The 288,358-nt window shown below is 38.6% G+C and overlaps 7 protein-coding genes across 17 annotated transcripts; 6 read left to right on the forward strand and 1 right to left on the reverse strand.

Annotated features, from left to right (window-relative positions):
- The first annotated feature begins 6,383 nt into the window (after positions 1–6,383).
- Positions 6,384–14,469, forward strand: LOC146003197 (uncharacterized). 2 transcript variants are annotated; one of them, XM_083141382.1, is made up of 4 exons: positions 6,384–6,491; positions 7,670–8,007; positions 10,310–10,343; positions 14,304–14,469. In XM_083141382.1, the coding sequence occupies exons 1-4, from the start codon at positions 6,401–6,403 to the stop codon at positions 14,393–14,395; spliced, it is 555 nt and encodes a 184-aa protein (XP_082997508.1). In that variant the 5' UTR covers positions 6,384–6,400; the 3' UTR covers positions 14,396–14,469. The 2 variants fall into 2 exon arrangements, with proteins under 2 accessions (XP_082997508.1, XP_082997509.1); XM_083141383.1 differs by having other exon boundaries at positions 10,310–10,392; positions 14,304–14,426.
- Positions 14,470–17,987: 3,518 nt separating this feature from the next.
- LOC146002925 (uncharacterized) lies at positions 17,988–34,434 on the forward strand. 2 transcript variants are annotated; one of them, XM_083141080.1, is made up of 7 exons: positions 17,988–18,270; positions 22,959–23,768; positions 25,444–25,864; positions 30,229–30,394; positions 31,292–31,458; positions 32,779–32,890; positions 33,291–34,434. In XM_083141080.1, the coding sequence occupies exons 2-7, from the start codon at positions 22,982–22,984 to the stop codon at positions 33,447–33,449; spliced, it is 1,812 nt and encodes a 603-aa protein (XP_082997206.1). In that variant the 5' UTR covers positions 17,988–18,270; positions 22,959–22,981; the 3' UTR covers positions 33,450–34,434. The 2 variants fall into 2 exon arrangements, with proteins under 2 accessions (XP_082997206.1, XP_082997205.1); XM_083141079.1 differs by lacking the exon at positions 17,988–18,270 and adding an exon at positions 18,280–18,385.
- A 7,353-nt stretch (positions 34,435–41,787) lies between these two features.
- ATP8B (ATPase phospholipid transporting 8B) lies at positions 41,788–240,758 on the forward strand. 6 transcript variants are annotated; one of them, XM_083141074.1, is made up of 26 exons: positions 41,788–41,904; positions 61,098–61,178; positions 127,660–127,747; positions 168,535–168,646; positions 177,297–177,355; positions 178,972–179,184; positions 186,964–187,169; positions 192,045–192,200; positions 193,267–193,441; positions 195,246–195,457; positions 196,679–196,841; positions 198,050–198,142; positions 199,116–199,278; positions 200,751–200,860; positions 206,626–206,817; positions 208,497–208,668; positions 211,938–212,042; positions 212,238–212,433; positions 217,250–217,389; positions 218,079–218,207; positions 219,335–219,558; positions 226,135–226,360; positions 232,249–232,352; positions 234,236–234,367; positions 236,577–236,725; positions 239,351–240,758. In XM_083141074.1, the coding sequence occupies exons 4-26, from the start codon at positions 168,610–168,612 to the stop codon at positions 239,634–239,636; spliced, it is 3,642 nt and encodes a 1,213-aa protein (XP_082997200.1). In that variant the 5' UTR covers positions 41,788–41,904; positions 61,098–61,178; positions 127,660–127,747; positions 168,535–168,609; the 3' UTR covers positions 239,637–240,758. The 6 variants fall into 6 exon arrangements, with proteins under 6 accessions (XP_082997200.1, XP_082997201.1, XP_082997202.1 ...); XM_083141075.1 differs by lacking the exon at positions 127,660–127,747; XM_083141076.1 differs by lacking the exons at positions 61,098–61,178; positions 127,660–127,747 and having other exon boundaries at positions 41,792–41,904.
- Positions 114,260–116,488, forward strand: LOC146003055 (uncharacterized). Its single transcript, XM_083141220.1, has one exon. The coding sequence runs from the start codon at positions 114,260–114,262 to the stop codon at positions 116,486–116,488; it is 2,229 nt and encodes a 742-aa protein (XP_082997346.1).
- Positions 119,104–120,414, forward strand: LOC146003056 (uncharacterized protein F54H12.2-like). Its single transcript, XM_083141222.1, has one exon. The coding sequence runs from the start codon at positions 119,104–119,106 to the stop codon at positions 120,412–120,414; it is 1,311 nt and encodes a 436-aa protein (XP_082997348.1).
- Positions 170,034–170,543, forward strand: LOC146002751 (uncharacterized). Its single transcript, XM_083140685.1, has one exon. It carries the CDS (start codon positions 170,034–170,036, stop codon positions 170,541–170,543), a length of 510 nt encoding a protein of 169 aa, XP_082996811.1.
- Positions 240,759–243,924: 3,166 nt separating the features above from the next.
- LOC146002926 (uncharacterized) lies at positions 243,925–272,427 on the reverse strand. Of its 4 annotated transcripts, XM_083141082.1 has the most exons (5): positions 272,293–272,427; positions 264,878–265,259; positions 257,033–257,205; positions 250,644–250,795; positions 243,925–246,071 (listed from the first exon to the last, which is right to left on the reverse strand). In XM_083141082.1, the coding sequence occupies exons 2-5, from the start codon at positions 265,217–265,219 to the stop codon at positions 244,255–244,257; spliced, it is 2,484 nt and encodes an 827-aa protein (XP_082997208.1). In that variant the 5' UTR covers positions 265,220–265,259; positions 272,293–272,427; the 3' UTR covers positions 243,925–244,254. The 4 variants fall into 4 exon arrangements, with proteins under 4 accessions (XP_082997208.1, XP_082997211.1, XP_082997210.1 ...); XM_083141085.1 differs by lacking the exon at positions 264,878–265,259 and having other exon boundaries at positions 272,293–272,313; XM_083141084.1 differs by lacking the exon at positions 272,293–272,427 and having other exon boundaries at positions 264,955–265,046.
- Between the last annotated feature and the right edge of the window lie 15,931 nt (positions 272,428–288,358).

The following is a 288,358-nucleotide window of genomic DNA, read 5'->3' on the forward strand; positions in this document are numbered from 1 at the left end:
TTGCATTTTTCTTCCAGACGGCCAAGGGTACTTGCAAGGGGCACAAAGGGGCAATTGCACCCTTCGATTTAAAATTTTATACAAATAAAAATACCTGTACATTTCGTAAAATTATCTTGCTCGCTTCGCTCACAATTTCTCCTATTCTTATAGTCCAAGTTCAGAGCCATAGCTATATGGGGCGGCGGGAGTCGGCCCTGGGAGCCCCCGTAAAATTATTTGCGCCCTATTAAAACAATTTCTTTCTATGAAACTTAATATCAAATATTAATGATGACACTGTAATCCAAGAAGTCATTGGTCAATCAAGGGATTCCTATTTTTGTCAGGTGTCGAAACATGTATTTCAACTATAATATAATACAATTCACACAATATTTTGCAAAATGGTTAACGTAACCAGTAGGCAAACATTGTATGTAGTGATACAAGAGTCTCCCCTTTGAAGGAAATAGAGTCCGTGGTGGACTAAGGGACCCATGTTTTAATGTTTTAGCAAGGTCAAAAAAAGTATTACAATTTTTTCCACAATTCATCAAAGTGCAGATCCTAACCATTATTATGTAATTAATCCGATTTTGCTTGTACAACACAACACAATGGTGTTGTTGGATTCTCGATAGATTCCTTTGTGCGTAAAAAATCTTGCGTACTGGAAACTAGAGGGAATCATTATGAAGCATGATTTATAAAGGGGTCCCTTAATCAGTTCTGCAGAGAGGCCCAAAGCTGTTGTTAGTCATCAATTAACATTATCGACCTGTAAATATCAAGTAGGGTGAAGGCACATAATGGTTCGGATCCCACTTTAAACTGTAGGTCCAGTCCAAATTTATTTATTTATTTATTAAGTGTGCATAAAGTGGACCTTAAACACCAAATCAATCAATTACAATATCAAGTAGGTACAGTCTCTATTAGCCTATTTATGTTAAACTTTATATTCTTTGGCAACCTGGAAAGGTCATTATCGAAATATTGCTATTTGATGTTGCTCGAAGTTTTTTTTTTTTTTTTTTTTGTTCGTTGCAGTTTCAAGATACCATCCCTTTTCTGTTACTTATAGCTTTTGGGGGAGGGGGGCAAGTGCCTCTGTGTACTCTACCATAACATGTGCCAATGCGACACAATATATTAAAAAATTGCCCCCTCTAGGATTGACTTCGCCCCCCCCCTACAAAAAATTCCTGGCTTCGGGCCTGATAGAATAGCTTCTTTGGTCATTATTTACATGGCAGCTCTTCTCATTGATTGACGAGAAGATTGAAAGGATGTGCAGGGGAGAAACGGCTGTCCTGTAAGTCGTACATTATATTTTCAGCACAATTTCTCAACAAACGCACATAAAGTAAAGTAATAGTGCAATTGTTAATTAGTGTTCGCTACCTACGAGATGTTCAAAGTATTATTGTCGCGGACGATGTTTCAACTTCAAAGCTAATAAATCTTATCTTGCACTCAATATTCAATGAAGCAATACTTAGAAACTGAGTTCCGATTGTGTAAAGGTTTTTGAAAGTTGCATACGTGATGATACGGAAGGCGAGTGTGGAAGAAAAGGCCAGAGGCGCAACCACGAATTTTTGTCTGGAGGGAGAAAGTACCAGGATAAACGTACCAATAATAATAATAGTAATAATAAAAACATTAATAATGTCATTATTATTACTAGTGGTAGTAGTGGTAGTATCAAAGACGTTATTATCCTCATAAATTACGCAAAAGGTAGGTAGATGTCTGTGCTAAAGCATTTAATTGGAACAAACGATTTGAAATATTTTTTCAACACCAGAAATTTTACATTAGCTAATAATTGAAAACAAGCACACAAACTGTATTTTTGAATGTCAGAAAATGAATGATAAATGCGTGCCGAAGATATTTTTTTTGTACATATAACATGTATAACTTTCATATGTTTTACAGATAAGCAACATGGAGCGACATAAAATAAGAAAATACATATGCAAGATGCTAACACTAAATTATGTACGTATTCAAAGTTTTTTCATTATACATATACAAGACATATTATTTAAATACATCACATAAAAAAAAACAATTATATTGCGAGCGAAGCGAGAAAGTAAATTTTTTGATCCAATTTTTGCAATTTAAAACAATATTGATTTAATAAGGAACAAATAATAGCACATGGCGCCAAGGCATTTTCTCTTTCACATTTTTTAAAAATTAGATTATTTGGCGCCCATGACCGACTCCCGACGCCCCCTAGCTACGTCTCTGAACTTGACGAGACTGAGAAAAGCTGGCACTGCAAGCAAAGCGAGCAAGAAAATTTTACGAAATGTATTTTTATTTGTATAAAATTTGAAATAGAAGGGGGCAATTTCTCGTCTGTGCCCCCTGCAGGTGCCTTTGGCCATCAATGTTTGCCCCCCCCCAAGAATTGACTTCCGTCGAAGGTTGGGGGACAATGCCCCTGCCCTCCTCTGTGGTTGCACCACTGAGTAAGTCCGAAATTTGGAGGAACAAATTGAATCAATCCTGCTACAGCAACTTTTTGGGAAGCGATGATCGCTTTATTCCAGGCGATTTTCTTCTATTATTATTGCACGTGGCAAGAGCACAAACAGGTTGATTTGTTCTCATTCTACCGGCATTCAAGAAAAAGTGTGTATAAGTAAATAATCGACCCATTTATCTCAAGCTTCCGTATACGATAACGAAGTAAGTTCCATTCTGTCCTCTTAATGACGTCATAGCGCGCACAGAATCATGGGAGAAAATCTCGGAACCTCGGGAATGGCATACCTTATAAAGGTACCTTGGGTCTTTCCATTGCGAGTGTTATCGCGTTGAGCACCGCACGTGTATTGTGAGACAGGAGAACCTTGTTTGTTTTTCGAAGATTTCAGAAGTTTTAAGGTAAGTTGTATTTCCATCGGCAGTTCATTTGGTTGCAACAAAGTGGCAATAACCGTGTATGCACTTAAAAGGCTATTGTTTGAAGCACAAATGAGCATAGTTGTTTTTTATATGCGCTGCCAGGGTTCAGTAAAATTTCGATCAGGAAATCAAAGATGGCGAGGCTACAAAAATGGCATAGTAGTATGCCATATTTGTACCCACACCATGCCATATTTGTATTCTACTATTCAATGTTCATTTGTAGGAATACATTAATTATTTTCATGACAAACACTAAGAAAAGTGACAATAAGTATAAAATAATAATAAATAAATGAATCCATTAGTCTAGGTAATAAATATGAACTACGTGTTTTGTTTAAAAATGAAATAAATAAATAATTTCCTGTAACAGTCCATACCAGATACAAAGCAAGTTGTACTCGTCCCACTGTAAAGGTTAACGTCGGCATATGAAAGAACCGTTGTTGCCCTTTGTTCAATCGCAAGAGAAGGAGAGAGAGTATTGCGCAGTCTTAGATATAAAAATGCTACAGTGAAACTAGAGAACGACCCGTGGGCCTAATTGATGCAGGAAGCCACATTAATAGGGAACCGCCACACATTGCCTACGAAGGAATATGAAAGAAAACCGAACGTTAACCTCTATAATGGAACGATAACAGCTACCTAAACATGCTAGTGGAGTCTCTATTGGGTCTGTATTCTTCTCTCAGACATGCCACCCAAAAGGAAGCAGTGGGACCATGACAACATGAGTCGAGCAATAGCTGATTGCAGGAATAAAGTAATGGGCTCCCTGAAAGCGTCCAAACTGTACAGTGTACCACACACAACATTACGCAGGTTAGTTCACTCTGATTTGCCGATTACAGATGCTGTTACGCAGAAGCTTGGTAGGAAAGTAGTTCTAGGCGCAAGACTTGAAGAAGAGTTAGCTAGCTACCTGTTGAACATGGAGAAACAATTTTTCGGTCTCACGAGGAGAGATCTGCGGCAGATGGCATACCAGCTGGCTGTACAAAATGGACTGAAACGCCCATGAAGCACTGTGCAGGGAAAGGTTGGTTGAAACTATTTCTAAAGAGGCACAAAGGAATATTGTCTTTGCGAAAACCTACAGCAACATCATATCACCGAACCCTGGGATTCAATAGAGAAAATGTGAACAAATTTTTCAACATGTTAGGAGAAGAGATGGAAAAGAAAAACTATGGACCAGACAGAATATTTAACGTTGATGAAACTGGGTTAAGCATAGTGCAGTCGAGAGTTCCCCAGGTGTTGGCCCGTAAAGGTAAACGGTAAGTGGCATCGCTAAGTTCAGCTGAAAGGGGAGCACTTGTGACGGTAGTCACATGTATGAGTGCCAGTAGCATTTATGTACCACCCATGATGATCTTCCCTAGGAAAAACATGAATTCTCAACTATTGAGAGGTGCACCCCCAGGAACCATTGCTGCATGTCACCCATCTGGGTGGATTCAGGCACATATTTTCACGGATTGGTTCAGGCATTTCCTCCAATACACGAAGCCCTCTGCGCAATCTCCTGTACTGTTAATATTAGATGGCCATTACAGCCATTCTAGAAATCTTGAGGTGTTGCTATTGGCAAGAGAGAATCATGTTTGCATTGTACGCTTTCCTCCACATGCGTCGCAAAACTTCAACCTTTAGATAGGAGTTTTATGAGTCCACTGAAAGCAAGATACAGTGAAGAAATCCGCCTCTGGATGAGAATCAATTCACGCCCCCTAAACAACTTTGATATTGCAGAACTATTTGGGAATGCGTACTTAAAATTTCAAACGGGCAATTGCTGTGAATGGATTTAAGGTAACGGGGATTTATCCTCTCAACCCCAACATTTTTGCCGATGAAGAATTCATAAATGCCGAGATGGAGGCTTCTGCTGAAGATTTGACTACAGACATCAACACTTCATCCCAGAAAGCAACGGATGAGACAGGACCTTCAACTTCGAGGGTAACACCATGGAACATCTCTCCCATTCCCAAAATTGTGAAAAGTGCTGGAAGTCGTGGAAGGAAGGCTGGTTCCTCAGCTGCTTTTACATCTTCCCCATACAAAAACACATTGGAAATTTCACTAAATAAGGAACCTGCTAAGTCAACAAAGAAGAAACTTCAATTGGCGAAAATGATCGGACCTGCGGAAGTAGAGAAATCTGTGCAGACTCCTCTTGCGGCAGCAAATAACAAGAAAAAGAAAATGAAGTACGTCGATCAGCAATCAACAGATTCCGAGGAGGAAGATGACGTTATGAGCATTAGGGATGATTCATCTAGCTCTAATTTCAGCAGTAATGGCGATCACGAACCACAGGACTCTGATGTCATCTGCATGTTCTGTGATGGGAAATTTTCAAACGATGTTCATGGTGAACAGTGGATTATGCGTATGTTGTGTCGTTTGTGGGCCCACGTGGAGTGTGCTGGATCAGAGAAAGAATGCTATGTGTGTGACTTTTGTCAATAGACTAGGAATGAGTTCTATTAGGTCTATGGCAGAGACTATCACAACTTCAAAACACTGACATAGACCGTACTGTTTTCTAATATTATATATCGCAGTGTGGTTATGTTTATCAGGTTCTAAAACTGTTTTGTTCACAGAAGATACAAGTATGCCATATTAGTAACCCTACTTGCCATGTCTGAAATTGTGCAGTGTTTGTATTTTTCGTATATCATGACTAATTGTGTTGTCCGATGTGACTACTATTATCAATAATTACACAACATTCAATACTATAACTATTTATGTACATTGCACACACTTGGGAATAAAACTGACTGACGTATGAACCAAAATATAAATGGTATGCCATATTTGGCTCCTTTCCTCTACTAATAATAATAATAATAATAATGTTGGTCCCGGGTTCGAATTCCGGCTTGGGCATGGATGTCTTGTGTGTCCATTCATCAATTTCATCATATCATCACTCATCCCCATCTTTGCAAATTAGCCAAAAGTGGCACAAGAAACGAAGTAAAATAAAGCAAATCAATAATAATAATAATAATAATAATAATAATTAACATTATTATTATTAGTATTATTATTGGTACGTTTATCCTGGTACTTGGCCCCCTCCAGACAAAAGTTCGTGGTTGCGCCTCTGGCTAGTTCTTTTCCAGCACCGCTGTTTGGGGTGGGGTGGGGTGTGTGATGCAAAAGCTCTTCCGAAAATCTGAATCTTTTCGTGAAAGTAAGATTGCCTTTCCTGTGTAATTGATAACAGCTTCTCTGAGTGCTTATTTGAAGGCGAAATTGGGAATGAAATGTAGAGTCGAGCTTCTGCTAAGTGTCGTCTCCTCTCGATACCAATGCTCAGATACTTGTCTACGTATTATTTCTAACATCCATCGTAGGTGGGAGTACCGTAATCCGCCACAGGTGTTCATTGCAGATGTGGCTAGATTGGCTAAAACTATTTCCAGTTTCTTCATCTTCCTTCTGTCCAGTAATTTATCACGCGATGAAAGTAATAGCTCTAAGTTTGCGGTTGCTTTTACTTTTATTTCACTTCCAGTTATTGTTTGGGAGGTCTATGCATAGATTTCGTCTACGTAAGTATTTATGCATGCTTTTATATTTATGCTTTAATCTCTCTCTCTCTCTCTCTCTCACACACACACACACACACACACACACACGCACATACGTATCGACAAACACACAGTGAGATATATATTCATGCCTGACCAGGGTTCGAACGTGGGACATCTGAATTGTTAGTGTGTTAACTGAACACTTCGCGACGGAAGGCGACCATAACATAAATCGTAAAAGCCTTCTCAAAATCCTTAGGATCTTTCGCTACGGAAACCCATCAGAAATAATCTCTGAGAATGAACAACTATTGATTGTTCCAAGCAGACACATCCTTTCCAGATGAATAAAAATTATAAATGACGAAACATATTTTTCTGTATTTCTTGTTAGAAAGTAGTTGTTTTCAAATTTAATGTTAAATTTAAATTAAGACGCAAAATATCGGTGTTATCGATGAAAATTAGAGATGTGCGACTTGTGAAAAGCTCTTTAGTACTAAAATTTATTTCTTAAACAAATATTATTCCTTGTCGCAAATGGGAGTCATTACCCCCCCCCCCACCTAGAAATTGGTATTCTTCATTTCAAGTTACAAATAAGAAAAATGTTAACAACATAAATAAAGTTAAGTTAGTATTCGAACAGAATAACTAGAGTAAAAACTGCATTATATTGGAAGAGAGGATTGTAAAGTACAGTAATCAAGTTAGGTTTCATATTGTATCAATTAATCCAAAGAATAAATGGTTCCACAATTTTCATAATTAGAGATTTATGTGAAAGGTTACACAACACTTTAGGACTAAAATCCCCGCTTAACTTTTAAAGCTTTTTCTTGAACGAGGTGTGTAAAAGTTAATAAGAGAATAGAATAACTACGCATTTCAGAAGGTCTACATTAACTGCATGAAATGTATAAAAACTAATGAAAAGCAGTTGTGCTAGATATTCTCTCATGGTTTATTTCCATTTCTTTATAATAGTTATGTTTGTAATAAAAATCATAACCGTTATTATTATTATTTCTACTTTTCATGTCGACCAAAATTTTCTTGCCACGGCCATACTGCCCAGTCAGTACATTGAATTTGCAGTAAACCGAGATAACGATTTTTTTAACATCAAAGACTGTTACTTTTGCCCTTTTCAGCATCCAGTAAACTAGTTGAGGTGTTACTTTTGCCCTTTTCAGCATCCAGTAAACTAGTTGAGGTGTCACCAGTACTAGTGGAGCCGCCATCTTGGCAACCAGAGGATGATGACTATGAAGATGAATACAATAATGGACTTCTTGACGCAAGAGATTCATCAATGAGTCAAGATGCTGCGATGAAAAACCTTGATATCAGCGTATTCACTGGCGACGACACTGATGGTTCCCCAGAACCTGTTCAATATTATCGTCCTCTTGGGTTGCGCAAAGTGATTCTTCCTAAGGGGACCAGAAGTTTTACAAAGACCTTCGTCCCGCGACTGGAGCAACGACAAGGAACGCTGTCGCTCAGAAATGACGATGGACTTCAGTTAATGGTGAGTCATGGTTTAAATTGATATTCAAGTTCAAAATCCCGTCTAAGAAATTTCTTTCCATCCTTTTTATTTCCTTCCTTCCTTCTTTTTTCTTTTCTCTCTTTTCTTCTTTCTATGTTACATGGTTTCTTTCTTTCATTATTTCTTTCTCGCTGATTCTTTCTTTCGTTCCATCTATCTTTCTCTCCTTCCTTCTTTCTTTAATCATTCTGTCTTTCATTCCCTTATTCCTTCTTATTTTCTCTTTCATTGATTCTTTCCTGCTTTCATTCATTCCTTCTATCTTTGATTCCTTCCTTATTTCTTCTTTCATTCTTTTTCCCTTCATTCTTAATTTTTACATCATTATTTCTTTAATGTTTTCCTTCTTTATTTTTTCTTCCATTGCTTCCTTTCTTTCTTTCACTCCTTGTTATACTCTGTTCCGCATATATCTGGAGCAAAGCCGCGCATAGCAACAGAGAAGCGGGAGGGGGAATCGAGTGGGCAGAGCGAAACAGTACACGCTGCTGCTGCGAAGGCTGGCAACTGCAGTCGCTCCCTCGTCCACGCCATCCCGTTCTTCTCACGTGTTTATTGGTGGAGCCATCTTGCGTCACTACTTGCGCAGAGACTTGTTTCGTTCGCTTGCTCCAGAGATACCCGGGACAGAGTGTAGATTCATTTTTCTTTCCTTCTTTCTCTCTTTCCTTCATTCCCTTCTATAAATAAATAAATTCTTTAAATAATTATTATCTTCCAGTGGATGCACGTGGAGTCATTTATGACGTTTGCATTGTTATCATGTGCCAAACTATATTTCCTGCTTTCTTAGGTGAAATGAGTTTAAGTTAAGATAACATGAAGTTGTGGGTTTCTTTCTCCCGTTGTTGTTGTCTGGTGCAGATAAAAACTAGGCATATATAAGTATTAAATCCTCGCAGTCGTAGAAGTAGAGTTTCATGGGTAGGAAGCATTTGATTCTGGTCTTGATTTTTGCAACGCTTCTTTGGGGGCACAGTCCATGAATCACGATCGTGTGAAACGTGGTGACCGAATCGTGGTGACCGAATCGTGGTCGCCGGTTGGAGTCTGAGAGACAACCTTCCGTGTAGGGCAGGATACGTCAGAACACGAAGCGGAAAGTGTATGAGGACAGGGTGGGTTCAACGGTTTGGATATCAACCCTGTAGAAGGCGAGGATTTTCTAACACTAACGCTCGCTGTATACACCAAGTATTTCCCTTCTCTCTCTTCTTTGTTCACTCACTCTATCTCGATTTTTCCTTTCCCTGTCTTTCTCTTTCAATTATTTTTACCTCTTTTTCACGGTCCCTCTCTCTCGTCCGCGTGCTACTTCTTTTTCTTTCTTTGTTCACTCAGTCTTTTGCGTGTGTTCGTTTTCCCTTTGTCTCAGATTCAATTCTTCATCTCTCTTCTTGTTCTTCTCTTATCTCTCTTTCTCCCTCTCCCTCTCTCTCACGCCTGCGCGTGCTTCTTTATATCTGTTTATTCACTCAGCATTTCACTGATTTTTCTTTTCTCTGTTTCAATTATTTATTTCTCTTTCTGTTTCACTGTATTTCTATCCTCTCTTTATCTTTCTCTCTTTCGTTGGTCTATACATTTCCCATTTCTCTCTTCTTCACTTGGTTCTTTTTTACCCAGGCTTTCGCATCCTTACTTCTTTTCCTTTCTCTCTCTCACACACATTTATTTCCCTTCTGTATCTTTCTCTCTCTCTCTCTTTTTGTTTCTTCACTTATTCTCCTTGCATTCTGCTTTTCTCTTCTCCCTCCCTCTCTCCCTCTTTAGCTGATTTATTTATATCCCTTTAATTTTGATGTCTCTCGATTTAGTTCTTCTCCTCTATCTTGAGCACACAAGCGTGCGCACAGCGTAAAGGGCGCAGATGCCCCCTAATATTTTTACTCGCAAAGTTGCATCATGGCACACATTAAAATTTAATCAACATCACGAGATAGGCGTTTAAATTTTCTAATGTCTTGCCTCACAAGTTTGTCTCTGTAATATAGCGGAGGTGTTTGAAAGTTTTGTACCGACTGAACGAAGATTAACATTGTAGGATAGAATATTTTCGTAATCATTATGATGTAGGACCGACAGTGACATGCACTGTGTTACGTGATGTGTTACTGGAGTCGTGTTGGCACATTGTGGGTTATTTATGTATATTAGTGCAAGTACGTCAGTTAAATAAATCAGTCAAGCTTTGGTATCATTTTAAGTCATGCATTAATTGAAACAGTGTGGAACAATATGCATGCCAACTGTTGCTAATGCCTTGCTTCTCTTCTTTCAGATGAAAGTTCCGCCCTCGGGAGAAACTCCAGATTGTAAGTACGAGAAGAGGTCAGACCTTCAGCTTCGTGTAGTGTGCACATTGTACGTGTTTTAAATGTTCTCTATATTTCCTACCTCCTAACCATGACCACGTTTAAGTTAAGTATTTTTCATCGTCGCTTTTCTGCCTCTTGAAGATAATCGCGACAATGAAGATGAATGACGAAATACACCCTGTCTCGGGAATCTGTGGAGCAACGTAGCACATAACGGTAGAGAAGAGGACAAAGCGAGAGGCGGAACAAAGCAGTGGCCGCTGCTGCAGACGGCTGGTAGCTGCAGCCCCTTGTTACCCTACTCACTACCTCTCTCGCACGTTTTGGGTCGAGCTCTCCCGAGTCGCTACTTTCGCAGAGGACTTGTTTTCGTTCGCTTGCTCCAGAGATTCCCGCGACAGAAAGAGGATAAAAGAACACTTGCAAATCAGTCCCAGTGGCCAGACCAAGGCTCGAACCCGGGCGATTCTACGAGTATATCGAGATCGCGAGTCGGCCGTTAACAGAAGGGGGAGGCGCAGTCTCCTTTACTATTCCCAACAGACAATAAATATTTGGCCACTAAGTCACATTTACCCCGAATACGCAAGGCTGTCCTGGGGGGCGGGGGGTTCCAGGGAGGAGGGGACAAACAAAATACCCTCCAGAGATTTATTTTGAAATTATCCTGTTACTGCAATGATTTCTACCAGTTTTACTTGTAATTCTCAGTCCTTTTTAATCAGTAGTGAACACTGCCGCCCGCACTCTTTTTTAAGGGTCGAGGATTTTCACATTTATGTTAGAGGTCAAGTTTTTATAATGCGTTAACTAGGAGTATTTCTAAACCGTATACTTTATTTGTGTGTAAGTTGCAACCTCTCAAAATGTTCTTGCCTGTATTTTTTATTTCAATATATTTGTATTATTAATCATTATCTTTAAAAACAGAATTAACCTAAATGTTCATTAATCTTGTCGATCACTGTTCTATTGAAGATTATATTGAGGCATGTACGCCAGCAGAGATTTATGTAGAGGGATCTGGTCTTTGATATAAATTGAAGTAATAGTAGTAATAATATTTTTGCAAACATTTTTTCAATTATATAGAAAACAATAGCTATTATTATGATTACTATTACTATTATAATTATATCGTTGGGTAGACTCTTCTACTCCAAACATCAGATGGGCGAATATCTCACACAACTAACTTTCTTTATTATTCGGATTTCAGATCATTAATGCATAGCAATATAGCGCCAATCTTCTCAACCAACGGGGAAATTCTATTCGCGAAGTTCATGAACTGGAGAAACTTCCTCTCAAAACCATTTAGTTTTTCGATTACGTGGTCTCAACTTTTCGAACTATATAATTTTCCCCTTTGTTATTCAGATTGAATTGTAATTAAGTTAAATTTATTTTTTCGTCAAATCTCATAAATACAAGCGTTTTGCTATTTTCTCCTGCAATGAAACAATGTCAATTTCCAGGGGCGTGGGGGCGATTCGCTCCTCCCCGAGTATATATAGAGGTCATTTTTAGTACATAACATGCATTCGTGGCTTTAACTGATAAAGAGATTGTCATTATCACCACGGGCGCCGACTTGTCAAAATTATTGGGGGGGCTCTGATCACTGGAATAAATGAATGAATGACTCACTCCCTCACTTTTTTAAAAATAAAAATTACTTCTTCGTATAGGAGTTTTTAAGCAGCTATTATATTCCTCATGCAAATGAAATGTAACATGAAAAACGTTTAGAAAATGTTTCAAAGTCTCTTTATGTCTATTGTGTCTGCTCATTTGTTTTTTAGATAATTAACATTTTTATTGAAAAGTATGTATTTACATTATGAGACCAACGTAACAGTTTTATGCTGGCCTCGGTAGCCGAGCGTGTTGGGTGATCGACTCAACTCGCTTTGATCCAGAGGTCTCGGGTTCGAGTCCCGGCAAGGGCATGGGTGTGTTTTAATATCCGCAACATACATGTGACGGGTTGAAAATAACCTTAGTGTTGACGTGCCCTATAAAGTAACGAATATTTACAATATTTAACAGTTTCATTTAATTATTTACATAAATGCTAACACAAATCGCAGGAAAATAGTTTTACTTTTTTGTTCTTGCTACAATGTTTTACTTTTTAAATTTAATTTTGCAATAAGCATCCAAATCTTGGCGAAAGAATTCTCGCGTTTGCTGAAAGTTTGTTGTGCAACTGTTCACAGCTGAGATGCATTCTTTCTCTACGGCTGTTACTTTTTGTAGTTCTGCAGATTCATGTCCTTGTTTAACACAGACGTCAGTGTATATTGATTTATAATGCTATTTTGGAGTGAGTTTTGGCAGCATGAGGATTTTCAAGTCTCTTAGGGGCGTGATGTTGCCGGGGCAATTCTGGCTCATCAACGTGACTGGGTTTGCCCTCCGTGCATTTCTGCCAGAACTGCTCAAAACCCATTCGCTTTTCTTGAAAGATGTCAGTCAAGTATTTTAGTTTTGATTCCTCTGCTATTGGACCCATCACATGGCAATAGAGGGAGAGAATGAAAAATGTCTTGAAGTGAAGCATTGTCTCCAGGTATCCAGCACATTTTGATGCTGCGTCAGTAGAATCTTCTTCAGACAATTTCTCAAATAAATTGAGAAGGTTTTCATAGTTCTTTAAGATCTGTTGCACACTGGAGGCTCTCAACGTCCACCGACGAGGGCAAAGTGGTCACAGTCCAGTATGGCCAGCCTTCTCATTCACATCAAAAATATTCCTAAATATTTGCATTATTTTAGGGGATTCCCAAACAGTCTTCAACAAGTCGTTTGCTAAATTAATTATGTCTCTAGATTAATATATGTATAATAGCAAATAATAATTATATACTTAGTATATAGTAATAAGTCATGTGTTTTGCTGTCTCCGGTCATAGCGCCCCCAAAGTTGATGGTTTAGCGGTCTCAGCCCCCAAAATTGATGGCCTAGAACATTTCAAAGGTGTATTTAAAGTTAAGTTCATGTGGCACAATTCAGAGTAAACTTTACAAGAGAAGCAAAATAATACATTAGATCCTCTTAAGGAAAATTATTTGGGGGGCTCTGCCCCCACATCTTTAACATTGGGTGGGGGGGGGGGGCTCGAGCTAACCACTCTCCCACAGGGTCGGGCCCAAGCCCCATGGAGTCGGCGCCTATGATCGATCACCAGTGCATTTTTTTTCTGGCTGTTCGCAACGGTACGCGGTGCCGACACCTTTTCCTATGTGAGAATAAACCAATGAGTGTGTGTGTGTGTGTGTAACTGCATTGATGCATGCACAATCATTTATGAACATACCACAATATTTTGAGTAATTCTTATGATGAACACAGCAACAAAGTAACAAAAATCACTTAACTGCCGGCCTCCGTGTGGTAGTGGTTAGCACAGCGCACTACGCCGCCAGGGGTTCTAGGTTCGAATCCGGTCCTGGGTGTTCTTTGCGAGTGTCCCTTCATCAACTTCATCATATCATTACTCATCCTCATCGTCGCGATTTGCCAAAAGTATTCAGAAAACGACGCTGAATAACAAAAATCAAATCAAACAATAACTTCAAGAATACCGGAAACTTTATTACAAAAAAAAAGCTCTGATTAGTGATCACCTGTGGTAGTTTTGAAATATTTTTACGTATTGTGTATTTTTCCTACCACTTTTGGCTTATCGCGATGATGAAGTTGAAGGGACACTAAAAACATAAATTCCGAGGGTAGGACTCGAACTCGGAACTTTCAAGCGCGTGATTTTGAGTCGACCACGCAACGCGCTCTTCCACTAAGATGGCGCTAGATATTTTTTATAATTTCCTTTGAAATTCAAAATATATTTCCGAATTAAGGAGATCATGGATAAGAAAGTATAGAACTATGTTTATAAATTTAAGAATAGTATTATCATAAAATTTTTAATGCTTTATCATTACTTTCAGTTCTTGAACCTGAACAGACAGGGAGAGACAAAACAGTGGTAGTCCTGGAAATGAAAGCCACCGTCTATCGCCCTCTACACAAACAAATGTGAATTAAATCAAAATTGAAATTTCTTGTTATCATAACCTTGTAACTATTAAAAAAGAAATACATGAATTTTATACTGTCAGGTTTATTCCTATTGAGTATTTTTGCTGGCCTCCTTAGTAGAGTGTTTAGCACAGTGCGCTACAACGCCAAGGGTAGGAATGTTTGGTTCACTTGGTTCCCTGACGCTTGGCGCTCCAGGTAAACATTTTCTTCGTTTGAATGTGCAATTCTCTCTTACTTACCTTACTTACATAGATTATTTCTCTGTATGGTAGCAATTTACCAAAAAAACATTCAACTGAGTTGTGATATTACCTATATATACCTAGGTATATATATATATATATATAATATATATATATGTGTGTGTGTGTGTGTGTGTGTGTGTGTGTGTGTGTGTGTGTGTGTGTGTGTGTGTGTGTGTGTATTACATAATAATCTGTAGTTCATCTTTAACCAATTGGCGGTTTTGGCGCCTCAAGGAATTTCGTTAACGAAACCAACATTATGGTAGAGGTCTTTTTACTTAGACAGTGGAGTGCCCAAGGGAGGCTTGAGCAGGGGTTTATCCAGGATTTTTCCCTTGGGGGTGTGGTTGGGTGTGTAAGTTTTGGACCGTTTTAAGATGTTCACACTAATTCAATATGTTCATAGAGGTTTCCAGAGATTATCCCCTCCTCCTTTTCCTTCACGTAACATTCCGGAAAAAAATGTCAAATGTGAGATGGAAAACATAGTTGTGACCTATTTCTAAGAAATAAAGACCACCCCTTTCCTTCGTAAAGTCATATCTGGGTGGGTGTTATGTAGGTGATAAATTGAACATCACAACTTCAGTAGCCTATACTTATTATTATTATTATTTGCAAATGAATGTATTGTACTGATGCTAGAACAAAGGACAGCCTCTGATTTGTTGAGGTTTCTCTTTAATGACACCAGTATGTACTTAGTGGATGTACTTAGTTATGTAGAATTTGTATTCAATTAAATTATTTTTTCTTTATTAAGGGGAGAGGTTCAGTTTTCGGCTGTTCCTCCACCTAATGCACGTACATTTATTTTTGTGATAAATATAACATTTCAGTCTAACGTTTTGGGTATTGCTTTCCGACAATATTCAGTATTTGATTTAATCAATCGTTAGACAAAACACAAGAGATGCATGCAATTCTTAAGCTATAGAAATTGGGAACACTTGCGCAATGGTTTTTAACTGCACTTGTATGGTTCTTGTCGTAGATGTAACTCGGAGGGGTTACATCTTAGGGGTGCCCAGCCCAATTCATCGATGAAATATCAGTGAGGGTGCGTGTGTGCTTGCCTGTCTGTATATACAAAATATGGGTGAGTGCGTGTAAGTAGTATTGTTGATATCAATCTCCCCCCCAATAATATACACTCCAGAAACATATTTCCAAATTTTGAAAAAGTATTTGTATGACAGCAAGGTTGAAATTGACATGTGTACATTCAGATCCCTAGCTAGCGTTCAGGGCGAGAATATGTTCTGGTGCACCCTGCATCAAATTCCGGGCCTTACCCAATGTTGTCTTAAGTGCCTCTCGTTCCTCTACAATTCTGTTTTTCTTAACTACAGCAAAGAAGACTTTTAATAAAAAAAATCGTCCTTGACAAAAGGTTTCCAACCCGCTTTTGGCATTGTTCATTTCGTTGACTTATTGGGTAATTTAGTACAATATGTTAGCGTTCAGTACATGTAGCATAGCACCAATTTTACAGAATACAGGGAGTTCATAATACGGCACCGTTCTCAGGTTAGGCTAGCTAGCAGTGGCGTGCGGAGCTAAATCAGGCAGGGGAACAGGTGACCTGCACTTGCCCCCCCCCCCCATCTCCCATGCCTGTCGTAATATAATGCACTACTGTAGAAGATTTTTCGAGTTCGTTATGAATGACAGACGCAATTTTGCAATGAAATTAGGAAAATATGGACTTACTACATTCAAAACTATCACTACGACGCAATAGACGGTGTTAAAGGCGGAGCTACTGCGGAGCATGCGCACTTTTCTGGTCCCCCTCGAACATCCGGTTATCATTACAGTGCTATGAACGTTAATATGAAATGGCAAAGTGAAGCTTTTTTTACAAGGAAAGAGGGAGTCCGCTGTGTAGCATATGATTGTACAGTTCGATCGGGAACAAATTTATTGAGTTAAATATCACTTCGTAGGTTTCCGAAGGACGTAGAGAGACGAAACGTGTTGATACAAGCAGAACGAAGAAAGGATTGATACCCGGAAAGGATTTGTACGACTTGCATTTTGTTATAAACATGTTGATCCTTTGTCTGCGTATTGTGATGCAACACGCGACAGCAGTGGTTCGTACCGAGGTGACAATCTGAGCGACACGTGCAACTTGTCGTGTCGCTTCGGTTCGAAAAAATTCATTGATCACTGAGGATTCACTTTTAGGTGGCACGGAGATTACACACCGAAGCGACAAGCAACAGCCCCTTTACTCTAAAGGAAACAATTCACCTTGCATACGAATACAACAGACCGAGGCGACACGATGCATGGTACTGAGAAAACAACAGTCCAGTTCAAGCGACAGGTGCATTGGTTCGAAAGGAAGCTTTCAGACTGCAACGATGCGTGTCTCTTGGAAAACAACATTCAAAAATAAACACCACCTTCCGAATTAAAGAGAGACGACAAACTGCAGGTGTCGCTTGTCGCTCGGAATGGGCCGTTTTATCAATACCGTGCATTGTATTGCCCAGGCCTGTTATTTTCGCAAGCGTGACTGGTGAATGGTTTGCTTTAGATCGAATGCTTCTGTACGAAATTCCGATATCGCTTGTCGCTTCAGTCTGAAAACTCCCTTGTTGTTTGAAGTAAATTCGTGCAAGTGAAAGTGGCATGCCATATCATAGGTTTTCTCTAAATCCCTCAAGCGGAAAGGCGACGTTGAAAGCACATATATTTGCTAGCATTTGTTATGTGTCATTTGATTACTTCTGCAGATTTGTTGGCAAAGATTTACTTAAGCATAATTTGTAATATAATAATATCACTAGTTTTATAAAATTATCTTTCCCTCACTTTTCCATTTATAAAATAAATTAATATATCTAAACTTTCGTACGTTTTGAGTTCGCGTGCGTGTACACGAGATACTTGTATGTAGTATGCTATACAATTGGCGGCCACAAAGACACGTCATATTTTAATAATCTGCTCTGCAGTTGGAAATGTTGATTTCGGGAGAAAGAAGTGTTCTTATTATGTTAATATAGATAATTTAAATAGCTTCAATGGGCGATAAGTCGGAGGGAACAGCCTGTTCCCTCTGTTCCATGGAGGGACCGACACTGCTAGCTAGGTTTAGTTCTCTTAGCCTAAATAATAATTTTTCATTGTATGCTAATGGAACTTAACCTAACAGGCCTAACGTAACCTCGTAGGCTATATCTAATCTCTGCTCGTAGGCATTCCTCGTCTGACGTTAGAACCAGTTAGAACACAAGGTAGTAAAACTGTTGTGCGGAGAGGAAGACCCCTGCTGATAAAAGGGTCTCCCTTATTGCACAATGCTAGGACAACAGTGCGTTCTGTCGTTCAGACGAGCAACGCAACTCCCACGACGTTGTTAGGTTAAGTCTGTTAGGTTTGGTTCTCTTAGCATAAATACACTGCAAATGAATTATTTATTCTAAGAGAACTAAACCTAACTAGCCTAAACCTAACATATTAGGCATCTAGCCTTAATAAAACTGTTTTTCCTGGTGACATCAGAACGCAAGGTTGTCCTAGCGTTGTGCAATAATGGAGACCAACTTCGCAGCACGAGCACAGACAACTTCGCACTTTGACTTCGCAGTTCGCTTCACAGTAAACCAACAAGGTACGTTACGTTTACATAATGTAAGGGCAATACGTAGTATTTGAAACTAGAAAGCAGTACCACAAAACACACACACAAACAAAAACCTACTGACAATAGCGTTCTACTAGTGAAGGTATGTTGTAAGATTTTTTTTAAAAAAAACACTTGTTAGTGGTACCCAAAGGCAACCGGCAGATAACTGATATTATCTCCTCGTTGAATGCATAACTTCTATAACAAATTGCAATCCTGAGATAAAATACAAGTATGGAATTTGAAAATTGAAACTAAACACGGTAACACTTTACTATACCGGAGACGGATTTCTTCAAATTTACAGGAGAAAGTACTTACGCAAATCATTTTCTGTAGCGTTGTTGATGTTCGGGAATGTAGTTTTGATCCATTTTAATGCGAATGCATGTGGTTTTCTACGAAAATCTCTTTCCGACGCGCTATTGCTGCTGCCGCCATTTGCATTCTGCACGAGAGCACAATACGCGCTATTGCTGCTGCTTCAAGATGACGTGTCGAGGATGCGTCGTGAAGTTGTTGCCGGGTGTGGAAGATGTCGTGGAATTTGTAATTCCGATGTTGTCCGTATATGCTAAATTGAAGGAAAGGAGTGTTAATGGAACCTAACCTAGTAGGCATACCTCGTCCCCGTGATGGTTCGTGGGGCTATCGTATGTAAGAAATAAACATTATTTTCGTTAGAAATCCATTATTTCACCTAAAGAAATGTTCCGCAATGCAGAATAGTACATTATCAATGTAAAAAATAGCGAAATAAATCATTGATAGGTGTCTCCGGTATAGTAATGTAGTACCCTAAACACTACGTTCAGCGTAAGTGCATGTGCAGCGAGGCATCTACACTTTCCTTTCGCCTCCCTAAATGTACCTTTATACTACAAAAAATATATTTCAAACACCCAGATTACATTTGGAAAATAATCCTGGAAGGTTGGAAGTGTTCAACGTTAAAAAGCAGCTTTGTGTATCTTACTGAAATGAAATATCCACCCAGTGTTAATGATCAAGAAGGGATTATTTTTGGTTACTTATGTCCCTGCATAAAGTGGCTCGGGCTCACGACACCTCAAATTAAAGGGGTACCTGGGGGCACACAAGAGGGGTTAAGGCTGCCAGAGCATGCTGCTGATCAGGTCACATTACCTCCGAAATGGCCCGAAATCAAGAATATGTGGAGCTGTACCCCACCCCTAAATGAGTCTTCATGGTACGGTGCTATATGGACGAAGGACTTACACCTATTCACGCAAGCACGCGCACACACGCAGACAGTCAATTTTAAGAGAGCCCTCTTTGAAAACAATAATCGCCTCAAAGAAAGGCATTGAGTTCAAATTCCAAGTACAGTATGAATGTTGGAGGACTTTCCTCATCGCTACCATGAGTTCGTTAGCCATTTTTATTGTCGCATCGCAATTAAAATCGGAAAAATTACATGAATGGCAAAAATGTAAATTAGCACAGCAAAAAAACTGATAAAGAGGTTTTGTGTATGTAATTTTACTCTTGTACAGTTTTTCATGGCACTTTATCTGACAGAGTACAATACACTAAGCCCCAACCCCTTCATGAATATACAAATTTCGGTAACACTTTACTATACCGGAGACGGATTTCTTCAAATTTACAGGAGGAAGTACTTACGCAAATTATTTTCTGTAGCGTTGTTGATGTTCGGGAATGTAGTTTTGATCCATTTTAATGTGAATGCATGTGGTTTTCTACGAAAATCTATTTCCGACGTGCTATTGCTGCTGCCGCCATTTGCTTCCTGCACGAGAGCACAATACGTGCTATTGCTGCTGCTACAACATGATGTGTCGAGGATGCGTCGTGAAGTTGTTGCCGGGTGTGGAAGATGCCGTGGAATTTGTAATTCCGATGTTGTCCGTATATGCTAAATTGAAGGAAAGGAGTGTTAATGGAACCTAACCTAGTAGGCATACCTCGTCCCCGTGATGGTTCGTGGGGCTATCGTATGTAAGAAATAAACATTATTTTCGTTAGAAATCCATTATTTCACCTAAAGAAATGTTCCACAATGCAGAATAGTACGTTATCAATGTAAAAATTTGCGAAATAAATCATTGATAGGTGTCTCCGGTATAGTAAAGTAGTACCCAAATTTCAGATTGTTAACCTATCAAAGTGTATTGATTAGTTCTCTACTTGACTTGCAGACAAGATATTAGTGCAATGAAAGATGATGATACTACTAAAACGAAATACTTTTTTTTTACGTAATTTCATTTCTTACTGGAGAGAGAGGAATGTTTCTAGTAATTCGTCTGCACACAAAATACTCACTTTCTCATTTCATAAATAATAAGACTTTAAGCCATAATTATACCTAAACATAATGCATAAGATTTGTGGTGTAAACATTGGGATTACATCCCCGAGTTTCTCGGTTGAAATAAAAGAAAATCGAGGGAAACTCATCCTTATCTCCTATGTAGGCGATAGACAGGTATACCTGAAAAAAAAATGGGCTTTCAACCATGGCTGTGGCCGGAGAGTTCCAGGCGAGGAGGCGTGGGAGTAAACACACATGTGTTTCCTTCCCTTTCTGAGACAGCATCTGAAACTGGTCTGGCAGTGGAAAGGCCAGCTGGAGTAGCTCCTTTCAGGCTGCTTAGCGATTACCGAAGGGTGAGAAGCACGTGAAAAAAAGTGTTGCATATGAACTGTCGCTTCCAAAAGACAATAAATATTGCAATTTAAATACCGGGTGCGTCAAAAAAATGTACACACACTTTGAACTGTCATAGAAAATTTATTTTCCTACCTACAAGGTTAAATTTGTGGGGAAAAAGGATGTTATGTTTCCTCAACAGGTGGCAGCAGAATCATGGATCTAGCTGTGCAACCCAGTTAGTGGCAAGGGAGTAACATCAACATGGCGGACGTACATTCAATTCACACTTAATGGAACTGTCAGTAGGCATAATTGTATGTACTGGGCTGAAGATAATCCTCACATTACTGTTGAAAAGGCTGTAAATTTGCCTGGGGTAAATGTGTGGTGTGGTTTGTCTCCTAGGGGACTCATTGGTCCTTTCCGTTTTGAAGGTACTGTAACTGGAGAAAAGTACCTAACAATGCTTGCTGATTCCATTTTCCCTGCCATTCGTGCAATGTACGGTAATGACAGGTTTTATTACCAACTATCATAGGGATGTACGAGCATACCTGGATCAAAATGTACCAGGCCAGTGGATAGGATGCAGGGGACCAATCGAGTTTCCAGCATGCTCTCCAGATGTTACGCCGCTTGATTTTTTCTTATGGGGCACAGTCGTTCGAGGTGTACCATTGTAAACCAGGTAACCTGGACACACTTTGGGATGAGATTCAAGCGGTGTGTGCAGAAATCCCATTGGACATTTTGGTGCGAAGTACGGAGTCAGTCGTGACTCGTACTCAGGAATGTATCGAAGCTGAAGGCCAACATTTTGAACATTTACTTTAACCACCATTTGGAACATTCAGTTTGACCAGAAAGTACACTAATTTTTCAAATTGGACTGTAGCCTTTCTTTTCCCAGAAATTTAACCTTGTAGGTTGGAAAATAAATTTTCTATGACAGTTCAAAGTGTGTATACATTTTTTTGATGCACCTGGTATAATTTATGCGTGAGATGATTGATCTGTCAGTGCTAGACTAGCTACTCCTCAGTGCTCGTCACTGATCAATTAATAGATTGAATTAACAGTAATTGCACTGGATTACCATATTGCTGCAGATTTTGAAATTTGGCTAGCAACAAAGCAAAAATTTATAATGGAATGTGTGTTATTTTGATTTAACGATACATCTGATACAAAAAACATACAAAAATGAAGAAAAACATCTACTGTACTCGTTATTTCAAATAAAATGTAATGGAAACTGCCATAAGTGAACTTGAATTATTATTTTTATTTTTAGAACTGGATTTGAAAATTCAGGTGTAAGGTGAAAATTTTCAGGCACCATGGCAACTAGGTGACCTGCTTTTGTTTACCTTTGCCCGAACATATTCGTTTGGTGAATCCATATGGCCCAACCCTCTCGTTTGATGGTGTGTTTAAATTATATCCTCATATTTGAAAATCCTGTTCTTTTAAACCCAAATCAATTTCCTTAAAATAACATCTTTTGACAAAACTTAAGTACTTGTATTGCATTGAAATGCAAGAATGTCATAATTCCATATGTTTATATTCAGAAAACAAAAGCAATGTAATATGAAGAGTTAATCTTGAGATATGATGAAAGTTACAGTCATGTGCTGCTGTTTGCAAAAAATATTAGGTGGCATTTAAGGATGAAGCATACAAACGCTCCAACTAAGTGGGATATTGCAACATGGAAGACTTTGGGATGATTTCTAGTCTCTATGATACCAGGTGGGAATTTCTCCTACAGTGTCCCAAGGTCTCGCCCAGCCTGTAATGAAATGGTGTTTTGGAGGGAGGGGGGGCATTAGCGTAATGGTGGCAAATGAGAATCTTTTACCCTATGTTCCTGGTGTAGTTCTCCCTTCCTTTTAATGTTTCTCCTGTTACTTTCTTTTACTGTCTTAGTCTCAAGATGAAAGTTAAGAGTGCTAACCATTGATATATATTTATATATATATGAACTATGAAGAACTGTGTTGTGTAATGGTATGCATTTTTATTTCAGTTAAAAACCAATAGCCAGTCATCATGCTAGGTGGTCAGCAACCTGGTGGTTTTGGCCAACCACCAGCCACAACTGCTCAGAATGTCTTGGGAGGAAGCGGTGGTTCTATATTTGGTTCATCGGGCTCCACAGCAACTACCACTCCTGCATTTGGTTCAATCTTCAGTGGTGCAAGCACCACTCCAGTTGCTTCTGGTGGTTTCTCATTTGGGGCCACAACCACTTCCGCTGCCCCTGGAGGATTTTCGTTCAGTTCAGCCACTGGACCTTCGGCGCCTACTTCTGGATTTAACTTTGGATCTGCTGGAGGCACACCGGGTGCAATTGGAACCGGCTTGTCATTTGGTAATCCAGCGTCAACGGCCGCACCATCTGCTGGTGGCTTTGCCTTTGGAGCTGCTGCACCGTTGGCATCTACCGGGGAAACTGCAATCAGCACTCCTGCATTCGGTGCCCCTGTTTCCTCCACGGCCACTTCGGGTAGCATAAGTTTTGGAACTCCGGTAACATCAGCACCACCTGCAGGATTTTCCTTCGCTGCAAGCACACAGCCAAAGTTGCCATTTGGTTCGTTATCCACTGGTGGTTTATCGTTCGGTGCGCAAACTACCAGCGGTACCACCGCAGGCACCACGTCGGGAATTTCTTTTGGCACATCAGGTCTTGGTTCCACTGGGCAGGCTTTTGGTACATCTACGGGATTCGCATTTGGGCAATCTACCACAGCAACTGCACCAACAGCATTCACAGGAGCAGTTCCTCCCACATCTGCTGTTGCTCCTAGTATTGATGCTACAACTACTAGTACTGGTGAGTTAACTTTGTATTGTATTGTTTATAAAATGTAAGTCATGTTGCTTGCAAAAACTTTATTCTGATTACAACATAATGTGCATAATTTTTGAATAAATAGACAAGCAAGAAATTTGTCAGAAATGTCAAACTTTCCTTCCTAGCGAGTGTACTAAAAGTTCCCTAAAATGGAAATTGTGCTATGGCTACCATATTGGAAAATGGATGCCTTAATAGTAAATAAGTAAAAAAAAATTGTCTGTATTTTATTGACTGTTCCAAAAAGGGAAAAATCAAGATTTTTTGGTAGGCCTAATATATATTTTTTTCTAATCCTAACCATTTGGGGTTTCCAGCTCCAAGTTGGTAGGAATGTATAAAATATAAATAAATAAGTAATGAAATATTTATGATTATGAGAAGAAAATATGAAAAACTAGATAGAATATTTTAGAAATTTTAATTATTAGGATATTTATGAAAATTTCGTATGATAAGTAGATGTTTACTTTTTTTTATATTTTAGTGACTTTTAGGTCATAAGAATACTAGTCCTATGAACTAGGAAGGCTAGTACATTCTTTCCAAATTCCTTGCTTGACTTTTTTGTTTTTATCTTTCGATAAAAAATGTGAGCCCAGTTATCTAAGTAAGCCACGCGTCAGGTCAACTTTGCAGCAACTTTTCCCATATGTTGATCCAAACTTGTGCGCAGAATATAGTTCTGTTGAAACGGGTTCTATTCCGACATAACTGCATACTTGCAATGAAACAGTTATTTAATTTGTAATATGTAGACAAAATAATATATACATTAGCAGGTATGTACCTGATCAGTTGCAATCACTGAGCAGACGAACTTGGAACTGCAGATCGCCAACTGGGCTGTCGGTAACTGGGAATGAACACTTTAAACTCAAGAGCGAGTCGAGGGGGACTTGAAGACGGTTGCAGTACTTGTGGAATCGGCAATCCATCTGACACCAATGTTGCAGACCGTACTATTTTAACCCTACATTTATCGTGATTCGTTGCTAATAGAGCTACACAGCAACGAGAATGGCTGAATCAAGGTCTGTTGGGTGCATGGTTTCGCCAGAATGTTATTTTAGGCAGCATTCAAGCATTCACACATTTATTACACCGTTTATGCACAGAAAGTGATTTAAAATTTAAAAATAGTGTGGTTTAGGAGACAAAAGAAGCAGAATATATTCAGCTAGACATGCATGTACGGTTTTGATGTGTTGAGGGTTTGGTAATACTGCCGATTCTCTCATTGTCTGCAATACGAAGAGCTCGGCGGATCAGGCAGGACTGGCACGGATTATTCTGAGCGCCGTACTCGTGCGGATTAATACATAAAACCTGCTGCAAACTTAACCTGATGCGTGGTTTAGTACAGAACCTGCAATGGAATATTGACTAAAATACTCACACATTGAATAATGCCTATTGTACATACATGTATATAACTCAAGCATGGTGGTTACCATAATGAATTTCACCCTGGATTGGACCTGGAATTGATTGCTAAAGGGGACATGGAAGTGTTTTCAGATTCGCTAGCTTATAGTTTGTTTCTTTCATAATATTGAACCTTCCTCATATATATGTATTCTTAAACATGTCTTTCATGTTATTTTTATGTGTGTATGATGAAAGATTAACATGAGAATGTCTTGTCTCTTAGGTCCTGTAGGTGGATTAACATTCCAGCTTCCAACGTCGACAGTGACAACTACATCTGCCTCAACAAGTGCACCTTCCATGGGATTTTCTTTTGGTGCCATCACCTCTGCAGCTCCAGTGTCCCAAGACAAACCCACTCTCTCGTTCCAACCAGCACAAATGCAGGCGCAAACGTCTGGGGGTTTAACAAGCGTGCCGGCTCCGTCTCTGCCAAAGTTCTCTCTCACCGCCACGACAACAGCACCTGCTACGACACCTGGTGTTCCCAGCTTGACCATTTCGCTCCCCATCTCTACTGCTCCGGGAACCGGGTTTTCTCTCTCCTTGCCGACCACCTCGACCGGAACTACTACAGCTGCCTCTCTGGGTCAGACGTTGGCTGTGGCACCTACTACCCAGACTGGATTGACCACAACAACAGCGTAAGTAGGCATGCATCTTTTCGTTAGTGTTCCTAGAATTTTGTAGCAGTTGGCAATTGTAACTTTTTATTTGGTAGTCTATGCTATATTCTAGTGTAGAAATATCCTAGGCATGCCATTGCATTTGTTTAACTTTTTGAAAAGCTGCTTTTTTAACTTTTACATATGTTTCATAAATCCCAGATATAGAATAAACCCAGATTATAGGTTCGCCAAGGTAGCTCAATCGTAGGGCATCTATCCGACTACCATGCGACAGACTCAGGTTCAATCCCCAGCAGGGAAGAACGAGGATTTTTTTTCCACCTGCTCAAGCAGCTTTGGCACCCACCCAGCGTCATATAAAGTGCGTACCTGGAGGAAACTGAGGGGTAAAGGCAGCCAAGGCCATGGTGCTGATCACATCACCCCCACCTTTGGCCATGATTAAGAAAGTTTGGGCCCCTAACTCCACACCCCCTATATGCATGGTGCAAAGCACAGGTGAGCACTTTACTCTTTTTTATATGATAGCAACAATGACTTCACCGATACCGATGTTTGAACATTGTAACAATTAAAAGTTGCTCATAATATTTATTACTGTTAACAGAGGCCTGCACAAGACCTGGAGCAGACCCGTTCGCGAGACATCGCTCCTAAAATACCATGCAACCTGCGCAACACCCTTGCTTGAGCAGCTTGTATGCCCACCTGCCCAGATCGTTCCTGGCAGGCATTGTAGACCCGCCAGGTACCCGCAGTCTTACGATACCTAGTAGGTCTCAGTTCGTTCTTTCCATCAACTGCAGACCCCTCCCTCTGCATGACGTAGTTGCTTCGAGTAGAAACTGTAGAAACTGCACCGGACCCACACCGTTCTGCAGTGTTGCCAACTGCACTAGATTTTCACCACTTAAAAAAAGGGAACTCAAAGCTTCGTAAGCCACATCACCAATGAAATGAGATTTACGACTGTTGCTACCACCCCCCCCCACACACACACACATTGAAATAGGTTTTCCGTGGCACAGGATCCATAAGTATATGTCGTAAACAACCAATATACGTATATATAGTGATATAGGGCAGGACTGAAACATGTCACGTTCAACGCTGAGGTCGCGAGTTGAACAACACACTCTTCTACTGCAAACACCAGGGCCGTAGCCAGCCAGGGGCATTGCCGTTACCCTCGTTTGGGGGGGGGGGGGGGGGCAAGTACTTGGATAAACGTGCCAACAACAATAATCACAATAATAGTAATAAAGTAGCATGAAAGGCATTATTATCCTCATAAATCATGCAAAAAGGGGGTAGAAGTCGGTTCTCACGCATTTGTGTTGAAACAGAGGATTGGAAATATTTTTTTTCAACACGTCGATTTCACATTCGTTAATAATGGAAAACAAGCACACAAACTGTTTTTGAAAGAAAGAAAGTGCATGATAAATACATTCCGAATGTACATACAGGGTGCGGCAGAACCGACTAAGCAGTTTCTATCGATTACCGCGGGAGCTGTGGTGGACCCCTTATCAGTAGCTAAGATGGTCTGGACCGGTGCACATCGTGGTTTTGCCGTTCGCGCGTATTATGAAAACAACAGATCTGTGATCGCTACACAACGAGCTTTTCGGCGCCAGTTCAACATTCCACGCAACAATGCCGTTCCTAATGCAAACACAATTTGGTCGTGAGTTCGGCAGTTGGAGGAAACTGGTAGCACACTAAGAAGAGATACACATGGCCGACGCAGATCCACCAGAACGCCAGAAAATGTGCAGCGGGTGAGAACAGCAGTTCAACAATCGCCGCAACGTTCTGCTCGACGACATGCTGTTGCATTGGGGATTTCAGACCGCAGTTTGAGAAGGATTCTGCACTGCGATTTGAAGTTCCATCCTTTCAAAATAATGATTGCTCAAGAATTACGCCCAGCAGACTACGCCAACCGTAAAAATCTGTGTGAGCAAATGCTTGCTCAGATCCCTCCGAATGCAGCTTTCTTCAGTAGTGACGAGGCACATTTTCATCTTTGTGGGTGCGTGAATAAGCAAAACTTTCGCTACTGGGCTGAACATAACCCCCGCATTATTCATGAAAGACCGCAACATTCTCCTAAAGTGACAGTGTGGTGTGCCATATCACAATTTGGCATGGTAGACCCTTACTTTTTTGAGGAGGAAGGAGTGACAGTGACAGTGAATTCCACACGTTATGTTTCAATGTTGCAAAATTTTCTGCAACCAAGAATGGACGAGATTGTTGAAGAACATGGACTGGGGGACTTGTGGTTCCAACAGGATGGAACTACTGCTCACACAGCTCGAATTTCACTTGATGTTTTGAGAGAAATGTTTCCGGGACGCCTCGTCTCTTTGAGGGGTGATGTCCGGTGGCCTGCGCGGTCACCAGATTTCAGCATTTGTGATTACTTTCTTTGGGGATATCTGAAGGAAAAGGTTTTCAAAAGCCGCCCTCACACCCTACCAGAGTTAAAAGAGCGGATTGTTGACGAAGTGAATGCCATACCCCGCGATATGTGTGCAAGAGCTGCTCGAAACTTCATGGATCGTCTACAACAATGTATTGATGCTGACGGCCGCCATCTTGAGGACATTATTTTCAAAACTAAATGAATGTAAAATGGTATATTGTACTAATTTAGAAAACAAATACATTTTTTCTCTATATATCCAGATTAACTTTTTATTGCTCCTTAAAACTGCTTAGTTGGTTCTGCCGCACCCTGTACATATGGCATGTAAAATTTCCATCTACAATATTTTATTTTCACATGGAGCGACGTATTACATGATCAATTCATCCAACTCGTAACAAACCAACATTAATAGCAAATAATATCATGGGCCGCCATAGCATTCTCTGTTTTAAAACTTTTCTCACTTAGATCGTTCGGCGCTCAGGACCGTCTCCGGCTACCCCTTTGCTACGGCATTGAACTTGATGAGACTGTATATATTTTATAATATATTTCTACTTTCATAAAATTTGAAATCAAGGGGTTGCAATTACCCCTCCATTCCCCCTCTGCAGGTGCCCTTGGCTGTCTGGAAGGAAAATGCAAGAAAAATATGAAATTTAATTCCATCTTGAGTACCCTTTAGCCCTGCTACTCTTTAATTCTGCTAGCCTGTTTTTTCTTGTGCTTTAATGTTTGACCCCCACCCTGACCCCTCCGCTAGACTTACTTTCCGTCCAAGGTTGTGAGCAATGCCCCCTGCCCCTCCCTCTGGTTACGCCACTGCATGCCTGGTTAAGGCACCATGCAATGAAAAACAATTAGTTTTCAGTGAGGAGATTTTTGTTTGCTCGATCATTCATTTAGATAAATTAAGCTGTAATATTGCGTGCATTTCCTGGCAGTAAGATAAAAACTGCTTACGCTGAACTGAAATCGCTAAGTATATAAATTCTCCTTGGAGGAGAGAGCTCCTCATAGGACTTCGTAGGATTTAGGAGCTACGTAAGTAGGCAACACTGGCTGCAGCCGTCCACGTGGTGATGAAACACCTGGAGCGACACGCTGCCGGAGGGCTGTTTCCTTCCAGCAGGTTTTGCAGGCACCCGGGTCTTGTTAAATGCCCAGTTACCTTGTAAGCGCAGAGTGCCTTGAAGACCAAGAACCTGGGTAAAGATGCAAGTCGACTCGTTGCCATGGGCAGGCGAGCAGGTATACCTGTCCTCGCGAGCAAGCGGGCAGTGGGTAGGTAAAAGGCAGACTATGCAGCCCTCTAACTGTTAAAACATAAGACGTCCATCGTGGTTACTTTGTATACCAGTGCATTCTATGAGTTTTTGCTTTAAAATGCTCAAAGAATTGCATATGAGACTATCTGGTCGTTAAAATAGTAGTCATTTCCTTTTCAACCTATTCATTATTCATTAATATGGATGAATCTAACGAGGAAGTCTGATTCCCAAATTAATTTCTATCAGGCCATGATAATTTTAATCAATCTCATATAAAAAAAAAGAAAACTGATTTCTGACAGTTATGCACGTTCACATGTTCAGAAAGAAAGGAGTCGATAGGTGTAAAAAATGCAAATAATTTTGTGAGATACATTTAATGCACAGTGTGACTACATAAATTACACTGTTTACCTACATAGTCGCCATATTAATTGTCGCATGTTTTTGTTGCTACCAAGCCTTTCAACTGACTGCCTAAAAATGGAGTGAGAGACTGTTGGAAACTGTTCATGCAATTTAGAAATGACGAATGGCCTGTTTTCCTGAATTTTTGCATCCACATTTATCCTCAAATCATCTGTCACCATAGACTAAATTTTACACCACGCTATCATTTTTCTGGCATGTACAGAATTTTACACTAAGTGATATATTTTCCTGTGCAGAACAACGGCCTCCTCAACTGCCCCGGTGAGCTCTATGAACTTCTGCCAACTGGAAGAAGCGATCAATAAGTGGACACTGGAGCTGGAAGAACAGGAGAAGGTTTTCATTAACCAAGCAACGCAAGTCAATGCATGGGATAGGCTTCTTATTAGTAATGGAGAAAAGGTAGGTTTTATGCACCCCTCAGTAATTTTCATCTAACATATTTCATGCATATTTTTCATGGTATTGAAAACATGGATAAACATAAAATTAGACTTTGTACTCTTGTTAATACCATTTCCTTGAATTGTGCCTTTAGATATGCCAATACAGCAATGAAATAATGGGCAAATATGAAATATAATTTGTTTGTAGTTCGCTTATGTTGAAAAGTAGCACTCAGTTTCAGTAATTGGATCACAGTTGTTATTTGTTTACAAACTCATTTGACCAGTCCTCTGATCGGAAAAAAAGAATACAAAGCCTGTAAATTTCAGTAGGTAATAGACGAATACAAATGGATTCACGTGAAAGGACACTTCATACGCTACTTCTCAACATAGTTCCTCCTCGGTTCAGGCATTTATCCCAGTGCTACCCGAGGATCATGATGTGTATCTCATAAAACTCGGGGTCCTGTTGTCGGAGCCTGACCCTTACATCCTGGCCTGGCGGGTTTTGGGTGACAAGTGCTCCATCATCAGCATACTCCCCGGAGCTTGTTTTTAGTGCAAAATTGTACCACCTTATGGGTATAAACATATCATTCATATGCCCTAGATTTGTAAAGTGAATCTCTAAATATGCAGTTTTTTTTCAAGGCCAAACCCACTGTACATACCCAGATATATGCATTATTAAAGAGGGTAACAAACCATTCATGCTCCTAAAGAAATATTGGCAATGCTGTATCAGATTGGTACTATTTATCGACATTGGCAAAACCTTCTATCAATACATCCCTAATTTATAATAGAGACAGGATGATTAATGTAGCATATTATATTATAGTTATTTTAGGGAAGAATAGGTTTTAAAATTTTAACTATCTGATGAATATGAAATGTTCTTCCATTGCAGATTATTGAGTTGAATGATGCAGTGACGCAAGTGAAACTGGAACAACAGCAGCTGGACCATGAATTGGATTTTATCTTGGCTCAGCAGAAAGATTTGGAAGACTGCTTGGCTCCACTGGAGAAGGAATTGGGAACAACGGTTATTGTAGATCCCGATAGAGAGCACACGTGAGCGATTCTTATGATCTGTAATAAGTGCTGCGCATGTGGCATGTGTCTGTGGTTTGCTTTTTTTATGTCTGTCAGCATCAAGTATTGAATTTCCATCCAAATGAAATTTTCGTTCTTTGTAACCAATATTTTTTAAAAGATGAAAATGCATTCAATTTTTTCTGGAGCTGAAGATATAAATGGACAAGTGTTTTATGCTAATATATTTATAGATTCATCGATGTAGATATTGTAAGATTACAAAGTTTCATGTAAAGAAGACAATTTTCCATTACACATTTTTCCACAGAGAATATGGCATAATGTAATCAAGATTTCAGTTAAGTTGGGTTGACAAATAAACTAAATTTCATGTTTAAAGGGTTAATTTTGCATTACTTGACATGTTTTGTAGGAAATTACGTTTCTTACCTTTTGAGAATTTGTAAAATGAACATTGCAGTGACTTATGCTACCAAAAACAAAATAAGTATGATTCTCAAAATATTCCTTTCACAATCTGGAAATGCTTATTCTTAAACTTTGTACTGGAAAGAAAGAAAGAACAATAATGCGTTGAGTTAAATTGCACATTGATTACATTGAGCTTAGTTGAACCACACCTGTTATAAATGCTTGCTGCTTTAACATATATGTTGCATCATTTTCAGTTGGATTTTAACAAATTGCTGGGTCCTTGTAAAAGATACTGAACACAGGCCAGACAGAAGAATGGAAAAATGAAAAGTGGATGGGTTTGATAGCTCAGACATTGATCACGGGCACATATCACGGAGTTGTGGTCTTAGGCGTACACAATTCCACTTTGGAATTTCTGTATTTGTTACAAAGTTCTTAACGAATGAAGTTGGCCAATCTATTAATTTTGTTGTATTTTTTATTATACGAAAAAGGTTTTTTTTAGTTAATAATAATGATGCTGCTGATATATTGTTATTATAATGTATCATTGGATTTTATTTACCGATAGCATGGCACCTCTGTGAAGACCAGTTGTCCTGGAAATTTTATAAAGTTCAAAATTTCCATTTCTTTTGCACCAGTGTTGTGTGAAAAACTATATTTTGTGATTACATAGCAGGTGTTTTGATTTTCTGATTTAACTAGTGAATATTTTGAAGCAAAACTGGTAAATTGATGCTTATAATTGCAGTGGAATAGTCACCCGCTAATATTAATCAATATTTTGAACATTTTAAATGTTAAGCATCACTCTCGGAGGGAATTGGGAAAAGAGTGAACATTTACAAGTATCTGTTCAGTCCTCATTTGTTTGGTCACTGATGTTGTAATTGCATTTTTCTTTGTTCCCCGTAGGTACAGAATGGCCGAAAACATGGATGCACAGTTGAAGCAGATGTCAGAAGATCTGAAGGAAATAATCGAACATTTGAATGAAACAAGTCGAAATGAAGACAGCAAAGATCCGGTAAGGGATCAATATTTTTATCTTCTACATCTGTAGTTCTTATAGTTTTTTAACAAAACTTTGAAGAATATACATAATTCATTCAGTGAAGGATTTCACTTTTTTACCAACAGCTTTACTGTTTATATATGTATATGTGGGAAGGCAAATGGTGTGTAAAACTTTTGCAAGTTTGGTGCTGTTTCATAGGTTGTTGGTCTGTTATGTTTTGAAAGTAATATAGCATATTAGCATGATGAAAAGGAAAATTTACAGTTTTCATGTATTTTAAATGAGAACCAAAGCACCAATCACATATTGTAGGCATGAAAATTAAACAGCATATTTGCTCTGCTGTTTGCATGTGGTGTTTCATATCAAATTATGATACCAAATAAAATCTTTATTATTATATTCGTAGATTGTGCAGATTGGACGCATCCTAAATGCACATATGAATTCCCTCCAGTGGGTCGACCAAACGACAACTCAGATGCAAAAGCAGTTGGACGAAGTGTCCAAGCTTCACGATCTTCTCCGGAGAGATCACGAAAGAACATTTCACCTTACTTACGATTAGTGAGCAGTTGCTGTAATCAGTTTGCAAAATACTGTGAAGCAAATGAGATCTTCCATCACATGAGACGTTGAAGAAGTACAAGAAGTCTAAAAGTCTTTGAAGTATTAGAGTATAGTAAAGTATGGTTGCTGAAGAGATTGTGTGGAATTGTGTAAAAACATTCATCTTGTTTTTGCGGTGATGATAGATAGGACTGTAATCACGGTAAGCTGTAAGTGATTATAAGCCTGAAATGATTTGTTAAATTTCCTGTTAGAAGTATTGTGTGTGAAGCAGTAAGTAAAAAAGTAATTAACATTTGCATGCATTGTGAAATGCAGAATGGCAAATTCATATTTGTGTTTATTATTTTTTTTGCCATAAAGTTAAATTTGGCCCTGAAAGGGCCAAAGGTAATTTTCTCATAAAACAATAGAGAGTTTCTTCATTAAAAGGGAGTATTTCATGCCCCATGTCAACATATTAAAAACAAGATAAAATATAAAAGGCATCTTGTTTTGTCTTGCAGATTTTCAGACCAACCCTAATACTTCTTCAAAGATGGGAGAAAACAGTATGTGTTCTGTTTGAGGTACTTAATAAAATTTAAAAGTACAAAAACTTGTTGTTCTGTTGATGTTGTGTTCACAACACATTCTTTTCTCCCATACTTGAAGAATCGAGGTTTGTCCGAAAATTTGGAAGACAAATCAAGATACATGTTTTATATTATTTTTAACAGATTTTTTCTTTCATTATTTACGATTAAAATACTTATAAAAATGTAATAAAATGTGGAGTCTACTTACAATGAAAAATGCAAAGTACGTAACAAAATTGTAGCTCCCTCCACAAAGGTGAAGCTTCAGAAAGTGAGAAAAGTTGTTGGCTAAGTGAAGTAAAATGTGCATGTTTGTATTTTTTTATGAATGAAATAATGTTAAGATACATTTTGAATGTGCATTTAAAGTGTGGTCTAGAATATATCAAAACATGTAAAAATCAATCTACAATTTGTGTTTTATTCGGATTTTCCTATCAAATTTCTTTACAATTACGTCTTTCACAATAATAACGTACCCAATGCATTGGTTAAAAAGGGCCTCCTAATGGTGCAGTGGTAGCGACATTGTAATCAAGGGATCCCGGGTTCGATACCAGGCAGAGGTACATAGTAGTTCGGATCCCACTTTGAACTGTAGGTCCAGTCCCGTTTAGCCTTACTGTGCATAAAGTGGATTTAAACACCAACTCAATCCAATTCATTGGTTTAAAGAACAAAAAAATTCTATGCTTTCATCTCAAACGCAAAGGTTCCTTTTTTATCCTGTTTTGCTCTACTTGTTCTCTAGAAGACTTTTGGTTGAATGTCCTATATTGGGACATTAATGTGCGACGTGCCTTCAAACAGGTAAAATAAAGGACACAGCACAAACATTATACTGAGCTACTGACCCTGCCTGAGGGTCAGCATGGGGAGTTTGCAGTTAGGTTGGAAGAGGAACAAATGTCTTATGAACAAGATCTCTGGGTAGAAACACATTGTGTGTCCAATGGTGTTCCAGTCTTCTTGAAACAGAATAAAATTTTAAATACAAATGTCAGTGTACACTTTACAGAATTTTCCTTGCATGTAATAAGAACAGTAGAAAGATGAGTAGTGATGAATATAATGGAAGAAATATTTTTTTAAAGTTAATACGGGATGTTTAATAAGAAGTCGAAATATCAATGATCATCGTGTATTACTTACGTGCCGCAGTTGCTAAAGGGAGATAATTGTTATTAATTAATTCAAATATCATTTACATCATTCAAAGCTTTAAATATTTTCATTGAGATTTATTTAAAAATTTTATTATTTTTATTTGTGGTCATTTAATGTTGCTTTTTAGGTTAATTGTGATGGCAAGGCTGAATGTTAGCAATAGATAAGGGAAGCACTCGTAGCCTGGTGGGATTCCAACGTTGAACTTGGGTAGGATCTTGTTGGGTTTTACTGATCAGAAAAAAATTGAAGTATTCATTATCCAGCATTTAATGTTCTTTCACTGATGTGAATTCTTCCATTTTCCCATGCAATTTTTAAATGAACAGCAAGCATGCTTCATGCTTCCAGAATGCCCCCCAACATTGGATGGAAACCAATCCTAGTGGGGGCAAGGGGGCAAACATTGAAGTAAAGAAAAGCTAGGAGATCTAAGAGTAGCAGGACAAAATGATACCCCAGATGAAATTAGTTTTCTATATTTCTTGCATTTTTCTTCCAAACGGCAAAGAGCACCTGTAGGCACATGTAGGCAATTTCCCCCTCCCCCTCGATTTCAAATGTTATGCAAAATAAAAATATGTTTTGTAAAATTTTCTTCCTCTAATATCTGCTTTAAGGCACATCCCCACTATGCCAATTGGCAAGGCTGTGCGCAAAAGCTGAGCAAATTGGTACGTGTCGTCTGCCTGTGTCAACAGGCCAGTGCCAGGCCAATTCCAATCCGAATAGTAGCAGTTTTCTTGAAAGAAAATCGTGCTGACGACCGAAGTGGGGGATGCACTGAGTGGCGCCAAGCGTGTCTAGCAGGTTAGGGAAGTATTAGGTCTTGTTTCTTCAAGTTTTGATCATGTAGTGGAGTGGACAGACGCGCAAGTTGTAGCATTATAGAAATATAAAACACATATGTGTAAAAGTAAGTTAACATATAACTTATTTCAAACCTTTAAAAAACACAGCATTGTCTATTACAAATGTTCAAAAAGTTTAAAACAGTGTTGTAATGTTTTTTTATACTTGTTTAAAACACATTTTGATTCTTGATATTTGATACTCTGGCTATTTGCATGTTTTGTAACTTTGTCATTTTTTTATTGTGCACAAAAGTTTGTTCTGTGGCTGAAAATATATTAAGTTAACAAAGAAACATATAATGAGCACCAGTGGGGCACGTTTAAAACATTTATAAAATTGAATAGTACATATGCATGAAATAGATTTGTTCCGCACTTGACACACAGCACATAGTTCTTAATCAAGAACGTATTTAAGGAGGGGTCCAGGGGGTCTGGACCCTTCCGAAAGACTTACTAAGTAAAAAATTAAATAATTAAAATAATGAAATAATAAAATAATTCAAATTAAATACTGGAAATATACTTGTTTAATTCAGGGTTATTTATTTCTACCAAACTTATTGGAAGTCAATATTGGGATCATACGACTTTGAATGACAGTACCAAAGAAGTTTTATGCAAGATTTATAACTATCTATAATAACATGCATAAAATATTACTGGGACTGTCATCTGAATCTCGCATAATTTTTTTATGTTAATAAACATTTTTTATATAAATTTTGCCGACATGCTGTTATATATATATCACTATTCATGTGCTGTCCTTTTACCTATTCATGTAATAAAAATATAATATTAATCAATGTGAATATTTGAATTAATACTATTTTAATTAACTTAATATAATTATTTTAGTTTAAACGTTATTATTATTTTGAGACACTTAGTTCGGACCCGCCCCTGATACATATTTCTAGATACTTGCCTTTAATGTTATGTCAATATTTTGTTGCATTCACGACGAATGTATTTCGGAAAAAAGAGTAGCTAGCATGTGGATTAGTTTATCCTTCTCGAACAGCTTACATGCGGGATTTAAGAGTAGTATAAATAGATATTTTAGGAAGTTAATCAAGTGTATACTTTAAAATTGAACACAGTCATTCCTTGGATGATTAAAAGATTCCTTATTAATCATCATTCTTACAAAGTAAGTATTTGTAGCATTGTTTTAAATGTTTCAATTGTTTAAAACATGTTTTTTTTTTTTTTTTGATTAAAACATGTTTAAAACAAAAATAACTCTTTTATTTTCTTTGAACGTGGTGAAAAAATTCCAATAATAATAATGCCATTATTATTATTATTATTAGTAATATTATTATTACGTTTATCCTCTTGGTACTTGCTCCCCACCCAGACAAAAATTAATGGTTGCGCCTCTGGCTTGCAGACAGCATTTAACATGGTACTTCGTGGAAAAAGTTGTTTCAGTGTGGAGTAGACATAGTGTTATTTTGTAGGTGGTACCATCAACTTTTGGAATTATACATGTCAATGGCACCTATGTATTCACCATGGCAAAATATATTAAAATAGCACACATGAAATAAGTGGGGAAATGCTAGTCTTCATGCATACTTAAAAGTATTTCTCTTACGCATGAAGTGAAATTAGAGGTGGGGGAGTCTTCATGAATGAACCACTTACTAATTGTCAACAGAAGTTCCTGTATTTTATTCACTCTTGTCAATGGCTTTTTCCATTCAGCTTGTATTTTTGTAATTAAACTTTCTGAGATCCTTTTTTTGCCATAATTGCAATGCATGGCATGCCCACAATTTTTGTGAAGGAGTTGTGTGTACGTTTTCTTAATTTAGTAGTTCATCCTCTATTTTGTTATCTTTCTGTATTTTTTTAAGGAACCCTGGGCCAACATGCCAAGTTTCCTTCACTCCCTGACAGAGGCGCAGGAATATTTTTGATGTATTAAATGTGTGTGTGTGTTAATGCATAATCTTGTTTTGTTAATACAGTAATATTCAGAAAATGATTGGAAATTAGTACTTCATACTTTAAAATATCATGGCTAGTTGTACAGGTTTCAAAAGTATGTGCAATTCTGGATCAGAGAAAGCCCTGAGCCTCATTCCATTGTTCTGCACACATTTTAGTTTCTATTTCCTTATAAAAATTCCCAAAAGCACCGATCAAATAGGATAACTACGTAGTACAGCCAACGGCATAGCTAATAGTAGACAAATTGCTATATATTATTTTTTTTTTTTTGTGATTGAATTTGTAATTTTCGGTGCTTCAGCACTTAGGCTATTTTGCTCCCATCACATTATATGGGGTCCAACCCCTTACTATAACTAAAATACAGTGATCAGAATGCTACATTTTAAAAGTAGCTTTGCTACAGCTACAGTTATTCTTCCAAAATGTAGCTTCGCTAAAGCTACAGCTACATTTGCCAAAAAGTAGCTTGCTGTGCTACTCCTGTTCGCTACTTCGCATGCTACTTCTGCATAAAAAACTTTAAAATAACCATGTGAATATAAAAAAAATCCCCATCTACTGGTAAATAGATTCTGTTATTTATTATCATGATTCCCGTCATTCGATAATTTTGATAGCAGTGTTACTTCAGTTACTTATTTTTACTATAGTTTTTGAGAATAACATACCTATGCAAGTGGCATTTCAATTCAAATTTGATATATGAATATTGCAAGTAGGGTGTTACCCAAATTAATGATTACAACTATACACAAATGAAATTTGGTAGGATTACGTATTTATGTTCACATCAACATATTTTTCTTGAGAATAAATATTTCATTTTTTAATAGACTGATATGAAGGCAGCATTTTGAATGAAAAGTACCTGGGGCCCTTTGTTTAAAAAGTGCTCCAGGTTCGATACCCAGGGGAGGCACATAGTGGCTCGGATCCAGTCTCGATCAGCTTATCTATGCATAAAATGGACTCAAAACAAAAACTAGGAAAGACGCCAAGTTGGGAGGATGGGATCCTCCTGCTCCTCCATTTCCCCACACTGCTCATCATTCATCATCCTTCCTCGTTCTCACAATTAGCCAAAAGTGGCAGAAAGCGACTATAGATAAGAGAATAATTAAACCATTCGTCCTCATTGTCATGATTGAGAAGAGTTGAAGAATAGATGAGGTAAACAGAAGAGGACAAATGGGTGGTGGACTATATCAAAGCGTTCGAAGATTAATATGGAACAGGGATGTACCAATGAAATGCAAGAAGGTATTATATAACACATACTATATGCTAATAATTATGTGACACACAAGGAGTGGGAATAAGGCCAAGGGGGAGACCAAGATGTCGGTGGAAAGAGCAGAGTGTGTTAGGAGAAGAGGACAAGATTGTAACACCGTGAAAAGAGAGGAGTGATGGAAGACCAGTAAATAATGGAGAGGCTTGACTTCTATGCCGACCCAGTCAGAGGCAGGAAACGGCGAAGGATAATGATGATGATGTCATGATTTGCAAAAGTAGGAAAAATACATAAATTTGAAAACTATGTATATTAACTAAAGAAAATTGTAGTTTCTGCAGGAAAGTCAATAACTTGTACGTACTTTTTTACAATATGATACAATATATTGAGTAAACTGTCGTGTAAACCCGAGTGTTCCAAATGTATTGTAATTTTAAAATTTGTGAACAAATATTATCCAGTTATCCAGTAGAAAGATTCATTGCTTAACCAGTCGATTCCTTATTGCTACACAATAAACACGTGACATTTAAAATGTAACTTCAAGCGGGCCCAAGCCTTTTCATTTTTAAAAGAAAAAGGTGAAATGAATTTCTCACATTGTTACATTTTACTTCAAAGCGGGCAAAAAACTCAGTGTGTACAGTGTATGAGTTAAATGTGATCATTATTTTGTATTTTGTGAAGTTCACTTTTCTTACATATTGAAATTTTGCAGACATTTCTGTGGAACTAGTTTTTCTTTTCCAATGTGTTATGATTTTGTGATCTGCAGTGTTCGAAGTGGAAATTCCTAGTTGTGAATTTCATTGTTCGATTGATTTGATTGACTGCTGTATTTTACTTTGCTTTTTGTGCCACTTTTGGCTAATTTGCGAAGATGGAGATGAGTGATGATATGATGAAATTGATAAATCGACACCCAAAAACACCCAGGCCCAGAACAAGATTCGAACCCGGGACCCCTGGCATCGTAGCGCAATCTTATAACCACTCTGTCACGGGGGCCAGCTTTCTTTGTTTGAGATTGGGGATAGAAGGAAGGATCCTTGTGTGTATCAACTTGAAGACAACGAAGCAGGTGGAAGAGGATGCTTATGCAAATTCGAGCACTGATGATCTATTAATAAAACCGTTTTTGTTCCATGAAATAGTTTTTATAAGAAATATGTGATCAATGGTCTATCAAAAAGAAATTACAGTGTTAGAATTATGAATAATGATATTGAGGTCCATTAACACCAACATTAAACACTGTGTCTGTGTCAACCTTTTTTTTTTTTTGGGGGGGGGGGGTTCAGTCCTTTAATTTCATTGAGTGACAAAATTTCAGTGAATAGTGTCCCATCGCAGCTTTATTATCCATCTCTCAAGACTGGAATCCACAGCTATTTCTTTGTAGCAGAATTCAATTGACCTTGTGATGTTAGACCCCATAACTGAAGAAGAGTAAGTTTGCTTGATTATATTACTCACTATTAATATCAGAAGGCTAATGTGAGCAACTCTTACGTTGGAACTTGGCCTGGCGCATCCACTTCAAAGTCCAAAAGAGGTAAAAATATATATATAAAAACTGGCTGAGCTGTTGCGCTGAATTGAGAAAATATTTTCAGTGTCTTCTTCCAGTTATTTATCAAAGTTTCAGATCACCCTGATTTAGTTTCAAGAAGGTACTACACTGATACATAAGTCGATAAAAAATGGAAAGGCAGAGTATTTGGGGTAAAAGTTAAGTTCTTGTACAACTACGGGGAAGGGGGAGGGACTAGCTAACTATTGTATGTCCGTTCCACTTGGCATCAATTTTTTTCTCACTAACGGGCCCCCCAATATTGTGCTTGCAAGAGACCAGCGCTACGCCACTGGATGGAAAATTCGTCTTCTATACTTTTGCCGTTGGGTGTACGTACAACAATGCAGCCTCCCCAAAACAATCAAAACTGGGGAAAATCGGGGGTACAATACGGGATCGTTCCTGTGACACTGATCGCGCTTGATTTTGCCGGCAGCTTTTCCTCACGTTCGTAGCTCTGGGAATAACTTTCGGCTCAAGAATTGGTTGTTATACACACGGGTGAGTAATTCATTCTGCGTAATGTTCATTCAATTCATTTACACTTTGCAAACTGGAAAAAAAGAGAGAAAAAACTAAATACGTGAAGGGATCTTTGAGTACAATGCAGTATTATTTACAAAGTATACTACCTAATTACGATGAAGTTAAAATAAAAAAATGCAGAGCATAGAAAGGAAATCGCAAATGAAATGACAAAACTGCATATTTGTGGAATGTATTACCATATGTGCTTATTACCGTGAAAAAAATAAAGTTTTGTTCCACTTCTTTAAAAAATTGACATTTTTCGCTCAGCATTTAATGAGTGAGTGGTTTTAAGACATCACATATCACACATTTATTCATTTGTTCCGAATACTGAACTTCAAGGTTATTTGCATATTCACCTTGCACTAACTTCACACTTCGGGAAGATCGCTCCTCATTCAAGCGTGCCATCTTGCGTTAAATATGGAAACATATGAAGTGAATTCGTAAACAAACATGGCGACTCTCATTTTGTGCGTGTAGTGTTTTTAAACTTTCTAGTGGGATATATTTATTTGTGTGAGAAAGAATAGCAAAAGACGGTGAGTAATAGAAGTCAGATATAGGAAATAAACTTTTTCTAAGTTTGAATGGTTGATTGTTTTCAGGAAAACGGTAAACATTGTGAAGCAGTTGCATCATGATAAATACACCTGCTACGAAACCCCATTAGCATACTATGTTCCGATAACACCGGAAAGTATATACGTGGAAGAAGAGCATCATAGCCTCTCGAGTAGTCATTGCATGTTTGAATAATGTATTACTCTAATTAGGACAGCATTTTTAGATCTTCTGTATTTCGCCTTCATGTAATTTTATTTCTTGTTGACAACCAGCTCTTTTTATTTTTTTTTTCGTGAGAAATTTTTCTTCGGTTTGATTTCTGAACATATGGGACTGTGCATTTTATACGTGCACTATTTCTCACGAAATGTAATTCATAATGAATTTCACTTCCTGTGTTCTTTTCACGAGTGAATGAATTGTATAGAGAAGTTCTTATTGAAGAATGTCACAACAATAATTAATATATATTTTGTGTGTACGCACTCCCACGCCTGTGCTTAATTAAATGCCCCCATGATGTATATGGTAGAATATCAGCCGAGGGTTATGATCCCAGGGGCAAGGAATGGATGCTTAGGTATGATTGTTCTCTCATTGATTTTTTGATCATTCTGATCCTTGCGGCTATCGCAATGAACTTGAATTTGCATACATCAAACAATATTTTTTTTAAAAAAAGAAGCTGCTTATTGGTTAGGTTATCTACTATTTTGAATAGATCAGGATCACGTTTCTAAACCAATAAACAGTACAATAATATTCCCCTGCCTCTTGTTCCTTGTAGGTTTATTATTATGTTTTTTAATAATTCACCGACCCCTCCCCCTTTTTTTGGACAAAATATGCATCAATGTTGGCAGTTCTTGTAGGACCATATCACCTCCTGTTAGTTGACAAGTTGAAACACATATCATCCTTGAATTTTTTTATTATTTGACATATTTACTTGTAAGTGAATGGGAAACCACCATCACCTGCTGAATGGAACAAACCATCACAAATGAACAAATTGGAGCAACATATGTATATCATTTGGGAAGGAAAACCGGTACTTTAGTATTATACGGACTACCGAACCTAACCTAACCGTTATGTCCATAAGTGTTTCTTTTGCTTTCCCAGAAAACAGACAGTCCGGTTAGGTTAGGTTCGGTAATCCATATAATACTAAAGTACCAGAGGACCAAACTTAAGTACCTACCTAACCACCATAACAAACATAAATTAATCTATTCTTAATAGGGAGAATCATCCTTACTACCCAACCAAACATCACACATCATTTCACATAGATGAAAAAAAACATAATTGACAAGAGATTATGAAGTGGCAGAAAGTTATATCAGAATCATCAAAACTATGTACATTTAGGGTAGAAGAAGAGGGTATAATGTCACCAAGTAACGTATCTGTTTCAGAACAGAAATGGATACATAAGAGATTATGGTATTTATTCGAGAAATTGCTACTATTGTTTTTAAGTGCTAGATCATGATGGATTCTGTTAATTGTAATATAATGTTTACATGATTTTTGTAACTACGATGTCTTTTTTTACCACTTTCATTGAGCAAACATGAACTTCCTTTGAGGGGAGGGGGTTTGTTTTTTAGGTGTCTTCTGATAAATTAAAACATTAATTTTTAAAAATTGGGAAAGAAATTAACAGATACTGATAAAATGAATGAATTGCCATGATTAGATTTTAAACAGGAAATAAAAATGCAAGTTGTTTTTATAAACTACATGGTACGAGGAATACATTTTACCTACAATTCTTTTGAAGAGATTCTGTTAATAACCCATTTTTGGATAGAGCCAATGTCACTCTCATTTTCAATAGAGGGATTGAAGATGAGAATGATGTTAGCTCCTGAAAGCTCAGAAGTCAATCTAAAACTGGTCTGGCTGTTACCCCAACAATATCTCTTCATCATTCACCACCACTGAAGCTTCAATAACAGTTGTTCTGTTTCTTAGATGATAATCGATATTCACCCATATGTTGGTACTCCTGTTTTATAGCACACGTCAAGAGTAGGATGTATAAATTTAGTATCTAAATGAAAGTTTTGGAGCAAAGTGTAGGTGACACTGTGTGCAATAATGGTTTCACCATATGGTAAATGCTATAGATGAATGGATTATTTTTTTTTCTCAATCACCGAACCTTAAATCATTCTCAAGATGCAAGCATTCAACTTATAAAAAGTATATCTTGTATTAAATAATGTTTCAATCTCATAAAATAAAGATAAGATCGAGAAGAATGTATTCATATGTGTGTATTGCTAATGGCTGTAAAAGAGGGTCATTTTTCTATGCATGGCCAGTAACTATTTGATCGATTTATTTCTGCACATATTATATTGTACTTATACTATAATATTGCCTCAACACAAAAGTATTATTTTTTTATGGATACAAAGACAGGTCACAGAACAATTCATGCTGGGTCATATATGACCTACGAGTCATAGTTTGGTTGCACATACTGTAGAATTATTGGGGTCCTGGGTTCGATACCTGGTGGAGGCGAGGTGCACTACTTTAAACTGTAGGTACAGTCCCGATTAGCCTTACTGTGCAGAAAGTGGACTTAAAAAATCAATCAATGTAGAATTATTGTCTCCAAAAGCATATTTGGGGAGTACACATGCAAGTACAGCTACTGCTAGTAAGAAGGAAATGGTCTCTCCTCCAAGAAGAGTGCAAATATTAAAGTTTCTTGTGGTGCAAGTGTTAAATGAAACCATTTGTGTGCACTGAAACGAGAAAAATGTGCACTTAAGTTGCACCTAAACTAACTGTCTAGCCTTCTTAAACCTGAAGATTTGCGATGGCTGCAGCAACACAAAACTTCCATCTGTCCCATCCTTACCAATTTCCTTTAGGTTCATCTCAACGTTATCCCTCCATCTTCGTCTTGGCCTTCCTACAGGTCTCTTAGCATCAAGTTTCCCAACAAGAATCCTGTAAACTCTTCTTTCCTCTCCCATTCGTGCTACATGCACTGCACACCTAAGTCGTCTTGATTTAATTTGCACCTAACCTAACCCTTGCTATGTAGTGAAGTTAAGGTTTAAGGGCTCCCCACATTTCTCTATTAACTCTTGAATTCTTTTATAATTTTGGCATCCTTAAATGTGATTAATATCATGGTCTAGTAAAATTACAAAACTCTTTGTTGTTTTTCCAACTGACTTTTCGTTGAGTGATGGTTTCTGAACGATTCCCATTTATACCCGTCTCTCAAGTCTGGATCCATTACTATTCCAGTCTAATAGATCTTAACTGACCTCATGGTACTGAGTCAGCACTGAGAACTAGTAGCTCCATCTGAGATAGAACCCACGACCACTCATGTGAAGTTTGACAATTCTAACCACTTATCTAAGCAGGAGGCCTGAATGACCGTTTGCAGTAGAAATAAGTGCCAAGGAATATTTTAAAAGGTCACCGCCCAGCACTGAAATAGTAAGATTAGTTATAGAGGCGTATTAGTACAAAAGAAAAATGTAAGTGTAGCCAAGTGGGTGGTTTTGGAACTGAAGTCTATCCAAAAGAGGGGTTAGTTTCTAAAACAGTATTTTTAATATCAGTTAAAAAAAATAAATGCATAAAACAAATTAGAAATTTTCAAAAGTTAAGTTTGTGTGCGAAATATTTGATTTGGTGGTAGACCAGCAACAGCTGAACCTCGCCCAGCAATAAAGTCAATTCAATTCAATTTGACTTCCACCGTACTCCACAGTGAGAAGAATCCCAGCAGTGACACTTCATTGAAGTACGACATTATCTCCAATTTCATCTTCCAGTTACTTATGGAGCCATGCATATTACACCGATAACCTACTTCCCTGACATGCACATGTCCCCTACAGAAAGTAAAAGTGGAATCATCATGTGTTGCATTGAAGGCGTAGGAGGAGGAGGAGGTGTGTACTTGTTCTTGCTTTTCCTGTTTTATTTGTGTATCTTCTTTCTAGCATACTTAAAAAAAAACATTACTTGCTTACTTATAATCAGAGCTAGGAATTTTAGGTGCAAAAATTTGCCAATAAAGGTGCAAGAAAGGTGCTAAAATAGGTGCTAATTTTCAGATGTAAATATATTGTGAGCAGTGCATACATATATCATTCAACTTGTCTTGATAAACTCAGAGTATTCTCTGGTTTTAAACCATTTAATATAACTAAGCAAAGAAAATTCTCTGATACATTAGAAAGCGACATAAAGGAAAAGATGCTTGTTCTTACTTGCTTAGAATTAGTCATTTAGAAAACTGTTAAAATAGATTACATTCAAAATGTCTATGTTCTTCTGAGTGAGGCTACATCTGCGGTCACTAAGCAGATACTTGTAAGTTGAAAAAGAACGTTCAACGTAAACAGACACAAGTGGTGGGTATTTTGTTTTCAACCGGTAATCTACATCCTTGTTGGTTGCAACTTCTTGAACATCATGGTTTTTGGCTAAACTTTGTTCTAACTTCTCTTTCCCGACCCCTTGCAGCTCTCGTTGCACATCCATCAAAACAGGCCACTGTGCTTCCATTTTAGGACACTGCTCCTTCAGTTTTGTGATTGCAGTAGTAAGGAAAGAGAAGCCATGTACAATATAGAGTTCATCTTGCAATTCCTGTTGAAGTGCAAGTTTTTGGGCATTTTCTACAGCTGAGGAATCACTAGGCAAAGCATCTAAAAATTTCGATATTGTATGGAAATGATTGCAAATAAACACTGCAGCTTTTAACCATGTACCCCATCTAGTGAGGATGGGAGAGGGTGGTAGTGGAAGTTTCGTAATTTCTACGTACTTCTGTATTCTAGAAGCTTTTCTTCTTAATGCTAGAAACAAATTCGTTCACATATGTATATGCATCTTTAAGAGCTTCACAAACTCGATGAAAAGCATGAATAATGCAAGTTACATGTTTTGAGTTAGGATACATATTCTTCAGATTAGAAAATGCAGCTAACAAGTAAGATGCTTGGTCTGTAAGAACTAACCACTCTCTATCATATTTTACGCCCTCCGGCCACAATACAAAACATGCATCATTGAAACTTTGCATTATACTTGCATTATCTGCTTTGCCGAGAAAATAAGTTTTAAAAAGTATGGGTTTCACTTGATGTCCATTGAGAGGTGCTACTAAAATGTTCAAAATATACCTGTTTTGCCTATCTGTGGTTTTATCTAGTATGAAATAGACTGGATGGTCAGCTACTACTTGCCTGATATGCAAGATTTTAGCTTCATAAAGAGGTTGAAGGTAAGATTTCCTTAAGGTGCTCTCATCTGGAACTGACTTCCCAGTATATTTTTGCAAAGATGATTTCATGACAGGATTGTTAAGTTTCGAAAGAGGTATTCCACAGCTATAAATGTCCTTGCTGTCTCACTGAAAATACATTTGTATTTATGGAACTCGAAGATGCAAGTGCTTCACCAATGAATTGCTGTCGCTTCCCACCTTTACCATCTCGTAGTTCTTTATTCCTGACGTGCTTCCCACTTTGTAGAAGCTGCACAACCCGAGTGCGTTGGTGTTTGTCATCAACGGCAATAGAAATATCACACACATCACACCTCAGAACAGATCCATCACTCTGAATGCCGTCACCGCTAAACTGTTTAACAATGTCCTACAGTTTCCCAACATTTACTTTATGTTTTGGCATGGTGAACAAGCAAATCCGAGGCATCGATCAGTCGATCACAGACTGCAGTTACCTAGCTCGCTGAGACGGGAGAAGAAAACGAAAACAAAACAGTTTTCCTACAACAATTCGTAAACAATACAGCATAGGACAAAAAGAGCACAACTTCTAGCAATTCTAACGCGTCATTGTTGACACTGTTTAAAGTCCGCGCGCTTACTACATTAACGTCCAAGAACTGAAGAAAGCCGATTCATTGTTGTGTAGTAAACAAGAATCGCGTGCCAAGAAGCCATGCCTCGAATATGGGTGGGGTTAAACAGCATGTGAGTTGTATTTAAAAAAGATGATAAAGATGCAAAAAGGGCGAAAAGGTGCAAAAGGTTCTGAGATTGTGAAAAAGGTGGAAAAGGTTCTGAGATTGTGAAAAAGGTGCAAATAGGTGCAACCGAAACATCATGAGTAGAGTTCAATTCGTGCTTATTTTGGGGATGAGTCACTTTTTTACCCATTTTCACACAAAAAAATTTAAGGTGCAGCACCTAAAAATCCTAGCTCTGCTTATAATATACATATAAGCACTAGACAATGGATAATACCCAATTAACTTGGAACCATTGTCACTAACATTCAGAGAATTATTTTTTCTGGCTTTCAATCTTCTTTTCTCAGTTTCAGTATTCATTTGTTCATGCTTATACTACCTCTCTACTTGATCATTTCTTCATATATCTTAATCCTTGCCATTTTCTGTCTCATTTCCTTTTTATTCTCTCCTCATCTTCCTTCTATATGTTCTTCTTCTTCACTTTATTTCTCTTCTTTTGCTCTTCTCTTTTCCCTTTCCTCTGTCCCTGCATTTGGCTTATTTTTCTTTCTTCTCCCATTCTCTACAACTTCCTTAAAGCATTTCTTTCTTCTGATGACAAGCAAACATTATGTCATTCTATCCCACACAACTTTCCGATTTAACACTTCCTCCCGCTGCAAAACTTTCTGCTGGTGCCCATGGGAGGGGGAAGTATAGTTTGGCTGAGAATGGCCTTCTGGCATCATCATTGCAATATAGGTTAGAGTATTCTCGATGATTTTTCACTAAGGGTCTCGCATGATTTACGTGCAGTGAACTTACATCTGGTACTGGCTTTTTTAGCATGTGTTTTCATCCAATGTTTTTGGCAATCTTTTAAGCTGTCATAAGTAACCTAGCCAGAAGAAACTACCGGGAGAAGTTGAAAAGAGAAAAATTTATGATGGGGGGGGGGGGTAAAATAAATATCTAATGAATTGAATTGATTTTATTGTGGTGCTGGGTTCAGCTGTTGGTGGTCTGCCACCTAACCCCAAAAATACAGATCAAAATAGTGATAAAATTAAACATTAGAAAGAAATTCAACAACAAGGAAATACAATAAGAATAGAAATCATAAGGCAATAAAAATAATTTGAACAGTAAATTAGAACATAAAAGTTATTAACATGAAAAAAGTAAAAGTGACATGTGAAATAATTTCTGGCAAGTCTCAGGAATTTTTAATCAGTGAATCACAAAGCATGTCACAAAAACATTTGAAGTTTTGTTGTTTTGTGAATTTCTGTAGTGCATTCCAGACCTTCGGTCTTCATAACTGAACGAGTACTGATAAGCTGAGGTTCTACTATGAGATGAATTGGTTGAGTATGATTGAGTTTTGCTTCTCAAGTTTAATTTCGAAAAGAGGTAGTTTGGAGGTTTTAGTATTAATGGACATTGTGGAGCGTACAAAACATGCAGTTTCTCCATCGTGCCATGGAGAGAATTCCTTGCTCATTATTATTATTAAGCACAGGTAGAATGTCTTCGTACTTTCTTGTTCTGAACTTTCTGTATTTTTATTGCAAGCCCCCCCATTTACTCTATGCATATTACCTTTCCCTCTGGCAATACCCTTTTGTCAAGAGAGTAAGTTGCTGGCTGTCAGTAAGATGCAGACAGTAGTTATTAACATAATCACTTTACAATTTGGTATTCCAGATCATTGAAACATGGCAAATGTGCCTTTTTTTTTAACCCCTAACCTTCTTAAACCCAATGGTTTATGGCTGCAGCCACACAAACCATCCGTCTGTCCCTATCCTGGGCAAGATCAATCCAATCTTTCCATCCTTACCGATTTCCTTTAGGTCCGTCTCAACGTTATCCCTCCATCTTCACCTTGGCCTTCCTACAGGTCTTTTACCATCAGGTTTTCCAACAAGAATCCTGTAAACTCTTCCATTCTCTTCGATTCGTGCCACATGGCCTGCCCATCTAAGTCTTCTTGATTTAATTATTCTAATAATATCTGGACATGAATACAAATAATGTAGTTCTAAAATATGTAACCTTCTCCACTCACCTGTCTCCTCATTCCTTTTAGGTCCAAGTATTTTCCCAAGGATTTTTTTTTCAAATACTGTTAATTTATGTTCCTCTTTTAATGTAATGGACAAAGTTTCACATCCATATAAACTTTTGTTTCTTAGATATTCTACGTGAAGATAAAAATTTATGAAGAGAAAAGTAACACGTATTTCCTGAATTAAGTCTGTTTTTTATTTCCTCTTTAATATCCAGTTACTGGTCCAGTTGTGATTGACATCTGATAAGAGAGGGAGACTTAAGTATCACACTTCGTCAGACTCTTCTGTTCAGTATTATAACTAGGGCTCGGAAGTTGAAGACCTATAAATTTGACAAAAAAGACCTATGAAAAGACCTAAAAATATAAAAAAACAAGTATAAATGTGATCCAAATTAATTAATAACTTCAGTTTTAAATACATATTTAATGAATAAAAAATACAAAATTCTGGTGGTATTTGATTGATTGATTTGGTGTTTTAAGTCCGCTTTATGCACAGTAAGGCTAATTGGGACTGGACCTACAGTTTCAAGTGGGATCCGAACCACTATATGTGCCTCCACTGGGTATTGAACCCGGGACCCCTTGATTACAAGGCGACGACGATACCACTGCGCCATCGGGGAGGCCATAATTCTGGAGGTATGGAACACACAGTGCGAAAAAAAGTATATGAATGAAATGCATCTTCTTTCAGACATTATATATTTTTTAGATTAACATAATTTGAAAAATCATATTTGAAGAATCATATTTGGCCTAACCACACTAGGGTTACAGAAATAGGACTTCGGAAACCTTACCTCAGTTGGCATTGCAGTATATCACAATACCTAGGTAGTCATCTCCAGGTTCTGTAGGTGTAAAGGATCGTCGGTTTTCAGACAGCACGTTGCGAAACATCGAGAAACTTTTCTCCACATGAACGGATGTTAAGGGTGCATACTTGAAGCAAGAGAGATCTCTTGGTGAAAATTCCTCTTCAAAAACACACATCAAAATTTTCTCCTTTCAATATTTCACTTATCTTGCACATAATTTGCTACCCCTGGTTCTTTCAAGCACTAGTTTCATTTTTTTTGCTGACGGCTTTTCCTATTTCTTCACCTTCACATTGTTCCAATTGTTGCTGTTGAGAGTACTGAATGAATGGTTTCATTACGTTTTTCTCTCGTTTCAGGGATGGTTCAAATATATTTCTTTCTTTCTTTTTTTAATTTCTTTACTACAGAAAGGATGTTTAAGAGGTGATAAACTGATGATGATTCGAATTGAGAATGGGCAGTAAAAACGTAGTCAAAAGAAGGTGAAGTTAAAAAAAAGAAGCCGTTAGGCTAAAAAAGGACCAATAAGCCGAAAAAGGCAAAAAAGGACAAATAAAACCCACCTTTTTCTGGCTTACAATGAGCCAAAATGAACATATATTATGTTGGGCCTCGTCTTCGGACACTAGGGGAAAAATAATTTTTCCTCAACTTCCAAGCCCTAATTATAACTTACTTTTAGGGAGGGCTTAATCTTGAACATCTGAGGTACGGTGAGACGGTTTTAAGTTTTAGTAAAAGATAAATTGTTTTAATGAACAAATGTCGAGTCGGTTTCTGTGTTGAAGTGTCAGCTTGTCGACAACTTTCGCCTTTTGTTTGGTTTTGTTTTCGAGTGGTCGACAGAAAGGAGGAACAATTTGAGCGGTGGCCAACTGAGATATTAACAAAGCTGCCTGTTGTTGAGTTAGCAGTTGTGCCAGGTCGCAGTTAATGGATCACTGCAGAGTGGCACGTCTTAAAAATAACCACACCTCTATCTGTGGTAGAAACAGACAGTACAGGCGGCCGGTGGAATGACATGATATACATGACATAGCGAATATTGGCGGTCAATTTTTGTTCTTTTATGTTGTTAAACATGCACGCTGGCAACGTGTGTTGAAAAAAAGTAACTTGAAGCCTTATAAAAGGTTAAACATGCACGCTGGCAACGTGTGTTGAAAAAAAGTAACTTGAAGACCTATAAAAGGTGTGGAGGTGGTGCAATCAGCACAAGTCTCCGGTCCTTCCCAGGTTTGTGCGGTCGTTATAGAAAAATTACCAAGGGAGCGTATAAATTTGATGTTTCTTATAGACCCTATTTTGTACAGTGGGATGCACAAGTATTGCTCGCCAAATTGTCTATGAATCAGGGTTGTTAAAGGCACAGGAATTTTAAATACATTCAATTCCCGCCCGGAGAGAAAAGCAGTAAGAGTATATGGGTTCTAGACCGTAAAGAACCTTTTTATGTTTAAAGTATTTCAGTTCGGTCCAGGAACATTTTTTCCGGATCAATTTAAATCCGGTCCAAGTTCGGTATTGAAATGAAACAATACACAACTTGTACCGAATTTAAATTGTGCGAGAAAAAAGGATCCTGCGCTGTTGCGGAACCCATTAGAATTTATGGGTTCCTGGAGCTTTTAACAACCCTGCTATGATTAATTTAATTAATTTTTCTCTTGCATCCTACGTTGAGTTTTTACGTACAATGGTGCATGCTTTGTCGGCAGCTTGTTCGAAGTTTTTTCTCAATTCATGAAGCTCTCATTGGGTAAAAGGTTAAACGTGATGCTAGACAATTTGCTTAATAATACAAACTCTACGTAGCGTAACTTTTTGTCACGTGGTTGATTCCGGGTTGATTAAAATCAAGAGCTAGGCTAATCAGGTTTTGTGTGATCGATTTTATTTATTTTCGCTTTCTGCTACTTTTGGCTAATCGGGAAGGTGAGGATATGACGAAATTGATGAAGGGGCACTCTCAGAGAAGACCCCTGCCCAGCCGGGACTTCGAATCCGGGACCCCTGTAGGCTAATCGGGATTTGGCCTACAGTTTAAAATTGGACCCGAACCATTGTGCAATGTGTATCTACAGGGATCGAACTCTGGAATCGTTGATTAAGGGAGAGCGTTAGCCACTACACCATCGGATAGATTCCTGGTTTAGCGTTGTTGTTCTTGTATATTTCCAAAATTCACTGTTTCCTCGTCGTTGCGATTAACTTAGCGAAGGATAAGAGCGTCGTAAAGTAATTAAGATATGTTTTATTTTCGAAGTACGCGAATTTCCGTTGCTGAGTTACCTACTTTAAGGCAGCGTACGTTTTTTTGAAGTGTGACGTCACCATCTCGTTTGCTTTGTTTCTTCTTTTTCATTTGTGTCTGGCAGTTAGGTCGAGGGCGTTGGCCGGAAAGGAAATATACTCGATCGATATTTCCCTCCTCGCGGAATATTTTTGGCCGAAGAAAACGCGAAGGCAGAGACAAATATGAACAGGACAAAAAAATAGCAACGCGGTGTCAAAATTTGCCCCGCCCAATGGACTTTTATCAGGTGCCGGAGAGACAGAAAAATTGGCCACAGAAGATCCCCGCACATTTGTACCTGTCTTGGTGTTTGGGTTGGGGTTGAGGCTGATGTACCGTCCGCGTCAAAAGTGGTCGAGACACTCAGAATTCTCTTTCGCATCTCTGCTTATTCTAGTGGAATGTGCTGTGCAACGTCCACGTGCAAAGCGGGTTGCACTTGTCTGACCAGCCATCGGTGGATTTAGAGAGAGGGATAGCAAAGTGTTATGAAGATAATAGTTAGCATGAATAAAAAACGACAAGTGTTCAGGGTCGAACACCTCTAAAATGACCGAAATCGAGAATGTGTGGGGCCTTATCTCCCACACCCCCTAAATGTGCCTTCTTGGCAGTGCTATATGCACTTTAGGAACTTTACCTTCACCTAGAATTTATAGACAACTTAAATTAGTTGACATCGGAAGTCGAATCCGGGACTTGATCACAAGACATTAACGTTAGCTGATGACAGGAAGCGAGAATATTCTAGGTGAAATGTTTTCCGATGTTTGTGATTGCCGTGTAGAAATTAATTATCTCTTTCTTTTTGCAATCACTGTCAATACAAATGACGTAGAACTACTATTTCACAATGATGTACCGACGATATCATCTAAGATCAATGCGTCCTGAGTTTGTTTTCTGGTGGAGGCACACTGTACAGTAGTAGTTGTTCGGATTTCACTTTGAAAATGCACTGGTGATTAGTTTATGCAACCACAAATTGGACCTAAAACATAATCTGTGCAATTAAACGAGCGAAAACTAGGAGTTTGTGCAACACACAATGCTTCGACAACAAAACTTGAATGCTTTGGCCTTCAAGGTCTTTTAAGCCGCTTCGGTGATGTCGCTACCGAAGTTTCCTGACTCGTGTTCCAGTCTGGACACAGACATTCATTTGCGAGTATCCCTTCACGAATTTAACCTAATCACCGTTCATTTTCATCGCCGAGATTAGTCCAAAGAGGCAGAAAATAGACGTACATTAATATGAAAAGTTATGCTTTATGCAGTTGAACTTCCGATGCAGCACTCGCTTCTTATTGACTCTGAGAAATGACAAGATTTTTCACCTTACGCGGTTGCTTTCTGAGGATAACAGAAATGCAAAGGAAAATATTTGTGTAAATCTGGTTTCATGCAGGCATTGTCGATCGTAAGCTTTCGACATTCTGTCGTGACGTCACTCTTGGCATCGTGTCATTTTTTACGTAATAGTTATTTCATGACACGTGGTTACCTTTCCAGAAGAGCGAGCGCTTTGCCATTCCCAGAGATTCTGCAACACGCCTAACCTACCTTTGTCCTGGTAACACGATATGAGAGGAGTTGGCGCACAAAGCGGCACAGTTTGCGATTTTGTGTTGTGTAATGCACATGCCGTAATATTTGTCTCTCATTAGTTCCACCAGGTCTTCCACTGGCATCCTTATGCTTTCTCTCGACAGCGTGGTAGAAGGCGGTTTCTTCTTTACTTTCAGATGCATTTACAAAAGCCTACCTCCGTGGCGGAGAGGTTAGCATACCGCCACGACTCCAAGGGTCCAGGGTTCGAATCCCGGTCGGGGATGGGTGTTCTTTGTGAGTGTCCTCTCGCCCTATCATCACTCATCCTCAGCCCGAGAGAAATATGTCATTAGAATTGCTGTTTGGTTGATTTTACTTCTCTTTTCTGCCATTTTTCGCTAATCGCGAAGATGAAGACGAGTGATGATATGATGAAATTAATCATTAATGAAAGAACACCCATCCCCGACCGGGATTCGAACCCGGGACACCTGGAGTTGTGGCGCTATGCTAACCACTCGTCCATGGAGGTCGGTCACAATTGCTTTCAACGGCTCAGGTTGTGTAAAAACCGGCACCTCACTTCATGTTACAGGTACTGAGGGACCTTTAAAAGTTTGGTCGTCCAAACTTTTTCGTACGAGGGACCAATCTTCCACTTGAGCAATTTCTCGTGGGCCATATTACATTTTGATTACGCTAAATACACAAGATAAAATCACAGGTTTTATCAGTACTAAGAGGGGACACATAAAAAGCCTTACTGGCACTGCTTTAGTGCACATCTAGAAGTTAAGTTGCGAAAGAAGCTACATATTGTTTAGCCCTTGTGTGATAGTCCTTCGATCCAGTGGCGGCTCGTGGTGAACCAAAGTGGAGAGGCGATAGCTCACAAATTTGCTCTATTGATTTGCTTTATTTTACTTCGCCTTTTGTGCCACATTTAGCTAATTTGCGAAGATGGGGATGAGTGATATGATGAAATTGATAAATGGACACTCACAAACATCCATGCCCAGGCCGGGATTCGAACCCGGGACCCTTGGCGTCGTAGCGCGATGTGCTAACCACTCCGCCACGGGTCTGGCACAAATTTGTTCTACTTGTAATGTGAGTTTAAATGATGAATTTCGTATAACAGCCAACGTGATTACCGAATATCATGTTTTACACGTTTGCACATATAATAAATTAATAATTATTTAACAGTAACGCGAAGATGATCGAAGAAGGAATAGAATTCTAACAGATTTAGTCGTTTAACAGAGAGGAAAATTCAGAAGAAGGGATATTAATTTTTACACAATTTGATAAGCACAATGACGAATATTTACGTACATTGATCGTGAAAATTTCTAGTAAAAAGTTACACAGAAAAAGTTTCCTGTCCAATATTACTAATTGATATGTGAAATAGGGCACCAAAATAAATATCTCACTGGAAAGGTGATATCTGCTTTACCGGAAGCTCTAAAGTAATAACTTCAAACTTACCGGAAATCTTCAGACATTATTGTACCTGAAATTCATCCTTCTGTCCTTCAACGCGAAATTTGCGAGTGAACTCACGACCTCCCTTCTTTGATACTTGTTCTAGATTCAAATTCGGCTTAGGGTTTTTATGTTTATTTTTTCATCCAGGATTCTCAGGATTCTGTAGAAAAACTTCGCACCAACAATTTCTCCACACTGTTCATCGCGACAAATGCACAACTACAGCACACAACTACCGAAAAAGCTTCACTTTTCCATGGAAAACGAAGAAACAACAAGTGTCAATACTATCGTCTTCCTTTCCGGTCGTTTTATTGCTTCGGGGTTGCCAGACAGTTTTGCCAAATTTTTAAAAAAAATTGTAGTTCACAGGTTCCTGTAGCGGCTCTTGTTGAGTTTAGATGACGAGTTTCTAATTTATTTAACATCCGCCTTGAAAATAAATTGACAACTTTGTCACATTATCAGGATTTGTTTCAAACGTGCTAATCAAAACATGTAATTAAATCTACATAATGTACTCCACATCATCGTAATCCAAATGTACTTTTCACTAAACTCAGAAAAAATACAATATGATAATTTTGCGTGTAACAAGAATCTATAGCCGACTTCCGAGGCTAGCATGCCGCATTACAAAGCCAGGGCTTCTGGGTTCGAATCCCGGCATTGATATGTGTTTTCTTTGTGAGGCCCCTCCATCAAATTCATTATATCATCGCTCATCCTCATCGTCGTGATTACCGAAAAGTAGCAGAAAGCGATGGTAAATGACAAAAATGAAGCAAGAGTCTGTACATTTTCAATTACCGATATTTTCTTTCCTTATTGGAGATTTCGTTATTTATTGCTCTACTCTTATGTCATAAGTGAATAAGATTATGGAATACAGAATGATTTTTTTCAACGGTTGGTAATTTTCTTTCTTATGTTAACTTCATTGCTTCTGGCAACTCTTCATTGTTTACCGTTCTCCGGAGAGAGAGCCAGTTTCGCCTAGAGGGTGGGTTTCGGACGACAAACCCTCCGTCCTCCCAGGCACAGATCCCGCGCGCGTTATTGTCCTAGTTCCCTCGCCTCTTACCCCTATCGACCGCACCTGAGAATGCTGTACGTCTCGTAAGGTGGGAGGACGGCGCCCCGCCACATTTCTCTCGAAGTTCCGTATTCCCCGCACGGTGGCGTGTAAACTTCACAATTGTCGTGCAAGAATGAATACAGAACCGACTAACCAACTATCTATAAGCAATGGAATATTTGCAATTCAGACAATGAAAAAGCTAATATATAAATGTTAATGTAATGTTTGTTCACTTGTGGTTACAGACGGCAGTGTGGCGTCCGTATCGTCCTTATGAGCGGCCGCCCCTGCTTCGATCTGCAGCTTTGCTACATGTTTTTAACCGCCTCAACCCTTCAATACGTATGAATAACTCACAGAGAGATTGCTTGTTCGATCTTGTAAGTGAACTTCATTTGACAGTTGCTGGTAACACAGAACATACTTTCTGTATCTCAACAAATATTTTCTATACCTTCATTATGTACACAGTCCTAAATCTAACGTTTTCTTCGTTGTGAAACCATGTAGTATTGAAATAACTCTTGAAGCTTTCCTGGCGGCGAACGATGAAGAAGTTTTCTCGGGATAGCAGCCACGTGATTTCCAGATAGAATTTCGAAAGCTAAGGTCACTCTCATCTTCAGGGTGAAGAAGAAGGCTGAATATGAGAGTGATGTTAGCTCTGGAAATCTCGGAAGTCTATTTGGAAATCACCTGGTTCATATCCCGAGAAAACCTCTTCATCATGTAGGGGCGGTCAAGCAGCGATCTAATACATTAAGCAGGACCTAAACAAGACACGCAGTCGCTTCATACTGGTATTGTTGAACGCTGGTAAAGGATTGCAGAAGAGTTCATGACGCAAGCGGCCCAGTTTCAAACTTGCATCGCCAAATAGCGTTTTACCAGATCCCCATACTTCTGTAGGTTATTCATAAGAATGTGAATTTTGTATGCTCATGCATCCCTGAGTTATATTTCAGGAATTTTCCATCGGTTCCTTTTTAATTTCTCATCTTTCGTTCAATATATTAATAAATCAATCTGCACTCGCCATCCACCTGACCGGGAGTCGATGGACGGGGCCTGGCTTTGTTCCTGACTTTTTAATCCTTCCGTTCTCCCATTCACCGGCCTGCACGTGGGGCTCCATCCTCCTCCTGCGATCCCAGGATGCCCCAAATGAAGTCACGCAATGTCTCGGCGTTCTTTCACTCGCTTGTCACCATCGGAAGTTCTTCCTCAAATGTCATGATCCGGGATGTTGAAGTTTATTCAATCTCTTTTTTCCATTTTCTGCTGCCAGCGGCCGACAGATATTATTAGATACAGATTTTTGCACCTCCCTAAAAAAGAGAGATGGTTGGAAGGATTGGATGTGAGTACCCGTAGAACAGGAGCTGCTCCATTATCTGATATCTAGGGGTGTGCAGCTTACTATCAGGACTACGATGTGTATTTAATTGAAGAAGCATTCTCCTTTATAAAATATGTATTAGTTCCATAGATGGTAAATATATCACGGTCAGCTTATTACCGAGTTTGTTTTAAGTCCATTTTATGCACAGATAGTAAGAAATATAAGTTTAAAAGGAACAAACAGATTCTTGGGAATAAAATAATTGTATTCGATTGTTGACTTTCGCTGTAAGGAAACCTGTTCAAATTTACTTTATTGTCGGTTGAATTTCAGTTGAAGCTGAATAATGATTTTGCAGTATCCAACATTTTCATAAGATAATTTATCATAATAAAAGTGACAGGTGCAAATTTCTGTTCTGTCGAATGTGTGAACAAGAAGATTCTTCTTATTAGGTACCCATGAACTCGTCAGCCTTTTGTCGAGTGGGCTTCAGTCTACCTTTGGACCTACAGTGTAAAATGCGGTCCGAACCACCTCGCAATGTGCCTCCAACAGATATCGAACCCGTGACTTAATTTGGAAGGGTTAAGGAAGCTTGAGACGTGATGTGCCGAGTTCGTTGAACTTCGAAAACCAACAGGAAAGTTTCATGGTTTTAGGTCATTTCCTTCTTGGCCCGGCCTCGTCCCCCGTATGTTCCTATAGAGTTTTTATATGCCTATATACGAGGGTTGGGGCATAAGCCATGGCAACTATTTTTTCCCTCGAGACTGCAAGACCGGCACAAAAATTCGAAATCTACAAATGGAGGAGGCCACTTTATGAAATTGCGCAACGTATGGACAAAGCAGGTGACGTGTACCAGGGTTGCGTAGGGATGTGTCAAAAAAACATTTTAAAAAGTTTCGTACATGCGTCTATTGTTCACAAGGATACGTTGTCGGTACAAAAACAAAGTGGCGTAAAGAAAACACCCTATGAACCCTCAAAGTAGTTTTCCCAGATCGTCCACAATACGCTGCCAACGACGTGGGAAACGGTTTCGGACCGAGAGAAAATTGCCATCACCATGAAACGTAAGATGTCTCGACTCTCACCTTATCAGGTGGATGGTATTCGACGGCTTCCACATCGTTGGCAGCGTGTTGTGGATGCTCTGGGGACTACTTCGAGGCGCTTCGCCATGTTCATACATTGTTGAATTCCATGAAGTGTCCTCTTCCTTTTGTATATTCCGAATTTTTGTGCCGGTCCTACATTCTCGCGAAGAAAATAGTTGCCAACTCTCGTATACAATATGATATGCTTATGATTCCATAACGCATATGTATAATTTTAGCTTCTGTTCGACATCCAGCAGCGTAGATCTCGTTTGACCTTTGTCTCTTGTCTCTGCAGGAGGATGACTTCGAGAACACACGAAACCATTCACGTAGACCGAAACTCGGGCACGAGCTGACTGTACGTAACAATTTCGTGTAAGAGAGAAAGGTGAACCTGTAATATTTCTTGAACCCAGTGGCGGTTTCCACGCAATGTCCGACGTTAGTAATTCATAGGTATGGAGTTCTCTTTCCGATGTAACAGATGGTAGTGCATTTCTAGGAAGAATAGAATCAATATGGAGCTGCGCAAGGACAACGAACTGCTTAATTACAAGGCTGCACGTGACACCTGAAGCTCCGGATTAACATTTGAGCAGGAAGCTCCAAGTGAAAGAGAATACTGCATCGTCATCTATTAGTAAGTCGCTGCCGCATTTTGACCTCGTATAAATGATCGAGGAAATTCTACTTAAAGATCGAATTGCGGATGAAATTATTAACGGATTATTACTCACCGATAGGGAGCTATATTTATCAGCGAATGAAGTCTTGTCTTTAATTTCCCAACTTTTATCAGCCTTGCAACTGTTGGAGCTTCGTTTACGGCACGTAATTGCCATGGGTAATGATTTTGGTAAATTTTCTCATGTTCCGTTCTATCTAGTTTGGAGAACTAAGAATATAGTGTGAAAATAAGAGCCACTCCTATAACAGTGCACACTCTAAATCACGGCTTCATTATTGGATCTGAGAATATAACTCAGAAGTTACATTTTAAGAAGGGTAGACTCGAATTACTTTCGGAACAATTCCAGCGGACTAAGCGAGTCTGTCTAGCGAGCCTAGTGGGCGTGGTAGAGCATGAGCAAGGGACTTAGCGATAGGCTCTGGGTTGAGATGACGTCAGCGGCTAGCTTAGTTGATTGGCTGCTTCGAGAGTTGTGACTCGTTCCGAAGCTTCAAATGCACAACAGCCAAAGATGTTATGGAAATAATCTCCCTCTACTCTGCATTGTCGAATCTACGAAATGTCATTTATTTATCATGTACTGTTTCGTGACGAATCGCTGTTGTTTGAGAGAACAAGAACATTTCTGTGTATACTATTTAGTATATGTCTTGTTACCCAGAACCATATTAACTTTTTCTCCACCTTTTAAAATGCACCGGTTTGTAACTAACTGCGTTTCTTTTTTCAGAGAGAAATAGTGTGTTATGTGGGTGGTTATCCCGCTAAGCTTCGCAGCAGGCGCAGTTAGCTGATCGTCGGAAGTTTGCTGGTAAGTTTACGAAAATAAATTGTTCTATGAATCTGCATCCTTGCAGGCAGGCAGCCAGAATGACACTGCTGATGGACGGGGTTGCATACTTGTAAGGATGTATTGTCTTTCTGAACGAGTGGTTGGGAAGACTTCGGTTCTGGGACTGCACGTCAACACGGCGACTTGAGAAGCACGCATGGTATGGCCGACATGCGTGGCGGAGTGGTTAGCACAGTGAGCTACGACACCAGGGATCCCGGGTTTGAATTCCATTCTGTGTATGGTCATCTTCATCATGGCGATTAACCAAAAGGGGCAGAAAAGCGAAGCTAAATAACAAAGGCAAATCAAATCAAAATCAAGCATGCGTGGTATTTAGAATATGTAGGGAGAAATAAATTTTATCCACCGCAGGTTCGGATTAGATTTAGTTCTGCCTTTACCCACTAAACATGTCTTCCAAAAGTACCACAAGTACCAAGGGCACAATTTTTCGCCTTCAAAATTATACACAACTAGGCCAGGCTTCAACAAAACTACTTCTTAATTGTTAATTATTTTAAATGTGAATTCAAGGAAGCGTAGCTCTTTCTTAAATTCCATTCGTGTCTTATGTAGATTTTCTTGTCTAATGCCTGATAAGGGAGAGTGATGAGTCGATTAAATTGATGAAGGATGCTAATGCCCAGGTTAGGACTCGAACCCATTAGCGAGAGCGTGAGTCGACCGCTCAACCAGTGGCTCACGTAGGAATTGTTTTCGAAGAGGACTGGAATTGCAAAGGTGGATATTACATTATCTGCGTTCTATACACTGTAAAAATATTTCATAATTACAATTTTGAACCTTCGTCTTAACAGTTGTTCAAAGACAAAAAATTGTAGTTTGTCATTTTAAGGCGGTGTTTTATTTACCACTTTGGTTTTCGGGATAGGCTTCAGCTCCATCAGCCCCCTTCTGCTTATGCCTGTGCAGCTGGCAGACCGAGGGGACACGCGTCACTTGATAACGAACCTTCAGAAATAAATGCAACCTTTCGCACTAAAGTGACACGTCAAGCTGCACGTATCGCCTGTCGCTTGGGTCTGAAATCTCCCTAAGGTTAAAAGATGCATTGTTGAATACTAGGGTTGCATGGCGTAATGCAAAGAGGTGCAGGAATCCGGCTGCAAGGGTCTTTGCGTTTTACTTGGTTTTCTGACGTGCGTGTATGCTCTTGACACGCAAGCAGCCCCCATTCAGGCGAGTAATTGTCCTCTGACATGGATCATGAGCGTCGGCGTGTCCAGCGCTACCTTCAGTGTTCTTGGAGGCGTTTTTAAGACTTGTTGCAGCCTTGGAATATGCAGCATGAAGGTTTGTTGTTTACAGAACGCACAAAGGTGTTAGAAGTCGTTGTACTGGCCTGGAACTATTCCAGACAAAAGAAAAAGGAAATGTCCACTTCTTGTTCTGAAACAGCACAGCTAAGGGTATATACCCTTATCTGTGGAAACAGCGTCCGTTCCTGTCATTCTGCGTGTGAATGAATATTAGATGTCACTAAGTCACACGTACAAGACACACAATCCACCATAATCCTGGCTGTGAGTCCGGGCTTGGAGTAGTAGTAGTTGTCGAGTTTTTCTTTGAAGTCCACTTTATGCACAGATAGGCCAATCGGGACTGGACCAACAGTTTAAAATGGGGTCCGAACCACTATGTGCTACCTGGTGCAGGCACATTGCACGGTTGTTCGGATACCGCTATAAACTGTAGGTCCGGTCCTGATTCGCCTATCTGTGAATAAAGTGGGCTTAAGAAATCAATGCAAGGTTTTCGAGAACCCGGAACCCTTGGTTACAAGGCGACGACGTTACCACTACGCCTACGGGGAGCCTCCCGCGTGTGTAGTTGGTCAGCACTCTGGATGTGGAGTCGATCACCACCCACATAAAAATAAATTTGTTCACCTGAAGACGAGAGAATAGGTACTCTCTTGATACGTCTAGATAATGAACATTGCATGCTAAGGTAGAATCACGATTTTTGGAAGAAACTTTTAGTGGTTATTGGAAGTCATTAACTTTCAGCCTGACAATCGGAAATAAACGGAGAGCGTGCATAATGATTTTCTTCGCTGACCCCTCATTCTCACAGCTCCCCTCAAGTTAAGAACCGGAGTGGGCAGTGTGAAGGACCGTTTTAGTGTTTTGAGCAGAATTCGATACAAACGTGTCAGCTGTTTGAGCATATAAGGTAGGTAAAGCTCCCCGTGAATGTAGCACCGTCCCATCAGGGCGCACTTAGGGGATGTGGTGGTAGGGCCCCACATATTCTCGATCTGGGCCATTTTGGATGTGTTCAACATCACTCTCCGTCCCCCAGGTACCCATTGATTTCAGGCTGGGTGAACCCCGGAGCCACTTTTTGCGGGGTCAAGGCCGGAAAAATTCCGACCTTAGATCACCCACACTAGGAATCGAACCCGGGTCTCCTGCGTGGCAGTCAGACGCCCAACCGATCTATTGTTACTTAGAATTGTATGACTTCGTTATTCACAGAAATAATTTAGCAGCAAATATAGCTAGTACTTGGCAAAATGTAAGATTTATATGACAATTGCACTGGTTTTGTGAAGCCGGGCGCATATTGGAGATGTGGGCCTCCCCAATGGCGTAGTGGTAACGTCGCCTTTTAATTAAGGGGTCCCGGGTTCGTTACCCCGTGGAAGTACATGGCACAGTGTTTCGGATTCCACTTTAAACTGTAGGTCCCATCCCGATGAGGCTTTCTGTACATAAGGTTGATTTAAAACATGAAATCAAATGAAGCATATTGGAGATGAAAATTTCGGTTGTATCCTCGCAGCTTCCTTTCGTAGCGTTCGATCTCGTAAACGAGGACATTTAATAAATGAAAAGAGCGTTCCGGGAATCCAGCAATTGGAGACTTTCTGGACGTACTAATTAACTGCCGAGATGAAATGTGTTTGCACATTATTAAGTTTGTTCTTTGGTAATTGATACCGGCGTATTAATGTGAGGTGTCGGCGGAGATGCCAGGGAAGGACGTCTCTTTGTGAATGGGAACAAACTAATCTACTTAATAAAACAAGAGAGGGGGGTTGCCACACCCTTACGGTGACCTAGAAAAGAGAATTCTTTGATTTGAAGCCGATGTTCTTTTGTGACCTGTGCAAAGTGGAGAATGATGACAAAGGATTCGTACTGCGTAATGTTTGTTCCCGTTGAAAGGAAAATAAAATCGTAGTTTTTAGTGCAGAAAAGTGACTCGTGAAGACCTGAATTTTTTTTGTCGCTGTTAGGAAGGGGCATGGAAAACGTTAAGGCGTCGACGCGTGAGTCCCGAGTATTGCGACACCCTCTCGATGAGTTTTGAAGGGGCTACCTAACGAATGTGTGTGCATAAAAGCCTTTTTAGGTTGAAATTGTGTATATATAAGTGGTAAAAACCTTGAATTTTAATTAGGTTGTACGTCGTCGATGGCCAGGGTTTTTAAAGATCCAGGAATTGTAAATCGAATTAGGTTTCAGTTTTGGTTTTAACTTTATGCACAGTAAGGCTAATCTGGACTGAGCTTACAGTTTAAAGTGGGATCCGAACCACTCTGCCTCCACCGAGTGTCGAACCCGGGACCCGTCCAGAAGAGAAATTCAGCAAGCGTAAATGGGTTCTGGACCGTAAAGAACCTTTTTTTTCCGGATCAAGTTATATACGGTCCAAGTTCGGTATTGAAATGAAACAATACGCAACTTGGACCGAATTTGAATTGTGTGGGAGAAAGGGTTCTGATCCTGTTACGGAACCCAATAAAACCCATTAGAATTTATGGGTTCGTGGACCTTTAACCACCCTGCATTTAGTCGCTCTCGAGTTCCCGAGTTCGAGTCGCAAGCCTCTTATGAATGTTCACAGCGTGTGCCAAAACTAAAAAGCTCGAAGTATATAACCAGACAAGTTTTGCAATTTTTTTTTGGAGCAGTTCATAAGATTGCAACATTGCTTCGAAAACAAAACGTGAGTCATATCGAGATTTTCTTCAGAACCTAAGACAATGACGTCACCTTCTGACGTCCGAGACGCAATTGATGCACAGTGGGAGTGAATCGCTCCGAGCACCGGCGGCTTGACCTGTCACTTCTCCAGTGGCTGATTGACACTCGAGTGTTAAAATCGGTTAAAGGAGTCTTGTCCTACTTGCTAGGCTCGGCCAACGTCCGAGGAATGCCGCTAGAGAAAGCAGAGTTTGAAAAGCTCTGGAGGTTCATTACGTCAACTGGCCAATATTCTTGAACAACTTTTGATATACTGCCCCCGTTGATTGCTACGGAATCGTGTATAGTCCGTCTTCCGCAGTACCTTGTAATCAAGAGGTACCGGATTCGATCCCTTTGGAAGCACATTGTACAGTGCTTTGGGTTTAATCCCGATCAGCCTATCCTACGTGGACTTACAACAAACCTTTGACACAACACGCCTTTTTATACAGTACATTGTATTTTTGTGGTGGTGTGTTCAGCGCGAACAGAATGTGCATGAAGCGGATTAAGCACGAAAACATTAAACATAATCGTAAGCCTCGTTGTCTTTGAGTAATTTGGGGGCATATAAGTAAAATTTTTCTGAAATATTGGAGGACCCCCCCCCCGCTAACGACGACCGTGAACGGGATTAAGATAAGAACAACGAAATATATAACGAAAAGCTGTTTTTATTTGCATATTTACTGTAATTCCGATCAGAATTATATTTTAATACATAGCATCCTGAAGTTGGAAATATTTCATATCTGTTCCTTTTTTACCAGAACTGAAACTATTTCATTTTAATTTTGAATTATTGACGAAATGTAGGTGCACAGCTCGTTGAGAAGCGCGTGTATCTGTAACTTTTTAATCTTATCTTGTTTGCAGTTGACGCAATAGCTCATGCTACTTGGACAAGAAGAATGTTCCGAGAATAACGTTATGAAAGCATAGGAAAAAATAGCAGGGGTTTTAAATTAGTAAAATCAACTTTAGCATTTTCTGTCACCACCCACACACTGCAAGATTCTAAGATCTCAGTCGCTCCACATGTGGGGATGCATGGTGAAGGTATCTTGAAGATTACAATTCTTTTGTTAGCTGTGTCGAGCAGACAAGGATATGTTTCCATCCGACATCAATTCCGTGACGTATTCAACACAAGATGAATGAAGAACCTGGTTATTTTCTACAAAATTTACAAAAAAAATATTTATTTTGGTCTTTTAGTTAATTGATTAATTTTATTTATTTATTGATTGATTTTACTTCGCTTTTTGTGCCACTTTTGGCTAATGTGCGAAGATGGGGCTGAGTGATGACAGGATGTAATTAATGAATGGACACTCAAAAACATCCACGCCAAGGCAGGGATTCGAACTCGGGGCCCGTGGCGTCGTACCGCGATGTGCTAACCATTTCGCCACGCGGTACGGCGATTTTATTATTTTACTTCGCTTTTCCGCCACTTTTGGCTAATCACAAGATGGTATTTTTGTTCAAATATTTTAGTAGTGTATCTTTATCTACTTGATGATCTGAAAATGAGAAGAAACGCTGAAATCCAGAGGAGTCTGAACTTTACAGAAGAATTTGATAGAGCTCTTTTTATGATTTTAAGTGAACTTCGTTCTATTTGTGCAACTATCACCTTCCGGTACGTGGACAAATAAGGAAAAATGCTGGCACATTGCTGAGAGTTTGTGTTTTGGGAAGTAATCTTTTTATCTTGCGGTCCCTTATGTGCTTGAGATAGCCATCAAGGGGGCTGTTACCCATACAACGTAGAAGTTGTATTTTGCTAAATTACTATCATGCTTGAACGATGCACATTTTTAACACTCCAGTGTAGAATTAGCGGTTCCAATATGTTTCGGGTTTTGCAGTTGCTTTAGTTACAACATTTCACATTTCTTTCCAACTAAAATTCAGCATCCGAAGTGAGAAGGCAGCATTTGCGAATCACAATGATTAATTGATGCCGGTGTGAACTGAGTCACGTGTACATGGTATAGTTGACAATGGCCGGAAAATCGTTTTTTTTATATTCTCCACGCCTTTTTTGTTCATAAATTTTCTGCGTGTTCCTCTCATTTTTTGAACCTGGTAGCATTTTTTATTACTGGAATTAACAGAGGTTGCAATTTAATTAAGTAGCAGTAAGGCAGCAAGTGTTACTAAGCAATTATCATTCGCGTGTAATTATGTTATATGGTCACAAAACATTGCATGTATATGTTTAACTATAGAGAAATCCCACATGTATACCAGATCTGTTAAGTTGTTGCAAAATTGTACTAAAACATAGCATTAAAAGTGTCACCCTTTTCCTCATGCAGAAGACCTTTTTCCCTTTTTTTTCTGTAAACATGTAAAAATGGAGATGGCTGTCCACCTGATGACATGACTTCCTGTGACTTTAGTAGCGTGGAATATGACGCATGACGAAAGGTTTGAATTCTACTCACAGGCGAGATGTGTCGAATATCGTGGTCACTGAATCGAAACTGCATTGGCGTAAAGGAAGGAATTATTGTTGAAAGCTAGCATGGAGTAATGGATAAGCAATAAATTAGGCACGAAGAAATCTGTTATCTTGTAGTTGGAATTATTTACGAGAATGTTCTCTGAAATGAAATAGTATATCGCAGGTTTCCAGCAAGGGATAGGAGATCGAATATGGAATTACCCGAATCGAGGATCGATATCAGAGTATTCATTAGCTGAATCCATTAAGATTCGACCACGTCTTGGGTGGAACCTCGCAGTCTACTTTCCGACAGGGTTTTTCCATTGTCATTCCACGTAAAGGAATATCTGTGACTTTCACCCAAAGACCTTTCCTGTGAAGCGTTATGAAGTCTGGTGTTCAGGGTTTTTACACGCTGTCGTCATGTTATCATAGTTGCAATCAAGATAGAAAATGTAAAGTAGGTATAAAATCATTAACGACACCTTGCGGCGTTTCACGAGCATTTTATTTACTTCACATCTGCGTATTCTCTTATGCTGTGGCAATTCACAAAACTTACGATAAGAAGATTAGACAATAGCATATATGTGTATTGAATTCCTGCTGTCTGTTATATTCTTGCAGCATTCGTATTTCCGTAATTTACGCTTGGTGTGAAATATGTCCAAAAATCTTGGGCCATACGCAGATAACGCAGTATTAATATATGTATATTAGAGAATCTGGTTTTCGTGACGAAATCACTAGTCGAGCATTTACGAAATTACGCAAAGCAGGTAATATGCCACACGTGTCACAGTAATGTTGCAAAAAAATAAAGAAGCCAAATCTCACCCCGTGTCGTGAAGGCACATAGACGATGTGGAAGTGGGCCTCCTCGATAGCGCAGTGGTTGCGTCGTCGCCTTGTAATCAAGGGATCCCGGGTTCGATACCCGGTGGAGGCACATAGTGGTTCGGATCCCACTTTAAACTGTAGGTCCAGTCCCGATTAGCATTACTGTGCATAAAGTGGACTTAAAACACCAAATCAATCAATCAATCAACGATGTGGAAGTAGGTCTACACAAGGTCGATCTCCGCCATAGTGAGTGTGTTGTTATCAGTATCACGCTCCGGCCACCTTTACGCTCCAGGACTAGGTTACTATTGGGCATCCATGAATGAGGGTGAGCCCGAGTGATACTAACGGGAATAAATTTCCCTACCTGAAATTATCCACCCGAGAAATCTAACCCGGGTTCCCAGTATGACAGTCAGACACACTACCGATTTCTCCACCAAAGTAGTATTCTAAATAAAACGAGCATGTCTTGGTTGATACTTATTTACAAGTTATCCAGGAAATTTATCGATCACATGCTCTTGGTTGAGTTCGTTTGACTGTGACAGGCAATAAACCACAAAAAAAATATTTTTTCACGAATTGATTTCGTGAAATCATCACTTCCGAGTTCCACTTTTGAAAGTGAAGTATGGAAGATTCGTTCAATTGAACAACTTGTTCCGGTCGAAATTGCCAATGCAAGAATAGCCTGCTTCAGATCATTCCCCGTTAAGAAATGATTTGCCGATGAATAGATCTGTTGGATTCCACATTGTCTTGTATTCTCACTTCATTGAACAGACTGGGAATTATTAAGTGTGTTTTGCACGGCTTATGTTTAACTGGAAATCACTCTAAAAAGTTTATTTCATAGTTGGATGAGAGTTAATGGTCACAGCGAATGCATCTAATGATCCGTTGCAGTAATTCGTTCGAGAGAAGCATTCAAGGACAAGTCACCTGTTGTTTTTTTTTTAAATGCAGCTACTCTAGCGGTGCTCGGATGCACAGAATGGCATTTTTGTAATACGATACTAAATTTGGGTGTGTCGTTTAGATGTGCACAATTTTCCGTTCGTACATGAAAGAATAATGGGAAGAGTAGCTCAAACGCGTGACTCTGTGAAATGAAGTACTGGCATGTTCTTAGAGCCACTGGCGTACGCAAGGTGGAGGTGACAAGTTTGCAGCCCCTCTCGAAATTTTGAGAAAAATCAAGATTTTCAAATGAAACCAGTAAAGAACTCGGGTAAAAACCAAAGTGGTAAATGGAAGCCCACCTTAAAATGACCCCGACTATCAGTTTGGTCTTTGAACATCTTTTATAACGAAGGTTAAAAACTATGTAATTACGAAATTACTCCCACCCTAGAACACAGCTGCGTAATATCCACCTTTACGATTTCTCCATCGCCCTCCGAAAAAGAATCCTGCGTGCGATAACGCCTCGAAGGGATGGATTTTGCATCAGGACAACGCGGCAGCACACACTTCTTTCTTAGTATGGGAATTGGGTTTTAGCTCTTGAAGGAGATTTTGTACTTGAGCAGCAGCTTTATTCACCACATATGCACGCTGAAGGAAAACACTCTTTTATTGGTAGAAGATGTGAAAGAGAAAGCAGCAATTTTAAATGTAACAATCTGTGCAGGTACATCAGTAGCAACTACTTTAGTGCCAACTTTGTCTATTTTGATTTCGATCCTAATTGATCATTGTAGTTTTGGGAATAGAACGAGTCTCTATTTTGACCTTCTGAACTATATCCTTCATTCTTAGGAAGTGTATGAATAGTCAAGATGCAGTGTAATAATATCTCGTTCGTAGCTATCAAGGCAGAGTCTAAGGGATTTTGTGCGCGAAACTTCCTCGTGTTTACTCGGTAATTCCTAACTAGGCCGTACAATTGGTTCTAAGGTTAAAGTCTGCTGAACCTAACGTGTTGCTGAATTGTGTAAAGACTTAATGAAATTTGATGTGTACTAAACAATATCTCAGCCATCTAGAGCGATTATTCTTGCCTGGTAATCAAGAGATCTGAGGTTTCATCCTCGCGAAGGCTGGATCGGATGCATTCAAGGTCCGTAGACCGCTAGTTTCCCCCGCTCTTGAAGGTCTGGTCATAACTCGCCTTTTTTCCAGTCCCTATGTTTACAGCCCCGGCAGGATCCCTGTGACGTCGTCAGGATGGGACTTCTCCGAGTGTCTGCTATTTCCAACACTGTATAGCATTCAACCTCTTGTTTTTAAGAGAAAAACACATATTTAAGAGCATCGCAACACAACACAAAAGACATGAATGTGATGGTGCTTAGAAAAAATATAAGTAAGCAAAATCACAAATTTACCCACGGTTAGTGCTGGAAAGAATTGGAAAAAGATCAGCACTGGATCCATTGTTTTTGCTTCATGGTATTTGCCCTTTTAATTTTTGGATCCTGCGGTTCAAATATAGAATTCGGAAAAAAATAATGTTCTTCCTTGACAAAACACGAAGTACTTTCTGTTGTTTTGTATTTACGATTTGTTTTTGTTTTGTATTGAACAGACGAATGATAAAACTAATCAAGATTTTTGTTCTCGATCAGACAGACACACTTACTTAGAACATTTTTCCTAGCAATCTTACCTTCACACTAAGGATGGCCAAAAAAATATCCGGATTCCGGAAAGTTTAAAATCTCGATTCGGAAACTTTACTATCTGAATTTCGGGGATAGAGGTTTATAACCACTTTCCATTTTTCAGGTCAAAGCTCTCAATGTGCTGTACTTTAAGTATCGTCTTCCTCATTTCACGATCATTACTCCGTAAGTAAAAGTAAATTGCTCCCAGGTGCTTTACACAACATGAAGGCGTATAGGGGGTGTTGAGTTAGGACTCCACACTATCTTGATCATGGCCGAAGGTGGGGGTGATGTGATCAGCACCACGCCCCTGGCCGCTTTTATCCCTCAGAGTTTCCTCATGGTACCCACTTTATACGATGCTGGCTGGGCGCCAGAGCTGCTTGAACATGTGCAAAAAATCCCGGTTCTCTCCCACCGGGGATCGAACCTGAGTCTCCCGCATGGTAGTCAGATCATATACTCCGTAAAAAGAAAGTCCCCATTTGGCAATCCCAACTACACAAGTCTTGCAAGAACACTGTTATCATCACTAAGCTAGTGTAACTAGGATTATCATTGTAGGAATGGTGCCTTTCTTCAGGCTGTTCTTTGCTGTAATTCCTACTAATTCGGATTTTAAATCACATTCGTAACACACTGGTATAAAAAGAAAAATAGCAACCTGAAATTTGTCTTTTAATAGCATTTGCTCGGAACTTCTCATCGGACGGAAATATAAGGTAAACAATATGGGAATTTTTCGTTTTCTTGATATATTCATGCGCTTGCAGCACAGTGAGACATTATTTATTGTCATCCAGACCCTACAATATGAATCGCATAAAAAAATACTGGAAATACACGAATACAAGCTCAAGGAAAGAACAGAGAAACAAGTCCCCCTTGCAAAACTATCGGATACCAACTTTCCCCAGCGATCTGCCATCCCTATGACGTCACAGTTTTACAACCACCTCGGCTTGCTCAAAAGGGTCGTTATGAACAGATCTTCCAAAACAGGCGGCAAACAAGTCAACGGACCTTGGGGTGCATGCTATAAACGAGAGAAAAAGGTACTTTGCTGGGATATTTTCACTGTGTGCTTGTGTACGCAGTGAAGAGCCTTTTGCTAGAAGTTACTTCATTTCGTGACGTGTGTCGTTAAACACGACAATTGTTGCTCTAAGTGCATTATGGACTTTCGTGGAGTGTCGTGCTAGCTACCATTACGTACATTTCGGAATCATGATGGACTCTTGAGAAATACATGTTTACACGAGAGATGTGATAATTAAGATATTGGATCATACGTCAAACATATCCATTCAAATAGAAATGGGTAATGTGGATGACGTGTAAAATACCGAGTGTACTTTACATTTCATTCTACAAGGAAATTGCTTGTGCCAGTTGTTTAGTGAAGCAACAATTTCTCAGAATAGCAGCTCCTGAATTTCCAAGATTTTCAAAAGAGTTATTTTCTCTAAGCGACAAGTCACTATTGATCAGAATGGCGAATGTCTATGTTTCTAGAACTAAACAAAATACCACGAATGGTCCAATGCAGCTAACTAATACCGTGGCTACCACATATTGATTCAAATATCTTTTATTCCATGAATGGCAGCATGCTACTTTATTCTGAGGAAGTGTTCACCATCTGAATAAGATAAATTCATCTGCTCATCTTGGTTTGAAAGTATTACGGCCAGATAAAGATAATTTGAACTGTTGACATTCAGCATGTGATCAATATTTCATGAAGGAAACAGATGCTATGAGAAATATCAATCACTCATGCTCAGTCTACTGTATCGATTCGCCCTGCAGGAAGTACGTTGGATAGGAACCTTTTGTGGAGGAATAATTCTGCGTTATTGACTTTTTTGTGTGTCAGAAGGCAATGCTTATAGGGCCTCGAGTGCATTTATTATTTTGTTATTTTTGTAGTTAATCACTCTAGCAGATAGATTATTTGGCAGTAAATCGATGTGTACGTACAAGGTTAGCGTCATATGTTTGCATTCTAAGCAGTGGACGAGCCACTGAACGATTGAAAAGTATGGCTGCATTTGCAATAAGACCATTGTGCACCCGCCACAAGTATGGCTGCATTTGCAATAAGACCATTGTGCACCCGCCACATATTATGACGAGCCCTTATCACGAGAAACATCCGACGGGACCCAAATGGTAAAATCAAGGATCCTCCTAAACAGAATTAATGCCAGGGAGATAAACTCTTGAACACAATTGAAACCAATGCACGTATCTGAGGATTAAAATCTCCAATCCCTTGATAGAGCCTGTAGAGGACAGTACGCAACCCTACGGAAGAGTCCAGTGGCCAGAGCTTCGTTAGCCTGAGAGAATAGTATGCGGGGTGTAGTACGTGGAAGAGAAGTTGACATTTGAAACACCATTAAGCCTTGTTTCCATGATTATGAAAAACTAAATATGCTGACCAAGGCAGTAATTTATTTTATTAAAAACATAAACTAAACGTAACGTTTCAACCTTCTAGCAAGGTCTTCTTCAGACTCTGTATCAAGTACAAAAGTAACAGGATACAAAAACAGGGCATTATATACACACAGACTATTTAGAAAGTTGTTTGGAACTTTCTAGCAGGTGACTTTCACTTGCCAACTTTACTTTCACCTAAAAGGCTAAACACAATTACTTCCATATAGAATGTGGTTGGACTTTTAATCTCACGCTCTTTTCCCTTCATTTTTCTTCCTTCTCCTCTCCTCTTTCTCTCTTGTCCTTTCCACTCTTTCTAACATCTTCTTCCATACTTTGTTTAACTTCAGTCCCCCATTCCAGTTCATTGTGTCTTCTTCACCTTTCTTCTCTATTTCCTTGGCTTCCTTCCATTTTCTCACTAGCATTCTCTTCTCCCTTCCTATCTGCTTAGCCTCATCCCACTCTATGTCATGTCCTGTTTCTTTCGTGTGTTTAAATATTGCATTCCTCTCTCTCTTAAGTCGTACATCATCCCTATGTTGTTTCAACCTGTCTTTCAGCCTTTTTTTCGTTTCTCCTATGTACACACTCTGACATTCTTTACATTTTACTTCGTAGATAACCCCTTCCTCTTCCTCTTCTCTGTTTTCCTTTTTCTTCTTTGCATTCCTCGCTATTCCTAAAACGCTTCTCCCTCCCTTCCTGTAAGTTTTAATTCCCGCTTTCTTAAGCACCTTGCATATCTTTTCTGTGGTCTTCCCCATACTCCTTATTCCAAACCTTCTCTCTTTTTCTTCCTCTTCCTCTTCTCTGTTTTCCTTTTTCTTCTTTGCATTCCTCGCTATTCCTAAGACGCTTCTCCCTCCCTTCCTGTAAGTTTTAATTCCCGCTTTCTTAAGCACTTTGCATATCTTTTCTGTGGTCTTCCCCATACTCCTTATTCCAAACCTTCTCTCTTTTTCTTTCTCTTCCTCTTTTTCTTTCTCTTCCTCTTTTTCTTTCTCTTCCAATTCTTCCCTGCCCATTATCTTCCTTCTTCGTTTATGTCCAGTCTATCCTGCTTCTCATAGCCATTCTTTTCCAGCTGTTTCCATAGGCTATTTATTTTGCCTTCTTTTTCACATTCTTGCATGCATATTTTCTTGATTCAGTCCTCCATATTCTTTATAAAATTTATTTTTGTCACCTCACTTACATCACTTCTTTTGTGGCAGAATACCCCTGCTGCACACTTCTTCTGATGCCAAGCGGTTTCAATTTCTTGTCCTCCCTTCCATTTCATCAATATATCTAGAAAGCTTAACTTGTCTTCTTCTTCTATTTCAAGTTCCAATAATATCCCTCTTTCTTCATCTTGTATTTCTTTGGCAAAAATATCAAGCTGCCTCTTCGTTCCCTTCCATATGCCAAAACAATCGTCCACATATCTGCAAAACAGAATTATTTTGTCACCTCCTTTTTCTATCACTTTCTTTTCCCATTCATTCATAACCAATTCAGCCAATGCTGGGCTTAGACTGGAACCTATATTTAGTCCTTCACTCATTAACATTATTTTATCTCCCATTATACTGTAACCGTTATTCCAAATGGTTTCCAGCGCCTTCACTACCCTTTCACTATCCCATTCTCCTATAAGTTCTTGTCCCATTCTCTTTTTAATAATGTCCAAAACGTGTCCCCTCTTGATGCTCGGGAACATACTTTTCACGTCTAAGCTAAACATTGTCGTCTTCATCTCATTTAACTTAAGTCCTTTTATGAGGTCTACTACTTGTTCTCTGTTCTTAACTGCTCTGCTTTCTTGCTGTGTTACTAACACGTCAATAACTTTCTTTAATTTCTTTTCTAAGGGTTCCAAAATATTGTTTCTGCAGTAATCTTGTAATCTAATAACTAGGAAGAGGTTTCAAAGTTAAAGAAAGAAATGTAGATTATGAGGAAGTTATATATGACATTGAAGAAGCAGTGCTCCATATAAAAGAAGAACCAGAAAGAGACAAGATTAGAAGAACAGAAGCCATACTGAAGAAAGAAATGGGAAAACAAGGAAAAGTAGATAATTTGAGTCAAAAGGAAAGGGAAGGGATGAAGAAAATCAAGAAAAGAAATGATGTGGTGATAGAGCAGGCAGATAAAGGAGGAGCAATTGTGGTGATGGAAAGAGAATGGGACGAGAGGAAGTTTGAAGACCTAAAAGAAAATGGATATGAGGGGATTGGTGGAACAGGAGAAGAACAAACTATAAGAGAAATAATCATAAAAGACTGTAGGAGGAGAGGATTCAAGAAATGCATAAAGGAGACAGGAAGACTACCAAGTTTGAAAGGCTTTCCAAAGATACACAAAGAGGAGATAAAGTTAAGACCAGTAATGAACTGCAGAAACAATATTTTGGAACCCTTAGAAAAGAAATTAAAGAAAGTTATTGACGTGTTAGTAACACAGCAAGATAGCAGAGCAGTTAAGAACAGTGAACAAGTAGTAGACCCATAAAAGGATTTAAGTAAAATGAGATGAAGACGACTATGTTTAGCTTAGACGTGAAAAGTATGTTCCCGAGCATCGAGAGGGGACACGTTTTGGACATTATTAAAAAGAGAATCGGACAAGAAATTATAGGAGAATGGGATAGTGAAAGGGTAGTGAAGGCGCTGGAAACCATTTGGAATAACGGTTACAGTATAATGGGAGATAAAATAATGTTAATGAGTGAAGGACTAAATATAGGTTCCAGTCTAAGCCCAGCATTGGCTGAATTGGTTATGAATGAATGGGAAAAGAAAGTGATAGAAAAAGGAGGTGACAAAATAATTCTGTTTTGCAGATATGTGGACGATTGTTTTGGCATATGGAAGGGAACGAAGAGGCAGCTTGATATTTTTGCCAAAGAAATACAAGATGAAGAAAGAGGGATATTATTGGAACTTGAAATAGAAGAAGAAGACAAGTTAAGCTTTCTAGATATATTGATGAAACGGAAGGGAGGGCAAGAAATTGAAACCGCTTGGCATCAGAAGAAGTGTGCAGCAGGGGTATTCTGCCACAAAAGAAGTGATGTAAGTGAGGTGACAAAAATAAATTTTATAAAGAATATGAGTCATTCCATGCGAAATCAACACAGCTTCCGACCTGACCATCTCCGATTTTCACGAAATTTGGGGAGTTAAAAATATGCATGGAACTTAGTAACTATGAAAATTTTTAGTTTCGTGCGTCTTGTAATTGTTAAATTATTCAAGGTCAAAGTTAGCAGAAATTGCCCTTTTTGAGCCCGCTTAGCTATACTAAATGTGCTGTAACTCCGCCCCTATTTTGCCTAGGAAGCTCAAATAAAGCTTATTGTACAGGGAATTGAACAAGCTTTCCAGTGATATATAACAAGCACACCTTTCGATAAAAATATAATTTTGACACGTGACCTTGACATTTGACCTTGAATATCTCAAAACATGTCATCACCAAAAATCGTGAAAAAAAATATATTTGGTCCCTCCTTCCATACTATAAAACATATCAAAAACTCATTCTGGGACTGCAATGGGATCAGAAGATACAAAATATTATGTTTAACTATGTGACTGATAAAAGCCTCATTACATGAACTATGACGAGTCAAAAGTCCTTTAACACCCTTTACAAAATGTAAAGGAGTTATCCTGGTCATGAAAGTAATAGGCTAAGCTCAGGGAGATCCCTAGCTGCTTGTGTCAACCGCAGGTCCGGCACATTGTTGACCCCCATATTGAATTAAACGCAAAAATTTCAAAGGGAAGGGTGTGAAGTGATATATCAAACCAGGCTAGAACTTCACGAGAAATGAAATGGTGAAGGTTTTTCTAACTTATTTTTAGGCAGCAAACGTTATACGCATATCTTTCACTTACGATATATGCACATCATAGTGTTGTCAATATTCCTGTGAGCACACTTGTTGACGTCTCTCACACTCACACAGAAAATTTGGCAATGTAGCAGGTGCAACATCATCGCAAGCAGCAACAATGCCTTCTCTCAGATGGTCAATATCAGGGACTTTTAGTGCATGCACCGTTCTCTTCAAATGTTTCTGAAGGTAAAAGTCCTCCTAAGATGTTAGATCTGGGGAATGTGCAGGCCTTTTAATACATCCCCGTCTGCCCATTAATCTACCTAAAAATTTACCATGAAGAAATTGCCAAATTGTTCACATAGTGTGGTCACACACTGTCCTGTTTCAAAACTTTGGAAAAGTGCAATGTCCCGTAAGCAAGGATGAAAAACCTGTTCACTTAACACATCCAAGAAGCCCTCACCATTTAAGGTTCCGTTGTTGAATATGGACCAACCATGCCCGTTCTCCATACACTATACCACATCATTAGCTTACCAGCAACAACCATTCGGCTGGGATCTGTCTACTGTAGATTATCAAATCACAGGTATTGCATATAATTTTTATTAACTTTACCGTGATTTGGTGAATGTTGCTGATTATAATCATATGCAATGGTGCGTATACTTCTTTCTCTCCCAAGATGTCAGCGTGATCTCGACGAGTTCCTAACACGTTAGGAGCATTCTTAAAACTTTGTTTTTAACACCTCGAAAAGGAGATAATGGTTACAAGCATGCAGTAATAACTTTTTGCTGGTTAAAGATACTTTGGATAAACCTTCGCTGCTTCATTTCTCGTGAAGTTCTAGCCTGATTTGATATATCACATCACCCCCTTTCTTTTGAAATTTTTGCGTTGAATTCAATATGGCGGTCAACAATGTGCCGGACCTGCGGTTGACACAAGCAGCTAGGGATCTCCCTGTGCCTAACCTATTTCTTTCATGACCAGGATAACTCCTTTACATTTTGTAGGGGGTGTTAAAGGACTTTTGACTCGTCATAGGCTTTTATCAGTCACATAGTTACACATATTATTTTGTATCTTCTGATCCCATTGCAGTCCCAGAATGAGTTTTTGATATGTTTTATACTATGGAAGGAGGAACCAAATATATTTTTTTCACGATTTTTGGTGATGACATGTTTTGAGATATTCAAGGTCAAGGTCACGTGACAAAATTATATTTTTATCGAAAGGTGTGCTTGTTATATATCACTGGAAAGCTTGTTCAATTCCCTGTACAATAAGCTTTATTTGAGCTTCCTAGGCAAAATAGGGGCGGAGTTACAGCACATTTAGTATAGCTAAGCGGGCTCAAAAAGGGCAATTTCTGCTAACTTTGACCTTGAATAATTTAACAATTACAAGACGCACGAGACTAAAAATTTACATAGTTACATTGTTTCCATGCATTGTTTCAACTCCCCAAATTTCATGAAAATCGGAGATGGTCAGGTTAGAAATTGCACATATCTGTGTTGCTTTGGCATGGAATGACTCATATGGAGGACAGAATCAAGAAAATATGCATGCAAGAATGTGAAAAAGAAGGCAAAATAAATAGCCTATGGAAACAGCTGGAAAAGAATGGCTATGAGAAGCAGGATAGACTGGACATAAATAGAAGAAGGAAGAAAATGGGCAGGGAAGAATTGGAAGAGAAAGAAAAAGAGGAAGAGAAAGAAAAAGAGAGAAGGTTTGGAATAAGGAGTATGGGGAAGACCACAGAAAAGATATGCAAAGTGCTTAAGAAAGCGGGAATTAAAACTTACAGGAAGGGAGGGAGAAGCGTCTTAGGAATAGCGAGGAATGCAAAGAAGAAAAAGGAAAACAGAGAAGAGGAAGAGGAAGAAAAAGAGAGAAGGTTTGGAATAAGGAGTATGGGGAAGACCACAGAAAAGATATGCAAGGTGCTTAGGAAAGCGGGAATTAAAACTTACAGGAAGGGAGGGAGAAGCGTTTTAGGAATAGCGAGGAATGCAAAGAAGAAAAAGGAAAACAGAGAAGAGGAAGAGGAAGGGGTTATCTACGAAGTAAAATGTAAAGAATGTCAGAGTGTGTACATAGGAGAAACAAAAAAAGGCTGAAAGACAGGTTGAAACAACATAGGGATGATGTACGACTTAAGAGAGAGAGGAATGCAATATTTAAACACACGAAAGAAACAGGACATGACATAGAGTTGGATGAGGCTAAGCAGATAGGAAGGGAGAAGAGAATGCTAGTGAGAAAATGGAAGGAAGCCAAGGAAATAGAGAAGAAAGGTGAAGAAGACACAATGAACTGGAATGGGGGACTGAAGTTAAACAAAGAATGGAAGAAGATGTTAGAAAGAGTGGAAAGGACAACAGAGAAAGAGGAGAGGAGAAGGAAGAAAAATGAAGGGAAAAGAGCGTGAGATTAAAAGTCCAACCACATTCTATATGGAAGTAATTGTGTTTAGCCTTTTAGGTGAAAGTAAAGTTGGCAAGTGAAAGTCACCTGCTAGAAAGTTCCAAACAACTTTCTAAATAGTCTGTGTATATATAATGCCCTGTTTTTGTATCCTGTTACTTTTGTACTTGATACAGAGTCTGAAGAAGACCTTGCTAGAAGGTTGAAACGTTACGTTTAGTTTATGTTTTTAATAAAATAAATTACTGCCTTGGTCAGCATATTTAGTTTTTCATTGACATTTGAGTGTCTTGACAGATCAGGCCGAACTTCGCTGCGGAGTGGTTTCAGTGACGTGCCCTGAGGAGTAGCGAGTCTAACAGAGATAGATCAATCGATCTCATCCAGTATTTCCAAATCACAATATTTAGTGTTGTAGAAATCACACTTTTTCACGCGCTTCTCATCCCTCGGCTACAACCAGCGAGCAGGCTGGAAGGAGCTACTTCAGCAGTCTTTTCGACCGCATGACTGGTTTCAGGTAGATGGTGCTTACTATTCTCCTGCCTGAAGGTACGAGAACCGAACAATTTATTTGATAAGCATAACATTTGGATGAAGAGTACGGGGGAAGAACCTGAGAACTCCAATTTTAACGATTTGCGTAGCTTTTGTATGATGTAACTGCACAGACTAAAAAGTCGGTAAGTCCTGAGAAATGTGAAAGTTTAAAAATGGTTTAGAGGGAAAAAGCCGTGAGTTTTGAAACTTTTGTACAAACAGGAAACTGTAACTTATCAAATATGTGTGTGTGGAATGTTGCAAAATAGCGTTCCTAAAAATAGGTTGCCAATGAACAATAAGTCCCAAAAGAACAATAGCTCGCTCAAGGACAGGTCGCCAAAGAACAATAGGTCGCTTAAGCCAAAAACAATAGTTCGCTTACGGACATCTCGCAAGAGAACAATAGGTCGCTTAAGGACATGTCGTCGAAGGACAGTAGGTCGCTTAAGGACTTGTCGCTATAGACAAGAGGTCTCTTAAAGACATGTCGCCAAAATACAATAGGTCGTTAAGGACATGTCGCCAAGGAACAATAGGTCGCTTTAAGAAATGTCGCCAAAGAATAATGGGACTCTTAAGGACATGTCGCTAGAAAACATTAGGTCGCTTAAGGACACGTCTCCAAATAACAGCAGGTCGCTTAAGGACATGTCGCCAAAGAAAAATAGGTCGCTGAATGCTATGTCACCAAAGAACAATAGGTCGCTTAAGAACATGTCGCCAAGGAGCATTAGGTCGCTTAACTCATTTCGCCAAAGCGCAATAGGTCGCTTAAGGAAAGGTCGCCAAAGGACAAGAGGTCGCTTAAGACCATGTGGTCAAACGACAATAGGTATCTTAAGGACATGTCGCCAAAGAACAATAGGTCGCTTAAAGCCATGTCGCCAAAGAACAATAGTTATCTTAACGACATGTTGCTAAAGAACAATAGCTCGCTTAAGGACGTGTCGCCAAGCAACAATAGATCGCTTAAGGACATGTCGCCAAAGAACAGTAGGTATTTTAATGACATGTCGCCAAGAAAACAATAGGTCGCTTAAAAAAAAGGTCGCCAATGAACAAGAGTTCGCTTAATGAATGGTCGCCAAAGGACAATAGGTTGCTTAAGGACATTTTGCCAAAGGACAAGAGTTCGCTTAAGGACTTGTCGCTAAAGAACAATAGGTATCTTAAGGACATGTTGCTAAAGAGTAATAGCTCGCTTAAGGGCATTTCGCCAAACTACAATAGTTCGCTTAAAGACGTCGCCAGAGAACAATAGATATCTTAAGGACATGTCGCCAAGAAACAATAGGTCGCTTAAGGGCATGTCGGCAAAGAACAATTGGTCACTTAAGGAAATGTCAGCGCTTAAGGAGAGGTCGCCAAAGGACAAGAGGTCGCTTCAAGAAAGGTCGCTAAGGGACAAGAGTTCGCTTAAGGACATGTCGCCAAAGAACAATAGGTCGCTTAAGGAAAGGTCGCCAAAGTACAAGAGGTCGATTAAGGACATGTCACCAAAGAACAGAAAGTCGCCTAAGGAAATGTCGTCTATGAACAATACGTTGCATAACGAAAGTCGCCAAAGGACAAGATGTCGCTTAAGGACATGTCGCCAATGAACAATAGTTCGCTTAAGGACATGTCGCCAAAGAACAATAGATCCCTTAAGGACATGTCGCCAAAGAACAGTATGTCGTTTAAGGACATCTCGCCAAAGAACAATATGTATCTTAAGGACATGTCACCAAATAACAATAGGTCGCTTAAGGAAAGATCGCCAAAGGACAAGAGGTCGCTTAAAGCTATGTCGCGTTTGAACAATAGGTCGCTTAAGGACATGTCGCCAAAGATTAATAGGTCGCTTAAGGACATGTTGCCAAAGAATAATGGGACTCTTAAGGACATGTCGCTAGAGAACATTAGGTCGCTTAAGGACACATCTCCAAATAACAGTAGGTCGCTTAAGGACATGTCGCCAAAGAGCAATAGGTATCTTAAGGACATGTTGCTAAAGAGTAATAGCTCGCTTAAGGGCATTTCGCCAAACTACAATAGTTCGCTTAAAGACGTCGCCAGAGAACAATAGATATCTTAAGGACATGTCGCCAAGAAACAATAGGTCGCTTAAGGGCATGTCGGTAAAGAACAATTGGTCACTTAAGGAAATGTCAGCGCTTAAGGAGAGGTCGCCAAAGGACAAGAGGTCGCTTCAAGAAAGGTCGCTAAGGGACAAGAGTTCGCTTAAGGACATGTCGCCAAAGAACAATAGGTCGCTTAAGGAAAGGTCGCCAAAGTACAAGAGGTCGATTAAGGACATGTCACCAAAGATCAAAAAGTCGCCTAAGGAAATGTCGTCTATGAACAATACGTTGCATAACGAAAGTCGCCAAAGGACAAGATGTCGCTTAAGGACATGTCGCCAATGAACAAAGGTTCGCTTAAGGACATCTCGCCAAAGAACAATAGATCCCTTAAGGACATGTCGCCAAAGAACAGTATGTCGGTTAAGGACATCTCGCCAAAGAACAATATGTATCTTAAGGACATGTCACCAAATAACAATAGGTCGCTTAAGGAAAGATCGCCAAAGGACAAGAGGTCGCTTAAAGCTATGTCGCGTTTGAACAATAGGTCGCTTAAGGACATGTCGCCAAAGATTAATAGGTCGCTTAAGGACATGTTGCCAAAGAATAATGGGACTCTTAAGGACATGTCGCTAGAGAACATTATGTCGCTTAAGGATACATCTCCAAATAACAGTAGGTCGCTTAAGGACATGTCGCCAAAGAACAATGGGTTTCTTAAGGACATGTCGCCAAAGAACAATAGGTATCTTAAGGACATGTCGCCAAAGAACAATAGGTCGCTAGAGGAGAGGTCGAATAAGGACATGTCTGCAAACAACAATAGGTCGCTAGAGGAGAGGTCGAATAAGGACATGTCTGCAAACAACAATAGGTCGCTTAGAACATGTCATAAAGGAACAATAGGTTGCTTAAGGACATGTCGCGAAAAGACAAGAGGTCGCTTAAGCAAATGTCGCCTATGAACAATAGGTTGCTTAAGGAAAAGTCGCCAAAGGACAAGAGGTCGCTTAAGGAAATGTCGCCTATGAACAATAGGTCACTTAAGGACATGTCGCCAAAGAACAATAGGTATCTTAAGGACATGTCGCCGATGAGCAAGTGGTCTCAATAGGATAAAAGGTCGCTTAAGGACATGTCGCCAAGGATCAATGGTTCTCTTAAGGACATGTCGCCAAGGAACAAGGGTCGGTTAAGGACATGTTGCCAAAGAACAATAGGTATCTTAAGGAAATGTCGCTATGGAATAATAGGTCGCTTAAGGAAAGGTCGCTTAAGCAAATGTCGCCTATGAACAATAGGTCGCCAAAGGACAAGAGGTCGCTTAAGGACATGTCGGCAATGAACAGTAGGTCGCTTAAGGACATGTCGGCAATGAACAGTAGGTCGCTTAAGGACATGTCGCCAAAGAACAATAGGTCGTTTAAGGACATGTCGCCAAAGAACAATAGGTATCTTAAGGACATGTCGCCATAGAACAAGTGGTCTCAAGAGTATAAAAGGTCGCTTAAGGAAATGTCGCCTTTGAAGAATAGGTCACTTAAGGACATGTCGCCAAGGAACAATGGGTCGGTTAAGGACATGTCGGCAAAGAACAATTGGTCACTTAAGGAAATGTCAGCGCTTAAGGAGAGGTCGCCAAAGGACAAGAGGTCGCTTCAAGAAAGGTCGCTAAGGGACAAGAGTTCGCTTAAGGACATGTCGCCAAAGAACAATAGGTCGCTTAAGGAAAGGTCGCCAAAGTACAAGAGGTCGATTAAGGACATGTCACCAAAGAACAAAAAGTCGCCTAAGGAAATGTCGTCTATGAACAATACGTTGCATAACGAAAGTCGCCAAAGGACAAGATGTCGCTTAAGGACATGTCGCCAATGAACAATAGTTCGCTTAAGGACATGTTGCCAAAGAACAATAGATCCCTTAAGGACATGTCGCCAAAGAACAGTATGTCGTTTAAGGACATCTCGCCAAAGAACAATATGTATCTTAAGGACATGTCACCAAATAACAATAGGTCGCTTAAGGAAAGATCGCCAAAGGACAAGAGGTCGTTTAAAGATATGTCGCGTTTGAACAATAGGTCGCTTAAGGACATGTCGCCAAAGATTAATAGGTCGCTTAAGGACATGTTGCCAAAGAATAATGGGACTCTTAAGGACATGTCGCTAGAGAACATTAGGTCGCTTAAGGACACATCTCCAAATAACAGTAGGTCGCTTAAGGACATGTCGCCAAAGAGCAATATGTATCTTAAGGACATGTTGCTAAAGAGTAATAGCTCGCTTAAGGGCATTTCGCCAAACTACAATAGTTCGCTTAAAGACGTCGCCAGAGAACAATAGATATCTTAAGGACATGTCGCCAAGAAACAATAGGTCGCTTAAGGGCATGTCGGCAAAGAACAATTGGTCACTTAAGGAAATGTCAGCGCTTAAGGAGAGGTCGCCAAAGGACAAGAGGTCGCTTCAAGAAAGGTCGCTAAGGGACAAGAGTTCGCTTAAGGACATGTCGCCAAAGAACAATAGGTCGCTTAAGGAAAGATCGCCAAAGTACAAGAGGTCGATTAAGGACATGTCACCAAAGAACAAAAAGTCGCCAAAGGAAATGTCGTCTATGAACAATACGTTTCATAACGAAAGTCGCCAAAGGACAAGATGTCGCTTAAGGACATGTCGCCAATGAACAATAGTTCGCTTAAGGACATGTCGCCAAAGAACAATAGATCCCTTAAGGACATGTCGCCAAAGAACAGTATGTCGTTTAAGGACATCTCGCCAAAGAACAATATGTATCTTAAGGACATGTCACCAAATAACAATAGGTCGCTTAAGGAAAGATCGCCAAAGGACAAGAGGTCGCTTAAAGCTATGTCGCGTTTGAACAATAGGTCGCTTAAGGACATGTCGCCAAAGATTAATAGGTCGCTTAAGGACATGTTGCCAAAGAATAATGGGACTCTTAAGGACATGTCGCTAGAGAACATTAGGTCGCTTAAGGACACATCTCCAAATAACAGTAGGTCGCTTAAGGACATGTCGCCAAAGAACAATGGGTTTCTTAAGGACATGTCGCCAGTGAACAATAGGTATCTTAAGGACATGTCGCCAAAGAACAATAGGTATCTTAAGGACATGTCGCCAAAGAACAATAGGTCGCTAGAGGAGAGGTCGAATAAGGTCATGTCTGCAAACAACAATAGGTCGCTTAGAACATGTCATAAAGGAACAATAGGTTGCTTAAGGACATGTCGCGAAAAGACAAGAGGTCGCTTAAGCAAATGTCGCCTATGAACAATAGGTTGCTTAAGGAAAAGTCGCCAAAGGACAAGAGGTCGCTTAAGGAAATGTCGGCAATGAACAATAGGTCACTTAAGGACATGTCGCCAAAGAACAATAGGTATCTTAAGGACATGTCGCCGATGAGCAAGTGGTCTCAATAGGATAAAAGGTCGCTTAAGGACATGTCGCCAAGGATCAATGGTTCTCTTAAGGACATGTCGCCAAGGAACAAGGGTCGGTTAAGGACATGTTGCCAAAGAACAATAGGTATCTTAAGGAAATGTCGCTATGGAATAATAGGTCGCTTAAGGAAAGGTCGCTTAAGCAAATGTCGCCTATGAACAATAGGTCGCCAAAGGACAAGAGGTCGCTTAAGGACATGTCGGCAATGAACAGTAGGTCGCTTAAGGACATGTCGGCAATGAACAGTAGGTCGCTTAAGGACATATCGCCAAAGAACAATAGGTCGTTTAAGGACATGTCGCCAAAGAACAATAGGTATCTTAAGGACATGTCGCCATAGAACAAGTGGTCTCAAGAGTATAAAAGGTCGCTTAAGGAAATTTCGCCTTTGAAGAATAGGTCACTTAAGGACATGTCGCCAAAGATTAATAGGTCGCTTAAGGACATGTTGCCAAAGAATAATGGGACTCTTAAGGACATGTCGCTAGAGAACATTAGGTCGCTTAAGGATACATCTCCAAATAACAGTAGGTCGCTTAAGGACATGTCGCCAAAGAACAATGGGTTTCTTAAGGACATGTCGCCAGTGAACAATAGGTATCTTAAGGACATGTCGCCAAAGAACAATAGGTATCTTAAGGACATGTCGCCAAAGAACAATAGGTCGCTAGAGGAGAGGTCGAATAAGGACATGTCTGCAAACAACAATAGGTCGCTTAGAACATGTCATAAAGGAACAATAGGTTGCTTAAGGACATGTCGCGAAAAGACAAGAGGTCGCTTAAGCAAATGTCGCCTATGAACAATAGGTTGCTTAAGGAAAAGTCGCCAAAGGACAAGAGGTCGCTTAAGGAAATGTCGCCTATGAACAATAGGTCACTTAAGGACATGTCGCCAAAGAACAATAGGTATCTTAAGGACATGTCGCCGATGAGCAAGTGGTCTCAATAGGATAAAAGGTCGCTTAAGGACATGTCGCCAAGGATCAATGGTTCTCTTAAGGACATGTCGCCAAGGAACAAGGGTCGGTTAAGGACATGTTGCCAAAGAACAATAGGTATCTTAAGGAAATGTCGCTATGGAATAATAGGTCGCTTAAGGAAAGGTCGCTTAAGCAAATGTCGCCTATGAACAATAGGTCGCCAAAGGACAAGAGGTCGCTTAAGGACATGTCGGCAATGAACAGTAGGTCGCTTAAGGACATGTCGGCAATGAACAGTAGGTCGCTGAAGGACATGTCGCCAAAGAACAATAGGTCGTTTAAGGACATGTCGCCAAAGAACAATAGGTATCTTAAGGACATGTCGCCATAGAACAAGTGGTCTCAAGAGTATAAAAGGTCGCTTAAGGAAATGTCGCCTTTGAAGAATAGGTCACTTAAGGACATGTCGCCAAGGAACAATGGGTCGGTTAAGGACATGTCGCCAAAGAACAATAGGTCGCTTAAGGAGAGGTCGCCAAGGAACAATGGGTCGGTTAAGGACATGTCGCTAGAGAACATTAGGTCGCTTAAGGACACATCTCCAAATAACAGTAGGTCGCTTAAGGACATGTCGCCAAAGAACAATGGGTTTCTTAAGGACATGTCGCCAGTGAACAATAGGTATCTTAAGGACATGTCGCCAAAGAACAATAGGTATCTTAAGGACATGTCGCCAAAGAACAATAGGTCGCTAGAGGAGAGGTCGAATAAGGACATGTCTGCAAACAACAATAGGTCGCTTAGAACATGTCATAAAGGAACAATAGGTTGCTTAAGGACATGTCGCGAAAAGACAAGAGGTCGCTTAAGCAAATGTCGCCTATGAACAATAGGTTGCTTAAGGAAAAGTCGCCAAAGGACAAGAGGTCGCTTAAGGAAATGTCGGCAATGAACAATAGGTCACTTAAGGACATGTCGCCAAAGAACAATAGGTATCTTAAGGACATGTCGCCGATGAGCAAGTGGTCTCAATAGGATAAAAGGTCGCTTAAGGACATGTCGCCAAGGATCAATGGTTCTCTTAAGGACATGTCGCCAAGGAACAAGGGTCGGTTAAGGACATGTTGCCAAAGAACAATAGGTATCTTAAGGAAATGTCGCTATGGAATAATAGGTCGCTTAAGGAAAGGTCGCTTAAGCAAATGTCGCCTATGAACAATAGGTCGCCAAAGGACAAGAGGTCGCTTAAGGACATGTCGGCAATGAACAGTAGGTCGCTTAAGGACATGTCGGCAATGAACAGTAGGTCGCTTAAGGACATGTCGCCAAAGAACAATAGGTCGTTTAAGGACATGTCGCCAAAGAACAATAGGTATCTTAAGGACATGTCGCCATAGAACAAGTGGTCTCAAGAGTATAAAAGGTCGCTTAAGGAAATGTCGCCTTTGAAGAATAGGTCACTTAAGGACATGTCGCCAAGGAACAATGGGTCGGTTAAGGACATGTCGGCAAAGAACAATTGGTCACTTAAGGAAATGTCAGCGCTTAAGGAGAGGTCGCCAAAGGACAAGAGGTCGCTTCAAGAAAGGTCGCTAAGGGACAAGAGTTCGCTTAAGGACATGTCGCCAAAGAACAATAGGTCGCTTAAGGAAAGGTCGCCAAAGTACAAGAGGTCGATTAAGGACATGTCACCAAAGAACAAAAAGTCGCCTAAGGAAATGTCGTCTATGAACAATACGTTGCATAACGAAAGTCGCCAAAGGACAAGATGTCGCTTAAGGACATGTCGCCAATGAACAATAGTTCGCTTAAGGACATGTTGCCAAAGAACAATAGATCCCTTAAGGACATGTCGCCAAAGAACAGTATGTCGTTTAAGGACATCTCGCCAAAGAACAATATGTATCTTAAGGACATGTCACCAAATAACAATAGGTCGCTTAAGGAAAGATCGCCAAAGGACAAGAGGTCGTTTAAAGATATGTCGCGTTTGAACAATAGGTCGCTTAAGGACATGTCGCCAAAGATTAATAGGTCGCTTAAGGACATGTTGCCAAAGAATAATGGGACTCTTAAGGACATGTCGCTAGAGAACATTAGGTCGCTTAAGGACACATCTCCAAATAACAGTAGGTCGCTTAAGGACATGTCGCCAAAGAGCAATAGGTATCTTAAGGACATGTTGCTAAAGAGTAATAGCTCGCTTAAGGGCATTTCGCCAAACTACAATAGTTCGCTTAAAGACGTCGCCAGAGAACAATAGATATCTTAAGGACATGTCGCCAAGAAACAATAGGTCGCTTAAGGGCATGTCGGCAAAGAACAATTGGTCACTTAAGGAAATGTCAGCGCTTAAGGAGAGGTCGCCAAAGGACAAGAGGTCGCTTCAAGAGAGGTCGCTAAGGGACAAGAGTTCGCTTAAGGACATGTCGCCAAAGAACAATAGGTCGCTTAAGGAAAGATCGCCAAAGTACAAGAGGTCGATTAAGGACATGTCACCAAAGAACAAAAAGTCGCCAAAGGAAATGTCGTCTATGAACAATACGTTTCATAACGAAAGTCGCCAAAGGACAAGATGTCGCTTAAGGACATGTCGCCAATGAACAATAGTTCGCTTAAGGACATGTCGCCAAAGAACAATAGATCCCTTAAGGACATGTCGCCAAAGAACAGTATGTCGTTTAAGGACATCTCGCCAAAGAACAATATGTATCTTAAGGACATGTCACCAAATAACAATAGGTCGCTTAAGGAAAGATCGCCAAAGGACAAGAGGTCGCTTAAAGCTATGTCGCGTTTGAACAATAGGTCGCTTAAGGACATGTCGCCAAAGATTAATAGGTCGCTTAAGGACATGTTGCCAAAGAATAATGGGACTCTTAAGGACATGTCGCTAGAGAACATTAGGTCGCTTAAGGACACATCTCCAAATAACAGTAGGTCGCTTAAGGACATGTCGCCAAAGAACAATGGGTTTCTTAAGGACATGTCGCCAGTGAACAATAGGTATCTTAAGGACATGTCGCCAAAGAACAATAGGTATCTTAAGGACATGTCGCCAAAGAACAATAGGTCGCTAGAGGAGAGGTCGAATAAGGTCATGTCTGCAAACAACAATAGGTCGCTTAGAACATGTCATAAAGGAACAATAGGTTGCTTAAGGACATGTCGCGAAAAGACAAGAGGTCGCTTAAGCAAATGTCGCCTATGAACAATAGGTTGCTTAAGGAAAAGTCGCCAAAGGACAAGAGGTCGCTTAAGGAAATGTCGGCAATGAACAATAGGTCACTTAAGGACATGTCGCCAAAGAACAATAGGTATCTTAAGGACATGTCGCCGATGAGCAAGTGGTCTCAATAGGATAAAAGGTCGCTTAAGGACATGTCGCCAAGGATCAATGGTTCTCTTAAGGACATGTCGCCAAGGAACAAGGGTCGGTTAAGGACATGTTGCCAAAGAACAATAGGTATCTTAAGGAAATGTCGCTATGGAATAATAGGTCGCTTAAGGAAAGGTCGCTTAAGCAAATGTCGCCTATGAACAATAGGTCGCCAAAGGACAAGAGGTCGCTTAAGGACATGTCGGCAATGAACAGTAGGTCGCTTAAGGACATGTCGGCAATGAACAGTAGGTCGCTTAAGGACATATCGCCAAAGAACAATAGGTCGTTTAAGGACATGTCGCCAAAGAACAATAGGTATCTTAAGGACATGTCGCCATAGAACAAGTGGTCTCAAGAGTATAAAAGGTCGCTTAAGGAAATGTCGCCTTTGAAGAATAGGTCACTTAAGGACATGTCGCCAAAGATTAATAGGTCGCTTAAGGACATGTTGCCAAAGAATAATGGGACTCTTAAGGACATGTCGCTAGAGAACATTAGGTCGCTTAAGGATACATCTCCAAATAACAGTAGGTCGCTTAAGGACATGTCGCCAAAGAACAATGGGTTTCTTAAGGACATGTCGCCAGTGAACAATAGGTATCTTAAGGACATGTCGCCAAAGAACAATAGGTATCTTAAGGACATGTCGCCAAAGAACAATAGGTCGCTAGAGGAGAGGTCGAATAAGGACATGTCTGCAAACAACAATAGGTCGCTTAGAACATGTCATAAAGGAACAATAGGTTGCTTAAGGACATGTCGCGAAAAGACAAGAGGTCGCTTAAGCAAATGTCGCCTATGAACAATAGGTTGCTTAAGGAAAAGTCGCCAAAGGACAAGAGGTCGCTTAAGGAAATGTCGCCTATGAACAATAGGTCACTTAAGGACATGTCGCCAAAGAACAATAGGTATCTTAAGGACATGTCGCCGATGAGCAAGTGGTCTCAATAGGATAAAAGGTCGCTTAAGGACATGTCGCCAAGGATCAATGGTTCTCTTAAGGACATGTCGCCAAGGAACAAGGGTCGGTTAAGGACATGTTGCCAAAGAACAATAGGTATCTTAAGGAAATGTCGCTATGGAATAATAGGTCGCTTAAGGAAAGGTCGCTTAAGCAAATGTCGCCTATGAACAATAGGTCGCCAAAGGACAAGAGGTCGCTTAAGGACATGTCGGCAATGAACAGTAGGTCGCTTAAGGACATGTCGGCAATGAACAGTAGGTCGCTGAAGGACATGTCGCCAAAGAACAATAGGTCGTTTAAGGACATGTCGCCAAAGAACAATAGGTATCTTAAGGACATGTCGCCATAGAACAAGTGGTCTCAAGAGTATAAAAGGTCGCTTAAGGAAATGTCGCCTTTGAAGAATAGGTCACTTAAGGACATGTCGCCAAGGAACAATGGGTCGGTTAAGGACATGTCGCCAAAGAACAATAGGTCGCTTAAGGAGAGGTCGCCAAAGGACAATGGGTCGGTTAAGGACATATCGCCAAAGAACAATAGGTCTCAAGAGGATAAAACGTCGCAGAAAGGTCGCGAAAGCACGGAATCCTTAATATACAATATCATCGTCGTTACGTCGCCAAGATACGTGGTGCCATGCCTTTTCTGAACCCTCTCCTAGATTTGATTTTTATGGCCCCTGTCTTTTGGGTTTTGTGTTACATTTACACTTCCATTGAAATATCTGAGTCATTTGGTCTGCATTTAAGCAACATTGTCGTGTGTTTATGTGTTTTTTGTGTTTGTGTAGAAGGAGTCATACGCGATGTTAAAGCACCCCCAAGTGCCGAGGTCACCGCACGTCACTGAGTAGTTAACCCAGCGCACTTCGGCGCCAGTGGTCGAGGATTCGAATACCGGGCTCTACTTGGGTCGCTGCAGGATCTGAGTTCCCGTACTACGCGTTCTGGCTCACTTTTAGCCCTGTGTATAATGGCAGTGAATGTTCTAATAATCGGCCTTCGTATTTTTTTACAATAGTTGGAGGGCAGTGCAATTTGTCTTGTCTCAGACAGTCATTTATTCAGCCAACTTTTTACAGTGCACTTTAAGCTATAGGTCCAGTCCCAATTAGCTATTGTGAGCATAAACTGACCTTAAACAAGCAAAACAATTATTGGGTGACGCCGGGTGGGGTCATGTAGTGTTTCGCATCCCACCGTAAACTGTAGGTCCAGTCTCGATCAGTGTATCTGTTCATAAAGTGGGTTCGTAACAGAAACTCAAAGTTTTCCTTGTGTTCTGCTCTCTTGATGTAGCATCCACGTGTTTATCTTTCTTTATTTTCTTGAGTCTCTGAATTAGGTTGGGTGTCTTTTTCTTCTTTTACTTTTTTGTCATAATGCAGACAGGACGTTTTGATTCAGTGTACCGAAAATGTGAAAAGTAACATTGTTAAGTAAGGTACTCGGGCACTAATAAATGAGGATATCCTGTAAGAAGAAATATAGAATTTCCCAGTTCAGTTTCCTAAATGGAAACCCGATGACGTCATGGAGATGGTTTCGGGTTGATGTAATAATGTCATGACATTTCACGTGGTCGCTCCCACCTGATCCGGAGCCCATGCTCTGGGAAATGGCAAGAGGGAAATGTCATGTGGGGTTATTCTTTAACAAGTTCAGAGCGTCGAAGTTCGCCTACCGTTTGCTTTGCTGTGGAATTGAGTTGTTTGAAAGCTCGTTTGAACCCACTTTGCTGTTAATTCAAACTATTCAAAAGTCATCTCCCCCCCTTTTACATCGCACCTCCAATTCAGCGATGTTCAACCAATTTTGCTTGTTCATGTTCTCTCAGAACAGTCGTATTGAGCAAGACGAAGAAGGAGAAAAACTGTAGAATCTCTTTTTCCAAACTTCCTATCTAATGGGACACAGAGAAAACTGACTGGGAATGGGGAAAACGCGTTTAGTTAAGCTTTTTACTATGACTAACAAATTTGGTAGTCTTTGCTAATTGGGTCATTTTGAATATTTGGTAACTTTATAAACAATGTGAGCAATTACAAAATTATTTTTTGTTCTTGTGAAAAAATCTGTCGACCAATAAGAAAAAGGTTTGTTAGCAGAAACTTTTCGGTTATTCCTAACATACCTTTTCTCTGTGAAGTAAATTGAAATAGTCCTCACAATAACAGTAACAAACTGTACGGCTTGTGGTATATTTATTATAAGCCTCGTAACATCATTCTTATTTTTAAAAGAACGCAATATTTGTTTAATTTATAGTTCCAGGATTTCTATTTTTACAAAGGTTTAATGCTAGCAGTATACTTTTCATTTTCCACCTTAAAAATAAGTTTTAACACCGGATATTATTTGTGGATAATAATAATAGCATTAATAGTTAGTATAATAAATAATTATATTCTCAGAGAAGAGGAACATTTCTTTCTCCGTCTCGGAGTCTTGAAAAGAAAATACAGATCTTGCCACCTGCATGTTCGATAACACTGGTCAATAAAATCAAACTTTGAAATTTTTTTTCGCATGAAAGAAGGTGTTTCTTTTAGTTTTCGAGCTGCTGAAGACGAACCTTAACTTGGTTTTTGTCCTGCACCCTCAGATTTAGAAATAATGCCAGTTATAGTATCAACCTTTAGACCCCGGCCAAAATTTGAAGGAAATCGCAGAGCTTCATGTTGGCAACCTTTGTGCTCCTCTACTAATTATCCCAGAATCACAAATTATATCTCGTTGGAAAGCTTATGGAACACAGACTCCAACGAGGTACATTTTGGACCCATTACGCCCAATTTGTAGAAGAAGAAGAAAACAAGAAAATTGGGGAAAAGTTAGTTTTTGGAGAACTCGAGGTAAATTTGGAACACTTACAGTTGCGCTACGCAAACATAAACTCAGTAACACACACCCTATACATTAAGTCGGCTAACTGAAGTTGTCCTGTAGGACGAATTTCAATGAAGAAACATATGTAAAGTATACATATTGCAATATAGAACTATACATATGTAAAAGAACACAGCATATGAGGCAATATACATACGTACATAGTTCATTGTTCTGCGTTTGACCTTCCTCCTGTGGGTGTCTTCGGTGTCCCTAAGCAATCCCCAGCAATAGTTTTCAAGCATATTTGGCTTCCATCCACTTTGGTAACGTTTCTCCATTGCTGCTATTGTTTGATGAAACTGTTCGCCATGCTCATCGCTTACATCGCCGAGATTTGGTGGAAAGAAGTCTGTGCAGGAAATGTAGTTTCAGAGACATGTTACAAGTGGTGTTCACAGAATACTTCTTTCGGTGTTAATGTGGAATTGGTGTTGTTTAACACCATTTTTGGTGTCCTGTTACAAATAAATCGAGCCAAAAATTGTATACCGCATAAGGCAAGACTAGAAATTATCATACAAGAGGTAGTTATTGGTATTTTATTAATTAAGCCACCCATAAAACTAATATCTTGAATATCCCCTATAACATGAATTACCGCCAGTTGACGTCACACCACACCAAGTATGGAGGCCTTTAAGACCCAATTAGGTGTAATATTACACCAATGGCGGTGTGGTGATGTACGAATTACGATGTTACACCACTTCTGGTGGCAACTCAGTTGCATATTTTTTAGAGTGTAGTAACCGAACAAATTCTGTAGCACATTCAAACTTATATGAGAGTATATTTTCTCTCAATATTTCAGAAGACCACTGATTTCGAAATAATATGGCGTACGCTTTCTGGATGCTTTCCTTTTGAAATATGGTAAGGGATTTTCGAAATGACATTAACTACATGCCTTTCTTGCTTTGTATAGGTAGTTTCATTGTCAATTTAAAAAGACCTCCACTAATTGTGTTTTCGTCACGGATGTTTAAAAATAATTTTTCAGCAAGATATCTGTTAGCATATGTAGGAAAGGAACGCGGAGGATTAGATGAGATGTTTCTACCTCATACACGATAGCTGATGCATTTGGAGAAAAAAATGTTAAGATTCCCCTTGGCCATGAGGTTGCGCATGCAGGGCCCAACATACTAGATCTCCGCCATGTTTTAGAGATGATGTGGTCAGCACTAAGCCCCGGCCTTCCGTACACACCCATTTATTTGAGACTGGGTGAACCACAGAGCCACTTTATGCAGGAACAAGACCGGTAAAATTTCTACCTTAGATCACCAACCGCGGAAATCGAACCCGGCTCTTCCGCCGTACCAGTTTTTAAAAATTAAATCGCAAGCCCCTAAGCGGTTGTTTCTCCTGCCTTTATCTTTCTCTATATTTCTTCATATCAGTTTTACTCAATGTTCTCTATTTTCTCACCAGGACAAACGCAAACATCCATGTCTTGCCGAGAATTCGAATCCGGAAACCTGGATGACCACTCCACCACGGAGATCGACTTCTTTTCTTTTTGAGCTGCCACCGAACCTGCAATCGAACCTGCGACCGTTCTCCTCAAAGGCGAGAGTGCTAACCATTTGGCTACGCTAGAGCCCGTCTGACTAGACCACCGCGGATCCCAATTTGGGATCAACCTTGGAGTGAATATCCATTTCCTTTTCATCGTGTAAACGACGCGAGCAATAGAAATATTAATTCATCGTTGCGTGGCGCGGCAAAAAGATTCGAGCTCCAACAGAAACTGTTTTGGAAGAAGAGTTTCCATGTCCAGTCAGACGCGAGGACCCGAAACTGTTCCTCCCGCAATTATCTTCCACGCAGCATGCTGGAGAAAAATAGGTCTGTGCGCTGAATGGTTGTAGGAGGGGCAGAAAACTTGGCATTACGCTTATGGGAGTATTATTTTACTTGTTCTCTTGAGAATATAAAGTTTCCGGTAGTGTAGAAAAATGCATGAACAGAAAGAGGACAGTTTGAAGATTTTATGTTGAGAAAAGTAGAAACTTTCACTTGATTAGCCGTAACTGAAGTTCCTTGTACATTAGGAATAATACAAGAGATTCTGTATTTTTTTACGATCGTTTATAGCTTAATGATCAACTTGAAAAAAAAAAAACCCGAACCCACTTGCAACATGGAGAAATCCATACACTTGTACTATTTGATTATTGGGGATGTGCCTATTCCGATGATATTGAAATAAATGCATACCGTGCGAAACTGTCACTCTTCGCCTTAAATCTGCTTGCTTGAAGTTGTTCCACTACCGCCTCATGACGGACGCCCTTTTCCCTTGGGTCCTATGGCTTTTTCTTTCTTTTTCTACAGGATGATGTGCTTTCTCCACCCGGGCACTATGACGAATGGAATTAGGGAAACCTCTTGTGGGTGGAGTTCGAAAACAGCACGCAAAAGGGGATCACCTGGTCACGCTAGGTCACTTGCCGGCCGCACTCAGGAGCTGCTTCGAGGGCTTTCTCGGGGAATTGCGTTTGGGTTTCTATTATATTCCTTATGTTTATTTTCACGTAATGGGAGTGTTATACGTAACGACTTCCTCGTATACTTTCCACATGAATTTCCTCATGGGGAAGTTGATAGATCCTTGCTGTTATCATTGCCTTCATTATTGTATCCATATTCTCCAACTTCCCTGAAAAAGTAAATCGTCTGCAAGTTGACTCGGAGCTCCTCGGTGCGTTTAGCCCTATTATACAAACCCATCTGGAGAATTAATTTAATTAAGTCGCTTTTCTGCCACGTTGGGCCAATCGTGACGATGAGGATCAGTGATGATATGATGAAACTAATGGACACTCACAAGCAACACCCACGCCCAGGACTGGATTCGAACACGGGACCCCCTGACGTCATGGCGACCATGTGGAGAATTGATTGAATTAGGTTAATTTACCACGCTTCTGCGCCACTTTTGGGCTAATCGCAACGATGAGGATGAGTGATGGTACGAAACTGATGAAGGACACTCACAAACAACACCTCTGACGTCGCAGCGCGCTGTCATAACCACTGCGCCACCAGGACACAAGCCCCACAAACTTGACTGTGGGTTCACACGCCAGATACTCTTTGCTGTGAAAAATGCAGTCAAAATGTACTACGTGGAAGGGAGGTTGACATTTATTCTGAAAGCGCCTTCCTAATGGTGTAGTGGTAACGTCGCCCCTTTGTAATCAATGGTTTCTCGGGTTTGATACCCGTTGGAGGCAGATAGTGGTTCGGATCCCACTTTAAACTTTAGGTCCAGTCGCGATTTGTCTGCTGTGCATAAAGTAGACTTAAAACAAGAAAATCAGATTTATCCAGAAAGCGTAACACCTTAACACCTCGGATAAATCATTGGGTAGAAACAGTTATCCGAGAAGCGGTTGACCATCAACTGGTTGGTTTGTTGTTTGTTTATTTAACCCAGTGTTGCCGGATTTCTTGCCATTTCCTCAGATAACGAGACGAATAAACTTTCACTGTAAAGTAACTGGTCTGAATTGCCGAGAAATGTAAAGGCCGGCGTGAGGTGACTAGAAAGGGGCGGTGCTGCTTTAGTGGGAGTGCGTGCGTGGTACGTAACGCATTCACCTGTTTTTTTTCCCCTCCCGTGGCGAGGCAATTGAAGGTTGAGGAAACTCTGCCAGGAAGGATGCGATAAGGTTGCATGCTTGGCTTACATAGTTTGTGGCGTGTCAGATGAGATGCGCGCGCGCCCGCCGACCCAGTGGTACACCTTTTTTTCTTCAATGGCTGTGTTTGCGTTCGTCAAAGGTTCGGCGGCCATGACGATCACCTTGCGCACGAGTCAGTAGGCTGGACGGTGGACGGCTGAAGAGATTGTTGCGGTGCCTTTCTCGTAGTTGAGTGGTGGTGGCCAGTGCGTGTGTGGTGTTTGTGTTTCCCGTTTGCCTTTTCCAGTGACCGGGATTGATGTAAACTTGTGGATTGTCATGGAAACGGCATGGAGCCGTGCTCACATGGCAACGGCAAATACAAGCAGGTTAGTGGCTCTGTGTTATGGTGGTAGCTTGACGGTTGTCCGCGTGTGCTAATTCAGCCTCGTGGCTTTGTAGCGTGGCGGTCGTAGTCTACCATGCATACCGCATCGCATTAACTAGTATGTTTTCGCTGCCGCTTTACGAGGTAATGTGTACGCTATTGTATTTTAATTGTGTTGTGGTGCAAGCGTCTATGGTCGAACGCGAAGCTTCCAGCATCCAGCCCTGGCCAGGGCATGGACGTTCTTGTGAGTGCCCTTTCACCAGTTATCCTAAAGAGGAAGAATAGCTAGGTAAACATAAGCTAACTGAAATTACAAATAGCATCAGTTGATGCCGGTCACCGTGCAGATTGCAATGTAGCAGGTCCGTTGCGGCAGTAACATTTAACTAAAGTTGCTTTAAATGTTGTTATACTGCGTAGCGTTGCTGTCGCTTGTTGGCTGATCGCGACGATGAGGATTAAGTATTTATTACATTGATGAAGGGGCACTCGCCCATGCCGAAACTCGGCTACGAAACCTTCGGTGCCGAGATGGTGAATCGACCACCGAGGCGAGAATGGTATGTACCGAAACAGTGGCGTTTTGCCCCCGTTCTATACTAAACCTTATCCTCATGCTTTATCTACCAAAGGAAGGTAAAATGTTCTTCCCCTCCCTCCAAGTGTTGGCACGTTGCCCCCTTCCCAGTTTTGGAACCCAATCGCCGCCACTGTACCGAAACTAGATCGAGAATGAGACCGTCTCGTCAATACGGTCCTCGTGAGCAGGGCTTGGACTCGAACCCAAACTTTTGGTAGCAACATGGCCACAGACGTGGCTGACGATGGTTATTTCGAGATCCACGCACAGACTCGAATGGAGACTGAGCCTATAGTGGATCCGAACCACGATTTTTGTGCCCCGGCTCGATACGAACCCCGACATTACAATTCCCCGGTTAATGTGAAAACCCAAAATGCCCTCGGCAGATGGAGTTATCCAAGTTTCCTACAGTTCACATTGGCCCATTCTATGAGGAAACCAAAACACGAACATTAGTTCCAGCTGCTGGCTTCGATTGCAAGACCGCAGCGACCCCTCAAGGCTATCGTGAGATCCAAACCTTTGTGGCCTTTCTGTTACGTGGCAGGCTTCGTGGAAAGCATGAGAGTGTGGTATGTAGTCGTGGTCCAGTATGTATGCTGTCTGTATTTGTATTGAAGTCTAGTTGGAAGATTAGGATGATTACCCCTTTACTCGAGGGCAGACAAGTGATCTTCATGATTGACCTTAGTTTAGCAAAGCCAGTTAGCGACATGACACTTGCAAAAAAAAATATCCGTTTCGATTCGACTTCGTGGTTTGGAATAAGCCGTCGGTTGTTTCGAACCTGGTATCGGGCATGACACGTTCGTTTATCCAAGCACCCACCGATAGTAACGTGGTTAAACCGGAAGTAGACAATTGTGTAAGCCGAAAATAATTTAAATACTAGTTATCGGAATTGTTTAACTTTTAGAAGACTTATTTTCACGTAATCAAATTTTAACTTCAATGTTCTTACAAGAAGGGAAATTGGCGTACCTAGATATCAACAGCAAAACAGTTTTTGTTCCGCAATGATTAATATAGTAAAAAAAAATGTTTACGAAGCTTTCCTTCGAAAATATCTATAGTTTTTACATCTTCGATTGGTTATGTTCGTTTGAAGTAAGTTTTAAGTACATTTTGTGCATAGATAGGCTAATCGGAACAAAATCTACAGTTTGCAGTAGGATCCAAACCACTATGTGCCTTCCCGGGTATCGAACCTCTTGACTCCTTGATTACAAGAGAACCAGTGAATTTTCCTCTACCATACTAGCGTAAATCTGTTATGAAAATACAGAGCATACTTCCATTTATATAGCAAGGACGAGACCAGCTAAATTATTTGATAGCTTGAGGACTCAAAAATTGGAGCTTTACAGGGAAACCATGCATGGGTATACTGTATATATTAAAATGTCACCTCAGCATCCCATATTTCCGTATTGATTCTGTTTTAATTGTTAGCATTGGCTGCTAAAGATAACTTGTTTCAAAATTGGAAGTTAACTGGTTATGCAGACTGAATGTAAAAGTTATTCATTGACGTAAACTTCTACCCACCGTCTGAAGTAACATACAAAACAATAATTTATCGTTTCGTAATCTTAAGCGCTGAAGAAAGATGTTTTACAATTGCATATCAACGGAAAAGAATGTGATATGAATCATGGAGGTTAGTGGGGAGAAAGTGACATATATTACACAACCAGTTTTCCAAAGCAGCATGAAGATCAAGGTAACAACTTTTTTTCTTGGTGGAGAAGTCCTTTAGGTAGACCAGTAGAACCGGCATGTTAAAATGGGGAATTGAGTGTGTTTTTCAAGTACAGCAGTAGGAATTTTAGCTGTTGTTTATTTTGAAGGGCATTTTTTCTGTTTCAAAACTTATTTGCATCTCATTATGAATTTTTGAAAATCATATCCTAAAAAGACCCCTTTAAGATTTTCCTAAAAAAACATCTAAAAATGTGAACAATGAAAGTCTTGAAAATGAACGAAAAGCTTTTTGCTTGAAGGTTACACTTACACATTATTTTGTATAGGCTATGGAACTAATCCTGTAGATTTTTGAAAATACAAGTGGTGCGGTTGATGCGCGGAAGGCATCCGACAAGATAATATTACGTCTATCACTACAACACGTGCTGAAGGAATAGAGGCAGGACTGACCTCATACACTGTTCTGTAGTCTTCAGCACAATTGCGAGACATTTGCGTTGTACTGATGCCGGGTAAACTTTATTTCGATTCAATTATTTTGATCGACTTGTGCTAAGAATGTTTCATCTGCGATTATTAATGTTCAGATATTGTTAAGGCTTGTCTTGTAATTGAGATGTATAAGATTGAATGATCTTGCATTAATTCTTCAGCTTGTCCATGAATTGGGCAGCAAATGAAACTATTTTTTAATAATAGTTAAATAAAGCTGCAATCTATTCCGAAATTTTTCAGTCATATTGAGGGATTTAGTGTACAATGTTTCCATGTCGTGTGGTTTTGGATTCCACGGCTGAACCGCTCATAACACCAATATATATATATACAGAAAAATCTACAGGATTAGTTCCATCGCCGTTTTTATACAGAAATATTAGGTGGGATTCAACTTACTGCAGCCCAAAGGTGGTGGAATTTAAATCGTTATAATTTAATAGTTACTAATTACCAATATAATTATCTCTGTTAACAGTTAAGATGTAAATATCAGCTTGATATAAATTATGTTAATCATAAAAAATATTGTTTAAGTTTACGTTTAAAATAACTTTCCAAAGCTTATCAGCCAGTGTGGTGTTTTGACCCATTTCGAGATTTTGCTTATTTTATTACACAATTAGTGCAAAATGTTTACTATACAAATGGGAGTTAAACTCTCCCCTTGTGTACGGCCATGATTAGTTCTGAATTTCCAAGGGAACTGACCAAGGTTTCATATTTTCCACACGGCAGGATTGTACGACATTGGCTGTAGTTATATAATAGGCAGAACCTCGTTAACCTGCTATGGTTCGTGCGGTTTGAGTCACACTCGAGAACCTCTTGGGAAATAATACCTTCTGCACCCTTAAATTGCGGCGCACAGATATTTCTGGAGTTGTGTAGACAATAGACGAGTTTTCATCATAATGAGAAGTCTGTCAATGGCCTTTTGGAATAACCTTTACAGCTTTCACCTCAAAGACCTGAATGTCATTATCGGTGTCTTTGCTGCGTAATATTGGGTGTCACATCTGCGTTGACACATCTGTTATATAAATGCTCTTCGCGTGGAAATGTTCTGTGGATTCCAACTCGCCAGAAAATGACAGTTGAACTTGCGAATACAGGCACGGAACTAATTTCCAGTAGGAGTGCCGTAGTTGGCGCTGGACTTACTACCTGGCTGGAAATGTTGGCTGCTAGACTGGTTTTGACAACTAGACCGTGTTCTAATTGCAACTGGCTTTCGCTGCTAGATTCTGTGGAACAGCCAATCAGAGGGAAAGTTTGGTCATGTGAAGATAATCTGAGAGTTTGGCATGGGAAAGATTTTTGCCTGTAGTTTCAGAGTGTGTGTTGTTTTTGTTCGCTGAACGATGAAAGAAAAGTAACAGAGAAGATATGCTTTCGTGTTCATTAATATTTAGGAATTTACCAAAGCGATGAGATTTGTACACGACAGATGTGATTAGCCGATAATGAGAACACTTATTACCATTGTATTAAATGTTTGACATATTTAGTTAACAAAATATTTTTTTGTTGAACGAATCCTGCGAATCTAATTGAATGAATATAAATACCCGACTTCATGAAAACGCTTCTTGTCTTTAGAGTCCATTTTTAGCCCATACTTTTCTTTCAATTTTAATTTTTAATAACAGCAGTTGCTATTCTCGTACAACGTTCTTCAAATCGCTCGTCCATATCTTTAGCTTGCCTGCTCTGCGCAATGCCTTGTGGGAACAAAAGTATACCAACAAGTTCGGTAACAAGTATCGTGTGAGGTAAATCTTGCGGATGAGCCAGTACCACATAACTAGCCCAACTGGAAAAAACCGCAGGAAATCTAGCCTTGTGTGATTCGGGCGTAACACAAAATACCTGCACTGGGTATTGTTTGGAAGGATACATCCACATTTTACTCACATGAAATTAATGGTTAAGTGGAAGTTACGCATTATACCTGTACCTGCAGTACGGTTCCTGCACGTGTGACATACATTGTCAGTCAAGTTTCAAAACCAAAATGAGTTTATTTCACTGCCTCTCGTGACAATTTTCGCCCTCTTGAATAAACGTCGATCACTGTAACACGTGCTGAAGAAAAATCACGTGTTTTACAACCAATACAGTATTCTACCGTTCTTCATTTCATGCTTAGCTGGGCGTGTACAACCTAATTCACATGCCGTACCGCATTTTCTGTGTCGGTTGGTCCTTGAATGTGCATTCCTATGTTGCTATGTTACGGTTGACTAATGAGCAGAGTTCGTACCGCCTTTACCCTTTGAGAATGTTGCCGTGTGTTTTCCCTAAAGTCGTTTTAGTGTCGGGAAACACGAAACAAGAACTAACTACTAAGTCTCTAGCATTCTTAAACACGAAGGTTTATAGCTGCAGCAACACAAGCCTTCCGTCTGTCCCTATCCTGGACAAGATCAATCCAATATTTTCCATTCGTACCCATTTCCTTTAGGTCCATCTCAACATTATCCCTCAATCTTCGTTTTGGCCTTCCTACAGGTCTCTTACCATCAGGTTTTCCAACAAGAATCCTGTAAACTATTATTTCTCTCCCATTCGTGCCACACGAAACAAACCAGTTCTAAAATTAAAAAAAACTGAAGACAATGTACGTACTCAGTATCAACCTCATTTTGTATTTATAAATTCCCTGATCATATATGTAATCATACCGTAAGGGCATGGAATTAAGTCTGTCACGGAGTAGTTCGTATAGGATTGCAATGCTGAAAAACTAAAAAATAGTGTAATGGATTTAGATTTTGAAGTGTTTCGTATTCAGTGACACAATTTTATTCTTGTATGTCTAATAATTTTCAGTTTTAAATATCCTGGTATTCTATACTAACGACTTGGCACAGTCGTAGGGGCTTTGATCCCCGTTGACAATTGAACATTTTCAGTTTTCTCCCATCTTCTCAGTTTCATTCTTCCAACTTCCTTTTCCCTTCCCTTATATTCTAGCGGTACATCCATGATATTCTTTTCGTCTTTCTTGAATATTTTTCGCAATTTTTTAAAAAAATTATCGGACTAGAAACTAACCTACCCATCTTTTTGTACGATAAATATAAAATCTTTCCTTTCATTTGAGAAGTGTTTGAATAACATAGCCAGATGTGGGGCACACCTGATACTGCCCTCTGACACTACCAATGTTGCCAGTGCACCTCGTAATAAAAAAAAACCTTTTTTAATGAATGTCATAATTAACCCCATAAATACGTCTGCAGTGCATAAAATACGTAAAAAAACGTTCTTTTATCAGTTCGATAAATATTTGTAAGCGATTCCAAATCTGTCTTTTATCCATGTTTGTATTTACTTCATACAAAAACTTTTTTGTACCTTAGTAACTTTTTCTGCATACTGAATGTTCATGAAGAGTATGATTTTCTTGTTTAATGTTTAACAAATATCTACATAGACTAAGTTAATACCCAGTGTAAGTTTCATATCTCTATCGATTTTTGTACAAAATTTCGTACGTTCAGAGTCTCGGTTGCATGACTTTCGGATACCCTGCAGAAACAAATTTATAAAATCCCCTTCCCCATTATGCAGGATATCCGGAAATAACTAATTTAACATTGTTCTAGTGCTTTGTTTGTCATCATCAGAATTCAGAACTTTCTCTTTCCTCTTTAGATTTGGTTCTAAATACTGATATCAGCTGTCACGGTCAAAGATCACATCCGGTATATTTACCCTTTATCCATGGCCTATCAAACAGATATTTCGAAGTAAATCCAATGATGTTGCAGGGTGACACTAGTGAACAGGTTTCTTGGATCTGGCATCGGCATCCTTTTGTGGCATGTAGGGAACCAGATATCAGAAACAGTTTATGGAAGAAAAATTTTAGGAAATTGATAACACTAAGGTTTATTGGAAAGTTTCCATCACTATTGGTGACATTTTGAATGGCGCAAACTGTAATGATATTCATAATAGCGACATTTTTTAATGTACGTTTTGGCTCTTGTATTATTCCAAAAATGAGCAAACCTCCATATTTATGGAGATACAGATACAGGTGCTTAAGAAATTCGATAGTGGCTTTACGAATTGATAGGAAATGACTTCTATTGATTTTGAAAGTACAACTAGCATAGCTTTTCTAAACATCAAAGGCCACATATATTATTAACCGTTTTCTTTCCCCGCGTGGTTTGAAGACAAATATCTATGGTATTTTATTTATTTTCAAGAAACAGGAATTTGACAAGTAATGTTGTATTGCGAGAAAGGTTACACACGAGTGTAAGTTGAGTATTATCGAAGTTCGGCCACTTTTGTACGTTGTACTAAGTTTTAGAATAAATTCAAATTGGGCTTCCCCGATGGCATAGCGGTAACGTTGTCTCCTTTTAATCAAGCCGTCCCTTGCTCGATACACGGTGGATTCACATAGTGGTTCGAATCCCACTTTAAGCTGTAATTCCAGACCCCGATTAGCCTTTTTTGTGCATAAAGTGGACTTGTCAATAATTCAAATAAATAGCTCTTAGCTTCTAGGAACGAAGGTATACTGGTCTTATTATTTTGCTGTAATGGAATATAATGTAAATCCTTAACAATAGAGTAACAAAAAAAGAAAAAAAGTTAGGTATCATTGCTATTGAGCAGTGAGGTCAGACACTCTGTTCCTGTAATTGTTGCAGCTTTACTTTGAGAACTGATTAGCATACCGGGTGGCTAGAATTAAAGTTCACTGAAATTTGGTGAATCCACTATGCAGACCATGGGGAAGAGGATGGCGATAAAAAAAAGTTCAATTTTCCACCACTAGGTTGAAATGTGGCGCTGTACTTCCATGATGGGTTGTACAAATAATCACGTAAAGTGATTTAGCTGAGTTATTAATTAGAAAAACATTTGTTAGTGGTTGGAAGTTGCGAGAAAATAATATCTCGTTTATTGCAAGATTGCAAGGTAATGGCAAATCCATAACCAATAGCATTTTACGTCATTATTACGACCCATCATGGAAGTACAGCGCCACATTTCAACCTGGTGGCGGAAAATTGAACTATTTTTTTTGTCGCCATCATCTTCCCAGTGATCTGCATAGTGGATTCATCAAATTTCAGAGTTCTACGATGCCTCAAACAGGCTACAGGGGGCTCTGAGTTGGGTAACTTTAATTCTCGCCACCGGTACATTAAAACAAAAAGGATAGAACTTAGTTCTCACTAGATCATCAGGAAGGTGGTTTCTTCGATTGATAACTTGAAGTAACTTATTTAGTTGGTAACCTGCGCGTGATCAGAATTGCCTGTTACTAAATATAGTAATATTTTTAATCAGCAAGAATAAAGTGAATTGTAGGTTTAGTCGCCGCGGCAGGGAACTTCTTTGTACTATTATGCTGTAATTAGTTTAAAAGTCAAGGCAAGTGAATGCATTAACTTTCCTTGTTCACGTTCACTTTGTTATATTGCAAATTGCTTCCGAATCAAATGAATTATATAAAGCAATCAATCATATGAGTGGGTAACCTTCCGTTCAGAAGATTACTGATTCATCTATTGATCAACAGGTCAAAGTCCCAGATGTAGGTAGTTTCTGCGGAGATACGAGACGATGCCGATTTTTAAATACGAGGAACCCAGTGATGGTACTACTGCCACTTGAAACTGTAGGTCCAGTCCCGATTAGCTACCGTCGACCCCCGTGGCGGAGTGGTTAGCAAATGTTGCTACAACGCCAGGGGTCCCGATTTCGAATCCCTGACTGAGCATGGGTGTTCTTTGAGTCCCTTCCTTCATCGATCTCACCATATTATCGTCCATCCTCAACTTAGCCAAAGGTGGCAGAAAAGCGAACTTAAAACAACTTGCTTGAGGCCTACTGCTATAAAGAGTCATTCGACTGTAGAAAACGACCAAAGGTGAAGAATCTAAATCAAGGTATTAGCGAAACATGCCTGCTGTAGCTAGGATAGGGCGGTGCTGGAGCCTCGAAGTATTTGTCATGTTACCAACCTTATCGAGTTTCGAATGTGGGAAGAGGAGGCGTCAAACGACCTGCATCTGTGCTGTACACTCTACGAGAGTCGGATGGTTGGGAAGTCGCACGCAAAATGCGGATCCGATATCCAGATAGAAAATTTTATCCGGTTTTGGCCATTTGCGCCTCGTGTAATCAGTTGGTGGAATCCGTTCCTCTAAGTTCTCTTTATCTCTCTCCTCAGTTTTCTTTTCGCTCTTTTCTTTCTCGGTTTTCCTTTGTTTTTCTTCTCCATTCATTCTTTCTTTCTCGCCCTTTCTTTTCAACTGCTTTCTGTCTGTCTCCTGCCTTTTCTTCCTGTTTCCCCATTTTCTCATTTTTCAACTATTTCTAACTCCCGTCTTCTTCTCGTTTGCTCTTGTTCTCCCCCTTTTTGTTTTCTCTTTCTCGCTCTGTTTCCTCCGTTTTTACTACCTCTTAGCGTTATGTTTCGCCCTTTCCTTCATCAGTTTCCTTTTTTCTTCGTTATTTCTTATTGTTTCTTCCCCTAGTTCTTTCTCCCTCTACTGTGTCTTTATTCGTTTCCCATATTTCTTTATCCCTTCTTCTTTCGTGCAATCTTTCTCGTTCTTTCTACTTGCTGTATGGCGCTTTCTCTCCCTCGTATTTCTTTCCTTCCTCTTTCCCATTTTTTCTCTTCTTCGATCCCTTTCTTTGTTTTCCTATTTCTTCATGGCCCTCGTCGTGCTTTCTATCTCGTCACCCTTTCTTTCTCCTGTTTTCTTTCCTTCTCTCCTCTGTCTTATTCTTTAGGTTGGGTTCGGTCCTCATTCACGTCCTCATACATCCTCACCTCAGTCGTGACTTCAGTCCTTCCTCGCTTTCCTGCTTACTCCCGGCCTCAGAATTACAAACTAAAATTTCTAGTTTGAGATAAAACAAATTTAGCCTGTAATCATGACTTAACGAGTTTTTTAATAGTTTTTTAAGTCCACTTTATGCACAGATAGGCTAATCGGTACTTGACGTGTAGATAAAGTGGGATCCGAAGCATTATAACCCTCCACCGGGTATCTAACCAGCGAACCCTCGATTACGACGTTACCACTACGCCATTGGGCGGCAAATGACTTATGATTTTGTGAAATATAAATTGTGGAAAATAGTTCTCGAACAAGGAAATGTCTTCCTCGTTTCTAGATCTGTTCCTCCATGCAGGGTGTCTAACAGTCATGAAAGTCGAGAAATTACACTTGTGGTCAAGAAGTTCTGCTATCACAATTGACTGACTGATTAATTTAGTTTATTTTACTTCACTTTTCTGCCCCTTTGGCTAATCGTGAAGATGAGGATGAATGATGGTAAGATAAGATGTATGAAGGGACAATCGCAGTCCAGAGTGCATTAATAGATAAAGCAAGTATAATTCTCTTGTTAAATACAGCTTCAGTTTTCATCTTAACTGGCCTTTTGGTAGGAGTTTTTCATTAAAAAATATGTATTTTCTTAATTGTTAATTTCCAACTTTACCTAAGCAGGGGTCTTACAAATAAAGGGTAAGAGAAACGAAAAAAGGTCAAAAGAGAAAGCCATGAAAATAATTTTGGATTTGTTATTTTGGTGAACACCCTGCCATAGCTCCTTAATACTTTTAAAATCTAAAAATATTATCGAAGTGTTGAGCTGTATTAATTTCCATCTTCACTATTCGTATCGTCTCTTTTACAAAAAAATAATAATGATAATTAAAAAATGCACTAATCCTAACAATTTTAGCGGATTTACAATAAGAAAATGAGGAAACTAGATAGTGTTTGACTCTTCTACTGCAAATTTTTCATTTTTGGGAATCCTGCACGAACACCGCTCGCTCTGTACGTGACCAATGCCACAAAGTGGCATCCTTTGTGCGGAGTTGCTTGCTGGCTCGTTTCTTCCCACGGTGAAGAAGGAGATTCCTAACACTCGATCGACCAGAAATTATTTCCTGCAAGCCGTTACGGATGCTTTGTGATTCGCTCAGAACAACGTGGAAACGTGGCACCCGTGAAGGTCGATGAAATAATCCTGCCTTCTTAGGAAAACTGTAAAATCCCTTCCAACATCCACGCTACCGTGTAAAGCAACCTTGCATCGTGTATTGCTACTTCATTGTTACCATTACGTGGCTTTTCTACCAAAACCGAATGTATATTAGGGTGAATGAGTGATTCCATAACAGCGGCATTTTCACTTGTTTTTGTATTGTAGATTCCGGTAGTATCTGCTTCAAATTGATTCTTCGTTGTTACCCTGCTCCCGTGTCAGGGCAATAGTGTTTTTTTTTCCCTTATTGAAATATTTATTAATATGTTAATTAATTAGGTAACTACGTGTATAAACAATATGAGTAGTATGGAGGCTCCCGGGAACAAGATCTGATTGGTCGAGAGCTGTCACGTGACTCTATGGGGGGCGTGGCTAAATGTTCGTAGTCTTGGAGGGTCTAAGTTAACCTAACTTTTGTGACGTCACGAGCACGGTCACGTGACTCTACGTAGGGTTTACGGGGGCGTGTCTCTGTATTTGTAGCGTTGGAGGGCATAAGCTAACCTAAGTGATGAGTTATTTGAGCCCCAAGTTGTGATTGGTTGAGACTGGTCACGTGACTTTGGTGTTGAAGTGTATAATCTTCACCCTGAGCAAGGAGTCTCCTGAGCACAACGCTCTGATTGCTGGAGATTGGTCATGTGACTGGGGGATCTACATGGGTGTCATCGGGGACTTTCGGTTTATGTGTGACCAAGTTATGACGTTACATGTAAACGAAAGTATTGTTGAGGAGCGAGCTGAAGCACGGAATGAGACGGGCATGTCCTGGCATGTCTGTGTTGGTATCAGAGAGGTTGATAGCGTTGATGACTATAAGTAAACCTAAGCTTGGTCATTCTGTAGATAAGAAATGTACGGAGCATGATTAATCTTAGAATGAGCCAAGCCTGTCTCCGACATGTCTGTAGATATCGGAGACGTTGATAGTGCTGATGACTGTGAGTAAACTTATGTGTTGGTCACGTTGTTGATAAGAATTTTGTGGAGCATGAGCAACCTAGGGATGAGGCAAGTGCGTCTGTTGGGGTCGATGTCCGACAGTTCGAAAGGGATGGTGACTACAAGTTAATTTTATCCTTTGTTTGTTGGTCAACGTTTGATACGAACTGTGTGTAGCATGAATAAGGTCGGAATTGAGCAAATGTGTCTGTCTGAGTGACGTCAGAGAGGTCATCGGTGTTTGTGGCTATGACTAAATTACGTCTGCAACTTTTTTGTATCATATTTCGAGTTCTCTAGTTTTAAGTCCACTTTATGTGCAGAAAGACTAATCGGGACTGGATATACAACCGTTATGTATCTCTAACGGGTATCGAACCAGGGGGTTCCTTGGTTATATTGTTAAAAATAATTATGGTTGAAGTTACACTTATGATGGTGATAATTGTAAAAAGAAAAAGAAAAGAAAAAAAGCGAAGTTCTTCCCTGTGCCCTGCAGCACGGTCTGGAGGTATCGAGGGGTGTGGAGTTAAAGCCCCATGCTCTGTTATACACGGTCGAAGGTAGGGGTGATGTGATCAGCATCATGCCTCTGGCCGTTTTTACCCCCCCACCCCCAGTTTCCTCTAGGTACCCACTTAATACGACATTGGGTGGTTGAAAAAAAAAAATAAGAAAATAAATAAAAAATAAATAAATTGCGGTTTCCCCTTCTCGTCGAGGATATATTTTTTTTAAGATTTCACATGCTTGGAGGGAATGGTGTTTTTGAGTAACATTATATATTAAGAACTTTTTTATTATGCGAGAGCTACGCTAGAGACTGCAACGCAGGGGGGCCACTTCGTATTTGCGTTAGCAAACTAATTTCATTAGTAAATATTTAAGATTTATGAAAAAAAAAAATGTGTGGAGCTGGATTTGTTTTACTCAAAGTTGTGTTTTAAGGATAGACAATTCTCTAGTTCTTTAGGTTGCTCTGTGAAAAATTTGCTTCTACTTCTCCAAAGGTCAGTTGCAGGGAGGGGAGAGTTTATGTGCATTGCCAGGTCGAAATTCGGCAGTAGGAATTACGCTTGCCTGATAAGGGGATTGCAAACTGTATTTATTTATTTATTTATTTAGTCCTGAATCAGAGAGGCAAAGTCAGTCAACTTTGTCAGTATTTATAGTCTCGCGTAGAAGTTGTTGGCAGTACAATTCGTGGTTGTGAGTTCTGTGCGCTACGACGTATTTTGGATCTGAGCGAGGAAAACAAGTCCACACCGTCGAGTGTATACTTTTCGGTCGATTTTTTATTGTGGATGGATGAAGCAGAGGTGAACAGAAATGGGTAAGTGATACATATATATTATCGTTATTATTATTATTAAGTGTGCGTGGTGTGAGATATGATATTCTATGTTTTTCATTCGGCATACAGAACATAGTTAAATATTATGTACTTACGTATATTTCGGATCAACAGATATAAAAATACTCCTTGTAATTCATTCATTCATTATTTAATTTGAAAGTTATCCTTATTTGGTGAGATGGCGCTGCTCCTAAAGCTACTAATTTTTCCAACTAGCAATCGAATCAGGGAATTTGTAATTCAGAATGACATTGCATTATTCTATCGAAAATGTTAAATAAAATAAACCATATTGGTGGGGATTTCTTTATAAAAGAGTGCTTAAATGTATAACCACATAGGCTAATCGAAAATGGCTGCACAGGATGAGTGTGTGGAAAAAGAGCCTTGGTAATCAATAGACAATGCAAGAGTGTTAGTAATTTTAATGGTTAAAAATCTAGGATGAACAACTCGAGGTGGCTAATTTCAGTATGAAATCAAAATTTAATTTCGTGTAATAAAAATAGAAAATTATAAGGGAGGTAGTTTTAGTATTGTCCGAAAGAGGAGCACAATTTTATAGTGATTGTTGATGGGAATGTAAACTCAATAAGGGATAACTTTCTTCCAGATGAACTATCTTCTTTACCATCAACGGAAAATATTCTTCGAGAAATTGAGAGTTGTGTTGGTGTTGATAGCGAGTTGAGAGAAATTTCTACACAAAGAATTGTGCAGGATATAGAGTCTGTAATCCATTCTTCACAAAATGTTTGTGCTGTGTCGGAAAATCAGGACTGCAGATTTGACAAAACTATATGTCCCCAGAACATTCTAGGAATGAATAATTGTGTTAATGTTGGTAGTACGTCGGAGGAAATTTCTACACAGAGAATTGTGCAGGAAATAGAGTCTGTAATTAATTCTCCACAAAATACAACTGATGTGTCGGGAAATCAGGACTGCAGATTTGACAATAATATATGTACCCAGAACATTCTAGGAATGAAGAATTGTGTTAGTGTTGGTGGTGATTCGGGAGAAATTTCTACACAGAAAATTGTGCAGGAAATAGAATATGCAATTAATTCTCCACGAAATACAACTGATGTGTCGGAAAATCAGGACTGCAGATTTGAGAATAATATATGTACCCAGAACATTCGAGGAATTAAGAATTGTGTTAGTGTTTGTGGTGAGTCGGAAGAAATCTCTACACAGAAAATTGTGCAGGAAATAGAATGCGTAATCAGTTCACCTCAAAGTGTATGTGATCTGTCGGAAAAACAGGACTGTAGATTAGACAATAATATTTGTACCCAGAAGATATTAGACGATATAAATAGTTTTGTTGGATTTCCATTACCCGGGAAAGAAACAGTATCCGATTCCAACCCCTTAGAAACCCAACCCAACCCACATGTGATTCAAACGGGGGGTGGATCAACACACAGAAGTGGAAAGGAAGATACTGTGGAGAAAAGTGATCGTTTTACTGTGCTGGATGAGTTTGATCGTCATTATAAAAAGTTTAATCTTCAAGGTAGGCAGATGAATGTACGTCTTCATCATGTTCCAGAAAACGAAAATCCTTTACAGTGGATTCATGACGGTTTGAACCAGATAGTAAAATTACTAACAAGGAATATTGAAGAAGAAGACCATGTTGGCTTAACTATAAGAAATGTCAATTCACCGAGAGATCCTTTTTGGATAAGTTTTCGACTAGCAACAGAACTTAATTCAGATGTGGTTTGGGAGAGCTTCGAGAAATTAGTTCAGAGCAATAGCAGTTTTTTGTCGTCTGATGATTTGATTTTCCATCTGCACCGTGTACGAGTGCCGTGTGGGACAGGACGTTTTAAGAAAGGTTTAGAGAATATGGATGAAGTTTGCAGAAAACGGTCTGGAATTATATGCATTACAAATAAGGATTACATGTGCCTTCCACGAGCAATTGTCGTAGCAAAAGCATATACACAACTTAAAGGCCATAATGAGAGAAGTAAATACCGAATGGGTCGCCCGATTGTCAAAATTGAAGCTCTGGAGTTATGCAGAGAAGCAAATGTGGTTGTTACAAAAAGAGGATGCGGTGTGGAAGAACTGAAAAGATTTCAAAATGTCTTGCCACAATATAGGATTGTTGTTTTTGCTGATCTCAGTGGTAATAATATAATGTTTGTTGGTAGTACCGATATAACAAGAACACCTCTTTACCTTCTGCATCATGAATACCACTACAATGTTATCACTTCGTTGACATCTGCATTTGCATGTGCTTATTACTGTGAACATTGTAGAAAGAAATTTGCGTCCATCACAAAGCACACAGATTGCTCACGTACATGTAATAAGTGTTTCCAGTCTCATGAAAACTCACCAGAAATTAGAGAGTGTTTAGATTGCAACAGACAGTTTCACGGGGATGTATGCTTCAATGAACATAAACGCAAACCAAAGAACGGGAAAAGTATTTGTGAGAAACTACACCAATGCCCTGATTGTCTAACAATTATTGCTATTAATCAGAGAAAAACAAAACATATTTGTGGTGAAGTATATTGCAGAATATGTAAGAAACATTGTCCTAGCGGTCATCTCTGTTACATTCAAAAATCATCACCTCCAGAAAACAAAAAACCCTTTATATTGATATTTTACGATCTTGAATGTACACAGGACAGCAAATATGACAATCATACAGATAGAACAGAACACAAACCAAACCTCTGTGTTGTCCAACAGATTTGCAACACTTGTAAAGACATACCTGATGTGTCGGTCCCCTGTAATTGTTGTGGGAAAAGGCAGTATATTTTCAAGGAGTCACCAGTGGAAGAGTTTCTGTCTTATATTAAAAATCTACCTCACAAATATGATATTTACTGTATATGTCATAATATGAAGGGGTATGATGGACATTTTATTTTGCGAACGATGATTACCCAATTCCAGGTTTTTCCAGAGATTATTATGAATGGATCGAAAATCCTATTGATGCAAGCGGGACATGTTAGATTTCTTGATTCATTGAATTTTTTGCCTATGCCGCTGTCAAGCTTACCAAAAGCATTCGACCTGCCCGATGGTAGGAAGAAAGGATACTACCCTCATCTTTTCAACAATTCCAAAAACAAATTCTACAGTGGACAATTACCTGATGTAGAATACTACCAACCAGACCAGATGAAACCGGAAGAAAGAGAAAAATTTCTAAAATGGTACAGTGAACAGAAAGACAAGAATTATGTTTTCAATGCTGAATCTGAACTCATTGATTATTGTATAAATGATGTTGAGATCCTTCGACTGGCTTGCTTGAAGTTTAGGGAGACCTTTCTGCAAGAAAGTGGTATCGATGTTTGGAGAGAAGGTGTGACAATATCTGGTGTTTGTAACCTACTATATAGAAGGAATTATTTGCGTGAGAATACAATTGGTGTAATACCATCAACTGGATATCGTTGGGGAGACAACCAATCCATTGCAGCAGTTGAATGGCTTGTTTATGAGGAGATAAAAAGAGGAATATCTATTGAGCATGCTGGAAAAGGGTTAGAAAGAAGAATATCTGGGATTAAAGTTGATGGATATTATGAAGATGAAGAAGGTAACGGTCATATTTTACAATTTCACGGATGCTATTACCATTTTTGTGATAAATGTTACAGCAGCAAAAATGGAGAAGAGAAATTTGAAGGTGGTGACACTATGAATGCCAGAAGAGAGAGAACTCAAAGAATAACCCAACGCTTGGAGAGAAGTGGCAACAAGATTGAAGTAATGTGGGAATGTGAGTGGCGACAGTTAAAAAGAGAGAATCCTGAGATTGAAGAGTGTGTGAAAAACCACCCTATGACTATCAAGAAGCCTTTGGATCCTAGAGCGAGTCTAACTGGTGGTCGAACGAATGCCTCAAAGTTATATTACAAAGCTAGTGACGGTGAGAAGATAAAATACATTGACATTTGTTCTCTATACCCGTATATTTGTAAGTATGGAAAATTTCCCATAGGACATCCAACCATTTTTCTCGCCGAAGACTGTCCCAACATTGAGAATATCGAGGGGCTTGTAATGTGTACAGTTCTACCCCCAAAAAATCTCTACCACCCCGTATTACCCATGAAAATGAAAGGGAAGTTATTTTTTACCCTATGCAGATCATGTGCTGACGAGAATAATCAGGGAGAATGTATTCATAATCCAGACGAGAGATCCTTCACAGGCACATGGGTTGCAGATGAGCTAAGAAAGGCAGTTCAGGAAGGATACAAAATTACAAAGATGTACGAAGCGTGGCAATACCGAGTAACCAGTTTTGACCCGAAAACAAGACAAGGTGGGTTGTTTGTGGAATATATTGACAAATTTCTAAAAATGAAGCAAGAAGCTAGTGGTTGGCCATCCAGCTGTAAAACTGAGCAAGATAAAGTAAATTTTATCTCGGAATATTACAAGAAAGAAGGAATCCATCTGGACTATGACAAAATTGAGATCAACCCTGGAAAACGGTGTCTCGCAAAATTGATGCTCAATAGTTTTTGGGGGAAATATGGGCAGAGACCAAATATGCCAAAAACCTCGATAGTATCACAACCCTCTGAGCTGTATACTGCACTCATGAATCCTTCCGTTAGTGTTAATTCGCTTATTCCTATGGATGAGAATTCTCTTGTTATGAATTGGCAACATGTAGATGAGGCAGTCGCTGAGTTACCAAACGTAAATGTAGTTATTGCTGCTTACACTACGGCAGGGGCGAGACTTCATCTGTACAAATATCTTGAGCAGCTCAATGAGCGTGTAATATATTACGACACAGATAGTGTTATTTACATTTCAAGAAACGGAGAATTTGAACCGGTGACGGGTAATTATCTTGGTGAGATGACTGATGAGCTGGAGATTTATGGTGATGGGAGTTACATAACGGAGTTTGTCTCCACGGGCCCAAAATCTTATGCATTTAATGTGAAAAACCCTACCACACAAGTTCAAAGTGGCGTCTGCAAAGTAAAAGGCATCACCCTGAACTATGCAAATACCAAGAAGATAAATATATTTTCGATGAAAAATATGGTGGTTAATGAGACAGAAGCAATTCATGTACATAACAATAAGAAAATTGTAAGAAGTAAAGACTTTAGGATCTTCAACAGACCTGAAAGTAAAATCCTGAAAGTGGTTTACACAAAAAGAAGAATCATTGAAGATCTGGATACTGTGCCTTTTGGATATTCAAATCCACAAAAGAAACAGCGCACGAAATAAATCTGTCAGAAGTATTTTTGATCCCGATAGAGGTTGATCATACGTGAAGGCCATACCTTAAAATAAATTTGTGTTTGCATACAGAGAAAATATGGAATGTAAGTTGGAACATCCCTTTTCTATGATTCTGGCTGGACCGTCTGGATGTGGAAAATCAAACTTTTCTTCGAGAATTTTACTACATCTTAAAAGTTTAGTAAATATAAATTTTATTAATATTACCTGGTGTTACAGTGAGTGGCAGCCCTTATACAATAGAGTTTCAAGTGACGTACAATTTCACAAAGGACTTCCCAACATGGAGGTATACACACCAGAAGAAGGACCCCATTTGATTATACTCGATGATCTGATGAGAGAAGCTGATAGTAGAGTTGTTGATCTTTTTACAAAAGGTTGCCATCATAGAAATATTAGTTTAATATTTCTATCACAAAATGTATTTCATCAAGGAAAAGGATGCCGTGATATATCATTGAATTGTCACTATCTTGTCTGCTTTAAGAATCCTAGGGATAAAGGTCAGATTCAGCATTTGTCTTCTCAAATTTATCCGGAAAATAAAAAATTCTTCGTCGAAATTTACAAGGATGCCACATCTCCACCTTATGGATACATTTTTCTCGACCTGAAACAAACTACGCCAGAAAAGTTTCGATTTAGAACCTGTGTGTTTCCGGACGACGAATATAATTACATCTATGTACCTAAATAAGTATTTTAATCACCGTGGGAAAATACCATTCCGTCATATCATCCCCAATGATGAAGAACGCTACATTGCTCCGAACTTTATCGAAATGCAAACCTGCAGTGCGACAAACCATTCTAAAAAATGCAGATGAATCCTTGGTTCATGACATTTCTGAATGTGCATATAATACTTTAAAAGGTAATGTTCAGTTGAAACAAAGCCAGAAGAAGAAATTAGCTCGTTATAAGCAAGTGTTAAGAAAGTTAGTGAAGCGTGGAACATCGTGGAAGAAAAAGAAGAAGTATATCATACAATCCGGAGGCTTTTTACCATATCTCATTGGACCGTTAATTAGCGGGATTTTTTCCAGTCTTTTTAATTGATGGAGCATGCAAACAAGATGATCCTGGTGCCACAGGATACATTCCGGAAAATACATCATCAACAACAACATAATTTTATACCGCTTTCCAATTTGGATGCAGAAATGAGTAAAATTTTGCACCAAAAAAAATTATCTGATGAAGAGAAATGGAATATGTATCAGCAAGTTCTAAGCAGATATCTTCATTTTGTACAAAAATTAAATTCTCCTATGGAAATTCCCATAATATCTAAAGAAAAGCATCAGGATCAAAATGACGAGAAGGATATAAATCAAGAATTGGAGCATGGTTGTGCACTTTCGGACCCAATTTACGATGAAATATTGGCGACCATCCCTAAAAAGTTTCATTCAAAAGCAGACATATTGTATCGCCGTCTGAAAACAAGTAGTAATATTCAATGGAATTCTCAAGGAGAGACCAAAATTTACAACAAGGTTATCCCCGGAAGCAATATCGTAGATCTTATCAGTGATGTTGTCAGAAATCGACAAAATAGTAATCCTAGAGGATATGAATATTTTTCTAAATTTCTTTGGATGATCGTCATATTCTTTTAAGACAGAACGGAGAAATTCTGAGAGATATGAAAAATTCACTATTATTTACTGAGATCAGATTTTCTCCAAAACTTGCTACGCAGTTAGGTTTTGATCCCTTCAAGACAATCAAACTTGATGGACATCAACGTATACACTCATCGTCTCCCACAAATTTAGCTCTGGGCGTACCACAACAAATGTTTATCTACTGTGATATATTGGAACCTCAAATTGTAGGAGATACATTCGCACCTCTTCTGAAAATAGTGGGTACAAATGTTCGACATTTTGTGTTCGGCAGTGACGCACACATCGAGTTTCACTCTCTACAGTATATTCCTCTCATGAAAAAGCAATTTGATACTCTGGAAATAGATATTAGGGATCATACAGGGGAGAAAATACCATTTATATTCGGGGAAGTGTCATTAAAGCTTCACTTCAAACGCTCTCTGCAATAATGAACCCGTACATACATCATTATCACAATCTTCATGGTGGCGGTGTTTCAAACATATATCAAGGTGCACCCTTCCAGAGAGGTCACGGAATTGGAAGTTTCCTTGGCGGCCTTTTCAGATCTGTAGTTCCACTTTTAACCAGGGGTGCAAAAGCTGTTGGCAGAGAGATGCTTACCACAGGCATGAATGTGTTGGGCGATATATCGCAGAACCGGCCGGTTAAACATTCACTTCATACAAGAGTAGCAGAAGCAGGAGAAAGACTGAAACGTAAAGCTGAAGATAATATTAATAAAATGATTGGTTCTGGTCGGAAGAAGAGAAATATCGCAAATAATAATAAAAAGCAGAGAAAATCGACAAATACAAACACTGTAGGAAGAAAGAAGAAAACTACAAAATCAAAGTCAAAACAGACAGTCAAAAAAAGGGTTATAGATATATTTGGTTGAGAAATTTTATTAACGTCAGCCAACAGAGTATGAAGTTCTCAGTACTATTCTGATTGTTGAAGGAAAAGGTTCTCTTGGATATGTCATTTATTAGTAACATATCGTGTCAATGTGCAAATTCAGAACTAGAGATATTCTCTGTTCCCCCGACTCAAACAAGTATACTATCTGGACAATTCATATCGTATAAACCTCTGGCTTCTTTATCGGATGATGCTCCTGTAGAATTTTCAGTTCCTGGCCATGGTGAAGACTATTTGGATCTACCACACACCTTCCTTGAGCTCAAAGTGAAAATTTTTAATTCTGATAATACAGCTATAACATCTACGGACAAGGTTGCACCTGTAAATAATTTTTTACATTCTCTTTTTAACCAAATTGACGTATTTCTTAATCAGAAACTTGTTACGTCACCATCTCATACTTATCCATACAGAGCTTATATTGAGAATGTTCTTAACTACAACCCTGCTGCAAAGGAATCTCATCTGACATCATGTTTGTGGTACAAAGATACTCCAGGCCACATGGATTCCGTAGACGGGGACGAAAACGAAGGTTTCGAAAGCAGAAGAAGAATAATTTCAAACAGTAAATCTGTAGATCTAATAGGGCATCTCCATTGTGATATTTTTAACCTAGAACGACTTCTTCTGAACAACATCGAGATGCGCGTAAAGTTGATTCGCGCAAAGGATTCCTTTTGTTTAATGGCAGAAGGTACCACTTTCAAGGTCCACATCGAAGATGCTACATTGTTTGTTAGAAAGGTGTCACTCAATCCCAGCATTAAAATTGCACATTCCCATGTGTTACAAAAGGCAACTGCAAAATACCCAATCAACCGTGTGCAGATGAAGATAATTACATTTCCAAGAGGAATTTTAAATAAAACCGTCGACAACTTGTTTCTTGGACAGATACCGAAACGTATCATAATTGGTTTTGTGACAAATTCAGCATTTAATGGAGATTATAGCAAAAATCCCTTTAACTTCAGGCATTTTAATATCAATTTTCTATGTCTGTATGTGGACGGAAAACAAATACCATCAAGTCCTTTACAACCTGATTTTCAAAAGAATCTCTCTCTTCGTGCCTACCAGACATTGTACGATAATACTGGAATTCAGTATCAGAATGATGGAAATGGAATATCTAGAGAAGACTACGGTAATGGATACACTCTATTTGCATTCGATTTAACTCCTGACCTCTCAGCTCACACATCAACACATTGGAATCTTCTACGACATGGGACCGTCCGGATGGAGGTGCACTTCAGTACAGCATTACCAGAGACAGTCAACAGTGTGGTATATGGGGAGTTCCAGAATCTGCTCGAAATAGATAAGGATCGTAACGTCATCATTGACTACACAAATTGAAATCATAAAAGGTGAGTGTACTTTTACTTTATTTCATTTGACTTAAAGATGGGGTTTGCAGTGGTAGATTTACAGGGTTTTAATGTGAACAAGTTTTTTATACCGAAAGAAGTGGGTATATACAGCGGTAACGGTAGTCAGTCATATCATTGGTTGATTGAACCCCCGTTTTCCGTACATACCCTCTCCTACAAAGACTTGCAATCCGTTAAATGGTTGCAAAGAAATTATCACGGGCTGACGTGGTTTGACGGAGTTGTTCCGTTTCCTTCATTACAAGGTCTTCTTCAGTATGCTTTAGCACCCTATAAAACACTGTTTTCCAAAGGTTCGGAGAGAACTAATTTCTTAAAACTCCTACTTAACAGACCAGTCCAGGATCTCGACGAATACAACTGCCCTTCCATAAGATTACTTACTAAAGAGACAGCTCCCCGCTGTTTTCACCCATCACACATCAGATCTACATTCTCCTGCTCGCTCTCAAACGCTTACGTACTTGCACGTTGGAAATATGAATACAATGGAACTACTTCTTCCTCTTCAACATCTCCCCAATCATAAACATGTAGGGGTATATGCCTCTGACATGGTTCCTCACACTGTAACCACGCCAGCTGCCATAATTATAAATACAGATCCAAGCCATAAACCTGGAACCCATTGGGTTGCCATTTACATAGACTCTTCAAGAAAGGGGGAATATTTTGATAGTTTTGGAATACCACCACAAACATCTCAAGTGCGTAATTTTCTACAAAATAATACTTTATCATTTTTGTACAACCCAATTCAACTACAGGGTATCAGCAGCAATGTATGTGGACATTACTGTTTGTTTTACATCGTACACAGAGCAAGGGGAAAACATTTAAACACATTCCTTTCACAATTTACAAACAATACATCGTGGAATGATAGGTACGTCAAGATAAAAGTCTCGCCCTATGTGAAGAACATACAACATCGGGATTATAGGAATAAATATCCTCAAATTTCTTACCCGAGGTAAAAATCATTCTTACATCACATCTTTTAATTATTGTTTTATTTGAGTGATGAATTACCATTTCACTTATATCATTTTAATAATTTCATTTCAGGAGGACATAAATGATGAACTGATTAAACCTAACAGAAGAAGAAGAAGAGGAGGAGGGAGAATTTCGTCTTCGGGATGACAGAACTTTCAGCAATTACCAGACATAGAATGTGTTTTTGATTTTCATTTTTCCCGTGGAGATGCCTTTCTTTTCACCAACAAAATAGATTTATTGTGTTCATATTACTGCGTATTGTTTTTAACTGTACAGAATAATACCAAATATATTGTAAATTATGCAGAATAATATATAAAATATATTGTAAATTATGTGATCAAAAATATGTTTAACTAATTAATTGATTTTTCTCAAACTTGTATCAGACAATTTACTGTTACTATTGTGGTAAAGAGATTGTAGTAGCAGTAGTTATAAGAAATAAAACATGTGTTAACATCACCTTTTTTTCTGAAATTATTGTTACCTTACAAATCGATACACCTTCTGGAATACTTTTTTTTTTCTTTCATGATACAATTAGTTTGCTAATGCAAATACGAAGAGGGCCGCACGTTGTAATTTCTAGTGAAGCTCTCGCACAGTGAGACAATTTTCAATGTGTGAAACCTACTCTAGAAAATACTTTACCCACTGCGTATCTGAACTAGCAACAGAATAATATAACGGGGGTAGTCAAATAATAAAAAAAAAAACACATACGTTTCAAAATTATCATTTATTTTTTTTCCTCACATTCTTACACATTTTCAAGTTGTTGTTTTTCTTTCTTTTTTTGTTACTTAAAATTGAAAAAGTCCAGCGTCCTAGCAGTAGCCAACAACGTAGGGGCCAAGCTGTCAATTATCATGTCCTTGCAGAGATACTCCACTTCAAGCAATAATCGTTCAACATCGATGCCAACACAGTCACTTAAGACAACATCAGAACCTTTGTGGGCAGCAATAAATTCCGGCTCGAGGCATCGGTGAATCTGGGAATCATCCCGGCAAGCATCGCAACAGTCACGCACATTCTCTGCACATCTTGATAAATAGCGCTCAAACCATTCGGCTACAGGTTTCTCATTCTTCTGCATCTGCAGTATCGCATAATCAACACACGGGCGGAGATTTAGCAGTCCTTCCCACCCTTTCTTGGCTAAACACACACAGGAATTATACTCCACATTGAAAACAGGCTCCAAACTCAACACCTTGGTACCGTGGAAACGCCAGAAACGAACGTTCACATTCACTCCAAGTTTTATAGCCGGAGGGCGTTTTGAACTATCGTTCTCGAAATACTCATCCACAATCACTTGCACATTCATCAGAGTGTTCCACTCATCCACGTTCAACATTACACCCTGCTGACCACATTTGAACAAACGAACAAAAGCAGAAAAGTCTTTCAGCGGGTCCAAACCAACAACAAGCTGTTTCGATGCCCCCTCGTTCAGGTTATAACATACCTCCAATAAACCTTGGCGAATTGGCTTACGTTCAGGCTTTTCCATTACCTCTTCATCCTCCTCGGTTTTATTCCCTTCACCTTCCACTTGCTTCTCTAACCTCTTCGTCTGCTTTGGCCGATTCTCCTTAGCATCTTCCTGTCGCCGCTTTTTACCAGCGCGATTAAAAACGTTCCTTCCCGATGCAGAATTCATTACTCCCAACTTACTCCTACAGCAACTTGCAGAGAAATGATGCTCCTCGACTTCACCAAAATCTACGATATCGTTATCTTATACGTCACATAGCAAGTGCAGACATGCTCCATGGAAAATTCCAATAGGCTACGTCAACGTAAACAGCCTTGCCTCATCCGAAACAGAGGTCACTCACGGTATCCGACATCATCCATGTGGACAAAGTGATGTCACTCGCCATAAAGTCAGGATAGAACATGTTCTTCAACGTGACAACCATTCCACATCAACCGGTGACGTCACATGTAGTCCTCGATGGCTACATCCATATGACGTCACAAAATTTCGACCAATCACACCCATTCGACAATGTGACGTCACACTCTTAGGTTAACTCATGCTCTTCAAGACTACGTCCACACAAAGCCACGCCCACCTCATGACGTCACAAAAATTTCAACCAATCCGTGACGTCACAAAATTTAGGTTAACTTAGACCCTCCAAGACTACGAACATTTAGCCACGCCCCCCATAGAGTCACGTGACAGCTCTCGACCAATCAGATCTTGTTCCCGGGAGCCTCCATACTACTAATATGTATATCTGATAAGTGTATATCAAATTATTATGCATTTTTAGGTTCGTATATATTCCATGTATAAAAACCATGTATCGCTCTGTTCTTCTTCGTGTTTCGAACGTTCAAGGAAAGGGCGGGCAGTTTAGCTTTTAAAGATTAAAAATTTTGAAAGAAGGTCCTTTGGCAGCAGACGCCAACCAAACATATATAAACTCCCAGATGAGAGTGGGGGGAGGTCGGCTGTTGGAACTGAGACGTGGAAGGGAGCTAGGATCGGAGGACAGATCTCCCGCAACGGATGCTGTAAGAGGTTGGATTGCAGGGCAAGCTAGTGCCTTGGTGTGCAATTTACAGGTAAAAGGTAGTTTGTACTGGATGTTATTTTGAAGTAATTACGGTGCGCCGGGCAGCCTAGTGCCTTGTCACCGTGGAGGTTGAGAAATGTACACGTCTGGCGACCTCGCGCCTGTTAAGACGTTTCTTGGAGTAACGCGAGTCTTCCTTGTGACAAGCGTACTCCAGATGTAATTCATGAAATGTAAAGCATCCAGTTACAAACAATAGAGATTCCAACATCAAAATTCGAGTTTTGGCCCTATAATTAGATAAATGAACGTTCAGATACGACATGTATATACTTCAAATTTTACGTTAATTAAACTTTTAGAAAATATCCAAAATTTCAGTTTTTAATTTCACAGATGCTGGACAAGGTAATTTATCCCCTATAGCAATAAAGTTACGCAAAGGTTATCCGTTGTCTCTTGTAGCAACCCACGTGCATTGTCGTACAAAGAAAGATACCCCTACACAAATCTGAGCCGAGTACGAAGTGCACCGAACCTCGAGTGCGGAGGTAAAGTGTGTGGGCCAGGCAAGTAACATCGTGAACGGTTGTTTTAAGATTGAGTGATGTGAGAACGAAAGAATTGAACTTAGTTTTAAAGTCCGTTCATGCACAGAAAGGCTAATCGGAACTAGACTTAAGTTTAAAGTGGGATCCGATCCACTGTATACCTCTGCCGGATATCGAACTAAAGGCAATTGATAATATATTCCCAGGAACTGTACTTGTAATATATTTAGATGTAATATTGTTGGTTTTCTCGTTCTGTGTTCTTCAGATATAGAATTAAATTTATTTATTTATTGCTTGTGAGCTGTTTTTAAAAGATGGGAGTGAACGTTGTCAAGTTTACATTGCACAATCTTGAGAACTTGATGGCTTCATTTGATTTATGCACGTCTCACAGCATAAGGTGCCTCCCCGATGTTGTAGTGGTCGCCTTTAATGAGTGGAACTTCCAGTGGAAGCACATTGCACAATAGTCCAAACACAATTTAAACTATGGATTCTATTCCAATTAGCCTAGCTGAACACAAAGCGAACTTAAACGCTGACTACATAGAACACGAGGAAATTTGTAGTTCAAATAGGCTCATGATAAACTTATTTCCCATTACGAATAGTTCGTAGGACCTCCCCGATGGCGTAGTGGTAACGTCGTCGAATTGTAATCAAGAGGTCCCGGATTCGATACCCGATGGAGGAACATGACACAGTGGCTCGGATCCCACTTTAAACCGTAAGTCCGGTCCGAATTAGCCTTTCTGTGTATAAAGTGAACTTATAACAACAACAATTCAATCAATCGATACTAATATTAAGTGATATGGTATAGTTGAAGATTATTTCGAGGATTCGTTCTCCTGTTCTGAATATGGGAATAGGATTAGCACAGGAATCCAAAAGGCCAGGCTTCCCAAAATCCGAAATAACCCATTCGACCTTGAGCCTTCCGAGTGAAGGGTCATCGAGCAAAGTGACAGTTCGTGTGTTATTGGTGACCGGCCTGTTGCTATACCGTCATATCGACCACTTTTGTGACGTCGTATTGAGCGTAGATTGTGTGTCGTTATGGTTGCCTGCGACATGCAAACTAGTCATTATTTCTCGCAGGAAAGGAAAACGGGATTTCAAATTCATCGCACTTGTATTTTAGCCATATTCGAGCCGCTTCTTGCCGATTTCTCTAGAGCTCCTGTTTAGTGTAGTTTGCTACGTAGCCTGTCGCACGCGTCTCCACGTGGACGGTAACCAAGTAGTTGGCAGATGATGATGGAGATCCTCGTGGCAGAAAGTGTTAGTGCCGACAGTTAATATATTGATTTAATACACGGTGCGCCGAAGTGAGCAAAGTAGTGCGCCATGGCCCTGTTTTTGTGGAACAGGGTCATGCAAGTCGTGGGTGGCTATTATTGATGTTTAGGAGTACTTGGAATTTCTCCAGTGTGAGCGTGAAGTACTCAAGAAAGAGCCTGCACGCTTCGGAACTGTGAAAGTGGCATTGTTTTAGAGTTGTAGCTGCACCAAAGATCTTCCTACCTAACTAACTCTCTCTCGCCTTCTCGAACCATAAGGTTCGTGGCTGCAGCAACGCAAGCCTTCCATCTGTCAGTATCCTGGACAAGATCAATCCGATCTTTCCATCCTTACCGATTTCCTTTAGGTCCATCTTAACGTTATCCCTCCATTCACTAGCATATCGCAAGTAAGATTTAGTGTAATTGTACGTATGTGAGTATTCAGTGGCATACCCAATGGGGGGTTACAACTCCCCCTTTTGTCCAGTATTCCTAAAAAAGAACGTCAAAGGTAGGAAAAGATGGAAAGATGAGGGCTAACTATTAAAATAAGTATACCCCTTTATAAAATCATGGGCACGCCACTGGTTGCATTGTCTTTCATAAGTGTGCCCTGAATAACATCATGTGCGTAGTCGAGATCTTAAAACTCGTATGAAATGTATTCATTCTATTATTTTCAATACCGTATGTAAGTACCTCGCGTCCTCGAATAAGGAGGGCACTTGAATTTTTAAGAAGAATTGATTTGGTTTATTTTACTTCGCTTTTCTGATACTTTGTGTAATAGCGGAGATGGGTGATATGATGAAATAGATGAAGGGACAGTTACAAGGAACGCCCATGTCCAGGCCTTGATTCGAACCCGGGACCACTAACCAATTAGGATGATTGCTTGTTCGTGTTAGAAGTTTTATCACAGCACTTCCTAATCCCCACTGAGTACAATAACGCTTCTTTCGCTCATTTTATGAACTGGTGTCTGATGGCATTTCAGGGGAAGCCGGTCTGCGTCTATTTGCGATAGAAGATAAGATTGTTTCTTCGGCAAATTTATCTCGCAGGACCATGAATTTGCACATTTCAGCAAATGCAGTTCTTGAACATTTTATGATTGTCCTTCAAAAGTTATGATTGCGACACGTGTTAAGAAGCTTTGCCATCCTCCTTCCCAAACTCGTCTATCAGTTTCATCAAACTTAAAAATAGAAATTTCTTTCAGAATTTTTTCTGTTCATGTAGTATAGGTAAATATCTTTTTTGATGCATTTCATTTCTGTAGATTAGATTTATTTCTCATTCTCGCATGTGAGCCATCGGCTGTGCGCACTACACCAACTTTGGTACATCACTTTGTATTTTTACCCCTTTGAGTATTGTATACATTTCACATGCAAACTGGTTCTAGTTTGATCAGTCTTTTGTCACTTAGGTTTCCACTTTGTCCCCCCACCCTTTTTTTTGCCTCTGCATCGCACTCTTTCTTCTTTCACCTCCAAAGGTATGGCCGAGATCGAGAATGTGTGGGTCCCTACCTCCACATCACCGGCAATAAAAATGGGACACCTAGATCTTGAAATACACACTTCACTGTAATGTGTCGTGTGCGTGGCCCAACTCCACGGCGATGGGGAATAGTATATTAGAAGGTTGCTTTCGAGGTACGCTCAACGTCGTAGTAGAGATAGTCAACACACTTCATGGCACAAGTTTTGTACTTTTTTTATTACTACTTCTCATTGCCCGTTTAGCTTTTACTGATCATTACGTTGTGCACTTCTGCATAGTAGCATTTCCCAATCTAACTCGAATACCTTTTCCCTTGCAGGTAAGAGCGCGGACCGCCCTTGCAATGATAGAAGCACCGCCAGCGAAAGCATGAGTATGGAACGGGAAGAAGAGTCGCATATTGAAAGGTAAAGCTCTAAACACACGGCCATGAAATTAGGCGGGTGGCAGAAGTTTGCGCTCTTGCCACGTCGGAGCACAATACCGCGTGTTCGGAGGTTAAAGAGTATGAAAGATCTCGTTGTAGAGTTGGTCTTTGTAATCCATGTGCTACACTTGCTTCAAAGGTCAGGGATGACACAAAAGTGCCCCGGAGAGAGAGAGAGAGAGAGAGAGAGAGAGAGAGAGAGAGAGAGAGAGAGAGAGAGAGAGGGGTCGGTCTGACGCTCGAACTAGGCAACGCAGCCCGGTTGACGTTGCCACACAGTGCGCGAGAACCAGCGACTATTGCTCCGCCCTCGCTTTGCTTTTCCCATATGTGGCACCAGCGCCTATTTTCATGGCCGTGCATTTAGTTGCCCTGAATCCTCGATACTGCACGAGCGTTTCCCTTGAAAATTGGCACGATCTTACGCCTTACGCTTCATGTTTCACTTTCGAGTTACGGTTTGGCGAATTCGTGAGCTGAAGAAGAGAAAGGAGTCGAAACATAAAATAATAATTGAAACAAACCGATGTTCCCTGAAGATGAGAGCAATGTATGCCGTCGAAACGTTGGAAGCAAACTCCAATTTAACATGGCTGGTAACCCGAGAACACTTGTTCAAACCGATGTTCCTCAAAATCAGCCTTTAATATTTTCGAACTCGGCCGGTTAACGCTAGGACCGCCGGTGTTTCCATGCCCTCCATAACCGGGATAAAAAATGACGTTTTCTTTAATGATTTAAAATATATTTTCGTTCAAATTATTATTGTGATCTTTATTAACTAATATTGAAATATATATTTTCGATAAATGGTTTGTAATTGTTATACCAATTGTATTTGTTAAAATTGATTTACATCATTTTCTCAAAAAATGGGTAAAAATTACACAATTTACAATGAAGTTATATATTAAGAAATATTAATAACTTTCAGGTACTTAAGAGGTGTGGATACCTCAAGCTGATCTTCACACAGTTAAGGCAGAAACAACGATTGATTGAACGATTTTGTGTTTTAAGTCCATTTTATGCACAGTAAGGTTAATCGGGACTGGATCTACACTTAGTGCTATCCGAACCACTCTGAAATCTCTACCGGGTATCGAACCCGGGACCCCGTGATTTCAAGGCGACGACGAAAAGCAAGAAATCGGTCAACGGTTCCAGTGTTAATAGAGATGGATTATAAACTGAGAAATACATATGTAGCGGGTTAAAATAGCGGTGCCGACTTGAAAGTAATTTTAACGTGAGCGAGAGTGACGTTAAGGAATTTTAGTAGGCGGAAAGAAAACATTTCTGGTTCTTCACAAGAACATCTTTGTTTCTGTTCTTCTTACACTTTTCCGTATAAAATGGCTCGTGCGCCGAAACCTCAGGCCATAAATGAATGAAGAACAATTTGTTGGAGAAGTCTCCTCGTTGTGATGTTAGAGTGTGGATTGGCGTTGCTACCACATTGAACATTCCTCATATCACCCCGGGTAGAGGAAGAGGGAGGAGAAGCTTTTTAGTTCCATCCGTTTTTACTTCCGCCGTCATTTATCTACATCACACGCGCGTGATGATCGTGGCGGAAGTGTTGTTGCCACACGCGTGGATTCGCAAAGCTTTGTGGGTCGTCAAAGTGGGATTTCTTTTGCGCAATACGTCATTCGTTTATCTCTCGAACTGCTCTCTCTAAATATAGGAATGGACGCAAGAAGCCGAACCAGCAACGGCGTAGCATTTTTCCAGTTTTTGGGGTCCTCTTTCTTGCTTGAAGATAGGCAAAGCCTACTTTTATCCACGCAGGCTAATTGAGACTGAGGTTTCTGTGGGTTCGGAGTCACTGGAACAGCCATCTGGCCTAGTCGGGAATTGCTACAAGAGGCCCTTCCTTCATTCCAACGCAACTTCCTCGTCGATTCTACCACTACGGAGATGATGCCATCGCTAATTTTACTTGATATTTGTCTGAACTGCAGTGACAAATGATTCTACAAGAGCATGTTAATGGGACTTGATCCATTGCCTGCTTTTACTCAGTCTTATTGGAAACTTAGAAAATTCAAAGGAAAGTTTTACACCGAAGTGACACGCGACAGGCTACACGTGTCATTTGGAAACGAGCCTTTAGAAATAAATGTAACCTGTCGTACCGACGTGAACACAAGCTGCACGTGTAAGTTTTCTCATCAGCTTGGTCTGCTGGTTGCGCATGCGTAGTATCGCCTGTCGTTTCGACCTGAAAGCTCAAAACACCACTTCTACCCTGAAGATGAGAGTGACGTTAGCTCTCGAAAGCTTTGAATCTTTTCCACAACTCACCTGGTCGATAGCCCGAGAGAATCTTTTCACCTGTACATGTAGATTTCAAGCAGATATGCCTCCCTACCTCCTCAGAAAATATAAGAATTAGTAACTTACATACAACAAAAAATAGATTTCCGGGATCGCCGTTAGCGCACATTTATGTTGTAGGTTTGATTCCCGATCACCGACAAAAATAAACTTATTCCCCTGAAGACTGTAGAAGAGGTGCTCACTAGAAACGTAGTGATCGAATAAGTTACCTGAAAATTACCTGGATAGGTCAACTGAAAATTACCTGGATATTTCTTAGCTCGAGGACCTTGCTTATGCTCACATTTGAGAGATGAAGTCACTCAAGAAATTCCTTGCTCGAAACAAACTTCAAAATAGAAGGAAATAGAAGTAAGGAAGCAGGAGGAAATAGATTTTATGCATTATTAGTACAGGTTTCACCACAGCAGTATTCACTGGTAATGTCGTCGACTTGTCATCAAGGAGTCCCTGATTCGATGCCCGGTAGAGGCACATTTCGCAGTGGTTCGGATTCCAGTTTAGACTGTAGGTCCAATCCCGATTAGCTTATCTGTGCATTAAGTGGACTTATAACAACAATTCAAACAATATTAACGGTTCCTGTACGCATTTGGTACCAGGCGAAGTAAATTCTGAACATGACCCAGTGATATGTCTAAAAACGACAATACATCTTCGAATAATTGGCTATACCAAGTAAACTGAGCGTTCTTTCTTAATACTCCATTAAGTTTCGTTTGAAAGTTAGCATCGTGTGACCTGTAGGTACCAAGATAGTCTTATTTGAAAAGTAGATGCAGGTCATCCGCCCTTGCTTGGCAGGGTTTTTCCTAATGCAAGTAGTTTACGAAGGCATTTTTGGCCTTTTCAAAGCAGGTCTTGCAGAGAACGTGGCCTTCAAAGGGAGATGCTTTGAGATGCTTCAGAAGCAAACCGTGTAGTCACCTGCTTTAGATGCAAAGACCTACGGAAGGTTTCTTGAAAAGCACATTCCAGATTATCGTGAACTTGCCAGAAGTTCGCGTTCGGGTATTTAGTAATCATCTGGCACAGTCTTCGTGTAACTGTCCAGCGGCATTGTAAAGGGCGCAGCCGTCGTTTCTGGAAGAATGTAGAGAGCCTCGTTCACTGGCTCTACAGGGCTGCGATCGCGCTGCGAAGCCAAGGGTCCCGGGTTCGATTCCCGGTCGGGCTTGGTTGTTTGTGAATGTCCATTCATCAATTTCATCAATTCATCACTCATCCCCATCTTCGCAAATTAGCCAAGAGGCACAAAACGCGAAGTAAAATAAACTAAATCAATCAATCAATCAATACAGGGCTGCGAGAAGGATGCAGCGTGATAAGAATACAGACTGAGAAGGTGTGCTCATGTTTTGGGTAGTTGAATTCGTTTGAAGGCCTATTCCGTCGACAAGAGGTGTGTCTTAGCACGTGTTTCAGCTGAAGAATTCCTTTGCATTCATTTCATAGCATAACATAAAATGCGAATTGCAATGATAGTGTAAAAAAGGGGCCTCACGTGATAAACGTGGTGTGTTTTACATATAATATACATAAGTTATCACTAGGGCTCGGAAGTTGATGACCTAAGAATCTAAAAAAATGTCGCAAAGAATGATCTTAAAATTAGACCTAAAAATAATTTTCGCTTTTCAAGCGAATGCTTGGTTTTTCCATAAATTACAAGAGAGTTGTTGAATAATTCGATAAAAACCCATTGTTTGGGGGTTTTAAACTAACGCAGCAAAGGGGGAAAAGCAATAAAGTGCTAATGTATTTTTAAAATTTTTAATTCAAGGTTACATAACATTCACCGTAAGTTTTTCTGTAAGTAATTCACCTCGTTTCAGAGTGCATCTAGAAATGTACAGGGTGTCCCACGAACGGCGCAACTGGGAATTAAGAGTGGCGTTACTTTGTAACCGAAAACTGTACATACATAAGTCATACACCAAATGTTAGCCCTATCCAAGTAGATATTTTTAAACATAGAAACAACAAACGGGGTGCAGTGTTGTTCATGCAGTGTTGCCAAATGTAAGTGAAAGTGTAAATTTATTTTTCCACAAAGCATGGAAAATTGAATGTCAAACATTCGTACGGAAATTTGGACGTCAATTTCCACCTTGGGTAGGTGGACTATTTCGCCATCTATAGTTCAGAGAAGAAAACCGATCGTTTTCGCGTATAGCCAATCCTGAAATGCCTCGTAAAGGCGTTCCGGTCCAAATGGGTGTTTTAAAAAAAATATGAGGTGCAGTGGCAACACTTTGGTGTTTGAAGGCAACAAAAGGTGTGTTTAGTGATGGTCTATGACATGGAAATACTGGAAACAGGAAAAAAAGAAAATGAAAATTATGGTGAAAAAAGTGTTACTTACCTACTCCTGGCAAACATGCAATGCGATAAGAGCGCCCACCGAACGAGAACAAAAGAATCAGTTAGTTGTGTACTCAGAACTGTTTGAGCCGTGCATTTCGCATTGTTCGTAGGGGAAGATTAGAATTGTTCTGTGAAATGAAGTACTCTTTGGAACATTATTTTTGTTTAAAATCGTACGCTAGTGTAAAAACTGTGTTTCGCGAGAAATATCCGAATAACAGTGTTCCAGAAAATTCGACGATATATCGACTTGTTTCCAGATTTCGTGAAACAGGATCAGTTAATGACAAACCCTACCACAGACAACCACCAGTTTTGACACAAGGTGTGCTTCAGGATGTGGAGCAGAGAATATCACAATCTCCCAGGAAATCTGTTCGTAAACTTGCTGCACAGTCAGGTGTATCAAAAACAACAACTCACCGAGCGTGAAAACAATTGCACCTACGTGCATATAAGATACAGGCTGTGCAAGAACTGAAGGAAGCAGACAAAGGTGCACGTGTAAGATACTGCCAGTGGTTTAGAAATTTTATTAGAGACAATGGTGTGAATATTTTGGAAAAGGTTTTTTTCACGGATGAAGCATGGTTCCACTTAAATGGATATGTCAACAGTCAAAATTCTCGACACTGGTCAAGTAACAATCCCCATTTGTTACATGAACAATCACGTCATCCACAAAAGATCAGTGTGTGGTGCACGATTTCGCGGAGAAAAATAATCGGTCCATTCTTATTCAACACAACAGTTGACAGAATAGTTTATCGTGACCTTATCAAACAGTTTATTTATCTGTTGGAACGTGATGAACGTGATTGTTGGTTTCAACAAGACTCCGCAACATGTCACACGTCTAATGAAACTTTAGACATGTTGGCAGAGTTTTTTGGCGATCACATTATAAGCAAAAACTTATGGCCCAGTCGCTCCCAGGATCTGACGTCTCCAGATTTTTTTCTGTGGGGTTATTTGAAACAAACAGTTTACATTAATAACCCAAGAACACTTGATGATCTAAAAATAAACATTTGCACAGCCATTAACAATATAAACTAATCAACCTTGCATAAAGTTGATTCCAACATGATAAAACGTGTTGATGAATGCCTAAGGGAAAATGGTTGTCATTTTCAACATCTTTTGTAAAGCTACACTGCCTGTTACGCGGATTGCATGGTTGCCAGGAGTAGGTAAGTAACACTTTTTTCACCATAATTTTCATTTTCTTTTTTTCCTGTTTCCAGTATTTCCATGTCATAGACCATCACTAAACACACCTTTTGTTGCCTTCAAACACCAAAGTGTTGCCACTGTACCTCATATTTTTTTTAAAACACCCATTTGGACCGGAACGCCTTTACGAGGCATTTCAGGATTGGCTATACGCGAAAACGATCGGTTTTCTTCTCTGAACTATAGATGGCGAAATAGTCCACCTACCCAAGGTGGAAATTGACGTCCAAATTTCCGTACGAATGTTTGACATTCAATTTTCCATGCTTTGTGGAAAAATAAATTTACACTTTCACTTACATTTGGCAACACTGCATGAACAACACTGCACCTCGTTTGTTGTTTCTATGTTTAAAAATATCTACTTGGACAGGGCTAACATTTGGTGTATGACTTATGTATGTATAGGTTTCGGTTACAAAGTAACGCCACTCTTAATTCCCAGTTGCGCCGTTCGTGGGACACCCTGTAGTTGTGTTTCGCGTGCATCAGATTATAATTTGGCATTGATGATTTTTTCTATTAATGCAGTACTTGATACGAACTTTCAATATGTAAGTTATGCTAGGAAATGCATGAAACCACAGGAAAGGAACATAAAGAAACGTAAAAATGATAAAAAAATGCAAGAAAAATAACAAAAAATAGTGAAAATGACCTAAAAGTAAATAAAAAGGGGCGGAAAATGTATCTTCGTAACAATGCCTAAGCAACGTATATTAATGGCAGTACGTATTTTGTTTTCGCAAATTAGAGGGCTATTATGTTCAACCTAGTTTTGCAAAGATACAACCATGCATGAGGCAACAAAATATCGCATTGTGTGGATTTCAACATCATCCCCTCGTTAAGTAGCATATAAACAATCTCTCCTGACTCTTCAAAGGAGCCGTGATGTTACCTTGAACGGCGGGATCGGTTTGAAGGTTGATCGGAATCTTGGTACAACAGTCTTCGTGTTTACGTGTGTGTTTGTAATCAGTTAACGTGGGGTTTATTTGCCATATCACAGCCATAATTTTTCGCCTTGGTTGTGATAACCGCTCAAGGATTAGTTCTTTCGGAGAAGTACCGAGCATTGCACGAGGGGCTGGGCTGGCTCCAAGCGGAGAGCGGCTGAACTACGAGTTTCCTTGTGCAGTCTGCTAGATGGCACTAGGCGTTTGTCGTGGAAAATCTCCCAGCCTTGTCATCATAGGGCGTCCTCGATAGCGTAGTGGCTAACGTATCTCCTTGTACTGAAAGGACTTATTCCCAGTAGGGTTGGGATTTCACTTCTTCCTGGGGTGTAAGGGGTGACCCTTCCACGTAGTATACCCAAATGTCAACCTCACTTCCGTCTTTGCCTTGAAATCAAGGGGTCCCGGGTTCGATACCCGGTGGAGGCACATAGTGGTTCGGATTCCACGTTAAACTGTAGGTCCAGTCCCGATTAGCCTTACTGTGCGTAAAGTGAACTTAAAACACCAATCAACCAACCTCACTTCCTCGTAGTGCACCCTGTCCCTACGGCTGTGTGCGTGTTGTCCTGTGTTTTGTCCTTATCTGTACTGAGTGCCCTCTTAACAGCTTCAACTTTTAACCCAAGTAAGAATATTTTAATCCTCCGACATTACAGTTATATTTTAGTTATGGTAAGGGGCTGGACCCCGTATAATGTGACGGGTTCAAAATAGCCTAACTGCTGACGCCCCCAAAATCTCAAATTCCATCAATCAACTTCTTCCTAATTTTATATTTTCCTTTTGGCCTGTAGTTTAATAATTTTCTAGGCAAACTGCTATCTGGCATCCTTAGAACATGTTGATTCCACTTTAACTGATATTTTGAATTCCTTTCATCTTTACTGTGACCTTAGATTCATTTCGGCAAATTTTGTCTCGTAAGGTTGCCCCCACTTAACAGCACACATCTCGTTTGGGAACAACTTATGCTAGTTTCGTCATGTTGACGAGGAATCCAACATTCGCTACACTATAGAAGATCCGGTTTTGAAATTGTTTAAACTGGAATCCAGTCCTGATTAGCCTATCTAGACATAAAGTGCAGTGAGAGCAAACCGTGCTACATTTTTTAAGGTTTGATACGTATTGATTTGCTTCGTTACTTTGCCTTTCTTCCATCTTTGCCTAATCGCGAAAATAAGGACGAATGATTATAATATGAAATTGATGAAAGGACAAGCACAAACACGTATGGACAGAACAGAAACAAGCCCCACGAAGGCTTAATATTGGCTGTGAGTCGAGACGCCAGAGCCTAGTTCGTTAGTATGCCAAATGCAGTCTAAGGTGTAAGTAATATGTGGAGAGATGACCTTTGGGTCGTCCCGTACATCCCTGTTTACGCCTTATGTTTACATGCTTCAGGCGTTCGATAAACTCCCTAGCGGACAGTTTTGAAACATCTCCCAAACGTGACAGTGGACTGAGTTTTTAAACTCAACTTTTGCCTGGACCTACAGTTTTAAGTGGGATACGAACCACCATGTGCCTCCACCGGGTATCGCGGCCGGAACCCCTTGATTACAGGGCGACAACGTCAACTATACCACTACCCCATCGGGGAAGCTGTAGTGGACCGAGATCACGAATTCGTGAAAACCTATTAGGCTGCCTATAGATGAATTCAAAGCCCAATCATTATCCAGCCACATAAACATATTTTGCACGTGAAAGATTGAGAAGTATAGCTTCATTCGTATTTTTTTTTTCGGTGCAGCTGATTGAATCAAGAAATTGTATTTTTGATATAAATGCACCGGATGCAGTGGGGGCAGTTCCCCCACCCTTTGCCACTTTTGCCCCCGCACTATGCTAAACCTTATCTAACAAGGGAAAGTAAACTGGCCTTGCCCTCCCCCTCCGTTTTGGCACCTTGCCTCCCCTAGTTTTGGAACCCAATCACCGCCACTGAGCGGATGTTATAGAGATGGATAAAAGTAATCAGAATTATTGTTCGGCTCTAGGCGAGGTTATGTCTACATTCCGTACTTGTTCTTTTCATTCAGAATTTTATCGTCCCACGCCTACATTGTGTTTCGGTATCGCTTTGTACTTTACTTACCGTGTGTTAGCGATACGCGGACTTCGATTGATGTAGTGGCACGTATGCAACATTGGTAGATGGAAGTGAATAATTTCATAGTAAGATTCAGGAACGGTTTTGATTTTCGAAGGAGGGTCCACAGTTGATTGATTTTATTTGTTTTACTTCGCTTTTATGCCTCTTTTGACTAATCGCGAAGATGAGGATGAGTGACGAAATTGATGAAGGGACACTCACAAAAAACACCCATGCTTACTTAGGCCGTGATTTGAACCCAGGACCTCTGGCTTCGTAGCGAGCTATGATAAGCTTTCGGCACAGAGATCGGCACAAAAGTTCAACCTCCATACCTTACATGCATACCTATATCTATACGTAACAGCCCACACAGCTTCCACTATTTAAAGTGAAATTTGCATAAACTTGTACTGCCAGTGAAAAAAGCCGTAGTCACAAAATATTTTTATTTTTTATTTTTAGAAATATTACTATATTTAAGATTGTTTTTGTTGTTGATTTTTGTTGTTTTCTGACATTTTCGGCCGTTTTCTTAATATGTGCATCGTGGCACCTCGGTCTGTTGGGAGCACATGCTCAGCAACTGCATTTCTACAGACTGGAGACCACCCGTGTCGCTTTTCGCTTTGGTCTTAAAGCTCCGTTAGACCAGGCTACAGCGAACAGGAAGTTGAAATTGCAGGAAAAGTTCACAGTTTCTTATCGGAAATGTAATTGTAAGTCTTATTGGCCGTTGCAATTAAATCGGTGAGGTCCCGTATTGTTCTTATTGTAATGTACGTGCGTATCTGGTTTTATTAAACCATCCAAGGCTCCATTCAGTCAACATTAAGAAACATTTCCTGGGAATATGCATACATCTCGATCGTGATTACTTTTATTCCGGAACCACTGTTTTCGACGATGTGTGAGGAAATGCATAACTGAGTGTACAAAAGTGCAAGTTGACTTTTGTATTATTTTGGTAACTTCACAGCATATTTGCTATTTGTAACTTTTTGGAAATCCCTTACGGATAAGATGTTTGACTATGGATTGCTTTGTCTTTTGACATACATAAAATGTCACCTTGGAGTGGTGCGATTCCGCCTACGTGTATGCACGCTTCGCTTCGCATGTTTCAAATCACCTTTCATTGTCGTATTAAAGAGGCGTAGTTATTAATCTTTAATGACCGTAAATTCTTTGAATTCTTAGAATTTTGTGCGATTTGTGTCTGGGATGCTGGATTTTCTTTATGGGCTTGAAAAAACTGGAAACAATAATTCTAAGGTATTTTTGTGATGGTTGTTCAGTGTTCAGCAAGTGGTTACCGAGATAAAGGATGACGATTAAGTTGTTTCTCATTCAGGTAATGAAATTTGCTATCATATAATATGTAGCGTACATGATCATGAACAGTACTTTGTTCCATTCTAGTTATTCTGTGGTCATAGTGCGTTGTTTTAACTTTCAAAATACGTATATTATTCGTGTGGACGATCGTAGGGTAAGAGTTCAGTATGGGCCCTCGTGGATTTTAACTTTTCATTTCAACACCCCGTTATTATTATTATTATTATTATTGTTGATGTTGTCGTTGGAAAGGTAAGTCGGTAACATTTGAAGAGTAAACAAAAAAAAAATCCAGTGAGAGTTGGGAATGAAATGTTGTGATTATGGGACGGATTTACATACACTAGAAACGTCTAAAATAGGCAGGCAAATAGGCACAAAAAATATGAAAATTTGCAATTAAATAGGGGTTTTAAAATCAAAATAGGCAGTAAACATGAATATGTAATTTCAATTTTCTTTGGTCACTTTCACAGTTATTGATTTGCATTAACATTACAATTGATGACCAAGTAGTTTTCGAAGCTTTCCACAGTAAATGATGTTCTAGTCTCTGAGTGATCATGTAAAGGGTTTTCCAATAAGGGCGGGTCGATGTTGAAATGGAATAAAACAAGCTGTGTGTGAGGTATGAACGAAATTCTTTTTTTATTTGAAAGGCCCATGTATGCCATTATGTATGGAATATAACATCGTTCAAATGTCCGCCGCGGCTTCTCACGGTGGCACTTATCCGAGTGGTCCAATTTTCAATGGCACTGCCGCATACATCCGGCTGAATTTGAGCGATGGCCTGGGTGATGTTGACTTTAAGGGCATCGGTCGATTGCGGCTTATTGGCATAGACCTGCGACTTCAGGAAACCCCACAAGAAAAAGTCTAGCGGGGTCAAATCGCACGATCTTGGTGGCCAATTCACGTCACCTCTGCGAGAGATAACCATACCTTCAAATCGTTCATGCAGAATGTCCATCGTGGCGTCCGCTGCGTGGCACGTAGCGCCGTCCTGCTGGAACCACATGTCGTCTACGTCCATATCGTTCAATTTGGGCCAAAATAAATCGGTTATCGTCGTTCTGTAGCGCTCGCCGTTATCGGTGATGGCCTCACCAACGTCGTTTTCAAAAAAGTACGGACCAATGATGCCGCCGGCCCAAAATCCGCACCAAACGGTAACTTTTTGTGGATGCAATGCCACCTGGTGAACCTCGTGTGGGTTGGAGTCGTCCCATATACGGCAATTTTGCTTATTAACACAGCCATTCATCCAAAAATGCGCCTCGTCGCTAAAGATGATTTTTCGGCCAAAATTGGGGTCCTCTTCCAAACGCTCCGAAGCCCAGTTAGCAAACAAACGGCGTTGTCTATGGTCATTAACTTTGAGCTCCTGGGTCAGTTGGATCTTGTACGGGTGTAGGCCCAAGTCCCGATGCAAAATTCGCCAAGTTGAAGTCTGCGAAAGGCCGAGTTCTTGTGCACGGCGAGGAATTGACTGCCTCGGGTTCTCCTGCACACTTGCACAGACCACGGCGATCTTCTCAGCCGATCTGGCGTTCCTTTGACGTACGGGTGTTGGCTGATTGGTTACCGAACCGGTCGTCTGGAATTTGGCCACCAAACGTTGGAGAGTCGACTTTGAAGGGCCACCGCGTCTTCCGTAAAATGGGCGCAACACGCGCAACGTTTGCACTAACGAACACTCATTTTGATAATAAAGTTTTATCATTTGGACGCGCTGCTCAATCGTGTAACTTACCATGGTGATTTGCCATCAGTGCCTGAAAAGGAAACAACAGATTAGACAGACGCCACCAAAACAACATGGCCGCCACAGGCTGCCAACATCGACCCGCCCTTATTGGAAAACCCTTTATATGACCATTCGATTTTGTCGTATTGGATCCACTATTTCTGATTATAAGACAGTTATATCAGGGGCAACAGCGTAATATATTTTGAGATCATACCGATAAAGAGAGGGTGCGACACCTGAATGTGTGCCGGCCCCCGTGGCAGAGTGGTTAGCACATCGCGCTACGACGCCAGGGGTCCCAGGTTCGAATCCTGGCCTGGGCATGTTCCAATCATCAATTTCATCATATCATCACTCATCCTCATCTTCGCAAATTAGCCAAAAGTGGCACAAGAAGCGAAGTAAAATAAAGCAGCAAATCAATCAATCAAACCTCAATGTTGGACTCCAAGGAGCATTTTGGTGTAGAATTTGAAAGGGGAGGCTCTGTTCTACCTTGAAATTTTTACATGATGCGACTTCAAACCGGCGTGAGCCATGAAAGAACCGAATATTTATCAACTAGGCTACATAAATACTATATAAATGTAGGTGCTAGTGTTGCCCACGAGACGAGACTTTGGTCTGTCTCGTCCCGTCTCGTGAAAACGCTGTCTCGTCTCGAAAATATTCGTTTGTCCCGTCTCGTGTCTCGTCTCGAAGGGTTCTGTCTCGTCCCGTCTCGTTTTGTCTCGTCTCGTCTCGTAAAAGTGATCCGGAATATGATGCCAAAAAAAGTCAAAAGTAGCAGAAACACACAATATTTTTCTGGAAATTGGGATAAAGCTCCAAATATTTACCATTGCGTGGTGGGAATAAATAATGTTCGTTAATCATGAGGACATTAATATTAAAAAAGCAGTTTCTTGGTTATTGATTGCTAGGTATCTTATGAAATCTACCTTGTGTTTTTTTCTCGCTTATATACAACTGTCTATCCATCGTACATTTAAGTGAGTCTCTTTTTCATTACTGCTATATCTTTTTGAAATTTTGAAATGTTTTCCCCTGCACCTTCTTTCTTTCTGAATGTCGAACTTCCGTGCGTTATGAAAATTTACATTTTTTCTTTAAATTCTAAGCTTAACGCTGGGAGCAACAAAAAAGTTTTTAAATGTGTAGTACAAACACAAAAGACTATTCAAAATTGCAATACTTAGTACATTACAAATAGAAAGCATTTATTGTTCTTAATGTTGTTAAACACCCCCTTCTATGACATAAGTTTCGTAAAGTGTTTCTTTGTGATATTGTGCTGTTTCTTATTTTCAGCTTACGACGCACATACTTACCACCACCGCTTGATCTAATTTATCCTTCGGCAGGCACGCATCTAGAAATATATGTCGGGGTAGGGTGTCTGAGCCAAGTGTTTCAGAAAAAATGATAATAACATTAACGACAACAATGAAGCAAATGTTTAAATTAATACATTAATATAATTCATAGGTCTATTCACTTGAATATGTAAATTAAGCAATTCTACATATTATTATTATTACATGAAATGTTACAAAAACGATACAAGAATGGTAATATAACAGCACTGATATTAGCTTAATATCTGGCTTACGTGTACTTATGATCGCCAAAATTTGCATAAAAACAGCTGTCCTGGCAAGGAAATTAATGTCAAAAAGGTGATGAATTAAATATTTGCTGAATAACAAAAAAGGATGTTAAATCCAGTTGACGAAAAAGAAAGTTCCTAATTAATATTTTATGCTCATTATTATAAGTAGTAGTGTACAAAAATCTTCATTGATACTGTCATTCAAAGCCCAATAGAATCCAAGGCCCCAGATGGATGCAAGAAGCCGTTCCTACAAAAGTGTATGTTTCACGAAGCGAAGAAACGTGACAAAACTACCACGTATTGAAGGCAAACCTGTATTTATTTTATATCGCACATTTACAGAGCCGTGCCTCCTGAAGTTATAAAAATCACAACTTCAATGATTATTTAAGACATTCTATAGTTGAAAAAAAATATGCAAAAAAGTGCATTATTAGATTATGCATATAACGTGTTATTGGAATCAACATATTTGTGTACATTGGATGCCTCCCCGATGGCGTAGTAATAACGTCGAGGTCTTGTAATCAAATGTCCCCGCGTTCGATACCCGATGGAGTCACAAAGTGGATCGGATCGCACATTAAACTGTAGGTCGGTTCGCGATTTAGCCTATTTGCGAATCAAGTGGACTTAAAAAAACAAAACAATATCAACCTTAAGAATATTCGAATCCACTAATTCACCCGCAGGTAAGTCAAATTTCACATTTCCCTCTTCATCCTCGTTCATAGACTTCCTGCAATACTCTTGTGCGTGTGTGTTGCATCCCACCAGGTGCAAGAAATGTGAAGAGTTATTCTTTCCCTGTACTGCGTTATTTCTTTTCATAACAGTAAAGCTAAATTCTCGTTTTATCTGAACTTTTAAAAAATGCTCAAAATACGTCTCTATCTTTAAACAACCACCCTTTCTCATGTATGTGTAAAATAATCCCACTATGTCTCAGAAAACCTCTTCCTACGATCAAATAACGGAAATATCTCTCAAGTCCCAACAATTATAAATTTATGTGTGGTTAAATTTCCTATCGTTTATACAAACAGTAGCACATACGTATCACATCCTTTGGTGTAACACTGTCGGGGGGGTGGGAGGGAGGCAACAAAATATTGTTGGGGCAGTCACATTAAAACACACATAATAATACTTATGATAATAATTATTATTATTATTATAATTATTATTATATTCATGTATGGTATGTATGGTGTTTTGTGTTTGTCCTTTATGTAGAGTGGACGTTTACTGCTTAAATTTACTTCTTGATTACGAGTTTATCTCCATATGATTCGTTTTAATAAAGGCATTAATTCTGTTTTATTCGTAAGTTGCGTTGTTTCTAGTGGCCTATTTCAGTATTGGAAGACAATTATAATTTTATAATTCATTGTCTTTCTTGAGATGAAACTACTGATATAAATATTCAAGTTATTAGATAATAATATAAATGACGAAAAAAATGCTTCGAAGAGTAATTTTCTTGCAAAATAAACGTGTCGTTGGAAGAAATTCTTCTTCTTAAGTATTAGAAACAACGAAAGTCACTTAGTGAAGTGCAATTCTCCTGTAGTAGAATTCTGCTACATGTGCTTTGGAGAACACATTGCCCACCTTCGGTACGTCCAGGACTTGACATTTCATCTCAATACCAAGGACAGCCAAATGAGGCAGCTGGCATCCAGCATCCTGTTTCGAGCAAGGCTTTTCAAAGGTTTCAAATACGAAAATGTTCTTTCACACGCTGCATTGGAAACTGGAATTGTTACAGAGAATCCAACTAGAGTGTGAACCTTGTAAAGTGCCAATTTATATTTTCCTAGGATTTCAAAGAAATCCATTAAGTGGAGTACTTCCGTGCCATCTTCGTAACGCTGAAGAGTTTTGGGCAAAATTTGTATTTCACCTTTCAGGGAAATGTTGTCACAGGATAAAAAATCTGAAAAAGGTTACAGTTATCTCATAATTCAAGAAATATTCTGACCCTGGCATTACTTACTCTTACTTTACCACTCCAACGTATGTCTGTGCTACACAATTACAGGCACCTATGGAGTTTGTGGGAAGAAGTTCTTCGATTTTGATATGTACGAGAAAGAGCGAACTTGCATCTAATGATTGAAGAGTGGGAATTCCTAATAAGCGTTCTTTTACCTGCCCGCGATATGTTTTGAATCGAATTTTAAGCGTAATTTGCATTTTAAGGTTCAAGTTCAATACATTTCCAAATAATGTCCCCTCATTTTGAAATCAACTTCAAGAGTATCGAAGAAATTGCCTTTGTTAAGGTTTGCCTCAGACTCATCATCTCAAAATTCAAGTCCCTGAATAGTAAGAAACCGCGATGAATCCACAACAACTGACATGTAGTGTCGGTTTTTCTTCAATCACCTTTGGTCCCGGGTTCGATAGCCAATGGAGACGCTTTAAACTATAGACCCAGTTCCGATTATCCTTACTGTGCATAAAGTGGACTTAAAATACCAAATCAACCAAATCTTGAACCAACTTTGAATGTCTTTTACTAATTAGCGTTGTCACTAACGACCACGATTAGAATAATTTGCCCGTACTACAGATGATGTCTTGTGGTCCTCAAAATATTCGTGATGTTTTAAAACCGTCCACATTCAACACCTTTTCCCAGTTCTTAAAACTGGTTAAAACTTAGGTTAATCTCGACGATTACAGGACATAAATGAATGAGAAATCACCTATGCCCAGGTCGGCGCTCGAATCTTGAACGAAAGTCACACACATATAACTATATGTACTAAAACAAATTAATATTTGTTAAGTCAAGTTGGTATTATAAGCAGGAAAGTGATATCATGCAGAATACACCACTTTGAAAAGGTGAAAATCGTCATATTCTTATAAATGAACTCTCTTATTATTCAATATTTAATTTACTTCTGTTGACGGACAGGGGGGCGAAGTATCTGACTTAGGGCGCCCCCTGCCCCCCCCCCTTTGGCGTCGTCACTGCTTCCAATCCTCTAATAACTTCGCTGCCGATAGCCTCAGCTTCGAAATGGAAGCTTGTGTGTCCGCAAACAATACAAAGGACTTATGTTCACTGTCCCTCTTTCATTCAAAGTCTGGCGTTTTCCTTTTCAGTTTTTCCTAGCAACTGAAAAGAATCCGTGTCCCTCGTATTATTGTCCCTGCAAAACTTCCTGTCGGGAAGCAAAGCAAAGTACAGAATTTTTATTGCCCATCCCTTGCATCAACCATCATTCGTAGGTCTGGATTTATGGCACTTACCCGCTACTGTAGGTCAACCTCGCCCCGATATTTACACCCTGAAGCAACGGTGTCCATTGTCCAAAGCAAAACCTCTGTCAGTGGGAAGCGGCGAAAATTAGTCTCGAAATACGCCCTGACCGTAACCAGGCAGAGCTCCCGTCCCCCTGACATTGCTGTCAGTTTACGTCTGAAGTTCGATAAAACTACTTTGTGAAATTTGTTTAGTAACGAGTAGACAGTAGGTACTACATGTATTTTGCTCAAAAACTTGAAAGAATAAAAAGAATAGCTACAGTAAACTAAATCAGGATGATCTGAATTTGATAAATAACTGGAAGAAGAATCTGGAAATATTTTATCTTAGCTATTTCAACGCAGCATCTTTTGTGGAGGAAGGGGAAGCTTCCCGCTACCAAATATTTTGTTCGTGATCCTTTGTATTTTTTGCTTGAAATTTTTTTAAATGAGGTTACATATAATACACAGATATTAAAAAACATACTGTTTCGGGGGGGGGGATTTTGGACTTTGAGGTGGATACGCCTTCAACCCCAAAGCCATCACCTGACTGCGTCAGGCCAAGTTTCAACGTAAGTGCCGCTCACATTAGCCTTCTAATAGTAATAGTGAGTAATGTACTCAAACAAACTTATCACTTCAGTTATGGGGGTTAAACCGGCCGGACCTCTAGATTGTCGGTGGTAACCTAATATCACAAGGTCAATTGCAATCTACTACGAAGAATTAGCCGCGGACTCCAGTCTTGAGAGAAAGATAATAAAGCTGCGATGAGACTCTATACACTCAAAATTTGTCACTCAATGAAATGCCGCTTGGAAAATGTCATCCCCTCCCCAAAAGAAAAGGTTGCCACAGACTAATGGACCTCAATATCATTATTCATAATTTTAACACTGCAATTTCTTTTCAATAGACCATTGATCATATATTTCTCAAAGACTTTTTCAAGAAACAAGAACCATTTTTTTAATAGATCATCAGTGCTTGAATTTGCATAAGCATCCTCCTCAACCTACTGAATTGTCTTCAAGTTGTTCCATGCAAGGATCCTTCCTTCTAACCCCAAACTCGAACAATGAAATTCGCAGCTATGAATTTTCACTTCGAACACTGGAGATCAAAATATCGTAACACATAGGGAAAAAAGAACTGGTTCGACAGAAATGTCCAACAAAATATCAACATGTATGAAAAATGAACTTACAAAGTACATATAATAATGGTGACATTCAACTCATACGCTGTTGTACCTTGCCTAGCAGAGGAGGGGATATAAAAGGCTCTTAGAACAAAGGGATAATTGCTCCTCGGCTCTGAGTTTTTCTGGCACCTTGAAGTAAAACATAACAGGTGTAGACAATGTAGGAAATTCATTTCAGCTCTTATTTCAATATGAAAAGGCTTGGGGCCCCTTTGAAAATATTTAGTGTGAAGTTACATTTTAAATATCACGTGTAAAACTAATATTAGCCATTAAAGGTCATGAATAACCAAGTTTGATGTTTATAGTGTATCAATAAGGAACCGACTGGTTGAGCAACTAAATCCTTCTACTGGATTCATAACTGTAGATAATTTACATATACACTGCGTTTACGACAAACTGGGTAGCTACAAAAGTACGAGATGAGGGATATTTTCCTTTCGATTGCTATCTCCGAAGCAAGTAAGTTAATTCTGCATTTTGGATGGGACCCATATGACAAGTTACCCGGGCCCCTCTGGCTGAGACAATATGCCACTGCTTATTATCGCAGACGTCATCATATGATATGTTACTGGGAACCAGATTTCTGTTTCGTAAATTGACATGTTTTTTAGAAGCGACACTATCTGTGGAATTTCTGCGATTATATAAAATTTCAGGAGCATATTGCAGGGCCCCTACACCTCGACACCCCCACCCCGCGCATTCCGGGGGCGACCGCTACGCCACTGTCTGAGGGAAACAACAAGAATTTTCTCAACAAAGACATTTCCGAAATTTCCATAACATTCTAAAAATTTCGCAACGCATGCAAATAATCATGTGGTAAAATCTTGTCATGGTTCCCTGTAAACACTAAAATCATCAAATTAGTTCATTCCATATTTCCCGTATTTTCTCCTCCTCTTTAGCTCTCAACTGCTCGGAGTGGGATAATGCAAGATTATTTGTCCCTAATTATCTCCTTCTCTTAGTCTTGCTGTATCTTGGACTCCCTAATAACTTTCCCAACAACTCCTTATCAATTTCTACTGCCATGTTTCCTACAATGTATTTCCTGCTTTCTAATAACATTCACTTCTGTACCCTCTTTGATGTAAAAATTAAATAATAATAATAAACCCTATCCGTCGGTCCGTTTATCTTTCCAACCTATAAAGCTGAGACTATTTTATACAAGATAAATGCCGGACTCAAGACACTCCACGATGTTTTGTTCCCTCCTTCCACCTTCTCTACCTGCCCTTTTCTTGGTGTTATTCAGAATTGTATTAGTATCTGGAGTACTATCGTAACATAAAGTTATTAACCTGGAATATTGAAAAAAAATGGGGAGTAACGCTGTGTTTCGAAAGAGTATAGAAAATAAGTTTAGGTATTCATTCATTAATCTCTCTAGAATAGTCTTATTTTGACTTAATACACGCTTATCAACGTTTCTAATTGAAGTACTTTATTCCAAGCAAGCAAGTATTTGCAACTGATTAAATATTTTGCTTTTATTTTTTTCGAGACATTCGAGACGAGAATTTTCAAAAGCCGTCCCGTCCCGTGAGCAACACTAGTAGGTGCATTGAATTTAGGATTGAAAATTGTAGTAATTATAACTTCTTGTAGAAGGAAATAGTGCTAAAATTGACAATATGTAATTTTTCGACTGGAACGCATAGAGTTCTTAATATTTTTCGGCCTTACAAGTAAGAGTCCGAAGATTTTCTTACTTTCTGCAATTTTATAACGCCAAAATAAGCAATGCATCATGGAATATTTTGACAGCTAATTTTTCTCAAAGTGTGTGGTGCATGTGCGTGTTGTACATCCAACGGCAAAAGAAATGGTATGGAAATTGTCTATCTTCATTTTCCTCAAGTCTGTTTTCCACAATGTGGTGATCGTGAATTGAAATAAAAACGTCAATAAGCAGAGGGGTCAATCCATATGAAATCATACAACCTGGTTGCTTGACCATTTTTAAAAAAGTTTATTTTTTGAGTGGTGTGAGCCTCATATATTGACAGTTCAGAACCACTCTTATTTTATTTTTACTAATACCGATTTGAAGATGGCGGGCATTTTTTTATCATGGCGCGCGTCATTTTCTCCATTCGTAAACATCAGCGGCAACTTTTTTTTCTCAGCTCTGGTAAGTCATACGACAATGAGACAAAATCTGTGATGTTAAGCACATTATAGGCTACAATTATATTTCTGTGTAATTTTCTAAATATTATTAATTCATAATAAATTTTAAGGTTAAAATTGTGTATTTTAATCGCTCAAAATGACATTTTCGGACATTTTTTTGAGGGGGAAGGCAGTTTGCTTGACACTTGAATTTTTTTGCGCAAGTACCTGTGTACCAATAGAGTACGTCAAAATTATTTGAAGCTTGAGACTTTAATATTTGTTTTTCTACAGGGTCATAAACATGTACTTTTTGTTAAAAAATTCCAAGTTCAGGGTTAAATATCTCTGGTGGGCAGTTGTTTAAAAATCTGAAATTTGTACACAATACAGTACTTCAGGATAAGTAACTCCAGTAAAAATTTTGAGTTTGAGATTTAATTGGTTTAGGAGATACAAAACTCGTGAAAAATTCAACATTTTGAATTAAATATGGCATGTCTAATTTCATTTCTTATTAACATTTTGTGTTGAAATTCTGCAAACTGTAATTTGGAATGTCAATGAACAACATTACAATCCTGAAATGGCTCTGCAATAAAGTATATATACGAGGGCGTGCTGAAAAGTAACGCTTCCTATGTTTTTATTTTCTTTGTTACCTTGTAAACGCATTTTGGATTTTGAGCAACCATACATTGCACTTATAAGACTTTCCACCTTCTCCATTGAAGGTTTCAAACTTCTATCGACAGGGGGTGCTGAACTATTGCGAGGAAAATGTCAGCATGTAACCATGCAATGTTGGTGAAGCGCCTGAAGTAGCGTGCCGTGATCGAGTTTATAACCGCAGAAAATGTGCTACAAATTGACATTCATCTGAGACTGAGGGAATATTATGGGGATGAATGTGTAGACATCAGTACTGTGCGATCTTGAGTTTATCATGCTCTTAAAGAAAACCCCAGCTGAACACGATTCCGATGACCTCCATCAGTTCTAGTTCCTGGCCTTTCACTCCATTCTCTCACATAGCTGAGATTTTTTCAGCTGTGGGTTTTCTTTAAGAGCATGATAAACTCAAGATCGCACAGTACTGATGTCTACACATTCATCCCCATAATATTCCCTCAGTCTCAGATGAATGTCAATTTGTAGCACATTTTCTGCGGTTATAAACTCGATCACGGCACGCTACTTCAGGCGCTTCACCAACATTGCATGGTTACATGCTGACATTTTCCTCGCAATAGTTCAGCACCCCCTGGCGATAGAAGTTTGAAACCTTCAATGGAGAAGGTGGAAAGTCTTATAAGTGCAATGTATGGTTGCTCAAAATCCAAAATGCGTTTACAAGGTAACAAAGAAAATAAAAACATAGGAAGCTTTACTTTTCAGCACGCCCTCGTATATATACTTTATTGCAGAGCCATTTCAGGATTGTAATGTTGTTCATTGACATTCCAAATTACAGTTTGCAGAATTTCAACACAAAATGTTAATAAGAAATGAAATTAGACATGCCATATTTAATTCAAAATGTTGAATTTTTCACGAGTTTTGTATCTCCTAAACCAATTAAATCTCAAACTCAAAATTTTTACTGGAGTTACTTATCCTGAAGTACTGTATTGTGTACAAATTTCAGATTTTTAAACAACTGCCCACCAGAGATATTTAACCCTGAACTTGGAATTTTTTAACAAAAAGTACATGTTTATGACCCTGTAGAAAAACAAATATTAAAGTCTTAAGCTTCAAATAATTTTGACGTACTCTATTGGTACACAGGTACTTGCGCAAAAAAATTCAAGTGTCAAGCAAACTGCCTTCCCCCTCAAAAAAATGTCCGAAAATGTCATTTTGAGCGATTAAAATACACAATTTTAACCTTAAAATTTATTATGAAGGAATAATATTTAGAAAATTACACAGAAATATAATTGTAGCCTATAATGTGCTTAACATCACAGATTTTGTCTCATTGCCGTATGACTTACCAGAGCTGAGGAAAAAAAGTTGCCGCTGATGCTTACGAATGGAGAAAATGACGCGTGCCATGATAAAAAAATGCCCGCCATCTTCAAATCGGTATTAGTAAAAATAAAATAAGAGTGGTTCTGAACTGTCAATATATGAGGCTCACACCACTCAAAAAATAAACTTTTTTAAAAATGGTCAAGCAACCAGGTTGTATGATTTCATATGGATTGACCCAGAGGACAAAATTTCCTTCGCTTCAACAGAATTCCATTTCTGGAAACAACACAGGATGTAGAATAGAAAATAATGAAAATAGTGATGGACAGTTTGCCTATCATTATCTTTGCCGTTGGCTGGACGTTGCATTCAAAATTGGCTCGCCCTCGATGAACGAACGCTTTAGTCTCCGGTTTTACCTATCGCAAGCAAGGGGTCCTGGGTTCGATACGATATGAAGGAACATAGTGGTTCGGATCCCACTTTAAACTGTAGGTCCAGTCCCGATTAGCCCTACTGACAGAAAGTGGACTTAACACCAACTCAATCAATCATCTATCGCACCAACTCGAAAGACCTCGTGGTCTAGCGTCGTGTTTGTCTTCTGACGTCAGGCTAAATGCAATAGGCTAAATGTAGTGTATTTACGCTGAGAGATTTAAACCTAAGAAGCCTAATCTAACCACGAAAGTATTCTTCACTGATGTCAGAAGACGAAATACGGCGCTTGACCAAGAGGTATCCTGTGTTCGGTGCGACGAGTGCTACCCCTTTAAGTCTCAAATGACGTCAGCGAAATTCCCACCTTCGAATCCCGACCTTGGCACGGATATTCCTTTTCAGTGTACCTTCATCAATTTCATGTAACCAAAAGTAACAGAGAAACGATATAAAATTACAACGAAAAATCTGAATGCATACTAGAAATGTGTGTCCAGTGATGTTAAAGACATCGCGGTCCAAACACAAACGGAATATTGTAGATTAGGCACACACAGGAGATGTACTACGTAGAAATTTTCAGCAAAAAGTGCAGGCTCGACCAGGACTCGAACTCGGGTCTCTGGCACACCGTGCCATTGCTTTACCCACTGAGCTACCGAGCTGGCCTGGTTAGAGAAATGGCACGGTATGCCAGCGACCGGGTTCGAGTCCTGGTCGAGCCTGCATTTTTCGCTGAAAATTTCTACAAACGGAATAGGTTGGATAAATATGGTAGCCGTGAAGCGTACGGATCGATAGGAAGTCCTTTCCAAGGAGCAAGGTCCTCGGCGCCTGCCTACAACCTGTTGCACGCCATTCGGCAGGAAGGAATTGATTCACGTGTTTTTTAATGAGTCAACCAAAGCGTGGTCACTGCTGGAATTATACACAGTGAGTGGTTGTGCACCCACGCTGTTCTGTTAAGCAGGGCAAATCTTCCCTTTGTTTATATCAGCCCGTAGCTAGATATTTTGGCACCCTTCCCCCACGCACTACCAAAGCACCGACATTTTATGTGCACCCTTCCATATTTTCTTCTTATGCCATCGTTTGTGATATTTACTTTCTACAAATTTTGAAATGAGGAAACAAAGAAAAATTCAAAAATTATTATAGTTTATATTTTAAGATTTGTTTGGATTTCTGATTAAAAAGTTTAGCAGTTAAGTCTTAGTGTCTGTGGTAAAGTTTTAAAAACGTATTATTACTACTACTACTTTGGGAAACAGAAAATTCAGCAGTGTGTACCGAGTTGAATGGTGGCACTTATTTTCACTTGGTGACAACCCAAAGGAAGTAGGGGTTTCTTCACTTGAAAATCTTCAGTGGAAACAATGGTCTAGTTTTCCTCCTTCCATTATCTTTTCAAGTGTAAATTTCTCCGTCGCATATTCTGATTTTGTTGTAAAAAGAATAGCTTTGAATAGCACCATAGACTTATGTCCCCCAGCATACCCCTCGCTACTGACCTGGTTTATATTACTAATTGAAGGGCTCGGATGTAAAACATGGTAAGTGACATTTTGGTAATTTTTGAGTTACAAAGTAAAATGTGCTATCCTTTAATTTTAGAGTCAAATTGCCATGTCATACAATTTGCATTGGACTCGGTGAAACCTTCTGAAAACAATTTATCTAATAACTTTTTTCTTAATGAACTCAAAAATGACCAAAGTGTCACTTACCATGTTTTACACTCGAGCCCTTTAATTATGGTCTACGTGGCTCTAGACACGTCAACAGGAACCATACACTTAATTTCCTTCCCCCTCCTTTCCTCTCAGCACCTCCATGCTGCAGTGACACTTATGCTCGTGAGGTATGCATGGAGGGGAAATAAGGAAACTGAATGGATAGTTGGTGTTGGCATTTGAGTCCACTTTATCCACAGATAAGCTGATTAGGACTGGACCTACACTTTGTGCTAGCACCGGGTACCGAAATCAAGGCCCTTTGATCGCAAGGCTTACCACTACACAGCCGGGGAGGCTATGATTGTTGTCGACGTGTCTAAACTCGCGAAGAGAGGGAAGAAAGATAATTTTTATCCTGCAAATTGTATGCACAGTGACTCTTTGTACCAAAGATAGAGCTGTTCTTACGGCACCATGTACATGATCATACCAATACTCGACTTCGTTCAAACTTAACAAGAATAAGAGTTTATTTATTTATTTTGTATTCATTTCGGCTTTGTACATGACGAAGTTAACCCATTAACGCCACACAAATATTGCTTCACTGAGTATAATATATTGACAATTTTTTCTCCTGCACACATGGACACATCATTGAAGGTTTTTCTAGGATGACAAAACTAAAAAACAGTTAAAACATAAATTTTCAATATATTTATGTTCAAAAATGCAATATTTTCATCAGTAAATTTTTCTAAATTTAAAAATAATTTTTAAATGTAATTGTATAAGTTTTTAATTTTGATTTTTTTTAACAGAGCATGTTTATTCTTTCTATGTATCACCCTCATGAAGATCTTTGTGTGTGTGTTGCCATGTAAAAATAATCACTTTTCTGTTGACGTAAATTTCCCTTTTGTGTAACAATAAGAGTTTGGTCTTTTATTTCAATGAACATTCCTCCCCATAGTAATCATAATGAACTCTCATAAAATCAGCTATATTCTGTCCGTGATATCTCTGGAGCAAAGCCGAGAAAAAAGGGGGACCTAGTGGGCAGAACAAAGCATTACACGCTGTTGCGAAGGCTGGTAACTGCATTTGCTTCTGTCCATGCAACCCCACTCCCTCTCACATGTTCATGGGTAAAGCCGTCTTACGTCACTACTTGCGCAGAGATTTTTTTCATTCGCTTGCTCCAGAGATACCATAGAATTGCACAATCACATTATAAGTCAACAAATGCAACAATGGTGTTTCTCGGTTGAATCGTCTGAGTCGGCACATATGTCTGATCTTGAATCAAGCTTTAGATATTTTGGAAGACTCCCGACTTAGGTGTTAGTGGCAGTGATTTAGATGAAGAACATAGTGATACAATGGATATTGTGGAAAATACGCCAGAAGACGTGAACATTATTTCAACTGAAACAATTGGGAAATTGTGTTACAGGAACTGTTCACATCAATCGAATGAGTAAGTTGCCAGTAAAAAACAGACAAAACACTGAAGAAAGAACCTCGTGGTACACATGATTTTAGACTTGACATTAGCAAGGAGGTCCTCGCCAGTGGCGGCGATTAGGGGTGGGTGGGTGAGGGGAGCAGTTGACCCCAATTTTCGCCATTTTTACCCCCGCACTATGCTAAACCTTATGTACAAAGGGAAATATACTGTACTTGTCCCCCCCCCCCCCCCAGTTTTGGAACCCAATCGCCGCCACTGGTCCTCGCTATCACATAGAAAGGCAACAACATGGTGAAAATGATGTCAAATCATCAGACACTGCATTTATTTCCGCAAGTGAAAAAATGTCAAAGCCAAGAAAGAAATATGTGGCCATTCCCCAACCAAAAGCAATTTCAAAATATAAGAAGCATATGGGCGGAGTCGACCTTCCTTGATTGGTCCATTCGGAAACCTCGCACGAATGTTTGAGGGGAAGAGTGGTATTTTTATTTGATAACAAATGCAATTGACGTAGCCGTGGTCAATAGACATGTACTGTAATTAAACTGATGAACAAATTCAAACTTTTTTTTGCTCCTTTGAACGAAAATAGGTGATTATTTATAATTCGACCCCGCTGAATCCAAATCTGAAAGTAGAAATGCTGTATCACCTATCGTTTTCCCTGGATGTTTATATTTTATTTTTAATAAAAAAATTAATTCCCTTTGTAATAATACATCGAAATTTGAAATTATTTTTGTTTGTTCATGAAATAAGATTTTAATATTGAAGTGAATAACAATGAATATAAAAAAAATATATATAGGACCGATTTTGACTGTTCAATTAAGAAATTTCATGCAAAAAAAGGAAAAAAAAACACATTTTTACTCACATTTTCAAAACTTCTCTCTTGAACTCTGCCGTTTGTAACTGCCACCAGAAACCTCTTCCTTGAGGTTCCAACAGTAGTCTGCTAACATGTTCTGTACCGATTTTCCTGCATATCGTTTCTCCATGACAGAAATATCCTGGTGAAATCTCTCGCCGCATTCGTCACTAACCGCGCCCAACTTAGGGGGGAAAAAGTCCAAATGTGAATGTAAAAAGTGAATTTTCAAGGACATATTTCACCCCGTGGCTGATAACACTTCAACAAGTTCTTTACAATTTCCTTGTAGTTGTTAGATTTCACATTTCCAAGAAAATTACAGCATACTTGTCTGAAAGCTAACCATGCGCATTTCTCTTTTTCTGTTAGCAATTCCACAAAGTTGTCATCATGAATGATCTCACGGACTTGCAGCCCAATAAATATACCTTCTTTTAACTTACTATCACTGAGTTTAGGAAATGTTTTTCTCAAGTACCCAAAACCCTCACCGTGTTTATCCAAAGCCTTAACAAAATTTTTCATCAGCACTAACTTTAGATGCAACGGCAGTAACAAAATCTTGTCTTTCTCAAGTAGAGGGTGATTCCTAACACTCTTCTCTCCAGGAATTAAGTTTTTCCGTATGGGCCAATCCACAATGTTGTAATGTTTATCTTTTGCCCGGCTGTCCCATTCGCAAAAAAGCAACAAAATTTTGTAAACCCAGACTGCATGCCTAACAGTATACCAATAATTTTGAGGTCTCCGCATATCTGCTAACCATATTTTTCATAATTTATCACTTTTAATATGGTATCCATATTTTCATACGTCTCCTTCATGGTGGAAGAATAGGCAAGGGGTACTGATGGGTATATATTCCCATTATGCAACAATACTACTTTTAAACTATTCTTAGATGAATCTAAAAATAGTCTCCACTCGTTTGGGTTGTGACTCCTTCAAAGTTCTTGCAGAAGGCCTTCTACATCATTGCAGTAAGTTGACTCATTACTAACAGAAAAAAAAATGTGTCAGTGATTGTTGGCGTTTCCGATATGACACCTTAACACCATCTTGTAATAAATTTCACCCTCTTAGACGAGAACCTAATAATTCCGCTTGAACTTTAGAAAGGTTGAGGTCTCTGACTAGATCATTTAGTTCGGATTGGGAAATAAAGTGAGGTATATTTGGATCAGGAAAATTTGGATCGGTGTTTGAATATGAAGGTCAAGGTTCGTCATCTGGAGAAGCACTGCTTGGTTCTGTTTCATCCACTGTCCATTCTTTAGGAAGCTTAGGAATTGGTATAAAATCATGACTCATAGGTTTCTTAGCTGAAGGAACATCAGGATAAAATATAGAATGTTTTGATTTAGAACTATATCCCACCAGGGCATGAAATTTCAAGTTTGAAGTCAGTCGCCGGACTCAAGTCTTTGGTCGTCACTATTTTATATTGATAAATAATAAAAATATAAGCAATTATTAAAAATAACATGCCTTAGGAATTAATGTTTGTGTAGCGCTGTCGTTCTACACTGAAGTACCACTTATCAATCGCAGCTGCTGGGTCAAACACTGACAGAGGAGGGGGGTCCATTTACGGAAACTGGGAGCAAATCATCCAGTGTCTCAGTCGTCAGAGAGTTCCTGTAAGTAGTCTTCAGTCTGTTGTGACACCTGAAACCTCTCTCACATGAAGCTGTGCTCACTCTTAGAACAGCAGAAAATGTCAAAATCTGGAACAAATTTGGGAATCTTGCTGAACACTCCTCACTGTGAATCTTCTCCAGTGTCTGATTCAAAGTCAGAGAAGAAAACAAAAGTTTGTATTCTGTCCACTCTGCTAACAGAACATCCATTTTCTCATTATAGAGGCTCGGGTTCAAGTACATGTAGAGCTTCTTTATTTCTTCTATCCCAAACTGAAGAATATTTTCTTTGGGAGGCCAACCCAAAATGTCGAAAACATGCAGAGATGCAATCACATCTGTTGATATAGATTGCAATCTTTCTGTGATGTACACCTTCGCATTGTTAATTACGTTTCTTCTAACAGTCTGAAACTCTTGCTCTCCATTTTGAATGTTTGTGAGCTGCACATCCCTGATCTTCCCTGAAATGGGTACATGGTCCAAGAAATCTTGTTCGCGTGGTCCAACATTAGATTCCAGGTCAGCCAAAACTGAAATACAGTGTTCAATTCTTACTTTCAGAGATGAAATCAAAATATTCTTATTTTTTAGTGCCACGCTTAAAGGGTTCAATTTCCTGTAAAAATCCAAAAGGAAGTACAGAAGCTTAACAAATTTAAATTGCTTCGAACTTTTCAGCAAACCCTTATCTTTAGCGCCATCATTGTCTTTTCTATGGAGCACCTGTTCAAGATTGGTCTCAACAGCTTTCCATGATTTCAAGAGATCTCTTACAGCACTTTCTTTATTGGCTAACCACCTAATAGCGTGGATACCACTCAGTTTTATAATTTCTTCTCCTATAACTTCTGCCGTTTCTCTCAAGAGGTGAAGTCTTTAGCAGAGCCATGATAAAACTGAAAAATATTCCTAATCACTAGAGCCCGGAAGTTTGGCAAAATGCCTCTTTTTATCTACTGCATATATTGATAAAATATTTCCGGATATAAGTTTTTTATGTTTCGAATGTTTTAGAAGCCTTTTCATTTTGCCTATTTTGCCTATTTGGGACCCCACTGCCTATTTTTAATTATAATGCCTTTTTTTGCCTTTTTCAACGAAATTTAACCCTTTTTTTTTTAAAAAAAATGTGTAACCTATATAAATTATTTTTCTCCCAAAAAACGTTGGCATTTATTTTTCTTCCGTTTATTATGTGAATAATTTTCGCCTTATTTAAGTAATATTGAACTCATGCATGTTTCAACATTGCTGAAGGAGAAAAGTGTGAGAAAAATGTATTTCATGCTCAGTTAGGATATTGCCTTTCGGTTAACATTTCTTGTGCATGATTGACTGCTGAAGTGGACAGGTTGATTTCGAACACAAAGAAGATATTTCTGAAATCTCCCTCTCGAACCCGAAAATTTAAGGAAGTTGCATCTGAGCTTAGTTTACCTCCGCAACCAGTCTTGACCAGATGGGGAGCTTGGATATCAGCAGCTATATACAGGTATTATGCTAACAACCTTGAAAAAATCAGTGAGGTGATAGATGCTCTTCCAGAAAATGAAGCGGCTTCAATTCATGAAGTGAAAAAACTCCTGTGCTATTCAAGTTTATTTTTGCACATTATGGTGCATTGCCAGAGACAATTACAATTATAGCATCCATGAAAATCTACGAGGAATCTATGCAGCAGATGATGGAAGTGCTAGAGGAAAAAGGGGGTCAGCTGTTGTGGAAAAGTGCAAACGGGTAGTGAGTGCAAATGAGGACTTGAAACAATTTAAACAATTTGTGATATTCTAAAAGGTGAAAATGCTGTTACCAAAATGAGTCCAGCTACATTAGCTTGTTTTATGTATGCTCCAATAACTTCTGTCGAAGTAGAAAGATCATTTTCTATTATGAAAAACATTCTCTCTGACAGACGACTATCAATGAATGTCGAGAACTTTAAAAAACACCTTGTTGTTATGTGCAATCAAGACGGAGAAAATTGAAATGCTCTTCCCAATGTAGATTTTAACATGTTGCCAGAAATTATAGATAAAAGTAAGCGACTTCCAAATGTGCCTTTTTTCGGTTTATTTTGCCTTTTTTTCATTTTTAGTGCCTATTTTCCACATTATAAATGCCTTATCAAAGTAATCAGTTATGGCTGTGAAGTAACCAGCAGAAGTAGAGTTTGTGAGCTCTATTACTCCTAAAAGGTCCTCTTTGATGAGACCATAATTTGCATCCACGTATCGAACATACGTACACATTTACATGCTCAACTGATGATCTATCTGGATTCATTCATCAGAAGGCTGATGTTTAGCTACATAGTATGCTACATTAAATACATTTGTAAGATGGGGTCGGCATTGCGTGGACACGGGGTTTTCAATCGGCTCGCTTTCCAAAACCATGTATGAACATTGGATTGAGATGTTCGGGCATGTTTGACACACAAAACAACAAATATTTTAGTCGCCAGCCCCAAACTTTTGGTCGCCAATGGCGACCTGGCGACCGGAAATTTCGTGCCCTGCGACTCCTTCCAAGTTCTTGCAAAAGGCCTTCTACATCAATGCAGTAAGTCGACTCATTACTAACAGAAAAAAAAAATGTGTCGGTGATTGTTGGCGTTTCCGATATGACACCTTAACACCATCTTGTAATAAATTTCACCCTCTTAGACGAGAACCTAATAATTCCGCTTGAACTTTAGAAAGGTTGAGGTCTCTGACTAGATCATTTAGTTCGGATTGGGAAATAAAGTGAGGTATATTTGGATCAGGAAAATTTGGATCGGTGTTTGAATATGAAGGTCCAGGTTCGTCATCTGGGGAAGCACTGCTTGGTTCTGTTTCATCCACTGTCCATTCTTTAGGAGGCTTAGGAATTGGTATAAAATCATGACTCGTAGGTTTCTTAGCTGAAGGAACATCAGGATAAAATATAGAATGTTTTGATTTAGAACTATATCCCACTATGTGTGTTAAACAGAAGTAACAATCCGTAGTATGATCTTTCTGTTCTGTCCATATTACAGGGTTTCCGAAGGGCATTGATTTGTGAGTGCCATTAAGCAAACCACGTAAAGTTCGCGAACAATTACAACAAATTTTACCTGGTGCCAAGCTTTTTCCCCTCGTCTACTTTACTTCCAAAATACAACTCGTATGCTTTTTTCACTATAGGAGTGATAGTATTTCTCTGCGACTTCGGAGTAAATTCCCCGCAAACATAACAAAACAAGTTCGGGTTATTCACACATTTGCGTGACATGGCAAACTCATTAATTGAGTTATAATATATTTCTTTAAAAAAACAATTATGAATGCTCTAATCGTTTTGTTTTAATAAATGAAGTCCACACAGCAGAACCTTTAGTTCCAGAACCTAACTTGACGGAAGTTAAAGATGCTATTAAAAAGCTAAAGAATAACAAAGCACCTGGCATTGATTTAATACCAGCTGAGTTAATTAAATATGGTGGAAATTCATTAATATGTTTAATATGGAATAAAGAAGAAATCCCTCAACAGTGGAAAGAATCCATAATTGTTCCTGTGTTTAAAAAAGGTGATAAAATGAACTGCAATAATTACCGTGGAATTTCTCTACTCTCAACAACATACAAAATATTGTCCAACATTATTTTAACAAGACTAACCCCATATGCTAATGAAATTATAGGTGATTATCAATGTGGATTTAAACGTAACAGATCAACTACAGATCAAATTTTTCACATCAGACAGACACTTGAAAAAAAGTGGGAATATAATCAAAATGTCCATCAGCTATTCATTGATTTCAAAAAAGCATATGATTCGGTCAAAAGAGATAAATTATATAATATATTAGTAGAGTTTGGAATACCTAAGAAGCTTGTTAGTATGATAAAAATATGCACCAGTGAAACAGAAAGTAAAATTCGTGTGGGTAATAATATGTCTGACAAATTTACAATTCACGATGGGTTAAAACAAGGAGATGCATTATCTCCATTGCTCTTTAATTTTGCCTTAGAATATGCTGTAAGGAAGGTAAAAGAAAGTAAAGAAGGACTAAAATGGTGTGACTCAGTTGTTAGCATATGCAGATGATGTAGACTTACTGGGGGATGATGTGAATACAATTAAGAATAATGCTAAAATATTTTTCAAAACTGCTAAAGAGATAGGTTTGGAAGTTAACAAAGAGAAAACTAAATATATGCTTACAGGCCGAAACCAAGTGTTAGGTAATAATCAAAATCTAATTATTGATAACAACTCGTTTGAACCAGTTTCCAAATTCAAATACTTAGGAGTAATATTAAGAAATGAAAATTATATTAAAGAGGAAATAAAAAGTATTCTTAATTCAGGAAATGCATGTTACTTCTCTCTTCATAAACTTTTGTCTTCTCGTTTAATATCTAAGAAACTAAAAGTTAAAATATACAAAACAGTAATTTTGCCTGTAGTATTATATGGGTGTGAAACTTGGTCCCTTACATTGAAAGAGGAACATAAATTGAGAGTATTTGAAAATAAGATCCTTAGGAAAATATTTGGACCTAAAAGGGACGAGGAGACAGGTGAGTGGAGAAGGTTACATAATTTAGAACTACATAATTTGTACTCGTCCAGATATCATTAGAATAATTAAATCAAGAAGACTTAGGTGGGCAGGACATGTGGCACGAATGGGAGAGGAAAGAGGAGTTTACAGGATTCTTGTTGGGAAACCTGATGGTAAGAGACCTGTAGGAAGGCCAAGACGAAGATGGAGGGACAACGTTGAGATGGACCTAAAGGAAATCGGTAGGGATGGAAAAGAGTATATAGAACTTGCTCAAGATAGGGAAAGATGGAAGGCCTGTGTTGCTGCAGCCATGAACCTTCGGGTTTAAGAAGGCTAGAGAGTTAGTTAGTTCTAATCGTTTTGTTAAAATACAACTTACACTTCACTTCACTATACACAATATTACATTCACAATTTCACGAACATACACAAACATAAAATACGGCTACTCGCCAAGTTATCGGAAAGGAAGTTAAGACTCGACTAACCCACAAAAGAACAAATTTTAACAGAGAAACAGGAAATTACTCTACTGCCAGATGTTTCCTCCACGAAATATTAAGTGCCAGTCATAAACACACAAGGTCGCTAAAAGGTTCTTATCCATTTGCTAGGAACCAAACGTTAAGCCGTATGCGGAGCAGGGTGCGCAGACCTGAAACCATAAAACTATAAAATGTGGGTGTTCTGCAAAAACTTTAGGTGATACAGGAAAACGGGTGCGATATTCGTTATCAGCACATCTGAATACATAAAGATCACTTAGTTTTATTTAAAGGAGTATTTCATTGTTTATCAGTGTTATTAGTTCAAAGCAAAATGCCACTTCTCACCTTCCGTCGTATGATTGCTCGCGCATATCATCAGCTGACCTCTTTGACTGACATCTAAATCCCATAGAGAGACCATCTTATCATAAAGGAGCAAAATCTGTTCTGCAGAATATTCGAAAAGATCTATTAGAAACCTTCGTACAAAGGACTGAACAGGGAAAGAAAAGAAAATGTGGAGTTTGCAAGAAAAATGTTGGCAAAGAGTGCAAGAAATGCAATGTTGGTTTGCAAGTCGGTTGCTTCAAAGTGTGCCACGAATAGATATTTCAGTCGAAAACTTAGCATGCTGATTGTTTTAACGTGTGGAAGAAGTAAACACTTCTGTAATTACAACAACATTACTGCGTGTTCATAATAATGCATCTGTGTTGTTCATCATTGTCAGTGGCGACGATTTGGTTCCAAAACTGGGTGGGGCAAGGACAGTTTACTTTCCCTTGGTAGATAATGTTTAGCATAGAACGGGGCAGTTGCACCCCCCACTTTTCGCATTTTTTGCCCCACCCCCACTATGCTAAACCTTATCTACAAAGGGAAAAATACCGTCCTTGGATTTGAATTTGGAACCGAATCGCCGCCACTGGTGCGGGGACAATATTGACAAAGTAGTGGGGCAACTGCCCCCACACCCCCCCCTTAATCGCTACCACTGAATGTTGTTATACATATGTTATAGATATATGTATTCATGTATGTTAAATGTAAGACGAGATCGGGAATTAGTTGTGTAAATGGAATTTGAAATATGTTGCTAATTTACACGCTATGGATCAGCCAATAAAATGCTTTTATGAACAAACTATGACGTTTTTCGTTCCTTCGTAATAACATTCACACTCAGGTGACCAAAGGCAAACTTTTTAAACGAACAAATCTGAAAAAAAATTGGGCGTTAATGGGTTAAGGTTACAATGCCTTATCTTCCACTTAATCATATGCTTCGACATTATTTCAGGTCTTGTTTATTAATAAAGTATAAAAGAAAAACACAGAACGAAAAAAGAATTTTAAAAAGTATAGAGTTTATAAACACACACACATATAAATGCTCACCCTTTTACACACTAAAGTAAAAGGCAGTACAGGTTACGTTACACACTCATTCTCATCGTTACACATACGCACGTTTCGCTTAAACATAGTCGAAAACGAAGGACGTATTTAAGGGGGGCGGACCCACCCCCGAAAGACTTGCCAAGTGCTAAAATAAAATAATGAAAATATACTTTTTAGCATTTGTTGTACTATAATCGATGGTTATTTTTTTCCTATGAACTTGGAAGGCAAGGATTATTATATTGGGGTCACACTCCTTTGAAGGACAGTGCCAAAGAAGATTTATGAACACTACTACTTATGAAAATATGCATAAAATATTAATCAAGAACATCCTTTTTTATTATTGCATAAATATTCAATTCTTTATTCATTTGACATTAATTTCCTTGTTTTTATACAAATTTGGCGATCTTAAGCAAACTAGATAATGCATATGATGATGATGAGTTGTCTGCCTGAAGTCAAGTCTTTTGACCCGGAGGTCGCTGCGCAAGGTGAACCCATGGTGGTTTGCCATTGCCTTCCATGGAATGAGGGTGAAATGGACATTTACAAACAAACATGCACGACCGGGATTCGGACCTGGGACCCCTAGCGTCGCAGCACGATGTGCTAACCACTCAGCCATGGGGTCCGGCTATAATAAATATATGCTGTTATATTTATATTTTTTTAGGTATTAATGTAATAATAAAATGCAATATTTATAAATTTACAGATTTAATTAATATTTAATTTAATTATAATTTAACCGTTTTAATTGAAACATTATTATTATTTCTGGAACACTTGGTTCGGACCCTCTCCCTTCCCCCGAAATATTTTTCTAGATTCGTGCCTCTCCAAAACGCATGCATGGTAAATGCTAGAGGAAATTCCTGCAAAGGAATCGCTGGATGGAATTCCCATAGATGTAAGAGAGAAACGGAGCAAGAAACGACAGAGACGCAGACTCCGATCGCCGCTTTGTGTGGCCGCGGGAGGTCCGGAATGATTGGTCCCGCCGTTGTGTTCCTGCGGCGGAAATATCAAGGCCAAACCGTTCACAAAGAAATTCCATCTCGTGAGCGTGCCGATTGGAACTGCGTGTCATGTTAGTTCATGGCCGCGCTTCGGAACCCGGCCGATTTATCAGCGCTTGGCGAATAAGGTGCCTGCTGGGCCAAGAAGACTGCGACCAAAATTTGATTTCATTTCCTTTGAACGGAAGCAGATACCTCGAATCATAGGCGGATCCAGAGGTTTTTTTTTCCTGCAAGGGACACAGAAGTATGTGCATATTTAAATTAATTTGTGGAGGGGGGGGGGGGTAAAATTTAGCAAAGTTTATTCTAGGTCCAGTCTGTATTCACGTCAGAAAATGGGGTCTAGAGCTTCACTTTCTTTTTCACCGGGACCTCTTGGCTACTGTTAGTGGCTTGCCCAGAACTATCGAAAAGGGGGCGGTTAGTAAGAACGTATTTTGGGGGGTCCCAGAGGGTCTGAACTCCCCCCGAAAGACTTACCAAGCAATAAAATTAATCAAAATATACTTGTTTAGTATTTGTTATATAATCGATGGTTATTTATTTCCGCTGAACTAATTGCAAGGCGAGGAATTTGGCTCAGGCGGCTTTGAAGGACAGTTCCAAAGATTTATGCACACTACTACAGTCATTAAATAACAGGAATTGTATTATGCCTGTTGGGCCGTATGGGGCGGACGTTGTCGTGGAGTAGTAATACTCCTTTTAAAAGAAGTCCCCGACGTTTTGATCGTATGGCAGGCTTCAACTTGTTTATCAACATGTCACTGTATCGAGCACTATTCACAGTTTGACCCTTCTCTTGGAAGTGCACCGATATAGGGCCATTTACATCCCAAAATATCGTTAGCAGCACTTTCCCAGCGGATGCCTGTGTTTTGAATTTCTTCTTGACCGGAGATGTTGGATGCTTCCACTCCATCGATTGTCTCTTACTCTCTGGTTAATAATGGTGCACCCAGGACTCGTCTCCTGTCACAGTTCGATGAAGAAAAGCGTCTCCTTCACGATCATAACGATCCAAGTGCTCCTGAGAGATTGTCTGCCGCGCACGCTTATGAACACTCGACAGATGCTTTGGTACCCATCGGTTACACACTTTCCTATAGCCAGGGTCATAATGGATGATATTGAATGCAGATCCATGACTCGTTGAATTCCACGCCAATTTCATCAACAGTGACTCGCCTGTGTGGTACGCCTATGTGGCGTATTTCTAAGGAACCATTTTGTGTCCAGTGATACAATTTTTCGTTGTGCATCAATCTCTCTGAAAGTTATAATAAAATTCCTGTTATTTAATGACAGTACCTAATATTAATATGCATAAAATATTAATCAGGAACTTTACTTTTCGTCAATTGGATCTAACTCTTTTTTAAAATAAATATCAAATTCTTTATCTATTTGACAGTAATTTCCTTGCCAGGGCAGTTGTTTTTATACAAATTTTGGCGATCGTATCTACACGTAAGCTAGATAATTAATGTGTTGTTGTTATCTCTATTCTTATGCCGTCTTTTTACTTATTCATGTAATAATAACAATACAATATTAATTTACATATTTAATATTTTAATTTAATTAAGCATAATTATTATAATTATATTTTTATTATCGAGACACGTGGTCGGACCCCCCCCCCTCCGAAATGTATTTCTAGATGCGTGCCTGGCGGTTACGTATACTTTTTTCAGTATTCAGCTCTCAATTTGCCACACTTTTGTGCATTTGACGTTCTTCTTTGGTAATAATGGGCCATACAGGGGGGGCGTTATAACTTGCACCAACCCTCTCTTAGTCACGCCACTGGCTACTGTGCCCGTATAAATATTAATAGGGTTCAAAATGAAAAATATAAGCTTGAAATTTTGTCAGGCTTACTCCATCAGTGTAAATTAAGGTGCAATATATTTCACTACATTCTTTGACTGATTCCCCAATGGTTTCATATTCACGTTAGCGTCCTGTATTCCAGACATCCTGGATTCGACTTCTCGATTATCCTATTTGTGCTACACCTTGTTTTATTTTTTGTCTGTAAAAGTATACTACAGAAGGAAGCTATAGAACGATTCCACTTAGCTTACAAGGCCTCTTTGGAAATAATTATATCATGACTTGTATTGTACAGTGTGTCCATAAAGTCTCTTTACAACTTCAAGCTTTTATTCCAAACACATATGAAGAGATAATTAAATGAAATTTGTCACATAGTAGCAGTATATATTGAAGTTTTTTCATAACTTAATAAACCTCAATATGGGCACCATTGGTTGCACGAAGGACGCCATGTCCGCTCTAGCATAGCGTCATCAATGGTGGCAATGGCATCAGTGATCCTTTGCTTGAGGTCAGTAATGTTCCGTACCTTTGTTCGATGCACAGTGTCTTTAACGTAGCTCCATAGAAATAAATCTAGGGGCGTTATGTCTGGTGAACGAGGTGGCCAGGGAATAGGGCCATCCCGTCCAATCCACCTACCGGGAAATGTTTGGTCCAGGAAGTCACGAACATTTAATCCCCAATGTGGTGGTGCACCATCCTGTTGGTAAAGGAAGGTTGGTTGAAGGTGAGCCAGTTGTGGTGTCACATATTCAGTCAAAAGGTCAAGGTTAACATTTGCAGTAATTGTTTGCTCCCCAAAGAAAAATGGACCAATGATTCGATTGAACATCAGTCCACATCACCTTTCGACTGTCTCGTTTGAGGTCCATTGTCGCATGGGGGTTTTCTGAGCCACAGATTCTCACATTGTACGTGTTCAGTTTACCGGAAACATGAAATGTTGCCTCATCACACTTGGTTGAGGAACATTGCATCCTCCAATATTCGATGAAGCATGTCCACTACAAACGTTTTACGTTTCGGTTTATCATTGGACTCGATGGCATGCAACAGTTGCACTTTATACGCATATAATCGCAGGTTGTGGTGTAGGACCTGTGCACTTTTGATCTTGGTAGCTCTGTCTGTCTGGCAGCAGTGCGAATGGATTTTTTTGGATAATTAACAAAGGCTTGTCTTACACGTTCGATGTCTTCCTCGGATACTAGTTTTCTTCCACTTCTTGCTTTATCCAAAATTGTATCGGTTTCCATGAATTTCCTGCGTCATTCACGAATTGATGGACGTGCTGGTGGTTGTTTCTCATACCTAGTCCTAAAGTTTCGCCGAGTCTGAGTGTCAGTTTGTTTCAATGAACCACGCCACACATTGTGCCTTTTCTTGTGGAGTAGCCATTTTTCTTTCGAGGACCTCTCTTTCTTCACAATGTTACCTCAAATACACAAATTGACTATTAGTACGAACTTTAATAGTAATCGAGTAAAAAAAAATCACTCAAATATTTCATCGTTTGCATTTGTAGTGAATTTTTGAAGTTGTAAAGGGATTTTATGGACACCCGGTATTTTTTAAATTTGTAATTATTTTATTTCAATACAAATTAATCTTGTTAGTATGTTTTATTATGTAGTACACTTATTTTTTTATATTGTGTATATGTCATTGATATACTGTAAAAAATTGCTGGTTTTCAGCAGTATAATCTAATAAATAAATGACTTTTTATAACTTTTTATGGCAGCGAAAATTGACGGTCTTAGTCATTTCTCCAATCAACTTTTTACAGTACAACAGACATAATATTTCACTTGCTATCTATTGCACAAACAAGCTAAGAATATAGCTATACACCAAAACAACTGTGATCAAAATTTACATATTCAATGTAATTCCTTATTAAAGGGCACGTTTCAGTCTGCGTCTGTTCTCCCACCAGCGTCTAACGTGGAAAGTGTTAGCTGAGGGTTGTTTGGTCGAGCCTTGAGGTTAGCTGGGAATATGCTGACAGACAACTGGGGGATACTTTGCGAAAATTTTGCTATCTAAGCGGCGATACCATCTCCCCCTCACTTCGAGCACTGTCTGTCACTTTGCTCCACAATGCGTATATATAGGTACTATGGATGGATACATACTAAAAGTCATACACAAAAACGAAACAAACTGACACCAAAAGACAAAAAAAGTGAGAACAAGACTCAATTACACAACAAACTTGCACAAACTTACACTTGTATTAGTTATATACGTTGCAGTGAAAGTGGAGAATATAGATGTCCACCAATTAATTCCCTTCACCCACAATCAACAGACTTAATACAATATCCACCTATAATAAATAGATAGACCATAACATACTATATATTACATTATAAACAAAAAATGAAGAACTTCCAAATGAAACAAACTGTAATATTGTAACCTACGTACAATCCTAATAAAATAGCAGACTTAAATATAGAGGGATAATAATAACAAATATTGATGGAATAATTAACCATCTTAAAAATGCTCCCCCATAATATATAAAATGAATAAACCTAATCTACCATTAAATATGTCCCCCCAACTCAACATCTGAAAAAAATGGTAAGGGCTTCCACAATAAGATTTCCAACTAAATAATAATATAATCCAAAACTGTATAATATTGCTATACCTGTAGAAACTCATAATAAAATAAATTTAGAAGTGATATATTCAGAAAAAATATTGTTTTAATATTAGATAGTAGCTACTGATTATGTTATATTTATATATTTTTAATGAATCTCAAAACTTCCAAAGCTAGAAATCGTAAATGCTAGGAACATCACTTAAGACCATGTGTACACGTAATATTTGATGTGAAATACACAGTAAGCAGTTTTAAATGTACAGTATTTTCATGAACAATTTGAATGCTCTGCAGTTCCTATTGTAGAAAGGTTAAATGTGAACTAATGCCGCATGTATGAATGGCGATTGTCTTTCCGTGCATATAACAGAAGTCTGTCCTAGTAGAAGGTAGAAAGCGACGATTGAGCCTTGGTTTGCTTGTTTCTTTGCAGCTGTGTTTGACCTCGAACTCACATGGACGGCCGCTGCAATCTCGGACCCACCCACAGCTGCCTCCGAGCTAAAACATGGTCAGGAGTGAGACGGGCAAGGAGCAACCGCAAGGTTAGTCAATAACTTTTCTTTGTGAGATGTTTTGAAATTAAAAATCATCTTTTCGAATGTTCCTCTCTCTGTCACTCTCTCTCATTCCTCTCCTATCCTTTCTTTTCTCGGGGAGGGGAGGGGGAGAGAGAGAGAGAGAGAGAGAGAAATATAGAAAAGAGATAGTTGAGAAAGCTTTTCCCATCTCTTTCATCTTCTTCTTTTCATTCTTCCATTTATTCCCTCCTCTGACTCTCTCACTCTCTCTCTCTCTCTCTCTCCTTCACTCTCCCCTTTCTATTGCTTATTGTAGAGAGAGAGAGAGAGAATAAAGGGAGGAAGGAAGAAAACACTATTTTTCTCCTCCCTTCTTTTTTTCCTTTCCTTGACAATATTTTGTCGAGTTGTCTACGCTGTTCCTAGTGAGTTCTCGTACCTATGTTTTTAGAAAATACGAGAAGTGTCTTAAGTGGATTTTATATTATAGCAGATTTGTGAAGCCCACGTGGAACTGCCCCATAGTTCTTCAGGGTAGCTTTGAGGAACATGGCGATTTTTATTAGCGTTGACGATGTATTACGCTGCTTGATAACGAAAGAAATAAACATTTTGAAACAAAAAATAAAGAAAGAAGAAGGGAAATAATAACAAGATCACTACAAGTATAAAAAATAAATTTATGAAAATTAAAATGCGGTGAAATGTGCCTTAAAAGCAAAGCGACCAACGACGTGACGTAAGCGAGCGCGACCGATGGTGGGTTAAAGATAGGGATGGACGATATCGCGATATATCGCCGGCCCCCCGTGGCGGAGAATTAGCACATCGCGCTACGACGCCAGGGATCCCGGCTTCGAATCCCGGCCTGGCATGGATGTTTGTGAGTGTACATTCATCAATTTCATCATATCAGTCATCCCCATCTTCGCAATTTAGCCAAAAAATGACACAAAAGGCGAAGTAAAATAAAGCAAATCAATCAATCCACGATATTGCGATATATCGCCAAGAAAATAACGTCACAGACGATATGATATTTTTCCGTATTGTGATATCGATGACATACCGTCTCCACTATATGTATCACCAAATATCGAATATCGTGACGATATATCACCGCCGACATATATATATAACCAGATATCATGACGATATATCGCCGAAGTATCGTGACGATATGTCGTCTAGTTGATATCGTCTGGACGATATTTTTTCAATATCGCGATATATCGTGTGGACGATGTATCGCCCAACACTAGTTAAAGAGTATAAAAAGCGACATGCAGTAAGCTAAATACATATAATGGTGATGTTGCAAAGAAGACACACTGTTGAATGTTGAAAGCAGGGTGAAGGTCATTCACTCCACCGTGTCCAGTCTGCGAGGGCCGAGATCTCCTCTATTGACATGCGTGTTTCGCTCGCCATGCGCCGTCGGCGGCAGATCGGGGCACCATCTTGCGAGTCGCACCCTTGCGAAGGAGAAGGGGATAGCTACTTCCGTGACCTGACTGGGTCAGAGAAAACTTGGGGAGTGACCGCGAAGGGAAGAAATAATGAATCCGCCGCCGTCGCGTGTGGGGAAGACCCGATAGCGCGAGATCTGTCCGTTTATCGATTCTCCGATCGCCATGGCATGGTGCAGCGCCGAGCGAGATCCATGATGGACGACGCTTTCGAACTGGAGGTGTTCGAGGTGAAGGAAAGCTCGGATTCGGAACGGAAAACCGAGACCAGGAAGGCGGCCAAGAAGAAGAAGCAGCCCGAGGGAAAGGCTCGCCGCCCCAACACCCTCCGAGAGAGCCTGCTCACCGTCCTGGGGAAGCTCGTGTGGCGAGGGGAAGGTCGACATAGGGCAGCGAGCCAGGCGGACTATCTTCGTGGGTTTATTAATATAGGTGAGTGGCTCTGTTTATAACGTGCCGACGCTGGTGTTGATACGAGTCAAGTTTACGGCTGCCTTGAATTAAATATTTATTTCGAATGCTAACGCGGCCGATCGACCGGCCTCTGTGGTGTAGTGGTTAGCAATGCAAAGTGTGTTTGGTCGCTCTTTAGAGGTGGACTGCTTACTATTGTGCCTTACGTGCTCTTTTCTCAGGACCTATATCGTCTGCCTGTAACTAACTCTCTAGGCTTCTTAAATCCGAAGGTTTATGGCTGCAGCAACACACGCCTTCCATTTGTCCCTATCCTGGGCAAGATCAATCCAATCTTTTCCATCATTACCGATTTCCTTTAGGTTCATCTCAACGTTATCCCTCAATTTTCGTCTTGGCCTTCCTACAGGTCTCTTACCATCAGGTTTCCCAACAAGAATCTTGTAAACTCGTCTTTCCTCTCCCATTCGTGCTACATGGCCCGCCCACCTAAGTCGTTAACGTCTGCCTACGTTAGGAGAAAATGTAACGTTGTGCGACACCGTTGAGAAATAACCACATGGTATACATTCCACGGTATTATTAATCATGTAAATTAATGTGGCAAAACAATCTACAGGAAGAACTTTAAGAGGTAGGCGACTAAACTAAAAAAAACTAATTTTCTAATATATAGGCAAAATTAACAAAAATGCACAGAGTAATTACAATGTTGATGACTGTAATTACTCTGCACATGCATGACTCAAGTGTATTTCTATTGCATCTGTAATTTGGATGTGATAGAAATGCACGTGAGTGTTGTTGAAGATATAATTCATTTTGATTACCATCCACCCACCTACTCACACACCACTCTTAATAATACTCATTAAAGTATGAGTGCCTGCCAAATACGTTCTCTCAAATCTGAGTGGTTTCTGTGTTTCACTATTGAAAAGTTTTGAAGTGAAATGGCATAGTGGTAACGTCGTCGCCTTGTACTCAAAGGGTACCGGTGGAGGCATATTGCACAGTGGTTCGGATCCCACTTTAAACTGTAGGCAGTCCTGATTAGCCTATCTGTGCATAAAGTAGACTTAAAACAAATGAAACACAAACCATTCATCTAGAGATGAAAATGGCGAACAATCGGCGTTCATACTGAAATGCTGCACGCTGTTGGACCCTCTTTTGTGTTATCAAGTAATGACTTTCAAACACAGCTGACCGTCATATCCACGGAGAACATTTCAAACTTCCCAACTGCCTGTGCACTATGCTGGGATAAACACAGTGTTTTTAATCAGCGTTGTGTAGCTTTTGTGGCACATGTACTGTCTACGAGAATATGTTTTGGAACTTCGATACTTCTCTGCTGACGTACAGTCTGTTAATTTTCTCACACTTAAAACTTCACGTCGTATTAATGAAATTTACATTCATTTGGTTTCACCATTAAATCTGCTTGGAAGGAAATATGCAAATTTCTGCTGAATACAGCGACGGAACTTAGATTTCAAATATATTCCGGTGAAATAGGTTGCAAACATTATCACGATTCTTAAACGGATAAATGTTTTGATGCCCTATTTAGATTACGCATCGTTTCGATTCAATCTCTTAGTAAAGTGCATATGTTCCTCTCTGAACCTTTTCACGTTGGTTCCTGTTTCGAAATTCGAATGGGAAGCTTGAAATGATGCCTATACAATCTTCGCTCTTGCTTAAATGCGGTTTTCGACTCGACATAGGGAAAGAGTTAAGTGAATGTTTTAGCGATAGGAATGTCTAAATGCAGCAGATGACTAAAAGTGAATATCAAGCAAGAAAATTGCCAACCTTTTAAAATTGAGTTCTTGGGTGTCTAGCTATTTCTTTAATGTAAGTGTGATTCAACACTCATTCCACTCTTTGCCATATGCTCTGATTTGTTCCATAAATATTACTGTGTGTGTTGCTGTGAATGATCTATGAACGTTACAGAGATTTGAGTTTATATATTCAGTGTCTATTTTATGCTCCAAGGGAGCCAGGGAGTCTATGACATCTGATAGAGAATAAAAACTAATGAATCTTTCAAGGCGCAGTGAAATATTCAGGAGCCGCCTCCTACACTTGGAAACTCACACTCGCTGCACTGGATCGTAGCAATGATACAGATCGAATCTGTGCTTCGAATCTTTCAACCACGACGAGATTCTTGATGCTTCTTTCTTTCGTTCTCCCATCCCTTGTCACTGTCAGGATGCAAATACTAGCAATAACCACAAGTAGATATTGCTTTTGTTGCTCAGCACGTCGAGTGTCCGATTCGCTTCCAAGATATTTCGAGTTCCTGTCCGTGGTATAACATGGGCATTTCAATGTGTATGTTCTTTCCTCCGTTTCTTGTAATCATCATGCATCCTCATTACGGTTAATCTAAGGAGGTAGAAAAGCGATGTTAAATCATGCCAACAAAATAAATGCAAACAGATCTTGAGGAGCTGAAATGGTAATAATGGATTTTTCAAACTGGATTTTAACAACAAAATTTGTGATGCCACGTCACAGCATGATCTGCCTCAAACGAGCGAGTTGCTGCTGCATATGCAACCCGCACAGCATTCGCAACAAACAGTCTGCATACCCCACAGGGTATCAAATTAAATCGATGTATTCTTTTAGTATGTAATCTCTTATCTAAATGCGACTCTTTGTTGCGACTAAACATTGAAATTCTTTCAAATAGAATGGAAATTATGTACCTTATACCCAAACGAAGAATTATTTGCATATTTGCTAGCACTCAAGATGTACCCCAACAGTCATGCTGAAAGTTCATAGATTTGGTTTGTTACTTCGCTTTTCCGCCATTTTGGTTAATCGCGAAGATGAGAACGAGTGATGGTAAAACTGATGAATGGGCCAGTACGGGACTCGAACCCGGGACGCCTGGTGTCGTAGCGTACTGTGCCAACCATTCCGCCACGGATATCGGCTCATACGGAAAGTGATGATACAATTATTGTCTGATTTTTCCCTCGGCACTGAAATCCCCACCTTCTTTCGAAAGGGGGTTACGACTAGGTTGCTACATCCTATTTTATTTAAGGGGTTCAGAACTACCCGTGAATATTGATGTACACATAGTTTAGGAAGGTTGCGAGACACAGTGAGAAGCGTAGGAAATACGTGACTCGAGAAAGGGGAAAAAAGTTCGGGATTCCAATTTTGAAGTTGACCGTTGAGCCAACCATCAGAGGCGAAGGATGAAGACGTCTCTTCACTATTAGATTATATCGATGCGAAAGTGGAGGAGAGGGAAAGCGGTCGATAGCCACGGCTGGCTCGCAGCCTGATTGCCAGATCAATAACCCAAGGCGCCAGAGACGAGGTTTCCGGCCCTCCTCTGTCTTCACTCATCTCCCTCCCGCCTCGCCTCATCTTCGGTTGCAATTAATTAAGCCCACGGTGTCCAAGTGGGGCTCGAACCCACGTCGTCTCTTGAATCGGGTTATAATATCCTTTACTACTTCGGTGTGTAATTGAGTTGTTCAGGGTGTCTACCAGTCTGGAAAAGTCAGGCAATTTACTTTTTACGGAAGTGTCAGGGAAATTCACTCCTTTTTTGCAAAAATTAACATCTTTTTTTAGATAAATAATTCTTGAAGCTTTCCTGGCGGCGAGTGATGAAGAGGTTTTGTCGGGATATCAACCGGATAGGCTTTCGACGGGGATTGAATTGCCCTGAAGAATGTTAGCTCTCGGAAGCCTATCCGATTGATATCCCGAGAAAACCTCATGTTTTTAGTCTTGTACTAAAATTAGGTTTTCGAACAAAAAAAAAAATAGAAGCCATAAATTTTTAAGTGAAACGATATGCTGGTCATTGCTGGTTGTTACAGTAAAATTGTGTATTAAATACTCTAAGAAAAGATCAAGTTGTGAGCTATTTTCATGTAGAAATCTATCACACTTTCTCGTGTCTCTCTTTTTGCCATTCAAACATTTTATCTTCATATTTCAGTTTTTTCTTTTCCAGTTTTATTCTACCTTTGATTGATTTAGTTTATTTTCTGCCACTTTGGCTAATCGGGAAGATGAGGATGAGTGATGATATGAAACTTATGGACGCTCGCAAAGAACAACCATTCCCAGGCTGGGATTCGAACCCAGGACCCCTGGCACTGTTCTCTCATGATTATTCCAATCTTTCCATGCATTCTAAATTCCATCTTCTGCAGTTTGCAGCAATTAAAGCTCCTGTTTGCTATGTTCTGTTTCTTACCTGTTTGAGAAATATTTGAGAAATATTTAGTGGCTATCAACCCACTTGCAGTAATCACTGCTCGTTATATTTCATAATTGAAAGCTTCAATTTGTCTCTTATGCATGGTGCCCCTTTTAGCTCCCTCGTATCGATAGCTTATTAGTGCTACGAGTTTTCCGATAATTTAAAGTACACTCTCTCTTCAAGCCTGGTTTGACACCCATATTTGGTGCAAAAGTTATTAGCGATTTTGGTATTACGTCATCACTACATATGGACGTGCGTTTCTATATATGTAAAACCTCGAAGATAACATAGTGTAGAACAGAGGCGTGCAGTGATATTTTAGGTTGGGCAAGCGACTGAATACAGTTCTATTTGACAAATATGTTATTATTATTATAATGTATCATTATTATGTTACTAGACATATGCAAGTTCGAACCTGCAAACCAAAGTATTGAGAGCACTTACGATTGTGTAGTGGTTATTCCTGTTGCATTTCTTAATTATTGAAAGTTAAATATAATACAATTCCATTTTTAAATGGTAGTTGATTAAAATATTCACGTTAAATGTAGTTTTATAAGTAGGGGTACCACCCCTTCAGTTACAATAATTTCCCCAACCTATTCCCAAAGCTGGAGCCGACATTCTCCACCTACGAATTTCAACTTCGAGCACTAGTTGAACGAAAAGTATTAAAAATTCAACTGCCGACATATGTAAATGTATTTACGAATTGTTGTCACTTCTGAAAGTTTCTGAAGAAAATATTTAATTTGTTCGATCAAAGTTTACATGGATAATTTCAGTCATCTGCCTGAGCTTCAATCAGAGACGAATACAAGTACCCTTTTCCATTGTAATATTTCTCTAGGAATTTTAATTGCTTGTTTTGCGACTCTAAATAGTCACACTATCTATGTTAGCTGTATTTCTGCCAGGTGTTGCAAGATGGTAGCGTAATATTTCAAAATGACAGAAAAATGTAAGCAGAAGTCACTTCCAAATCTTCCCTACCCTACTACAGTGTTGCATACTGTATTATCCCATCTACATAGTTTGGCAACATTTGTTTTAGGTTCATTTTTTGCACCGATAAGCTAGTTGGGACTGGACCTATAGTTGAAAGCAGTTTTGCGAACCAGTGGCGCACCCTCCTTACCGGGTTTTGAAACAGAAATCACTTGAGTACAAGGCGACAACTTCCACCACTAAGTTATTGAATAAAGCAGGGATATATTTTATGATGCAGTAGAGAATAATCAAATTCCAATTTTCTAAATAAACTTAAAGTTCGCAAGAAATCCCAGCTGTGAGCGATTCCAGCTCTTGAATGCAGTAACAAAGGAGCTAAGTGAAATTTAATTGCACAGAACTTGCATGATTTAACTCCTTTTCAAGAATGTGAGGCGAGGGTTGAACTTACACCCGCCGCAAAATGACTTCAGACCTCATAACAAAAGCACAAAAAATTACATCTTTATCACAGGACGGAGGCTTAAGTCCTGAATCATCGACTTGTTGATAAAAGCAAGAGACTTGGTGGGATTAATTGTTCTATCATTAAAGATATTTTCAGTCGAGTAGAAAATAGATATCTCCGACGGCCGCCATCTTGAAACTGATTCGCCATATTTGATATTTTTTGATTTGATATATATCGGGAACGGTGTCTCCTATCAACGTCCGGTTTTCTCAGAAATGTTCCAAACTTTCATAATAAATCAATAAATCCATTTTTGAAAAATAAGAGATAGAAGTTTTTCAGAAAGTCTTAATTAATAATTCTCGAACAAAACAATGGCATTTTCTATTTTGTAAGATTACTTAGTGTTTGTTAGACGTCTTTAGACGAACTGAACCCCTATTTTTTTGTAGATTTATAAATTTACCTTGAATAGCATTTTAAGAGAGATACAATTTACAAACAAGTGAACATAAATTTTGAAGAAAAGGATCATTGTTAAGACTTTTAACTCGCAGTTATTCTTATTTTTCAAAAATAGATTTATTGATTTATTATGAATGTCTTCACTGTTTGGAACATTTCTGAGAAAACCAGACGTTGATATGAGATAGCGTTCCCGAGATTATCAAATCAAAAAATATCAAATATGGCGGATTATTTTCAAGATGGCGGCCGTCGGAGTGCAGATATCGATTGGCTACTAGACTGAAAATATCTTTAGTGATAGAACAATTAAGCCTACCAAGTATCTTGTTTTTATCAACAAGTCAATGATTCTGGACTGAGCCTCTGGCCTGTGATAAAGATGTAATTTTTTGTGCTTTTGTTATGAGGTCCGAAGTCACTTTGCGGCGGGTGTAATATAAAACTTGTCACTGCACATCCATCTGTTGAAAGCCAAAATCTGCTCTTTTGCTTGATATGGAATTTAAATGTAAAGTCAGTTAAATCAACCTTTGAGCACGATCTTTCACTAGCTTATTTATTTATGGCATAAGCAGCATAAGCAGCATAAGCAAATGTGGGCCTTGTCCCCAGGGAAGCTGGTCTCTTATTGATCTTGTTCTTTTGTTTGAATTCCAGAGACGGAGCGGAGAATTAGAGCCAACGATCGAGATTACAACGCGCAGTTTAATTACGCAGTAAGTATTTTCTGTTAGTAATCTCATTCACAAATTGATTTATAGTCAGTGGAATATATCAAATTAGCTATGCTTTATACTTGATTTCTTTATACTGTACTCAATAGGCTGATGTGTTTCTCTAGCCTAAATTTAATTTAAGCTGTAACATTGACAGTTGTTAAATTCATTGATGATGGGTTCTGCACATTATGTTTACAATTTGCCATGTGAACTGGTAAAATTTACTGGTTTCTGCACAAGTGTGGCAAAATCCACCTTGCAGCATTGCCTAGTCCAAACCTCCACCTTCCCTCAAATGGAGATAGACCGTTGACCTTCCAAACAAATATTGCTGCCATTTTTGTATTGGATGCAATATAAATACAAGCTGCAGAACAAGAACATATGTGACAGTGGTTCAAATTCTTCCACACACTTTTTAGAAGGTGCATCAGAACTATCCCATATGACGGCAACACAAACTTTCAAAAAGCCACTCTCGGATTTTGGTGCTCCATGTTCCCTGTGCCTATTCATATTATCCTTTGTCCACATTGGCAACAAGTGTGTTTAGCATGTCAAAGTCTCTTTTTTGCAGACTAACGAGGCTCTGGCGTCTGAAATCGCAGTCTGTGGGACTTGTGTTGCATCCTCTCCATGTGTGATTGTCCTTTCACCAATTTCATGTTATCACCTTTCATTAGAGACACATATTTATAGCGAATAACCTGGGCAATATTGGGATCAAAAGCACTATATAAAATGGTATTTTTGTGTTAAAATGGTGAATAGAAATCTAGATTTGATTTAAAAGAAACTACACTTATTACACAAAATGAACATTTCAGTTCTAATAGCACATTTATATAGTTATCAGAGTATTAAGTTTATTCCTGTGTAAAGTAGTCCGTTTTTGCTTCTCTAATATTTACAGCAAAATTAATCAATTTTCCATGATTTGCATAACTCTCAGGATAATCTAGACCTCAGAAGGTGTTGCATCGGTAAAGAAACCACAACTTTCGTGTTTGAGTTTATTTTTCATGTTGCAGTTCATTTTACATCATTTCCTGACAAAACAGGCTAGGAAAATGCACCTCACACTTTTCAAAAACAAGAAAGATTAACTTTACAATGTGTTATTTCACATTTCATGTTTTTGTCAAGAACTAAATATGTGTGCCCCTACCTTTCATCCTTATCTTTACAATTGCCGCTCCCCGTGGTGGAGTGTTTAGCACATCATGCTACGACGCCAGGGGTCCCGGGTTTGAATCCTGTTTCATCAATTCCATCATATCATCACTCATCCCCATCTTCGCAAATTAGTCAAAAGTGGCTCAAAAAGCGAAGTAAAATAAAACAAATCAATCAATTAATTATCTTCACAATTAGCGAATAGTTGCAAAGAAGCAAAGTAAAAAACAAACAAACAAAAAAAAAAAATCGTTTTGATTGCTTTCAATTGCTGCTATACAGGCAAGAGTCATCACACATGCAACAGGAAATTGAATTTTTCAGACTTTCCCTCATATTATTATAAAGACAGAGACAATTTTGAAAAATTAGGTTGAAATGTATGTATACTTGTAGGTTACCAGTAACTAATGATGTTCATATTTTTTTTTTTCCAGAGTAACTACATCAAGACCTCCAAGTACAGTGTATTGACATTCCTGCCATTAAACTTATTTGAGCAGTTCCAGAGGCTTGCAAATTTCTATTTCCTTTGTTTGCTGGTTCTTCAAGTGATTCCTGCCATTTCGTCCCTCACCCCCATCACGACGGCTGTCCCCCTGATAGGAGTGCTTGCCCTCACAGCCATCAAGGATGCGTATGATGACTATGTAAGTAAATTGCTACGTGTTTTGGATGCATGAAGTGTTTCTTGCAAAGTTGTAAACCTGACAGCTATATGAATTACACATTATGACAGAGTGTAACATAACATGTGGGTACACTCTAAAAATTGATTCTGAATTTTAAGTTAAGGGAAAATATATTATGCGTGGAGATGTATATCAACAGTCATGGAGAAATGCATGCAAGAGAAAGCATGTGAAAATAATGTGAGTGATGTACGAGGGTAGTTTGAAAAGGAAGGTAAATAAGGCAGAGATAGCAGCACCATAATCGAAATCAATGTACAGTTGATAAGTTTGATTCTTGAAACGAGCCCTTCCAGAGTTTTAGCCCAGTGTGTTGGGAGGTTATTGTTTTTAAGATGATTTCTCCTGGTCTGCAAAATAGCTGTTCAGAGCATGAATCACTTCATCCTTATCGGAAAATCATTGTCCTCCAAGCCATCTTTGAGGTTTGGGAACAAATGGAAGTCGGAGGAAGCTAGATGGGGCTAATAGGGGGGATGATACAACAATTCGAACTTAAGTTCATAGATTTTAGCCATAGAAACCATTGACGTGTGAACAGGTGCAGTTCTAGTGGTTTTGTCCATCATTTTTGAAAACGCTTGCACGTTCACCTACTTTGCATGATCAAACAATAACCTCACAATGCACTGGGCTGAAACTCTGCAAAAGCTCGTTTGAAGGATCAAACTTATCGATTTGCACCAATTTCGATTATCGTGCTGCCATTTCTGCTTCATTTACCTTACTTTTCAAACTACCCTCGTGGAATGACAAGAATGCCATATAAGCTGGTGCTTCAGCTGATTCTTACATACAGATTATTAATGTATATTTGAAAGAAGAAATTTCCATGTCCAGTGAGAATTTGTAAGATGGGGTCTGCACCTCCCTGACCTTTCTGCTTGTTATGCCTGATGAAAGGATTCTAGTTCAGAAATCATAGTCCGTGCAACCTGCAAGATCACATTTTGAATATTTTTCATGTTGGAATTCCTTGCTATCTCCTTTCCTAATTAATATTATGTATTATAATTTACTCCTTTTAATGATAACTTTTGTAGTGTTTCTGTATTTCATCAGGGTGTCTAACAGTCTGAAAGCAGTAGAAGTAGGTTTTTCAACAAACAAACAAAAAAAAAGAAACAAGCATTTTATATGTTGCAGTAAAGAAGAATTTTATATGTTGCAGTAGGTATTTACTAAGTGGCGAAGCACGACATTTTTACGTAGTCATCACAAGGGTAGATTTTTTAACAGGGGGGGGGGGGGGGGCACAATATTTCAGTGATAAATGCCAAGGTCACTGCCAATTCAATGTAAAAGCTCATACACCGGGAATTCCTTGAATTCTGGGAATTCTGCATGAATTATTGGCTCCAGGAATTATGCGTGAATTCTGATTGAATTTTTCTCCGTGGACGTGAAAATTGCAACTTTTATTAATCCAAATCTTATTGAATTTAGACATATTTATAAATGCTCTGAGGCGAGATTTTCACAGTTGAGTTTTTATTTTTATCGAGGAAGGAAAATAATGTTGTGTGAAAAATAAAACAGAATTCTCTCGATCTGTTTACTTTGTTACTGTCCTTTGTAGAGCAATCTGACAGATGGGAGATTTTTGCAAGATTAGATTTTTTGTAGATGATTAGTAAATTTGAGTTTGAAATTCTTACACAATTAACATTTTTGGGACTTCTGTTTGTAGATGTATTTTGAGTCTGAGTATGTATGTGAAATGGCAAATGTAAACTAAGGACCTCAAATTAAATGTTTTTAATATACCGTTTAATTAAATTAAATTATAATTTTTGGATACATTGAAATCACACCGACACTTCATATTGTTACTATATTTGTGTGTGCATATCAGTGGTGCAACCAGAGTGGGGCAGGAGGGCATTGTCCTCCCCCCCAACCTTGAATGGAAATCAATTCTAAGGAGGGCAAGGGGGCAATTATACCCCTCTATTTCAAAATATATGCAAATAAAAAAAATAAAAATTCATAAAAAATTTCTTGCTTGCTTCACTTGCTTTTCTTCGTCTCGTCAAGTTCAGAGCCGTAGTTATGGAGTGGGGGGAGTCTGCCCTGGCTGCCCAACAATTTGAATGATAAAAGTTGTAAATGAGAGAATGCCATGGCACCTCATGAAATTATTTGCACCCTATTAAATAAATATTGTTTTCAGTTTGCAAAAAACTGGATTAAAATTTACTTCTTTGCTTCACTCGCAATATGATTATTTTCTGTAATGCACAATAAGACTTCTCTTAATGGATTTTGTCTTAAATGCATGAACAATTGTTGGGATGAAATGGAGCGTGCATATTTGAGACAATTTATATAATTTTAGCTGTTGGTTTGTTTTGAGGTGGATTAATTGATTACGTAATGAATATAAATAATAGACCTAAATGCTGTGTATTGTACCAGGTGGCCAGAATGAATGTTACCCAACTCGGAGCCCTCTGTAACCTGTTTGAGGCATCGTAGAACTCTGAAATTTCGTGAATCCACCATGCAGACCATGGGAAAGAGAATGTCGATAAAAATTTAAATAATAGTTCAATTTTCCGCCACCAGGTTGAAATGTGGTGCTGTAATAATGAATATTGAAAAACATAGGTCAGGTGTACAAATCTTTATTGTTGGTTTCTGCCAATACAGCAGTATTCAATATGCATGCCAGAAGTGCGAATGACTTGTTGGAAACTTAGCACAGCATGATCAATAGTTGCACGAAGCATGTCCCTGGAAATGGTAGCGACATGCTGGTTTATGCTTGCTTTCAGCTCAGACAGCATTTGTACACGTTCCTGGTACACACGATCTTTCAGGTATCACCATAGCCAGAAATCAAACTGGATCAAGTCCGGCGAACGGGAAGGCCAAGCATCGTGAAAACCCCTTGAGATGACACGATCAGGGCCAAAGTTGTCCCGAAGAAGTTCTGTCACTTGTTTACCAATATGTGGGGCTGCTCCATCTTGCATGAAGATTGTGGTGGCTAAACATCCTCGTTCTTGCAAGGCAGGAACCACGTGCTGTGCAAGAAGTTGAGTGTAACATGCACTCATAATGGGCCTTGAGGTGTTTGCTCTTCGAAGAAAAATGGACCCAGAATGAAATCAGCAGTGAAACCACACCAGGCACTGACATAATCAGAATGCAATTGTTGTTGCTGCAACACACAGGGTGGAGAGGCACCCCATATGCAACAGTTCTGTGTGTTTACCGCCCCATCGAGGGTACACTCACCTGTCCACAGAATATTCCAAGGCCACATGTCATTTACAGCCATCCATGCAAGAAATCGAAGAGCAAAATCGACACGTAGAGGTGGATCTTGCAGCTTTAACTGATTAACCACATGGATCTTATAGGGGTACCACTGTAAAATGAACCGTAGCACTTTGTGAACCGTCGACCATGGCAGGGACAATGAACGTGCCACAGTTTGCGCACAAGTCGCAGAATACCGGGAACAAGAGGCTCTATCCACTGCAACAGCCACTTCGGTGACAACTTCTGCAATCGGCCGGTGACCCCTTCCTGCTGCAACACCCAGATCTACAGTCTCTTCAAATTTCTTCATCATCTTCCTTAACCCATGTGTGGTCATGGGTCCCTTTTGAAGTTCTTTTGCATGACGATAACCTCGCAGTGCAGCTGCACTTTTACTACCGTTCTGATAAAACAACTTCACCAGCAATGATCGTTCTTATTTAATGTCATGGTGATCACTTCCGAACTTTTGTTCAGCACTCACGTTAAGTGTAACGGTCAGCTGGGGTTTGAAGGTCCCCAAATCAACAGTTAGGGTAACGCAGCTCAGACGTAGGGGATTTTGCTGTAAGAGAACATATTAGGTTCTAATGTAAAGCCTTAATTCTAAAGTGGCGATACCTGTAAGGCATAGACACAATGAAACACCTTATAAATAATAACAATGTTAGTTGATATGATGGAGGAAATCTCAACCTAAGAGTTAAAGGCAAGGAATCACTTAGGAAAAAATGGATAAGAGATTAGCGATACTTATAAGTTGTAGAGCAGTTCCATCTTCCATCAGCATGTAGACAGCCTGGGTGGTTAGCCATCTAGGTGTGGAGAATAGAGTGACATCGCCTCCGGCTACACCTCAGATCTATCACTCGACTTCCACACACCTAGTCTTGTGACTAGGGTATTTATACGTCGGGTGTGGTCTTTGTAACCTAGTTCACAGCTACTGTCCTCATCTTGCATCAGCCTGGGTATTTTTACTCGTCGAGGCTAAGGTCAGCCTCAGGAAGTCTTGAAGCCCAAGGTTGGACGATCGTATCAGGTGGCCTTGGCATTGAGTGATCAGGGCTGCAGGGAGTGACATCACTCATAGTAACAGCTGAGCTCACGGCCACAGGGAGTCACATCGCTCATGATAACAGCTGCAACAACCTTCGGTAGACACCACAGCTTCCTGTCGTTACTAACCTTACTTCTGGCAAGGCTATAGAATGCACGTGGACAGCGATGACTTTCGATAATGCAATCCACAATGCTTCCTGTTGTGAACCGCACCCATCTAAGGTGATTAAGTTCACTGGATCTATGTACATGCAAAATGTGCATGTTACAGTTAAGTGATTTAGCTGAGTTATTAAATAGAAAGTCATTTATTAGTGGCTGGAAGTTGCGAGAATATATTAAAGAAACTTAGAATACGTACACAATTTAGTGTTGGCATGTATTTTGTTATTTTACATCACTCCATTTTGAATGTGTGTAAAACATATGTTGTACACGAAAGATTTACATGTTATATGTAGAAAAAGAATAATAATATTCGGAATGCATTTATCATGTATTTTCTGCCATTCAAAAATACAGTTTGTGTACTTGTTTTCCATTATTAATTAATGTGAAATTGAACTTTTTTTTTATATGTTTAAAATAGTTTTTTCCAACACAAATGATTTAACACAGACTTCTGTAAGTTTAGAAAGGACAGGAGATGTGGTGTTGAAAAATTGCGTAATGAGGGAATCCTGTAACGAACTATATCAAGGAAAAAGTTAAGAACAGAATAGATTCTGGAGAGCTGAGTGGGACATGCCATGGACCAGACGGGAGAGCAGTATTCTATTATTTGGGAAATGAATGATTTGAAGTACAAGGTGAGGGCTAAGATGTCACTAATTTCGGTTAAACGATACAGTAAACCTATCAATCCAGATCACCAGATATAGCCCCACAGGACTACTTCCCGTAGGGTTACCTAAAGGAAAGGGTGTACACCATAAGACCCCAAACAACTGCTGAACTCAAGGGAAACATCTGGAGGGAGATAGAGGCCATTCCGGCCGATTTACTGCACCACAGTATGACTTCGAGAGCCCAAGAATGTTCTCAATGTGGTGCCTTTCTGCGGTATATTATAGTCAAACGATGAACAGTGCTGTAAACTTCTATATCTTGGTTATGTATTACACATAGTGCATAATAAATTTGCTTGTTCCATTCCTAGAAATGTGCATTTCAAATGTATCCCATCAATATGGACCACCCTGTATTACATAGAAACTCACCACTGATGTTTGCTTACCACTCCTTTACCAACAGCCGATTGCTGTTTAGTTTCTCTTCATGTTGGAGTTAATAATAAAGCAATTAGTGCAGTGTGGTTCTAAGTGTAGGTGTTTGCTAAAACATAGTGACCTTCTTCTGGACATATTCATGTACACATGGTGGAGAAAATTTTGGTTCTTGGCCTGGAAAAGTCGGGGAATTTTATTTTTACAAAATTGTAGAACCTTTTTCAACCAATTCGGTCCAAATCCCTATAATAAGTGTCATTTTGAGATTTACATTTTCAATCCTCTTCTGTTCAAAGTCATATTCTACTAAACTTCATTGAAGACTGCAACAAATCCAGTATTTGAAGTATCAAAAGTAGAAGTCATGGAATAAGAGTTTTATAGCAGAATTAGTACAGAGACAGCTTGATAGCTGGAATGAGGAAATCAGAAGAGCAGGAATGAAATTCAGTGCAAGAAAAAGCGAGGTGCTAATAACAACAAGAAACAGAATCAGAAATGAACCAAGAATATGAATGGACACGGAAGAGTTGCGGGTAGTGGAGAGCTTCAAATATCTAGGAAGCATAATTGAAAGTGGAAGAATAGATGAGGCGGTGAACAGAAGAGGACAAATGGGTGGTGGACTCTATCAAAGCATTCGAGGATTAATATGGAACAGATGGTAATATATATATTGTTGTAAGCCCGTTTTACCTGGGCTCTGAGGTCACAGGGAAGTTTCATTTAAACATTTAGGTAGAGCTTAATAATATCTGATGGCTGAACCTGCTCCGTTAGGAGGGTAGAGATATGGAAAGTTGGTGTAAAGGTTATTCACGCTTGTTCATACCTGGTAGATGTGTGTGATGTCTTGTCCTGATGCTTCTCGCAGACCGAATCGTGACAGTTGCCAAGGTTCTATCCAGCGACCCTCAGCTCACCAAACCGGGCGATCCCTTGCACCTTGTAGCATGCTAGGCAGCGGTAACTCCGTGTTCCATCGTCGTAGTTAGCAGTGTAACGTGTTGTAAAGTAATCGGACTAGTTATCCATGTAGCGTCGATGAGTGTCAGAATCCAAAAGAGAGCGAGCTCCGGGACGGAGCTTGCTTTTATCATTCTAGGCGTCGAAAGGTTGTTAAACCTTTCAAACGCGGTAGATCCTGTTTAGATCCACGCGTTTACCTTTCTAGTTCCTTGTTTTACGGAAGTTACAAGTTAGCGCATTCTTGGGATCACTCGCTGGTCGGACAAGTTCAGGAAATAAACAAGCATGAATATTAACATGACGAGGTTTTCTCGGTTTAATGGTCTCCATATCTCTACAATATATAAATATAAAATACTATGTGCCAATAATTATGTATGGAGTAGAGACTTGGACAATGACAGAGAGAGTCAAGAGAAAGATGCAGGCAGTGGAGATGAAATTTTTAAGGAGTATATTGGGGAAGACTAGAAGGGATAGAATAAGGAATGAGGAGATCCAACAGACAGTGAGTGTGGTGAAGGTTCAGGACAGGATAGATCAGGCAGAGATGAGATGGTTCAGACTCATGAAGAGGATGGATGCAGAAAGACTACCAGTAAGAGTTTACAATGCACAAGAAGTGGGAATAAGGCCAAGGGGGAGACAGAGATGTCTGAGGAAAGAGCAGATAGCGGAGAGTATTAGGAGAAGAGGACAAGATTTTAACACTGTGGAAAGAGAGGATTGGTGGAAGACCACAGGCAGGAAACAGCAAAGGATGATGATGGCACTGTTGGCAAAAAAAGGTAATATTTTTACATCTCTATTAAACAGATAAGTGGAACAAATTAATTAATGGATGGCATTATTTGATTCTCTATAGAATTCTCCTTTTCAAAAGTAGTTAAAGCTCCCATTCCTCTTATTACATTTTCAGATGAAATAAATTTCAGAAATGGATTTTGATCTTCCTGATGTCTTACATTTGAATTTTGTAATTTAAATATATAAATAGCAAGTTCTTCATTACTCACTATTAATGTAGACAATGTTGCTTCAAGTGTGATGTCAGTAGCAAGTCATTACTGTATTATCAATCTCCAGAAGCAAAAATAAAAAAAATGTATGTGTGTGTGTGTGTGTGTAACGACCATAAACCAGTAAAAGAGAAATAGTAACTTTTTCAAATCAAGTGATTTGCACTTTACTTCTTTGATTGTTGCAGCAACGGCACCGCAGTGACTCCCAAGTCAATAATAGAAAATCCAAGGCCTTACGAGATGGGCGCCTGGTGGAGGAGAATTGGGCGCAGGTGCAGGTGGGCGACGTCATTCGGATGGAGAACGACCACTTCGTTGCTGCCGACGTTCTCCTCCTCTCAACTAGTGAGCCTAATGGTCTGTGTTACATTGAGACAGCAGAGTTGGATGGGTATGTGCTGCTTCATGCATATATTTAGTTGTGTGTGTGTGTATATATATATATATAATATACATATATATAATATACATATTTTTTTTTTTTACACACACAAGCAATATTGCATCAGTACCTAGTTGAATTGTAAGAAAAAGATGCCTTGTTTCAACATGTATTTTATAGGGCTCAGCCGATACCTGCCGACTTGTATGGCTTTTTTTTTTCTTTTTTTTACAGACTCCCCAAATATGCTGCGAGATACTTTTATGGAGTTGTCTAATTATCCTGGAAATTATGCAAAATTCGACGTGTTTTTTTTTTTTCCACCAGTGCACAGTAGTCCAATTGAATGCAAAACCTCACCAAAATCCCAAAATTGAAATTTTGAAAGTAGGTTTGGTATCTTATAATTCTAGAGTAAAAGGTCCATTCTATTGAAAACTACCTGATATTACACAATAAGTGTCGCCCCCGTTGGCTAGCAATCCTTGAAGTGTGGCTATGATGTGATCTTTGTTAGTTTGTTGCAGAAAGGACTTTTCCACGTAGTTAGTTTGTGTCTTTGTAAACATTTATCGGATGCCAATTGCAGTTTGAAACTTATTTTTTGTTAGTTTTAAACTTGAATTATAAGGAGATACTTTTGTCATCTGGTTTAATCAAGTATTAAGTTGTTAATGTGCTGCAACTCAAGTTAGTGCTAAAGGCCACAGATTTCTTCTTTTTTGATACTTCTCGTTGAGTTACAAAACGACTCAAACAATCTCAAGTTAAGATTAAACCATCTTATGTTAGAATAATGTTTCTAGTTTGAGGATCCACAAGTAGTTTTTGCCCATTCTTGCCCCTTTTCATAAAAAGTTGTAAAATTCAATTGGATACGCTTCATTCCTCTTAAGTTGGTTTGGGATGGACATCTGGGCAATTTCAATGTAAGCAGAGGGCCAATGAATAGGGATTTCAAGACAACATTTTCTTCACATCCCTTGTATTAGGAATTAAAATCTGGACACATTCAGGATTACAGGGGTCCTGGGTTCGAATCCTGGCTTGGGCATGAATGTTTGTGAGTGTCTATTCATCAATTTCATCATATCATCACTCATCCTCATCTTTGCAAATTATCCAAAAGTGGCACAAAAAGGGAAGTGAAATAAAGCAAATTTAAAAAAAAAGATTCCGGATTAGCCTCTCCAGGTTACATTACACTTCGTGGAACTGCATGGATATTAAAGCATGGCAGGTGAGTTGAAAGGTAAATAAACAGTTGATGAAGAAAAAACAAAAACAAAGATACAAGCCGAGATGAAGGTGGAATTAGGCATCATTACATATGCACCAAGGCAAATGGGAAGTGGGACGTCCAACGACAAGAATTCATTCATTCATTGTTTTCTGCCTAATTGGCAGGTTTTTCACTGCAATCTCCAGCTTTCCCTATTCTCTGTCTTACGCTTCGTAATAGCATACGACCCAGTTAATTTAATATCATCCATAAGCTGATATGTCTTTCTTCCACAGATTTTTCCTCCTTCAACCATTCCCTCCAAGGCATCTCTTAGCAAGCAGCTTCTTTTCCTCTTCTTGATGGTCTCCAGTGTAGATCTTTTTTCACCAACTCTTTTCAGTACGGCTTCGTTTCTTACCTTGTGTGTCCATTTTACATGCTCCATTCTTCGCCATGTCCACATTTCAAAAGCTTCGAGTCGTTTCTCTTCATTTCTTCTCAACGTCCAGGTTTCTGCACCATATAGTGCTACACTCCACACAAAACATTTCACTAATCTGTTCCTTAGACCTATGTCCTTGGGTTTACAAAAAAAACATTTTTTCTTCTATTGAAAGCTTCTTTTGCTATTGCGATTCTCATTTTCACTTCTTGTTTGCAGCTCATGTCACTGCTTATAGTGCATCCGAGGTACTTGAAGCTATCCACTTGCTGGATTCTTTCACTGTTTGCTCTCACATTAATATTCCTTGGTTTCCATCCTATAACCATTGCCTTTGTCTTGTTTACATTAATCTTCATCCCATACTGCTCACAGCTGCTGTTTAACTCTTCTAACATACTATTTATGGTTATTTCATCCTCAGCGAATAATGCCATGTCATCAGCAAATCTTATGCAGTTTATTCTTCTTCCTCCCAATTTGACACCTCCTGTGCCCTGGAAACAATTTTTCACTATGTCTTCTAAATAGATATTAAACAAAGTAGGCGATAGGCAGCATCCTTGTCGTACTCCTCTTCCAATTTCACAGCCTTCTGTCATTTCGTCTCCTGTTCTCACTCGTTGATTCATGTATAAGTTGCTTAGAAGTCTTCTCTCTCTTTCCAATCTACACCAATTTTCTTCAGAATTTCTAAAAGTTTAACCCAATTCACTCTATCAAAGGCTTTCTCCAGGTCTACAAATACTACAAACACCTCCTTTCCTTTCTCTAAATATCTTTCCCAATTGCATCCCTTGTACCTCTTCCTTTCCTGAAGCCAAACTGTTCTTCCTCTAACTCGCCACTGACCTTCGAGTATAGACGTCTGTTCAGAATTGTTACAAGAATTTTTGCCGAGTGAGGTATCAAGCTAATTGTCCTGTACTCAGAACATTTTCTGGCATTGCTTTTCTTCTGCAGAGTTACCAAAACAGTCTCCGTGAAATCTTGTGGCCAATCTCTTTCTCATAGATTTCATTGCATAAATGCAGTATTTCTCTTTTTCCATCTCCCAGGCATTTGATAAGTTCAACAGGAATTTCATCAGTGCCCGTTGCTTTCCCATTCCTCATTTTTTTAAGTGCTTGCTCAAATTCTTCATTCAGGATATAGTATCCTTTCTCATCATCAGGCACGTCGTCTTCATTTTCTACGTTGAGACTGTCTGGGCGATTCTCTTTCTGGTAGAGCTCTTCAACGTACTTTCCCCACACATTCGATATTCCTTTTTTTGTCTGTGATTTCACATCCTCCCTCATCTTCTATCATCCACATTGTTTTCCATTTCTTCTTTTGGAAGCCCAAGCAGTTTACTTCACGATACATCAAGGCATACCTTCCTCTTTTTTCCAGTTCTTCAATTTCTTCACATTTTTGTTTCATCCATTGTTCTTTTGCCCTGTCAGTTTCTCTTCTTAGATGGTTATTCAGTATCCTGTAATTATTTCTTCCCTCTTCTGTATTTACATTCTTCCATTTTCTCCATTCCTCCATTTTTCCAGCATACTTTCAGTAATCCATGGTTTCTTTGCACTTTTCCTTTCCCTGTAGCCTATTGTTTCATCCACTGCCTTCTGTAAGCAGCTTTTTATTCCATACGACAAGAATACCAAAACATATTTTTTTCCAGAACTCCCAGAAAATGGTGTCTATAACAGGAAGGGATAATCCTATGCATAGACACTATCTTATGGACTGGGCCTAGACGTGAAATTTGAGATGGGGACCAAGCAGAAAATTGACCTGCACTTCTTGCTCTATCAACATGCCAGCTTCCATTCACAAGATAGTTGTCCATGGTCCAGCGATTATTTCGGCTGCTCAAGATGCTGGAAACATGCGTATAAAGAAGTATTATCCGTAACACCATACTCGGACCAATTCTCGGGGGGAAAAAAGATGATGCATGTAATCCTTTGACTCCTTAAATCCAGTCATCTCCACAGAGCAGTCTGAGATAGACACTTCAAAATGTATTAGACTTCCTTAAACGTCCCCTCCAGTCACTGGCTGACGTTGAAACTGATCGAGATGGATATTGTAAATAAGTTGAACAACGCATAAGTCATGGTTTACTGTATTGTGAGTGCAACTGGCATTAAAATGTCATAATACTGTCCAATATTGTGTTTCTTCTGCATTCTTAGGTCATAGACCTAAAGATGAATTTTGGCCAGATTTTCCATGCATCTGGACCACTGTGCAGTGTGAAAAACAGAATTTTATGACAACATGTAATTTAATATTCTGATGTTATTGATAATTCTTGAATACTAACACACTAATATTAATCAATATTTTGCTAAACTTTTACAAACATCGGTATCGATGAGAATCGGTGAGGGTATCAGTGGTATTTTATGTACTAGGGGCATGTAAAAAAAAAAAAGGGCCAATTGGTTATTACAGAGAATAAAATGAAGTTAGAAATTTTTTATTTTGATGCTATTTTTCTACATTGTCACCATGATGCTCCAAGCATTTTTGGTACCGTGCAACAAGTTTACGTAGACCCTCTGTCTGCACTCAGTCCTTTTGTGTTGAGAAATCTAATCACCGACCTCACATTTGGTGGGATTTTCTATTACAGCAGCCATTTCAACTTCCTGCTACTTGCACGTACGCACCTTCACACATAGAAATATACCTCTGTTGCAGGCACAGAATACTAAAGCATGCTTCCGTGCACCCGCAGCTTCGTCAGTGTTGCCAGTCCCAAGTAAAAAAATTATTGCCCTTTTTTTTTTTACGTGCCTCGTACAACATTTCAGATACAATAAACGAGTACAACAGACTTGTGTTCCTTAAAGTATTTTTTTTTTTCACAAACAAGGCACCACATTGATTGTTCATTTGATAGAATTTCTATAACGTTAGAGAATTTTAGTTTTATAATTCCTCCTCTTTTTTTTTTTAAGAGAAGAGTTTCTCAGTTTTAATAGAAACAATGTGGAAACAGTGCCTGTGGATGTGTAAATGTTTCATTGGATTGGGAATGCTATTTGGACCAGTTACTTTTGTTCCATTAAAGTTCAATGCCAGGAAAAATGTACTGTGTAATTGAAGGTTGTTGTCAATAACAGCTTTGGTGCTTTTTTGCTAAGTGTTGTGCTGAATTAATGTCTATTGCTTGTAATGCAATTATAACTTTTCGTTTGTAAACTTTTTTTCCCAGAGAAACAAATCTCAAGTGCCGACAGTGTCTCCCAGAGACAGCTGAGATGGGGCAGAATGATGCCCAGCTAGGAGCATTTGATGGGGACATCATATGCGAAACTCCAAATAATTTATTAAATAAATTTGAGGGTACATTAGAATGGAAAAGAACAAAGTAAGTAGAGCAGTCACATAAGTATCAGTTATACTGGGTGTATCATTTAAAGGTGGCACAGGATAATATAATTGCATTACCATATTACTATAATCGCATACATTGCTCCATCTGTGCTCACTTCTGCAGTCTATGCTGAGCAAGGCTTGATGGAACAGCTAACAGTACATGAGAAAAATTACACATTGTTCCAGCAAATAGTGCTTCTGCTCACACTGCAAGACAAACAACTGCCTTCTTGGAGAGAGAGTTTCCAGATTTGGTCATCTGTAAAGGATTATGGCCCCCAGGGTCATAGTGTGTGTGATTACAACCTGTGGGGAAGGTTGAAAACTAAGGTTTACAAAGTGGATCCGCGAACACTCTAAGACTTGAAATTGAACATTGAACTTGAAATAAGGAGCACCTGTGTGGATGAGCTTCAGCATGTGTTTAGGAACATATTCAGAGGGTCAAAGTGTGCCTTTGCATCCACAGTTGTCACTTTGAACACCAATGTTTGTGCATTCTCTAGCTGGGGCCACTTTTAAATGATACACCCTGTATTTGCACTCTAAGTATCTCATTTCTCTTTCAACAGGGTAATTGTATGAATGTACAAGAAAACAGACTTTCAATCAGTTTTCTTTTCTGAAATTTGAGAATATTATCCTGAGCTGAAAGTGTACCTAAAACAAACAGCTCCTGCAATTATTATTATTATTACTGTTATTATTTTTTATTATTATTTATAAAGTAAACAATTCTATGAGCCATATTTATTTTAAATATTGTATGCACAAAATGCGGAATTGTTTATTTTCTTGTTGACATATTAAATATTTATTATTAATACTATTATTAGTGAATGGTGTTTGGAAACATTTTATGAATGTCTCAATGAATTGCATTTTCACTAGTAACAGAAAAAAACTTCAGATATTTACACACTATCTTTTGATAATTTTACTGGAAGGTTTATGTTGTGCATTCTTTTAGATGGTGGTGCAGTGATCAGCCCCTTTATTAAATGCATTTCTTCCCACTTTCAATTAATACCTAACATAGTGGTACCTTGTCATTTCAGATACTCGTTAGACAATGATAAAGTAATATTGCGTGGCTGTATACTTCGCAACACACAGTGGTGCTATGGATTAGTTGTTTTCGCAGGAAAGGACACAAAACTCATGCAGAATTCAGGAAAGACAAAATTTAAACGCACAAGCATTGATAGGCTACTGAATTTCATTATCATAGGGGTAAGTTTTTCCATTATTACAGATGGTATCAGAGTACATAAGAACTACTAGTAGTTTGGTGTTGGTCGCCATGTAGAGTTGACTCCCATTTGGCCCTAAGATTCCATCCCAAATGACACAAATAAGAAGAATACATTATCTAGGGGCATTCCATGTGAAGTGCCCCTGAACCTCAATTTTTAAAATTAAATCTAAAATTGTCTGTTGGTTAAAAATTCAAGTATTATACTTAAGTTAGGTAGTAGAAGGTATTTTACATATTATTAGTTTATTTTAACTTTTTGATTTATTTGCATTTTGTATTGTGTCCCACCCGTGACATCAAAAAAACAATTAATTTCTCCTTTAACTGTTGCACTACATTATTCAATATTCTCTCCTTTTCTTAAATAATTTATTTTTCGTTATTTGACAATTCGTAGAAATTAAAATAAACTTCTTATTAAATGAAGACGCAGTGTTTTGTCTGCCCCACCCGAGGCACAAATTTGTTCACTTATAGCTACAAATGTGGAAAAGTATTTTAAGGGTAGTTATGTTGAATCAACAATGTTAAGTTTCATATTTCATTGCATAGAAACTGTAAAAAAATGTCACCTAACTATCTGTAGAATAGTTACATTAATATAAAAAATGCAGTCCACTATAACTATTGGTTTTGTTGCAATAATTTTATTTTCCTTACCAGTAAATGATTAAATTCTGAATTTAGTCAGTGATGTCAGTTGAGGAGTCTGGGCATCCTTTTCAATCCACAAAATGCTTCACTGGCAAATCACAAAATATAGAAAAATACACAAAAAGTGTAGTTGTGGACATATAGGGGGATGTGGGGGTAGGGCCATACATATTCTATTGATCTTGGCCATTTTGGAGGTGCTACAGCTGTCTTTACCCCCTAGGATTGCCCCCAGGTACCCAATGAGACTGGATGAGCCCCAGAGCTGCTTTGTGCTGAACTTAGATCATCCACTCCAGGAATTGAACCTGGGTCTCCAACATGGCAGTCACATGTCCTACTCAGTAGACCACCATGGCTGTAATTATTATATGTAGATGTATGAAATGATGGCAGTAGCTAAATTCCTTATTCTGTAGGGATTCTGAAAACAATTTTACCAACAAGCTTACAAAGAAACACCATGTCAAGACCAGGACTCAAACCTACATTTAGAGTTGACCCTGAATACACTCGACTACAAGGCAGCTTGAATCCTTCTAGTCGCTGAAGTATGAAAGAATTTAAGTGTTTAAACCTTTTAAATCCATGGCCATGAAAATTGGCGGCTGGGCAGAATTGCACTGGTGCCACATATGGGGAAAAGCAAAGCAAGAGCAGGACAAAAGTTGCTGGTCCCCACTGTGTGGCAACGTCAGCTGGGCTGTGTTGCCTAGTTCGAGCATCAGGCCGACCTCTCCAGGGCACTTTGGAGTCCCATTCTATACAGAGCTGGTGCTCGTGTGAATTTAAAGTTTGTTACAGGCCCCAGAAATGGAGTCCAATATCTGCACGTCGGATTGCTCATAAACCTCCGAACACATGGAGTTGTGTTCCAACATGGCAAAAATGTGAATTTCTACCACTTGCTTAATTTCATGGCCATGCGTTTATTGAATTTAAACTGTGTAGAAATTGTCTTCTGAATACTTTGACTTTCCATAATAGATATTTTTTGTATTTTTTGAACCGTTCTTCTAGTTCATGTCTTGGAATGTTTGTGACTAAGAATTCATAAATATTTGTTTTTAAAGTGTGGTACAGCATTATATTTGTCCATGCTCCTAATGACGTACATTTTTCCAGATTGTATTTTTCCTGCTGTCCATGTGCCTGTTCTGTACCATAGCCTGTGGGATCTGGGAGACAATCACAGGACAGTACTTTCAAGTCTACCTGCCCTGGGACACGCTGGTCCCGAACGACCCAAGCGGGGGTGCCACTGTGATAGCTTTACTTGTATTCTTTTCATACGCCATTGTTCTTAACACCGTTGTGCCTATATCTTTATACGTTAGGTGAGTTTCATGTTTAATTATGTGAAAGTGTATTGAAATTGCTAAATATATGATATCAGTTTTGAAATAGCAAAAAAGTGTATGTACAGGGTAGGGCAGAAAACCTGATGCCATTATTATTGGAAACAATTATGATTTGCACCAACATTTAGTGCAGAAAATAACATCTTGCAAATGGCACCCATTTTGGTTCACACACACTGTTGGAGTCTGTAGCTGAAACTTCTCTTTTCTGGGGAAGAAAAAACCTGCCGATTGTTGTTTTATTATTGCGTTGTGTCACGTAATGGGGTCCTTGGAGGGAAGGTGGTGCGGATTTCACTCCTCACTAGCTACCATTTCAGTCACCATGTAGCTGTGGAACGCAACACATTGCACTTTTATTGTTGAAACATAATTTGCAAGATGTTATTTTCTGCATTTAATACTGGTGTAAACCTTTTTTTTCTCAATAATAATGGCATACATATGACTGTAAGGCTAGCACATGAATATAGCAAAAACGTAAAGTGCTCCTCTGTGCTTTGCACCACACCATGAAGGTGTACAGGGGGTGTGGAGTTAGGGCCCTACACTTTCTTGATGACAGCCGAAGGTGGGGGTGATATGATGAGCACCACATCCCTGGCTGCCTTTACATCCCAGAGTTTCTCAAAGGTGTGTACTTTATACGTTGCTGGGTGGGCACCAGAGCCACTTCAACAGGATTAAAAAAATCCCGGTTCTCCTCTGCCGGGGATCGAACCTGGGTGTATCGCATGGTAATCAGATGCCCTAACGACTGAGAATAAAGACAAACTCCACCCTGTATAAAGCTATTGTCTGCATTAACATCATAATTAACACCGAGGTGGAAATTCTGAAACAGTTTATATTTCTATCCATAGTAATTTCTAGCATAATTAATTATATTTCAGTGGTGTTGCGAAAATGATTTCTGTAAGCATTTGCTTAAATAAAAGTTCTATAGTTTTGACAAGCTGATTCATGTATGTCCAATAAATTAAACGAACCAAAAAATATACTGCAATGCCAGTAGAACACTATGTATGCTGTTGCTTACTTTATTGTAATGTATGGTTTTACCTGAAATGGCATGAACACTTGAAAAAGCTGATAAGTAGCACTGTTTGAGTGAAGTGTTTAATACTTTGAATGTGAAATATAGATTTTTAAGCACATATTGCTTATTTTTTTTTATAATTTTTTTTTCTCTTTCAGTGTGGAAGTAATTCGATTTGCGCAGAGCTTTCTCATTAACTGGGATGAAAAAATGTTTTACGATAAAACTCAGACTCCAGCCAAAGCACGAACCACAACTCTAAATGAAGAATTAGGTCAGATAGAGTACATATTTTCAGATAAAACAGGAACATTGACACAGGTAATTGAGAAGAAAGTACACAATCTTTTAGAAAAATACATTAATCAAATATTGGCTATGTTTGTGAGAACACACAAGATTAATCATTTCTTCACATGTGCCTTGATTAAAAAAAGTACTCAGTGTCAGTATACATAATTTTATTATTAGTCCATCACTAATCAATCCTTAGTCATCTTGTCTAAAATTTTACCAAACCTTTTACTTTAAATACAATGTCAATTTTTTTTTTACAAGAATTACCTGGATCCATTCTGTACAGCTCCTTATAGCAACAGTTTATCTTAGAGCACATTTGATATAAATACAGAATGATCAAGAAGAAATGCAGTTTATTATTATACAGGGTGATTCTTTATGTAGTTTACAACTTCAATAAATTATAATTATTTATTGGAACCACATACAGACTTGGTTTATATGTCATTATGCAAGTTTTGACTCGCGTAGTGTGTAGTTGCAGAGTTGATTACATGCGGCGCCACCGGTCTATCCCAGACAAGTGGATAGGTCGTGGTGGACCAATTGCCTGGCCGCCACAGTCTCCAGATTACACTCCACTCGACTTTTTTTTGTGGGGGTTTGTGAAGGATAGGGTGTACACCCCTCCCCTACCTCATAATCTTCATGAACTTCCAAGATCGCATCACAACATCCATCGCTAATGTTACCCCTGAAATGCTGGTTAATGTTTGGCAGGAAAATGACTTTCGTTGGAAGTGTCCAGGATGACCAACGGTGCACACATTGAACCATAACAGATTTCTAATAAAAAAACTTGAAGTGTTTTGCTGCATAATGACATATAAACCAAGTCTGTATGTGGTACCAATAAATAATTATAAATTATTGAAGTTGTAAACTACATAAAGAATCACCCTGTATTTTTGCTTGTTACATGGTAAGTAACAGTGGCAACTGCATTAAGTGAGGCTGTAAACTGCATGAACAGCTGATTAGACAAAATTGTTGCTGTGTAAATATTCATGTGTTGATGCAATTTAACAGCAAACGTTAAGAAGAGTCTTTTGAAACATGGTTCACCATATTCATTTGTGTGAATCTCACAATGGCGACCACTTCTAGTACTTATTGTAAATGTACAATAAATAGTTTCCCAATAAATATGTTGTATGGATACTGAAGTTCAGTAGGGCCTTTTCATTCAATAGGAAGGAAAGTTTATTAAAATCCTTTTTCTTTTCCAGAATATTATGACATTCAACAAGTGTTCCATAGGTGGGAAATGCTATGGAGATCTGTTGGATTCTAAAACCGGAGAAATAATAGATGTAACGGAGGTAATTATTTTTTGTAATTCCTAGTATAATGTTTTTGTCTGCGCGTTAGTGCTGCAATGAGCGTTTTTCGCTTGAGTGGCAAATATTTCGCATGGGCAACGCTACATGGCATACAGAATTGATAGTTCTTCCTCTCGAACGAGTGAAATACACTCAAACTCTCGAACCCTAATAGTACATGTATTTCTGTGATTTGTCTATCGTAGTGGGCCCTCAAATATGGATCGTGTCTGTCAGAATGTGTATCCATTTTACGTTCTGGTCTGTAGATATTTCATACCTTCACATGTATTGTATTTGAGTATTACTTAATGATATGCAGAATTATTATTTAGAATTGTAATTGCAGAGTTGTTTCCTTATATGTATGGGTTTTAGGTTAACAGTGCTGCTTGTTAGGCTCTGAAATATGGGACGTTGCCAATCATTCCACTACGAGTACGGTATGTTCGCGTGGGAAATTCTAACGAGTACTCTAGTGTGCGTGTAGAAAGCATATTACTAATAAAATTGTATTTTGTATTTTTCTGTATTACAGTCACTTTTCTGCCACTTTTGGCTAATTGTGATAAGAATGAGTGATGATTAGATAGAATGATGATGACAAACTCGCAAAGAACAGTCATGTCCAGACTGGAACTTGAACCCAGGAGATTTGAGGTCAAAAGCCAACCACTTAATTCTCCTGGGCACGAAGCTGGTGCATTTTGAGTTTCTTCACTGTGGCCCTCTGGAAACTGTCTATTGAGGCTCCACTGTAGTTACTAAAGAAAAAGGACACGAAGTCCTTCAAGATGAGTTTATTGAAATGAAACTTGATGCATGAAATATATGAATTCCTGGAAAGAGAGTATTGTTCTTTGTCCCATGTAGACCCTGTCACATGTAAATTGTTGCATGTATAAAGTCATGCCACCAGTCTCGCCAATGGATTCAAATGAATTAACACTAGTTCCTTTCTTTTTAATTTCAGAATACACCTTGTGTCGATTTTTCTTCGAACCCCGATTATGAAACTGATTTTAATTTTTATGATAGAACTCTTCTTGATGCTGTGAGAAATAAAGATGAAAACGTCCACAGTTTTTTCAAACTTCTGGCTCTTTGTCATACTGTTATGCCAGAGCAAAAAAATGGTAAGTCCCTAAGTATTTACTGTAGATAAGGAGACGTTCCCTTTTTGACATGGACTGACTTTGGTAGCCTCAATCAATCATTGTATGTGCCAGCAGGGATGGAACCAGTTTTCAACTCATAATGATTAACAGTACAGGGTGGGATAAAAGTAACTTTCCCCAAAAATATACATTGCTCATTTCTTTACTCAAAATGTTACATTGGTCATTTCTTTACAAAGTTAGTTCGAAATGGATACCCTATTTCTTGATCCACAATTCACATCGTTTAGGCACTGATTTACAGAATTGTGTGTTCAAATTTCTCATCGCTTGACATGATGGCGGTTGACACTGGGAAGTCTCTGCTCAAATGTGCTATCACCAATGTCGTGCTTTTATTGTGTTTCCACCAACATTGTAGCACAAAATCACGTTGATCTTTGGTTAATTTGCGATTCATTGCAAGAAACACTAGCAGTTATTACAGACAGACACATCCCCCACACCCCCTATATGCCTTCATGGTGTGGTGCTATGCACAGGGGAGCACTTTACCTTTTTTACCCAATGCAACAATAATCAGTGACAATCCAACATTGGAAAACAAATGAAGCACGAACAACAGGGTTGCCAAGCCTCGCCACAGGTTATGACATCTGTATGTGTTTTTCATGAACAAGTATGAAAACTGAACTAATTTTTGGGAAAAGTGACTTTTATCCCACCCTGTAGTTTACATCTGCAATTCTGTTTCGTGGATGAAAGAGGATAATATGTAACGAACTATGTATGGAGCAGAGACTTTGACAGTGAAAGAGAGAAATAGAAGCGAGATGCAGACAGTGGAGATGAAGAGACAGGTGATGAAATGAGAAAATTCAACAGAGGGGTGTAGTGAAGCTGCAGGACACGCTCGGTCAGCACAAGGAGTGGGAGAAAGGCCAAAGGGAATGCTAAGATGTCAGAAAGAGCAGGCAGTGGAAGTTGTAAGATGAACACTGTGGAAAGACAGGATATGTGAAACAGAAAATGGGGAAGCTTCACTTCTCTGTCCAAACACTTTAAATCATGAAGGATACTGGTGAATTCTGTGCTGTACTGCATACATATGTATCTATCTATCTCATCATTGATCTGACACTAGTATCGTTATTTGTTTTATTTAGCATCTGCAACTTTTGACTAATTGCGATGAGCATGAGTGATGAGTAGATGAAATTGAGAATGAACACCCATGCCCAGGCTGACACTTGAATCTGGTAACTTTGGTGGCAAGATCAAAACTCGACCACTTAAATATAGTGTTTGTCATTTTACATTTGATCAGTGCACTATTGGCTACCATCACTTTACCGTAGATGTTTCTCAAATAATATAAATTATAAGGCAAAGTATACTATAGAAAGCAGGTAATGTTTACACAAATCAGTTTGTAGGTTCTGTTATTCATAAATAAATTAAATTGCTTAATTTTTCATTTCTTTTTCTAGGGAGACTGGAATATCAAGCACAGTCACCTGATGAAGCTGCCTTAGTATCCGCTGCACGAAACTTTGGTTTTGTATTTAAGGAACGAAGTCCAAATAGCATTACAATTGAGGTAAATAGCAGGAAATGATAATAATTTAAATTCTGATTGTAGTATATTGTTGGGATATGTTTTTGTTAGGGATGGGACAGATTAATCGGTACTCTATCAGTATTGGCCGATAAAGGCATATTGATTTTTCAGTAAAATTACCGATTATTTTACCAATCTGATATATTTATATTTTAGTGCAATATTCATCCATTTGAATTTTTTTTTATAATCTCCATGCCCTAATTTTTGAAAAAGTAAATGCCTAAATATGCAACTACTTCTTCATTGCAGTCGCCTGGAAACACGCATGTATTAAGGAGGTCAATGAACCATTCAGGTTATGCAAGCACCTTTTGGAATTTTATATTGGATCAGTAGAATATCGGTTATCGGTATCAGTAAGTTTTATATTGGTATTTATTGGTATCTGCCAAAATTTCATATCGGTCAATCCCTAGTTTGTATTGAAAGTTTTGCATAGAAATTATAATATGCATCGTATATACATAAGACGAATATATTTTATTGATAAAAACTTTTTCTCTAGTGGCTAAAGGTCGTTAATTGGATTTCCAATTTACATTTAAGGAAGTTTAGGCAGTTTTTATCATCATTTGCTAACCTAACCCAACCTAATCTATCCTAAACTCACTCACATCCTGACTTGCATCCTCATTTCAGTCCTGGTGTATGTCCTCATTTCAGTCCACACTTCAAACCTCACTTCACTTCCTTGTCCTCACAATCAAACAATTTCTAGTTTCAGAGATAAAACAAATTTAGCCTCTGATCATGACTTATGATTTAGGGAAGTAAATATTGTGGCCAATGGTTCTCAAACAAGAAAATGTCTCTGGCTCCCTTCACTGAATATTCTACCTAGCCTAACCCAACCCAATCTCACTTGTGTCTGACTTGCATGCTCACTTGTGCCCTGACTTCCATCATCTCTTGTGCTCTGACTGACTTGGGTAGGGTAAGGTTGAATATTTAGTAAAGTAAGCCTGACTTCCAGTTCCGGTTGGCTCTGAACGTTGAAGTTTGTTGGTATGTAAGAAAACAGTTTTTAGTAGTATTTTATCCAATTTGGAATGTTTTTAAGTAACTGTGCTTAAGTTTGAATATACCAAGATATGATAAATCCAAACTGAGTGATTCTCTAATGAGTAATTAACCTAAAAACTTGTAAATTGAAGCATGGATATCAACACAGAGATTTGTTCACGTGACGAATGGTGATGGCGACTGTGATTGACTCCAACTCGGAGTGGGAATCTGAACAGGAATCGGTGGAGTGATTCGGAATGCTTTAGTGTCCTGTAATATTTTGAATTTATACAAGTGTTTTTGACAGACCAAAGTGTGTGGGTGTGTTTATCATCTTGAAACTATAAATTATCAATTACTACAAATTATTTATCAAAGTTACATAATATTAGTATGGCGGTTAATGGTGGAGTTAGTAGTCGACAGTGTGGACTGTGTAATTGCAAAATATTTGGTAAACAGCAATATTTATATTGTATGGTATGTAAGGTCAAATTCCATGTTAATGGATGTTTGAACTTTGGAAAAACTGAATATGAAATATATTTGGACAATGCTACAAGTTCGTATAAATGTACTAAATGTTTGAAAAATCGAAATGACTCCACTCCCATCACTGCAAACCCAGAAAAGCAAATTAAGAACATTTTTGAAAAAATTGACAATCTGTGCGAGTCTGACAACGATGAAGAAGGTGATTCAGAAAATTCGAAATCAAAGGGAAGAAATAACTGCAACAGATGTGATGAATTTAAAACAATCATGATGAAACTGTTATCCTCACATGACAAACTATGTGACGAAATAAAAGCATTGCGTGCCGAGGTAATTCACCTAAAAGACTTAAATCTAGAACTAAATGCGAAAATCGATGCTAACATTGAAAGTAATTCATTTGCGGATGTCGTAAAAAACAGCCGTGTTCAAAAAGACAAACTCGATCGAAAGGCCATGTCCGCAGAGTGGTAGCGTACATGAAAACCAACAGAATACAACAGTGGAGAGATCCAGAACAGTGCAAGAGAAGTCAATTGAAGATTATGGAGGTGTGAAACATAATAAATATACTCAACCTAGTGTAAAAGCAGTAAGTTGGAACAAAAATGGATATGCCTCTATGAAGAAAGTAGAAAATACAGTGAAAATTGGAAATAAGGTGTCAGCTAAGTTAAAGGTTAGGTATAAAGATATACCAACAAAAGTTATCTTTGCATCTAGATTTAATCCTTCAGTAACAGTTAATGATATTCAGGAGTATCTTGAGAAACAAGTAGGTATTAAAGTTGTAAGATGTGTTAAACTTAAGACAGAATATGATACTCTTCTTTTTATGCAAGTACAAAACAGGAGAATTTTGATCAAGTATTCAGCTCAGATGTATGGCCAGAGGGCACACTCGTCACAAATTTCTATGGTAAACTTAAAGAGGAACATGTAATTACAGAATTTAAGCATAACAATGAAAGTGATCCGGTCAACCTAACTCTCCCAAAAAAACTCATGATGGACAAATCAGTTATGAAACATGAGCAGATTGTCTGTTGTTATCAAATTGTAAGAGCTCTAAACACCAAAATTGATGATTTACAAAAGAATATACTGTCTGAATCCTATGATATATTATTATTTTTTGACACTTGGTTTTATGAAAATCAATCTTATTTCACTGATATTTTACCTGAATATCAAGTAATAAATAAAGATAGAAATTTGCAAAATCACTGTGGCTGTGTCATCCTCCTCAAACAAAATGTTAAGTACAAACTGCTGGATATCACTTTTAATGACTTAGATATAATTTTGGTAGAGATTTTCTATGTGAATACCAGTGTTGTGCTAGGCTTGCATTATCCCCCTGATTATGTACACACTAACATATTTGAAGCATACATAAATTTTGTCATAGATAACTTTATTGATTGTTCAAAGAACTTATTAATAATTGGTGATTTTAATATTCCTAGTATTAATTGGAATGAATACAATAGTAGTAATTTCCAACCTCCTGAATTGAAAAGTAAAACAAGTAAATTTAGCATTCTACTCTCAATCTACAAATAATGTGCTAGATTTAGGGATTACTAATATAGAGTACTTGAAATTGAATGCTCTATTCTACTCTAACAAATGTAGACCATTTTCTTCCTCCTTTTGAATTTTTGTTGGATTATAGCACTAATTTTAAAGAACACAAAGAAAATGCTTATGTTGGTACTGAACACTATGTATTTAATCAAGGTGATTTCCTACAATTATGTTATTACCTACTAGATGTTAATGATACGATTATTGAACATGATGATGTTAATATCTTTGTAGAAAATCTGAATGAATATCTGTCCAAAGTAATTGATAAAAACATTCCTAAAAGAAAAACAGATTACCATAATAATCAGGTTGCTTGGATTACCAAGGAAACTAAATTATTTTTAAACAAAAAAAGAAGGTATTATGATAAATATAGAAAATCAGGGAAGTTGGTATTTTTGTTTAAGTATGTGGAACTTAGAAAAGCATGTAAAGAAAAAAATAATTGAGGACAAACAATAATTAACTACTTCGTAATTGGAATTTTACGTCCAGTCGACGCACAAGTAATTTCTTAGCTACACCCAAGACAAAAAATGGTTCTGGAGTCAAGTCAAATCAAAAGATACATAAAATTTATGCAATAATATTATTAATGATGATGTTATTACCAATGATGACATAACTGCTGCTAACACCTTTGCAAAATATTTTGAATCTAACTACAAAAATAATGGCCAGAATTGGGAATATGAGATGAAAGACAGTCATATACATATACCCATACCTAGAATAGATGTAAGTGATGTAATAGCTGCGGTAAAGAAAATTAAACCTAGGAGTTCTTTTACACCATCATTTCTTCCCAATTATGTACTAAAAGCCAATATAGAAACATTGGCACCTGTATTAGTTAAAATATTTAACTTATCATTAAGGAAAGGAATTTTTCCAAATAAATGGAAATATGTTAAAATTATACCTGTTCCCAAAGTTCAAGGTCTCAAAGGTATTGAAAATTACAGGCCCATTGCCATAATTGATTCTTTTGGGAAAATATTTGAAAATATAATACATAAGTATATCAGTTTTCAAACCAAATTTCTAATAAATGAACATCAACATGGTTTTATAAAGAACAGGTCCACAACAACCAATTTTAGTATGATCACAGATTTCATAACTCAGTCATTCTTGAACAGGAGTCAGGTTGATGTCTTGTATTTGGATATAGGAAAGGTCTTTAACTCTGTACATCATGAGATATTATTATATAAACTTGGGTTTTCGGATAGTTAATGCAAATGGTTTAAAAAGTACCTCTTGTACAGAATATTTAAAGTTAAAATTAACAATTGTTATTCGGAAATAGCCAACATGAAGAGTGGTGTACCGCAAGGCTCATCCCTAGGACCACTATTGTTTTTACTCTTCATAAATGATATGGAACATTCTGTCACAAGTAGCAATCTTTATTACATGCAGATGATGCCAAGGTGTACAAGGAAATAAATTCTTAATGATTGTTATTTGTTACAGAAGGATTTAAATTGCATAAACAAATGATTGTTATTTGTTACAGAAGGATTTAAATTGCATAAACAAATGGATGCAAGACAATCAATTTCAACTAAATGTAAATAAAACTAAATTTGTAAGGTACACCAGGAAAACTCAATACACAGTCTATAATTACAAGGTTAACAATGTACCAGTACAGAATGTAGACAATATCAAAGACCCAGGTGTTATATGTATGATACTAAGCTTACATTTAAGCCACACATAAATGTGACTGTGAAAAAAGCAAGATCTATGGGAAACCTGATACGAAAGTGGAAAGCAAGCAGTAATTTGGAACTTTTCATCTTCATGCATTCCATCATGGTTGGGCCGTCCGTAGAATATGCTTGTCAAATATGGCATCCGTTAAATTTCAAAAGTGATACATCGCTAATTGAAAATGTTCATCACACGTTTTGTAGATTTATGTATAATAATTTTAAAATGTATCATGTCTATTATGAATACGGTACTCTAAGTAAAAAACTTAAATGATGTAACCTTGAATGTAGAATAAATATATTCTGTCATCAGTTTATAGAAAATATCTTAGCAGGTGTAATAGATAGTAAAACAAATCTGGAAAAATTATGCGTGAAAGTGCCTCATTATAACACCAGACGACATCATAATCTAATTGCAACTACAGTTTTGAAATCAAACACTTGGATGGACAAATTAGTATCGTTAGTACAGGTAAATGTCCCAATCTATGGAAATTAAATTCGACAACAATGTAAGCTATTTTAAGGACAATTATGTTATAACTTTTATACATATTCTTTTTTAATTCTGATGTATATATTCTAACCTTATTTTGTAAAATAGTTTTATGCATGTGTGTTAAACCACAGTGTTGTATAAAGGCTAAACTGTTAACAACACTTAAATAAATACATTTCAATTCAATTCAATTAAATTTTCTTGTTTGAAAAATGTTGTCCACAATTTCTATTTCCCAAAATCATGCCATGATAATAGGCTAAATTTGTTTTATCTCTGAAACTAGGAATTGGTTTAGTGAGGACAAGGGAAGAATTCAAATTTGTCGTACCCTATTATTTAGTGTTTATTGAAACTTTACTGTTATTTTCTTAGTTATTTAAAGATGTAGCGGTGTGACTATATTTATTCTTCTGGCACAGGTTAATGGAGAGAGAGAGGTGTACGAGCTTCTGTGCATCCTTGACTTCAATAATGTAAGGAAAAGAATGTCGGTGATTCTCAGGAAAGGTCGGCAACTACGGCTATATTGCAAGGGTGCTGACAATGTGATATACGAGAGACTAAAAACTAATAGAGACAGTATAAAAACTAAAACTCAGGAACATTTAAATGTAAGTACACTTAGGGTACTTTTTACAATAATCACAAAATTAGGAGCCTTATTCAAACCCTAACAATGCAAACCGGAAGTTTTAAAAACGAAGATGGAAAAAGTGAAAATGTGTGGAGTTGTTGTAACCCATGTGCACCATTAACAAGAAAATGAGTGTAAATTCTTTGAAACCTTGATTTGCTTAATGTGTTCAAACTGTGATTTATAGTAGTAATTCATAAAATTCCTTTTTAAAAATGTTCAAATTTGGAGGGAATATTATTCCTTTTTATTTCATAGCAACATTCTTTCCTATTTGGTCATACTGTCACAGTTTATGAAAACAACTGTATTTTTGCTTCTTTCTGTATTATATGTCATATTGTAAGATTGCAACATTTCGCTGAAAGTAACCAAAACGATCCTCCGCATGAGCACCTGAAGTCTAGCTAGCACTCATTAGGCAGTCTTGGACCTCTCCAATGGCATAGTGGTAATGTTGTTGCCTCGTAATCAAGGGGTTCTGGGTTTGATACCTGGTGGATGCACATTGCACAGTGGTTCAGATCCCACTTTAAACTGTAGCTCCAGTCCCGATTAGCCTGTCTGTGCATAAAATGGACAACAAATCACAATTAAAATTAGGCAGTCTTATTCTGATGAGGGGAACACATGTCATTCAAAGAAAAGCCTTGGTATTTGTGTTTGTAAACTAGTTAAATGTTAAGCCAACTAAGTCTTTCTGTACGTGGTTTTGTACTTGCATTAGAAGCAAACATGTTAAATATACTATCCAAGAGGTAGATGTGAAAAAACCAAAATAGAAAATAGTTAAATACACTAATGACATCATACACCATCTGTAATTGGACATGCCAAAGTACCAACCATAACTCGAGCTACAAATGTGGATTCTATTTTGCTTGGTGGGGGGGGGGGGATGCTCACTCAGTGGCGCATTTGTGATTTCATTTTGAGGGGTAGTTTTTTGTTGTATGCAAATTTGCATACGTTACCAGCTAGTAAACTAAACTGTTGCTTTGTAGTTTTAAGTACCTTAGAGCAGCATCACGACAACATTTACACATAATTTAGAAACACTTAGAATATTTACATTCCAAGAAAAACCATACAAAAAAAAAGTTATTCAACCAGTAACACTGAGAAAACTTTATCAAAATTTTATTGCCTGTTCAACTGAACAAGGGTAAACCTCTGCAACCCAGCGACAATGTAAACAGTTAACAATGGGCTATTTAAGAATAGAACTTCAGATGCAATTGTATTAAAGGTTAAATAAAATAACTGTTTTTCCGAATATTTCAATGCATTCATTACAACCCAGAACTGTCCGTGACTGTACCACAGTTAAGAAATGGTATAATATGCTTTCAATTCCATTTAATTGGGGGAACATCCCTGGCAGGAATTTTAAAAAAATCTTGTAGCCGAAAATTTTTGTGTGAGGGGAGATCTTAGAGTTGATTCGCACACTGATTCTATCACACATTAATTGCTGCATTAATTTTCAGAAAATCGTGAGTTGTTTGTTGCCTACATCACTGCCAAATTAGGTTGTCATCAAGTAAAGCTTGTGCTTAATTTTATTTGTGGTTTTATAGAATTAAATTGTTATGTAAGCAAGTAAATTTGGAAAAGCACATCCTGGAAGTAAAGTATTTTCCGTGGGTATTACAGAAATTTGCAGGTGAAGGCCTGCGTACTTTGTGCCTTGCTGTTCGTGATTTGGATGAAGATTTTTTTAACAACTGGAAACATCGGCACCAGGAGGCAGCGTTGTCGCTGGAAAACCGAGACGAGAAATTGGATGCAATTTATGAAGAAATTGAAACAGACATGGACTTAATAGGTGAGGATCAACTTCTTGAAGACCTTTTAAATACTATTAGTGGCATGAGCAGGCTGATAAATTTGCAAAATAAATTTCTGCTTTCTGATATTTTCATTTTTTTAGTTGCCTTTGTAACAAAATATGCAAACACTTTTCCAGTAATGTTTAACTTGTATTTGGTCTAGGAATTAATTCGTGTGGTTGTTACGCACACATTGAAGCTGTAGTTCAAACACAAAATACATAAATACCTTAAGAAAAATATTGTCCATCGCGAGCCACCACTTTCGCCCCTCTGTTACGGATTCCGTGGCGAAAGAAGTTCTCATCCTTTGAACCGATCCAGTCAGAGACCCATTTTTCGATATCTTCTGAAGAAGTGAACCGCTGTCCAATCAAATCGTTATTCATGCAATCGAACAAGTAGTAGTCCGAAGGAGCAACGTCTGGTGAATACGGCGGGTGGGGTAAAACTTCCATCCGACATTTTCTAAATAGGTTTTGACCGGTTTTGCGACATGTGGGCGAGCGTTATCATGTTGAAAAATAAGTTTATCATGTCTGTTCTCCCATTCTGGTCGTTTCCTGGCCAGAGCTTGCTTCAAACGCATTAATTGTCGTCAATAACGTTCTCCATTAATAGTTTCACCCGGTTGCAGCAGCTCATAGTACACCACACCTTTCATATCCCTCCATATGCACAGCATAACCTTTGCACAGTGAATATCTCGTTTCGGGTTCTCGTAATGGATCCACGTCTCATCGCCAGTAACAATGCGATGCAAAAACCCCTTTCTTTTCTGTCTTTGAAGCAGCAATTCGCAAATGGTTTTTCGTCTTTCAACGTCTGTCTTTCAATTCATGTGGAACCCAATGTGACATCTTTTGAATCATTCCCATGGCGTTGAGGCGTTTGGAAACTGTTGTTTGATCAACGCCTAATGCTTCTGCAAGTTCTTCCTGCGTTTGACACGATTCCTGATCGAGCAATGCTCTCAATTCTTCGTCTTCAAATTTTTTTGGCTGTCCAGGTTGCTCTTGGTCTTCAAGGCCGAAATCACCACTTCTATACCGTGCAAACCACTTCTGACACGTTCGCTCAGCTAGCGCATGGTCACCATACACTTCCACCAAAATATGACGACTTTCGGTAGCACTTTTCTGCATGTTAAAGTAATGAAGCAGAACACCCCGCAAAAACACTTTATCTGGCACGAACTGCGCCATGTTCAGTTGACTACAAAATGCTGTTGTTGATGCGTCAATCAACTGCCCTATACTACGAATGATGCACGCTGACAGGAGTTTTCAACGCATGTGTGACTACACGGAACTGTGGGATGATACGCTCGTTACGCCATCTCTTGTCCAGGCGCACGAATTAATTCCTAGACCAGATAGAAACTATTTACAAGGTAAGAGTGTTGGTAGAGTTCTTTTCTTATTCTGGTTTGAGATTTTTATTAAAAGTAGTTCTAATATTTGAAGGTAAATTAAAATTGTGTTTTAAAAGAATATCCACTTGTGTGCTATAGTTGCAGGATTATCTGGTACCTTGTGTTCAGTACAATTTGAAATACGTGGGCAATTCCGAAAATGTTTTACATAGTGATATTTTTGGACGTGATGTACAGTCATGGACACTGCCAGATTGTAATGAATACATTGACTTTCAATGGAATCGTTACAGCCCGGCAGTGTCCGTTAATGTACATATGCTCTGCCCAAGCTTATGACAGTAGTTATAGAACAGTTGTCTGTCTCTCTGATGGCATCTTGGCTCCAGAAGACATTCTCCTCTTGCACAGGTGCTTGAGTTGCGATTGAGAACAAAAGCATGTTACAGATGTGAAAAACGAAGTGTGGATGGTTGTTCGCTGCATGTGGGCACATGGCACTGGCTCTTGAAGGGGTAATGTCCACCATGGAGGCAAACGTTGAACAAGCAAATGCTATGATCCGTGCTGAGTGACAGGTCACCGTGGAGATAGTTGTATCGGCATTGAAGATCGAATGTGCCAGAGTACATTGTGTAGTGCATGAAATTTTGGAATACCACAATGTGACTTTTGATCACAAAAGTCGTAAGAATGGGTATTATCTTGCATTATCTTGTGAGTTACGAGGCAGAAGGCAATCTATCCCACATCACATCCTGGTTCTACGATCAAAAATAAATTTAAAGTTACCCTGTCTGCCGGCAAGATACTGCTGTGTTTTGGGGTCCTAAAGGGCTCTGTTACTGGACTTCCTGCATGCTGGAATGGTGAATACCCTCGGGTACTACAAGTTTGAAAGCCACATTCAAAGAAAGAGGCCAGGTCTGGTCTTCTGCTGCTTCTAGATAATAACGCAAGGACCCCACAGGGTGGCGACAACAACCCTTCTTGGGAGAGGTTTGGTTGAAAATGATTTTGCACCAGACTACTTTCATTTTTTCCCACCTTTTAAGAATTATCTGTCTGGACAGCACTGCTGCTGATGACATGGAGTTTGCCTTCACCCATGAACAGGGCATGGAGTTTTACACGAGAGGTTTTCATTACAACACGGTTCTGTCAGTTGTTTAAGTAGCGTCTGTAGGTAAGGATTGGAGAGTTTTGCAAATTTAAATATTGTGTTCTAAAAGAAATTGACAAAGAAAGTTTACTTTTATGACATTCCTGCAACATTCTTGTTAAAAACCACACAAAAGACATAAACAGCATGATATGAAACATTTTAAGAGTTTGTCCAATCTTTCGACTCCAACACAGGATTATGTTTCCTTTTTGGTGCATGCAAAAGGAAAAATAGAACAGGACATTAAGGCAATGCAAATTTTATGTGGGAATCTCTATTTATAATTGTGCAACACAGTCAAACTGAAAAATCCATCCTCCTCCGCCATCATTCGGAACAACCAGGAACTTATCAACATTACAAGACCTCAAGGACATCTTCCGGCAGATACAGCAAGTAGCGTCATTGGAACCTCAACCGTGTCTTCATCAGTTCTCAACTAGTCTTGATGATGACTCCCGAGATGGAATCAAAAGCTCGGAAGAACTTCTACTGTGTTTTTTATCGTGCTGCTTGTGTGCTTTTTAGTGTTTTTAAGAACTATGTAACTGCTCTTTGTCTTTATTTACTTCTACCCACATGAGACCCAAAAAGAGAAATCCCCTGTGATTTTTCAGAAGCCATTTGTGCATTATGTATCTAAGATAAATTATGAAATTCACTGCATATCTATACACCCTGTTTCAACAAGGATAGTTTTCATGTGTTTTTTGTTTCTGTTTCAGGAGCAACTGCAATAGAAGATAAATTGCAGGATAATGTTCCCCAAACAATAGCTAACTTAGCTATAGCTGGAATAAAGATTTGGGTACTTACTGGTGACAAACAAGGTGAGGAGGAATACAGTGCTTTGAGTAGTTTTATATTCAGTTTTTTCAATTACATTCCATGTATTTGTGAAGTATCCAACTTATCCTTTCTTCTACAAAAATGTAAATATTATTTCCAAAATTTAACAAATTAATTTTCTACAATTACGGAATTCAGTATTGCCAAGAAATATTAAGACTTATATTTTCTTCCAGAGACTGCAATAAACATTGGATATTCTTGCCAATTGCTGACAGACGAGATGGTGGACATCTTCATTGTCGACACTCACACGTACGATGAAGTGGATGCTCAGCTGACGAAGTACCGCGAGAGCATCAGAAGCGTGACCAATCACCAGCAAGTCCCAACTGCTGTCAGCATCGTCACCTTCAGGTGGGAGGAAGAAAGGTAGAGAGGAAGAGCTACATACGGGGGCGACATTCACTTCGTACATTCTGCTTTGTCTTGTTCATTGAAAGCTACATAGTATTTTGGTCCCTCTGCTACAAACAGTGTAGTTCTTCTTTCTCTCACTTTTCCTATCTTGTAGCATTAAGCATGTTGGTAACTAGGTGATGGATTACTTGCTTTAGAATGTGAAGCATACATTTTGGTTCTCAGTATGTAGTGTAACAAATCAAGCGTATTTGCTTGCAGGAAATTTGTCACGGTGTCTGTCTGCATAATATGTGTACAAGACTTAGTCCACTGTGCTGTTAAATAGAGCATTCATAAGTACTGTAACTTCTACAGCATGAAAACTATCTATTTTTTGAACTGCATTTTACAAATATGTGCAAAACTAAATCATACACAGTGTTGATAATTTTACATCTTTTGTTTTCCGATACTGTATATATAGCCTTTCTGGCACTGTGATTTTTTTTAAAGAATATTCAGTGTACTTAAGAACACGGGGAACAGTTTCCATGTCCAGCCAGATGCGAGGACCCAAAATTGCTCCTCCCCCACCAACCTTTCCCTGCTGCAAGCTGGAGAAAGAGAGGTCAGGAGAGGGAGGAAACTTAGCATTATGCTTATGGGAGTATTGTTTTACTTGTTGTCTTTGGAATATGAAACTTCCAGTGGTGTAGAAAATCACACAGGACAGGTTGAAAATTTTGTTTTTGTTGGGAAAAGTTGAAACTTCCATTTGATTAGCCATAACTTGAAGTTGTTTGTCCATAAGGAATACATGGGAGTCTATAAATAATTATTCATTGTATTTTTTAAAGATCTTATCTAGTTTAATATTAACTTTGAAAACTGCTTCCACTTGCAACTGGGGTGAAATTCATCCTTTCTCATCCTCTGTTTTGCTTTCTTCGGTAGCAGTGCCCATTCCAACTATATTGAAATAAATGCATACCTGGTGCGAAACTGTTACTGTTTGCCTTAAACAATTCAGAAATGTGTAATAAATCATACACCAAGTAAAAGACAAACTCGCAGATTTTTTGACGTTACGCCGGCATAGTTGTGAAACCAGAACTTAGAGGAATTTGCCATCAAGGTCTCCAGACTTGGCCCCGTGTAATTTCTTCATGCCTGCGTACCCTACCACAAGACCTCAATGATCTGCTACCATTAGCCCAGTCACTCCTGATATGTTGAGTTGTTATTCGGCAGAAATTGACTCTGGACCAGAAGTGTGCCATGTAACAAGGAACACTTATGAGAACTGTAAAAAAATCTCAGAAGAGTTTGTCTTTTGTTACATTAACTGAATGGTTGAATTATACTGATTTTTTTTTAAAAAAAATGTTAATGGACTTACAAATACTCAGTATTACTTGTTACTTTCCATTTTCCTAAGAATGCTCATTAAGTAAAGTTTGTGATTTAGTTCATGACTGGGAATCCCCTGAATTATGGAAATTATACTTACTGTAGTAGATTTTGTCGTAATGAATAAATGGAAAGAATGTAACTACACCCGTGAAATGCTAAGAGGTATTGATTGATATTTTGACACTGCAGAAAGGATTTCTCACAGAATCGGACACTTTGAAACATGAGTAAAAAACCACATTTCCAGGAAAAGTAAACCGGCGGGTGGTATAAAGATGCATCATGTAACATGGTGATGTGCTCTAAAAGAAAATAAAATGTGGAAGGAAAATGCCAGATGACAAATAAACAATAGTTTAAAAATTTGGCTTGGCTATTGAATGTGCAAAAATGCAAAAGTACTATTTGGCTTTATGGAATATCAATTGACTCAATGCATCCAAGTTATGGTTGCTTATGAGTGCTCTGAATGTAAGTTGTGCTCGCCAGAAGTAAATGCCTAATGTGCCTTATGTCAGTTTCTGCAAATTAATCTTTTTGTATTGCATTCTGCAGCTTATTTAGAAGACATTTGGGCACTATGAGCACTTTATTGTTACTATTTGAATCTTTTAAATAAAATTTGATATTTTTGTCTGTGAAGCATAATAATAATAAAAGTTTCATTAACAATATATGTTACACTACTAGCATGTATTTTAATATATATTATTTTAATTTCAATTATGTTTACACAAAATGGTGGATTTCGAAAAAATGTCAGATTTTTATGTACGCTTCAACACACTATTACATATCTGCGATGGACAAGTGGTGCATTTATACCTTGCTTGCCTGACTTTGAATAGCACTGACATCATATAATTTTAGTTTGTGTGCTAATGTTAAATATTTTATTTATTTGTAAAGTTGCATTAGTGTGCAATTAACAAAAGTGTGGCAGCATGTCACCAACATTTGTATCCTCAGATGTAATGGAGTAGGAAGGGGACTGATAAATAGCAGGCTGATTCAGCTTATGAACTATCACACACACTCTCCATATAGAAAAATTAGAACTTACATTAAATATTTTAGTAATTTTTCCTAACAGATCATTGCAATATATATACTTTTGTTATTAATGGGTATGTATATTTTTCAGCTTTATGTAAGTGTGTGTGTGTCTTGGAGCACTTCCTGTGATGTATTGTGTTCATATCTACATGCACACACATACACACACAAACATTAAAACTTGATTCTGCATGCATGCAGCTTAAATACAATTGCTTTTAGCACAATCTTATAGACTGGAAAATTAGCTTTGGCTAAAAGTGAAATGCATAATTTGAAAAAGTTTGGTTCTCATTGAACAAGGTTACATCACAGGGTATTTTGAAAATTGAATACACCACACATTATTTTAATCACTAGTAAAATGACTGTGCTAAATACCTAGCGAGAAAGAAATGCACTCTGTTGTAGTGGAAAGACATATTTTAAATTGAAGTCATAAGCATTAGAGAGGAACTAAATGGAGAGATATCTTGTGGGTTCATTGTCACATGCCACCTGCATGTACAGTCTACATCATGAATATGTATTTTACTTACGATTAATATTGACACACTGTAGTAGTTCTGATTGAAGTTTTACATTGTTTTCACTGACACAACCTGTCTTAAGAGGAATATATGCACTAAGGAGTTTCACTAGAATTTACTTTTAGTATGTTCTGCTATCTTTGCTGAAGTATAGTATAATTGCTTCAGTATAAGCTCTCCCCCCAAATCCTTCAGTTTTGCCAGTACAGTATGATATTCATATTTAAAAACTTTGCCTTCAGCTCAGATTCTTAATTTACCTGAATTCTGCTTTAGTATCTGTTCCATCTTGTAGTGGATGGACTTCTCATGGTCCTTGAACTAGGAACATTTCTTCTTAGTTGTAGAAAAGGAAACGGACATGAAGTAAAGGTAAAGGTAAAGTGTTCCCCTGTGCATAGCACCACGCCATGAAGGCGTATAGGGGGTGTGGGGGTAACGCCCCACACTTTCTTGATCCGGTCGTGAGTGGGGGTGATGTGATCAGCATCACGCCCCTGACCACCTTTACCCCCCAGGGTTTCCCCCAGGTACCCATGTTATTCGACGCTGGGTGGGCGCCGGGGCCGCTTCCACCGTTAGAAAAGTTCCCGGATTTGAACCGGCCGGGGATCGAACCCGGGACCTTGAGCATGGTAGTCAGACGCGTTACCGACTGAGCCACCGCGGCCATGAAGTAACTTAACAAATCAAGTTATATGGAATGACACGTGATAATTCACTTTGGAAGTATGGTCTATAATATATTACTGGATGGTTAATAGTCTTGAGGATGTACTTTGTATGTGTGTGTGCTGATAGTTATTCCTGATCTGTTGTTTCTTGTGGGAACTGATTCGTCTGTCTTTCTACGGATTTCTTCATGTTTGCCAGGCTCAGAGTATTTGAATCTATTTTGCTTGCTGTTTAGTTACATCATGTTGGTTGTGGCTGTTGCACAATACAGATTGGAGCATTTTGATTGTAGTGATATAGGGTTTGACACAAAAATCAGCAATTATCAGAAAACACAGTTTGATTTATGGTTAATGGTGAGTCATCTTAAAATATGATCTTTCCATTGTAGTGTAGCTAATGCTATAAACTTCTGTGCTTACCACTGTACCATCTTCATTGCTTCCAGCATAACATTAAATGCAAAATACGAAGCTTAGGCCCAATAAATAAATAATTGGATTAATAAATAAAATTCATTTTCAGTATAATCTCTTCCAAAAATTATATGATTTGTAATTAGAAATTTGATACTGATTTTGTTAGCATGACAATTTGAAAAAATCTGAAAATTTGAAACCTTTTATTTAAAATGTAAAAGATACAATTTACAATGTCGATGCCATTATCTTGTTCCCATGATGGGAAGTAACAGATATTCAGCACTTCTACTATAAGTGAACTCATGGATTTTTAAGGACAGTTCAACTGCTGAAATAAAGAAAAGCAGCACATTTCGAGTGAAGTTACGAATAGGAAAATGGAATGAAATAATGATATTATCCTTAACCTCTCTCCTGTGATCTCCGCAGTCAGACCAGCTTTGCCCATGAGGCGTGAATCACAATTTTATAACATTGTTTTGAATTTGGTTACTTCCAAATTGGACTGAATACATCTCTCATTATTTTTCTACCGGTTTGATATTAGAGCATTGGACTACATAACACATTATTTTGTGCCTAAGCTGGTATTTTGGGAACAGATTTCAACACACGCAAAGCTTCTATTTGTTTTCTGCCACTTTTAGGCTCAAAACAAGCTGAACATTTTTTATGGAGAATTTTCTTTTTACGAAAAAATGTTACACTGTGAATGAGAAGTTTTATAATGTGTCTTCCGTGTATTTCCAGTGAATCGGATTATCAGCGTGGCCACAGTTTAGATGAATTGGAATCATCAGGTGGTTTTGCTCTTGTTATCAATGGCCACTCTTTGGTTCATGCTTTACATCCGCAGATGGAGAAGCTTTTCTTAGATGTAGCAAGTCAGTGTAAGTGTTTCCATTATCATTGTAGTATTACCCATTTAATTTTTGCTCAGCATCTGTAGGTGAAAGTGAAACTGACAATGAAAGTAACCAGTAGAAAAAAAAATAGTATTATTAATATTTGTCTTGTTTGTGTTTCGCTGTTTTGTAAAATAAAATATATTATAAAATATACATGACGGAAGCAAATATTGAGTTATTGAAGATTATGAAATTTCAATGTAGAATTTTCAGCAAAAAATGCAGCAGACTTGACCAGGACTTGAACCCGGGTCTCTGGCATACTATACGATTGCTCTACCACTGAGCTACTGAGCCAACCTGGGTATGCTTGATTTTTCACTCTCTGTTTTACCTGTGTGGAATTGTCTGTCAGTGCTACCGCAACGGGATCTGTTGCCTTTGAAACACTGTAGACGTAGATTGCCTTGTTCCTTTCAGCGTGCAGATGTAAATTACATTAAGATTTTTTGCTGAAACTTCTACAGAGTACATCTGTGTGTGCCAAATCTAAATGTTATGAAATTTCTGTTTCTGCTTGCATCAAAGCATAAAATTTTCAAATAACCTGCATGTAATGGTAGAATGGCCACCAGAATTGTTATTTTTTGGATTGACATCTTTAAAAATATCACTCGTTTACTTGAAATTAAAGAAATGTGGGTTTCTAACAATACTTTCTTTTTTACTAGGTAAATCAGTGATATGCTGCAGGGTGACTCCCCTCCAGAAAGCAATGGTTGTAGAACTAGTGAAAAAGTACAAAAAGGCTGTTACGTTAGCGATAGGAGATGGAGCGAATGATGTTTCAATGATAAAAGGTAAGTCCTTGATAGGCCGATTCTTATTTACTGTCACTGTTAATTCTTGTCACACTGAGAAATAGACGTGCTATGGAAAAGAGAAGTCAAATTTTCCAGTTTGTTTGTATTTTTGTATCATATGCAGAAAATATAACCATTGTCTGGTAATGAGTGCAGTGTGAATGAAATGAAATAACCTCTTGGTATATTATATTCCTTTCTTCTTTTTTTCTCTGGATCAGTTTTTAGCAGTTAACCACATTTCCTTGACTGCATGTACGCTTATGTGTTTTTGGCCCGTTTTTGCTTCATCTCAATGCAATAATCTTCATGAGTCTTGTTACCTTTATATTTATAAAGACTTCTAATCTGTAGCATTCCAATTTGTTCCATTTTTTGTCTTCACTTTATGTATGAAGAGATGAAAAGAAAGATACACATTTGGAAGTCAAGGTTGCATTATAATCATTGCTGAGTAGTGTTAATTTTTCATGTGAAGTGCATTTCGCTACCATGTTTTGTCACGAAATGATTGCAAAATGAACGGCAAAATGCAAAATAAACTCTTAAAACCCAAAATTTAGGGTTTATTTACTGACCGACGTGACTCCTTCTGCGGTCTGAATTGTCCTGCGAATTATGCAAATCATGGAAAATTAATTAAATCTGTTGTAAATATTTGAGAAGCAGAAATTGGACCCCTTTACATAGGAATAAACTTAATACTCTGATAACTATATAAATGTGCCATTAAAAGTGAAATGTTCATTTTGTGTAATAAGTGTAGTTTTTAAATCAAACTTTTACACCAATATCCCATTTTATATACTGCTTTGATTCCAAAATATGCCCAGTGTTTGTACCGACATCTCTTTTATTTACTATAAATATGTGGCTATAAAAATTGCATAGAACTTACATTCTGTTCACAAAAATAATAGATGAATTACTATGATAGTGGATTTATGTTCTTTCCCTGTTTGGGAATAAAATTAGACATGTCCTGGTCCCCTTGCTGGTAGTAAATTATAGTTTTACTTGAACCTTGGTTACAATATTTCTTTGCAACAACTTCAACTGCATGTTAAGTAATGGAATTGTGGAAACCGGAAGGCAGAGCTTAATGGGTTTATTTTGTATTTCAGCTGCCCACATAGGAGTAGGCATCAGTGGTCAAGAAGGGATGCAGGCAGTTCTTGCCTCCGACTACAGTCTAGCGCAGTTTAGGTATCTGGAAAGGCTGCTTCTCGTTCACGGGCGGTGGTCCTATTACAGGATGTGCAAGTTTCTCAGATATTTTTTTTACAAAAACTTTGCCTTCACATTGTGCCATTTCTGGTTTGCCTTCTTCTGTGGCTTTAGTGCACAGGTAAGTAAGTTACTCTCTGCACTCTTGTAGTATTGGTAGAATGTTTAGTTAAAAGTAACGGGAGAAATTACTGCTTCATTTTGCACTACAAATGCAATTTTGTTTGGCAATTGAAGGCCAAGATTTATTTCCCTTTGGGTAAATTTATTTTAGAATTGTAATGATTAGGTAAAGGATTTTAAGGTGCAGCACCTTTCCAAAAGTATAGCTGTTTTCACACTGATTATTTGAGATGTATTTTAGGACATGAAATCAAGTAAAATGAACACACTTTGTTGCACCTTTTCATGAGATTAGCACATTTATCCCATTTTTACCTGCTCTTTGATGCTTCAGCACCTTTTCCTTCCTTTTCTTTCATGTTTTGTTAAAAAATTGGACAGAAAAATGATAACGAGAGCTATAAAATAGTATTAAATAATCATTGCAGCCCAAGATAATGTAGCAAACCCCACGAGAGAAAATGCAACCTTCAACAAAACTTATTCAGTTCTCTATACAGAAGGTGCAGAAAAAGATGGCATCGAATAAAGGCATTTTATCGGCACCTTTTTGAAAACATTTTCGGAACCTTTTTTTCCCTTTGCAGACCATAATTTTGCACCTTAAAATCCATTCCGTAGTAATGATCATTGCCTTAGTATTGTAATATGAGGATTCCCACCGTTAGGAAATTGGTTTTGGCAGGTTGAATGGGAACTCTGAACATAGAAGAAATGATCAGTTTATGTTGATCATTATAAAATAATTTTACCCACTTTTATTATGCAAATCTGAGATAATTAATTTAAGTTTTCGCATATCTTTTAAACTTTTTGGTTAACTTTTATGACTGAAAGATGTGTCACTTTTAACCTTGTACAGTGGAACCTCTATTTTACATTTTTCAGGGGACTTAAAACTGAAAAAATTGAAATGCAAGAAAATGTAAAATTGAGGAAAATTTTATTGCATACATTGGGACCATGAATATTGAATGTATATTGCAGGAAAATGTAAAACCTGGGTTCCACCGTATTTCGTATCATGAAAAGATTTTGGCCAGCACATATTGAAGACAGGCAAAGGTTGAAAATAAGGGGGCTTAAGTTAAGGTGTACTTTTCGACTTGTTTCATTTCTCTTATTAAGGATTATATGAGTGTATGTACTGGTGGAAAGTATGGGAATTTTAATATGCACGTTTAACCTGAACATTGTGACAGTATATTAACCTGGAAGTCTTTTACTGAGATGTGTATATTGTACTTTGATGCAATATTATTTTTGCAGTGCAATGAAGGTGGCTTGTTTTATTTGAAAGCACTTGATGTGCTCCTCCATCAAGGTGACACATGTCTTTTGTATACAGTACTTTATGAAAGAAAATATTTTATTTATAATACATATATACCGACAGCTGTTTTTTCCAGAAATAATCATCGCCGATTGACATGTTTTCTTTTACTTCTTAGACAGTATTTGATCCATATTTCATCTCATTCTACAACTTATTCTATACATCATTGCCAGTCCTGTCTATTGGAATATTTGACCAGGATGTCGATGAATTTAGTTGTATAAAATACCCAAATTTGTATGCACCTGGACTTGAAAATTTGCTTTTCAATAAAGAAGAGTTTGTGTGGAGTGCTGCATATGGGACATTGACGTCGTTTGCAATATTTTTTGTACCATATGGTAAGGCATGAAGCGTGGTGGTTTATTGCACAGTTTGATCCACATTTGCTGTTGTATCACATCCATTTTTGTGCACCTGGTCTTCGGCACCTGATTATTTTCTGTTTGTACGAAAGTTTGTATGCTGAGGAATTTGTGTGAGGAAAATACAGTTACGATTTCTTTGGAAACACTTCTATACATATTGTCACGCTGAAATCTGGGTCATGGACCATGTTTTGTGCATTGATCTCAAGGTGTGGAACACAAACATTTTCACCTTTTTGGACATTTTCAAAACTCTGTGTAGGCTACATTTTTTGACATTGGCGGTTACGTGGGTATTGGCAATTCACTCTGATAAGTTCAAGTTTCATTTTTCCACGCAGTATTTGTTCGCGATCGATTTCGCCACCTTTCTGGTGGCTTCATCAGGCATGTACTGTCTTGCCGCAGGCGACATTGTTCCATTTTCTACTACTTGCATTCACGGAGAACGACATCACCCGCAGCAAGACAGTACATGCCTGACAAAGCTACCAGACAGGTGGCGAAATCGATTTCTCACAAAAACTACATGGAAAAATGAAACCTGAACTTAATGGAGTGAATTACATTTGTTGAACTTATGAAACAAAACATATAGTGCACACTTTAGGGGGAACAGGTGAAATAAATCATCAGTTTTGTGACTGTGACAATTGCTTACAGATATTTAGTTGCCTTGAAGGACTGGAACTGTATTTCATTGAGCGAATTTGGGTGATGCATTTTAAAATGGTGAATGAAGAACATTTTTTTTTCCATATCCTTATACTGTGCTTTAATTTTTTTTTTCCTAAACTATGTCGACAAGATTCTGTGAATGCAAGAAACCGAACCCACAGAAAAGTTAGATATTTATTGTCAGGGAAGTGGAAGGGAGACTATAAGAATTGTCATAATTTAAAGCTCCTGCTGAAATTTTTGTTGCTAGATGAGTGGGAGGACCGGTCTGCCGTTGCAGTTGAGCAAAAAGTGTTAGTAAGTGAACAAAAACTTATTTTTTCTTCTCTTATGAGACCTTCAAATTTTGCTCAATAGACAATCTTCGATTGAAAAATGAAAATGTCCACAATTTTAGTGGAGCCACGGTGGTCTAGTTGGTAGGGTGCCTGACTGCTGTGCAGGAGACTCTGGTTCGACTCCTGGAGTTTGTGATCTAAGGTCGGAATTTTTCTGAACTTGTCCCTGCATAAAGTGGCTCTGGGGCTCACCCAGTCTCAATTAAAAAGCTACGGTATGCGCCAAAATATACAGTACTGAAACTCGTGCACCTCGAACGTGCATGTGCGTTTGTCTCGATGGGGCATAGCTCCAGCCGCTCGTGTTCTCAGTAGTGAAAAGGAAGTTATAACTCGCTAATAATGTGTACGTAGTGTTTCTTTCAGGATAAATAAACTCGCAGATGACAGCAATGTAATGTTAGTCTTTTAATTTCAGTACTGTATATTTTGGCGCATACTGTACCTAGGAGTAACCTTGGGGGGCAGGGGGGGGTGAAGGTGGCCAGAGTGTTCTGATAACATCACTTCCTTCCAACATGGCCAAGATCAATAGAATGTGTGGGTCTCTATCCCCACATCCCCCTATGTATGCCTTATGGCATGGTGCAAAGTGCACAGAAAACTTTACCTTACCTTTTACCTACTACAATTTCAGGGCATCCATCAGGCCATACGTTTCTAATATAAAAAAAGAACTACTACTTTGTGGTTTAGGAGGGGCCAAGGGGCAACTACTAATAGTGTGAATGCAGTAACTGAAAGTTACAAAGTACAGGAAAACCTCGTTAATACGAAGTTCAAGGGACCAATAAATGTCAACTTCGTATTAAATGACTTCGAGTTATCCAAACTTTTCAAGATGGCGCCTGTTTTCAGGTGTAAATAAAGTAGAGTATAAATTACCCCCACAAAGGATGTTTTATACTTGTTGGTAGCTCAGAAAATAAGCTTTATATGTACTATATAATAATATTGTACTTTTTTAAAGAAAGTGTAAGAAATGTTACACAAATTAAGAACACTGAGCTTACGTGGACACAAAGATTCCAAGGAGACGGTTAACAGCATTTATCCTGCCTAGTTATACAACCGGTTATGCACGGGATGCATGTTGTGGCAAAAAGTCTTTTAAAAAACGGTATTTTCTTTTAATTGTGCAAAGTCGTTGCTCTTCCACGAAATTCTTACAATTTTAGTTCATAAGAAACCCGTTTGCACGGAGACCTACGGAAAGGAAAACAATCTCGTTTATTGCAAGAAGTGAAACTCGGAAGAATCTTGACAGTAGTCACACTGGCGCGAGCAAGAGAGGGAGATAATCGGACAGAATGAATATTGGATTTTATCTGAGTTCACTAGAACATTGTCTATTACAGGATTAACTGGTAAGAGGTAAGAGAAGACTCTCTTGGGAGAGAACACAACCTTTCCCTGGCACAAAACAAAACAAAAAAATCTGTGCTGTAATTTTCGTTCTGGTTCGGGTGCGATCTGTTTGCACCGAATGTGTATCCTAGGACACATTAAACAGTGCCGCACTCAATAATCACTCTGGTTTGGATCCCACTTTAAACTGTATATTTAGTCCCGCTTAGCTCATCAGCATAAAATGAACTAAAAACAAGTTTTACGAAACTTGCGTATTTTCAGATTAATCGACAATTTATTGTAGGTTTCAGGAGTATTCTGGAGGTCAAACACTCGTTCTGCCAAAACTTTTCCTTTTACCATGCAACAGACAATAATACGGGCAATATTTCCTATCCAGACAGCTGCATTCAAACAAGAAAGAGGGACCTGAATTCTGCAATTATCACATTCCCATGCACACCAGTGGGGGATAATGAGCTGTTGTAGGAGAAGGAAGGAGGTCACTTTTCTTTTACTTATCATGCGGGTTTTGTTTGTTTTGAAGAAGGTATTCAGAACTATTTGCTTTTTTTAGACGCCAAAGGAAATGAGCCCGTGTGCGCACACGAGCAAGAAAATCGTGGCCGAAACAATTAGCAACGGACCCCCCCCCCTTCCCACACACACACACTCAGAAAACAAAACACTGTTTTGGCAAATTTTATGACCGGCACAGTTGGGAAACGTATGAAGTGGGGAAACTGGAGTTGCAACATACAGTACGTAAGATCGACGTCAACTTCTGCGGGAAACCTAGATGACAACGCATTAAGCGGGTTGACGATCTTTAGTTGGTCTATGCAGCTTTGATTATCTGTAACAGTTTTCCTTTTTTTATGAAGTTCTACAGGGCACAAAGAACATGCTTTTAATGAAAGTGGTTACCGGAAGTTGTCGGCTACCAGGCCAAAAGTTGCTCGCTCACGGGAAATTGCTGTATCTCAAGCTCAGAGCTAGACAGATGGGTGAGACTTCCAGGCGCCACACATATTTTATTTTGGAACATTCGTGCGATCTTATCTCGCATTTCTCATCTAACACTGGTGAATATTTGCAAGGTGGCGCATTCTGCGGGGAAAGACCTGCCATGCACATTGACAAAGAATGTCAATGTCCAGCGGGCATTTCTGGCTGCTTCCCTCAAGTTGTCAGCAGCTCTTAGGACAAGGAAACTATCAAGGTCAAGTTAAAATAACGTCCAAGCTCTCTCCACTTTCGATCTTCTCTTGTCGACAATTAAGCGAAACCAGTTTTGTGGAAGGGTCTTGTAAACAACTTTGTATTAAAAATTATCCGTATTTAGATTTATCCGTACTGAAATACATTATAAATCCTATCTTATCGGCTGGGGAATGGGAAGAACTTCAGATTAAAGGGTACTTCGTATTAACCAATATCGTATTAACGAGGTTTTCCTGTAGTTAGATTCCTCAGATAACTTGCTTGTTATTGCATTTGAGTGAAATCAGTTTGTTCCAAGAAGACAGATGAAAATAGGATTTTTCTTGTTACAGTAGTTGTGTACTAAATTCTGCTACTGTTTTCAAATCTCTCTTCCTCTAGATTACATTTTCAGATGTTAAGGGAAAAAGTCATAAATTTTTAGGGTGTTGCTTATGTTTTAGTTTGGAAGTGAAAACTTTGAAATACGTATAGTTTGTGGTTAGGGAGGAGTAGGGTGGAGGAAGGGAGAGTCTTTGACCATGTCGCCTGCCATAAATGAGATCTTTTGATTTGAAATTTTCAAAGCAAATAAAAACTTCAGGTCACTGGTGTGGTATTTCATTTGAACAGTATCAGTAAAGACATCTCAATTCATGCTCATAACAAAACTGGAAAATCTATTTAGTGCAGTTGATATGCAGAATAGTATTGATATACTATTCAGTTGGTGGCGGATTTTGGTTTTCTCAAAGTGATTAGTGGCAAATTCACCTTTACCACTTCTTGGATATAGTTTGTTGTCTCATTTTAGTGATTTACTTATTATCTGTGACTGTCTTAACAAGCATCAAATAAATTCTTCAGTCATCCGCAAGTCCTAAATCTTTTCTTCATTTTTATCTTCCTCTCCTATGCCTCCATGATTTGCCAAGTCTGAAAGTTATCAATGAATTGTCTTAAGGACAGTATGTCATGATAATAATGCCATTTTCTCTCCACAACATGGTGTGCAACCTGCATGCAACTTTTTTATGTGATATACTTTTCCATGAATTGACATGCCAATATTTCCAGTTTGAACTGGATCTTTCAGAAACTGACATTATTGGTATGAGCCTTAAAAAAACAACAGAAAAAATGCACTGATACTCACCCTATCCTAGTTTAAAATTGTGTAATATTATGGTAGTTATGGTAGGTGTCTCAGGTAAGAACATGGAGATATGATTAGTGTATAGTTTTTTTCACAGCACTTGAGCTTTGTCACTGGCACGTGTGATTATTTTTGTATTTTCCAGACGGTGTTTGATCCTATGTTTATTTCTGTCTACAACCTGTGTTACACTTCACTGCCTGTTCTTGCACTGGGTGTTTTTGATCAGGATGTCAATGACAAGAACAGCCTTAGTTATCCTAAGCTTTTCACGCCAGGTCACTTGAACTTGTTGTTCAACAAAAAAGAGTTCCTTCGCAGTGCACTTCATGGATTTTTTGCATCATGTGTCTTATTTTTAATTCCGTATGGTATGTATTATTTTTATCAAATATGTATCTAATTTAATTATTATTAACTCGTTTGAATCAGTTTCCAAATTCAAATACTTAGAATAATACTAACAAATTAAAATTATATTAAAGAGGAAGTAAAAAGCAGAGCTAATTCAGGAAATGCGTTTACTTTTCTCTTCATAAACTTTTGGGAGGCCGCGGTGGCTCAGTCGGTAACGCATCTGACTACCATGCTAAAGGTCCCGGGTTTGATCCCCGGCCGGTTCAAATCCGGGAACTTTTCTAACGTTGTAATCGGCCCCGGCGCCCACCCAGCGTCGAATAACATGGGTACCTGGGGGAAACCCTGGGGGGTAAAGGTGGTCAGGGGCGTGATGCTGATCACATCACCCCCACGACCGGATCAAGAAAGTGTGGGGCATTACCCCCACACCCCCTATACGCCTTCATGGCGTGGTGCTAAGCACAGGGGAACCCTTTACTTTACTTTACTTCATAAACTTTTACCTTCTCACATAATATCTAAGAAACTAAAGTTAAAATATGCAAAACAGTAATTTTGCTTGTAGTGTTACGTGGATGTGAAACTTGGTCTCTTACATTAAAAGAGGAACATAAATTAAGAGTATTTGAAAATAAAATCTTTAGAAAAATAGTTGGACCTAAAAGGAATGAGGAGACAGGTGAGTGGAGGTGGTTACATATTTTAGAACTCAGAGTGGCTACTTATCTGGGAATTATGCGTGAATTTTTCTCCTTAGACATGAAAAAGTTCAACTTTTATTAATCCAAATTACAAGTGTCCCGAGGCAAGTTTTTCACAGTTTAGCTTTTATTTTTATTCAGAAATGAAAAAGGAAGCTGCGTGGAAAATAAAATAGAATTCTCTCAATCCGTTTACTTGGTTAATGTCCTTTGCAGAACAATCTATCTGACAGGCAGAAGATTATTGCAAGATAAGATATCTTGAAGTTGATGAGGCAAATTATAGTTTGAAATTCTTATACAGTTGGCATTGTTTCGTAGATTAATGTGCATCACATGTGTGACTTGAGTTTGTAGATGTTTTTCAAGTCTGAGTATGTGAAATGGCAAATGTAAATTCCACACCAGAAATTAAATATTTTAAATAGTACGTGATATACCGTCCAATTGATTTAAAGTAGAATTTTTGGATAAATTGGAATCACACAGACCCTTTCCATTGTTAATACATTTGTATGTGTATGTGGGTGGGTGGTGAGAGGTGGTAATACATAAGGTTCAAATAGAGAAAACATCTGCTTGTACCCTTGACTTTTTGGAAAGTTCTCCTTGAAAACCAGCTCCCTGGAACTGTATAATATGTATTAATGTCCAGATATTATTTGAATGATTAAATCAAGAAGACTTAGGTGGGCAGGCCACGTGGCACGAATGGGAGAGGAAAGAAGAGTTACAGGATTCTTGTTGGGAAACCCGATGGTAAGAGACCTGTAGGAAGGCCAAGATGAAGGTGGAGGGATAATGTTGAGATGGGCCTAAAGGATGGAAAAGATTGGATTGATCTTGCTGTGTAACACTTTAAAAAGCAGCAAAATTTGACTCCCAGTATTCTGTGAAGCATAATTTTTATTGGTGAAATATGCAAATTACATATATAAACCTTAACTTCCACCTTAATCCATTTTATTTACATGGAGAAGGGCCACTTTTTGTGGAATGCCCTATTGATAGAAGGCGGATTGATTTAAATCAGGTGATTTTTATTAAAAAAATTGCTGATTTAAATAATTTTAAGGAAATATTTTATAGAATAATGTACATAAGGATTTTGTAGATATCAATCACTTTTGGTGAAAGTACATTAACCTCATACTGGTGGGGTGAGCAGTTTACGAGAAAAAGCCTTTCTATAAAAGAAAACCTCAATTATATGTATGGTGCCAAAAACAATTGAAATAAAGGAAATCATCAAAAATTATTTTTTAAATAATCATATTTTTTTTCCACTGTAGTATATTTTATATGTGCAATTTATGATAGCAGCAAACATTTCACATGGTAATCACTAAATTATGTTGAAACAAAGAAAATTCTGCAGTCCACCTAATTCCCTGTGTTTGCTGACTCCATGAAAGGGTCTGTTGTCATTTCTGACTTCAGAAAATTGACAGCTAGTATAAGTGAATTATTTTGAACTCTTGCAGATGTCACAAATACAATCCAATACCTGCAGGCAAAGCAGGATTTGAATTATGTGGCTGATAATGGGAACTCGCATTCTTAATTAGCCTAACTGGCTATTTTTGAGCCAGTGAATCTAAAACTCTAGTTATTTTATTTTCGTACAAATTAATATTGAAGGTGAACACTAAAATACAGTAAAGTCTTGAAAAATAAAACAGTATGATACACTCAAAATATTTATTTTTCTTGGGTAAAAATGTGAATGTTGATAATTTTGATTGAAACAAAATAATTCACATACGTTGACAATATATTCATACTGCGACAAATATATGAAAAATGTTATGAATATAATATCGAATTGCATAACATATTTATTGATTTTATTCAAACATTTGACTCAGTAAATAGAAATATAATTCCTACATGTCTAAAGAAAATTAATGTTCCAAACAAACTAATAAGATTAATAAAGATGACATTACAAAACACTACAGCAGTAGTAAAAGGAAACAATGATTTTAGTCAGAAATTTGCAATAAATAGAGGAGTAAAACAAGGAGACCCATTATCAGCAATTTTATTTAGCATAGTCATGGATGAAATAATTCAGAAGTTGGAAATCAGAGGAAACATCTCAACAAGATTAAGACAGGTTGGTGCATATGCAGACGACATAGTAATTATTACAAGAACTAAGCAATCAATGGTGGACTCACTAGTGAAACTAAAGCAACAGGCAATGAAATATGGATTAATAGTGAACGAAAAAAAGACAAAATATATGAGGTGTACAAGAAGAAAAATCCAACAACAAAAAGAGGATATAGATACAATGCACATAGAGCAGGTACAGTCATTTAAATATCTTGAGTCAATAGTAAATGGAAACAATGAAATTGAAGAAGAAATTAAAGAAAGGATTGCAGCTGGAAACAGAGCATTTTATGCGAATAAGAGGATATTCCAATCCAAACTAGTTACCAGAAAAATAAAATTAAAGCTGTATAAATCCATAATAAGATTTGTGGTTACATATGGCTGTGAAACCTGGGTGCTGAAAGAAGATATAACTCGAAAACTAATGATATTTGAAAGAAAGATATTAAGGAAAATATATGGCCCAACGAGACAATCTAATAATATATGGCGAATAAAAACAAACGAAGAGCTTGAAATATTAATAAAGAGTAAGAATATAAGATGATTTATCAAATCACAAAGATTGAGCTGGTTGGGTCACATTGAAAGAATGCCCGAAGAAAGAATTGTGAAACAAATTTACAATTGGAGACCTGTTGCTACAAGATCACAAGGAAGGCCCAAAACCAGATGGATAGACGATGTCAGAAATGACATAAGAAAACTGAAGATACAGAACTGGAAGAAATGTGCGTTGAGTAGAGAAGAGTGGAAGGATGTACCAGGTAACCAAGAAAATTCATGCGGTTTTAGTACAAAGAAGAAAAGGTCCAAAACAAATGTGTTTACCTTATATTTATTCTGCAAAATATCCACCATCCGCTTGTACAACCTTCTCCCATCTTTGTACAAGCCTGTAGTTGCCACGTTTGAAAAAGTCTTTGTGTAGGGCCGCAAAAAACTGCACCACCGCGTTTTCAACCTCCTTGCGAGTTTGGAAATGTCGATTGCGCATATGGTTGTCTATAGACAAAAAAAGATGGTAGTCTGATGGAGCGATGTCGGGTGAATACGCTGGATGTGGCAGAAGTTCCAGCCGAGAGAAGAAATCACCTCCAGGGTCATCTTTGCTGCATGCGGTTTAGCGTTGTCTTGGTGGAAAAGAACATGCTTCCTATTCACTAATGCAGGTTGTTTTTTTGCAAGCTGTTCGGCCACTCTTTGCAATTGCGCGGAGTACACCTCTTTGTTGATGGTTTTACCACTTTCCAAGAACTCATAATGCACAATCCCAGCCGTAGTCCACCAGACACACAGCAGCACCTTCCGCTGATGAAGAGCAGGTTTTGCAGTTAAAGGTATGGTGTCATTTGACGATAGCCAATAGTATGAGCGTTTCTTGTTATCGTACATTACCCACTTTTCATCACACGTCAAAATGCGGTCCAAAATTGGACAATTGTTGTTCCTAGTGAGCAAGGAAGCGCAAATGTTCAGTCGTTGGAGACGGTTCGCAGCAGTCAACTCATGCGGGACCCACTTACTCAGTTTCCATGATTTGCCAAGCTCATGCAAGTGCACACGAATTGTTTCAGCACTTACCGCAAATCGTTGAGCGAGTTCTTGACAAGTTTGACTTGAATCCTCTTCAATTGCTGCCTTCAGTTGGTCCACATCGAGAGATTTCGGTCTGCCCGATCGAGGTTTGTCTGCCAGTGTCTCATCGCCACTCGAGAAGGTCTGAAACCACTTTTGTGCTGTCAGTTCACTAATTGTACCTTCTCCAAACGCTGCACATATTTTTCTTGCTGCTTCTGCTCCTTTTGTGCCCAACTTGTACTCATACAGTAAACACGCCCTGATTACTGCATTCGACACAGCCATAATTCACTGCGAATACTTGCTCCCGAACTATCGACTGCGACCTGTTATCTACGTTAGCCGACGTGCCAAGGAATGAGCTTTCCGCCAATCACACATACATGTACCCCTGGCGGCTGAACTGTTTACTACCCCATGAAAACTATGGGCAGTTGTAAAAACCGCATGAACTTTCTTGGTTACCTGGTAATTGAGCAGGCCAAAGCCCATAAAGAGCTGTAGCGCCTTATAAGAAGAAGACCTGCAGGCAAAGCAGGATTTGAATTATATGGCTGATAATGGGAACTCGCATTCTTAATTAGCCTAACTGGCTATTTTTGAGCCAGTGAATCTAAAACTCTAGTTATTTTATTTTCGTACAAATTAATATTGAAGGTGAACACTAAAATACAGTAAAGTCTTGAAAAATAAAACAGTATGATACACTCAAAATATTTATTTTTCTTGGGTAAAAATGTGAATGTTGATAATTTTGATTGAAACAAAATAATTCACATACGTTCACAATAAAATATTTGCAAATTGTCTGTGTAGTTACATTTACCTTAAAAATATTAATAAGAACTTTTGTTCCATCTTTAATTTTCTCATTCTTTCGACATATTGCATACACATACTTTTCAAAGGACAAGACTTTTAAGTCCAGAAAGGCTAGTTGGGTCTGGACTTGCAGTTTAAAGTGTGATCCGAACTACTATGTGCTTCCACTAGGGATGGACGATATCGAAAATTTGATATTGTGATATATGCGACAATATATTTTTTCTGTATCGTGATATCGGTGAAATATCATCTCCATGGTATATAGTATTGCCAAATATTGTGATGATATATCCCCCTACATGATATATATCGCCAAATATTGTGACGATATATCACCGACATGATATATATATTGCCAAAATATCATGACGATATATCACCAAACACTAGCTTCCACCGTCTATTGTACCGAGGGAACCACTTTGCCAGCACGAAGGTACCTCATAGTATTCTTGTCCCTTGAAAAATATGAATGTGCAGTAGGTTGAAATGTTGAGGAAATTAAAGAATTTCAGTAACTGAAGAAACAAAAGTTCTAATTAACATTAATTTTAATTCAAATGCTGAAAAGTAAAGGTCAATTATTGCTGTGTGGTTGATTATTTTGTTTGTGTGTGTGATTAACATGAGTAGAGGAAAGCCATTAATTATGTGTATCGTATTTCTAGGTACATACAAGGATGCTGTTTCTCCAAAAGGTCATGTGTTATCAGATCACATGCTTTTTGGTAGTGTTGTTGCTACTATATTAGTGATAGTAGTGACTGCCCAGGTTGGTATGATTGTTTTATCTTTTAAGATTTTATTCATATCTAGGTCTGTATTTCATTAAATCAATTGCAGTACAAAGTAAACGAAAGTGCTGGTACATGTAAAATGTTCATAATTTGTATTTTATTATCTGCAGATTTTAATTTTTCATACACTTCATGCTCATACCAAAGGATTGAAACTAACATTACTATTTAGTAGAACTTATTTATTATGAATGTGCCGATATGAAATTTTGGCCGATACCGATAAACTACCGATATAAAATTTACCGATAACCGATATATTCTACCGATCCGATATAAAATTAGAAATGGTCCTTGAAGAACCTGAAAGGTTCATTCACCTTTTTAATAAATGTGTGTTTCAAGGTGCTTCAGTGTAAAACAAATTGCATATTTAGACATTTACTTTTTTAGAAAGTAGGGCATGGAGATTATCCATAAAAATTACAACAAAATGGCAGAATTTTGCACTAAATTATCAGATATTTATCGATATATCAAATCGGTAAAGTAATCGGTAATTTTACCGATACACTGATATGCCTATAAAGGGCAAATACCGATAGAGTACCGATTAATCGGTCCCATCCCTATTATTTATATATAGGAATTATAGCTTTCCTGGCGACATGATTCGAACAAGTGTTCTCGGGTTACCAGCTAGGTTAAATTGGAGTTTGCTTCCAATGTTTCGAGGACATTGCTCTCATCTTCTGAAAATGTAGAAATGGAGACATGACTATAATGTGGTGGAGTTTGGATTCTGTGAGAGACAATAGGAATACACTGGTCTCCATTTCTACATTGTGTGAAGATGAAAGCAATGTCCTCGAAACGTTGGAAGCAAACTCCAATTTAACCTAGCTGGCAACCAGAGAACACTTGTTACTTACATTAGCTGAGCTAATGTAGTATCAATTCCTGCATTTGGTTTAAGTCCACAATTGCACTACAGTATGAAATGGTTCTGAAAATGGAACTTTTTGACTATGATGTCAGGATGAATATAAAATTTACTGCTACTGATAACCGACAGTGTACAGTTCAGGTAGACAATTATTACACAACTCGAATGAATTTTCTCCTTAATTGCTATAGATGACCAGATGAGGAAACTGCGTAAGGTGGAACCTGTTTTAAGTTCCCAGTTTTACATTTTCCTGTTTTTTAGTTGCAGTATAAAATCAACTAACTTCTTTATTAATATATAGAGGCACATATTTTTGGTAAATAAAAAAGCAAAATTTCGGTACAACAACAGAGTCAATATAGAGTTCAAAAGTGGTTTCAAAAATGTGAATATAATCCAAAATTTGATTTAAAAACTGCACTTATTCCTTCAAATAGCACATTTATGTCATTACCAGAAAATTAAGTTTATTTCTGTATAAAGGTGTCCATTTTTGCTTCTGTAAATATACTCTAAATTTCATGTTTAAGAGTCTATTTCACATTTTGCATCATTTTGTGACAGAAACATGAAAAATTAACATTACAATGTGTTATTTCACATTTCTTGTTTTCGTCAAAAACAAAATATGAATGCCTCTATTAATATACTAAAATGAAGTACTCACTTATCCATGAATCTGTTTGTTTTTTTATGATGTATTATTTTCATGTTCACTGCCACCATCCTCTCTGGAACTTGTCCTGTTGCTTGGCGAAACTTTTGCTGTGTTTAGTGCTGCAATACTAATCAGAACAGAAGCTCACCACGCTACAGTGCAATGAGGGAGTACCTCATTTCAGTATATTAATTTGCTTCCTCAACTTTTTCCCCAAAACTTTGATTATTTTCATTTTAAATGCATAATGCATATTTCTGTGTAAAATGTATTATTTATTTGTAATGAAGTACAAATTCTTTTCCTTCTAGATTGCACTTGATACTTCATATTGGACTGTGTTCAACCATATAACAGTGTGGGGATCCTTGCTTTGGTACTTCGTATTGCAGTATTTTTATAATTATGTGATTGGCGGAAGTTACGTTGGATCATTAACTAAGGTAAGGCTATTTATCACACATTTGAAATATATTGTTCTATTTTTGTTATTGACAATCTGCATTCTAAAAGAAACTGTTTACAGAAGCAAGAAATATTTATGACCAGTGCTTTTTTCTGGCAGTATGCCATACCAGCACCTTTTATTTATGAACACATCACAATGTTTTGAGTTGTTGTTATGATGAACAAACCCACTTGAAGAGTACCAGAACCTTTATTCCCAGAAAAAAGACTGTTTATAACAAATTTATTAATAGATGTAATATACCATCAATGAAACGTAAAGTTGATACAATAAGAGAAAAGGAACTGTCTGTCTGCGCTCGAAGGTGTTCTTCCGTTTTCTTAAATAGTGTAAATTCTGTGGAGTCTGGAGTAAGAGTTCTATGCCCAGCTTCCCATTTGCTTCTGTGGTGTCCTGTCTCCGGCTTGGCATTATGGCATGCAGGGTGTCTACAATTTTATAAATACAAAAAAAAAAAATCCTAACTAAAGCCATTAGGGCAGTAAGAAGGTCACTATATTTGAGCTAACACTACACTTAGAACCAAGTTTTTAGAATATTCAATTGACTGTTTCAAGGAGTATCTGGGGGTGAGCTTTCATGTAATATTTGGCACATATTGACTTATGGTTAACAAATATTTTTTTTATAAAAAATAGTAACAATTATAGCATAAATAAAACACAAATACAGTAAAATTTAGTAATGGTATCTGTATTAATAATAATTGCAAAAGAGTGGTAAATTCCAATAGCCACCTATTGTAGTAGATTTCTACACGAAAGAAATTCAAAATTTACTGTAACTCTAGGAACCTTGTTCTACTGGCTGCTGCGTTTCTTATTCTGCTGGATTGGTCATTTCCCTGCTCCCCACTTCCCTTGCCAGCATTAGGATCGGCCACCGTAACAGTAATACTCAGTATATCAAACTGAAGTATAGTTTGTCAGCAACAAGTTTTAAATTTCTTGCTTGCCTTTTCAGTTGTTATTATTACTTATCCAGAAACAGTTAATTTTCCTGACATTTTTATGACTTTTCAGAAAAAGTAAATTCTCAGACTTTTCTAGGATTTCCTGGTGTGGTTTTCGTTCTCCAACTCTTTGTAATAGTTTCTGTGTTGCGGAAGACACAGAAATCATGGTTTTTGCAGAAAGTGAGCCCTTCCAACAATATTCCATGAACTGGGATTTTGTTTCAGGGCTGTGACGAAGAGCTGATGTTTTATCATCTAGCAAAATTCTCTGAAGGACGTCCACTCTTATGATGGCACACCACTCCAAAGTGTCAGCATGCAGGAGCCAGTTTCCAATATTTGAGAACTGATGTGCCAAACAGAATAAATGAAATGTTAAGCATGGAAGGAATTTACCTTTGACAGATCAGACTACTTTTTCCTGTGCTCGTCAAATTTTTTTTCTGTGGGTGACATCTGTTCTTATCTCGACACACTCTTTGCATTTTTTGGACTTGAGTTTTAATTTCGAGTTTTTGTTTTCACTTTATGCACAGGTAGGCTAATCATGACTGGACCTACAGTTTAAAGTGTGATCCAATCTTCTATGTGCCTCCACCCCATTGTTACAAGGTGACCACCGCACCATTGAGGAAGCACTGTTTTTTAGACTTCATTGAATGCCACTTGGAGAAACTTTAAATGGTTTAGCACATTTAGTTCATCTGAAGCCAGAACACACATGCACAAAATTACTTGTAAAGATTTTAGAGTTTACAAGTAGTGCAAGCAGAATGTTGATTTGATTTTTTCAGAGAACCAAGATGGAAAATCCTCAAATTCAGGAAAATGTAAAACCTGGAAAAATTAAATAACATATGGCTTTATTGGATCCTTTTAGATTGAATTTATAAAGGGGTGAAGTATAAAATTGGAACACAGATTACCAATTTCCATCAAATGTAGAGCCAAAAATTGTGAATTTAGGGATTGTAGGTGTAAAAAAAGTTTCTCAAATAAGATCCAAACCTAACACTTTACAATGAAATATCAAGGTCCCGGTTTCAAGTCTTTAACTACGTATATTTTTTACTTGTAATGTTAATTCCAAATTTAATGGTTAAAATTTTAAAGTTGACAATATATTATATTACATGCATTTTGTGATGTTTTATCATTATCATCATCACAACCATGCTTGCATGCTACAGTTCATGAGTTAACTAAGAAAGATTTTCTTCTCATGTAGGCAATGAATGAAGCTACTTTCTGGTTCACAACGTTGCTGACTGTAATGATCCTGATGATTCCTGTGCTTGCGTGGAGGTTTTACTTCATTGATGTTCATCCGACACTCTCGGACAGAGTCAGATTGAAGCAACGGTTAGCTTCGCTAAGGTACGACTTATTTTGCCTCCTCCTAACAAGGTCAAGACAGACTAACTGGTACAGATATAGGTATATCAATGTATCGGTAAGAAGCTGCAGTGTATCAGTAGGGCATCTGACTGCCACGTGGGTGACCCAGGTTCGATTCTTGGGGTGAGTGATCTAAGGGCAGAATTTTTCCAGCCTTGTCCCTGCATAAAGCAGCTCTGAGACTCACCCAGCCTCAAATCGATGGGTACCTGGAGTGTGGTACTGATCACATTGCCTCCAAAATGGCCGATATCGAGAATGAGCCATCATGGCATGGTGCTACATGCACAGGGAACTTTAGCTTCTTACCTTAGTATATCGTTAAAATAATCCAGCATTGCTATACTAGCCTGTAATTTAGTGAAAATTCTGAAAATAGTTCTAATTTTTATGAATATAAGGCATAATACAATATTCTAGTTGTGTTAAAGTAATTGTGAAGAAAATGGTAGCTTCTTTTTCTAAGGTTCTTCATATATTACCGTATTTACGCGTGTATAGTGCACGTGCATGTATAATGCGCACTCTGGTTTTGGATGGGTAAAAGTGACAAAAAATTATATCTCGTATATAATGCGCAGAACAATCCAGTTTCAAGAAATGGCTTTCTTAGTTGTAGGTTGTAAATCTGTTGCTATGCTGATCAAGAGTGAATGACGTCATAACCATTCAATTGCTCATTCCTTCTTTTTCAAAATATATACTTTTTCTTTCCGTGACTAATGTAACATTTATATGAGGCACATTCAGGACCTTCCAAATAGCAATTAGCAGCACAAGATTTCTTCCATTAAGGAATTTACACACTCCATGTATGTCATGTTATTTGGCCAGTACCAAATAACCAAAGTACCATAAAAATCCGAACGTTTCTTCATTTTTTGATGAACTTATTTCAACTGCATTTCACATTAGTGTCGTTATCTTGTATGGAATACTGTTTCCATATTCAGAAACTGCAGGATTCAAGCTTTACAACGATATATAATATGATAGGGTTCCGTAAACATGAAAAATCAATGCAAGTGTCCCAAAATCATGGAATGACCCTGCACGGTTTCATGTTGGGTGTCTGAATTATTCCGTGCATAATACGCACCACAGTTTTTGGGGGCAAAAATTTTGGAAAAAAGTGCGCATTATACATGAGTAAATACGGTATTTGCAATTTTAAGTTTGTACTTCATTGTTGTCTGCAGTGTATCTTTAATAATTTTCTCTACTATAAAAATACATTGTGCAAAAGCAAATATTTATATATCTGTTACTGTTTTATTTGGTACGTACAGTGGTGACTAAATTTTAATATTCTGATGTAATTGTTGAACATTTTAAAGGAAACACTGGAGTGGAATACTCTCCCACTAATATTAATCAATTAATTGTTACAATTTTCAAGCATAGGTGGGAACCTATCGGCTATGTTTTTATTATTTAATTAATTCAACACCTGTTATTCCTGTCAATTTTTTAAACTTTCTTAAATGATGGAATTCATTATAACTGAATTAAAATGATACCAAACCAGATACTTGTACCTATTCCAATGATACCAATACAGAATATTTACAAATGCTAATGTATAAGTATTTCATTGGAACTGTACTTTACCAGTCTACAGAACTTTACCCTAAATATCTGTAAATCCATGTAAATTGCAAATTTTGTCCAATTTTTAGAATAGTTAGACTTCATGAAAGTGTGACACACCATTTTGCAGACTCCACAAGCTACTCAAACCCTGGAGAAGTATTGGGTACCCTCTGAGGCCCAGAAGTTGATGAAAAATCATCATTTTTCTGGGCCTTGAAGACTGCTAAACCTGATATCAGTCCATTTCCCAGAAGTTAGAACCAGAAAACATTGTTTTTATTTTGCATTTTTCTTCATTTTTGAGATTAATTTTTCTTCTCCCCTGTTGTTTCGTGAATTTTAAATGCCTTTGCTAGCATAATTTATATATTTAAATTTCCTGGTCTTTTTAGCTAGTTTGCCATGCGGTCCATGGAAATGCATAGTATTATTTTCAACTGAAAGTTTGACAATGGATTAAATAATTAATTGTGGTACATTTATTTTTCCTCCAACACCTAAAATACTTTGCACGAAGCCTATTTTGAGGTTCCCTTGCTGGCCACTATTGGGTTTTAGTCACAATATAAAAAAATATATAATCTGATATACAGGAAACCCAACTGTATTTTCAGATACTGACTGACAACTATATCGTGCAAGGCCCACTCTGAAAGGAGGCAAACAACATACACAGAATAACATTGAAGTAAAATAAATACAACTGCATCCCTTTTGCTTCAGTAGTTTAAAACACCAATTTATATAGCCTAATTGTTCAACTACTTTGTTGTAATTTATGAAAAAAATATCAAGCTTTCATTTTAAGGGTGAAAATTATTTTTAGGTCATTTTTTTTTACAACTTTAAGGTCATTCTGTAGGGCATTTTTTTTTTTTTAGATTTTTGAAGTCATCAACTTCCGAACCCTAGATATTAATCAGCACCCTTGCACATTTTTGTGTATTTACAATGTAGATTTCTATTTATTGTAATAAATTGTTATTAATGTGGTATTATGTATGTTTTTAGATCAAGGCAATCTCAGGATGTGCTGCGTACCCCATCTGCCCGTCGCAGTCGCCGATCAATTCGTTCAGGATATGCTTTTGCACACCAAGAAGGCTTTGGCCGGCTTATTACATCCGGCAAGATAATGAAGATGCAAAGGGCGGCGAATGGGGGAGACTTTTACCCCCAGCTTAGCCTTGGAGGGGGAGGCGGGAACCACGGACTGGCTCTTAGCCCACGGAAATCTCAAATAACAATAGTGTCACCCACTGACAGCAATACAATGGATATCACGTTGAATTTATGAGAAAGGGTGAAATTAGTTATACCATCAATTTTTGAGGGTCCAGTCATAGAACATGCTGTCACTATTGAAATAACGTGATGGCTCTGCTAAGCAGCAGTTGCGTGTGCACCGCAAAACATGTTCAGGAGAAGCATTTCCTCACGAAGCGAATCAAGTCAATTTCCTGCTGGGGCAGTGTGCGAGGAAATTGGTTGAACCACGGATTAAAAAAATGTTCAAGTGTTCCTAATGGTGTAATGGATGTACAATGTACATATTTTGTTGTTTGAGGTGAAGGGGAAGTGTTGTGCCCACAATGGTTTTGTGTTTGACTTCTTGCAAATGTGATGATCTTTTTACTAGACTCGTTTTGTTTGTATGTACAAAATTTTTTTATACATACCTGCATATGCATATGTACATACACACACGAATATATATGTAAGTGCTTTGCTTGTGCAAAGAGGCCTGGGCTATTTTTTAAAAAAAGATGAAAAATATGAATTGAGTGACATTCTGAAACAAGTGTGTTTGCGAGTGTATATTTTTTTATTTTCTTTATTAGGTACACACTTTGTGTTAAGGAAAATGGATGGTTGCACTATTTTTAGTGAAAACAAGACAAAAGATTTCATGTGACTGAAATATTTCTTACTTTTTCTTTTAATTCATCTTTTTATATACATGTCAGAATGCTTAAGTGAATTCTTAAAAAATGCAGGAGTCATATTAATAAACGATTAATTACAAAACGAGGAAAACAATGTAGATTTTCTATTCAGTGAAATAAGGAAAGTGGTGAGAAGAAACATATATTCTGTACATAGATGTTTTATAGCATTGCACTTCGGAAGCTGGGAAACAATTACGTCAGTGGAGAGTGTTTGTGTATTGTGATTCTTTTGTGCACTGTGGATGATTTATATCAGTTAAATAGTTGTGGAAAATATAAAAGATTATATATATACATTATTATTACTTACACATGCAAATATAAATTACTCTGTTGGAATATTTTTGTAGATAAAAAAAGACATAAATGTTGAAGATTGTATATATTATATAGATCTTTCATATTTTTGGGGAACCAATGTGTAATAGATATTTCTAAAAATTAATGAAATTAAATGTTATTTCAGTTTTCTTGAAGAACTTGATTTGGGGTTTTTCCAAAGCCAATCCACAATTTAAAGTTTATTTTATTTTTTTAAGTTTAAATTCAAGATGTACCTTTGTTTGAAAATACATTTTCATGGTTTGTAAAGTACATTGCACACAACCTGTGATGGGGAGGAATCTTTAGCATAACACACTGAAGCCTCATCTGTTTTATCAAATCGTCATTCAACCTCAGTGCAAATAAATATAAATGTAAAATAACAAATGTTGATGAAATATCACCAATTTTAATGTATGCACAGAAATTGAAAAATCACAGCCAATTTTTGATCTTAAATTTTGTGTACGAATGCAAACTACCACACTTTACAACATAACTTGGAATTTCTTTCAGGTGTCCATGTTGCCATCCCAAAAGATATTAAACGTCAAAAATCCTGTTTATTCACTTTTTTCTAAATATTCAGTAAATGACCAGGCAACATTTGTATTCATTCTGATGCACAAGTCCATCCATGTTGTAAACCTAAAATAATGTCCATACAATATAGTGTTTCATTTCCATGTACAGGAAAACCTCGTTAATACGAAGTTCAAGGGACCAAAAAATGTCAACTTCGTATTAAACGACTTCGAGTTATCCAAAGTTTTCAAGATGGCTCCTGTTTTCAGGTGTAAATAAAGTAGAGTATAAATTCTCCCACAAAGGATGTTTTATACTTGGTGGTAGCTCAGAAAATAAGCTTTATATGTACTATATAATAATATTGTATGTTTTAAAGAAAGTGTAAAAAATGTTACACAAAATGAGAACACTGAGCTTACGTGGACACATAGATTCCAAGGAGATGGTTAACAGCATTTATCCTGCCTAGTTATACAACCGGTTATGCACGGGATGCATGTTGTGGCAAAAAGTCTTTTAACAAACGGTATTTTCTTTTAATTGTGCAAAGTCGTTGTTCTTCCATGAAATTCTTACAATTTTAGTTGATAAGAAACCCGTTTGCACGGAGACCTAGGGAAAGGAAAACAATCTCGTTTATTGCAAGAAGTGAAACTCGGAAGAATCTTGACAGTAGTCACACTGGCACGAGCAAGAGAGGGAGATAATCAGACAGAATGAATATTGGATTTTATCTGCGTTCACTAGAACATTGTCCGTTACAGGATTAACTGGTAAGAGAAGATTCTTTTGGGAGAGAACACAACTTTAACTGGCAAAAAAAAACAAAAAAAAATCGGGGCTGTAAATTTCGTTCTGGTCCGGCTGTTAAAAAGACATCTTAAAAAAGTCACGTATTCTTTGCTTCAGTTAACTTCATAATCGTCCCCCCTCCCCCTTTGCAGGGATCAGTTCAAACTCTTCCTCAACTTGCATTGTAATCTCCACTGAAAAAGTAAACACACAACTTGCGATCTGTTTGCACCAAATGTGTATCCTAGGACACGTGCCGCACTCGATAATCACTCTGGTTTGGATTCCACTTCAAACTGTATATTTAATCCCGCTTAGCTCATCAGCATAAAATGAACTAAAAACAAGCTTTACGAAACTTGCCTATTTTCAGATTAATCGACAATTTGTTGTAGGTTTCAGGAGTATTCTGGAGGTCAAACACTCGCTCCGCGAAAACTTTTCCTCTCGTATTCCTACATTGAGCATTGCTGTTTTTTTTTTTTTTTTTTTTTTTTTTTTAACAGCAGCACGCTAATGGTTCTGAAGAAAAGCGGGGATTATATGGCTTTGCGAGATTCAAAACAATGACGCTTATTCGCTTATTCCTTCGTACTGGATGAGTCATTGCAGTTACCTGCAAGCGAGAGCTTTCCAGACGCTAGACTAATCACTGGCGCCAGCTGCAGCGTAAACACAATGAGACCGGCTGAAAGTTAGAGCAGCAGGTGGTAGAAGGGAAAGGGCATTTTAAAGATAAGGCAGTTGTCGAAGATCGAACTTTTATCAGCGGTGTGAAAAAAAAATGATCCTTGTATTACCTTTTACCATGCAACAGACAATAATACGGGCAATATTTCCTATCCAGACAGCTGCATTCAAACAAGAAAGAGGGACCTGAATTCTGCAATTATCACATTCCCATGCACACCAGTGGGGGATAATGAGCTGTTGTAGGAGAAGGAAGGAGGTCACTTTTCTTTTACTTATCATGCGGTTTTTGTTCGTTTTGAAGAAGGTATTCAGAACTGTTTTTTTTTTTTTTTTTTTTTTTTTTTAGACTCCAAAGGAAAGGAGCCAGTGTGCGCACACGAGCAAGAAAATTGTGGCCGAAACAATTAGCAACACCCCCCCCCCCCCCCCCCCCTGTTTGCTGATAGCGAAAGGGGAGAAGTCACGCAGACAACAAAACACTGTTTTGGCAAATTTTATGACCGGCACAGTTGGGAAACGTATGAAACGGGGAAACTGGAGTTGCAACATACGTAAGATCGATGTCAACTTTTGCGAGAAACCTAGATGACAACGCTTTAAGCGGGTTGACGATCTTTAGTTGGTCTATGGGGCTTTGATTATCTGTAACAGTTTTCCTTTTTTTATGAAGTTCTACAGGGCACAAAGAACATGCTTTTAATGAAAGTGGTTACCGGAAGTTGTCTACTACCAGGCCAAAAGTTGCTCGCTCACGGGAAATTGCTGTATCTCGAGCTCAGAGCTAGACAGATGGGTGAGACTTCCAGGCGCCATGCGTCTTGTATTTTGGAACATTTGTGCGATCTTATCTTGCATTTCTCATCTAACACTGGTGAATATTTGCAAGGTGGCGCATTCTGCGGGGAAAGACCTGCCATGCACATTGACAAAGAATGTCAATGTCCAGCGGGCATTTCGGGCTGCTTCCCTCCAGTTGTCAGCAGCTCTTAGGACAAGGAAACGTATCAAGGTCAAGTTAAAATAACGTCCAAGCTCTCTCCACTTTCGATCTTCTCTTGTCGACTTACGCAGGTGTCTACTTCGAATTAAGCGAAACCAGTTTTGCGGAAGGGTCTTGTAAACAACTTCGTATTAAAAATTATCCGTACTGAAATACATTATAAATCCTATCTTATCGGCTGGGGAATGGGAAGAACTTCAGATTAAAGGGTACTTCGTATTAACCAATATCGTATTAACGAGGTTTTCCTGTACATAAAATTACATTAGCCATTCTGAGTGACATTAATTTAACTCCACAAAACACAAGAATAAAGACAACAAACAATGATGGTTGATGCCAGAATGGATTTTGGGATCTTAGTGCCACATGGAAACCAGGGAAAGTGACACGACACCATTGAAGGTTTTTACTTTATTTCCTTTTACTTATCTTTTTCCAAATGCAGCTGCTCTCCTGCCTTCAAGTAGAGGATAACGTATACAAGTAACACTCTTTAGTAGTTGCAAATTGCAGTTTGAGGTAGATAAGAGTTTTATTAATTCATTTGCTAACAGTTTTGCATAATATTTAACTGAAACACATTTGGATTTACATTTTAAAACAAAAATGCAATTAGCAGTTGCCTCTTACTTTGTGGTAGCAACATCTAGAACAGCAAACATAAGAATATTGTCAAAAACATCATCTAATTCACTTACTTTGAACAACTCGTATTTAGAAACACTGAAATACTCTTGAATAAAGTTACGAAGTCTTGTATTTAAAGCAAATGTGGCTTGTTCAAGAAGCCAGAGGAAGATCATTTGTTCCCGTATCCGCATGTACAGCCCCATTTGATGCAACCTTCTGGTGTGGCTGACTGTCACGGCATCCACAAAAATCATAAGTGCTATGTTGCACACGGCCAGAAACGCCAAGAAAAAGTAAATTTTCGCCCCTGAATAAACTTGCACCACTTCCGTAAAGCCGTAGTCCCAACTCTGTGACCAGAAGCTGATGACTTCTAGAATGTAGATTATTATACCTTTTCCTTCTCCAACATGGAAAAAATTGTAAAATACAAAAGCAAAGCCCATTATTACTAAGAGAAAAAACAGTGAAAATTGCAACGTGAGGTAAATAACTTCTCTAAACATGCAAGAATAACGGCCAAATACAGTTAATCTTTCAGTGTGGAAAATGATTCCCATCCACGCAAAGATTATATTGTAGGCGTTGATGGCATTTATCCATCTGTTATCGGCATTACCAAATACGGTTATAAACCCTACGCATATGGGAAGGCTTCGGATAATGGTTCCAGACCCAACATACTTGAAACTGTATGAAGATTTTGTAAGCAATAAGAACATACCAGGACCCACAAATATGAAACATATGCTACACAGAATACCAAGAAATATTCTAGAGGTCATGAAATATGGATGGTATTGTCCATATGTTTTTTTAATGAAAGAATATATAGTCAAGTTTATGACGAAAAGAATGTAAGACAGGAAGTAAAACAGGAAGAGTGGAAACACCTTGTTCCATTTTAACATAATGAAGCTCTCGATCAAAGGATGACTTGCAAAATACTTTTCCTGGAAATCTTGTGCACCTGCTATTACAGAGTACACAGTATTTATTTGAGTTTCTTGTTCGGTGGAAGGAAGCAAAATCCCGTAATCTAATATCACCCATGCTTTGTCGTCATCGTAAAAAAACCTATTTCTCTTCTGCCGAAGTAAAGTAGTTAATGTGAGGTACGGTATGTCGACAATCGTGATGCAGTTGTCGAGTATATCTTCCATCATGGCCCAAGCATTGGGATCATTCTTGAATATCATTTGAAGTGCCGTTCGTCTGTAAATGGTGGTAGCTGCGATGCTAGCTCCCTTCTCGATCAGAGTCTTCACGCATTTTTGAGAACGGGCTTGAGCTGCTACATGCAGAGGCGTCCGCCCGATGTAGTCCCTCTCCTCCATGGCCTCGCACGAGGACATAAATGTGGAACTGTAACAGTGAGCAAACAGGGGATGAGATTTTGGTTGACTGTGAACCATCACGTAACAATGCAGGATATACTCGAGACACTTGCTGCTCTTGTTCTGAGCAGCGATGTGAAGGCAGTTCATATCTTGGGAATCTGGTAGTTGGCGAGAAAGTTCTTTCCAGCACCAAACCTTATCAAGGTCTGTCATCTTCTGCAATAAATCTGGGAAGTCGGCCATGATGATTTTTTGAAGAAGCCCTAATATCCTAAATTCCGCTCCCGCTTGCAACAAGAGGTCTGCGCAGCCCGTATAGCCTTTAACTACTGCAATGTACAGTGGTGTCTGAATGCTGAAACCAGTGGGGATGTTTACGAGTTTGGCGTAGGTTTTGTTCTTCAACAGCAATTGAAGCATCGATGTACTTCCTATCTTTGCAGCATGGTGCAGAATATTTTCCATCTGTGTATCTGCAAGAGAAAAAAGACACCAGTAAATAAAAGGTGGTCAGTATGTCACGTCACATTGCAGCTGCTTCCTTGCTGTTGCTGTTCAGGATCTCCCAACAGGGATTGAACCCAGGACTGTCAACCATTTGGTTGCAATGGAGCTTGAAGTCTTAGAGTAGAACCCTGATTTTATATTTGCTTGTATTATATGCTCAGCTCAATCCTCAATTCCCATTGAGCATAATGGAAAATTTTTCTGCACTTTGTTTTCTCATAAAATCAAGGTTCCACTATATTTGTTTCTTTCAATTGTCCTTATCTTTATGAACATGTTTGACCAACTTCTCAGAAAATTACCAATTTTTTATCTTGCTTGCGTGGAACCACATTATCTATGTTCTTCTTAACCTTTTTCCGCCCAAGCATCTCGAACGAGATACCCAAATGTAACCCTCACTGTCCCAATGTCCCAAGCGTCTCGATCGAGATGCTGTGTCAAGGTCGTAGTTTTTACATTATAACTTTTCTATTTTTGGCTAGAATTTCGATTTTATTTTTTTATATTGTTCCTAACACATGTATTTAACAGAAATGTTTTTTTGCATTTTTTTTTGTCTTCATGAAAATGGAGGGGAAAAGGCGGGAAAAGGTACTTCTCTTTTGCGGCTCTTTTCAACGTCAAATTTTTGCCGACAAAGGAAGACCGGCTTTGTTGTTCTAAAGCAATGCTTTTCACTCCCTCCTGCTAAGTGCATTCGAAGGAAGCTTGTTTATCAGTATCCGATGTCAAAATGAAAGTTTTCCGTGAGGGTGCAAGCAGGGGGTGTGGGGGAGGGGGAAGACTTGTTGTTGAATCTGCGTTGTGAGAATGGAATTTCAAAGCACTCTGAAGGAAACCTTTGTTTTTTTTAGCACAAGTGTCCACAAGTGGCAACAGGGGTTACCCAGCATTGTCTAAAAATAGAATTTCAAGCAGCTGCAAGAATTGGTGCTCATTTTTCACTACGTTCTAGCTTTTCGTCCGTGAATGTTGTGCGTAGGTGTTGTTTTGTGCCCAAGTGCAAGGACATTTTTTGGGTGAAGTGACAATTTTTTAAAATAATTTTTGGGGGTTTTCTCCCTTGCCCCTCCATATATACGCCAAATTTGCATAAATTTTGCATTTTGACATTTTTCGGGGGATACCATTTTTTTTTAAAGAAAAGTATTTTTGAGGGGATTTCCCCCCTTTCCCCCTCCATATGTACGCCGAATGTGCAAAAATTATAAAAAAGGTAAAGGTAAAGTGCTCCCCTGTGCTTAGCACCACGCCATGAAGGCGTATAGGGGGTGTGGGGGTAATGCCTTACACTTTCTAGATCCGGTCGTGAGTGGGGGTGATGTGATCAGCATCACGCCCCTGACCGCCTTTACCCCCCAGGGTTTCCCCCAGGTACCCATGTTATTCGACGCTGGGTGGGCGCCGGGGCCGCTTCCATCGTTAGAAAAGTTCCCGGATTTGAACCGGCCGGGGATCGAACCCGGGACCTTTAGCATGGTAGTCAGACGCGTTACCGACTGAGGAAGACCGGCTTTGTTGTTCTGTTGTTACATTGGTCATATGGCAATGATGCAAATATTTTTCTGTTTCTTACATGCGAGCGATAATTTCTATGTGCATTTTGAACTTTTCATATCCCTTTTTTCGGGGGAGCGGGGGGGAGAAACCCCATTTTTAAAAAAAAATTCAGGGGATTTCCCCCCTTTCCCCCTCCATATGTGCACCGAATGTGCATAAATTATATATCGTCTGAATCTGTGATTCATTCTGCGTACAACGGTATATCGTTCATATCTCCAGGGCAAATAGTCTATGAGCTAAAGTCATTTCAATGTACCGCTGAATTTTGAAGCTTGAATCAGTGGCATGCCGACCATTCCTTTTGGGGGTATAACTCAAGTTACATTAGTCATATGATAATAATGGAAATATTTTTGTGTTCCTTACATGTTAGCGATCATTTCCATGTGCATGTCGACACTGTCATGTAATTTTTGCTTGAGGGGAGGGTGGGGGAACAAATTTTTCCCCCCGAAATTTTGGAATTTTGAGTTAGCCCCCTCCCCCTGCCACATATATGCCGAATTTGCAAAAATTTCATATAGTCTGAATCTCTGGTTCATTCCGCGTACAACGGTATATCACTCATCTCTCTAGGGCAATTAGCCTCCGATCTACACTCATTTAATTGAAACTCTGCATTTTGCTCAAAATCGGCTCGGGACAGAGAGGCTTACATGTGAAAAAGGCCTTGGGCGGCAAAAGGTTAAAGGTTCGCATAACCACTTTTTATTTGTCTGGAACCACATGGTAAAAATTCATTATTACAAGTGGCATCAACGTTTTTGTTGAATGCAACATTTAAAATGCCACAGTATCAAGCTAGTTAAACAGTTCATCAGGATGTCTTCCAGTCTGGAATTTATTTCTTCTGCAAAAGTCATGAAATGTCAGGGAAATTTACGGTGTTTCTAGAATAATCAATATTCTTGTAGTAGGTTTTTGAACAAAATGAAAGTAGTTTTTTTTAGGGGGGGGGGAGAAATTGCTGCTATTTCAGTGAACTTTAAAGTGATGACAATTTATTCTTAGTTTTCACAGTCTAGATCTGGTGGGATCACCCATCTCAATGGTCATGTGAAATCGAAGATGAAGGATTTCCAGATAACAATATTATGTCAGCCATGGTGCTATGAAAAGTAACTGAGGAGTTGGGCAGGCGATGCAGCCAATATAACAATATCATGTGAAAAATCAGAGTGGCTACACTCTGGGAATTCTGCTTGAATTTTTCTCCGTAGATGTGAAAAATTGCAATTTTTATTAATCCAAATCCCATTGAATTTATAAATGCTGTGAAGCAATGAAGTTGTCAGGTTTTGTAGCTTATATTTAAAGCTCCTTTTTGCAATGTTCAGGGTGTTATTCTTGATTAATTTCCAATTTCCTAAGAAGTTGTGAAATGGCAACATGGTGCAACAACCCTCCAACAGCCCTTCAACTCTCTTTGCCACCATTTTCAGGGTGTCTACCAAAATTCTTGATTTTTCCTTGACCCTCTTCCATTTTGTAACTAACTCTCTAGCCTTCTTGAACCCGAAGGTTCATGACTGCAGCAACACAGACCTTCCATCTTTTATACGTCCTCTACTTCGGTAAAGTTGAAAATTAGCAATCAAGAAAATAAACATTTATTTAATGAAAAATCCCTACCAAAGTCCAGTTAAGATGAAAACTGAAGCTGTATTTGCTGATAATGTGCGAATTACTCACAAATATATAAACTAAAGACAAAAAGGTTAAAAATCAGCAACTTACGTGTGTGAGTATGAGATTTTTCGTACTACGTTTCGGAGGTTACACTACCTCCTTCTTCAGGTTAAACCGATGTTATTCAGACACCTAACATGGTGCCTCGTCGTGAAAGTGAAGGTTAAGGATTTAGGTTAAAAAGTTGTATGAAGGACACTTTCTAAAAAAAAAAATGGGATAAAGCCGCAGTGAATAGGGACGAGATGGGCTTCCATGTTACTCCTGAGGTTAGGAAAGCCGCCGAGGTGGAAGTTGATTTCACCTTGGATTGGTGACTCCCGAGCCCCAGTTCGGAAGGACTGAGGAGGAGAAGTTTTCTTTCTCCAGCTATGGGCTGACACCGTGCATTCGCCTACCCCGAGCATTGGTCGGCAGTTCACCGACTTCAACATTGGACGTTTTTTTTATGGGATTGCGCGGTTTTAGATGTGTAATTTACATTCCGTTTATTTTTTAGAAAGTGTCCTTCATACAACTTTTTAACCTAAATCCTTAACCTTCACTTTCACGACGAGGCACCATGTTAGGTGTCTGAATAACATCGGTTTAACCTGAAGAAGGAGGTAGTGTAACCTCCGAAACGTAGTACGAAAAATCTCATACTCACACACGTAAGTTGCTGATTTTTAACCTTTTTGTCTTTAGAAGCTGTATTTAACGAGAATTAGACCTGCTTTATCTATTAATGCACTCTGGACTGGATTTGGCAGACTACACTGTAGCAAGTCTCAGGCATCTGGACTCGCAGCCAGTAAGTATAATCTTTGGTGGGGCTTGTGTTGTCATCCCTATATATTTGTGATTGTCCCTTCATCCATCTTATCCTACCACCATTCATCTTCATCTTTGCAATTAGTCAAAGAGGCAGGAAAGTTACTAAATCAATCAGTTATTGTCACAGAAAAAAATCACGACCACAAGTATATTTTCATGACTTTCATGACTGGTAAACACCATGATTTTATTCTTTTTTGAGACTGAAGCCTGCTTCTTCTTTTCAAGTACCTTCACAATAATTGTCCTTCGCGATATACCTAAACACTAAAATTTTGGGGACCCCACTGACCTTTGGCTTTGCAGGAGCCTGGGAATATACAGTTTAGCGGTTGGAAACCCTCAAAAATGGTTGAAAGGAGATTGGAAGGTTCATTAGGCAACCTTGAAGCCCAAAAAAGGTGAACATTCTGCAGTTTATTCAATATTTCCTCAGACTCAAATATATTCAGGACAAGGCAACTTACCTCCATGTAAAAGTGCACTAGCTGCTCCCTTGTCCGACAAATATTGGAGAGCACGAGGCCATTCTTTGGTTATGCAGCATTTTAATGCACTGTAGCCATCCTCTTTTAATTTTCCACCAGCTTTCTCAGTAGCTTTAATAAGGTCTATGAATCTGGAACAAGACAACGGAGAGTTCTTCAAGATGGGTTGAATTTGAAACTGGACATGATTTTTTGAACACGCATAAAATGGAAAACCTTGAAGGGCAGAGAACCCTACTGAAATATTTTGAAAAGTACAATGGGGGGGGGGGGGGATGAAAAATTAGCTTAATTTTCCATTACTTTTGTATCACAATGTAGATAGGACAGAATTGGTATGTACATTGGTCGACAATTGCTAAGGAACAAGCACGTTTTGACCAATAACTTTTGACTATGTGATCAGGATGCAAGAAGTGAACAATATATTTATTTATTTATTTATTTATTTCGTCTTCTTTTACATGGCGAAGTTAAGGCTGTGGAGCCTTTTCTTCCACTTGACCATGTTTACAAAAAAATTGAATATGAAATAATTAAAATTTTGAAAAAAAAAGGAAGAAAAAAATATATAAAAAATTACAGAGAAATAAAAAATACAAAGAGAAATTACATATAAGAAAGGTAATCTAACCTATAGATACGGACACACACACTCACACACACACATACATATCTTTGCCCTTACACACGTACAAGCAAATACATAACACTACACTTACTTAAGCACAGTCCAATATTACACATACTTAAAACACAGTCCAATACGGTATACTTTGACGATAATTCATCTTAACTATTACTCTAATTCATTTTAGTGCCTTACGTCCTTCTATCATTCTCTGCACCCGCCATATTAATAGGGAAATCAAACATTTAATTTTCATTGTATAATATGTGTAACTTTAACAATTTTTTGAACGTCACAATTGAGGAAGAGACATGAATTTCAGGTGGCAACTTGTTCCAAAGGCCTGCTGAGGTAACAGTAAAAGAATTTGCATAAAAGTTGGATTTGTGGAGTGGAATGGACAGCAGAGACCTTTCGCGCGATCTGGTGTTGTGGCTGTGAAAGTCGGAAAGATGTTGAAATCGGTTATAGAGATATTGCGGGTCTTTTATTTGGAGGATTTTGTACAGTAAAATTAACTTATGAAAATTACGTTTATCGCTTAATTTAAGCCACTCGACCTTCGCAAAGTACGATGTCAAATGGTCTGAATATTTTAGGTCGAAAACGAAACGAATGCAGGCATTTTGAATTCGCTGCAGTCGTTTAGCTTGCTCGTGATTGACATCCAAGAAAGCAATGTCGCAATAGTCAACAATGGGAAATACAAGAGACTGGACCAGTTTAATTTTTATGCGTTCAGGGAGGAAGTTTTTGAGCCGATAGAGTGAATGCAATGCACTGAAAGCTCTTCTAGATACAGAGTTAACTTGCTCTGCCCAGGTGAGATGTTGGTTGAGTATCACACCCAGATTCTTAACAGTAGTGGAGAAGGGCAGATGAATGTCATTTATGTTGAGTCTAGGGAGGCTAGATTTATCTATTTTGCTCAAAATTCTAGGGGAACCTACAAGAATACACTGGGTTTTAGTCGGGTTTAGATGTAAGCCATGGTGTGCAGACCAAGTACTTATTTGTTTAAGGTCATTGTTCACAATTTCTATTGCATGCAGTATTTCTTGCGGGGGGAAAGAGAAATATAACTGAAAATCGTCGGCATAGATATGGTATTTACAGCCGTTAAGCACCGTCGGGAGGTCGTTTATATACAGAGCAAATAAGAGGGGGCCGAGTACGGTGCCTTGAGGGACACCACGTGGAATGTTTTTCCACGACGATTTTCCATATAGGTCAACGACACATTGTCGACGTTCTTGTAGATAGGAGCAGAACCAATTAACCGCGGAGTCGGAAAAATTGAAAATCGATGATAATTTAGCGAGTAGAATTTCATGATCAATTGTCTGAAAAGCTTTTGTAAAGTCTAGAAGTACCAGAATCGTAAGTTGTTTATTGTCCATGGCTAGCCTCATGTCGTCGGTTACGTTGACAAGAGCCGTGCAAGTGCTGTGGTTACTTCGAAAGCCAGACTGAAGAGGATCTATTAAATTATTTCGCGTTAGAAAGTCCCGGGTTTGATCGCTAACGAGATGCTCTAGGGCTTTAGACAAGGCTGGGAGGATGCTGATTGGTCGGTAATCGTTGACGTTTATTATGTTGTTTGTTTTAGGTATAGGGCGTACCAGGGCGAGTTTCCAAGACGAGGGAAATGCGCCGGTAATTAAAGAAAAATTAAAAATATGAGTGATAGGAGCAAGTACGTGGTAGAGAATTTTTTTAATCATGAGGATAGAAATTTCATCTACTCCTACGGCCGATGACTTTATCTTCTGTAACGATTTTCTGACCTGTTCCGGCGAAAAATAAGAAAAACAAAATTTTGGAGCAGTTGTGGAGCGTGTTTCAATGTTACGAATCGTTTCGTGTTTCACATTATCATCGACGATCGGAAGATCACAAAAGTGATCGTTCAATACTTCCGGTGGAAATTTATTCACGGATTCGTGGTTTCTCCGTTTCCCAACTCCCAGTATTTTCAATTTTTTCCAGAGGACGTCAGGTTTGCTTTCGTATGTTAGTAGTTCAGACGCGAATCGACGCTTTGATTTTCGTACTTCCTGGGTGCAACGGTTCCTCAGAATTCTGTAATTTTCAAAGATGGATGTGTTATAATCACCGACCTTGATCGCCTTCCTATATTTGGTGTACGCTTTGTCACGCATCGCCATAAGCCGGTGCAACTCGTCCGTCAGCCAGGGAGCAGGGGGACGCGAAACACGCTTCTTCCTGACTGGAGCATGTTTATTGTACAATTGGAGGATAAAGGTATTTAACAATAAGACTTGCTCATCCACTGTAGGTAACGTACTGATTAAATGCCATGGTACAAGGGCAGCGTCTTCATTTAGGCGGGCTTCGTTAATGTTTTTGAGGTCTCTATACGAAACTTGTTTTGCTTTGTATTTAGGAATGCGAAGATAATAGGACACGTAAATTAAATCGTGGTAGGAAATTCCAGGCACTGGTATTTGGCCATGGCGCGTTACACGATTTTCGTCAGAAACCAAGATGACGTCAAGCCACGAGTCGGAAGTGGCCGTGTGGTGGGTTGGATTTAAATGGCAAATGGAAAGATTTAAAGCAGAGAACGTATCACGGAATTCTATAACCTTTTCTTTTTTGCTACATAGGTCGGTATTCATATCTCCCAGAATGATCGTGTGTGAATATTTTGGTAGAAAGTTTGCAACGTCGTTCTCGAAGTTATCAAGGCGAGTGCAAGGTGGACGATAGACTACCGCCAGGAGGAGTTTTTGTTGACAGATACTGATTTCGAGGATTATATATTCCGATGAACCTTCATAGGCATCGGGCGACTTTGAGAGAATTTTGGCAGGGACGTCCTCGCGCAAATAAATTGCCACTCCCCCTCCCCTCTTTCCGATTCTGTCTTTCCTAAATAAACGAAATCCCGGAAGATGCACCAGATCGTCCGAAAGACTCTCCTTCAACCATGTTTCCGAGACCAGTAAGGCATGTACGTCTTTGTTTATTTGAATTATATTTTCTACTTCTAGGAAATGAGCGAGAATACTTTGCGCGTTGATATGAATTGCGTTAAAGCTGCCGGGTGCAAGATTCAGCTGCGGCCCAGAATATGGATAAACCGTTTCCGTTTGTAGCGCTGCAGTTGAGTAGGAAAGGCCATTGTTGCTGTTTGTTGGAGAGGTACAAATGTTGCAAAGTTGGTTGAAAAAGTTTGACGTCGGCGTTGCCGAACTTACAGTACACAAATCGTCTCTATCAGCCATAATATTTCTTACGGTTTTTAAAAGTGCTGACAAATGGATGGAAAGCACTCATTTTAAGTACAGATATCAGATGATTGGGATGATTGGGATTCCCCATCAACCAAAGAAACAGGACGTCATAAAGCAAAACCAGCATAAGCAAAACAAAGTGAGGAAAGCACATGAATCACAATTTGGCATGTGTAGAGCGAGTCCAGAGGAAATCAGTATGGCGTGTGGCCAACGCGGACTGGACAGCAAGCTGCACACCTGTTTGGCATACTGTCAATGAGCGTGTTCGTGAGCGCAAGGGGTATATTGTCCCATTCTTCCTGAAGTGCAGTTTTCAGCTCCTGGAGGGTCCGGGGTGGCAGATTCCTTTGTGCAACCTGCCTTCCGAGTGCATCCCACGTATGTTCGATGGAATTGAGATCCGGATAATATGCAAGCCAGTCCATGCGGGTGATGTTTTCTCTTTGGACAGTTCTGTGTGGATGCGCATTATCATCCATGTAAAGATAGTCCGGGCCCACTGCACCCCGAAAAAAAGTGACCATAATCTTCCAGGATCTCGGTAGAATACCGTGCTCCAGTAACGGATCATGCGGCGAAGATGTGCAGTGGTGTTTACCCATTTTTCATTATCCCCCCTCCCATACTATGACTCCGGGTCCCCCATACCTGTCACGTTCACAGATGTGCTGTACATGATATCGTGTTCCACGTTCTCTCCACACCATTTGATATCCAGAATCACTTGTCACACAGTACCGCGATTCATCGGAGAACAGTCCATCTGTCTTGGTCCCAGTTACAATGCTGCACACACCAGTGTAATCTGGCATGACGGTGAGCTGGTTTTAATGGCACACACTTAACTGGCTTCTGGGCATACAACCCACCACTATTCGGTCGTCGGGTAATGGTTTTTGGGGACACACGGACACCTGAAGCACCAACAAAGTCTTGAGCAATTTGGGCTGAAGTGGCAGATCGATTCCTTTTTGCCACCTGGATGACTTACCGATTTTGGCGAGCAGTTGTACACCTTCCATGACCTCCACCATGCATACGCAAAGCTGTTCCTCTGGTACGAGTAGCTTTCTGAAGTCGGGAAATGACACTTTTCGATACCCCCATAACACGTGCCACTTCAGTGACACTTTGCCCTGACTCCAGCTGACCAACCACTCTGCCCCGTTCGTAATCACTTAAATGCACTCTTCTCGCCATCTTCCTACATGCTTCTTCTGTTGCACACCATTATTGCACTGCCAACGGTCTCTACCGTGTTTGACTGCCTCCCGTGGGTACCACCTTCTGCCACAGCACTGAAGTCTTTTCCTGATAACGATGCTCCAAGCGCACACGTTCCTTTCTGTTGTGTATGAAAAAGATATGGGTCAATATGTGTTTGTTCCTTAGCAGTTGTTGACCAGTGTAACTGCTCTGTGTTATAATAAATGCATTATTAACCTTTCAACCCACTCAAGCTTGAAAAGTCTAAGGAAAACTAATTTGATTTTTTTTTTTTTTACCCTGCAACACATTTCAAATTTTCGAAAATGGCTATGGGTGTGGATTCTGATTGTGTAGTGCTAACATAGTCACCTTGTAATCAAGGGTTCTTGTTTCTATCCTGGTGGAGACACTATTGGGAAATTTTGGATGGTGGTTTATGAAAAGTTTCTTGAATTTCGAATTTTTTACGCTGTATAAGTGCAATACATTTCTTGGAAATGTGCAATTTTAATTTGAGAAATGTGAAAACAATGACTTCAGGAAGAAATACGTGGGAAACATTTAAATACCTTTAGGTAAAGAAACGAAATGTATCAAAAATGCGAGAGGACAAATTAAACTCCATCATCATCATCCTTTGCTGTTTCCTGCCTCTGGTCTTCCACCACTCGTCTGTTTCCACAGTGTTACAATCTTGTCCTCTTCTCCTAACACTCTCCGCTATCTGCTCTTTCCTCAGACATCTCGGTCTCCCCCTTGGCCTTATTCCCACTCCTTATGCATTGTCACAAACTTTCAATTCACATGATCACCAGCTCTGTATCAAAAGTGTCCCGGAGAGAGAGAGAGGTCTGGCACTCGAACTAGGCAACGCAGCCCGGTTGACGCCACACAGTGCATGGGAACCAGTGACTTTTGTCCTGCTCTCGCTTTGCTTTTTCCCTATGTGGCACCAGCACAATTCTGCCCAGCTGCCTATTTTCGTAGCTGTGCATTTAGTGAAATAATGACATGTGGTGTAAGTTGTGCCTTATTTAATTAAGCATTTTAATAATTCATTGACCTCTTCAAATAATGTGTACCACATTTTGATGGACTTTAACTTGTAGACTGAATGTTTAGGACATGAGTTGTACTTTTCTATTTAGAGTTATTCGATTAGTAAAATGATGGCTATTTACTAAGCATTCTCAACTCTGAAAGTAAGGTTTTATAAATGAAATTACCTTCAACACTACAGATGTATTGGTCAAAAGAGGATTTACCTGTCCTCGCTTTCCTCTCGAATTGTGATGCTTCCGAGGTGAAACAGTGGACTCCTGTCATCGCTGTCTACTGCATTAATATCTGCCCGAGGTAGTAGGAGTAAAATACACTTTGTACTTACACACGCAAATGCACAATGCAGTACCGAGAACTTTGATGCCATTTTTGTTGCCTGAGATCAGATTTAATGAAGAAACACATGTAATGAAAAAATTAAAGCATTCTATATTAGACTGTATCTATGCACTTACGTTACCAAGCACTAATGTATTGAATTTCTTTTTCATGCACATATTACAGGTGAAATTTTGGATACTTAAAAGTTAATCATAAAAAGATAAATTAACATGAGCATATTTTTTTCCAGCAGTTAGTCCCCTTAGAAAAAACCTGCATGCACTTATAGCACTGGATAATCAACAATTTTCTAGTCTGGCAGTCTCATTTTGGAAAGTAGAGCAAACGCTCCATTCCATAAACTCAAGGGAAGGGAAGGAAACATTCAATCACCACGGAGGCAAAATCTGCTACTGATGGCTCATTTGCAGTGCAATCAAAAAAGATCTTTGTGAGTGGGTTGCTTGAACTACAAGTCCATCACCATGTTTGTGCACTTTATTTGACCCAATAAGAGCTTCAACAATTAAAAAAAAACTCAAAACAAGCTGTTGACAACTTCTGCACAGGCACACACAAAAATCCATTGCTTTAAAACACACAGAATTTAAGAGAAAAATTAATGAAAATAGTCATGGATAATTTGCCGAGCAATACTAGTTGATCCCACTGTGCAACCACACCAGGGCCGCCATAGTGGTGTGCGACGCGTGCCACCGCACAGGGCCTCGTGCTTTGAGGGGCCTCGCTCTTTCAAGTCAGTCGTTCATTCATTTCTTATAGATAAAAATATATATAAATGACTTACGTGAGTGAGTAGAAATGGTTCAAAACAACGTTTCAGAAGTCTCTACTACTTCCTTCATCAGGTAAATAAATTAAAAATAAAAACTTTAGGTGCCAAACATGGTACCGCGTTGTCAAATCGTAAGTTGAGGATTCAGGTTGAGGATTCCTCCCCCCTTTTTATACCCGGTAAAATTCTTTTCGATATTTTTAGGGGCCTTCATCCCGCATTTTACGCCGAACAAGAATAACCCGGAAGAAGAAAAAGGGGTATACCGGATAGAATGTGAATGTGGGAATGAATATGTTGGGCAGACGGGGAGAAAAATGCACACTAGATGGGATGAACATGATAAAGATATTAAGGAAGGGGTTCCCAAAACAGGCCTATCCGAACATATCATAATGAGCGGACATAGGATTATAAAAAGAGAAGTAATTAGGAAGGAGGAGAATAAATTAAACAGGAACGTTTATGAAGCTGCATTTATATGCACCGGAAAAAGGAATAAGCTTAACAGAGATGATGGTAATCTGGAGGAAGGGTGGATCGCTTTTCTTAAAAAGTGGTATAAAGCGGTAAATACCGACACTAAAATGGGTTTTCATGTCACTCCAGAGGTTGTGAGGGCCGTCGAAGAAGAAAGGGAGTTCACCTTGGAATGGTGACGTAAAAGATCATAGAGGGGAATGTTGGAGGGGAAATTTTCCCCTTCAATGCAGCACAGGAGCGCTCCCAGTCCATGTGTTCTACCCGACACTGACGGGAGTCACTAGGGGGCTATAATAGGTCATCGATTTTTATTTGTTTTAGTTGTGTGGTTTTTGTTTTTAACTTTTTTAACCAGTGAAGGTTTTCATCGGAGTTTTTATGCCGTCACAGTATGTTTTTTTACCTTTTTTTATCCTCAACCTGAATCCTCAACTTACGATTTGACAACGCGGTACCATGTTTGGCACCTAAAGTTTTCATTTTTTATTTTTAATTTATTTACCTGATGAAGGAAGTAGTACAGACTTACTCAATCACGTAAGTCATTTATATATTTTTATCTGTATTGATACTAACTAACTCTCTAGCCTTCTTAAACCTGAAGGTTCATGGCTGCAACAACACAGGCCTTCCATCTGTCCCTATCTTGAGCAAGATCTATATACTCTTTTCCATCCCTACAGATTTCTCTTAGGTCCATCTCAACGTTGTCCCTCCATCTTCGTCTTGGGCTTCCTACAGGTCTCTTACCATCAGGTTTCCCAACAAGAATCTATTCCCACTATCTGTATTGATAGTGAATAAAACGCACCATTGTAAAATGTTTCATTTCTTATGCAAGTGAGATTGCATTCGAATAGACTAATAGAGGGAAGAGAAGGAAGAAAAAAATAATTCCTGTGAAACGAAAGATTCCACCATAACAAAGTTGATTTCTCGTAACGTACAACGGTGTCCATTCTTGTGAAGCCATCAGTCAGAATTCACCGACAAGGAACAGCGACGTATTTGTGAATACAACTTTCCTCGATTTCCTGTCATATATTATTGCTCGACAGAGGACAGGCACCATAAAATGGTTGTTTGTCTACTTCAAGCTGAGGGACAATACATTTGATGGTGTGCTGCCCCACGCTTGAAATTTACAATATGTTCAAGCCCTCGCGTTTACAACCGTAGCAGGGTTTGTTTCTCTGATGGTAAGATGAAACTGTCTTTGGAGTGTTTGGTACTCCAAGTAGTGCAAAGTACGTAACGCTCTCGTTTTAGAAAGTAATGTGTATGGGTGGGGATTTGTAGGCAATAGAAACTCCTAAAACAAGTAGGCAAATGGCCGCCACAATGATAAAAACATGCACTTTTCTGTTCTTTGGGCTAATTGTGGAGATGATGGTAGATGATATTAGAAAAAGTTACTTTACATAAAAAAGAAATTAATATAAGCATACCTAAGTGAAGAGGGCTCCTCATAACATAGTGGCTCTGATAGTAGTAAGCACTCTAGCTTTGGAGCGAGCGATCACTATCCCGGTGGGAACCCCCAAAATTTTGGGTTGACCCAGCATTGTGAGGACAATTGTGGAACTACCTGAATAGATATTGTGGAAGTCTCTAAAGCCAGAAAACAGGACTCGATGCGCAGACCACGGGACACCCACAGAAAAGTTACTTGGTAGGCCCTGGCCCTCGGAGGGCTGGAGTTGTTTGTAGCAGCATTAATGTGAAGAACGTCAAAATTATGGATATGTTCAGTGCTTTCGGATACGAGGGCCACTATTTATATTTTGAGCCTTGGCAACACTGATTGAAGTTAGGCGTGAATTGACGTTTGCACGGAATCGTCTGGCATTATTGACCATAACGTACTTCAAATGTTTTGTCAATAGCTTCATTTGTGTTGTTTATGTTGCCTTGGAGATTGCGTGACAACAATAAAATGGAATTAACTTGTGAACATTTTCGTGCGATGATTTTTTTACGATTTTCGACGTGGATTATCAAGACAAGAGTGCATCGATCAACTTACTTCCACACTTGCCACTGTGAAGCGCTGGTATAACGAATTTAATCGTGGCCGCCATTCGCTCACCGACGAGATTCGCGAAGGTCGTCCAAAATCAGTTGTTGTTCAAGAAAACATTGATGCTGTGCAAAACCTAATACTGCAAGATCGTCATGTGACATACTGTGAGATTGAGGAAACCATAGGCATTAGTTCCACCAGCATATATAAAATATTTCATGATCATTTAGCTTTGAGAAAGGTATGTTCTCATTGGATCCCACACAATTTGACAAAAACTCAAAAAGACGCTCGCGTCAATTGGTGCAAACAAATGCTCAATAAATACAATCGTGGTGCTTCAAAAGACGTATACAAGATTGTAACAGGTGACGAATCATGGATATATGCATATGAGCCGGAACTTAAACAGCAGTCGACTGTATGGGTGTTTCAAGATGAACCCAATCCAACAAAAGTTGTTCGCGCTCGAAGCACATCAAAACAAATGGTCGCCTGTTTTTTTTGGGAAAACTGGTCATGTGGCAACTGTGCCTTTAGAGGAACGTAGAACGGTCAACTCTGAATGGTACACAACAATTTGTTTGCCAGAGGTCTTCGGTCAAATACGGAAAACAAACAAACGCCGTCGGATCATTCTTCATTAAGACAATGCCAGCTGTCACACATCTCGTCTAACAACCGACTTTATGAACAGTCAAAAAATCGAATTGATGGGTCATCCACCATACAGTCCTGATTTGGCACCCAATGACTTCTTCTTGTTCCCGAATGTCAAGAATAAATTGCGTGGACAACGATTTTCGTCGGCGGAAGACGCCGTTGATGCGTTCAAAAACCATATTATGGAGGTGTCTCAAGAAGCTTGGAAAAACTGCTTTGACAAATGGTTCGAACGAATGCAAAAATGTATTGACCATAAAGGAGAATACTTCGAAAAACAATAAAGCAGTTTTCAATGTCAAATTCCTGTTTTTTCATTGTTAGGCTCAAAATATAAATAGTGACCCTCGTAATAGATATCATCCCAGTTTTTATACCTACGATTCAAATATAGAGTTCTCAAAAAATGCTATCTCTGTTTTTAAACAATCTGTCATCTTCATAATATTTATTATTTAGAATCCAAGCCAACTGCAAATTACGTTTGCTCTATTAGTGTTTCCCCGCAAAACTTTGTGAATATAGTTTAACAACTTGTCATAATTTGTAAGAGTCAAGTAGAAGAGGAGACAAGGCCATCATCTACACGATAAATTGGTTAATACATTGGTTGTAAATCATAGATGACTTTGTCTACCTGTTTACATTACTCGTGACACGAGGTAATTTGTATGCTTAACATTTCGTTTCCTTTTTTCTAAAATGAAAATTCTCCACCGCACAAAGTTTGCAAGAAAAGTTTATCTAAGGCATTCTTATTGAGTTCTCTGGTAAGAAAGTCAATCATTGTGATTTTAAGACATGAGCCTACCTTAGTGGTCAAGGTGGTTGAGTGGTCAACCCCACCGAAAATTCCAGGTTCAAATCCTGGCCTGGGCTTCAGTGTTTAATTTCATTTCATTGTGAGTATCCATAAATTTCATATAGTGGTGGGCATGGGTGTTTCTCTGTGAGTGCCCCTTCTTCAATTTCATCTAACCATCATTCGTGCTCATCGTTACAATTTGCCTAAAGAGGCAGAAAGCGACGCAAAATAAGAAAAGCAGGAATAAACACACGTTTGAGAACAGTCCTATTGCTGGAACAATCAATAATTTGCCTCTTTTTACTTGTGACTGCACAGCACTCAGTTTGCAAGAATTTTTTCATGGTATTTTCATTTGGCCTTTTTGAGGTGAGCAATTCGCAACACACCCTTATAGGGTGATATTCCAAGCAATTCAGATTTTAAACAGTGCTCGTAGCACTCTCGTGAAAAAGTAAAGTGCAAATTTAAAGCGCTGAAGCCGAGGGAATATTCTAATTACTTCCTGCTACTTTGACTTCAGCTCGTAAATCAGATGAACGATTGTGATATCTGTTCTTTTTATTCTGTGAATTTTACCTTTATCAAGTCTTGAGAAAAATATCTGCTGTCTACATTTTCCATAACTGCAAATAAATTTTATGAAGCAGTTTTATCAAATTTCAGAGGAGGCTGAGCACCCCATGGCTACGGACCCGTTTCACTTTCTAAGCAAGCATGTCCTATGTTTTCTGCGGCAACCTTTCATCCCTCTGACGTCAAACTTCACAGCTCTATCCATTTCCAAAAAGGGGCTTTATAAACAGATCTCTCAAGGCAGGCGGTGATCAGGTCAACAGCCCTTGGGTAAGCATATTCCCCCGCAGATGAATAAAAATTAAGATCTGGATATATATATATATATATATATATTATTTCCTCACAAACACTCCCAGAAAAGGAGCGTTTGCAGTCAACTATGCCAAAGTGCCTCAATGAAGTCCTTCTTGTTTGAGACAGTAGTGCGTGCGGGTGTGTAGAATCACAATTATGGGAAGAAATGAAATGTCTAGGAAACGGGACAAATTTCGTAATTTTTAATCAGGATTCCAAAAGGCTATAAAAAAAGGAAAGAAGGGGAGGTGCATTTTTAAAAAGACAGAAAGGTGCCTTCGAAAAATTGTTACTACCTCTAAATACCGTTTGCTTCAATTTCGCCACAATCGATAAAACGGAAATAATATCGAAATCCTGGGGTTTAGTGTTAGTGTGGTTGTTGGTGATACAGTTGCAGCCGTGTGTGCCAAAGACCTAACAGCATCCCATATGTGTGCTAATACACACTCAGGGTGTCCACAATTTTGTAAGAACAAAATTCCCTAACTTTTTTATGTTTTCCAGACCAAAAAGAAAAATTTTCCAGACTAACAACCAAACCACCCAAATATTGCCCACAATAAAGTGATAAATGTCAGTAGCCACTTACCATAGTAGATTTCTAGTTAAAAATAGTTCAAAATATGGTCCTTTTCCTAGGTTATTTAATATGCAATTTTTTTTGTAACTGTCAATACCCAGTATATCAAACTGTACTAGAGTATGTCAAAAAAAAAAGTCTTGCTTGTTCTTTTCTCCTTTCTTCAAGAACCGACTTTTAGTGTTTTTCCACAAAAAAAAAAATATATTGATTTTTCCAGACAGTAAATTTCCCTGACATTTCCATGACTTTTCTAGGTTTTCCAGTCTAGTAGACACCCTGACACTAATTATGCGGTATTTGAATTCATCCTAGGATTGAATTTTTTAATCTTGGAAGACATGTTATTGCCCTATCTCCTCCCAGTTATTGTGTATTCTGTGATTTGAAGCAAATCAACAGGCAAAAATCTTCTCTTTTAAAATTGATCCATTCTCTAAGGGTTAAGATCAAAATATAACCAACTACTCACAGATAGATAGGATTAGGACAGGTCTGTCTGTTTTTGGACTCTTAACAACAATTTTCAAGCACCATGGCATCAGACATTGTGCGACCCTGGTATTAAGCAACTATTCTTTCATCTTTCATTATGATGTAGAGCAGGGATTCCCAACCTTTTTACTTTCGTGGCACCCTTGGGAAAGAGATTAAAAACTTGAGGCACCCTTTTAGAATTTTTAAATCTTAAATTGAAGTGGAATATGTTATCAGGAGCAAGTTAAATTTATTATCAAATAAGTACCTACTCCAGTACTAACGTTATTCATTTATTGAAAGATAATATAAGGAACAAACATCAGAATAGAACACAGTTTACTACAATGGAAATCACTCAAAAGAGTTTTGTTTTCTTAATGTGAAACTTGTGATTGATGCTTAGATCACACATGTCTGATATCAGGTCTTATACAGTTGACAACAAAACACGCATAACATCCTAAACGTTATGCAGTCTACTTCTTTCTTTCGATTTCGTGGTACCCCGGTTGGGATCACTAATGTAGAGCATCGATTGTCAATACCATCAGATTTTTCTGCAGTATTGTAATATATATTGGAGGAAAGTAAGGAAATTTGTTTCTGCACAAAACTATCATACAGTACCAACTCAAATTTATTGTGTTGGACCAGCTCTGCTGGTATTTGTTAGAGTTGCGTGAGCTGCTTCTAAACAATATAACTAATTTTTCATTTTGATGCAAACAATTCATTATTTTCATCTCTCTCCTCTGTGTCAATATCATAGGTGCATGGAGGGAAGGGGGGATGAGGATCAAAACCCTCTGCCCTTTGGGTTAAACTTCCTTGAAAATAACAGGTTAATATAATTATTTAGTTCTAGTTTCCTACCTATAATAGCATTCAAAATGCTTTCAGCAGTTTAACCCATCTTTAAAAATGTTCTGGGTGCACGTATGGTTAACATACAAAGTACTATTGAGCAAATGGTTCATTTATACCTAAAATACCATGAAGTGCACACAAAAATAAAACTTACTAGCTTACTGTATGAAGTATGAACCAATCTTGGATCAACATAAGTACAGAGCTCTCTAATTTCTTTCTTAGGATCACCTTTGGGCAAAAGAATCTCCAATATTGCATCTTGGTTCCATATTGCAGCCACATGAATTGGTGTTAGTCCTCGAGAATCCTCCTTGTTTGGGTTTGCCCCATTTTGCAACAGAAACTTCGCTGCATCTGTATTACCCAGCCAGGCAGCAATATGAAGCACTGTTGTTCCATCAGAAATGCAGAAATCGGGATATGCATCCTCTTCAGGGTAAGCATTCAATGCATTGGGTCGTCTCCGTATCAATTCATCCCAAAATATTTCCATGGTAGCTTCACTAAATCATATGTCCTGTTCATCTGTAGTCCTGCAAGGAACAACAGAAATTAATAACTAGACCACCGCAATGTCAATTCAATTGATACTTATGTTCCTGATTTGATGCTTCATAAACTACAAGGGTCCTCCCCAATGGCGCAGTGGTAGCGTCGTTGTCTTGTAATCAAGGGGTCCCAGGTTCGATTAATTAATAAAAGCAATTTATGATTGATCAGAAAAAAAAATGTTTTGTCGAAACTGGTTTCATCTCTCCATTTGTAGATTAAGTTGACATTTTTTTTTCTAGACTTGAGCATTGTAATTCAAACGTCCTTAATGCAATAATGGCAATCAGATGGCCGAGTTTTTTCATGACGTCCGCTAGATTTGTAGAAATTGTGACAAAATCCGAACTGTTCCAAAGTAACTCTCGGGAACAAACAAGGACAACAAAAAATTGCCACTGGAAGAGTATCCAGTTAATCATTTTACAGAGTTGTAGTAACTTGTTTGAAAATGCCTTGTGTACGATTTCGTTTTAGTTTCTAATTAGGTTAGGATAGGTGAATGTCTGCTGTCTTTTCTGTAAAGTTCAATGTACTAAAAGCTTTCGTCTTCAGCCGGTCGATCATACAACATTCGCTTTCTTGTCCTGCGCTGCGCTTGTTTTGCTGGTGGAACAGGTGGATGCGAGCTGTTCCCTCGGAAGCTATTTCGCAGCGTTTAGCCAAGGTATTTAGCAGACGCTTAGACTCGAGAAGATTTTTCCAGTTCGTTATGACTGGCAGACGCAATTTTGCAAGGAGATTAGGAAACTATAGACTTACTACACTCCAAACTATCACTAAGACGCAATTAAGCTTTAGCACATAGCAAAAACTCGAAGGAAAACGAATTCGCTGTCTCTCGTAGGGAACAGGTTGAGAGTTCAGCTTCCGCGGTGGGAAGCGGCTCCATGAGGATCGTTTACCTTCGCACGTGGTCGGAAATACAATGCGTCAGAGCAGAGGGTAGGTGAAGTAAACAAACTTCAAGTTAGGTTGAAAGTTTTTCTTCGGCATGTTGATTTCGGAAGAAAGAAGTGTTCTTATTATGTTATTATAGATAATTTAAATAGCTAAAAAGGGCGATAAGTAGAAGGGAACAGCCTGTTCCCTCTGTACCATGGAGGGACCGCCACTGGTGTACAAGAAATAATACTTGATTCATTTTCATGTGAATGGAATCAATGAACATTACACGTCTTGCTCAAAGTGGGCACCTCCGTTACGAATGCAGCCATGCAGGTTTTTGCAGACATTTGGTCTCGTAACTCGTGATGTGATGGTGTCCTTGATGTGTTGACCAGCTGTTAAGATCCTCTCCCTGAGCTCTTCTTGCGAGTTTACCGGTGTCTTGTAAACTAAGTCTTTCATGTGGCCCCAAATTAAGAAGTCGCAAGGTGTCAAATCGGGGGATCGAGCCAGCCAATCCATTTATTTGGGTAATTTTTATCCAGCCACTGTCGCACGCCCAGGCAGAAGTATGGATGGGTGTCATCAACAATCATTTGATTGAGCCATTTTGCTTGCCCCAAATCTTAAATGGCATCACTTATGAACATTTTTTGAGGAACGTGACAGCAATGTTGTTGGATGATGTGCCTCTAGCTATAAGACGTGACATGACTTACCAGCATGATGGCTGCCCAGCTCGATTCCCCGATCAATTTGATGCCTTGCCACATTTACATTTGGGGCCACATGAAAGACTTAGTTTACAAGACACCGGTAAACTCGCAAGAAGAGCTCAGGGAGAGGATCTTAACAGCTGGTCAACACATCAAGAGTTACGAGACCAAATGTCTCAGATGGTCAACACATCATCGCTGTTCAAAGTGAAAGCAAAACAGACACTTTCAAAGTGCAAGATCATGGCAACTGTGTTTTGTGACAGGCAGGGTGTTTTGTTAGTGAACTTTTTGCCGCAAGGAACAATTAACTCAACTTCCTACTGTGAGACCCTAAGAAAACTTCGTCAAGTAATCCAGAAGAAACTGCATGGAATGCTGTCAGCCAGTGTCGTACTGATTCATGACAATGCAAGGTCACTTGTTGAGGCTCAAACTCAAGATCTGATCAAATCTTTTGGGTGGGAGGTATTTGATCATCTGCCATACAGTCCAGACCTTGCACCTAGCAACTACCACCTCTTCCGCCATTTGAAGACCTTCCTGGGCGGCAAACATTTACTTGCTTCGTTTTTATTGCAAAACAAACCTTACTTAAAAAATAACCCTCATAGTAATTTACATTATTGAGATAATTTCAAATTCAAGTGTTGTTTTTGATAGGGCAACACTATTATAAAGATAATATACTCCATGGTAAAATATCTTGCTTGACCCTCCGTTGAAAAAATGTGCAGATGTCCATGATTAGGGGGGCAACTGTCTCCCCGTGTGCATGCCTATGCTATTGTATTGAGCCAGTTTTTCATTTGCATTGCGTTATGAATGTTTTGACGACAATCTATTTTACAGAAAAAAAGTTCAGGTGTCTGAAAAAGTTGGCATGTCAAAATGAAAATGCACTGTAAGTTACAATTCATATTGAGGTCCACTCTGTGTCTATGTCATAACAAGAAGGGCCAAAAATGATGCATTACTGTGCAACGTCCTGCTCGAGAAAGGTGCCTACTACACCTGCACGAGTACGTCAGCGGAGGTGCAAGACAACTAGCTTGGCAACAACCAATCAGTAGCAACATACGCTCTGCAAAGTTTTACCCATTATGCTAACCTTTTCTCCAGTGGTGTCATGAGACTATTTCACTCAGGGTTCAGGAAAAACTACACTGTCTAAAGTTGGAGAAAGTTTAATAACTGTAGCTGGATACACTTACGCAACTGTAAACGTTGTAAATTGTAAGTTTAGCACATGCCTGTGTACGATATTACACTCACTTGGCCAATATATTGCCACACAATTGGAGAGAAACGTAAGAAACTGCAGTCCTTTACTAGCGCAGACATCTGTAGCTGCAGGCTTTTACAGGGAACTGTTGGCTTTTGGGGACAAGGGCATCTATTAAGGTCACCCTCACGATAACCGTAGTATTTTACCTGACCTGTAATTTTATCTTATGGGCGGTTGCCTAGAAACCCAACGCCTCACTACCCTGGCGGGGTGCTGCAGGTTGATAGGGGAGGAAACTTCTCACAGCAAGCGGAGCGGGTCCTCTAACGTGGAGATTTTCTCTCTCGCCAATAGGCAGAGTGGGATATCTCTCACTCGAAAGTGGAGTGGGTTCTCTTGCCAGTGGCACAGTTCAACCTCTCTCGCCTGCAGGCAGAGGACAACTTCTCTAGGGTGCTTGGCCTCTCGCAAGAGCGGAGAGCACCTTCCTTCCTTCCTTAGGATGCTTGGCCTCTCGCAAGAGCAGAGTGCTCCTTCTTCCAGGTTAGTTTGTAAGAGAGATCTTATCGTGAGCCGACCTGAAAGCCAACTGAAGAAAATTTGCTCCGCGGCTGGTTATATAGCCTCGGTTCAAGTAGCGCCTCTAGCGCCATTCACGCAAACTACGTGGAACTGTGCTAGAGCAGGCAAGGCCATCTCTACGGCAGTAGATTGAACTACGTGCTCAAGGCACCAACGATAAATACATATTATATTAAACGTGTGCTAAACATATATATATAATTTTGATTTTGATTTGATTTATTTTACTTCGCCTTTTGTGCCAATTTTGGCTAATTTGCGAAGATGGGGATGAGTGATGATATGATGAAATTGATGAATGGACACTCACAAACATCCATGCCCAGGCCAGGATTCGAACCCGGGAACCCTGGCATCGTAGCGCGATGTGCTAACCACTCCACCACGGGGGCCTTAAATTATAAGATAAATAATACATATTCTTTGCGACCATGCAGGGCCTGATTAACATTACAACTCAGCATAATATGCTAACACAGAGCACCTGACCTCATTATCAATAGATCATAACACCATTTACAACGAATGGTGACAGAATTACTCAGAAACTAAATAATTGTGATGACCTCGCAGGATCATTACAAGTGTTTTAAATACAATGAAACACTCAGAATTTTACATTTAACAATTCCCCTCGCCCTCCACATAAATCAGTATATTTTATATTACACAAACAAATCTTGTGTAACAGCTGTTTTTAAGCAATGATTACATGATGTGACTTCTGAGCAAAAAAAAAGAAAATAAAAAAATATAGGTGCTATTCAGGACATGCTTGCAGGTACTACTGAATTAAGATCTAAATACTACTACATGTAGCTTGTGTTAACTGATGAAAGGAGATGAGCAATGGAGAAAAATAACAGGTCAGGCTAATTTCAGTGTTCATGGAACGCAAATAGTATGGTTGTTTTGTGATTGGGATTCTCCACAAAACAATATTTATAAAGCATGTGTTTACATTTAGAAATTTCATGATATGACTAGTGAATCCTGTCCTGTCATAAGCAATGGTTGGGGGAGGGAGGTAGGTCAGGAAGGTCACTGCTTTAATTTTTATTAAAACTAAATTCCTGTCTGAATGTATTTATTTTCATTGCAGTATTCAATTTAACTACGACGGGATGTGTGCAGGTTTGAGTCTTGCGGGAGAAGCGTAACAACTTTTCCTTTGGTTTTGGCATGTGAGCAAACTGGGGGTTCGTCTTGCTGAACCTCTGTATTGTAGCACATATAAAACCAGAAGTCAATTAAGCCCACAGGAACAACTGATTGGTCCATTTGTTTACTAAGGAATTACCACTTTCTATCAATAAAGTTAATTTTATGGTGAGCCGTGGCATTTACTTCTGTCCAATGTTTTTCCCTTACTCTACTCGTTCAGCGCTCGATTTTATTATTATTATTATTTATCTAAATAGGGTTATTATTAAGCCATACAACATTTCATTTAGAACAATATTAATACAAATAATGACTTGATGACCTCAGCACCTGGGGTGGGCACCATCCACCATTCCTGTTATGCTTCTGATTCTCATCCATCCAATGTGGTACAATTTTATAATATAAACTTAAACAGCACTAGAGACAGAGAGAAGCATGTACCACAAATATACACACAGAGCTGGATGTTATCCTTCGTTCGCTGCTCTTTGTGTGTGTTTTCGATATTATATTCAGAATTTGAAGTCAAAACAAAAGTAATATATGCATTGTAAAAAAACTTTCACCCTGAAAAATTTTGGATTTGGGGCATTTGTTGTTGGAGTAACCGCCCTTCTCTCCGCGAATTTGCACCCTGTATCAATGCACTTGACATGAAGACGAATCTGCCGCCCTCCATAGGGGAGTGGACAGCGTAAGACACCTTGTACTTGGAGTGATTGAGGTCATTGAATTTGTACCATCACCAGATCAATATAATCGTTGCGATTAATCATATAGGTAGAAAAGTGGGTAAATATGTAGTATCGCTCGAACAGATTTCTTCATTTTTACAGGAGAAAGTACTTACCGAACTGACTTTCCGTACACTTTTGAAAGGTCATGGAAGTGCTTTTTCCCATCGCTTAATTTATTTCGCTGGTAATAATGTATTTTTGAAGATTAATGTCTCTCCAATGCACGAAAGCTGTTGCCTCTATGTCCTTCCACTACGTTCGATGATGTAACCCCCGATCAGTGTTTCCAACCACATTGTAGTTTTCTAAGAACATGACAATTTTAACTATGTTTGCTGAACCTAACCTTGCCGTGCATGGTTCGTGGGGCTATTTATGAATGGTTTGTGGGCCTATCCGTGCATGGTTCATGGGGTTTTCGAACCTGGAAAAAAATACAAAATCAGGGACACAAAAGTAGGTATTTTTCGATGAAGAAGGTTGCAACACTGCATAACCACTGATCATCGACAATGGTAGCCAGCACAACGTGCGATGATCCTTGACGAGTGCACGCCATATTGTCTGTTACACAAGCGAAACAAGGAAGACAAATAATGACTCGTAATATGAAAAGTTGGTACCAGTATGGTATAAAGAAAACACATTTCTTCAAATTTACAGGAGAAACTACTTTCGCAACTGAGTTTCCATAGACTTTTGGAAGTTCGTGCAAGTGTTTTCTCCCTTCGTTCAACTTATTTCGCCGGTAAATCATGTATTTTCCGATATTAATGTATCTCCAATGCACAATAGCTCTTGCCACCATTACCGTCGACTACGTGAAACAAATGTTCTGTGCATTCGATTATGTATCCCCCTGGTAGTTATGTATCCCTACCACGTGGTAGTTCTACAAGATGACGTGTGAGCGGTTTTTTTTTTTCAATTTAATTTTCTGTTTGCCAAACCTAACCTAACGTGAATGGTTTGTGAATCAATTTTTGCTTAAAAACCTTCTGTGAATAGTTTGTGCGTCATTTTTCCGTTAATAAGTTTGGATGTGTGAGCGTTTTTTTTTTTCAATTTAATTTTCTGTTTGCCTAGCCTTACCTTCCGTGAATGGTTTGTGGATCGATTATCGCTTGAAAACCTTCTGCGAATTGTTTGTGCGGCATTTTTCCGTTAATAAGTTTGGAGACACTGCATATCAGCTGACGATAGACAACGTGAGTCAAGATTTGCCCGCCATATTGTGTGTAACGAAAGTGAATTAGCAACGAACAATAAATACTTGTAATGTGAAAAATTACGCTTTTTTCAGTGAAAAAAGCAAAATCCCACGTTCAAGGTAAGTACAAATGTAAATAATTAGGAAATAAACGAGTGAAATGTGTTTTCACTGTACCATACTGTTACCGAAAAGTTGACATTTTGACAGTTTATGGAAAAAGGCATCACTTAACCTTAAAGAATCTTCCGCAATGCTAAAATTAACGAAATAAACGAGTGAGAGGTGTTCGAGCGATACTACATAATTACTAAAAAGTGACATAAAAGCGAAATAAAAAAAAATAGAGTGGCTGATACAAATCGAATGCAGTTTCATCACTTTCATAGATAATGGGAAAAAGTTGGGAAGGACGGGATTGTCCAAAAAGGATCCTTGGGCTTGTCATGCAGCTAGTTCTTTCCCTACTGTTGTTCTGTTAAGACGAACCTGCAAGTTCGAATTCATTGTCTGAACTCTGTCTGATTCTGAACAAACTAAATACTATTTTAGGCTTGCCGCCGCTTTTCTCATTGGATTACATTACAAAATGTCCCTGCCTGGGAGATCATTCTACTGCCTCCCCATTAATCATAGGCATACTACTCCGTTAATAAAAGGCCCTTTCCCCCGAGGAGGACGATTCGATTTGTTTGAAATTAGCATCGACACAAGTCTAGTTCGCTGCACTTTTTGACTCTCTTTGGACCGAAGCGTCTAGTTGGTTCGTTGATTTGTACACCGCTACAGCGCCTTGAATAACGTAGTGTGGAAAACGACACAGTTCTGCGCGCTCTGGCTGGTTCCACTCGAAAATGATCCGCTAGAGGCGCTGGTGTTGAACCCGGTGCTTGGTATTCGTCTGCTTATAATGGAAGTAAATGGAGTTTTCGCTGCAACGTCTGATTCTTTTACATGAAGCATTTCTATGAATGTGATAATTGCTATAATATTTGGTACAGTGGTCGCGAAGATATTAACGAACATTCTAGACAGTTGACCACGTCCTGTTATCGTCATACTTTCGTTAATAATACGGGAGAAAAAATACGCGTGGAATGCTCTTGGCAACTAAATTTTTGTGTATGAATTAGGTTCATTATTATTATCATCATCATCATTTCTTTTAAAGATATACACACTGAAGCATTTGTATTTTTGATATTTACTGTCTCTTTTCTTACGCTTTAAACTAATTTATTTAATTAAAGTTTCAGATACAGTACTGAATGACCATTTTATACTGAAACGGTAGCAACAAGAAGAAAATAAAAACAATAATAAAAATATAAATAACAACAAACAAGACAATGCAAGATGGCAGACGAAAAAAATAAATTGTTACACGTACATTCTTAGCGATTGTCGGAAACTGTGTTCTGACAAGAAAATATCGGTACTTACAGGCAGGTTATTATATAAGTGGGGGAGCCTATAGTAAAGAGACCGCTGTGGGAGACAGAGCCTTGTAGCGGGAATGTGAAATAGTTTTACGTTGCGGGTTGGCCGTGTAAGGAAACTTTCAAACCAATGGGACAAGCGACACGGGATGTTCACACTGTCACACTAGTGACACACACTTCCAGACTGTAAAATAGCATTCATTGCACATGAGGGCCCAAACAGCAAAGGACACGTTCATATGGCGTATTCGCGTGCTACTTGTTACTTCGGTCGGAAAGCTCCTTAAAGGAAGGGTGCTGAGACCGAAGCGACGCGCTACAGGGGGAGTTCCCAACTAAGTGACAAGCGACATGGTGCCTTCAGTCTATTGGCAAGCGTTCGCTGCTAATTGTGCGAACAACAGATAGGCGACACGAAAAACCGCACATTACAACAACAGATCTAGGCGACACGATACGAGGGTCACTATCAGGGTTGGCAAAATTTGTGTTTTTTTAAAAAGAACAAAACAAACTGTTTTTTTTGTTTAAAACATGTTTTTTTGTTTTTAACATAGTTTTAAACATGAGCTAAAAAAACATGTTTTAAACATGTTTTAAACAAAAGAAAGTCAAACTTTTCCCAGTAAATTATAGTTAAAGTCGTTAAAGAAAAAATACTCATTTTTATGAGTGTAGCGGCGGCAAGGAGAGTTTATTTACCTTTGGAGATAAGGTTTACCATACTGCAGGGTGTGCGGGACATAATTTTTTGGGTCGTGACGGGAAATTCTTTAAATCCCGACATTCGGGACGGGATATGTTCGAAATTTCCCAAAGCTCTTGAAATCTCGAATTCTACACGTAATATCCATCTTAAGTGCTTGTTTTTGCACTTCTGGTACAAAACTAACAATTTCCGATAAGTTTCAGATATTTACAATGCAGAAAACGTCGAGAATTGACGACTTTTTAAAATGACCATTCGGTATTTCCCGACTGCTTGGGATCCCGAAAAGTCGGGAAGTCATTTCCCGAAGTCGCGAACGGGCCAGGAATTTTTGCCCCAGGCACGTAGCCAGGAATTCATTGTAGGGGGGGGGGGGCGAAGTCAATCCTAGAGGGGGTAATTTCTTAATATATTGTGCCACATTGGCAGATATAGCAGGGTACACAGAGGCACTTGCCCCCTCCCCCAAAAGAGCTAAGTGGATGATATCTTGAAACTGCAACGATCAATAAAAACTTCGAGCAGCATCAAATAGCAACATTTCGATAATGATATTTCCAGATTGTCAAAGAATCAGTGGCGTGCCCAAGGGGGACTAGTGGGAGTTATAACCCTCCCTTTTGGTCCAATATTTAAAAAAAAATAACGTGAAAGGCAGGAAAATATGGCAAAATGAAAAATGACTGCTTAAAAATGTAGACATAACCCCTCCCTTTCGAAAATCCTGGGCACGCCACTTCAAAGAATATAAAGTTTAACATCAATAAGCTAATAGAGACTGTATCAACTTGATATCTACAGGTCGATAATGTTAATAGATGATCAATATGTACCAACAGCTTTGGGCCTCTCTGCAAAACTGATTAAGGGAGCCCTTTATAAATCATGCTTCATAATGATTCCCTCTGGTTTCCAGGATGCAAGATTTTTACTCACAAAGGTATCTAATGTGAATCCAACAACACCATTGTATTGTGTTATGAGTAGTGGGAAAGTATATAGGGACAGTGCCGGAAAGGAAGAGCTGCCCTCATGCAGATTTGCTATACTTAAAACAAGCTCAACATGCCTACATGAGCTTTTTGCTCAAGTGTAGTACCTGCTTAACCCAAGATTTTTGTAAAAATGCTCTTCAGAAAGGAAGAGCTCCCTCAGATTGATTTGCTATACTTAAAACTTGCTCAACATGTCCATATAAGTTTTTTGTTCAAGTGTAGTACCTGCCTAACCCAAGAGTTTTGTAATCGGAAAGTATCAACCCCCCTCAAGCAGATTTTTGTCTATAAACTTGTATCCATACCTACCTATACATATTTACTTCAGGTTTAAGTTCAATTGGATACCATTCAATTTGCTTATTTAATATTAAAACAATGTAATATGCAGAGCCCCCTCTAGAATTGCTCCGTGTTTGCATGTTTCCCCCTCTGTGTCAGAGTGTACAATTCCCGAGACGGTAGTATTGATTTTTGCTTTGCATGTTCTCCCCAGCGCCAGTATTTACAGAAATTCCCGAGTATTGCATCAGCTAGTATTGTCAGAGTGACTGGGGAGAACAGATGTGTTGATACAGTGCTTCTCATACTTACTGGTTTAAATATTCATATTGAACAATATAAAATCTGATATTTGTTGTAATTCACTCATATTTAGAGTCAAGCTGTCCCATGTTTTGCATGTTTGTGCAGGTATTTGCGCTGGGTCAGTGTGATTCTTTTTTTCCACTTGTAAGCTACTGGTTTTACAACCTGTCATAATAAGCATAGAGATTAGATTTAAAACCCAGGAAATTGTATATAAATACCAAAGCCAAAAATATTAAGTGTATACACACATACACACGTACACATATACACAAAGCACACAGCTGAACCCAACTGATATTTTTTATTCAGTATAAAGTTTTGAATTGAAACCCAGGAAATTGTATATAATAAACAACAGCAAAAATGCCGAATCAAAAATATTGTGACCAATGCAATAAAAATATATTTAGCTCTAATTGGGCCAGACACCAAAAGATTTGTAACCCAGACAAATACAGAACTCCCACAAAAATTTGCCCCAAATGCAATAGAAAATACAGCATGCAATACTTCACATATACACATAAAGATACTTGCTCTGTACAGTCATCAACACAACCATCTACATCTGGTCTGAAAAGAAAGCACGAAGCACCTGTTAATGCCAGAGCAGCAAAGCAGCCACGCCATGAACCTATCCGTAGCAGTTTTAACGGCCAATTAAGAGATCACCGGTTTGTATCAGAGCCAAGATGTGGTATTAAGAATTTTTTGAACAGTATAAATTCTGATCTCCAGGCAATTCTAAATGCACAAAATGGCTCTTATAAGCTATCCCTCAAATTGTTTGTACAATATAAGAAACCAAATGGCACAAAATTTACACAGCCCCACATAACAGAAACTGTACCTGTATACTCAAATGTAAATTCAGACACAATAATAAGCAATTTAATAAATCAATTGAATATTAAACACTCTGAATTTGCAGCAAAAGAATCAGGATGGAGCCTATGCGGTTCATCACACAAGCTCTATGTTAATATTTCTGAATTCAGCCCATTACAAGGATCTACATATGTGCTATTACCTGCTAATATCAAAAACAAAAGAGCTGTGGTCAATATAAAAAATAATGACGCGAAATGCTTTTTGTGGTGTATATTAGCTGCTTTGTATCCAGTTTCAAGGAATCCTGAGAGAATAACTTATTACAAACAACATGAACATGATTTTGACGATGCAATGGAGGGTTTGGAATATCCAATGTCTGTTCAGAATATTGATAAATTTGAAAAAAAGGCCAGGCACATCAATGGCAAACAATTATCTATTAATGTATTTATTTGTTCCACTGGCAATTGCTTGATAGCACCTCTCAGAATCAGTACACTTGATGATGATTCTGCTGTCCCGATTGATCTGCTCTTAATTGAAGGGGATGACACACACCATTACACTCTGATACACAGTCTTGAAGCTTTAGTCAGAAAACAACAAGGCAAATCCAATACAATATTCAAGTTGTGCAGAAGATGTTTGACTGTATTTGATGGTAAAAAAATAATAAATGGGGTTCGGGAAGTGAATGCAGAAATTGCTAAAAACAAGTTAATTGAGCATCTGAAATACTGTGGCAACCATAAACCTGTTCATATGGTGATGCCCAATCCAAGTGAAAATTGCAAATTCAAAAAGTTTGAAGCCTTGTTGGAACACCCTGTATATATTGTCTGTGATTTTGAATCGAACGTCAAACCTATTGCATTCTGGAATCCAGATCCTGAAGAATCTGCAATTACACCATACCAGCTACATGAACCTTCCAGTTTTTGTTATGTAGTTGTACAGGATGGTGTAGCTAGTGAGCCGTGCTTATACATGGGACCAAATGCCATCAAAGAATTTGCACATAGAATAGAAAATGTGTGCCGTGACATAGCATCTAACATCTTATTAAAATCAAAGCCTATGTTGCCTTTAACAGAGGAACAGATTGAAGATTTCAACAATGCAGAAAAATGCCCGGTATGTGATTCTGAATTTTCAGATATAAATATCAAGGTTCATCACCATTCTCATACAGATGGTAAATTCTTAATGGCCCTGTGTAATAGCTGTAATATTAAGATCAAGAGACCAAGATTTGTCCCCATATTTTGCCATGGAGCATCCAATTATGATTTCCATCATCTGATTAGGTACGAGGGGTTTGACAAGCAGAATTTAAATATTTTAGCTGAAAATGATGAGAAATATATATCTATTAGCAAGATAATTAAAGTTGATGGTGTTCCTATTCACATAAGATTTCTTGATTCTTACAGATTTTTATCTGCTAGCCTGGCCACACTGGCCACTCAATTACCTGATGATCAATTAAAAATTACACGTGCCTCGTTTCCAAATCAGGACCTGAAATTAATTAGGCGGAAGGGTGTATATCCATATGACTATGTTACAGATTTTTCTAAATTTGATGAGTGTTCCCTGCCACCACAACAAGAGTTTTACAGCAAAATCAGAGGATCTGGAATCACTGATGAAGATTATCACCATGCTCAGTTGATGTGGAACAATTTAAAATGCAAGACATTTGGTGATTATCACATGGCATATTTAAAACTTGATGTCACCCTCTTAGCTGATATATTGCAAGCATTCAGAAAATCTTCCATGCAAAATTATAGACTGGACCCAGTGTATTTTTACAGTGCCCCGGGCCTAGCATGGGCTGCAACGTTTTTCAACACCAAAAAGCAATTGGATCTGATCCACGATCAAGATATGTATCTGTTTATGGAGAAATGTATAAGAGGAGGGATGGTGCAATGTTCCCAGAGATATGCCAGAGCAAATAACAAATATATGCCTGATTATGATCCAGCACGGCCATCAAATTATATAACGTATGTAGATGCCAACAGCCTCTATGGTCATGCCATGATGCAAAAACTGCCATATGCAGGGCTTGAATGGGTTGAAGATTTCAATATTGAGGATCTTCAGAATTTTGATGACAGTGAAAATGGCCTCTTCTTAGAGGTTGATCTGGCAATTCCTGAAGATTTGCACAACAAATTTTCTGATCTGCCCCCAATTCCCGAGGTTCAGTGCTCACCTGGCTCTAAACAGAAGAAGCTCATGATGACTCTGGAGCCAAAACAGGGATATGTCACATATTACAAAAACCTCCAGTTCCTGATGAAACATGGTGTTCAAGTGACCAAAGTTAGAAAAGTCTTAAGGTTCAGGCACTCAGAATGGTTGAAACCATACATTGATACAAACACGGAGCTTCGAACATCTGCAAAGAGCCAATTTGATAAGGGCTTGTTTAAATTGATGGTGAATTCAGTGTATGGCAAAACTATTGAAAATGTCAGAAAACATACCGATGTTAAAATAATTACTGACCCCAGCCTGAGCAAAAAATTGGTTGCAAAGCCTAATTTCAATTATAGAAGAATTTATGATGAGCACATGGCACTTTTCAACATGATGAAAACAAAGATTAAGTTTGATAAACCTATTTATGTAGGGGCTGTGATATTGGAATCGTCCAAATTACATATGTTAACATTGTATTATGATGTGCTGAAACCTTTTTATGGTGATCGTGTAAAATTATTGTACATGGACACGGATAGTTTTATTCTTGATATTCAAACAGAAGATGTTTATCAAGATATGTCACAGCCTGAATTGTTTCAATACTTTGATACCAGTGAACATACAAAAATTCAACACCACCACAACAAAAAGGTGCCTGGCAAATTAAAAGATGAGACACTTGGTGATGTTATTGTGGAATTTGCTGGGTTAAGTGCCAAGGTGTATAGTTTTAAAACATGTAGTGCTGTTGTCAAAAAGGCCAAGGGCGTTGGCAAAGTAACTGTTGAAAAAGATCTCCAATTTGAAGATTATGAAAATTGCATCAAATCCCAGAATTCAATCAGAACATCAGAATCCAGAATTCAGAGTGAGGATCACTTGTTGACTTCAAATATTGTAACAAAAGTGGCTCTGGACCCACATGATGATAAGAGATGCATTTTATCATGTGGCATACATACTTTACCGTGGGGGCATTGTGATTTTGAAAAGTGGGAAACAATGCCCAATTACAGAGCATGATTTGAAATAAATAAACATGCCTATGAACTTATTTGGGTTCAAAAAACAGGCTATTATGGAGCTGCCAACCCTACAACCCTCTTCTGATATAATATCTAAACTGAGTGGCTTGTTAATTATTCATCTGAACAGCATACTTACAGATGTTGATGATGAAACAGGCAAAATATTGTACATATTTAACAATAATTTAAATCATTACCAATTACCTGTAGGTGGGCAATTGCAATTTATTACAACCCCTGAGGGTGATGTCAAGATTTCAGTAGGGAGAAATATTTATAGAATTAAGCACTCAAACATGGTTTCTGGCACTGTATATACTGTTTCTGCTGGTGACTGCTTATATATTGAGGTCCCTGGATCTTATGACAAGCTTATACCCTTTTTTATAGAATTAAGAATCAGATACTCTATAATAAATAACCATTAAAACAAAAATGCCTAATGATATATTTGGCCATACAAGACATGAAGATCACAGTGATGAGATTCTGATGCTTGATGTCAGAGTGAAAAAATTAAGAAGTGATTTACAAGCTTTACAAACCACACTCAATGCCAGTCTTCAATTAGAAATTACAAATTTACAATCACAATGCATGGACCCTCTTCTTAAAATTGATTCTGAACTCAAATTGTTGCTTCAGAAATATACTGATCTGGCAACATTAGATAATTTTCAAAGTTTAGAAGAAGCTGTAGCAGCTCTTCAAGCCAAATTTAAGACCCAGGCTACCAACTCCGAGCAATTGAAACAACAATTGGAAGAGCAAATAAATAATGTCCAGGCACAGCTCCAAACAATTGTCAAAAGCATAAAATCACAAGAAGATTTTGATCTAGTCATTTCCACTCTGAAAGAACAGATTCAGTCACTCCAAATACCTAATCTGGATCCTCTGCACAATGCCATAGCCGAGGTTAAAGAAAAAATTGAGACACTTGAAAATTTTATGAACAACTTGCCATCTTCTGATGCTTTGAATGCAATAACTCGGAGTGTAGCAAATATTAAGCTGCAACTTGAAACATATGAAGATTTTGGAAAAATTCAAAGTACCATAACCCATCTTGAAGGTACAATAGCAGCAGTGCAAAGTGATTTGACAAATGTACAAGAAACTCGCCTGCCCGGTATTGTAGATACACTTGTCAGTGTCCAGCAACAGATCACAAAGCTTGAAAACCTCAACACTGAATCTGAACTATCTCATTTTCATCACTTGATCGATGATATCCAAACAAAACTTGAAATTTTACAACAATCCACACCCTCTCAGGCAGATATAGCCCTGCTCCAAAATGCTATGCAAAATGTGGCTGATGCTTCTGAATTAAATAATGTGAAATTGGCACTTGAATCTTTGCAAAATACAGTATCAAATCTTCCTACATCACAGGAACTTAAAAATATTAAGAGGGCAGTGAATAGGATATTGAAATCAGAAGATATCAAGAATATCCAGACAGAGATCAAACAACTCACTCAGACAGTGGCCACTCTACCAACCAATCAACATATTAATGAACTGCATGCCCTGTTTGAGGATATCAGAAGACAGGTCCATGATCTTACTGCTCAAAATTCAAAATTGGCAGTTGTTGAAGATTTACAGCAAATTGTAGCCAATATCAAGCAACAGCTAGGAACCATGGAATCCAATCAAGCAAATTCTCTGTCTGTTTTTGCCACCCAGCTTCAAGAGATTGTGCAACAATACAAGAAACTTATTGTGGACATAAAAATCAAGCCAGGCCATGATGATGTTGTTAGGACCATCAATGAGCACCTTGAATCTGTAACAAGCAGATTGCTTACAGCAGAAAAGGAAATAACAGGCATAATCGAGAATCCAAAACATACAGTAATTCTTGAATTGTACAGCATCCCCAACAAAGAATATGATTCACCATTTACACCAGGTGGCAAAATATATATGCTGTCCCCTGCACAATTTTATTACCAGTTTTTTGTTGGGGGCACACTGAGACCAATCAAGATCAAATATTGGCTTCAACCACAGGCACACCACTACCCCACCTTATCAATAACAAATGCTGACAACAAACCAAAAATCACCAGTGTAGAGTTAGAGGATTTTACAGATCCCAATACATTAGAAACAGCCTATGCTGAAGATGATGGCACTTTGGAATTTAAAATACAAATAGGGGACAAATTATATTTAGAAAATCCTGTAGTATCAGCTGCTGAACACCCCATAGTTGCAATATTCTTGTTTTCATATTATGTCTAGACAAATTATTGTTGATGAATTACACAGACAAGCCAGACATCATTTTAAGAGACTCCCAGTAGTCACAAAGGGCATAGATGATTTATGGCAGAGCGACTTGATTGAGTTGTCAAGTGGACAGTTGAAAAACTTAGACAAAATCAACAAGGGCTACAAGTATCTACTCACTGTGATAGACACATTTTCAAAATTTGCCTGGGCTGTGCCACTCAAATCCAAGACTGGAACATGTGTTACAGAAGCCATCAGGACAATCATCAATCAGAGTGGAAGATCACCGCGCTATTTGCAAACAGATAATGGCAAAGAATTTTATAATTCAGTGTTTCAACAATTTATTAAAAGCCAGGCAATAAAATATTACTCGAGTTACAGTGATCTCAAGGCCTCAATTGTAGAGAGATTCAACAGAACCTTAAAAAATCTTATGTATAAACAATTTACCCTCCAAGGTAATTATAAATGGATTAATATTCTTCCAGAACTTCTACATAAATATAACAATTCTGTCCATTCCACAATCAACATGAAACCCTCTGAAGTAACTTCATCTGATGAGCAAAAATTGATCAGCACTGTTTATTATCCTAGATACCAGCCAACAACAAGAAGGGCCAAATACAGGGTGGGTGATCAAGTAAGAATCAGCAAATATAAGCACTTATTCAAAAGAGGCTTTACAAGAAACTGGAGCACTGAATTATTTACAGTGGTTCAAGTTAAACCCGGGACCCTTAACACATATATAATAAAAGATCATCGAGGAGAAATTCTCAAAGGCAGGTTTTATGAACAAGAACTCAGCAAAACTAAGCAGCCTGACACATATCTCATAGAAAAAATCATCCGCAGAAAAGGCAACAAGTTACTTGTCAAATGGCTGGGTCATCCGGAAAACAGCTGGATCGATGCAGACAAAATAATAATATGAGCACCTGGGATGTTATAAAAAGGCTGCCAGAACCTGAACAGCAGAATAAAAGAAATGGCAACTTGCTGCCTGATAATATTAGGTGTCTTATTGTTGGGCCATCTGCTTGTGGTAAAACTACACTAATGGTTGATAATTTTTTATTGGCACCCAACTGGTTAGACTGGAAAAACAGGCACTTGTATATCTTCTCTAAGAGCTTGGAACAATTAAAATATCAGCAGCTGATGAAGCTATATGATGGACTGGATATAGCCACTTTTGAATCAGATGTTAAGCCACTCCATGAATGTCTCGATAATTCTGTTGTTGTGTTTGATGACGTTATACTGGATAATCAAAACAAGGTTAGAAATTTCTTTACACAGGGCCGGCACAAAAACATTGATTGCTTCTACCTGGCACAGACTTTTTCAAAAATACCGAAGCAGCTGATCCGAGACAACAGCAATTTTATATGTGTGTTTCATCAAGATCATACCAACCTCAAACACATACATGATGAATATGTAGGTGGGGACCTGAGCTACAATGATTTTTCCAAGTTTTGCAGCAGGTGCTGGAACCAGGACAGTTATGGGTTTGTTACAATTGATATGACAAGAACACCTAGTAGTGGCAAATACAGAAATAAAATCAACGATTTTCTAGACGTTGAAACATATATAAATAAACATGAAAAGGCCAATAATTGATGATCTTAAGTTAAGAGATTATCTTGTAAAAAGATTTAAGGGATGGAAATCAGAGAACCGGGGAATTTATGAAAAACACAAACAAACAGAACAGCCTGTAATTGATGCTATTAATAATTTAGGTAAGAATATCAAAACTGTTACAGAGCAAAATCAAGATTTGATCACAGAGCTTGTACCTGTAGCTGCAAGGAACATATTAGATTATCCATTCACCCCACTTTCCAGTATTCATACACCTAGTCCTGTTGCTCCTAGAAGAATTGAAGCTACTCAGGATCCTATTGAATTGGGTCTTCTTGCACAAAAATATTTAACCACACCTAAAGACAACAAAGATGAGGTTTTTGGCTTATATGCTGACACAGAGCTTGATGGCAGCATCATACATAGAATTGGCAATTTCAGAGTAACATTTATGGGAGATGATCTGATTGTATATTCAGAATCTCGTCTCGGAGAAAAAGGTGCTTTTGTTAAATATCCCGGCACACCTGGATTGTGGGAACTGATGACTAGGAAAAGGCCTGGCAGCTATACAGATCAAGATTATGAACATTACAAAGAAATATTAATAAAATCAGATGCTCTATACCAGAACAATGATCCCACACAAAAAAGAGTTAAGTCTAGCAGTGGAGCAAAATACAATAACTTAATCAAGCCCATATGGTCACAAATCAAGACAGGTAGTGGAATCAAACAATACAACACCCTGCCTAAAGAATTTGTGTGGGTTGATGATGTCAGGAAACTTGTAGATAGGTTATTGGTGATAGCTGGGGAGGAAAATGCTGGCAACAACAATTTTTACAATGAAAAGGTTGGAATTATGGACATGATAAGCACAAAATTGTCTAATTTTATAGTGAATGACCCTAAGGGGATTGGATATCTTATAAAAATTATTAATACTCTACCACCTAAATTTTGGAATATTTCTGAGGGTCGGGGTTTGGTTAATGACATTATAAACAAGCTGCCATTTGAACTACATATTCCAGGCTATCAGTATTGTGGTCCAGGCACAAAATTGGATCATAGATTAAACAGAGGGGATCCTGGTGTTAATCCCCTAGATGCTGCTTGTAGAGACCATGACATAGCATACAACACACATTCTGATCTTGACAAGAGACATGTTGCAGACAAGAAATTAGAAGAGGCAGCATTTGGTAGATTTGTAAGCAAAGATGCTTCTTTAAGTGAAAAAATAGCAGCATTGGGAACCACCATAGCTATGAGCACCAAACAAAAACTGGGGTGGGGCTGTGAATATGTATATAATAAACCTAGGATGAAGGCCAAGGGTGTTATGTATCAAATACCTTATGCAGGTCTCAAATCTCTTAAAACTATTGATAGTCTTTTAACCAAAAAGCAGCGCAAGAAAAAAAGCTCTTGTCTTGCAAAAGGACATGGTATGAAATTGTTGCTTAGTACCCCCCAATTAAAAAAATTACAGCAATCAAGAAAAAAATCACATGTGGGGGGATTTATATTTACTATCCCGGCCATCTTAGCTGCTCTCGGGGCTGTTGGGAGCTTGGCTGGGGGATCAGCTGCCATAGCAAAAACAGTAATAGATGCCAAGAAAAATAGGGCAGAATTAGATGAGCAGAAGCGCCATAACCTGGCCATGGAGAAAAAAGGCAAAGGTGTTAAGAGAGCCATGAGTAAGTTTAAAAAAAACAAGAGCCGCTTACAAACCAAGATATTGAAGCTTTAATCAAGCCACTGGGCATCAAACATTTTAGGGGTGTGTACATGTCTGATTCTTTACCAGAGCAACCACTCAACAAAGAGTGTGGCATTGTTAATTTGGATAAGTACAAAAATCAGGGCACTCACTGGATCTGTTATCTTAAATATTTAAAAGATGAGGCATTTGTGTTTGATTCATTTGGAGGTGTTCCACCTGAAAATTTAATAAAATATTTAAAATCAGCTAATCTTTATTACAATAATGCCCGTGTTCAAAATTTCAAAGATGTTAATTGCGGACATTTGTGTTTATCTGTTCTCAGATATATGTCTCAAATAAATAAACCATCAATTGAAGATTTTCAAAAAGCCTTGTGGTATCTGAAACATCATGGGGGTATTCCATCTCACCAGCCAAAATTCAATATTGAAACTCAAATTGCATGATGACATAGTGTATCCCAAAACAATAGCTCTCAGAGCATTTTATGGCATGTACCTGATACCTAATATTACACACCACAACAATACAATTGCAGTAGGGGATCAAAAAATTGTCATCACTCCAGGGCAATATAATCTGTCCACTCTAAATGCTCAATTACCCAGAGGTATAGTGTTAAGTCAAAATTCTGTCACTCACAGAGTAGAGATTGTATCTGCTACAGAAACAGTGGATCTGGGTACTATAGGAGAGCTGTTAGACTTTGAGAACAACACAAAACTTGAACCGGCCATCAAACACACTGCTATGAATATACCTAAATTCTTAGCCATAGAGACTCTAAATATTCACTGTAATGTGGCCGAGGGTATGATCACCAAATCAAATGGCATAGGCACTCACAAACAAACTGGCATCATTGCAACATTCAAACCTAATTCCGAATTCATGGAGCCAATCATCTGCAATCCATCCCCAACATTATATTTTCCTGTATGCCATAATAGAATAGATTATATTGAATTGATGGTCACTAATGAAAAAGAAGAATTAGTTGATTTTGCTGGAGCCACAACAACTGCTATCATAGAGATTAACATTTAAATAAAAATACATACAATGGAAAATATTGAGAGTTATGAGCTACAATCATTCCCCCCAAACAGGAGGACATTTGCAAATTTAAATCAACCCAACACAGAGATTGAGGTTGATCTTGATGTAGGGGATGGATTTATACACCCCCACAGAGCAGATCTATACATTAAATTTGATGTTGTAAAGCTCGATGGAACAGATTATCAGGCAAATTCAAATATAAGATTGGTTGATAATTTTGTGCCGCATCTGTTCTCTGAAATTGAGATCAGAAAGCATGGCGTTGTTATAAACAGAATAGATTATCCCGGCATTACCTCCACAGCTTTGGCCACATTAAAATTATCCAAAACAGAGGCTTCTTACTACAAAATAGGGGGATTTGAAGCTGGTGATAAGATATTATCTAAAAATCACACAGTGCTGTTCCCCATGCGCCTGTTGCCAGGATTCTTCTCGGATTACAAAGATATTATGTGGAAGGGTGGGTTAAGAATTACATTTAGAAGAGCTGCAAATGATAATAATGCATTGATGAGGTACAGCACATTAAACCCTACAGGAGAAGCTCTGCCCAATACCCTACCTGATGAAGGCAAATTCATTATTCAGACTATGGAGTTAAGAATCCCAGTTGTTGAATATGAGGCCAGTTATGCTCTAAAATACAAAGCTGATTTAATAAAAAATCCACAGGTTCCTCTGCAATTTTACACATATCAATGCGTACAGAAGCCCGCATCTGGTACCTATTATGAGTTTGATGCCACAAATTCATTCTCCAGCATACAATACGACATGCCTGATTTTGTAGTGGTACTGTTTCAGACTGGGAGACACAATAATCAGGAAAAAAATTCAAGTAGATTTGATAACTGCAACATCAAGAACATATATCTTAAAAATGGCAGAAATGAGGTCTTTCCTAGAGAAAATTACAATTTAGACATTTCCAAGGATGATTTTCTCAAATTATATGAGGCATTTTCTTCCTTCAAGCGTGTCACTACTGGCAGTACTGATATGTATTACACTCCAGATGAATTCAAAGCACGGAGGCCCATGTTTGTAATCAACACTTCAAAAAGAAAACAAGTTGTGGTTAATGACAGGACAAACATTAAAATTATCTGTGAATTCCACGAGGCTTTACCCGATGACACCATATGTAGTGTTATTCTCATAGGTGAAAAATCATATGTTTATGATGTAAGAAATGAGAGGGTCACGGAGCAATTCTAGAGATCCGATTCAAACACAGAGGCCCTTTGGATATAAAACAAGACTTTACCGTCAGAAAATATATTACCTACCCATTTTATAGCACCTCTGCTCGTAGCAGAAAAGCTTTTACCTACCCAAAATACAGCATATTTGCCATTGCAATTATTCTGTTGCGACAAGACCAAACCTTTGCATGACAATATCCGAGAAGGCAATTCCTCAATATGATAGATGGTCCTGAAAAGAGCATAGTGTAGATAAGAATTTCTCTTTGAGTTCCATGACAAATGACATGTAATTTCCCTCGGAAAAGGCACAGTGTAGATAAGAATTTCTCTTTGAGTTCCATGACAAATGACATGTAATTTCCCTCGGAAAAGGCACAGTGTAGGTAATATCAACAGATATAATCTCCCAGACATTTACTAATGACGATGAATAACTCTGAAAAGACAGAATATAGATTATATCTGTTGACATACAACTCCCAGGCATTTACTAATGGAACTGATCAAAAGATTATAAGAACATGGAAGCATATTTGCTCGCTCTTTCCCATTTACGCACAACTCGGGAAGCAAAAATCAATACATAACAAGGTTATGTCTAGACTAGAGGGGGCTCTGCATATTACATTGTTTTAATATTAAATAAGCAAATTGAATGGTATCCAATTGAACTTAAACCTGAAGTAAATATGTATAGGTAGGTATGGATACAAGTTTATAGACAAAAATCTGCTTGAGGGGGGTTGATACTTTCCGATTACAAAACTCTTGGGTTAGGCAGGTACTACACTTGAACAAAAAACTTATATGGACATGTTGAGCAAGTTTTAAGTATAGCAAATCAATCTGAGGGAGCTCTTCCTTTCTGAAGAGCAT

Source organism: Lepisma saccharinum, chromosome 19 (assembly GCF_977018435.1).
Source record: "Lepisma saccharinum chromosome 19, izLepSacc3.1, whole genome shotgun sequence".
Classification (NCBI taxonomy): Eukaryota; Metazoa; Arthropoda; class Insecta; order Zygentoma; family Lepismatidae; genus Lepisma; species Lepisma saccharinum.

Coding starts and splice junctions, on each gene's coding strand:
- ATP8B (XM_083141074.1), top strand. CDS start 168,610: ATGGTCAGGAGTGAGACGGGCAAGGAGCAACCGCAAG. Junction 198,143..199,115: donor AAATAATAGATGTAACGGAG/GTAATTATTTTT, acceptor TTTTAATTTCAG/AATACACCTTGTGTCGATTT. Junction 236,726..239,350: donor CAACGGTTAGCTTCGCTAAG/GTACGACTTATT, acceptor GTATGTTTTTAG/ATCAAGGCAATCTCAGGATG.
- LOC146003056 (XM_083141222.1), top strand. CDS start 119,104: ATGTCATTTATTAGTAACATATCGTGTCAATGTGCAAATTCAGAACTA.
- LOC146003055 (XM_083141220.1), top strand. CDS start 114,260: ATGCCGCTGTCAAGCTTACCAAAAGCATTCGACCTGCCCGATGGTAGG.
- LOC146002925 (XM_083141080.1), top strand. CDS start 22,982: ATGCTAGGTGGTCAGCAACCTGGTGGTTTTGGCCAACCACCAGCCACA. Junction 31,459..32,778: donor GATCCCGATAGAGAGCACAC/GTGAGCGATTCT, acceptor TGTTCCCCGTAG/GTACAGAATGGCCGAAAACA. Junction 32,891..33,290: donor ATGAAGACAGCAAAGATCCG/GTAAGGGATCAA, acceptor TTATATTCGTAG/ATTGTGCAGATTGGACGCAT.
- LOC146002751 (XM_083140685.1), top strand. CDS start 170,034: ATGCGTGTTTCGCTCGCCATGCGCCGTCGGCGGCAGATCGGGGCACCA.
- LOC146003197 (XM_083141382.1), top strand. CDS start 6,401: ATGAAAGTAATAGCTCTAAGTTTGCGGTTGCTTTTACTTTTATTTCAC. Junction 8,008..10,309: donor ACGATGGACTTCAGTTAATG/GTGAGTCATGGT, acceptor CTCTTCTTTCAG/ATGAAAGTTCCGCCCTCGGG. Junction 10,344..14,303: donor CTCGGGAGAAACTCCAGATT/GTAAGTACGAGA, acceptor CATTACTTTCAG/TTCTTGAACCTGAACAGACA.
- LOC146002926 (XM_083141082.1), bottom strand. CDS start 265,219: ATGGAAATATTTTGGGATGAATTGATACGGAGACGACCCAATGCATTG. Junction 257,206..264,877: donor ATACTTCATACAGTAAGCTA/GTAAGTTTTATT, acceptor ATCTGATCTCAG/GCAACAAAAATGGCATCAAA. Junction 246,072..250,643: donor TAGTGCACTTTTACATGGAG/GTAAGTTGCCTT, acceptor TTTCTCTTGCAG/ATACACAGATGGAAAATATT.